This window comes from Suncus etruscus, chromosome 6 (genome assembly GCF_024139225.1).
Source record: "Suncus etruscus isolate mSunEtr1 chromosome 6, mSunEtr1.pri.cur, whole genome shotgun sequence".
NCBI classification, from domain to species: Eukaryota; Metazoa; Chordata; class Mammalia; order Eulipotyphla; family Soricidae; genus Suncus; species Suncus etruscus.
The window spans coordinates 110,587,849-110,831,641 of record NC_064853.1 but is presented as its reverse complement, the minus strand read 5'-3'; the positions used below and the strand labels follow the sequence as shown (position 1 = coordinate 110,831,641).

The window sequence follows — 243,793 nt, the reverse complement described above, 5'->3', positions numbered from 1 at the left end:
TATACTAACTTTAGAATGCATTTGTTCCAAGAACAATAAAGTCTTTCTGCTGGAAAATCTGTACTTTAACTAATGGGGGGTGGGGGAGAAAGAAAGCAAGAGAGAGAGAGAATGTGAAAGAGAGGTAGAAGGATGGAGATTTTTGAGAGAATAATTTAAATGGAAAAGGCAGGACAGACAAACTGAATGAGGTAACATAAGCATCTTTAGGAACAGAAGGAGAGCTGGTGACACAATAACCTGTTAATTTATACCAGGGCTCTGTACAAAAATAAAAAGGTTCTTATAAGTTTAACAATTTAAATAAATATCTGATAGAACTTTTTCCCCCTCATTTTCATAGCTCATCTCTGGGGTTGATATTCAGGTCATGCTTTCCTTGCTGCTCTTGATCCAGGATTGCGATCACTTCATCGGCCTTTATTCGCTCCTTCAAAAAAAGACAATTTACACATTTCTGTTACAAGCATAATAAGCAGGCCTAGCAACAGATGCTTTGCAAACACTTCCAGGCTTCCATCTGTACACAGATCAATGCTAAATGCAGTTGAAGACTGAAGTTCATCTTCATCCTTGCACCGTTGTCTTCTGATTCCCATGTCCTAAGCAATTACTTTGCATGATTTTTCTTTGGCAAAAATGATTCTTATATGTCTAAATACTTACTACTCTTTTAACTGTGTGTCTCCGTAGATACCTTCAATTGTGTTCTTCTATTATTTTTTCAAATGAATACATAATTTTATCCCTGCACAGGTTTACTCTGTATCTCTTCAAAAATTTCTAAACAATGACATCACAAGTCACCCTTTTTTTCCTAATCACAATTTCTGGCATCTAATAAATTTCACCTAGTCCAGGGGCCAGGGGATTAACGCAAGTGGTAGAGCACAGGTTTAACATAGATGAAGCCTAAATTCAATCCCCAATACTGCAGGCCTCATTTACCAACACCAGCACAATGGGAAAAAGCCTCTTATTCCCTGAGCACTGATCAAGTAATAATGGGGAAACCCCAAGCCCCTCTGGCCTTCAGTTGCTTGGTGTGACCTTTGAAATCCCAAATCACTGAATCTTTTCTGTTCTGCCTTGTACTTCTTGCTTTCTCTCGTTTATGTGACTTTTGCTTTACTTTTTCAACCTGAGCACTATTGACATTTTCATTTGCTGTTGGAGTTTGTCCTGTGCACTGTAGGATAGGCTATTTAGCAACATCCTGGGTCTCCACCTGGTCCAGGTTGTCAGTAGCACATTTTGGGAACCAAAAATGTTCCCCAACACTGACAAATGTGGCATAGGAGACAACATTCCTTTCTGCCTTTGTCATCTTAAGTATATATTCTTTTAACTTTCACATTCTTCTTCTGAAGGCTTCAGTGGGACTTTGCCCTGAAAGCATGATAGCATTAAGACACCACTCAAACCTATTGCATGAGTTCCTCGACTAAACAAAGTTCTAAATCCATTCTTCTTGGTGAGCTGGTGGAGAGTAACCTGCTTTATACTTTTCCCTGTTCTTCTGCTCCCTGGTTTTCTCCCATTTCATCATACACTACAAGCTACAACTTACATTCAAGGCTTTGAATGTGGCACTCGCAGAAGAATCCCTTATTCCTGACTAAGGCCTAGTGCTCAGTCTTATTAGTCCCATGATTTCTCTTACTGCCCCATCCACCTGCCACATCAATCTGCAAGCCCTGTTAGTCAATCTGTCTATTGATGTCACACCTTCATAGATTTTCACTTTTACTATTGTTATCCTGATCTACAATGTAATAAATAAAGCAGTATTTTTTTCCTTGTGAATCCCCAGTTTTGGGGGTGGTAAAGATAGAACATGACTTTCTCCCATACTTAAAATATAATCAATCTTTCCCTCCCTCCCTCCCTCCCTCCCTTCCTTCCTTCCTTCCTTCCTTCCTTCCTTCCTTCCTTCCTTCCTTCCTTCCTTCCTTCCTTCCTTCCTCTTTCCTTCCTCCCTCCCCCCTCCCTCCCCTCCTCCCTCCTCCCCCTTTCCCCTCCCTCTCCCCCTCCCCCTCCCCCCCCTCTCTCCCGGTAATGCTCAGGGGTTGCTCCTGGCTATGTGCTCAGAAATAGCTCCTGGCTTAAGAGAATCATATGGGATGTCAGTCAGCCATGTGCAAGGCAAATGTCCTATTGCTGTGCCACTGCTCTGGCCCCATGATTTATCTTTCTTAACATCTTCTTCAACCTTACCTCTTGTTTACTTCTTTTCAAACCAATTTCCCTCTCACATACTGAGTATTCAATATTGTAGCTTATTTTGTGTTTTGACTACTCTGAACTCCTCCTATTTCTGGGTATTTGCATCTTGTTCACTGTCTGGAATGGTTATCCCCACAATCACTTGAATCACAGTCAGCTTCTTCTTGACAGAAGAAGCAGTTCAGATGCCAACCCAAAGATTTACACAACTTTCCTGCCTCATCCCTTTACTCTCACATGGATCACCATGTTTTCTTTTCCACATATTTTGTTATTTTTATTGTATTGAGATAGCATTGGCTTATTAAACTGTATATGACTAAGGATTACATTGTAATTATCCTGCAAATTTATGTTGCCAAAACATGTCCATTACCAAAGAACCAATATCCCCCCACCAAGTTCATTTACTGCTTGCTCTTCACCCTTTTCTGCCCTTGCTCTTTGGTAACCTCTGTGGTACAAATCTAAATATTACTCTCATTGTTCTTAGTTTATTCCATGTTTTGATTCCTTAGATCTCAAATATAAATAAAATTATTCAGTAATTACCTTTATTTTTCTGCTTTATTTCTCTTAGTATAACTCTTCCGATTTCATCCATATTGTATTAAAAGTAATAGTTCATCTTTTATTAAGCTAAATCTCTCTCTTTCTCTCACATACACCCCAAAATTTCTTTATCTTATTACTGGACATCTGGATTGTTTCCAGGTCTTGGCTATTGTAAATTAACCTGAAACAAACATAGGAGTGCATATTCCTTTTCATATTAATACTCTTCAACATTTATATCTCCATGAGAGGGACTGTTGGATCACAGATTTGATCTGCTTTTAAGATTTGAAAAAGCTCCATACTGTTTTCCACTGAAGCTGAACTAATTTATATGCCCATGAAAAGCTTAATGAGATTTCCTTTTTCTCTCACCCCTCAATATTGCTTGCTATTTCTGGCCCCTTTAAAATATAATTTATTCTCACAGGAGTGGAGTAGATGGATGCTGCTTTGCGATTGTGGTTTTTCCTGATGATATTAATTCATGAGTATTATTTCATATACTTGCATGACCATTTATAAGTCTTTTAGGAGGGTAGGAGTGTTATGTGCAATAGAATCAGAGGAACATGTGGTTTCAGGATCAAACTTGGGGCTCTCACCTGTGAAATGCACACTTCCCACTCTGAGTTATCTTCACAGCCACATATCTATTTTCTTTAGTCAAGCATTAACTTGGATTTTTTCCAAAATTTTTATTAGAGTTCTTAGTTTGCTTTCTTTGAATTTGGAGAACTCTTGCAATATCTTGGATATTGTTTGTTTTTTGAATCTAAAATTTGTAATGTTTTATCCCATTTAGTAGCATATTTTAAATAATAGTTTATTATACTCTACAGGAGCTCTTTGGGTAAGGTAGCATTATTCATTATCATTGTTTTTTGCTTCCTTGCCATTCAAGTCAGATCATCAAAATATTGTGAACATCAGTATCATAGAAACTTTGATATATTTTGACTATGCATTATATAGTTTGATATTTAATACCTAAGGCTTTGTTTATTTTGAGTTAACCATTTATATGTCATAAATTAGAATTCAGGTTTTTATTTTTCTATATTTATTGCACTATATAGGGTTCACCATGTACTGCTAGCAACATCCAAGGGCAAAGATATAGTCATGACCATATCTGTATGTGGCCTTCAAATAAACAAATAAAAGCCAAGCAAACAAAATTATATCTTGTCATGAGATAGTCCTTGGTAATTCATTGTTGAATTTGGTTCACAGAGATTATATTGAGGATAGTTGCATCTATATTCATCAGTGATATAATCTGTGTGTTTCTTTTTAAAGGGAACACTTTTGTCTGATTTTGGTGTTAACATAATATTCCCTTCATATGACAAAGCTGCAAAGAATTATCTTTGCTTGATTTTTTAAAGAGATTGAGAAGACAGATAATAAATTAGCTCTTGAAGACATGATAGTGAAATCATCTGGATTCTGGAATTTGATTGGGGGAAATTTTGTTTTCTGTTAATTTATTTGTATGTAATTAGTCTGTTCAGGTTTTCAAAGCCCTCTTGATTCATTCTTGGCTGTATCTTCTTTTCTATGAGGTTATTCAATTCAGTGTAATAATGTTGTTCATTGCTCTATTGATTTGTTACATTCTTATTTTATTTGCTATAATTTCCCTTTTACATTTATGATTTGGTTCATTAGGGGGTTCTTTTGATTTTTGCTTGTTTTGCTTTTTAGTGAATCTTCCTAATGCATTGTCAGATTTGTTCTATGTCCCTGTGAAGAATCAGTTATTGGATTCATTGACTCTTATTTTGTGTGTTGGAGGGTGAGTCTGGCTGTATTCAATTTTTACTCCTAGGTATCTGCTTAAAGATCCTTCCTGGTGTTAGTTGGAAGACCACTTGTGCTGTGCTAGAGATTGATCTGGGTGAAGAGCATGCAAAGCAAGGGAACCGCCTGCTACAATACCTCTCTGGCACTGATCTTTTGCATTTTAGATACTTTTTATTACTTAATATGAAAGTTTTATTATTCCCGACTTTCTGCTGACTTTAGGTTTCATTCTTTTTCTAGTTCTTTAAGGATATGATACTAGGTTGTGTATTTAAGATTTCTGCTGTTTCCTAATTTTTAAGTCTATATCATGTACTTTTTAATTCCTCATTTGTTATGCCTCACATGTTTTGATACAATATTATCTTCATTTTGGTTTTCATCCTGAATTTATTTCTTTCTCTTTCTCATGTTATTTTATAATTGCCTCAGTAATTATTAGAAGTATGTTGCTTAGGATTATATAATTGAGTATTTTTTTTCTCCACATTTCTCTTTGTAATTGATTTCTGGTTTTGTAGAATTATGATTTGAAAATACATTTGATATAATTTTATCTTCATTAATTAATTGATACTTATTTTATCTTCAGCATATAATCTAATCTCAAGACTGTATCATGTGTATTTGAAAGAATATATATTTGGCTTTTGGTGGGAAGAGAACCCTGCAAATGTCTAAAAGTCCTATTGGCCTAGCTCTTCATTTAAAACTACTATTACTTAATAATTTTCTCTCTGCTTCAGCATTCCATTGGTAGAGCAGGGTGTTAATGTTCTCTACGACTAATGCATTATTGCTGAGTTCCTCTTCAGGATCTTTAACTGTTTCTTTATCTATTTAAAATGCTTCTTTATTTGATGTACATGTTAATTATTTTTAAATAATTTGGAAGCCTTAATTCCTATATCATGCTTATATATTGCTTAATTTACCTTTAAAATTTATTTTGCAAGATACAGGGGTTGAAATCCAGGGTATTAGCCAAGGTAGCATACATTCAACAACTCAACTGCATCCTCAACTTCTCATGTTACTCATTTTAGTGAGTTAAAATTTTTTTTTTGGGCCACAACCGGCAGCGCTCAGGGGTTACTCCTGGCTCTGCACTGTGAAATGGCTCCTGGCAGGCTCGGGAAACCAAATGGGATGCTGGAAATTGAGCCCTGGTTTGTCCTGAGTCACCCTCGTAGCCTCGTACAAGGGAAACATCCTACCACTGTTCTATCGCTCTGGCACCTAGTGAAGAAAATTTTACCTGCTGTAAGTATGTTTGTCATTGCCCTTTCCTTAGACAATCACTTACCGACATAATTTCCAATCTTTTACTTTAAGCCTTTGTTTATCATCAAAGCTTAAATCGGTCTTGTGGAGATAGTAAAAAATTTTTTTGATTATCCATCTCATCATTTTGAACTTTTTGACCAGAACAGTGCTACTTTGCAAATTTATTGATATATAAAAACTTATTACCATTTTTCAGTGTGCATTTTGAATATTTTTGGTTCTTGTTATATTCTCTCACACTTTGTTACTTCTGGCTATGCACTCAGAAATCACTACTTGCTTGGGGGATCAAGCCACACTCCTTCCTAGGCTAGCATGGGCAAGGCAGATGCCTAACTGCTTGCACCACTGCTCCATCTTCTTTATATGTATTTTTATACAATATTTTTTATTTGTGTTCATTTTTTTATAGCTTATAATACTCTACTTTTGAGCTTACTGTTTTGATTTTTGGCTTCTTCCATTCTGCTGCTAATTAAGCTTGTCTACTGTTGTTCAACTGCTATATTCTTTAGCTCTTTGGTGTTGGTTTAGATTTCCCTCATATTTCCTCTATGTTTGAAGTTCTATACCACACAGCACCTTATTTAAGAGAGCATCATTATGGTGGTTACTTTGAAAGACTTTTTAGGTACTTTTCATAACTCTTTTGTATTTTCTTCCAAGGTTTTGTCTCGATCCATCAGTGGAAATGAGTCTGTTATTCATCTGGTTTGGTCCTTTATTACAACAGGCAATGGCCTGGGTTTTGTGGTCATGCATGGGTTGTCATGGATCATAGCGGCAAGTGCCTGGCGATGAATGTGGGATATGACTTTGATGGACCTGGGTGGTGTCCAGGTGTTTGTGGTTACAAGTACCTGGCAAGAGCTATAACGCTGACATTGCAAGTGTCAGGCAGCAGCTGTGATGCCGAAATAACATGGGCTGAAATTCATGGTCCACAGCTGTGGAAGTGAAGACCTAGATAGAGCTCTGAACAGAGTGCTGAATCATGGTGACAAATTCTGTGGTGGCATAGTTACATGGGCTTGGATGGTCCTGCAATGCCATTTTTCCCCTTCAGGTAGAATTACTTGGTTATTAAATATTGCCATATTGCCACTTGAGGTGATCACATCAACTTACATCTTTACCACAAATAGTAGATAAGAGTTTTCTGGTTGCTCCACAAACCTGTATGCCTCTGTCATTCTTTTTAATTTTCTCATACTTTTTGAGAGTGGGGATAGAAGGACTGTTTTGTTTGGTGTTTAGCTACCTTTGAGTGTTTTAATATCTGAGCACTGTTTAATATCTGAGCACTGTTATGTTTTCCATTTTCTAATCCTTTGGCAAGAATAGATTTTGGTGGGCCTTTTAAAATTTTTCTATATAGATTTCCAATTCTAGGTCAAAAGTATTTTATCACTCAGTTCAAAATATAAGGCAGAAAGAAAACTTCAGGACTATATCACTATTAGATTTATTAGTCCAATGCCCCTTGCTGTTCTATTTTTCCTTTGTTTGAGAATTTTATATTTTTAATATCACTTACATGACTTTTTGCTGTGTATAGTGGAAGAAATATGCAAACATGCTCAACTCTAACTCGTATTCTTTAATATGAACTTTCTGATTGGGTTTTAATATATGTTGGTAAAACTCAACTGCTTTTTAAACTAAAATCTCTTTGAATTTTAGTACTGATTTAAAGAATTGTATGAGGCCAGAGTGATAGCACAGCCAAGTAGGGCATTTGCTTTGCATGTGACTGACCCATATTTGATCCCCAATATCCCATCTGGTCCCCCAAACCTGCCAGGAGAAATTAATGAGTTCAGAGCCTGAAGTAAACCCTTGAGTGTGACATCCCCCAAAAAATTACCTTTGTGTTTTTAAAGTGATTTAAATTTGACCCATAAAATTCATTTACACTTTTATAAATTTATTTAGGCATTTGTTTTGCTCTTCCTAGGAGAATCTCTTATTTTCTAGTTGGTTATTGCTAGCCTGCAGGAATAAGTATGATTTTGTAAATATGTATCTTTATATATAATATGTGAGATCTTGCTAAACCCCAATAATGCTATTATTTTATTTGTAAATAATTTTCCTAAGGATGCGTGGGTTATCATATAAATTATAATTAAGGACTTTGTCTCCTCTTTTCAGTTCCTACTTTATTTTTCCTTTTAGTTATTTTTTTTAAGGATACCAGTTAAAAGATATTTTGCCTTATCTGTGATTTATAATGTCACTCATTATTTATTGGAAAATTCTTTAAATTTTTTTTTGGTGGGGCTGGAGAGATAACATGGAGGTACGGCATTTGCCTTTTATGCAGAAGATCGGTGGTTCAAATCCTGGCACCCCATCTGGTCCTGCGAGCCTGCCAGGAGCAATTTCTGAGTGTGGCGCCAAAAGTGACCCCTGAGCGCTGCCGGGTGTGACTCAAAATCCAAAAAAAAAAATTTTTTTTTAGTAATTTTGGTTTTTTATTTTTTGGGGTCAAACCCAGTGGTGCTCAGGGATTACTCCTGGCTCTGTGCTCAAAAATGTCTCCTAGCAGGTACAGGGGACCATGTGGGATGCTGGGATTCGAACCACTGTCTGTCCTGGATCAGCTCATACAAGGCAAATGCCCTTATGCTGTGCTATCTCTCTGGCCCTAATTTTTTGAATATTTATTTTGTTTCTTCTTCACATAAAAGAAGGGCTTGCTATTTTTATTAACTTTTAAATTTCTAGTCTCTAGAAAAACTACTGACTCTTGTCAAAAGCTCTTCCTCAGATTTAGACAGTTTTACTGCCTAAAATGTCTCTTCCTAAATAAATCATTCTCAGACTGGAATTCTCAGACTAGCTTGAAGGCCTAAAGTATACACTTTGTATATGGAGGCTTGGGTGCAACCCTTGACAGTCCATGGTCTCTGAGCAAGGCTAAGAGTAATTCCTGAGGAATATGTCAGGAGTAGCAACTGAGCACTGCTGGGTATGGGGGGAAAAATAAACAAATTGTTCTTATTCTTTAAGATTTATGCCAAATATCATCTCTCAAAGAAGGCTTTCCTCATTTCTTCTTTGTAGACCCCAAATATATTCATATATTCCCCCTAATATATCTTACCTAACTACTCATAATTTTGTTTCTGAATTACTTAAGCTTAAATATTATCTTTCAACTTTAAGTTCAAAAAGATACAGTACACCTTAACATCTTTGTACCCTCTATAGGCAGCACTTAGCACAATATCTTGCAGTAATTGATATATAAAATAAATTGTCCTGTGGCTTTGCAAACCAAATCTCCTTTGTTCAAAAAATTTTAGTTGAATATAATAATATGAAGTCTAATCAAATGAAGACAAAATGTTCTAAGAAACAAAAGCCAAATTTATATTATGTGTAAGTAAATTCTTGTTTATCACTGATCTTTATAAAAATTGAGAGAATATGGGTTGCTTAACAAACAAACATATCATAACCTTTAAGATTGATGGCCAAGAGACATTGTTGAAACCATGACTTTTCTGGAAAATAAAGTCAACAGCTTGGTCTCCATCTACAAGATACTACAGTTTCTAATACTGTACATCTTTAAATACAGCTTGAGAAGTGGGTGTCTTTAAAATAATATATCTTTAAAATAATATACAACATGCACAGTGTCTTCAACTAGGGACTTCTTGATAGCTAGGTTTTTTTTAATGCTCAGGAATTCACTCTAAGGAAAAGAACCTAAATCAAGACTATCAAAATTTGGCCAATGTAAGAATGATCATATGAATTTGCATAACATTATATGCCAAGATAAGACACAAATTCTGTGAAATCAGCATTTCTCAGATGGAAACAGATGTCAGAAATATGTGAATAACACAGTTCATTCCAACGTGAATCACACACTGCTGAAATTTTTCTAGTGCTTTTAGCAAGGCTTTGGTTATTTTTTATTTCACCACTAGATGTCGCTACTGTCTGAGGATGAGAAACTGATATTTTCCTAGGAAAGTAATGTATTTCCTGGTTAGAAATGAGTAAAGGAAACTTACTTTGCTTATTATTCACTTATTTGTTTCTAAAATGCCTTGGAAGTGAGTGATGCATTAATGATTAATTAAATATATTAATTATACATCAATTTAGATGAATAAATTTTGTAATAGAAATAAATACTAAATGAAACAAAAATTTTTTTCAGTAATTTGGTATTATCTCTGGTTACTCATTTGCCTGGAATCCTTTGCATAAAATGCTTACTGTGCCCAAATGTTGGCATATTAGAGGTGCAAAAGCACAAGGAAAGAAAGCAATGATGACTGAAGGTTTTTTTTCAGTGTTCCTTGAGCTTTTCAGATCTCACTATGTTTTGTTTTCTGTCAGGAACTTTCTTTTCTCTTTCTGTGACTAGCTATCCTCTTCTCTTTTAGTACTGATACTTCTGCCTTAATTCTCCTCACAAAAACACACACCATTGGCATCTCATTATCTGTTTCTTGTTGACTTCCCCAGACTCCTCAAAGTTAGTAATCAAGATATCACACAGTTCCCCTAGCACTACCTAGCAGAATTTTCCAGGCATAGTATGAGTATTTGTGGAATATATCTAAAATTATTAATTTTGTTTTAAAAATATGTAAGAGAAATAACATTAGTTGTAATGTTTTAGATAAAATGTGCTCAGGGCAAGGATTTGAAGAAGAAACCTGCATAGAAAGCCCTTTAAAAGAGAACACTATTTCTTCAACAATTAGGGATGTGGATCGCTTTGAATTCGCACAGGTTAGCTCTAGCTTATGCAGGCTCTACCTCTATTTCAACACTCCACACAGGTATTGAAACTTTGTTTAGAACTGACAACTTCCAAGGAAAGCCACCGAACCTATTTCTTATACTAAATCCAAAGAGTTTATTATTATGAATTACAGTAAGCCTAAGTGTTTGGGACCAATTTCCTTCCAACCCTGTGCAGTTTTGTTTGTAATAACCATCACCTTTTTCAAGAGTATGCAAAAGAATAATATACTGCTCTTTTTCTGGGTCCGACATCATCAGCTGTATCCAATATAATAGTAATAAATTTAATATTTAAGGCCAGAAGGCTAATGCAGCAGGTAGTGTCCTAGCCTTGCAAACAGTCTATGTGGGTTCTATCCCTAACAATCCATATGGTCCACCCAGTTCTACTAGGATTGATCCTGGGGTGCAGAATAGGGGTTAGCATGGGTGCGTATGTCAAAATAAATTAATCAAAATTAATTTAATGTTTATTTAACGATAATATTACTTATAAAGATGTAAGATGTGCTCAAATTTATAGAGTATTGTTAAAGAGTATTGTAAATAAACAGCATGCCAACAAATTCCAATTAAAAGATTTAAGTGATAATGAGTTCTATCATCATCTTCAACAAATATTTCATAGGTCAATTTTTGCCCTTTTCAAAAATTTGTCATTAAAAATAAGTAGAAATTTTTGCTGACCAGAAAATGTTGGTTTTATGCTGCTATTAATAAGCTCAAGATTGAGACTTCTACTAGATAACAGATACTGAGACTAGGTTATTGCTAGTCTATCTCTTTCTACAAACATTTTGCAGTTAAAACCAATCTAATTGTCTCTGTAGTGCTATCTTCCTTACCTCAAACTCACAATACAAACCTATATGTAACTGTTATATTATGGCTCTTATTGGGAAAAGTTTTTCTTGCTTATAAAACAAAGTTATTAGGAGCTAGAGATATAGCAGAGGGGCTTACATGTCTTACATGTGGCTAATCCCAGTTGGAGCTCCAAAAATTCATGTGATTCATAAACAGTCAGGAACACAAAACAAAGTAAAATTAAAAGAAAGCAAAAAGCCATTATTGTAGACCAGGTATAAAGGTTTTAATTGTATGAAAGGTTGTTGTTGTTGTTGTTGTTGTTTTAATTATCTCTAAGGTTGCAACAAAACTATGGGAAGATTGAAGTGACTTTTAGACAAATCTGCTCATGAAGCAGATTGAGCAACTAAAAACCTACATGACTTCCTTGAGGATAGAAAGATAACTCACCAATTCTCTGTATAATGGATCCAAGGTAAACCACAGGGCCACCGCACACCTCTGGCCCTTGGTGACTGCCTTCACTCCGTGAGGGTTCTCACCTCCAGATGAGAAACTGATCATACGGCCACACTTTGGTTTTATAGAGGCCTGAGAAAGAACAGGATATAAATTAGGTTTTCAATCCCACTATCATAAATATTCCTTTTGTTTGTTTGTTTGTTTTGGGGTCACACCCAGCAGCGCACAGGGATCATTCCTGGCTCTACGCTCAGAAATCGCTCCTGGAGGCTCGGGGAACCACATGGGATGTGGGGATTTGAACCACTATCCTTCTGCATACAAGGCAAATGCCTTACCTCCATGCTATCTTTCCGGGCCCCATATCAGAAATATTTCTTTAGCCCTTCTTTATTTTCTTTAAACACTTCCTTTCTATGAGATTTTTTGGATTTATTTTGGAACCAAAAATAATATAATTCTGGGGTTGAAGAAGACATCGATTATTTTAATTTCCTCATTTGATTCGGAAAATAAAATGGCTTAGGTAAAATGGATGGAATCGATTGCTCCCTATAGCAGTTAAGGAAAGTTTCATCTCTAACTTCTGCATTTGGCATGTACGAGATGCATATTTGTGTTTGGGAGGTGACAAAAATAAATAAAGGTAACAACAAAAGTTCAAATAGTCTTGATTACTGACTAAGGTAGTGGTTCTCCATAGTGGATCCTTTTCTAATTCTTTATTTCTACCTGAATATTTTGTGTGTTTTCTGTTAAATAAAGGTATGACAATTAAGTCAATCTCATATAAAACTTTAATTTATGTTACTGGTCTCAGATCCCCTTAAATAACAATGTTTGAATATCTTTAGAGATAGGACCATAATATCATTGGGGTGGCTCATTTCATGATGTCAGTCCTTCCAAGCATGTGAATTGTTCATGTAGAACTTTCCACCCAGTTTGGGTAGAACACAGTAGAATGGAAAAGAGATATTGCTGATAGATGTTAGCCAGGTATTGGTGCTCCAAGGCAAGAAAGCTTAAAAGACTGAATATGGCTTAAGGGAAGAGAAAAAATCCTCATCATTCAAGTAAGGGATATAAGAAAGTTTAGAAAAGTTAAACAAAACAAAACAAATGGAACAAACCATTCTATTCTTTTTGATAAAATGGGCTTATTCTAGCTATCTGCTTTCTGAATTGCCTCAAGTTGCCACATAAATTTGTATTTACACTGCCAGTTCAGAAAAATAAATATTTGGAAAATTTCCTGAAGACCTGGGAAACTACATCATGCTGCTACAGTCAGAATAAGTGGCTTAATGTCTATTATCAAATATAATAGAAACTAAAATATGAGATAGGTGTGTGTGTATGTGTGTGTGTTGTGTATTAATAGGGAAGAATAAAGAAAAAGTTTCTGGTTATTTGTCCACAATAATTAAGAAGTGATTTGTCTTTGCTACAAAGAGTTCTTCACGTCCATCCTTTCTAATAAAGGGAACACCTTAACATGCTTGTGGTACCATAAAGTGTCAAAAATCAAACTCAGGCCTTTGTACAAGTCAGGTATACAATTGTCAACTTGAGTTCTCTTACTGTACATAGATTTGCTTTTCATAAGCAACTTTACCAAGTTGAGTTTCTGATCTAGAGAATTTACTAGTTATTGTGCTTTCAGTTTCAACCTTTTTTTTCCTTCAGATAAGGGGTTTATAGTATATTTTCATAGAGAGTCAGCAAAATAAAAAATGCCTGGAGCATCTGAGTAGGATGAAAAAGCCTTCTACTTTGTTTTGGGATTTAGGTTCATGTTTTTCCAGGTTGCTTGTTCCTTGGTTCTGTGCTCAGTCCTACTTCATTGCATATCTACAAGATTATGAAGTTTGGCAAAACATCCCACAAGAGTAAAGAATAAAAAATAGAGATGGTTGAATGGCTTTTCTTTGATGAAGTTAGAATTTAAATTTTATCTTAGATATGAATAATTTCAGGAAAAGAAGTGATCCACTGCTTGAAGCCTGTAGAGTTCATTATTGGTTCTGAGGTTCACAGGGTATTCAGGGATGATGATAAGGATAGGCTAAAGATATACTTCAGATTGCAAGACACTTCCCATACCATCTTTGCTCCCCAGCACCACATGGGGTCTTTTGAGACTGACCAGGAGTGATCACAGAGCAAAGAACCAGAAATAAATCCTGAACACCCCATGAGCAGCCCCCAAACCAAAAATAAATTTAAAATTAACTAATCTCGAGAAAAGCATCACCTGACAGAGATCAGACACATGCAGAAATAAACAAGCTCTAGATTTTACATATCTTCCATGGGAAAATATATTATTATGTTTAGACAAATTAGTGTAGATGTATGTTGAGAACATAGCTCTATTATCATAAATTTGAATTTCTAGGAAACAAATGGGATTCATTAAATTTTATCTTTTTCAAACTGTACAAAGAAATCAGATTCACTAGAGACTCATAAATGTTTCCATTAAAATATGATTCAAAGTATGATGAGAGATACTTATCTCCTTTTTTCCCTATATAACTGACGATTGTCAGTAAGTGATGGTGCTATATTTTTCTTGAATAAATATAAATCTTCTGCTATCATTTAATTAATTATATAATTTCTATATTTTTTTCAAAGTTAGGTTTGGAGTTTGGGTGTCTGCCCCTTCACCATGAAATAATTTTTCTGCTCCATTTGTCTGTCTATTTATCTTTGTTAATGGAATTAATTATTTGAGAATGTAATTACTCAGAAAATTATTTACAAATAATGTTAATTATTGTTCGTGAAAAATAATTTATAAAAATAAATCTCTTAATTTGGATTTTTGGTTTTGGTTTTTGGGCCACACCCAGTGACACTCAGGGGTTACTCTTGGCTATGTGCTCAGAAATTGCTCTTGGCTTGGGGACCATATGGGACACAGGGAGATCAGTCTTTCCTAGGTCAGCAGTGTGCAAGGCAAAAGCCCTACCTCTGCACCACCATACTGGCCCCTTAATTTGGAATTTTTTAATTAATTCATTGAATCAGTTCTTCCTTTGAAAGCAAAGTATCTATTCAACTTCTTGAATAAAAATAATTACTTATTTTTAGTAACTTTGAAGTATTTAAACCTTATTTTAAAAATATAGATTCATAACATAGGTGTATGATATGCTTTCATATTTTTAAAAATGTGGACTTTCAGTTAACCTACATTCAATAATGAATAAATTACTTATTCACACACAATAATACTAAGCATTACTTACTTTCATTTGTGTGACATTTGAAGATTTGGCCACTAGATGGCAGGAAAGTAAAGAAATCTTTCAACCAACTCATTTTTTTTTTTTTTCCTTGATGGTATTACATTCATTTTGAATCATGAAGTGTCAACAGGATTCAGGTAACAAATGACTGTCACATACAGATTTTTTCAAAAAAGTTTTTGAAAAAAATTTCAACTTTCAAAAAAAGTTTTGTTGTTGTTGTTGTTTTGTTTTTTTGGGTCACACCTGGAGATGCTCAGGGTTTATTCCTGGCTCTGCGCTCAGAAATTGCTCCTGGTGGGCTTGGGAGACCATGTGGGATGCCAGGATTTGAATCACCATCCATCCTGAATTGGCTGTGTGCAAGGCAAAGGCCCCATTGCTGTGCAATCTCACCGCCCCTCAAAAAAAGTTTTTGAGAGTTTTGTATAAAGACTTGAATTTCCAATATCTGGTATCAATTTTAATTTTCCATGTAATGAAACATCAAAATGCTTTCAAATTAATATTTAAACTTTTTATAATATGCTGTGAGATATAAAATAACCATTATGCATACATTACTGTATTAAAATATTTTTGATGTTTTTAAAAATGGTTTTGGACATATTAAAATCCTTTATTGGGTTCCATTTTAAACCAGGAATATATAACTTTTGTTGCTTTTAATCTCATATGCTTACACTAATCCCCAAAATTATTTTATATGGAAAGCTAACTTTTTTTTCTTGGGTTTTGGGTTATACCTGGCAGCACTCAGAGGTTACTTCTGGCTCTGCACTCAGAGATCACCCCTGGCAGGCTTCAGGACCATAAGGGATGCCAGGGCCAGGGACTGAACCCAGGTCTGCCCTGAGTCGGTATTGTGCAAGGCAAATTCTCTACCGCTTTGCCATCACCCTGGCCCAGGAAAGTTAACTTTTGAGAAAAGAGTCTAAAATATATGGGGAAAAGAAATGTTATAGGTACAACAGATCCACAAAATTCTTTGCTGTTGTGGTTTTGTGTTTTTCTCTTTGGAAGCCACACTAGGCTGTGATCAAGTGATACTCCTTATTCTTTACTCAGACAGGCTGCTCAAGGTGATTTTTGGGGATCATGTGATGACAGGTAATGAGCTCAAACCTCCCACATGTAAATCATGCAAGTACGTGATCAGTCCACTGAGTTTTCTCTGGGGACTCTTAAGAAGTAATTCTTGTGAGTTATTTCACCCATACCACAAAACTATTTAAATTTTTATTAAAAAGAATGAGATTTCATAATGTATTTATAATTTAATTGTGTTAAAAATCAACAATTTTCTTTTTATATACCAGAGGATAGCAAAGGAGACATAAGTGCCTATTAGTCTTATTTTCCAAGAATGTTACTTTGCCTAAAATTGGTGGTTGAATTTAGCTCCTCACTATTTTTTTTTTTTTTTTTTGGTTTTTGGGTCACACCTGGCGGTGCACAGGGGTTACTCCTGGCTGTCTGCTCAGAAATAGCTCCTGGCAAGCACAGGGGACCATATGGGACACCGGGATTCGAACCAACCACCTTTGGTCCTGGATCCGCTGCTTGCAAGGCAAACACTGCTGTGCTATCTCTCCGGGCCCAGCTCCTCACTATTACCATGAAAGAATGTTTAGAATTTTACCCAATGCACATGCACACATAAGCACCTGAATATATGTATACATTTGGCCCTTAGAAGTTGAAATTTCACATGCATTTTATAGTGAAGCCTCAGTATATAAAGGTTCCACATCAGAGATGCTAAAGAGAGATATTAAAGATGTTAAGGAGCTTGACTTGTACATGAATATTTCTGTCTTGATCTCTGGCACTCAAACACCACCACAAATGATCTTAGAGCAAAGAAGCAGGAATAAGCCCTAGACACTACCAGGTATATTCCTTCCCCTCAAAAGTCCAAATACAAATGAGTCCAGTATAAATCCATGTTGTTTATTAGTCAAATGCTAATTGATATGAAGTTACAGACTTATTTCAGTCACAATCATATTTATGTATATGCATACACATACACACAAATACTATCCATACAGATATATATAACACATAATTTTGATAACCAGGGTTTGGGAATAAAATAGAAAAAAAGTACAAACAATATCTGTTTACTTGTATAGAGAATCATTTCTCTTTTCTATAGTATCATTTCACTTTTCGTAGCTTTGGGTTATTGACATTTGAATGCTTATTGCTGTTGTTGTTTGCTGGATATTGGGTCATATGCAGCAATGCTCAGGAATACCCTGGTCCTATATTCTGGAATCACTCCTGATTCTTATGGCACCATATGTGATGTTGATCACATGCAAGGCAAGCGCCCTCCTGCTGTACTATACAGCTCCAGTTCCAAAGTATTTTTATATCAAATTAATTCATAAATAGTTAGAATTAGAAGACCAAAATTATGGTTCATGATACTAATTAGCTCTATAATAATGAGAAAAAACTGTTGTCTAGACTTTAAGTAACTTTTCAATAAAATATACTAGAAAACTTTAATAAATTTTTATATATACATTTACTTAGATTCACTGTAGCTCAATTATTTTAAATCTCAATAAATGCAATCAAGCCATTTCTAACAATTTTGTGGAAAACCTCAAAAATAATCAGATCAGGGCCCGGAAAGATAGCACAGTGGCGTTTGCCTTGCAAGCAGCCGATCCAGGACCAAAGGTGGTTGGTTCGAGTCCCGGCGTCCCACATGGTCCCTTGTGCCTGCCAGGAGCTATTTCTGAGCAGACAGCCAGGAGTAACCCCTGAGTAATGCCGGGTGTGGCCCAAAAAAACAAAATCAGGTCAGGTTGTATTTTTCAAAGAAGGATAAAGACACTAGAAAAAATTACTTACAGTGACAGTCTTGGCGTCCATCTCAGTGAATATAAATTCTCCTCCTTCAAAGTCATCGTTCATATAAAGGAGAGCACTATATAAAAAGGGGAGATTATTTGCCTCCAGCATCATAAAAATTGAAAACTAGTAATTAAATAATCAGCCTAATATATAAGTTTTCATAGAACAAAATACTGAAGTAGTGAACTGCAACTCTCAAATTGTAATGTAGGATTCTATTTACATTAAACACATAATCATATTGCAATGCTCATCTCATATTTTTCTCTCATAGAAAAGCTTAGATTTAATGTAGCCATTTGAACCTATCCATGCTATTCTGCTTCTTTTATATCAATAAATTGTTTTATTTTATTGGAACCATTGTGATTTATAAAATCTTTCACAGTTGTTTTATTAGTAACTCTTAACATTGTGTTTCTCCCCTCTAACAGGAACAATCTAGCCTTGCAGATAGGAGGTGCTCAATAATGAATTGTATTGAGCACAGTGGAAGATTAGTTAAGCCACCACTATGCATATAACATCTACATCTTTTAATTCTTCTTCCTTTTATTTTATTTTATTTTTGTTTGGTTGTCATAACTGATAATGCTCAGGAATCACTCTTAACTCTATGCTTAGGGATTATTCCTGGCAGGGACCAGTTAATCAAATGGAATTCTGGAGACCAAACCCAGGTCAAGTACTTGCAAGGCAAGTGCCTTACCTGCTATACCATTGCTCCATTCCCAAACTGACTCTTGTTATTACTTACTAAACTATCTTTCAACAAGATAAAATATTTTTCCCAAGTTTCCAGATGCCTGTTAATAAAATGTCAACAGTGCACAGTGCTATGAGAGAATACCTGTACAATTTGAGCTATAGAGTTTTCAGACATAGATATAGATTGCAAAAGAAATATTCCAGTAAAAAAGTGATAAAAAGTAAACATTTTATATTAAAACAGGCCTTTTAAAGAACAGATGCAATAATATAAGCATATATCATCTCGATAAAAATATATGAGTGGGGCCAGAGTAGTGGTGAAAGCAGTAGGGCATTTGCGTTGCATGTGCTAACCTAGGACGGACTGCAGTTGGATCCCCCACCATTCCATATTGCCCCCCCAAGCCAAAAGCCAAAAGATTTCTGAGCACGTAGTCAGGAGTAATCCCTGGTATGGCCCAAAAAGCAGAGAGAGAGAGAGAGAGAGAGAGAGAGAGAGAGAGAGAGAGAGAGAGAGAGAGAGAGAGAGAGAGAGAGAGAGAGAGAGAGAGGTTCAAGTTGCTTCTGTTTTGTGGGGAAAATGTTCCAGGGGATGATTTAAGAATAAATCCTGGGGGCTGGAGCAATGGCATAATGGCATAATGGTGGGCATTTGACATGCACATGGCTGACCCAGGACGAACCCGGGTTTGATTTCTGGCATCCCATATGGTTTTCCGAGGCTGTCGGGGGGCCATCTCTGAGAGCAGAGTCAGGAGTAACCTCTGAGCACTGCCATCAAATGTGGCTTAACCCCTTCCCCTTCAAAAAAAAGAAGAATAAAAAGAGCTTTATAATTTTCAGAGCTTAATTGATCACCTTTGGGAAAAAATCTTACTTTTGAAGCACTACTGACTGTACCTATAGTCCCGGAATGTGTAAGCAGGGGGCTCTTTCCAGCATTCATTGGCTTCTGGATCCAATAGGCAGTTGTCAGCATGGATGGGATGGCTAAGGTCATTTCTTCTATCCTGTTGACCTGTCAGAAAATGGAATGGAGAAAAATGAAATATGAAGTGCATTTACCTTTAACAGCAAAAATGATTATGTACCATTGCCTGTTGCTTCCTCGCATAGCAAATGTAAGACACAGATAGAGTAGAATACATGGAAATACTGGGTGATCAGTCAGTCTAGAAGCTTGGGTTCTGTTTTGAAATAAACTTAAGGCAAATCATGAGCAACTCACCCTTGCCTTTTTTAGCTATCAGAGTTCTCTGGCATAATAAATACATGTGAAAATGCCATAGATTCCATGAATACATACATCTTTGTGTGGAAAGAAAACAACAATACAAAAAAATGTAAAAATTAAAAAATTGTTTTTGATTCACTCCAAATTTCACAAGTGGAAAAGTCTCTTCCTTTGACATTTTCTCTCTCTTGTTATTCAGGAGCATATATAAAAGTGTGGGGAATTGTACCAAGGTCAGGATAGTCCCTTGGGTAAAACAAATTTAGCTGCAAATGTGGGCCCAAGCAGAAATAGAATGGGAGATTACCATGACCTTCAATTTTAGTTTACACAATGAGGGCTGCAAATTTGAAACTGGAAAAAGCTAAAAGATTGCCCTAACTTCAATGCAATACATTAAGGACAAAGGAGGAAAATTGTGAAAGATGTGAAAAGAAAGTAATGGGGAAGCCAGAGTCAGAATTTTCAGGTATAATGGTAATGTAGTGATGTGGTATAGCTATATATCCAAATTACAGAATCACCATCACTAAAAACATTGGATTCAAACTACAGCCACCAAGTTTTATAATGTGCCTGTCAAGGGGACAGAGTTCGGGACAAAGTAAACATGGGAAAGCTGGTGGAGGAAAGTTGACACATGGTAGCACTGGTGTTAGAACATTTTATGTCTAAAACTCAATCATTAATAACTTTGTAAATCATGTTTGGTTTTTTTGTTTTTGTTTTTGGGTCACACCCGGTGGCACTCAGGAGTTACTCCTGGCTCTGTGCTCAGAAGTCTCTCCTAACAGGCTCAGGGGACCATATAAGATGCTGGGATTCGAACGTGGATCTGTCTTGTGTTGGCCACATGCAAGGCAAACACCTTACCACTGTGATATCGCTCCGGCCCCTGTAAATCATGTTTTTTTAAATGAAATTTAAAAGGTTAAAAATTGTAAAGCTACTTGATGATTGTCTATCAACCTGTGGCCAGAGCTATATATGTATCTCAGTCTTTTTTCTTAATACATTTTTTTTTCTTTTTGGGCCACACTCGGTGATGCTCACGGATTACTCATGGCTTTGTGCTCAGAAATCGCTCCTGGCTAGAGGGACTATATGGGAAGCAGGGGGATCAAACCCTGGTCTGTCCTAGATTAGAACATGCAAGGCAAACTCCCTACCACTTGAGCCAATGCTCCAGCCCCTCTTATTACATCTTTTATTTATTGATGTGTTTGTTATCTGTTACAGTTCCAAATAACTATTTTAGTGTACCTGTTAATGTGAAAAAATAGCTCTCATGCCCAGAGCCAGGGAGCTAGAGCAACAGAACAAATGACTAGGTGATCCCTTTGTTTTGAACTATAGAGTCTCGTTTGCAACTTGGACAAGTCAAGGGATCTGCTGGTCTCCTTTGTGAGTGTCCCTGCTGAACAGAGGTCAAAGGTGACTAATAGCTTTACTGGGGTAAAAAGACCACCAAAAGGTCTAAAGATGAAATGAGGCAGTAGGGAAAATGAAATTTGCCTCTTAAATGCATTTGTTTCATCAGGACTTTCATCTTCTATACATATATACCTCAATATTTGTGGGCATAATAAGTAATTTTATTTCTGTACTTCTAATGACCAAGAGAGGATGTCTTCAAAGAGTACCTTGAGAAAAAAACAAAATGAGACCAAAAATATTACCTATGTTTTCTGTGTAACATAAGCAAGAGGAGAAATAAATTTGAAAGAAAAAATAGTCTGATTTCTGGAATATTAGTGAACCAAAAATTAGAAAAGAGAAATCAAGAAAAAAAAAAAGAGTTGGTAAATTTTTGTTTTGTTTTGTTTTTTAAGAATTCTCCAATCTCCAATCTCTCATATACAATGCAAATAGGCTTCTTTTTGATTCATTTTCTTTCTCTGGTCATTGAGAGTAGTCTAGCTTTGGACTGGAATCTCACCAAACAGGGCTGTCCGGCACACCATGTGAGTATAGGAAAAATACAGAGTTGAGTTTAGCATGAAATAGGATTCTACAATCTTTCGAGCCTTCTCGCTGATATCATAAAACAGACGTGCACTCTTCAATGGAACTCTTCCTTCATAACCAAACTGAAAAGAAAAGACAAAAATTCAAAACAATTAGGTTAATTGGAGGGCAGGAGAAAATCAGCTGTGAGGTTTTATTGAGCTAGTATGGAATATGCTTCTCTGCAATGACTACAATCACACATTTTGTGGATGTCAATTAGGAAAGTGAATAAATGGCAATAAATGTCTCCTAAACAAACAAATACATACACATTAAAAATCATCACTCCATCTCCTCTTTCATGACACTAACAGGGATACGATATTTTGTGGTACATAATTACTTCTTTGTGCATGTTTTAACCAGTAGACCACAAGTTTCTTGAAGACAATGGTATTATATGCTATTTATCACATAAAAATTTAGGATATGTAAAGTTTGATAAATTGATGGCTGGAAGAACAGAGAAATGATCAAAACCCAGGGGGTGCTATTTGACACCGGCATCCTCAACTGCTGTTATTGTTCTATATTTTATCTTCTCTGACATTCAGAAGGTCATGGAATGAAGTATACCACCCCACCCCCAATTAAGACTTTACTTTGAGTGCTTTCAGGACAGTTGCTCCTTCAAATTTTTCATTGGGTGTATGGGGTGAAGTTTTCCCTCTATATCCATCACCCACATGCATGATTCCCTGAAAATAAAATACAAGAAGAAGTTTGTGTTAATGACAACTACACATTTTCAGGGCTGTATGCCTTAACTGATAGAAGTCTGAGAAATAAAGTCAGTTCTCAGAACTATCTCCATTTTATTTCAAAACTCCAATTTACTTAATTCTTTCAAACTAAAGGTACATTTTTATATAATTTCATTCTATTTAATTTCATTCTATGTTCCCTTTATAAAATACTATGACATTTTTCTAGAAAGGTATAGGTATGAATAATTATGACAATATATTATTGATTAAAATAAATAGATTTCCCAATGACTTTATATGGTAGGTAGTGTATATAAAATCAGGACAATAAAAGGCAATTAGATATTAGCTATCTAATTCTAATAATATCTAATCCTGTCAATTATATATCAGATATTTCAAATACAGGAGGTATGTCCACAATCAACCAAAAATCATTCCAACTCAAATGCTGTAAAAATGCCTCCACAACGTCATGTTTTTGTTAAAGAAAGAAAAAGGGAGAGGAAGAGATGGAGACAGAAAAAGAGGAATGAAAAAGAGAGAGAGAAAAAGAGAGAGAGAAAGAGAGAGAGAGAAACAATTGTATGACTGAGACACAAACAGCAACAACTTTTTAAACTTTATTTCAGTGCGATTCAATGAAAACGAAAAAGAAAGAAAGGAAGAAAATTTTCAGGTTTTCTTCCCTGGAGGTAACTCAAGTGAGGTCAGGAAGAAGTCTAAGCTTACACTGGCCACGCTATGGAGCTCCCTGCACTGTTCTTCAGACAGGACATTGTCCAGGAGAACCCGCTGAGTTCCATTCAGTTGCTCAGAGTTAAAGACAAACGTGATGTTCTCATAGAGCAGAGGGCCCCCTGAAAGTACAAAGCACATTATCTTCTTTGTGATCTCTGTCTCCCAGGGGCAGTACAAAAGATCTGATTCTCTTCCAACTGGGTGGGTAGGGTGCTCGCCTTGTATACAAGCAACATTGGTTCAATCCCTGGCATCCCATATGGTCTCTTTATCACCTTCAGGAGTGATTTCTGAGTGTGGAGCCAAGAATTACCCCTGAGTATCACCAGGTCTGACGCAAAAAATAATTTTAAAAAAAAGGGGGGGCCCGGAGAGATAGCACAGTGGCGTTTGCCTTGCAAGCAGCCGATCCAGGACCAAAGGTGGTTGGTTCGAATCCCGGTGTCCCTTATGGTCCCCTGTGCCTGCCAGGAGCTATTTCTGAGCAGACAGCCAGGAGTAACCCCTGAGTAACGCCGGGTGTGGCCCAAAAACCAAAAAAAAAAAAAAAAGGACAAACCAAATATTTTTCGACATGCAATTTCAGAGTTAATCTCCTGTTAATTAAAATGCAAAGAAAAGTTATAAGCTTGGAAGATTGGTATACATCATAGGAATTCAAAAAAAAAATAGATATGTCTGAGTTCCAAGTTAATTGATATCATTATAGTAGTATATCATAATTATAGAGTGCTTGAGGAGCGAGACACTATGCTTTCATTTAATTCTAGTTATGTTGCTTCCACAAGCACTTCCTAGCAGACGGCACCTCATAAGCTTTTCTTTCGGGAAATTCCAGAATTCCCTTAGATTGGAATAGCTTCTTCAACTGATCTTTTTTCTAATTTTTCTAAAGAAATTACTTGATTACATATATTTTCACCCGCAGTCATAATCTCAGTTTTCGTAGTGACTAGAGAAATACCTTCACCTGTTGAATCAGTTAGTAAATGTACTAGCACAACTGTTACACCCAAGTTACTTGTCTCTTCTCAGCCTCCATCCTAGAACCTATGTAGCTTTTTTTCTTCTGAGAGTATGCATATGTAATTTTTCCTTCTAATGTTGGAAAAGTTTGTTGTTATTATTTTAAAAGAGAAGTCAATTTGCACTGGTGTTTTCTTTGTGACTGATTATATTTTGTTAATTGATGGGTGACTAATCAAATTTTAATTTATTCTTGTGTGAGTGTTGGTAAGCTGTGTTTTGTGTGTCTTTGTTTTATTTTGGTGGCATACACAGTGATGCTCAGGGGCTACACCTGGGTGTGTTGGGATTAGGAGACATGTGGTATCAGTGGTTAAATCCAAGTCTTCTGCAAGTAAAGCATCATTTTAGTTCTTCTTCCCTCCCTTCCTCCCTCCCTCCTTCCCTTCCTCCCTCCCTCCCTCCCTTTATCCTTCCTCTCTCCTTCCCTCCCTCCCTCCCTCCCACCCTCCCTTTATCCTTCCTCTCTCCCTCCCTCCCTCCCACCCTTCCTTCCTCCTTCCCCTCCCTCCTTCCCTCCTTCCCTCCTTCCCTCCTTCCCTCCCTCCTTCCTTCCTTCCTTCCTTCCTTCCTTCCTTCCTTCCTTCCTTCCTTCCTTCCTTCCTTCCTTCCTTCCTTCCTTCCTTCCTTCCTTCCTTCCTTCCTTCCTTCCTTCCTTCCTTTCTTCCTTCCTTTTTGGGTCAAACCCATCGATGATCAAGGGTTATTGCTGGGTCAGCTGCATGCAAAACAAGCGCCTTACCCACTGTATTATTTTTCTAGGCCCATCAATCCAGTCCTTTAAACTATCTATCTAGAGCGTGTGTGTGTGTGTGTGTGTGTGTGTGTGTCTGTGTGTCTGTGTGTCTGTGTGTGTGTCTGTGTCTGTGTCTGTGTCTGTGTTTCTGTGTTTCTTTTTGTGGTGAAAGGTGCCCAAACCAGGGCCTTACTGGCCTTACTAAACTTTACTACTTAGCTCACCCTGGTAAACTGTGTTTTCAGTGGAAGCAGGGGAATATACTCTGCTGTATTCATGGGTTATTGCTGGGTCTGTGCTCAGGAGTGATACCGTGGGGTGTCCCTTGGGCCAGCTGGATGCTAGGCAAGTACATTAAATTAAATTTTGTATTATCTCTCTAGATATATATATATATATACAAATATACACATACATATATATGTGTATACATCTCCTATTCTCTCCAAGGACAGAAAATATAACGTTATAAATTATCTCAGATGAACTCTTCAGAAATTGATGCTTTAGGTCATGTTTGGGATTATGAAATAAGAAAATCCTGACCTGAAATAGTCCTTTCCTCATAGAATAGGAAATTTGAGAATAAAGTCCCTTTTGCTGTAAATATTGAGACATGATAGAATACCACTACTTCAAGCCAGAAATTTATTCATCTATCTATTTTGTTTTTGCTTTTTTTTTTTTTTTGGTTTTTGGGTCACACCTGGCAGCGCTCAGGGGTTACTCCTGGCTTTACACTCAGAAATTGCTCTTGGCAGGCTCGGGGACCATATGGGATGCCGGGATTCTAACCACTGACCTTCTGCATGCAAGGCAAATGGTTTACCTCCATGCTATTTCTCCGGCCCCAGAAATTTAAACAAAAAAGAACAGTATTTTGGAGACACACACACACACACACACACACACACACACACACACACACACTCAAAATAACTAAGGCTCATCTTGAGGCAGTTGAACTGGAAGGGCTTACTCTCTTCACTTTTTGCCTGTGTCAATACTGTTCTAAAATACCTCCATTTGTTGAAGGTGGAAAACACCATTGGATCTGAATCTCCAGTATTACTTCTAAAGGTATTAATATTAGCTCCACATAAATGTCAACATACTTGTTTATTAGTTCACTTAGAATAAAAATTATTATTGCAGGCCATGATTAATAAAATATTAAAACAATAAAACAGTTTTCTCAACTAATGGGTAATACAGATAACTGTTAAAAGATTCTCAAGGTGGTCCAATGCTAAAACATTTTAACATAATTTTATTTTTATTTATAATAAAATATGAGCATAATATTTATTTTATAGTTTTAATGATCACCACACTAAAACTATTTATAAAAACAGAATGAAAGGCAATAAAACCTACAAAATAAAAAGCAATATTAAATGCAAGTTAAAGTGATTTTTGTGGAAACATTTTGTTTCCATACAAATTTTTTACTAACTGATCTTGCCAAGTTATTTTGACTAGCATTTCTTATTGTCCTGGCATAGAATGACTCATTATATGGCAACATTTTCTCTGTAGAAACTGCTGCAAAATTCATCAACCTTCATGCAGTTCTAATACATGATACATATGATTTCCCTACTTTTCTTTTTGTTAGTGTAGGATGGCCGTCTTAGAATATTGTCTAATTACCCCTACCCCTTTTAAATTTTAAGGTAAATAAAATATATACATATACTCTTTCTTAGAGTTCTAAATATAACAAGCTCCTAATTTCTTTTGAATGAATATCTCTCTCTATATATACACACATAGACATTTAAATTTAAATGTAATGATTTATATTTAACTTTATTTTGCAAAAAATGTTGATCGAAATAGTTCCATCAAAGTTCTTTTTAACACCTCCAGGAGTGTCTTCTAAGCAAACAGCCAAAAGTCATTTCTGAAAATTTCAAAGTGTGGCCCAAAACAAATTCTAATAAAAAATTCAGATACACATGAAGACATGGGAGATTAAATAAACTGGATTGATTTGTTCTTTATTATAATATTTCATTTTTATACTGATAGTGTATTCCTTTAAATAATTGGTTCATTTTCTAAAAGATAAAATTTAGTAAAACATAAACATCAAAATACATTTTCTTGATTTTTTTTTCAGGGAGGGACTTCAGAGCATGAAAACCGGCTAAGCTTTGCAAGAGCTGGCTCCCTGTGTGTGACACCAGGCAGGGAAAATCCGCGAAAGTACACTGGCCCAGTGGGGCTCAACTGTGAAAGACTGTGAGTGTGACCTGTCTATGTCTGTCTACTGTCCTCTTGCGTGAAACTCTTGCGAGTGGGGCAAAAAGAGCCTCCAGAAACCTCGCTCGCCCAGACGCCATTTTCAGGGAGGGACTTCAGAGCATGAAAACAGGCTAAGCTTTGCAAGAGCTGGCTCCCTGTGTGTGACATCAGGCGGGGAAAATCCGCGAAAGTACACCGGCCCAGTGGGGCTCAACTGTGAAAGACTGTGAGTGTGACCTGTCTATGTCTGTCTACTGTCCTCTTGCGTGAAACTCTTGCGAGTGGGGCAAAAAGAGCCTCCAGAAACCTCGCTCGCCCAGACGCCATTTTCAGGGAGGGACTTCAGAGCATGAAAACCGGCTAAGCTTTGCAAGAGCTGGCTCCCTGTGTGTGACATCAGGCGGGGAAAATCCGCGAAAGTACACCGGCCCAGTGGGGCTCAACTGTGAAAGACTGTGAGTGTGACCTGTCTATGTCTGTCTACTGTCCTCTTGCGAGAAACTCTTGCGAGTGGGGCAAAAAGAGCCTCCAGAAACCTCGCTCGCCCAGACGCCATTTTCAGGGAGGGACTTCAGAGCATGAAAACCGGCTAAGCTTTGCAAGAGCTGGCTCCCTGTGTGTGACATCAGGCGGGGAAAATCCGCGAAAGTACACCGGCCCAGTGGGGCTCAACTGTGAAAGACTGTGAGTGTGACCTGTCTATGTCTGTCTACTGTCCTCTTGCGTGAAACTCTTGCGAGTGGGGCAAAAAGAGCCTCCAGAAACCTCGCTCGCCCAGACGCCATTTTCAGGGAGGGACTTCAGAGCATGAAAACCGGCTAAGCTTTGCAAGAGCTGGCTCCCTGTGTGTGACATCAGGCGGGGAAAATCCGCGAAAGTACACCGGCCCAGTGGGGCTCAACTGTGAAAGACTGTGAGTGTGACCTGTCTATGTCTGTCTACTGTCCTCTTGCGTGAAACTCTTGCGAGTGGGGCAAAAAGAGCCTCCAGAAACCTCGCTCGCCCAGACGCCATTTTCAGGGAGGGACTTCAGAGCATGAAAACCGGCTAAGCTTTGCAAGAGCTGGCTCCCTGTGTGTGACATCAGGCGGGGAAAATCCGCGAAAGTACACCGGCCCAGTGGGGCTCAACTGTGAAAGACTGTGAGTGTGACCTGTCTATGTCTGTCTACTGTCCTCTTGCGTGAAACTCTTGCGAGTGGGGCAAAAAGAGCCTCCAGAAACCTCGCTCGCCCAGACGCCATTTTCAGGGAGGGACTTCAGAGCATGAAAACCGGCTAAGCTTTGCAAGAGCTGGCTCCCTGTGTGTGACATCAGGCGGGGAAAATCCGCGAAAGTACACCGGCCCAGTGGGGCTCAACTGTGAAAGACTGTGAGTGTGACCTGTCTATGTCTGTCTACTGTCCTCTTGCGTGAAACTCTTGCGAGTGGGGCAAAAAGAGGCTCCAGCAGAGCACGATCGCTCCGCTTCGCTACGCGGCCGTGCACTCTTTCTAAGGAAAGAACTCCATTGCAACAAGAAGGAAAAATCACACTAAGAACGGCGCTATATCACAGAAGCAAACATTTCTCTCTGGACTGTCTTCTCTGTTGCATGCTCAGGCCTAAGATTTGACCCAGTGTGAGGCTTCATCCATGGTGGACTCCCCTCCCTTAGTGGCAAGTCAGCCCATCCAGAAAGGGAGGAGCCAGAGGAGTGTGCTGCCTACATCATATAGACAATGAATACCACCACAACACGTAGAAAAACCCACAATACAAGTGTGACAATGGGGAAACAACGCAGGCCAGCATCAGACATAGAGAATGAAGATGACAATTCTGAGGACCAGATAATGACTGAACAACTAATCAACCTCTCAGATAAGGACTTTAGACTAGCAATATGGAAGGTGCTCAACAGACTCCAAGAAACCATGGATCGAGTTGAACAGAACACTAATAAGAACCAAGAAAATATGAAGGCAGAAATGACAAAACTCCAAACTGAAATAACATGCCAACTAACAGGACTGAAAAAGTCAGTAAATGAAGTGAATGACAAAATGGATAAGCTCTGGGACAGGGTATCAGAAGCTGAGAATAGACTTGGTGCTGTGGAAGATGAGATACATAACAATTCCATACAGCAGGAGAGATTGGACAAAAAACTTAAAGCAAATGAGCAGACAATGGAAAAATTAGTCAAAGAATGGGAACAGACGAAAATAGAAGTCTATGATAAGATCAACAGAAACAACTTAAGAATCATTGGAGTCCCAGAGACCCAGGAAGAAAATTTCCAGGAAGAATCAATGGTCAAGAACATCATTAAAGAGAAACTTCCAGAGCTAAAGAATATATGTGATCAAATCCTGCATGCCCGAAGAGTACCAACCAAAAGAGACCCCAGAAAAACCACCCCAAGACACATCCTAGTCACAATGACAAATCCCACAGATAGAGACAGAATTCTGAAAACAGCAAGATCAAAAGGGGAAATCATGTTCAAGCAAGCTTCCCTGAGATTTACAGCAGACCTGTCACCAGAAACGCTCAATGCCAGAAAGCAGTGGTGGGATATTGTGACAAGACTGAATGAAATGAATGCTTCACCCAGAATACTATACCCAGCAAAACTCACTTTCCGGTTTGATGGAAGAATACATGGTTTCACAGACAAAAAACAGCTCAGAAACTTCACAGACACAAAACCAGTCTTAAGAGAAAAACTGAAAGACCTAATCTAAGACAAGACTACCCAAAAGACACACCAAATTTTGAAATAAAGATGGCGTTAAATCCCAGGACAATTCTTTCTCTCAGCGTCAATGGACTAAATGCACCAGTTAAGAGACACAGAGTGGCTAAATGGATCAAAAAACTCAATCCAACCTTCTGCTGCCTACAAGAAACGCACCTGAATAGTCAGAACATAGACTCAAAATAAAAGGCTGGAGAAAAGTTATCCAAGCAAACAACACCCATAAAAAAGCTGGAGTGGCCATACTAATATCAGATAATGCAAACTTTATACTCAGGAAGGTTGTAAGGGACAAAGACGGACATTTTATATTAATCAAGGGGTACGTAGAGCAGGAAGAATTCACTCTCCTAAACATATATGCACCGAATGAGGGGCCAGCAAAATATTTAATACAACTGTTGACAAATCTGAAAAATAATATCAACAACAACACAATAATTGTGGGGGACCTTAACACGGCTTTGTCAACACTGGACAGGTCAACCAGACTGAAACCCAACAAGAATATACTAGACCTGAGGAGAGAAATGGAAGAAAGAGGCCTAGTGGATATATATAGGACACTCCATCCCCAGAAACCTGGATACACATTCTTCTCCAATGTACATGGGACATTCTCCAGGATAGACTACATGCTGGCACATAAAACATACCTCCATAAGATCAAGAGGATAGAAATTTTGCAGACTACCTTCGCTGACCACAAGGCTCTGAAATTATTTGTGAACTCCAAAGGGACTCAGAAGAAACACTTTAACACCTGGAAGTTAAACAGCCTCATGCTCAATAACCAGTGGGTCCGAGATGAAATCAAGGAGGAAATAAAAAGGTTCCTGGAAACAAATGACAATAAAGACACAAACTCTCAGAACTTATGGGACACAGCAAAAGCAGTACTGAGAGGAAAATTTATAGCTTTGCAAGCACACATCAGGAAGGAAGAAGGAGCTTACCTGAGTAGCTTAATGACACAGCTAATAGAACTAGAAAATGCTCAACAAAAGGACCCAAGAATAGGAAGACAGAAGGAAATAACAAAGCTGAGAGCAGAAATCAACGAAGTGGAAACTCAAAAAACAATCCGAAAGATCAACGAAAGCAGAAGTTGGTTCTTTGAAAAAATAAACAAGATTGATAGACCACTGGCAAACCTAACAAAGAAAGAGAGAGAGAGAAACTTGATAACTCGTATCAGGAATGAAAAAGGAGAGATCACTACTGATATGACAGAGATTCAAAGGGTAATCAGAAACTACTTTGAAAAACTCTACGCCACTAAAAATGAGAACCTGGAAGAAATGGATAAATTCTTGGACTCTTATAATCTTCCACGGTTGAAGGAAGAGGATGTAGCATATCTAAACACCCCCATCACCATTGATGAAATTAAAACAGTAATCAAATGTCTGCTGAAAAACAAAAGCCCAGGTCCAGATGGATTCACTAATGAATTCTATCAAACTTTCCAAGAGGAACTACTGCCAATCTTGGCAAGACTCTTTCATGAAATTGAACAAACAGAAACACTTCCAAATAGCTTTTATGAAGCCAACATCACCTTGATACCTAAACCAGACAGAGACGCTACCAAAAAAGAAAATTACAGACCAATATCACTGATGAATGCAGATGCAAAGATCCTCAACAAAATCCTGGCAAATAGGATTCAATGCCTCGTTAAGAAGATCATCCACTGCGATCAAGTAGGTTTCATCCCAGGAATGCAAGGCGGGTTTAACATCTGTAAATCTATCAACATAATACACAACATCAATAACAAGAAAAATAAAAACCACATGATCATATCACTAGATGCAGAGAAAGCATTTGATAAGGTCCAACACCCATTCTTGATCAAAACTCTCAGCAAGATGGGAATGGAGGGAACCTTTCTCAATATAGTGAAGGCCATCTACCACAAGCCAGTGGCAAATATTATCCTCAATGGAGAAAAACTGAAAGCCTTCCCTCTAAATTCTGGCACAAGACAAGGCTGTCCTCTCTCACCACTCCTATTCAACATAGCACTGGAAGTACTTGCTATAGCGATTAGGCAAGAAAAGGATATCAAGGGAATCCAGATAGGAAAGGAAGAAGTCAAGCTCTCACTCTTTGCAGATGACATGATACTCTACTTAGAAAACCCTAAAGACTCTATCAAAAAGCTTCTAGAAACAATAGACTCATATAGCAAGGTGTCAGGCTACAAAATTAACACACAAAAATCAATGGCCTTTCTATATACCAATAGTAATAAGGATGAAATGGACATTAAGAAAACAACCCCATTCACAATAGTGCCACACAAACTCAAATATCTTGGAATCAACTTGACTAAATATGTGAAGGACCTATACAAAGAAAACTATAAAACTCTGCTCCAAGAAATAAGAGAGGACACACGGAAATGGAAATGCATACCCTGCTCATGGATTGGCAGGATTAACATCATCAAAATGTCAATACTCCCCAAGGCATTATACAGATTTAATGCCATCCCTCTAAAGATACCCATGACATTCTTCAAAGAAGTGGATCAGACACTTTTGAAATTCATTTGGAACAATAAACACCCTCGAATAGCTAAAGCAATCATTGGGAAAAAGAATACGGGAGGAATTACTTTTCCCAACTTTAAACTGTACTACAAAGCAACAGTTATCAAAACAGCATGGTATTGGAATAAGGATAGGTCCTCAGATCAGTGGAATAGGCTTGAATACTCAGAAAATGTTCCCCAGACATACAACCATCTAATTTTTGATAAAGGAGCAGGAAATCCTAAATGGAGCAGGGAAAGCCTCTTCAACAAGTGGTGTTGGCACAATTGGATAGCCACTTGCAAAAAATTAAACTTAGACCCCCAGCTAACATCATGTACAAAGGTAAAATCCAAATGGATTAAAGACCTCGATATCAGCCCCAAAACCATAAGATATATAGAACAGCACATAGACAAAACACTCCAGGACATTACAGGCATCTTCAAGGAGGAAACTGCACTCTCCAAGCAAGTGAAAGCAGAGATTAACAGATGGGAATATATTAAGCTGAAAAGCTTCTGCACCTCAAAGGAAATAGTGCCCAGGATACAAGAGCCACCCACTGAGTGGGAGAAACTATTCACCCAATACCCATCAGATAAAGGGCTAATCTCCAAAATATACAAGGCACTGACAGAACTTTACAAGAAAAAAACATCTAACCCCATCAAAAAATGGGGAGAAGAAATGAACAGACACTTTGAGAAAGAAGAAATACACATGGCCAAAAGACACATGAAAAAATGTTCCACATCACTAATCATCAGGGAGATGCAAATCAAAACAACGATGAGATACCACCTCACACCCCAGAGAATGGCACACATCACAAAGAATGAGAATAAACAGTGTTGGCGGGGATGTGGAGAGAAAGGAACTCTTATCCACTGCTGGTGGGAATGCTGTCTAGTTCAACCTTTATGGAAAGCGATATGGAGATTCCTCCAAAAACTGGAAATCGAGCTCCCATACGATCCAGCTATACCACTCCTAGGAATATACCCTAGGAACACAAAAATACAATACAAAAACCCCTTCCTTACACCTATATTCATTGCAGCACTATTTACCATAGCAAGACTCTGGAAACAACCCAGATGCCCTTCAACAGACGAATGGCTAAAGAAACTGTGGTACATATACACAATGGAATATTATGCAGCTGTCAGGAGAGATGAAGTCATGAAATTTTCCTATACATGGATGTACATGGAATCTATTATGCTGAGTGAAATAAGTCAGAGAGAGAGAGAAAAACGCAGAATGGTCTCACTCATCTATGGGTTTTAAGAAAAATGAAAGACACCCTGGTAATAATAATTTTCAGACACAAAAGAGAAAAGAGCTGGAAGTTCCAGCTCACCTCAGGAAGCTCACCACAAAGATTGATGAGTTTAGTTAGAGAAATAACTACATTTTGAACTGTCCTAATATTGAGAATGTATGAGGGAAATGTAGAGCCTGTTTAGGGTACAGGCGGGGGTTGGGTGGGGAGGAGGGAGATTTGGGACTTGGGTGATGGGAATGTTGCACTGGTGATGGGTGGTGTTCCTTTTATGACTGAAACCCAAACACAATCATGTATGTAATCAAGGTGTTTAAATAAAAAAAATTATAAAAAAAATACATTTTCTTTAGTTTTTAATAAGTACTTGCTCTTATTATTATCATTATCATCACAATCATATCATTTGTTTAGTAAAGTCCACCTGGCATATTGTCTAGAATTCATGACATTGCTTAATAAAATGTAGTTTAATAGAATATATTACAATGAGAAATTATTGTGATACTGACAATTCTCTAAACAATCTTTAAATAACATAAGGAAGCCAGAGAGACTGTATTGTGGGTAAGTGCTTGCCTTACATGTGAAAGACCTAAGTTCTCCAACCATAGCATATATTTTCTGCAACACTGACAGGAGTGAATACAGAACCAAATATAAGCTCTGAGATTTTTTAACTCCTACTCAAAACCAAAACAAAACACACTACTAAACAAAGAACAAATTAAAACGTCAAGGAAATAATTCAGTCTTAAATATACAAATCCTAAGAGATTCATAAAAAAGCTTTACAAGAATTTGTCTTATGTGTAGCTAACACAACTCCCACTAAATAAAGTGGTTTGTGGAGAGGTTTCTCACATACACACTTAAGAAAAAAAATACTACTCACCCACTAACCAATAGGGAAATATGAAGGAAAAAAAGAAACTGTCATTCAGAAAAGCAAGCATACCAACATACACACATAACTAGTAGCACAGCAAAGGAAAAAAAAAAACACTAAAATTAAAATAAAATTGTAATCCAAAGAGCTGTGGTTTCTGGGACAAGATTTGTCAGCTATAGCCAACTTAACCACAGACCAAGGAGATTGAGTCAAGCAACTTAATCCTTCTCTCATTCATAAAGTATGTGCTTGCCTGGCTCTAGCTCTCCAGTTTCAATAAAGAGGCATCATCTAGGAAACCACTGTGTTAAGCTTACAGCATATGAGCTTGCGGCAAAAGGAAATCTTTTTACCAAAATACCTTGCCATCATATAGCAGCGGTATGTGGTTTAACAGCCCCGCAGGATGACAGCCCTCCCCAGTTTACAGTGTTTTCTCATCTATCCCCTTTTGTTCATCTTCTCTTGTACAGATAATTCTTGCAGCAAGAAGTTTGTGGAGAGAAAAAAAAAATCTCCAATTCTTTCTCATTTCAGAGTACATCAGACTTATACAACTTGGTCTATTGATTTCTGTTCAGCAATTATTTCTACAATGCCTTCATTGACTCCACAGCTTATGATAGATAGAGCCTTTCTAAAAGTAGTGGTAGAAAGATGAATGGAGGGACCAAGTGTACTTGCCTTACAAATTAGCTGACCCCAGCTTCTCCATGGTTCCTTCAGCCTCACCAGGCATAATTCCTGACTACAGAGCCAGTAGTAAGCTCTGAACATCACCAAATATGGTTCAAAAACAATAACAAAAATGGATGCATAAGTGACATGTTTGCAGTAAATTGACATGCACATTCCAAGGTATTGGGTTTTTCTGGGATGCTGTCTGGTGTCATTTTCATCTTTAATGCTTGGTATTTATCCAGAATGAAATGCTACTCAGTACTGTTAGGTAACCAGAAGAGATAGGAATTCTTTTTTGGAAAATGGAAAAAATAAATAAAAGAAACTATAGTCTATTCTGACATCTGCCTTCAGCCAGACTAATAGTGATTTCTGGTTGGGAACTTTGCCTCACCCTTCCACTGGTCTTAATTTAGACTGTATTTGGATCTCTAGTGACTGTACAAAGTACTTTTTGAAATAGTGGATTCCAAAGAAAATATTAAAATTAATTATACAATTACACTAAAATAATTCTGTAAAAATGGTAGAATTTGGTAGCCCAGATAATTGTGAATACTATCTATTCTGTATAGTCTTTTGTTCTATGCTTGCAACAGTCCTGTTTGTCAGTTGCTGGAGCATCAGATACCCTGGTAGCAAAGAAAAGGAGAAGCCTTGAAAACTGGCAGCTGATCTGCAGATTCCCAATTTTCTGCAAATTGCTGGCTTATTGGCATGCAGTTCATGGGTGATTTCTTAACTTCGGAAGGAATATGAACTCTGGATGACCATACAACTCTCTGGCACTTGTGAAACAGCTTGGGCTCTGTGGCTGCAACTGAGGTCTAGGTCATATTCGATGAGTTTATCATCCTGTTTACTGCCTTAAAGTGAATGGAACTAAGGAAGGAAGGGGCTGGGAAATGTGATAGTTGCTGAGAACCAGAAAATTTCAAATTGAAGGAATTTGCTGAGCTTTCTTTTGAGAGAAAAAAAATAGTGTAGTTCCCAATGAAGTTTTTCTTTTAATTTCTTACCTTACAATTATTTATCAGTAGATTAAATAACTAATCTATTATGTAGATAGAAGATAGATTTGGGTAGTTAGATACTGCAATGTTCTTTGCCTTAAATGAAACAAAAATAAAGAAAACAAGATTTTCACTTTTTACTTAAAATTTTGTTGAATCCAGTAATCAAGACTCTGGGTTTACTTGTCTATTTACTCTATTAGCAGGTGTGAAATTGCATAAATCATAACATTTCTGTTTTCTTGCCTTTGACATACAGATACTTATCTCACCTGAGAAGCAGCTAGTATTAGGATGTGTGCAAATTGATTTGAAAATATGTAAATTATGTAGAAGAAATAATCATTGTCAAGTATCACTTCTACTCTTAGCATTGCTATTGTTATTAGTTTATTATTAACTCTAATGACTATTGTTGGCATGATCCCCATTTCTCCACTTATATTTTTTAGAAATGGTTTTAATGAATCACTATGGATTACAGAGTGACAAAGTTATTTATGACTGAGTTTCCAGGCATAAAGTGTTTCAACAATTCCTTCACCAAGGTCCATTGCCTTCACTAATGTTCCCTGTTTCCTTCTCCTCCCACTCTTCTTCTCTGACAGGTATTGTTTTCTTTATTTTTTCTCTAAGCATGTAGTTTACCATAGTATTATTTATTATGCATGCCATTTTATCTTCTTTCAGCATATAGTCCTGGTCCAGAGTGACTACTTTCCTCTAACATTGTTACAATCACTCACAATAAAACCGTCAGGATTGGCTGCCTGGGCCTCATGTAGCAATAGCCAGGGTTCAATAGGGCATGTTCAGAGGGTTGTGGTGTTTCAGGGAGATCACTCAGAACTGTGATCATGTTAGGTTTGTGCTTTACAACTTGAGCTCTCTCCTTAGTAACTCACTAACTCTGATCTTATGTAAATTCCCACTTAAGATTCTGTTCTTCTATCTCTGTTGTTTTATCTGTTCTATCTACTAGAAAAGTTCCTTCAATTCCTTTGTGAATTGAACTTAAATACTACCTATACTTCAAAGCTCTACTGAGGTCTATGTATTTAGAGCAACTCAGATTCTACTTTGATCTAGATAAGAACTACTCAGGATCCCGCCATTTTCCCCCCTTAATCAAAGAGTAGAGTGCACAAATACTTACCTTCTTTTAGGTCTCTATCTATCTTGGGTGATGTTTTTTTCCCCATTGACAGTCCATGAACTTCTGACCCCTCTGTGTTCACTCCTGAAATGACCCTGCCCATTCAAAAGAGTCATGATAGCAATTTCTATCAGACACATAAGTTCAAAGGCAAAATATACTTTAATTATGCAGATAATAATCAATCTGATTTTCCATGTTTTCTGTTTTTGTTACAAACATACCTTCATATCAAGATCAAAATGAAGTCACTTATCTTCATAAATTTCTTTTCACTTTCCCTAAAGAGTACTCTTATTCAATTCTCAAAATGTTCTTAGCAATTTTGATCACAATAATGATATCCATTACATAGAAGCTTTGCGATTAGAATTGGCATAGAGCAGAAAAATGAAGATATCCATCTTTTTAATGCTCAGGTTATTGTATAAGGTATTGATCAAAACAGCACCAAACAGTCATTATATTAAAATAGTACTCAGTCATTCATGACATTCTGGAAAACAATATATAATTTCTGCCAAAACTTGCAAATACACAAATGATAGCAAGGTATCTTCTCTCTATATATTGAACATATTCCTTGCAATAATTTTTGGCCACAAAAGACTTGAATTAAGAAAACCTGGTGAAAACAATCATAAGATTTAAAATAAAAATATCTGGTTCTTTCAGCCCCTTTTTGGTGAGACTCTGGCGAGTATTCTGCCATATTAGTGTCTTAATTTCCAAATTTTGAAACTAAATATGTTATAAAGTTTAATCTAGAACATATAATGATAATCTCTAAATTCCTGAACTGTTCATGACATATAAATATATATTTTAGTTCTGTCAATTGAAATGTGTGAATTTTATTTATTTTGATAGATTCAGATTTAAAATTACAGAGTATTTTACCTTCAAAAATCCTTTAATTCAATTTGCGTAAAACATAAAACCCAGAGATGAAGATAACTTAGTCAGGGTCATACAAAAAGAATGGTCAAATATAAAACAGGTGTAGTGCTTCTATTTCTATACTGAACTGAATTATATTCTAAATTATATACATAATAGCTTATTTTATTTCAGAGAAATAATTCCTTAAAATATGAATTCAAGTATTTATTCACCTAAAAATATGGTGTGTAATCTCCCTGTTTTTAGGCCAAAGGTGTTTATTTCCAATTTCCTTCATATTTTGCTGTGCCTACGCAAATGACAATTGACACACACACACACACATTTTTTAATGTATTTCTCATCTCTGGAGAAAATAAATGAGAGCATATGAAACCTTCGGCTATTGCATTAAAGACTTTATAGGTGACACAATAAGTTTCACAAATATAACTGCTAATTAATTCTCTCCCCTTATTCCTTCTTTTTTTTTGGGGGGGGGTCATGCCTGGCAGCACTTAGGAGTTACCCCTGACTCTATGCTCAGAAATTGCACCTGGTAGGCTCGAAGGAGTATATGGGATGCCGGGATTTGAACCACCAACCTTCTGCATGCAAGGCAAATGCCTTACTTCCATGCTGTCTCTCCGGCCCCTTCCATTTTAAATTCACTGTTCTCTTTCTATTTTTAATCACTTTGCTTTTTGTCATCCCAAAACAAATGTATTATGATCAGTTATGTCAACAATGCGATACATTTTCTTTAAATAAATAATTAAGAAAAAAAACTTAGAAGGGAAAAAATATGGTCTATAGAGATAACATAGCACATAGGACACTTGCTTTCCATGCAGTCAACCTGGGTTAGACACCAGCATACCATATGGTTTTTCAAGGACCACCAGGAGTGATTCTGGATGCAAATCAGGAGTAGCTCTTAATCACCACAATATATATCCCAAAGAATTCAATAATAATATATAAAATATGTAAATATAAATAATAAATCATCTCTAAAAATAAACAGTAGGACCAGTTCAATGGTAGAGCTTGCTTCCATAAAAACCCAGGTGAAATACATGGCACATCACAATCATCATCAATTTTAAGAAAAAACAGTGTCTCAAATAAAGAAATAACTCACCGGTTCTCATCCTGTCGTCCTCCATATCGGACCCAGTAATTCTGTTGTAAATTTAAAAAAAATTGCTTTGTCAGTTAATAAAAACCACTAGTTAAATTAATTTAAATAGTTAATAATAAAACATATATTTAATATTTTAAATAATCAGAAGGTTTTTTATTGTAATAATTCAATGTATTTATATTTTTGTTTTCATGGTGCCAGGAACTGAACCCAAGGCATTACAAATGCAGGACAAGTTCTTTAGTACTGACATATAAATAGGAAGAAGAATGTAAGTGGGAAAGAGGAATGCATATAACTAGTCTTGGTACACATCCTTTTATCTAAGACAGTGACTTAGAATTTGGAGGCAAGAGGATATTTGGAAGATCTTCATCTATATCCTTTATGTTTAAAAAATAAACACAAGAATAAAAAAAATTTTTCTTGACAATTTTAAGTTGAGACTGATACAGTAAGTGAACTTTTTTGAGGTTTCTTGAGGCAATATAAATCAAAAAATAATAATGAGATTAATTATTAATGTATTAGAAAAGGTAAATTAAGAATAATACATTAAAAAATTCTAACAACTTGGGGATGTAAGTTTGAGGGACATCCAATAATATTTAGAGGCCACTTTCTATTTTGTGTTTAGCAAACAGTCCAAACTGTGATTTTTGAACCATGTAATGCCAGGAATGAAATCAGGGTCTCCATATACAAAACATCCAGTCATTCAGCACACTAAGTTATCTACACAATCTCTATATTTAGCACACATGTCATGACTAATTAAAAATATTTAAAAATATAAAAAAATAAAAAAATATTTAAAAATATGTTATAAATAGATTATACTCTAAATGTAGCTTTTTATAAACAATTTACAAGTAATAATATAAAACATTATGTTAACAAAAGAGGTGACCAGATAATTCAAGTGAGATAGATATAATAACAGTATGAGAAAATTTTGATATACAATCAATAATACATATATAATTAAGAAATATGCAAGGAAAATAAATGTGTACTTTATCTGCATAAAATAAAGTAATACAATGATTTTTACATGTGATTTCTCATTGCAAAGGTGTTTGCAATTAATGTTTCAAACTGTTTCATAGTAAAAGTCTGAGAAAATGAATAACAAAATCACAAAACCTTATACCTTCTGATGTCATAGTAACATCTGAAAATTTATTCAATGGGTATATTTTGTTTATTTTTATTATTTTTATTTTTTATTTATTTTGTTATTTGAACCACATCTGGCTCTGCTCAGGGATTATTCCAGGTTCTGCACTCAGAAATCACTCCAGGCAGGCTTGGTGGACCATATGGGATGCCAGGAATAGAACCAAACTCTGTCTCGGGTCGAACTCTTGTAAGGCAAATACCCTACTGCTCTGCTATTGCTCTGGCCCCTCAATATATATATTTTAATTTTTATTGTGACCAAAGTGCATTACAAATCTTTCACTGCATCATTTATGGTACATAGTGACAATGAATGAGGGGCATTCCCACCACCAGTGCTGTCCTCCCTCCACCCCTGTTCCCAGTATGCATCCCATATCTCCCTCCTCTACCCCCCCAGTATGCTAGTGCAACTGGTCTCCACTTTACAGTTTGTTGTAGATTGAGCATCTATTCCACCATCATTGGAGAAAAAAAGGATAAGAAAAAGGGGAGAAAAATATTTGGTGATAACTACCAAAAAAAGAAAGAAGAGAGAGAGAAAAAAAAAAGAAAAGAAAAATGGAAGAAAAAAGAAAAAAATGAACCCAGCAAATAAAAATAAAAATAAATCTCTAAATAATAACCACAGAGTGAAAAAGAATGAGAAAAGTGGAAGAAAAAAAGAGAAGGAAAATAAAGTAAAAAACTAACAAATCAAAACAAAACAAAAAGTATGGGTGCTGGAGTGGTAGGGTTTGGCGTTCCCCCCACTTTTTTTTTTTTTTTTTTGCATAGGCACAGTAAGCATTGGGGAAGAAAGGAAATTCCCGTGGCCTAAGAGATTCAGGGTTTCTCCATCCTTGAAGCATACCATCATGGGATCAACCCCTGGCTCCATATATACTCATTATCCCATCCCAAAGGCTTTTTTGTGATGCCAGGAAAGTTTCCTCTCAGTTGTCAATAAATATATTTTAATTGACAAGAATGATTGTATAAAGTATGACAGAAATAGACAATATTTTATTGTCATCAAATGTATAGCTATAGCTAAAAAATTTTAAAAGATACAAAATATAAAATTTCTCATGCAGACATAAACATAAAACTGAAATTATGCCTTGCAATTTCTAATAAATAATGATTAAACAGAATAAAGGAACTAGAGAGAATTCAACTTGATATGTAGCACTACTGTGACTGATTTTGTTCAGTTTAAATTTTATTTAATGTTCATATTTGAGAGAATATAAAATGTTTAGGAAGTAAAAGTTTAATTTAAATGTATCTTGTACATAATACTTCCATTCTGTTTAAATATAATTTACTTTGACTTTGGTTTAAATTAAAGCTATTTCTTAGGGGCAAAGGGTTCCCGAACGGTTTCAGGGAGCCCTTCCAAAATTTCTGGGTAACCAGGCCAGAAGTTCAAGGTACAGACAGAAGATGTAGTGCTGTAGGACCCAACTATGATACAGAATTTTCAGGGCACTCTAATTCTAGGGACCTACACCAGTGTTCCAGACATGAGTGCTCCCAGAATCATAGTTTGGTGGTAATGGGACCGAGATGAGGAAGGAAGGATGCAAGGAAAGCATCTTCCATCTCAGATCATCCCAACGAGTATTAATGTTTATTATGTATAGTTAGTAAAAATGTCCACAAGTTAGTTTTTATTAATATAAGGCAGAGGCTAAAAGAGTTGAAGGATAAAATAAATAAGAGGTCTACTGGCTGGAAAAATAGTAAGTACGAGGTAAAAAAATTCAGTGTTTTTAAAAAAATATTTTTATTTAAGCTATATGATTTAAAAGTTATTCATCTCAGCACTAATCCAATCACCAGGTCAACCTCCCAAAGTCCATAATAAGAAAAATAAAAAGAAATCCTTAGCACAGCTCTTAAAAAGAGAAAAGTGTCCTCTCTCCTGTTTTTTTTTTTTTTCTTACCGGTTCAGAGTATGAAAATCCTAGATTCGTTGTAGCTGATTTTATTAGATCCGACTCCAACTTATGGCGCTTCACAAACATTGCCAAATCCTCAAAGAAAAATATTAAAAATAATTCATATTTAAATAACAGTTAAGAGATATGGTGTGTATTCAAAGAAAAATATTTTCATTAGTGACAAATGAACTAAGAAATATTCAGAGTTGCAAAATATATATCTTTTTCGACAGACTTTCATGAGCTATTACATAAGAAAAAATATGCTTTAAGTATTAACAAACTCAAAAGATTGCATTCTAGAAACCCTAAAATACTGGGTTTTATTTTTTTTTTTGAAAAAAGCAGTATTGTTTTGTTTGTTTGTTTTTTCTTTTCTTTTGTTTTATTTTTTCCTACCAGCTCACTTAAGAGCATCTAACAGAATAAAGAGTTCTCAGGAATTTGATTTTACCTCTCTAGCCTCAATCATTGCTGGGTCTATGCTGTCATCCAACAAACTTTCATAGTAATCCACATTATCTAGGACATCCTCATCATCTGGATGAAGCAGAAGATAAGCCTTGGCACATTCCAAGGCTTTCACATATTCACCAACTGAAAAACAAAGCGGTCATTGCATCAGAATCAGTATAGGTTTATCTGCAGAATTTTGATGGTTTGATGGCTTTGGGGCCCTACCCAGCAGTCCTCAGATTTATACTGGCTCTGTGGTCAGGGACCACTCCTGGCATGCTCTGGGAACTATCTGAGGTGCCAGGAATCACACTTGGTTTAGCCACTCAGCCAGGCAAATATCTTATTTTCCCATCACCTAAATATTGAATTTCTAACCTCTATTTCTCTATTAAATATGAGCATTAAATATCAGTAAGAGGGAAGATAATGAGGCTGAGGAGAGAAACAGAAATAAACCAGTTAAAGGAAAAGGCACAATTATACTCATATAAGTACTAACTTGTTTGCTTTGGTGCTTGATATTTTGTTTATATTTTTCAAAAAGTTTTACCTGAAAATATTTTTGATAACATGTATTTTTAGCCAACATAGAGAATTTTTACAGTTAATTCTCTACTTTGTATGAAGTTGAACAAAATGATCTCTAAGACTATTTTCAGCAATTTGATTATATCATTATTTTTAAACATAAATAAGGATACTCCGTCCCTTATTTTCTTTTCAGTCAAATAAATGAAAAATTTTAGAATTGTATGGACATCAAATTTGATCTAAAATACTGGGGATTATCTCAAAATTTTATCTTGTAGTCTGTTAGTGAATAATAAAAAAGGAAAGTATAGTAACATACATAAATGAATAGTCCTTTATAGTGATTTATTTATAGTTTATATATTTATAAATTTATACATTTATAATAATCATAGCCTAGCAATATATCCTTGAAATTTATTTGGAGATGTAAGATGACATACATCAAATGTTAGTCATTTGAATGTTAATTATATAGCTAAAATTAGCAAACAACACAGATTTCATCACAAGGAAATATGGAAACTAAATTACAGTTAATAATACGTTATTTAAAGAATTATCAATGAGTAGATCTATCTCTACCACACAATTAAATTTAAGTCTATAAAACTGCTAAATCTAGTCATTTTATTTTATTTTATTTTGGGGCCACACCTGGCGGCACTCAGGAATTAAATTGCTCTTGGAAGGCTCAAGGAACCATATATTTGCTAGGGATTGAACCTGGGTCCGTCCAGGGTCTACAGTGTGTCAAGAAAACACCCTACTGCTAAGCTATCAGTTCAGCCCCAAATTAGTTCATTTTAAGTCAAGCAAATGGTAATTCCACAGGTGCAATTTATTTATAAATCTGTTATATACTGCCAAGTGATGAAAACTATGCAGAGAACAATGCTATTGTGAGACAATACAAATCCCCACAAATTTAGAATAAAGTCAGAACTCCTGGCTAGCAGCCAAAATTAGAGCTGCCCGAAGTCAGGATGAACATAATGTATGTTAGTCACAGTCTGTTAGGATATCCTAACTGCCATATGTTACTTATTTGGGGTATCTTCAGAAACAGCTTAAAGGGAAGAATTTAAGAGATTGTGAGACACTTCCCAGATGGGTTTCAAATAGGAGATAAGGAAAAACACCCTAAGAGCAATAAAGGCAATCTCATAAATTGGGTAAGTGTCAAAAACCTTGCCAGGATTTTTCAGGTACTCTAATCTTGTTCCCTTTTCTGTAGCCCCACCATACACTAATGGGGGAGGAATGTGGCTTTGTGCCCCCCCTGCCTTTGTGTAAAAAAGATGTGTGTAAGACTGCTGAGGGCCCTCAGCCACCTCTTTGATCCAGGGATCCTCAGTGCTAAACTCTCTAAAAACTTTCTATTCTTTAACTTTCTATTCTTTAACTATCTATCTCTGGTGTCCATTTCTCTGTGGGTATGTCTTAACACTATCAATATGTCATCTTGTGTTTATAATATGAGAAATTAGTGCATATGGGCGTACTATACAGTATAGATAATTTTTGAAGTATACATAACCTGGATTATAAAGCATTAAATTGCATTATGAGGATAAAAAAGAGATCTTTAGTGATATAGATTTTTTAGTATAACAATTAATTTTAATTAGTAATTAAACATTAATTTTAATTTTTATTTATTTATTTATTGGATTATGGACCACATCTGGTGACGATGCTCAGGAGTTACTCCTGGCTATGAAATAGCTCCTGGTTTGGGGGAACATATGAGATACCGGGGGATTGAACCATGGTTCATCCTGGGTCAGCCGCGTGCAAGGCAAATGCCCTACTGCTGCGCCATCACTCCAAACCCTAATTTTTATTTGTTATTTATTTCTATACATATTACTAATTATTTTATTATTCAATAAAATGACATAAAAAAGTAAATTTTTACTGAAATTAATTTTGAGTGATGTGGGGAAAGGAGAGGAGAGGAGGAAGAGGAAGAATCAGAGACAGAGAGATACAAAGAGAGACAAATTTAAGAGAAAACAAGGACTTCTACAGAGCAGAAAAAGCAGAGAATGGTTTTTGGGAGGAGGGAAGATATAATTTATCCAAACTGTCTTGGCCTGAGTTCTCTGTATACATAAAAGTTAATCTGGGCTTTGTCTCAGGGAAAGCCTGTACTCTTGATGGTATTTTCATATTCTTATTAGAACTTTATGCTTTCTTGCAGCCTCTTTTCTGGATGAACCTCAACTTGTCATCTCTATAAAGATCAAGATATGCATCTCAATAGCTTTGGGTTACTTCAAAGGTAGGCTATGATAGTTTATCATTATCTAATAATGAGCTTTGGGAAAATATTTGATCTAAATCTGTGAATATATCACCTTTTCTAATAAAAATAAGCTAAAATTTCAAAGTTATTAAATTGATAAAATCACAGTGTAGCTTTCAGGACAATACTACATTTTTCCCACTTGTTTCATCTATATGTATCTATATATACATGTGTATATGTATGTATATACACTCACAGACACACACATACACACAAATATGGTGACATGGTAAAATGTTGGGGATTTAATCAAGGACTTCACACTGTTAAGGCATTGTCCTTCCCACCTCAGTTATATTACTGGTCTTCATCTTTTGTTCCTCTTTTTTGTTTGTTTGTATTTTGTGGGGGGCACACCCGTTGACACTCAGGGTTTACTTCTGGCTATGAGCTCAGAAATCGCTCCTGGCTTGGGGGACCATATGGGATGTCAGGGGATTGAATCGTGGTCCATCCTAGGTCAGCCGAATCCAAGGCAAACGCCCTATCACTGCACTACCGCTCCAGCCCCATTTTTTGCTCTTCTTATAAAATCCTTCGTTAGTGTGAAATAAGAAATAAGGTGTATGTCCTCCTGCCCCATTGCTGTGATGGTAAACTGAAGAAAGCAGAGGTTAAAATCATAGAAAAACGTCTGTAATAGTGAACAGTACTCTTCTCCAAAGGGCTGCCCGGCTGATATACACTTTACCTCGATAGTAGGAAAATTGTAGGTAGTCATAATGCAGGGGAAGAAAGTTCTCAATTGGTGAGAGGCGGCCAGGGCGGGTGGCAAGTTCCCTCACACATTCATGTTGGCAAACCAGTACCTGCAAGTAATGATCTGAAAGACAAAAGTGGACATTTCTATCTGGTTAATGTTCAAAAAGAGCTATAATGAACGCAAGACTCTGAAAGCAAAATAATAATGACCCTCACAACATAGAAAACTGTTCACAAATTAAATGACAAACTCAATGTTGCTTAATCTAGTCAGTAATCACTAGAGTGAAGACTAAATCTCTATTTCTTTGGTCTTCTATTCCTTCATCTTCTGAAAGTGAAATAGTTATCTCACTCCACCCACTTTCAACTAAAGAAAGATATTCTTATTTAACAATTTTGGCGTCCCTCTTAAGTTTCTTTAGAAGAACCTCAGAGTCATTGCGTCAGAAGTGGAAGTTCACAGCAAGGTTATATCAAGAACCAATAGAAAGAAAGAAACAAATTCCCATGTTTATATGAAGGGTGGTTGAAGAGAAGTAAAGGAAGACTAATCTTTTCCCATGTGGACATTTTAACTTTTAATTTAATTTTTGAGTTTTGGGGTAATATCTGGCAGTGCTCCATATTTATTTCTTGCATTGTCTTCAGGGGCTATTATGAATGCTGTTCAGTGGACATACAGAGAAAAATATCTGGAGTTGACTACATGCACCGTAACTCTTCTACTACATTCTGGAACTTGTGATACATTTTGAAATAACTTTTTCTAAGAGATAATATAATATTATCCCATTTATATCTATTGATGAGAAATCTATTTCCTAGCAAATTCCCTTATAAGCAAATAAACTTATCACTGGGACATTTTAAAAACTAAAAACAGTAGGGACTAGAAAACAGGGAACATAATAATAAAAACATTAATAAATAATTAAATAACAAATAAATAATACAAGCAATAATAAAACAATAATAAAAGGAAAGGAACAGGAACAAGTACTCATATTTGTGATTTTCACTTTGTCCAACCTTTTCTCTTTCCATGTTTCTCTCATGTTTGCCAATTGACAAGGATGCTTAAGAGAGCTATAGTTTCCTTAGCTCTAGGTTCCATCTCTCTCATCAGAAAAAAAAAAGTGTTTAATATTCCAGTTAAGAATGAACCAAAAAGAAGACACAGCTGGTATAGGGCTTAGCTGGAGCACAGATAAACCTGTTTCAATCCCAGACACCATTACAGAGCCAGGAGTAAGCCCTGAAAACTGCCTGGTATAACTCCCAAAACAAAAGAGAAAATGAAAAAAAAAAAAAACCCTACTATATTCCAAATCTTATTCTACTTTTACAATAAAAATCAAGCTGATATAATTATTTCCAAAAGAATTATGGCTTATTGATGTCCATACAGAGTGTGGTCACCTGAGAATAATGACAGAACTATATAACTTCATAAACTAACAATTTTAACTGGCTTTAGTCAAAGGTTCTCTATTAGTCATAGGCCAAATTATATTTCATTGATTGTATAGAAGAATCATAAAACACAAAAAGAGAAAACTACATTTTTTTATCTATAGGAAAATTGCCATTTTATTTTATAACCTAATTTAGTACAATATAGTATCGTTAATATTATCCATATAGTTTGCTCATTTGCAAATCCAGTTGGAAAATATGAGGGCAAGAATGAGATCTCATTCTGTTTATTTGATTAGCATGCTAGATATAAAAATTTGGCTATTCTATTTCTTAAGAAAACAATAAGCAGTTCTCAACTATAATCTTTTTAGCTGACCACTGTTATGCTTATTTGCCTTCTGATACATACTCTAAATTCCACATGACTTACTCAATACTCAAAATCTAAATAAAAGTACTTTAAAAGCATAATATAAACAAAATAGGAGTAACAAAATAATGCTCATTAGACCTTCAAATCAGGATTAGTAAAGAATAACTGAATTTAGAAGCCACTTTTATATTTGTCTCTTATTTCTAAAATTCAAATAGTTTGGATTTATAAATATATTCTATGTTTTAAAATAGGGGAAGTAATAAAGTTAGGAAGGGAAATGGGGTTTAGGGGTGAATAATATATACACTTGACAATTCAAGTTCCTTCTCTGGCACTAAAGTGACTACTGAGCATCACTAGGTCCAGCCCTGGAGTCTCCTAGCATTTTCAAGTGTGGTCCTGGGGCCCCCAAGAACTGTCAAAAACATCCTGATGATTCCCTGTACCGTAAGGGCTAAACACTGAACTGTGGCCTACTTGGCTTAGTACTGCCAAGAATGATCTTGGGGTCCTTTGAACACCATTAAGAGGCCATCAATTTTTGTAACTAATAGAAAAAGTTTATCTATAGTTATATAATTTTTACGGATTTTTGTTTGTTTGCACTCCGAAATCGCACCTAGCTCGGGGGACCATATCGGACACTATGGCTCAAACCCATGTCCATCCTGGATCAGCCATGTGCTGTGCTATTGCCCTGGCTTCAACTATTTACAGGTTTTTATCTCTTTGTAACTTTATATCAACTGGTACTGTTATCACTATTGTAATATATTTTAATTATTTTAATAATATTTAATAAGTTTAAAATATAAGAAATTTATGTAGGAATAATTAAATTCTCATAAGAAATGGAATATTTTTCAAATTACTGAGCATCACTATGATTCTGTAATATAAAATACTTGGTTTGAACCCATAAGTCAATTGTAATAATATTACTTTACTTGAAATGAAGGTGATGGCAAGGACGTAGAGTATATTAGGCATTAATGATTCTGAATGAGGCCAACTCCATTCCTTTCTACAAATCAGCATGTTGTATGACCTCCAGAATATAACTAAATGTTAATCTGTGGGAAGTTGTCAGTTAATTTTCTTAAACCACAACTTGGATATTTGCCTGAACAGTTGCTTAAACAGTTCTGAACAGCTGAATTAAGCTGTTCAAAAAGTCATTTTTATAGACAACAGTACAGTTGAATTTTCTCTCAAATTCAACTGTACAGTTTTTAAAAACAGAGCATATAAGATCCATAAAAACCACAAAATGGTAAACTAAAAGAAAAGAAAATTTTGTCTACCTCCAAATAAAAGATTGAGTGTAGAGAAATATTCAGCAATTGATATGTGAAACAAGCATATAAAACAGGCATTTAAACGAGCAATGTTTACAAAAGTCAGACAAACAGCTCTTAATAAATTAGAACTTAATCCTAAGAATTAAGTGTAATTCATTTAGATAAGAAATATTTAGGGGGCGGAGTGATAGCACAGCAGATAGGTCATTTGCCTTACAAGTGGCTAACCCAAGTTCAATCCCAGACATCCATATGGTCCACTGAGCTTACCAGGAGCTATTTCTGAGCCCAGAGCCAGGTGTGGACCAAAAGCAACAACAACAACAACAAATAATAATAATAATAATAATAAAAATGTTTTCTCTATGACAAAATTTTGAAGTTTTAATCTGCTTATCTAAAATAAAAGTAGTTTACCATATACACTATAATTTTATATCTTTTGTAAACATTCACTTCTCAATTTGTCTTTTGTCATGCCAAAAAGATATTTTTCCTTCCTATATAAATATTATTTTCCTTACTCTTCTAACAGCTTTAATTTTTACACTTAAGCTGTTAATATAAACAGTATTTATTTTGAGTATTTTTCCATATGCAGTAGAGGAGCTAATCATGGACCACCAAATCAGGTTTGAGCCCCAATATCCCAAATGGTCTTGAGCCTAGCTAGGAATGAAGCCAGAGTACAGGAATAAGCCATGAAAGTAGATGGTCCCAGCTTATACGTGGCCCTAGAATATATAAATAAATAAACGATTTATTCTTCCAAGTATTTTAACAATCTACAAAAGCACACACTACTACAGTGATTATAATAATTAAATATCACAACTTCATTTGTGACCATATGGAGTACTGGGAATTAAAGCTGGGTTGGGTAGGTGAAAGGCAAGTACATTACCATTTCTCCACTGTGAGAATCACAACTTTTTAATATCAACCCAATGGAAATAGCCAAATAATTTACTCTAATGTACTAAATTTGATGCAGCCATTTAAACATAATAAGATTAAGCTACTAATACTTACATTAGAAGTCCACAAAATATTGTTAAGCATAAGAGAAAAGAGAAAAAAAATTATACTATGAATCAGTATTTGAAGTATTACCTGACTTCTATAAAAATAAAATAATGATTAAAGATGAATAAGTTAATATTAAAATTTACATCTTGAAGATATTTGAGGGCAAAGAAATCATTTAAACTTGGTAAATTTAGCTACAGAACATATGGCAAATATAAATGCTCATTGATGTTTCACATTTTATGATGTACAAGTCTATATTACTATGATATTTTTGTCTAAAATTATCTAAAGTATTTCCATAAATATAAATAAATAAAACAACAAAATAAGTTTACCTGCAATGGCTTCATAGAGACCAGCTTTATATTCTAAGTATTCATATTCTTCAAATCTCTGAGGTCCCTCACATAGGGCTCTGCACTCCATATCTTCTTTGAAATATTCTCTTAATGCTTTTTCAAAGTGCTTGATAGCCAGTTCAAAGTCATCATTCTCATAATGCTTTACTCCTGCATTGTAATTTTCCTGCAAAGAAACATTATTTTCCCCACAAAGAATACCCAAAGGATCATTGTGTAAGCACAGAAGTTGACTTAGGATCCTTTCCTAGGTGGTTTTGGATTCTTGTGTTATAGTGGGATAAAAGTGGGCACGCTAGGGAGAAAATTAGTTTAAATTTCCTTGCTTCACCAACCTGCACATATAAAGGATTTACTATGCAAATCAATTGCATAGTAAATTGATATGGCTCAGTAATATCAACATTTTCCTGAACATATTCAAGACTATTTTGTATTGACTTTGAATAGTTGATATGCTACAGATACACCTAAGGTGGGCAAGACTGGTTCAATTTTTTTTATTTTAAGGCTTCTCCATCTATCATTTTCTCTTATTCTTTACACAATCATCTTGGAGGTCACATTTTGAGAAGAGTGATGTCTCCCATTAAACAATTATGCCCTTTTAACATAATGCGATTGTAATTAATATTTATTTAAACAAATAATCATGTGGTTTAGAATAGAATTTACAATGTCAAAAGAAACTAGAGCTGAGAAACCACCATGTAACCCTGGGCAATTCACATTGACTCCAGTGTCCTTGAGTACAACAGTAATTCAGGAGTGCAGAGATGAGATTCAGAGAGGGTCACAGTTAATTATATGATCCCATTTTCATTTAAGCATCTTAATAATCTTATTTCTCATTTCTTCATGATTTTTCCACACTGGTAATTATAATATTTCATTCAATCATTTAAAAAGAGTAAAAATGCCCAGTCTAATGGAATCAGGAATCTGCTTTAGCTTTTCATTCAGAGACTCAAGCTGTTTTGAGTCAAAGAAAATATAGGACCAGGGTTGGGCTCTAGTGATCAGGGTAAGGATTTCCATCACTCACCAGGTGTGGTTTGGCTTCTCTATCTACCAACTGGGATGCTTCAACACCTGCCATTATCCTGTAGTTCTCAATGTTTTGTTGCATTTCCATGTGCTCAGGGTTGGCCATGAAGAAAGTGTGAGCTGCTTCCATAGCCTTTTCCAGTTGGTTAAGCTGTGAAGAGAGGGATGAAAGAAAGAATCAACCAAAAGGAAGTCACATGTTCATAAAACTTTGTTTACATCACTTCATACACCTATATACTGTAACTTAAACCTGATCTACCAGATAATATTCACTTATTTTAGAACTCTCTAATGATAGGGATCATGTAACTTATTTACATTTTGTTTTCGATAATTTTAAGTAAATTTGTACATAATATCAGAAAAAAGGGGAAATATCATTCCTAGCTGGTTAATATTTTATATATGCAACAAACGGTATATTATATCCAAGTGTGTGCCCTAAACTATAATGTAGAATAGGGATGCAAAATTGAAAACACTTTAAAGTCATGATCCCCACTGAGAATTTTAATACTGGGGTCACCAATTAATGGGATTTACTAACTCTCGAAAACTCACTAGCCAATATTAATAAAATGCTTCTTAAATTTGAACACGTTTTTGTTTTAATCTACCCCCCTTTTTTTCTACCCCCCTTTTTAACCTAGTATTAAGCATAATCCCATCATTCTCAATTATGATAAAAAATTTCCATGTCTTAAGTTTAAACCATAAAACATTCTTGAGCTGAATGTGGCTTTAAATCACTGTGAATTAGTTGGGAATAATAAGGTGGTTGCCAGGGTCAATAAAATAATGTATTATTTTAACTGGACTTTTTTTTTCCCTGTAGTTTGTTCTTGAAATTTTATACATGTATTTAAAGTGGTAGTAAAAGGTCAGGTGTAATTGTACATAATACATCATCACAATAATATTATTTGATGGAGATTATCCTTGCAGTTATGTAAGTACAAGGCTTCAGGTAAGAAAGGATCTTGTCTATTACTCCTTTGAAATAGAGAAAATTCTAACCTAAATAATTTAAACCGTATATTTAAATACACGCATTTATATGTAGAGAACAAACCACAAAAGGGGGTAACTAATGGAACTATACATTAGAAAAAATGTAAAATAAAGAACAACTAAAGAAAACATCTTTTTTTTTTTTTTTTTTGGTTTTTGAGTCACACCCAGTAACGCTCAGAGGTTACTCCTGTCTTGGGGGACCATATGGGACGCCAGGGGTTCGAACCACGGTCTGTGGCTAGCATGGGCAAGGCAGACACGTCACCACTTGCGCCACTGCTCCGACCCCAGGAAAACATCTTGATTTTGATATTTCTATCTTGATTTGACAAGATAGAACCAAATGTTTAGAAGCAACAAGGGTTTCGCTGAAATAGGGAAAAAAAAAAAAAAAGCTTCCTAAAAAAATCGCCTTCAAGGAGTAGTGGATCATTTCATCTCTGGTTGTGAAGTACTAAGGCAGACATTCCCTCTTGCCAGCTCTACGTGGCAGTCTTACTGCATGAAAAAAAGTCATAAATGACGACTAAATTGACACCTTGCTGACATTTAGAAGTTACTTCTTGTCCTTGGATCGGTGAGTAATGAGAATCTTCTAACACATAAATGATTTTCCAGCTGGTAAGAAGAAACCATTTCAATATTGACTCCTTAAAAATCTTCAGTAGCGGGGCCGGCGCAGTGGCGCTAGAGGTAAGGTGTCTTGCCTTGCCAGCGCTAGCCTAGGACGGACCGCGGTTCAATCCCCCTGCGTCCCATATGGTCCCCCAAGCCAGGAGCGATTTCTGAGCGCATAGCCAGGAGTAACCCCTGAGCGCCACCGAGTGTGGCCCCCAAAACCAAAAAAAACTTCAGTAGTCACAACAATGATTTCAGACATTGTACTGCAGTATTGAAGAAGCCCCATAATTTGGTTACTGTATTATTTTTTAAGCCCAACTTCTGCTTGTCTTTCATGATGTACGCTTCCCCCCAAAACTGTTCTATAAAAGTCTTAAATTTACAGAGAAGATGTTCACTTCCATATAGTTTTAACACTTAATATCTTATGCATATAAGATTTAACATTTCCTATCTCACTAAAACATACCTGTCCCCATATTCCAGTCATACACAAATTATTTACTTCATTCATTCATTTAATCAGCAAATATTTTTGTTTGCACTGAATTTCTGTTGGAAAATGTGATAGTTTATAACAATATAAATGAAATCAAGCAGTACTATAAGTGCAGGCTGGGGTTGAACACCCTCAGAAGTAAATTTCATTAGAAAAATTACTCAGAGAAGCTCTCTCTTCAAAGAAATGTGGGGCTTAGACCTAAATATTGAGAGGACAGTCATGGACAGAATAGGAATAGAGATCTGGAAAAGGAATAGAAAACTGGGTAAAAGAATTTCAAGTGAATGGGCAGTGGGCTAAAGAATTTTGATATGTTTTAAACATAGAGCAGATTCAAAGAGAGATATGAGAATATGTTGGATCAAGCACTTTTTTTTTTTTTTCGGCCACACCGGTTTGATGCTCAGGGGTTACTCCTGGCTAAGCGCTCAGAAATTGCCCCTGGCTTGGGGGGACCATATGGGACGCCGAGAGGACCGAACCGCAGTCCTTCCTTGGCTAGCACTTGCAAGGCAGACACCATACCTCTAGCGCCACCTCACTGGCCCCCCCTTTTTTTTTCTTTTTTCTTTTTGGACCAAGCACTTTTAAGCACTGTGGCAAAAAGAATTTTACTCTATTGCAAGAGGAAGTCACAAAAGAATTTACAACATCTGATGTAACCTTTAAATTTGAGGGACATATGTGCAGTTCTGTGTCTACTCATGACTCTGTTCAGGATTATCTCTCCAATACTTGTTAAAAAAACATTTAATTTTTTAATTAATTTATTTATGCATTTATTTTTGATTTGTGGGCCAACCCACTGATACTTTGTAGATAACCCTGGTTCTGTATTCAGGAAACTCTTCTGCTGGTACTGGGATCCAAGAGATTGAACCAAGGTTAATCATATGCAAGGCAAATACCCTACCTGCTGTACTATTACTCCAGCCCCATCTAATTCTGGTATAACTTTATTTATTTATTTATTTATTTATTTGTTTGTTTGTTTGGGGGACGCATTGGCACTACTCTTAGGTTACTTCAGGTATTATGCTCAGAAATTCCTCCTGGCCTGGGGAGAATCATATAGGATACCACTTGGTTTGACCCAGTGCAAGGCATATACCCTATTTGCTATGCTATTGCTCTGGTCCCTGATATAATTTAAATGACAATTCAACTTTTATATAAACAACAGGTCTTTGGTAGCAGACAGGATCATAGTGTAGTAATTCAAGTAAAATATAAATTTTTTATTTAGCAAAATAAAACAAAACAGTGATAGTCTCAGTTCCCCCAAATCTTCTAATTTTCATCATTCCTTTCCTATTTTTCTGAAAAAAAAGTCCACCCATCATTTCTGCAACAATATTTCTTGATTTAGAAAGTAAAAACACACAGCGTGAAAATAAACAATTTTCAAGTTTTCAAATATGTTTCAGGAAGACAAACAAATTGTGAATCAGGAGGAAAATTATACTCAAATATTTTGGTTATGAAATTCAAAACAGCTTGTAAGACACATGCAAGAAAAGATAATTCTAAAGTGATATAAAACAATGCAATCCTTCTATATATTTAAATTTTAAAACCCACTTATACAATCAGTATAAACTATTAAGAGGAACTAAGTCATTTCCTTTCTTACAAAACTTTTTTTTTTAAGTTTTTGGGTCACACCTGGCAGTGCTCAGGGGTTACTCTTGGCTCTGTGCTCAGAAATCACACCTGGCAAGCTTGGGGGATCATATGGGATGCTGGGAATTGAACCAGATTCTGTCCTGGGTTGGTCGCATGCAAAGCAAACATCCTACCTCTGTGCTATCTCTCTGGTCCTTCATAAACATTTTTGAGAAGAAAATTCTGTACTTTTGCAGCCATAATATGAAAATCTACCCTAAATCATGCATTATATTTTCATGAAGCACTATGTCTTGATTTTAACTAAAGTTCACAATCTGAAATAATAGAGAATTTTAAACCTTATGCTGTTTCTTACTAACTGAAAGCCTGTAAGCTGACACCAAAGACATTCTGTTTATAAGTCACAGTGGAATTCTTAAATTTCAGTTACCATCATAAACATACTAGCTGGAGAGAAAGGAAGTCACTAGATTACATCTTGTACACCATGCTTAACACAAAACTCATGGATTTAAATTTCATTTTGTTTTACTAATGGTGATACCAGATATCTTTTATAGATATGTAAACACTTGCTAAAGTTTACACATCCATCTCAATCTTCTGCCAGCTTACAGTTAATGCTTTCAAAAACTAGTACATAAATTTGAAGAACACAAAATTGTGGAGTGACTAGATCTCAGACACCACATGATACCTCAACAAATGATGGGAGTGACTTCTGAGAATACAGATGGACCCCAGTACAAAAATTTAAAACCTATATTGTAAGTATACTCTTTTTTAGTTTTGTTTTTTGTTTGTTTTTTTTTTGGTTTGGGGGCCACACCTGGTTGACATTCAGGGATTATTCCTGGCTATGCGTTTAGAAATTGCCCCTGGCTTGAGGAACCTGCAGTCTGTCCTGGATCAGCCGTGTGCAAGGCAAATGCCCTACCATTGAGCTATTGTTTCGGCTTCCTATAAATATATTCTTAAAATGAGTATACAATACAAGACCGAAGTGATAATACAACAGGTAAAGTTGTATGCTGACTAACCTGGGTTTGATTTCCAGGAGCCATTATAGTTGACCACAAGTCTTCCACCAGTGATTCCTGAGTTTAGAACCAAGACTAAGCCCTTATCTCTGCCAGGTGTGGCCCCCAAACAAACACAGTCTAAGACACATTACATTCTAAAACTAAATAGTAGTCACAGTATTAGAATTATATTTAACTAAATCCTATGAATTAAAGAACTGACTATGTATTGAGGATTCAACCTCATTCTTCTAGGAAATTCTTAAACATTTTAATACAGTGAATTTGGTTTTTAAGGGATTAAGTATTTTCAAAAACAGACAGGAAGAAAAAACCCTGACATTTTTGGAGATATCACCACCCTTCACACTAAAAGCTCATTTGGATGTTTTAGCAGGAAATTATAGTTGCTCATAGAGTTTCTACCAAAGAACAGAAAAAGTCTGTCTCTATTTGGGGGGAAGACTATTTCCTTGAAAGAGGATGTACATCTAGGGGTGAGGGACACAGCCTGCCAGATTAGTTGAATCAACCCTTGAGATCAATGGGATGCCAGGTGCCAAACTGATTTCATATGATACAATTATTTATCTTAATACTACTTACAAAAGTTCAATGGCACTGAATCCAACTATATTTATTATTCATTTACAGGAAATAAATGTTTATAGCTCTTGGAAAATTTAAAATATAAATTTTACTAGACTGAAGACTATATAATATTCTATTTTGTCTTTCTTGCCTTAGCTATTATAAATCTTAGAATTTATATAAAACGCAACTTTATTTTCATTTGCAATTATCTGTAAAATGCTGAATTTCTAGAGCATCATATGAAAGATAGCATATGCCAAATTTTAAAGAAATTTTTAAAATTTGTATTTGTTTCTTTCAAAAGTCTGTTTATGCAACTATTTCAGGGAGGGGAACACAACCAGCTGTGCTCAGGGCTTACTCCTGGCTCTGTGCTTAGGGAGAATTCCTGGCAATACTAAGGAAACCATATTCAGTGCCAGAAATAGAACTGGTGTCAGTAACGCACAAGCAAACACCTTAACCCCTGAACTCTCTGGCCTGCACATACTAGTTTACTTTTTTTTTGAATGTTAATGCAATTTACCTTTGTACACTGGAAAACACAGTATAAATTTATTCAAAAGAATAAATTTTCAGAGAATAAACTTTTAGAGTAAGGGAGGGGCTAGAGAGATAGTATAATGGGTAGTATAATGGTAGTATAATGGCTTACCATGTAAACAGTAGGCCCAATCTTGATATTGCCATCCCAGGTCCCCAGAGCCCACTAGGAAGGATTCCTGAGCAGAGCCAGGACTAAGCCCTAACTGAGAACTACCTGACCCAAAACCAAGAAGGAAAATAAATCCTACTAGAGTAGGGCAGATTTTACCTTCCTATATTTCAATGTAGAAAATTTGGAGAATATCAGTTTTAAAAACACATAGGGGGGCCGGCGAGGTGGCGATAGAGGTAAGGTGTCTGCCTTGCAAGCGCTAGCCAAGGAAGGACCGCGGTTCGATACCCCGGCATCTCATATGGTCCCCCAAGTCAGGGGCAATTTCTGAGCGCTTAGCCAGGAGTAACCCCTGAGCATCAAACGGATGTAGCCCGAAAAACCAAAAAAAAAAAAAAAAAAGTAGAATAAAAACACATCGGGGCAGAACTCATATTAGAATGTGTAGAGAGTTTGCTTTGCATGCTGCCAGTTGGTTTTTGATCCTCAGCATACCATAGCAAGTATTGTCTGGAGCAATTACTGAGTACAAAGCCAGGAGTAACCCTTGAGAATTGCTAAATTATATCTTGCCCAAAATTCAAAAAGAAAATAATATGCGAATTCATTAGTTAAATGTTCATGCAAATGTGAAAAAATGAATTTATCTTTGCATTATTAGCCTACAATGTTGTCATAGTGAGAAGTAAATATTTATAGCTCTCAAAATGTTCTTTGGTAAAGAGAAGATGGAAAGAGACATTTCTAAGAGTAACATATTCTCTGTTGAGTAAATTGGAAAGGAAGTATGTATGTTCATAAAGCCTTTTCCTTTGCCAAAGTGTTTCTGCTTTTTTTTTTTAATTACTTGGGTCCTGAACCTAATGCACAGATTTCTGCTTTGCATGAACATTCTACATGAAGTTTTAATCTAATGTTTGCAAATTAAATTAACAACAAGGTGAATAGACACTAACTCAAAGGATCACCTTTAGGAGCTGAGAAAGACAGGCTATCAGCGAAGTTTCTTAAAAGGTTTCTATCTACATAAACATTTACTTTCTGTGTAAGTTAAAACTCTAAAATGAAGAAGCAAAAGTTTTAAGTCACTTTTTTAGATTAGAGACCGATTCAAAAAAAGCCTTGATTTTTTTTTTTTTTGCAGGAAAACATCAAAGAATTAGTCAAAAATAACACTGTGTTTAATTTGACAAAATCCCTAAGCCATCTGTGTTGTCTCACTTCCTAAAGAGAACAGTCAAGAATCAGCTGCCTGCTGAGTGAATGGAGAAAATAATATTAGGGAATGGAAACCAGTCCTATCAAATATAGATGGAAAGAAATTAGTGTGTCTGGCTGATTAGGACGTCATTGTTGTTTTTGGTTCTCAGCACTAGAACGGGGTAAGACTGAATAGCTGGGCAGGCATCATAACCTCTGCAATGTTTCCAGATGTCTCCCTGGAGGTGTCAGAGAATGACTAATGGTTACCGAAAAGAAGGCTTGAGCCAAGCCCTCTCTGACACTAGTTTCCTGCTACTGTTTTTGGAAACAGAGCTTTAATCCAGCTCTAAGATATCTTTGGGAGGTAGATGTCGCTTATTGCATGACCTATTGCTACCAGCATCTCCTGACTTTTGTAAGTCTTGATTGTAGGGTATAATGAAGATTTTTGTGTTTTATTTAAAGACAAAACAAACTAAAAAGAGAAGGCTCCACATGCCAGGACTTCTGGGTGTCTTCCACTGGTATGTTGGGGGCTCTGGGCAGGACAGCTAGCCATAGGCCCCCTGGGCTGACCACTTAGTCCAGAGGACTGAGATCCTTCCATGCCAGACTGGTCTTCAGGGCAGGGCCTGGTAAATCAGGCCCTGGGGGGAGGGTTGGGGAAACAAACTCCTGTCCTATGCATACTGGACCTCATTCAGGGATTCTTTTTTCACTACTATTTTAACTTCATCCAAAAATGTTCTTAATTCTTGATTGTTTCTAAGAAAAAAAAATGGAATGCTCTAGATTTGGAGGATAACATTCAAATATGTCTCTAAAATCAGTGTATATGTAGCCGTGACTTCCTATACAGTGGTCCTCTCTGACTGCCAAGCCTAATCCATAAACAATTCAGATATACAATGTATATAACCCCTCTGATATATTGCCCCTTCCCCACACCAGAGCCCCTTCTACTCCCTCATCTCCCAATCCAGTTTCGTTATCTTACCCTTAATTAACCCTCTTTACCCTTAGTTCTTAACTTGTTAGGCACCAAGACCAACCTCCTGCCCCAACAGATTCTGCCCTTTCGCACACCCCTACATAGCTCATTATTACTCCTTAACTTTCTCACCCCCAACCATCAGTACCCCACAATTACTCTTTATAACTTCAGTACTGCAGTCCTAATCAGAGACCAAAGTCTTGCATTGGATTTAACATCCCCAGCTATTTCAAAAGACATAAAATGGACACATATGTCTTTTGAATATTTTATGTGTATTTTCTTTGACAGCTATAACTCTTACTAAGTATTCTTTTACAGTGACGATTCTACCCACTTTTTATCTTTTCTTCTCTTTGTGAGCTGTTCAATAAGGAATTTTGGAGAAAGAGTCCCTCTGTTTAATGCTTATGATTGAACCATGTCATGGGGATTGTTGGATTTGTTCTTATGGCCCCCATATGCACTGATAATGCCACATGGCATTGTTCCTTGTTTGCATAGGCACATTAAAATGGGAAAATACTATACATACAAATAAGTTCTTATCTAATAGAGATTGGAACACACAAATCTTGTAGTGCAATGGGACCTTACACCATGAACATTGATATAGTGACCTGGCACAGGCCTCAGAAGATTGGGCATCCTCCATTCACTCCTGAACCAGGGAAGCTATCTACGAAACTTCCAAGGTTTTTTATAACAACACCTGGAAGCAATCCAGGGAAGACCCTACCACTGCTCTGACATCAACCTGCTCAAAAGAGACTTCCCTTAACACTAAGAAGTCTTGACAACAACAACGACCTGCTTACAGGATATGCAGGTTCCAGGATCTTTAATACAGAAACATGATACCAACAACAGAGACTGTGTGAAAAATAAAAGTGTAATGGCACAACAGACAGTGACTTGGATTGGACAAACTAGTTTGCCTGGAGCCTAAAGTTGGTCTTATGCCAGGAAACTTCAGGGGTAGGGTCTCCTTGTATTTAGGCTAAGACTTTTCCTTTCCATGTCCCTCATATTTTGGTGGGCATATGCAAACAATAATTGCCACTCTAAAACCGTTTTTTACTGTGCTCCTTTGACTCTAATCCTTAAGAAAAACAACCCACTTAAACTTTTGAGGTTAACTTAAACTAATATGCATGTGCATGGAAATGTAAAAAAATACTATGCCTTCAATGTTTAAGGAGTTACATAAGGTTTATGGCTTTAGATTGCTTTGTGTGCTGCTAAGAAATATTATGTATTACAATCTGGGGACTTGAGGGACAAAGTAATTGTACATGGGTTCTGTTATATTTTTTGTAATGTTATTTGGCTGAAAGTTCAAAGTTCAGATATCAGCAAGGGGATTTCTGAGAATTCTGTTTATAGGTGATTGTCCTTCCACTGTAACTTTATCCTCTTTCTTTGCATCTTTATTCTCATAAGTAAAAATTAAAAAAAAATTTTAAAAAAAACCCTGAAAAAATAGTGTCTCCTTTTCTTTTCTTTTTCTTCTTTTTTTTTTAATTTTTTTTTTATTATTTTTGGGTCACGCCCGGCTGTGCTCAGGGGTTACTCCTGGCTGTCTGCTCAGAAATATTTCCTGGCAGGCACGGGGGACCATATGGGACACCGGGATTCGAATCAACCACCTTAGGTCCTGGATCGGCTGCTTACAAGGCAAATGCACTGAGCTGTCTCTCCGGGCCCAGTGTCTCCTTTTCTAAGCTCAGAAATGTAGCATGAAATTGTTTATCAGGCATAAATTTATTTATCAAGTTAAGACTTCTAATGTAATTATGTCTTTTATCAACTTGTCAATACCAATAGTAAAAAGGGAAGTGATCAACATGCTCTTTTTTGGGGTTCCTACTCAATATGTGTGTACAGTTCTTCAAAAAGATTGATGAGGAACTGCCTGTTCACCTTAGTCTTTGTATATTAAGATAAAATCACTGATCTAGCCCAAACAGAAGCTAGTGCTGAGACAGGCCAATCTGCGCTTACTGAGCCTCAAGGAATAAAAACAAATTTTGTTGTTGCAATCATTTACTTAAACTTTGCTTCTGCCTGTTTTTCATTATGATAAATGGAGATGGATGTTGACTTTCCCTAGTGACCCATTAAAAAGTTCTATCTGGTCATAACTTTCCCAAAGCCAACAGCCAACTCCCTGACTGCTTATTTCTAAAGATATCTCTCTGCAGCTATCCACAGACAGTACACATATCTCCCCCAAATTGTACAAAATTGCAATAATTTGAATTCATACTTTATATATAACATAAAGGGCAAATTAATCATAATGCAATTAATTGTGTAATGGAGCTTTCTTCTTTTAATATGAAATAAGCTGTTTTCTAAATTTTTAAAATCTATGGCACCTTCCCAATGATATCTGGTTTGCTCTGACCAGGTAATATAGTGCTGATCTATATCCTGCAGTACTAGTCAAGATCATGAGCTATTGTTTATCAAACATGGGATCTCAACACATGCAATGGATGTACTTCATTCATTTGTACTATCTCCCTGGTCCCATCAAATTTTTTTGTTTAAGCATCATTTTGTGAAGAAACTAGGGGGGAAGTGTACCACAATCGCCATAAGAGAGAAGTAAAAGAATTGAGAAATAAGAATAGGTTTCTACATAATTATCCATGTTCTGAATGTGATACAGATGGAATCATATAGGCCAAGGAACAGAAGTAACAAATCAGTATGACTTTGTTAAAAAAAAAATTGTAGCCATGCAAGGTTAAAACTGAAAAGTGCCTAGGGAAAATAAAAAGTGAATTTAGAGAGCCTTAGTATTTAGTGGGTACATAAAAAAGCACCGTGTTTGCAATTTCTTTTTTTTTTTTTTTTTTTTGGTTTTGGGCCACACCCGGTGACGCTCAGGGGTTACTCCTGGCTATGCGCTCAGAAGTCCCTCCTGGCTTGGGGGGACCATATGGGACGCCGGGGGATCGAACCGCGGTCCGTCCAAGGCTAGCGCAGGCAAGGCAGGTACCTTACCTCTAGCGCCACCGCCCGGCTCCGTGTTTGCAATTTCAAACAAACATCTTGTTATACCTTCTATTGGTAAATGTGAAGCAAATATGTGTTTTATATAAATCATGAGGTGATTCAAAATAATAATAAAATCAAACAAGCAAATAAAACTTTTCCACTTGTTCTTTTTGATACAAATGTGCCACATTTTTTCTGTGAAATACAAACTCTTACTCTTCCAGGTGTGGGGGGAAATTTACTCCCAAATTATTTCAAAACATTCACTTCAGCTCTTATAAAAGAATGTACCATGGCTTCAAGCCAAAGGACATGCATTCCTAAGACTCTTCTTGGAATAGACACAGGAAAGTTGATCCCTTAGGTGTTTAATGCACCAACCAGACTAATGGGTGCTTCTAACTTCACAGTCCTTGGTCTTATTAAAATTATGATTTAGATAATAGAATTCTTTACATGTTTCAAAGCTCCTTGGTATCACACCTGTACTCATTTTTAAGCATTAAACCACAGCAATAATCTTATGGATATATTGTATATTAAACCCTCTTGCCATATACACATAACAAATATAAACCTAAATATTTACTCTGTACCTCAGCCTTACAAATGGTACTAAAAAGAAGTACCACAGCATCTGAATTTCTTTTTTTGTTTGTTTGTTTGTTTGTTTGTTTGTTTTAGGGGGGGCACACCCGGCGGTGCTCAGGGGTTACTCCTGGCTGTCTGCTCAGAAATAGCTCCTGGCAGGCACGGGGGACCATATGGGACACCGGGATTCGAACCAACCACCTTTGGTCCTGGTTCGGCTGCTTGCAAGGCAAACACCGCTGTGCTATCTCTCCGGGCCCTGCATCTGAATTTCTATGTTCAAGTTTAGAGAAAATTTGCTTACTTCAGTTTCAAGTTTGCTTTGTTCTTATTAATACAATTTTCCATTATCCATTGATAACCAGGCTTACATAAGATCTCTGGATGATAGTGCCCTATTGAATTATTTTATAGGCAGAAAAAGATTAATAAAGATCATTGTAGCAGAACTATGCATTAGTGTTTATATTTTAGTTAAGGGATTCATAAACACTATTCCTATTTTAAGCTCAGTTATTTCAAAGTTAAGATGTATATTTTACCTCTCTTTTACATGCAACAAACATTTACTGATCGACTGTAATATAGATGCTAAGGATATTAAGTAAGGACATGACCATGAAAAGTCAAGACCTTCTATTAAATATAGTCTACAAAGTAAAGAGATACATGCTGTCTGTTAATATTAAGAGCTGAAGTACTACAGAATTTGAGGGCAGTTTTAGGGCAACCCAAAACTTAGAAAAGTAGAAAATAGTAGAATGTGAAATTAACCTAGGAAGTTCAGGACACAGTGATACAGTGGAGTAGAGGATGGTTAATAGAGAACAGAAAATACAAGTCTTAGGTGCAGTATAGTTTATCAGAGAAAAACGAATGACTGAGATATTTTCATAGAATGGCAATTTAGGTGATACTGTTCAATTGCAAGGTCTAGAGTACAGGGCAATAGAAAGCAAGGTCAAATACAAATGGATTATAAAATATCTTAATATTAACTGACATGTTTTGATTGTTGGTCTTAGAAAAATACTAATTGTGTCAATGTGTGTCAGTGCAGTCACAAATATCTTCCAGATTCATTCCACAAAGGATTTGCAAACTAAACACTACAATAGTTGAGAGAGTTGTGGAAAATTTTAATTGTTTATTTATAGTAGTGTAGGATTCATAGCAACACTGAGAGGAATAACAAAAAATTTCCATCTCCTTCTACCCCTCTCATAAGAATTTTCCCCTTATTATCATCATCACTCTCTCGAGTGGCATAATTGTTACAGTAGAGAAATCAATATTGTTATATACAAAAGTAATATAATTGACTTGTTATTGTAAAATATAAGGATTTGAAAAAATAAAGTACGTGGAGAAATGTAAATAGACATGTAGCTATCACTGACGTATCACATGAAGCATTTTGGCGCTGGAGGCTCTTAAGACATGATCAGAGAACAATTAACAATTCTCAGGTTGTGCTGTTTCTCAGGTCTTGTACCAAGAATTACGTGGAGTCACCAGGACTGCACCTATAATGAGGGACCTGTAGGACTGCACGTAGTCTTGTATAAAAAGCATGTATGCAGAGAATCTAATTGTGTGAGTCTGATAAGCATCTTGACTCAAGGATTACCTCTCTGGCCTCCAGAACAATTATTACCCTAACATAATTCTGTTTTCTATTTTGTTTTTTTTGTTGTTTTTTTTTTGTTTTTTGTTTTTTTTTTTTTTTGGTGCCTCCCTTCTTATCTCAATCCCTAGAAATCACAGGCCTTTGAGTTTGCATTTCTTTGCTTTTACTAGAATGCCATATTGAAGGAATCCTATAGTGAATAATCTTTTCCTATTGGCTGAAGATTCCTCAGTGGTAACTTGCAAATTAATATCTTTTTATTATGGAACAATATGTTAGAGTCTAAATCTATTACAGTTTACTTATCCGTTCACATCCTGAAGGACATGATAGTTTTTTTATAAGTTTAGAAACTACAAATAAAGTTACAATAAACATTGAAATGTGAGCTATTGTTGAACGTGTTTTCTACCCCTTTGATTTAACGCCAAGGATTATAATTTCTGAACAGTGTGAATAGCCTAAGTGAAATCTGACTGTTGCTTTAATTTTATTTCCTTGATGCCATGTGATGTAAAATATATTTTTCATATGCTTGTTTCCCATTTGTGTAGTTTCTTTGTAAAAATCTTTGAAAAATCATATGCTTTGTTACCAGTCTATGTTTTATTTTAATATATACTTCACATATATAATATAATAATTCCAGGTAAACAACATAAAAGATGTTTCTATCATTCAATGATAACCATAATTTATTTTGTAATCTGTCATGATGCAAAATTATAGAATTTTGTTGTGATCATTTGTAAGCAATGTTCGAATAAATCAACATGCTTTATTACAGAACCATGACTTTTTAATGAGAAACTTTAACTTTTACTCTCTTGACCTCTTCACTCATTTTTCACTCCCTAAGCACCTATCTTCTCATTTTTATCTATGAACTGAGAGAGGGGGCGGGGGAAATGCATGTGTTCAAAAGAAAAAACAGGCTTCAGTGGAAAGAAAACAGAGTTCACTCTTTGTAATGATTGCATAATATTCCACCATGTGCATTTAGCAATTTATGGACACTTAGGTATTTTATTATAATATCTATTGTAAATAATGCAACAATTAAAACGAGAATACATAGACCTTCCAGGTCATTGTTTTTTTCTTTGTTTGATTTTGGGCTACACAAAGTGACACTGAGGGGTTACTCCTGGCTCTGTTCTCAAAAATCACTCCTGAAAGGCTGGTGGAACCATATGGGATACTGAAGATGAAACCCAGGTTTGGCCCAGTTTAAGGCAAATGCCCTATCCACTGTGTTATCACTTTGGCCCTGCAATTCATCATTTTTGTTTACTTTCAAATATAACCAGAAGTACAATTATTTGGTTCATATCACATTTCTATTTAATGTTTAAAGGGCACTCAACTCTTTCCCATAGTAGATATACTAATTTCTGTTTCACTAATCCTGTTTCTTCACATTTTTCCACATCTTTGCACTATATGGAATATATGTGTGTGTTTCTAATAACCATTTGAATGAATGAATATAAGGTGAAGAATAATTGTGCTTTGGATTTGAATTTCGATGATTACTAGTGTTATTGAGTAAGTTTTCACAGAACTTCTAATCATCTGCATGTTTTTGGAACAATATCTGTTTTGCACTGTACTAGTAAAAGTTTTTTTTACATAATTTAGTAATATAATTTGCAGATGCTTTTCTCCCATTTGGTAGAAAATTTGATATTTATATGATAAAAGCTTTTCCACGTCCATTAATTTTATTGGTCTATAATTTGAAAACAAGTACATAGTAATAATTTTGTTTATTTGGTGTGTTTTTTTGTTATCATCCTTTTTTAATATTCTGAGGTTCTTAGCTCAGATTAGAGTTTTGTCATTAGTTTTGGAAAAATCCCCATTGTTGCTGTTTCTGATATTTATTCTAACCCTTTTTCTTCTTCTTCTTTTGGTATTTTAGTTATATGTATTTTATATTTTTTGTAGAATCTCCTAGATCTGAGTCTTTTCTATGCTCCCTCACTGTCTTTGTATCATTTGTTTTTGTTTGTTTTGTTTTGCTTTTGTTGCTTACTCCTGGTTCTGAACTAAGAGATCACTCCTGCCAGGCTCAAGTGACATTTTATAGGATTTCAGGGATAGAACCAGTTGGCTGTGTGCAAGATAATTGCTTTACCCACTGTGCTACTTACTTTTCTGCCCCCAAGTTCTTACTTTGGAGGTTGCTACTGAGATATCTCCAAATTCAGAGATACTGTCCTTAGAAATATCATGGTTACCTATAGGTACTAAAAAAATTCTTCATTTCTTTTAAAATATTTATGATAATTTTTCTTATTTGTAAGTTTACATGACTTTTTATTAGTCACTTTTGGCTTTTGTATGCTAAGCATGTTTTATACATATTTAAACTTGTTAACACAAGAATCACAGTAATTTCTAACTAGCCTAAGAATTCAAACATTCCTGCCATATTTATTTTCTGATCCCCATGATATTTCTTCAATTAAAGTTCGTTTGTTATGCCAGATGTTTTTGATTATCGGAATTCGAAAATCACCTGAATGACTTCAAAGCCACAAATACAAAGACTACAATGTTCTTTAGAGATGGTGTTAGATTGTCATCTCTAGTATACTGGTATGAATTACAATAAGTTATATAGCGAAAAACATTGAACTTCACTGAGGTAAGGGGACTCAGAGCCTAGTTGACTATTTTATACGTGTATTTCATTGCACATATGATTAACTGTCTAATCTTCAAGTAGAACAAGTAAGAGTGAATCAATTTTGTTAAATAAATCTGTTATACCCAAAATATTAAATAATTTTTGACATGTCGCTCAGAATAAAAGAAATTCAAATGGCAAAGTATTGTTAGGAAAATGTAATTAACATTGTGTGACTGTAATCAATCATGAATAACTTTATGTAAATAATTATGTATTATGAACAACCTTTATCACCTTGTAATGGTATTTAAATAAAAATATATATTCAAAAAATCATATCACATTGACTGTTAAATTATATTTAGAGGTTAAAAAACTCAGGGTTTCTGGTTCCTACTTTGCATGTATTGTGGGTTTACATTGGCTTTCTTCCCTTAAAAACTCCTACTGTGGCAGAGTTTAGAAATTGCATGTTTTGTCTCTATTAAAAAATAGCCACTGTGAATTTACATATATGTAGTGGAACAATCCCACTGTGAATACATGATGCCATATTTATTTATATGCTTTATTTATAGTTCAGATGAATCTTTTTCATTTCTAACTTTAACCGCATAAACCATCAGTGAGAATTCTATGCTGGGTGTTGGGTGGATGAGGATAGTGCATAGAAAACTGAGAAAAGTCCTGCATTTTTTGAAACTAATCTGGGTATTGAGAGTGCATAGGCAGTCATAAGCCTATAATTTAGGATTGATTAAAGGAACATAAGTGAAGTTAAAATAGATATTGTAAACATTAAAAATAAGAGAAGAAATACTTCTAAGAAGAAGGGTTTAGATATAAAAAGTTTTCATAACAATGACTATGACAACTATAACATTTGTAGAGGGCCCTTTAAGAGATAAATGCAATTTCACCAGGCTCGAAGGAAATAAGAAATGAAGAACACCAATGTAAACCAACAACAAAATGCTCAACTAGCAATAAACAACACAGTAAACCTGCATAAACATAATTTCTTTTAATGATGTTTTTTTCAATAGTCCCATTACTATTATTTGTACTAAGTTATTTATTATTATGTGAATGTTCATGCCTTCCAAAAGGAAAACTTCAGAAAACTGAGGACAATGGTGGATAAAATGTTATGCTGGTAGCAAGATTGGTATTGGAACACTGAATGCCAGAAATAACTGTATTATGAGCATGCTTTTTAAAATAAAGTGACCACGATGACAGTGGTAGTTGGAAATTATTAATCTTGTTAAGAACTGGGTGCTGAAAGAAAGAAAGTAGAGTAATATGCAGGGGGAAGAAAGGGAAACTGGAGACATCTTTGGCAGGAAATATGCACTGGTGAAGGGTAAGTGTTGAACATTTTATGACTTTATAACTATTCATCTCATAGTGTTTCAATTAAAAACTTATTTAAAAATAAATCAACTTCAAAAAATAAAATAAAAGAATATAACATTTTTTTTTTTTTAGAAATAATGATGCTGGAGTGATAGTACAGTGTATAGGGCAGTTTCCTTGCACATAGTCAAGCCAGGTTCAATTCTCTACACCCCATTTGATCCCTTAAACTGCCAGGGTAATTTCTGAGTGCAGAGCCACAAGTAACCCTTTAAGACCACTGGCTGTGACCCCTGAAATGAAGAGAACACATCTTTCATATGTAAGTATAGTCTTTTAGGAAAACAAAGATAAGCAATGGGACTTAGAGTAGCTTAGTATACTAAAAAGTTGGAGTTGGTTGGGCATAGAAACCTAATAATACATGTGGTAAAAATTGAGGCATCATATAAAAACTACTAAATAACTGAATCTTTTCCAATTGTTCAGGTTTTCAGATACCAGTACACACAACTATCTCCACTCAGGACTCATATTATCTTATATCCTGTGTGAGTATTTGAGAATCAGGTAGAGTTACATCCAAAAGTACAAATTTTCAGACACACCATCAAATGACTAACTCATATTTCATACTTCTGGAAGGTGAACCTTCTTATTCTAAATTATTTTATGTTATGAAGACATCCTAGCAAGTCTATTGCTAAATCAGAAAGAAACTGTAACCAATTCATCAAAATAGATCTAATCTTCCACCTGAGAGTTACTACCACTATTCTTTCTAAACAGTGGAACATATGGTCCTACTGAACCATAAAAAAAGAAGTCTTTTACATTATTTACATTTGCAAAGGACCTCATGAGGATTTCTAACTCTCCTCTATTTTGAAATAGAAAGGGAGAAAGATTTTGTTATACTTTCATTAATTATTGATCCATGCCCCACATGAGGAGATCAAGTGAGATCAAGTGACTATGGGAAAGGCTCTCTGAGTTGGCAGTTGTTCTTTTCTGTTTAGGAAATGGCAAAGATGATATCTATAAGAATTATAGCATTATTTATCATTTCTAGTATTGCAAAACTTATGAAAAATAAATTAATAGCAAATGTGTGGATTCCATATGCATATTGTCAAAAGAAAGAAATCCACTGTATATGTTTCTCTACAATAAGCAACCAGATCAGATATACAGCATAGTAATTAAGTATTTGTCTTGCACGCAGGTGTGCAGCTTAGATCCCATACACTGCATATGCTTCCTGGATACATGCCTGAGTGATTCCTGACCATTGAGGCAAGATAAAGCTTGAGCACAAGAAGTAGCCACAAAAACAAAAGTAAAATAAACTGAGCAACCATACCATAACTCTAATTTTTCAAGGAAATTTGATGTAGCACTAAGTAAGATGACAGATAATAGCATCCCAGTATCAAAATCAGAACAATAAAGCTCCGTGACTATAAATATTTATAACTAATATTTATTTTTGGGGGGGTTACATCTGGTGGCATTCAGGAGTTACTCCTGACTGTGCTCAGAAGTCGCTCTTGGCTGGCTCAAGGGACCATATGAGATGCTGGGGGGTCGAATCTGGCTCCTTTATGTGTTGGCCACATGCAAGACAAAAGTCTTACTGCTGTACTATAGCTCCAGCCCATAACTAATATTTTATAGAGAATATGCCAGGCAATGAAAATAAATGTCATATATTCTGCATGCTGTGGAATAAAATGCATGCCCTAAATTAGTAAGTTGAGGGCCTAATGATCAGTTCTTCAAGATGTAACCACTTTAGGAAATAGGGCACTCAAAAGGATAATTAATTTTTAGGGAGGATAGATCATCCAAGCATTGATCAGGGAGTCTGTAGCTCCTCCAGATATCCATGGCTAAACATGCCAATGGTTAGCAATGGAAGGACCCAAAGATTTAATGCTGCAGAGGCCTTACAGTGCAGAGAAATACCCAAACTGACTTTCAAAGTAACTATAGGCTCATTAGTCATACCTGGGGATGTTTTGGGACATTAAGAATGCACTTGGTGATATGGAGGTGAGGGATGTAATGAGACGAGTTTGTTTCATTGCATGCAAAGTTTGACCCTTAAGCCTTGCACTATTTTGCACCCATTTTAAGGGTAGTTAACTTTAAATAAATATCTTTGGGGAAAACTTTAATTTGATGTAAGTAATATTTTATAAGAAAGGCTAATTAAGACACAGGAAAATGTACCAGGGACACCCTCAGTCAGAAGAATATCTCTTGTGAGAGGAACACAATATCAAGACAAGGAGAGGGTCCACAGAAGGAACCTGCCCAATGTTGGTGGTGAACTTTGAATATCAAGAAATGTGAGCTCATGAATATCTCCTTAAACTTTCAGTCTATGGTTTCATTATGATATTTTATTTTGACAATCCTAGTAAATTGAAAAAATCGTATTTAGAAATTAAAATGCTTGAGACATAAATAAACAGCTTCAGATACAGTAAAAAAATTAAGGGCAGCATTTAAAGAAATGACAAACTCAAGATGTTTTACATCAGAATTAAGGCCCTCTTATAAACTGTATTTTTCAATTGAGAAGCCAATTGACAACAGTAACAGCAACTAGATTAAGGCATGACTTTAAGATTTTATTTACAAAAGTATATTAAGTTACCCTTGGTAGACCTATTTTGACATTAAAAAATATCACTAAAACAGCATTGTTCTGAAATAAAGATTAACCCTCAGATTAATGGAATAGACTTGAATATTCAAAGAATGTACCCCAAATATACAATCAATTAATCTTTGATAAAGTGTCAAGAAACATGCAAAATAGTGAACTCGGACCTATATTTAACACAATGCACAAAGGTTAAATCCAAATGAATGAAAGACTTTGATATCAGACATGGCACCATAAGGTATATAGAAGAAAGTGTAGGTTAAACCTTACATTGAGACTAAAACCATCTTCAAGGAGGAAACACCACACTGTCCAAACAAGTGGAAGCAGAGATAAACAATGGGATTACATTAAACTGAGAAGCTTCTCCACCTCAAAGGAAATAGTGACTAGGACACAGAGGCCACCCACAAAATGGGAGAAAGTATTCACCCAATATCCATCAGATAAGGGGCTAATATCCAAGATATACAAGGTACTGACAGCATAACAAAAAAAAAATCTAAACCCCAGCAAAAAAATGGGAAATAAACAGACACTTCCTCAAAGAAGAAATACAGATGGACAAAAGACACATGAAAAATCATTAATCATCAAGGAGATGAAAATCAAAACAACAATGAGGTACCACCATCTCATACCAGAGAGACTGGCATACATCACAAAGAAAAAGAACAGTCAGTGTTGGCAGGGATGTGGGGAGAAAGGAACTCTCATTCACTGCTGGTGGAAATTTCTTCTAGACTATCCTTTCTGGAAAACAATATGGGAACTCCTCACAAAACTGAAAATTGAGTTCCTAAATGATCCAGCAATACCACTCCAAGGGATATACCCTAGGAACAAAATAACACAATACAAAAATACCCTCTGCAAGCCTATGTTCATTGTGGGACTATTTTCAATAGCCAGAATCTGGAAACAACCCAGGTAGATAGATGCCTGACAACAGAAAAGTGGCTAAAGAAACTGGTACATATACACAATGGAATACTATGCAGCTGCCAAGAAAAATGTTCCTATACAGGGGATGAGCATGGAAACTATTATGCTGAGTGAAATAAGTCAGAGATAGAGAGACAGACACGGAATAGTTTCACTCATCTGTGGGATTTAAGAAAAATAAGAACAGGGCTGGAGAGAAAGTACAACAAGACAGATCAGTTTGATGCGGTCTGAATCCCAGCATTCCATATGGTTCCCTGAGTCTGCCAGGAATGACTTCTTAGCACAGAGCCAGGAGTAATTCCTGAGAGCATTCAGGTGTGACCCAAAAACATACAAACAAAAACAAACAAACAAAAAACAAAAAAAAGAAGAAAAGAAAAGAAAGAAAAAAATAAGACAGTATGTTAATAATACCCAGATACAATAGAGATGATATATTTGAATGTATTTGAATGTTAAGTGCAGTTAGAGAAATAACTACACTAACAATTATCATGACAATGGTACTGAGTGAAAGAAACAGAATGCCTGTCTCAAAGACAGGTAGGAGGTGGGGGAGGAGAAAGATGGGAGCATTGGTGGCAGAAAGGTTGCACTGATGATGGGGTATACTTTTTATGGCTGAAACCCAACTACAAACATATTAGTAACCATGGTACTTACATAAAGATATTCTTAGAAAAATAAAAATTAAAAATAAATAAAATTAAAATAAAAATACCCGGTTCCTACTTTTCCAAGTTAGAGCTTTCAAAATGCAAAGCAAATGAATCTTCTCTTCCAGCTATTTTGCACTGGTACATCTGTTTTTTTTATTTATAGTACTTCAGCCTTTTATACTGGTTTACTCTAAAATAGTGTTGTATCAAGATTCTCTTCCTCTAACCATCTACTTATATTTTAGTGCAAATAAAAGTTTAATTATAAAGGATACTAGAGGAAAGAATTTTGCTGATACAATTTTCATTAGATGGCATAGTTCCTGAAAAATTACGAAGTTCAAAATGCCACAAAAAAGAAAATTTTGCAAGAGAAATGCCATCTGAATTTTTGAAGAATAATTTTGAACTCCATATAAAATCAGTTTAATCAAATGAAATGTGAAGTTTCTACCAACAGAATTGAACAAAATCACAGTACAGTCACACAATATTATATTGTTCACTAAAAGTAATAAAAAATCTAATGTTCATGATAAGCACTTAGAAAAAAAGATTTAAAATATATAAAATAAATCCATAATGTAAGTTAATATGAAATATTTCATACATCAAATGTTAACATTAGTTGATTTAAGTGAGGTCAGGAAACCTAAGCTAGGACTCCATTATTGATTTATTATTATATTGGTTTTTAATTTTTTGAAATTAAAATATTGCATATATGCTATAAAGAAACAAACAAAAGCAGAAAGAGAGAGCAAATGCATAAGTTTAAACATGATTTTCCAAGTAAGGAGTAGGTATTTAAGGAAAAAAAAGGGATTTGATCTTGAAAAGTTTGCTAATGCTATCATACAATGTGATTAAAATAATTTAAATAAGAGAGGTCAGAGTGATAGTCCAGCGGTTAGGGCATTATTTTTGCAAGCAGTCAACCCAGGTTCAATCCCCCCAGCATCCCATATAGTTCCCTGAGCCTGCAAGGAGTAATTTATGAGCACAGAGACAGGAGTAATCCCTGAGCCCTGCTGGGTTTGGCTCCCAAAAAATAAATAAGAGAAATAAAATTCTATAAAGCAACATGTTTATATGAGTTTGGAAGAAGAGATAACTAGAGAGCTAGAGAGGAAGGAAGGAAGGAAGGAAGGAAGGAGGAAGGAAGGAAGGAAGGAAGGAAGGAAGGAAGGAAGGAAGGAAGGAAGGAAGGAAGGAAGGAAGGAAGGAAGGAAGGAAGGAAGGAAGGAAGGGAGGGAGGGAGGGAGGGAGGGAGGGAGGGAGGGAGGGAGGGAGGGTGGGAGGGAGGGAGGGAGGGAGGGAGGGAGGGAGGGAGGGAGGGAGGAAAGAAAATAAAAAGAGGGAATAAGAGATAAACCCCATCATCATACAGTGACCCTAAAGGCTACCATCACTTTTTTTTTTAACTTTATTTATTTACTTATTGATGGCCACACCCAGCAGCACTCAGGGATCACTCCTGGATCTGCATTCAGAAATCACCCCTGCCAGGCTGGGGGACCATATAGGATGCCAGGAATCAAACTGAGTTCCTTCCTGGTCGGCAGCATGCAAGGCAACTGCCCACTGCTGTACTATCTCTCCATCCCCTCCCTGCACTTTTCAACCAAAGCAGTACTACATCACTAGGCTCTAGTAAGGAACCTTTAGCTTGCTTATCCCAGTATTGCTGGAAGTTGCCCTATGGTTCCTAGGAAGTTGCTTGTGTCTCCCCACCTTCACCCATAAACTAAGGGGGGAAAAAACCTTAATCTTTTCCCTGAAGAAGGCTGCTTTTTTTTATTTTTATGTCTTTGGTAAACAATATTTCTCAAATCAATCCATCTGACACATCATCAGAGGGGTCTCAAACTTAATTTACCTGGGGGCCGCAGGAGGCAAAGTCAGGGTGATCCTTGAGTGCAAAGGCAGTAGTAAGCCTTGAACATTGTGGGTGTGTGACCCAAACAACTAAAACAAAACAAAACAAAAAAAGATTCCTCTAGGGCAGGGCCACAAAATGTTGTATGGAGGGCTGCAAATGGCCCACTGGCCGCGAGTTTGAGACCCGATTTCCTTTTAGCCCTGGCAAATACAGCATTATGAAATCTATAGCATGTGAATAAACTGAGAATGATGAAATTGTTGAGTTACATGCTAAAAAGATTAATGTCACAGCACACAGAAAGAACAACTAACTCAAAACACACTGAGAGAACAGCTAACACAAAATAAATTGAATAAAAACGTACAGTAGTTGGTTAAACATTATAGCACTAAACTGTTAACTGGGTTTTGATTTTCTTTTTGGGTCATACCCGGTAGTGCTCAGGGGTTATTCTGGCTCTACACTCAGAAATCGCTCCTGGCAGGCTTGGGGTACCATATGGGATGCCAGGATTCGAACCACTGTCCTTCTGCATGCAAGGCAAATGCCTTACCTCCCTGCAATCTCTCCGGCCCGAAAACTGTTAACTGTTTTTAAAAAGAACTTTGGTTAAGTGGGACCTGGTGAATAATTTTATGCTTTATACATAAAATGTAACTTAATTATAATGCTGAGCATTATTTGTCATTAATAAAATGACAAACAAATATTTAAGTTCACAGACATTTCTGTCAGATACTAGATGGTGGATTCATTTGTGGGAAAACAGGTGAATTCAACTTCTTGACACGTGGAATTAAGTCAGTGAGACATGAGGAAGAAAAAGAAAAATAGACACAAATAAAAAAACCCAAGGAAAAAACAGATTTTTCTTGTAAATATTTTCCCTTAAAATTTCTAAGATCCTTTAGGGAAATGATGATTTTAACAACCTTAGTTTTGCATGCTTCTAGGTTTCCAAATACATTTTCCAGAACCAGATGGTGAATGGAATGGTCCTGTCATCCAAATGTTGATGTCTGGAAAATATTCTATGAGGATAAAAGATCATTCATTTAAGTCATCACATTGAATTTTGCATATGAAAATTGCTTAGAGACTAAAAATTTGTTGTGAGATATCATTATGTTATTATTCTGGTTCCTTTATTTTTAAACAAAGTAACTAATTATGCTCTATTGTTTTTTTTGGCTTTTTTTTTTTTGGTTTTGGTTTTGGTTTTTGGGCCACACCCAGTGACACTCAGGGGTTACTCCTGGATCTGTGCTCAGTTATTGCTCCTGGGTTGGGGACCATATGGGAAACTGGGGGATTGAACTGCGGTCCATCCTCGGTTAGCTCCTGCAAGGCAAACACCCTACCACTTATACCACCTTTCCGTCCACTATTGTTTCCGTCCCCTATTTTTTTAAATAAAATATCCATCTCAGGGCAAAAACAATACCACAGAGGTAGGGCATTTTCCTTGAATGCTGCAACCCAAGATGGACTTTGGTTTGACACGTGGTAGCCCATATAGTTCCCTGAGCCTGCCAGGAATGATTTCTGAAAGGAGATTTACGAGTAATTTCTGATCACCATCAGGTATGGCCCTCCCCGCAAAATAATACTCATTTGTAAACTTACTCTTTACTATGGAAGGAGACAGAGATAACTGTTGGTGCCCAAATATGGACCATAAATAACTGATTCATGTAAATATATTACTAGTGAGAAATTAGAGATATATTCATAAGTACAATTTTTTGCTAACTTTACAGAAAAGATTTAATATGTACATGTGATAAGATTACTCAGCAAATGCTTATTAAATAATAAACGTTAAAATCTATTTCAAATCTTCATGAACTTGGAGAAATTCTTGTTAAACCATTTTATCCTGTCCACTTCATACTTATCTTGAGTTCAACATAGGAGACCAACAGACCTAATTGGAATGTTATCAAGGTTGAAGGACATGTTTTGCATGTGGGAATCTTGAGTTTGATCCCTGAACCCTACATGGTCCCAAAAATCACAGGTAGTAGCCACTATGTACCCTACCAGAATGTTGCCTTCAAATACCATCAAAAAAGTAAACTGAAATAAAATTATACAGATCTAGCAGTATGTAAATAGGTAAAAATAACATCGTGAGAAAATTGGGGTAAAGACAAGTGAGACTTTATTGTTCAAGGGACACTAGGGCCAATCTTGACTGGTGGATAAAATTTGAGAGTTGTGTATAGATAGAAAAAAAGTACTTCAGGTGAAGTAAATTAGTTTAATTTATGAAAGTAGAATGTGCTAAAAGTACAGGCTCTACCACATAGCGAGTTAGAACTGACTAATGCTGGGACCAACTGAAATGTGCAAAATGAAAGTGGTGTAGAGCATTATAAATGTGTGGACTGAATGCAGAAAACCAACCCTGAGCATACATTTCTGTGGTTTGTGTCAAATTAGGATTTCACTGTCTTGTTGTTGTTGTTGTTGTTGTTGTTGTTGTTGTTTCTGGGGGCCATTGTTGCTCTAGTATTTTGGTTTTAGTTAAGATCCTTGTCATTCTGATATATATATATATCACTGATCTTTTTTAAACAGATGTATTTTTTTTTATTGTGACCAAAGTGCATTACAAATCTTTCACTGCATTTATGGTACATAGTGACAATGAATGGGGGGCATTCCCACCACCAGTGCTGTCCTCCCTTCACCCCTGTTCCCAGCATGTATCCCATATCTCCCTCCTTAACCCCCAGAATGCTAGTGTAACTGGTCTCCACTTTACAGCTTGTTGTAGATTGAGCATCCATTCCACTGTCATTAGAGATAAAAAGGATAAAAAGAAAGGGAGAAAAAAAGTTGGTAACAACTACCAAAAAAGAGAAAGAAGAGAGAAAAAAAAGAAAAAATGGAAGAAAAAAGAAAAACTGCACCAGGCAAATAAAAATAAAAATAAATCACCCAATAATAACCACAAGAGTGAAAAAGAAAGAGAAAAATGGAAGAAAAAAGAGAAGGAAAATAAAGTAAAAAACTAACAAATCAAGAAAAAGTATAGGTGCTGGAGTGGCAGGGTTTGGCGTTCCCCCCACTTTTTTTTTTTTTTTGCATAGGTACAGTAAGCATTGGGGTAAACAGATGTCTTCTAAGCCTCAGGAACTACTTCATGTTCAGGAAGGATACACTCAGGAAACAGATAATGAGGAATGCATGAAGGCAAGTCACAAGTGATATATGAGTTTTAGTTCTGGCTCTATGGCTACTTACTGAATAACTCTAGGAAGGCTACTTACTCTGTGACTAAGACTCAATCTGCTATTTTAGCATTCAAATAAAGCCATTGGCCAGATGATTTCTAGTTTGTTTACTTATTATGAATAATATGATCAGTCAAATCATTTAGAAACTGAATTGTGAAACCTTTAAAAGGATGTTCCAGTATCTAGATTTTCAAGGACACATTAGCTCTCCTTACCTCACTATAATTACAGAAGAATGACTCATTGTCGTACCAGAACATTCATTCCAGATCAAGAAGAGGTTGTGTTATTCAGTAAAATAACAATCAGGCTGGGACTACCTCAGTCTAGTTGAAATGTTATCAAGGCAAAATGACATGTTTTGCAAGTGGTTGTCTTGGATTTGATCCCTGAAACCCACATGGTCCCAAGAATCACAGGCAGTAAGTAACCTTTGTGCAACCCTACTAGAATGTTGTCCTTAAATATCATCAAAAAATAAACTGAAATAAAATAACACAGTAGGAGTATGTAAAAAAAAGACTTAACTTTTTCTCCAAGTTTTATTTTAAGAACCATGATTTTAAATACATTTAAGGGTTGGATTTCATGCATAAAACATTCCAGTACCACTCCTTCCACCAGAGTGTATTCTTTCTCCGTTGTTACTTTTGTTCCCTCTTTTCCCTCCTGCCATCTCAACTTTCTTCTGCAGTTCATTTCTAAGTTTGTTGCCTTTACACATTTGTTATTGCCTATGTTTCCTTATATCCCAATGGAAGACAGAGCATTCAGTATCTATACCTTTTAAAATAACTCTACTCAGCATAATCTATTTATATAGCAACATATTCTTATAAGTAGTAAATATATTTTGTCAGTGTCTTAATACAGTCACCGATTCTTAGACACATGCACTGTTTTCCGATTTGGGTTATTGTGTATAATGAACATAGGAGTGCAAATGTCTTTTGTGAACAAAGTTTTTGTGTCCTTGAGGTAGATGCCAAGAAGTAGAATTACTGGATTAAAGAAAGTTCAATACCAATTTTTTTGAAAACTGCCCATATTGTTTTCCCAAAAGACTGAACCAGTTAACATTTGCATATTTCATATGCCTATGCATATTTCCTCATGTTCATGTCAACACAGGTTGCTGTTGTTCTGTTATTTGTGCTTTTCTTATAGGTGTGAGATAATATCTCACTATGTTTTTATTTTCATTTCCTTAATGATGAGTGATGTAGAACAACTTTTTCATATACCCGGTAGCCAACGCTTCCATTTTTTTCATAGAATTTTTTTGATTACCAGTAATTTTGTATCTTGGATATTACAAGGATATTGTCATACAAGTAACAGGGACATATTTTCTCTGTGTATGTGTGTGTGTGTGTGTGTGTGTGTGTGTGTGTGTGTGTGTGTGTGTGTGATTCCCTCTGCAATGCAATGGATTCTTACTTTGATGTTTTCTTATTTGTTTATCCTTTTTTACATTTTCTTGTCCAGTGGCATTGTATTATTAAAGGTATCTCTAGATTCAAGGGCATAAAGTGCTCTGCTTATGTTGAACTCTCCCTTTTTACTTATTCATTTCCATTGGATCAGTCTTCAAGATAAAGATTTACTTAAGAATCGGTCTAGCATTCCATTTCTTTCTAATGATCATTGTCAGGAATCTGATTTAGTTCAGAGAGTCACATTTTCACACTGCATTTATCCTCTGCAGAGAAGACTAGAACTCTAATTTGGGAATTATCCCCAGAGTAAAATAATGCTAGGCAAGTGCTTTATGAAAAAGTGTGTTCAGCAAAATCAAAATTGTAACATTCTTGCTTAGCCTGAAGCTCTATTCTCAAGAATATGGCTGGGAATAAATTGTTCAATAAAATTAAGTACTTAGAGAAAGTAGGAATGAAAAAGTTTGTATTCATATGTATTTCTAGAGTAAAATACGATGTTTGTATTCTTTTTGTTTATTTGTTTTTTGTTCCACACCCAAAAGTAAAAACACTTAGAGGTTACTCCTGGCTCTGTGTTCAGAAATGATTCCTGGGAGTTGAGGGACCTTATAGATGCTAGGGATCCAGAAAAAAATACACATTAATTAAGGAAACGACTTGCTATTTTATAATTTAGGTATACAAAATAAATCCTCATCTATCTTAATTTAATTACTTCCTATGTGAAATAAATAGGATTGATAATAACACTTAATTTTTGAAGTATTTATTTTTAATGTAGAACACAATTTGACAATAAGATGAGTTCTTTTTTTTTTTTTTTTTTTTTTTTTTTGGTTTTTGGGCCACACCCTGTGACGCTCAGGGGTTGCTCCTGGCTATGCGCTCAGAAGTTGCTCCTGGCTTCTTGGGGGACCATATGGGACGCCGGGGGATCGAACCGCGGTCCATCCTAGGCTAGCGCAGGCAAGGCAGGCACCTTACCTCCAGCGCCACCGCCCGGCCCCAGATGACGAGTTCTTAAGCTATCAAAAAATTAAATTATATATCTACTGATTTACTCTCCAATAAATATTGGATATCAAAAATATCTTATGAGACCCTGGGCCAAATATCTACCCTTTCTGCTGCTTTAATCATCTACAGATTTATCAATGTTCCTGTGCCTTAGTGTTGAATATCTCTAGTTATAGGAAATTTGTAATTTTCTAAAGGTGTCCAGTCCAGATTTGGACAGTCTATTTCCATGCCCATTTTTATGTTCAGTCTACTTTCCACCAAATAATATTCAATCCATGGGTCACAGCCATTCCAAGTAGATATGTTGGTCCCAAAAATGTGAGCACAACAATGTCAAGAATATAATTTAGTGATTGAATATCTACTTACATATGTGAGTCTTTATGTCATAGAGATGCAGCACTTTCCCTCATAAACACAATTCGCCATCATTATCATATCTCTCTTTATATTTGTGTATTTTGTGTGTATGTATATGTATATATATGTATATATATATATTCCTGGATTTTCATTTGTTCTTTATCCCTTTCCATCTGCCCTGTCAGACTTGGTATCCCCATGTACTCCTGGCTATTTATTAAGGAAGTAGTGTATCATATGGCAATATTATTTTTTTCTTCATAAATCAGAAAGACATTTTCTGGATCTGTGGAATCCTTAATAGTTCAATTTAAGCCACTCAGTTGCTCTCTCAGGAAAGAAAAAAAAATAGAAAAGTTATTTTACTGTTGGTTCTCTGGTTACAAATATTTGGAGTCATCCCAAAAATATTTCAAAAAGAGATATTATTTCCAGAGTCTAAATAACACTCACATGGGATTAAAAAAAAGTTGACTCTACAGGGCCAGGAACAGTATGGTAAATATGTCTGACTTCTTAACAAAAACCAAAACAAGTCACAAAGACAGTTTGGATAATAGGAAATGAATTTACAAAGCAATTTTCCTCTGGATTTCTCCTCAGCACATTCTCTGCCAAAAGTAGGTGTTTGTCATTGAGCCACACCCATAAGCCACAATGCTTTGAGCCTGTGGGATGGGATGTGAAGTGCTATTGATAACTTGGTGCTTATTTATCTTGGAATAGGAGGAAAGCTTTGTGAATAAATTTACAATCAAATGTATAAAATTATCTCTTTTATCAGTCTATTTCCTGAGAGATTTCTCACTTTGACTAGTATAATCTTGTCTTTGTAGATAAAGCTAAAATACTGGAGACAATAAATTGGCCTCAAGAGTGCATAAAAAAGGCTTTGATGACAGAAAATCTACTGCTATAGACAAACATTCAAACAATCGAAGCAAACAGATTTGAGCAAGGCAGTGAGGCGGTAAAATAAATGTATTTAGTATATCTTATTCACGAAGTGCCATAGAAATGAAGATATAGTATGTGCTTTTGCAGTTTTTTATAAGTTCTTTTTCCTATGAAAGCCTTCACAAGTAGCTTGCCAAATATTACACTAAAATTTATAAAGAAATCATGTTTCATTCAGAAGAAAACATAACAATACCAGTTACCACTTTCTGTATTTGTACTACTTGCTAAACACATTAAATGCATCATTATAATTTTTTCTTTTTCTTTTTCATTTTTTTTTTTTTAGTTTTTGGGTCACACCAATTCGAATCACCATTCTTCTGCATGCAAGGCAAACATCTTGCCTCCATGCTATCTGTCCGACCCCATAATGATTTATCTTATCACTGTACATTAGTTGTTAATGTTATATTTTACATGTGAGAAGACTGAGTTTATATAAGCTTTATATAAATTAAATATTTCAGATCTTTCTAACTACTTTATGCTGCTAGTTTAGGGAAAGAATTAAATGAGCTGAAAACAACTCCCTCAAATTCATACATACACCGACACAGTCACAGTTGAGGCTGCTTTCATTTCTCTTAAAGTATGTTTTCTCGCAATCATGGTAACATGAACTTGTCAGAGCACTCAGAAACATAGCAGGTGTTCAGAGGATTAATGACAATGCTGAAAAGCTACAATTCCTTATCCAATGGACACATTCCTGCCTGTAGTCATGATCATCGACTGTAGGAGGTGGCACAAGCTTAAGAGCCTTGATTAAAAGGCTTACAGGGGGTCTAAATCTGCTGTAAACTATCAGATTAGTTCTTCCATTGACTGGGAGAGAGTAGGCAGGTGGCTGCCACTCCTAAACAGAAGTTAACACTAGCGTTCTGTAGAAAACAAAGGTAGTGATTTAAGAAATATGTGCCACATGTCTCTATAACATTGGATATAAAATCAGCACTAAGTTTTAGCCCACAAATATATCCTCCTGATATGATAAATATCAAAAAGATATAGGCACAATTAAAATTAATTAAAATCTTATTTGGGGGAGTTGGAAATTCAGTACAGGCGAGCAAGGCATGTATCATACCATACAGTTTAATCCCCAGTCCTGCATAACTTCCTAAGTAGTGCCATGTGGGGGCTTAACGGCATTGCTGGGGTGGTTTTGGTGATCCCCGATATTGCAGGAGCTAAGCAGCACTCATTCTCAGACCCTAATATCTATAAACCCAGTTGGCCAAATATTCCGAGTCACTCCAGAGTCTATGAATGCAGTTTGTGAGCTACCCCTCCAAATAAATAAAATATATTGAGGGAGAATTGGGGAACTTTCCTAATAGCCTTGTGTACTTTTTTTTTTTTTAATTTTAATTCAACATTTCCACTGTTACTTTTTTTTTTTTTAAGAAACATGCTGGATCCCCAAATATAGTACCAGCACTAACTTCAAAGAAGCCACGATGAGTTCTTCAAGGATTTTTCCGCATAAGCTCCTTATTTTATGGTTGAACAAGCCTGACCTCCAGGTCTCATCTTAAAAGTCAAAGTTTTCCCTTTTTATGAAAGCCTCCTATGTCTGATCAGTCCCAGATACACTCCAGAGTTAAATAGGGTCACAGTTAAGTGTGGGTCTCTGGTGTGCAGCCCATGCAGGGTGGGGCCATTTTTCCCTGTGCCTGGTCTGGCTGGAAGGCTGCAACAGACACATGCTGATTATTTTAAGGTTGTTGAAGTGCCTGAAGCCCAAGTAGCCTTTCAGAGTCTTCCCAAAAGTCATTTTTCCAAGGAGCTGCTTGCTTTTTTTTTTTTTTTTAAGTAAAACAAAAGGAAGCAATGTCTCTAAAACCTTAGTAAATGCTGGAGTGAGAACTGGCTCTTTTTAAAGCTTAAGGAGCATTTGGTCAGATGTTAGTACCAGATCTTCAATGTTAATAAAGAAAGAACTGATAATCAACTGGATAAATAAAATTTTCAGTTATTTTCATCACACAGGACCCTAACTAATCATCTTCACCTTACATTAGGTGAGAGATGTCTACATTATAGTAACTAAATCATGTCAAACTACAGACATGCTTTCTTATAAAATGCTCAACATGGAATATTTCCAAATGATTCGAAATTTGGGTTTTCAAATTATTACGACAAAAAAATTAGTGACTTAAAAGATTTCACACTATTATCTAATTGTTTTAATCTGGTGAATAAATAATGAGAAAAGACAAAAATTGTTCCTTTTATGTAGCTTTTATCATTGTAATCCATTAAAACCACCATTTAAACAATAATAATTTGCCCTCTGGCTCTATTTATTTTTTGGCATGCCTTAAAGCCTGAAAAAGTGAAATTAAACTTGCTAAATTTTCTTTGTTTTAAAGCCTGCTTTTTTATTTTTTGGTCTTGCAACAATGCAATTTTCAGCACTAGTAAATTGCACAAATCCAAACCACATTTTTTGTTTAAAACTTTTAAAAAATGTAATATAATAACTTCTGCAAATATTTTATTGTCAGATTATGTAAACTTTCCTATTAAGTTTTATTTATCCATACTTTCTTCCTCACTCTTGAGTCAAACTAAGAACATAAACAATACAGAACAATGACAAACACTTAACATTGGAGTATGGAACCAATTCGCAGGGATTTGGGGGCTAAGGAAGAAGTGAGAAAGACCAGAATAGAAGAATATAAAGACATGGTTGGAGAGAATGTATAGAGGAAAAGGTACTTGCCTTGCATTCAACAAACCTCAGTTTGATCCTGACGCCACATAAGGTCTCCTTACCACCACCAAGAAGTGATCACTGAGCACAGACCAGGAGTAAGTCATGAGCAAAACTAAGATCCCCCAATGCGTCTCATAGATATTGATGAAATAAATGTTGCAGGCATGTTCGTGGGTATATTAATAATCACAAAATTTATATTACATAGCAATACTATAATTTTATAATATTATATACTCACTACAGTAAATTTATTAACTATAATGGTAAAATTAAAATTTTTAAAGAGGGGCTAGAGCGATAGCACAACTATAGGGTTTTTAGTTAGCAAGTGATGATCCAGGATGGGCATAGGTTCAATCCCAGACATCCCATATGTCCCCTGAGCCTGCCAAGAATGAGTTCTGAGCACAGAGTCAGGAATAACCCTGAGCACTGCTTAAAACCAAAAACCAAAACAAAACAAAATGTTAAAAGATTAATTAATTAATTAAAATATTTCACAAAAGGGCAGTATATAATTCAGACATATGCATTTTTTTTGGCCAATCCAATTTTGATCCCTGGCATTGCTATGTGTGATCTAAAAATCCAAGAAGAACTGCCAGGGTGGTGTTGATAAATTTAGTACTATCGTGTGTATGAAGCACCATAGTCTCAGGTTTTAGAATTTCCTGGGTCTCCAATTTGGAGGACCATGTCCCAAAATAATAAAACTAAATATTATACACATTACATATATATATATATATATATAGAGAGAGAGAGAGAGAGAGAGAGAGAAAGAGAGATACCTGTTCTTTAACTGCCCATCTGATTGTGTACTCATTCAATAGCTCATCCAACTGTGTAACTAACTATTCAACAAATTTTAGATTTTTGCCTATTAATTTAAGTTAAATTCTTATAAGTTAATTTTCATAGGACTGTAAAAATAAAATTTAAGAGTTTTTTATATAAAGAAAGGTATTAACTGGTCTCAATTTCTAAACTGACTTGTTATCAATATATTTCTGTATGTACCCCTTATAATTATTGTAATCTCAGTTTAAGTTGATTCTTTACTATCTTAGGATAGAGCGATCTTAGGGTTACTGTGACTTTTATAGAAATAAACTAATGGATTATACACCACTCACGTTACAAAAATAAAAAATAACATGAGATTATGGGAATACAGTTTAGTTCAGCCAAGGTCTTACTTCAGACAGTGAAAACAATGATTATTCATTTCAATAACTGAAGTGATTCATTGGAGTGCCTTCTTTAACTTGGCTTTGTAGAAAAGACCATCAGAAAAGAATAACCCAAGGGGAACTGGCCCTCTAAATATCTGTGAACACAAGGTCCTCTTAGAAAACAAAGAGGAACAAAAGTCATGTTATTTTTAGCCACAACCCCCCTCCTGGACTAAAATTCTATCTTTATGCCTAAAAAAAAAAAAAAGAAAAAGAAAAAGAAAAAAACCACACACAAAGCATTTCTTTACATTGGGAAGTGCAATGTGAGAGCCATATATTCACCGTGTCTAGAAAGATTCCTCTTTGTTTCCAGGACCAGCAAGGTAAATTATAACAATAGAAACTTCAGGAAACAGGGGGAGGAAAAGGGTGAAAATACATAGATACAAATACAAAGACACAAACACAAAGTTGCATCACCAGCATGAGAAATCTTACAAAAAAATAAGTTTTTTTTTTTTTTTGCCTTACTGGACATCTCAAACTAACTTGTATCTGTATCCCTACCACTCTTCTCTTATATTTTTCTAAATGTATCTATTTAATTAAAAACCCAAGGCATTATTAGTGACATTTTGGTTTATGGAGTGTATCTATGGTCCAAGGGGTCTACAGAATACTTTAACACGTAGACTGATAGTTCAATGTGAGGGCTGGAGAATATTGTACTTTTTTGAACACTGGGGTGCAGGGACTGCATATCTATAATGCTTGAAGACCACATCCAATGATGTTTGGGGCAAGCCTTCATGATCACACATGCTTGGGGCACAGGATCATTTGAAGCCAGGGACCTAACAGGTCCCCATTCCCTAGTACTATCTCTCAACACACATTTTTTTTTCTTTCTAAAATTAGCTCTTTATATCTACTCAACACATGTCAGAATATTTATGGTTATTTGTAATATTATTAATCAGACACGATGTTATAATATTTAAAAAGGCCTTGATATTCCCTTTACTCAGCCAAGTAACTGTCAAGTCCTGTTAATTTTAATAAGCTTATTAATGAAAGAGCAATTATAGCTATTCCTCTTTGGAAACCTCAAGGGATTTTGGTGTGGAACAAAGAAGAAATGAAACAACTCTCTTAGATGCATACATACAATGACAAGTCACAGTTGAGGCTGCTATCATTTCTCCTAAAGAATGTCTTCTCACAATCATGGTGACATGAATTTGTCAGAGCAGTCAAGGAGCATAGCATATTTTCAGAGGATTAATGAGAATGCTGAAAAACTATAATTCTTTAACCAGTGTACATAATCCTGCCTGTAGTCATGATCACTGACTATAGGAGATGACAAAAGCTTAAGGGCTTTGATGAAAAGGTTCACAGGGGGTCTAATTCTGCCGTAAGCGGAACATTTGCTGTATTTGTAAATTAAAAAGCAAGAACTGTGTGTCTAGTGAAAGTCTCTAAATTTATTTCATTTATCAATACTTTCTACAAGCCAATCATTAATTATACCCATTGACTAACTTAAACTAAACATGTTATACTGTTGTCACTATTGAATCCTTATTTATGTGATTGATGGGGAAACATATACCTGAGAAGTAAAATAACCTTGCATAAGCTAATTAGATTCTAAATAATAGAGAACATCACTCAATCTCTGGCACTGCCTGGCTTCAAAACATGATTTTAATCCATGATGCCTAACCAAATCCTTGCTTACTATCATTGGAGAAAGTAATTCTTATATAGATAATACTTTACCATGTAGTTGAGATAATATAAACATCCCTTGTGGTATTATAATGGAGAGATCCTTCCATTCTATCCTAAAGTCAGAATAAGGTAACTAAGCAATATTATGATTGGAGAAATAGAGAAACAAGTGAAAAACTTTCCCACTGTCAAGCTCTGGAGTCCAGAAATCCCTTACTCTTATACCTAGCAGAAACATTGGAATGGGGCATTTCTTTTGCTAGATGTTCTCATGCTGAAAGCTCTCATAGTAGGAACCATAGATAATAATTACGATCATTCTATAGTTTAACCACAAGTTTCTAGGTTTAAAATTTTGGGGTAGAATGTGAGAGCACACATGAATTTGCTCAGAATTTACTCCTGGCTCTGTGCTCATGGATCACTCCTGGAATGGCATAGGACATTTTGGTTTGCCAGAGTTTGACACTGGGTACCTTACCCACTGTGATATTGCACTTGCCCTGGATTTAATATCTTTAGAGTCCCTCATAGTATTTGGCACTAAGTGAATGCTGCCAAAATTAACAGAGATCCTTGTGATCCTTAAAATAGAGATAATATGATTAATAATAATAATTATAACAATAATTATTTCAAAGGACAAACAGGGGCTAGGGACATTGTGAGCATATAAGGTACTTATCTTGCCAGTGTTCTATCTGGGTTCAACCCACATGTCTAATTTACTTCTCCAAGTCCTACCATGAGTGATTCCTGAGCTCAGAGTCAGGAGTAATTGATTGATCACTACCACATGTGACCCAAAGATAAATATAGATAAATAAAAATAAAAGTCCTATAATAGCTCTATCACTTTATGAAAATAATGATGTAACTGAACAAAAAAATGCAAAAAAGCAATCTCCACTCCTATGTTAATTTCAGCACTATTCATAATAGCCAGAATCTGGAAATTACCAAAGTGCCAGAGAATAGCTGAGTGGATAAAGAAACTGTAGTACACCTACACAATGTCATACCATGCAGCTGTTTTCCAAAATTAAGTCATGAAATTTGCTTTTACATGGATGAATATGGAAAGTATCATGCTGATAGAAATGAGTCAGATAGACATAGAATAAACACATTCACTTGTGAGATATTTTAAAAAAAGATAATACAGCAATAATTTCCAAAGACAATAGAGGAGGACCAGTCTGTGGTAGGAAGCTTGCTACAAATAACAGGGTAATGTAGTTAGGGCAGAGAAGGGACTACTATGACACTACTAACGACCACTCTGGACAAGAACTGGGTGTTGAAAGAAGATAAAGTGATATGCATGATACCCATTCAATAAACAATACTGCAAACCAGTGGCTAAAGATAGAGAGAGAAAGACAGGGACAGAGAGATACAGAGAATGTCTGCCATAAATCCAACAGAGGAAAGGACATGGGGGACAGTGGGAGAGAAATAGGGACATTGGTGATGGGAAATGTGCAAGGTAAGGGATGGTTGTAGGACACTGCATGACTGAAACTCAATCATAAATAACTTTGTAACTGGGTATCTATTTTATGGGATTCAACTAAATAATGTATTATTAAAAAGAATTAAAAGGTAAGTGATTTTATTTTGTCTTCCCTAATTCAAAGTCTAATGTTTTTCCTATATATGAATATATATAATCTCTATCATTTTTCTTCTCATAACTTGTCTTCTCAAAATGGCCCTCATATATTTCTTAAGAGACAATCTATTGTTTAGAAAGTCTTTTTTAGAAAGTCTATTTTTTTGTTTTTGATTTCTGGGTCACACCCAGCAGAGCTCAGGAATTACTCCTGGTTCTATGCTCAGAAATCACTCCTCACAGGCTCAGGGGACCATATGGGATGCCATGGTTTGAACCAATGACCTTCTGCATGAAAGGCAAGCGCCTTAACTCCATGCTATCTCTGAAAGTCTATTTTTTTTAGGAAGTCTTTGTTTAGGAAGCCTTTGTTTCTCTCCCACTATTAAAGTTTATTTTTCAGTACATAATAACTTGCTGGCATTTTCTTCTCTCAATATGTTGTACTTTTCATCCCACTAACTTCCTATCGAAAGTTGAATTTAATTATAATGATGAATACATTTAACATAACAAACTTGCGTTTTCAGCAGTGGTATTTCCTCCAGGACTATTATCATTAGGATTTAACAGTATGCTTTGAACACTTATTTGTTTCAAAATGTGCACATCAACTTTCAGAATAAACATGGAAATTCATCAGGAATGTATAGGAATTTTACAAGTGTGTGTATTTCCAAATATAAATACAAACATAAATAAAAATCACATTTTTATGTGACTTTAATCCCTCATAACATATGTGGAAACCAATTTGTTTCAAAGGACTCATATTTGGTTCTATTTATAAATATTATGGAACTAGCAAAACTCAAGGAACATAAAAGAGATTAATGGTTATCAAACAATATAAGACAGTAAAGGATTTTACTATGAAAAGGTCCCATGAAGAAATTTTGGGTGGTGATAAAACTATTCTTTATCTTGTATTTTGGTCCTGATTAATAGCTCTATGTATTTGTCAAAAACAACAGATACTGGGGCTAATGGGATAGTGAAACAGGTAAGGCTCTTGTCTTGTATGTGGCAGAACTGTGTCTGGTCTCTGGCATGCCATGTCATATCCCAAGTGCCACCAAAAGCTATTCCTGAGTTTAGAGTCAAGAGTAACCCTTGAGCAAGCTGGGGGTGGCCTCAAAAAAATAAACTATTGCCATCTTAAATCATTAAAGGATTTTTGAACCTTTGATTTGTTTTCAGATAACCTCTGATTCAATAGCTATGTCATCCCTAAAATATTTGATAGAACTTTCTGTTACTTGTATTTTGTTAATTCAGTTATCATACCCTTTGTCTTAAAATATACTGAAGGCATAAAGACTAAAGAGAGTAACAGCTCTACTGATAACACAAATTAACTCCCATCTAAACAAAGGCAAATGGCCAAGAACCATTCCTGGAGCCTGAGAAAATCTGAGGGCCATGAAGCAAAGAAGAAGTCATGCTGAAATGTATTAATGAGCTTTTTCCTTTAACATGTGCTGCTAATTAACAATGAGATTTGGAGTAGGGCTAGGAAAAAGAGGAACAAATAGGGTATGTGCTCAATTATTAATTTATTTGAAGTCATACACAGTGAACTGCAGTTAAGAGGCCATGGAAACTGCCAGGATAAGTATTTACTACTATTTTATTTTAGTTCTATTACTGTTTTTACTATCTCTACTTCTGCATAATTTGGCTTTTCATCTTTCACATTTGAAATAAAGTTCATTTTTTAATATATAAAATCTTGATTTAAGCTCCATGATTACAAGCATGATTGTAGTTGGGTTTCAGTCATAAACGGAATACCCCCTTGAAATGAAGTGTACTCTAGAAAGTCCTAGATTCCAATATCACCTCCTTCCTCCTTTAGTTGTTTTGTAATATTAAGTGACTATTTCTGTTTTTCTTTTTTCTTTTTTTTTGGTTTTTGGGCCACACCCTGTGACGCTCAGGGGTTACTCCTGGCTATGCACTCAGAAGTTGCTCCTGGCTTCTTGGGGGACCATATGGGACGCCGGGGGATCGAACCGCGGTCCGTCCTAGGCTAGCGCAGGCAAGGCAGGCACCTTACCTCCAGCGCCACCGCCCGGCCCCTATTTCTGTTTTTCTTAAGTAGACATTTTTCCCCTTTCTCCTAAATTATGTCTCACTGTTTATTTGACTTGATTTCTCATTTGAGAAGTTTGCTTTTGTCTGATGCTGCATCATATATATCTCAAATGGCTCTAAAAATAGTAAAAAGAATATATAGTTAGCTTAATAACAAATATATGTTTGCTAAATATTGTACTAATCAAGCTCTATCATAATTAGCAAGAAAATAACCGAGTTACTTTTCTACATAAAGTTGTATTGAAATTATTACTCATTAAAGGGCATTTACATTTAAGGTGGCATGTTATTTAAAATTGAAAATGTTTGGGCTGGAGTGGTAACACAGTGGTAGGGCGTTTGCCTTACAGGCGGCTGACCCAGGAAGGATGTGGGTTCAATCCCTGGCATCCCATATGGTCCTCTGAGCCAGAAGCAATTTCTGAGTGCAGAGCCAGGAGTGATCCCTGAGCACAGCCAGGTGTGGCCAAAACACACACACACACACACACACACACACACACACACACACACACACACACACACACCACAGTTCATCCTGTATATGCAATTATTTCATTGCATAATCTATTATTAGCATAATCTGCTATTATTCCTTTTTAATTTCATATTTTAAAACTGTAACATTAAACCTCTAAAAGAATATCATTCAAAATGTATGGGGAAAAGAGTAAATTTAAAGTACAATCTAAAGTCAAGTCAGTCATTTCTGTTCTGTTTCTTCCCCGGGCCCACTCACTCAACCTACTTTGAGCTTCACTCAAAGCAAATAAAATGAGTTTTTTTGTCTTTCCTTTGTAAATCTGACATAGGCCAGAGACCTCCCACATTCTACTTTGGTACGTTGCTCTCCCAAGCTCCAGCTTTACTCTGATGACGACCAGACAGTAGTCTTGGTCCATTTATACTTTCATTGAGTCAGTTATAAACACAGGCTTCTAAAAGGTATGAAAAAATCTAAGAACTAAATAATTATTCTCTGAGAAATTAAGAAAGTAGGTTAACTACACTATAAAATAGAAAGGAAATATTTACATGGAGTAAAATATTTCAACTACCAAAGAAAAGTACCATGAATGAACAGATATTATTCATCAAAAGTCCAATGTAAACAACTACCTTAAAACAGTTTAAGAAAACAATAGGCCTTGTGTTGGCGTATTTTTAATTGCTTATTTAGGGTGATCATAGACAATCTCGTTTGACACTAAAGAGACAAAGAACTACTAGCCAGTTTTGGAGATAAGAATATTTGTATGCGGGGCCGGAGCAGTGGCACAAGCGGTAAGGTGTCTGCCTTGCACACGCTAGCCTAGGATAGACCATTTCGATTCTCAGTATCCCATATGGTCTCCCAAGACAGGAGCAATTTCTGAGCGCATAGCCAGAGATAACCCCTGAGCATCACTGGGTGTGGCCCAAAAACCAAAAAAAATTATTTTGTATGTGTGAAGCAAAATAAATTTATTAAAATAGATTTACTTAGAGAAATGTAAGAGAGGAATAGAGAGAAATACTTGAAAGAAAGTGGGCTTCTCCTGTAAGGAAGGGGGTCATTAAAGACATTTTAAGTCAAATAACATCCTGAGATCATACAATTAGAAAGGAACTAAACACTATTATTAATTCCTCTCAATCCCAATTACAGGATCCTTCCACAAAACATATGGTCATCCCTTAAAAATTAAGGCAATTTTCAATAATGATTTTAATACATCATACTTCTTACTTTGATGATATCTAGTGCATATTTTCTATTTGAATATAATTTTGCACATACTTATGGGGTTTTGAACCTGAACAAAAATAGAGAACTTCAAAGAAGAACCGCTGCTTTGTATAAAATCTTCAGAAAAAAAGAGTAATGTCAGAATTTGGCAAACAGATCAATATTTTCCCCTTAAATATTAATTGATATTAATTATATTATATTGTATATTCAATAATAAACTAAATATTTATTATGTTAATTATTTATATGAAATATACTGATTAATATTAATAATCCCTCCTTCAGTGTCATTATGCTAGAATCTATACTTATACATCTAAATTATTTAATACTGTTTTTTTCACATATTTTTTCAGTCTCTATGCCTTTAAAGACTTTTATATTTTTTTATTTATTTTATTTTTTGCTTTTTTAGCCACACCCGGAGATGTTTAGGGGTTACTCCTGGCTATGTGCTCAGAAATCGCTCCTGACTTGGGGGACCATATGGATGCAGGGGGGATTGAACCGCCGCCTTGTCTTTCCTAGGCTAGTACGCACAAGGCATACGCCTTAAGGCCTGTGCCACCACTCTGGCCACTTTAAACACTTTTAAATTATGAATTCATGTTATTCATTTGTATACAAAGAAGGTACAATTCTATCACAAGATACTTTGGTAAAATCAAATCATATATAATTTAATTGTGGGTATGATATATAAAATATCATCTCTGATGCTATGTATAGTAGGCCATATTTAATTAAGTAAAATTAATAAATTATATTTATTAGTAAATTTAATATAGTTGAATAAAGTAAATATTTTAAAATAATGGATAATTTATAAACCAAACATAGTTAAATATCAAGGTGTGATTTCACAACAGGTGATTATCATTGTTGTTATAATCCATTTTCCATTATATGCTAAATTTATACAACTTTAAGAATGTCCAGTTTACATTGGCAATGAAAACTCTGTTTTTGGTAAATAGGAAAATAAAAGTGAATTAAAGTTAGTATTTAGATTTTTCTAATTCCAAGAGAAAATCAGATCAAGCCTTTGTTGGCAATCACATAGTAATATGAACATTAAATGTATTTATTTTTCTATTTTCTCAACATTTCAACAAGTATGCTGGGAAAAACCACCTTCATACATATGTCCACTCAAGTGATAAAGTGTGTCCTTATATCTAGTGACTCCTTCCTTACACCTGACTATGATCTGCTGAACATCAAATATGTGTGATGGTTGAGTTCTCTGCTCATAAACAGATTATCATATTATTTCAAACAACACTGAAAGTCAAAGTTAAATGGCAACTAATTGTAAAATGAAAGTACACATTCAATTTTATTTATTATACACTTTTAACTTCTCGAAAGGCATTTCTTGCTAGGTATGGAATTTTTTAAAATTAGGTTCAAATGTGATATGATGCTCATTTAGAATCTAATCTGTGTACAAAGAGAGTTACTTCAGGCTTATAAAAGAAAGTCAATCGTTAGTGAACTTGTCACTTACAAATAACTTTTGGAAAATCATTCCTTATTAGAGTTAATATAGAACATATATCATATTATTGGATTCTAGAATAGAAATATTTAATAATACACCTCTATATGTCAATTGAAAAACATGTATTATCTATAAAATCAAACCTTTCTTCATCATCATTATAAATATGCAAATTAGCATTTCTCCAAAAGTACTGATGATTTGACTTAAGTCACCTACATCTTTTAGTATGATGTCCTCACAAATATTCTTTCTTAGAACAGAGTGAAATACTATCCATTGAAACCTTACTAAACTTCTACTAAACCTTACTAAACCTACTAAACTTATAAACCTTACTAAAATTGCCTCACTATTACTTGGAAATGATTTGTTTTAAAAATTTCTGAATTAGGAGAGATACACAGGGATTAAATAAAACACAAGCCAGAGTGATGGCTCAAGGGATAACCTGTCTGCCTTGGGCACGCTAGCCTAGGACGGACCATGGTTCAATCCCCTGGCTTCCCATATGATCCCCCAAGCCAGGAGCAATTTCTGAGCATATTGCCAGGAGTAACCCCTGAGCATCACCGGGTGTGGAACAAAAGCCAAAAAATAAAGTAAGACACTTCATTTGTACATAGCCAACTTCATTTCTATCTTGACACCAGATATGGTCTCCAAGCATTGCCAGGAATGATCCCTGCACAAAGAGCCAGGGATGAGCCCTGAGACCATCATATATGGCACAAAAATCAACTTCAAAAGATAAAATTAAAACTCCAAAGTAGACCTCCCCCCAGGGACCCCGGCGTCCGGCTGGAGGAGTGAGTGAGGAGAGGCTGAGGGAATTTCTGTCCCTTTGCGCGGCGTTTGGGTCGGACCCTCCCCCCAGGGACCCTGGCGTCTGGCTGGAGGAGTGAGTGAGGAGAGGCTGAGGGAATTTCTGCCCCTTTGCGCGCGGCGTTTGGGTCGGACCCTCCCCCCAGGGACCCCTGCGTGCCAGCCGGAGAGGGTTGAGTGACTCCCTTCCCCGAGGTGGGTGCCTAGAAAGGCAAGTTGAGCGACCCGAGTAGACGGGAGAGATAGGGCCAGCCATCTGGACTCACAGGTGAACTAGAGCAGTCCACCCCCCTGGACCCTGGAGTGGACCAGGGACTCCCCAAGGGTGAGGACAGAGCCTGAAGGGTTGGACTGAGGGAACCCTTCAAGGGAGGCTTGGAGGGGGCGGAGCTCCATTGACTCCTAGAGAAAGGAGGGGGATTGAGAGCTAGGCTCAACAGCGCCAGTAACCATTGTGGCCAGGAGTGGAACTGCACCGCTGACAGAAATAAGGAGCAGAAAAGGGAAAAGACCCACAGCAGGAAGGCTGAACTCTAGGTAGCAAAGGGGAGGAGAAAGGGCTAGGCTCAACAAACTCACCCAACAGGCCCCTCTAGAAACACCGTCAGGAAGGGGACCAAAGCAGGCCAAAATTAGAAGCCACAGCACTCCAAAATACACCATTAAATACAAAGAACAATGCGTAAAGCAAGGAGATCTCTAATAACTGGAGACACCATGACAAACCCTATAAAATTTCCAAGTCCACCAAAACGCACAGATCCACGGGAAGAAGACCTAAAAGCTGTCATGAGGAAGGAAATGCAAGAATTAATAAAAGAATTGAAAGAAACCCTAGCAACCGAGTATAAGAAATCCATGGACGAACGAATCAGCCAAATTAAAGAAGAAATGTCAAAGAACATGAGAGATTCCATACAAAAAGAAGTGAAAGAATTAAAAGACAAGGTAACAAGCCTTACGAGCAGAAACACAGAGTTGGAGAAGCACATCGAAGAACTCGAAGGAAAACTGCAATCAAAAAATGATCAAGAAACCAACAAAGAAATAAAAGGCAAAGCACTGGAAGGAAAAATCCAATATCTAATGAACAAGGACAAAAGAAAAAATCTAAGGATTGTGGGTATACCAGAAGGGGAGGAAATAGGGAAGGGGGAAGAACAGGTAGTCAGGGAGATAATAACAGAGAACTTTCCCACCCTCTGGAAAGACAATTCAGGACAAATCCAAGAAGTCAAGAGAGTCCCTAATAAAATAGACCCTAATAAACCCACACCAAGACACATAATAATCCAAATGGCAAAAAACAAAGAGAAAGAGGAACTCCTGAAAGCAATAAGGGAGAAAAAAACCCTCAAGTACAAAGGAAAGGACATAAGAATCAAACCGGATCTTCCATTTGAAATAATTCAAGCAAGAAGACAGTGGAATGACATATTTACACGACTGAATGAAAGAAATTTCCAACCCAGGGCCCAATACCCAGCAAAACTATCATTCATATGGGAGGGCAGAATAAAAACATTCTCAAACATGAACGAACTTGAACTATTTGTGCAAACTAAGCCGATCCTAAGCGACATACTCAGAGATGAATTACACAGTCCAAACCCCCGATTGTAACATCAACCACTCCACACAATACAACTGCACACCAGTCCTCTCTATCAATAATTTCCCTAAATGTGAACGGACTAAACTCTCCATTTAAAAGACACATAGTAGAGAACTGGGTTAGGAAAAATAAACCGGACTTCTGCTGTCTGCAAGAAACACACCTACAGTTACAGGATAAGCACAGGCTTAGAATAAAAGGATGGAAAGTAATTATTCAGGCCAATGGAAAACAAAAAAGAGCAGGGACAGCCATTCTTATATCAGACCAAATTGTATTCAACCTCAAGAAAGTGATCAGAGACAAAGAGGGACACTACTTACTAATCAGGGGAACATTAGATCAAGAAACACTAACCCTGGTCAATATCATTGCACCTAATGTAGAGTCAGCAAAATATGTGAGGCAACTACTGGCAAACCTGGAGAAACACATGAAGGGAAATGTGATAATAGTAGGGGACCGCAATACTCCACTATCACCACTGGACAGATCCACCAAACAAAAATAGCAAAGAAATAAGAGCTCTAAATGAAAAATTAGAAGATTTAGGGCTAATAGATTTATACAGAGCCCTCCATCCCCAGAAAGCAGAATACACATTCTTCTAAAGCCCACATGGAACCTTCTCCAGAATAGACCATGTATTAGGATACAAAGCCAACCTATATAAGACCACAAAGGTAAGGATCATTAGAAGTACCCTTTCAGATCACTATGCAACAGAGGTTAAAATTGATGTCAAGAAGAAGCAATGGAGAAAAACTAGTACCTGGAGATTAAACAACATGCTGCTCAACAACAGCTGGATCAAAGAACAACTCAAGGAAGAAATAAAAAGATTCCTTGAGACAAATGACAATGAAGAGACAACATGTCAAAATTTATGGGACACAGCAAAAGCAGTAATTAGGGGGAAACTCATAGCAATACAGGCCTATGTCAAGAAACAGGAAAATAACAAAACCAACAGTTTAAAAGATCACCTCAAAGAATTGGAACAACAGCAACAGAGAAATCCAACCACAACCAGAAGGCAAGAAATAATAAAAACCAGAGCAGAAATAAACAACATCGAAACCAAGAAAACAATACAAAAAATCAATGAGACCAGGAGTTGGTTTTTTCAAAAAAATAAACAAGATAGACAAACCATTGGCAAAACTCACCAAAAAAAAGAGGGAAAACACCCAAATCAGCAGGATCACAAATGAAAGGGGAGAGATTACAACAGAACCCCAAGAAATACAACATATCATGAGATCATACTATGAACAACTATACTCAACTAGGCTAGAGAACCCAGTGGAAATCGACAGATTCTTAGACAAACACCCTCTGCCACGACTGGAAAAGGAAGATCTAGAAAGCCTAAACAGACCAATCACCTCAGAGGAAATTGAAGATGTAATTAAAAAACTCCCTAAGAACAAAAGCCCAGGCCCAGATGGATTTACAGGTGAATTCTATCAAACATTTCAAGAAGACTTACTACCACTTTTCCATAGGCTTTTCCAAACCATAGAAAAAAACAGGAATCCTCCCCAACTCCTTTTATGAGGCTAATATCACACTCATTCCCAAAGAAGGCAAAGACACCACCAAAAAAGAAAACTACAGACCAATCTCACTAATGAACATAGATGCAAAGATACTTAACAAAATCTTAGCAAACCGAATCCAACACTTCATCAAAAAGATCATACATCACGACCAAGTGGGATTCGTACCAGGAATGCAAGGTTGGTTCAACATACGCAAATCAATCAATTTGATACATCACATCAACAACACGAAAGACAAAAACCACATGATCATATCAATCGATGCCGAGAAGGCGTTTGACAAAATCCAACATCCTTTCATGTTAAAGACACTCAGCAAAATAGGGTTAGAAGGAACTTTCCTCAAGATAGTTACAGCTATATATGAAAAGCCAACAGCCAACATTATACTTAATGGCGAGAAACTAGAAGCATTCCCACTAAGGTCAGGAAATAGGCAAGGCTGTCCACTCTCTCCATTCTTATTCAATATAACCTTAGAAGTTCTAGCAATAGCAATCCGACAAGAGAAGAGAATCAAAGGAATTCAAATAGGGAAAGAGGAAAACAAGCTATCTCTATTTGCCGACGATATGATGATATACATTAAAACCCTAAAGAGTCCACAGTAAAACTCCTAGAAATAATCAGCCAATACAGCAAAGTGGCTGGATACAAAGTCAATACACAAAAGACAGTAGCGTTTCTATATACAAAAAATGAAGTTGAGGAGAGAGAGATTAAAAATACAATTCCATTTAAGATATTATCAAAAAATATCAGGTATCTAGGAATCAACCTTACAAGAGAAGTGAAAGACCTATACCAGGAAAACTTCAAAACACTCCAGAAAGAAATTGAAGACAATCTAAAGAAATGGAAGAACATCCCATGCTCATGGATAGGTAGAATTAACATAATCAAAATGACTATCCTACCCAAACTCCTATATAGATTTAATGCAATCCCTATCCAAATCCAGACACAATTCTTTAAAGAATTAGAACAATCATTTACTAAATTCATCTGGAACCACAAAAGACCCAGGATAGCCAAACACATACTGAAAAACAAGAAGCTGGGTGGAATCTCCTTACCTAACTTGAAACTATACTATAAAGCCATAGTAACAAAACAGCATGGTACTGGAACAGAGACAGGACCTCAGACCAGTGGGTCAGGACAGAATTCCCAGACATAAACCCCCAGATATACAGCCAACTAATATTTGATAAAAGAGGCAAGAATCTGAAATGGAACAAAGAAAGCCTATTCAACAAATGGTGTTGGCACAACTGGAAAACCACATGTACGAAAGTGAAAATCAACCCATACCTCACTCCTTATACAAAAGTCAACTCGAAATGGATCAAAGACCTTGAAATCAGACCCGAATCTATAAAGTTTATTGAGAATAAAATAGGGAGAACACTCGAAGACCTATATATCAAAAAGGTCTTCGAGAATGGAGCACCAATGGCAAGAACCTTAGCAGCAAACATAAACAAATGGGACTACATCAAACTAAAAAGCTTCTGCATGGCGAAAGAAACCTTACTTAATGCAAGAAGACAGTTAACAGAATGGGAAAAAATCTTTTCACTAGACATATCAGATAAAGGGCTGATATCTAGAACTTACAAAGCACTCAGAAAACTGAGCCCCTCAAAACCAAATAAAGCCATAAAAAAATGGGGAGAAGAAATGAATAGACACTTCTCTGAGGATGACAGAAGGATGGCTAACAAACACATAAAAACATGCTCACCTTCACTCATCATCAGAGAGATCCAAATCAAGACAACAATGAGATACCACCTGACACCAGTGAGGATGGCTCACATCAAAAATACTGAGAACAATCTTTGTTGGTGTGGATGCGATATGAAGGGAACTCTCATCCACTGCTGGTGGGAATGCCCCCTAGTCCAACATCTATGGAGAACAGTCTGGAGAGTACTCAAAGAACTCAGAATTGAGCTCCCTTTTGACCCAGCAATTGCAGTCCTAGGTATATACCCCCAAGTTGGAAGAACATTCATTCCAAAATACGTGTGCACCCCACTATTTATCGCAGCACTCAGTATAATAGCCAAATCTTGGAACCAACCGCGATGTCCAACAACAGATGAATGGATCATTAAGATGTGGTATCTATACACAATGGAATTTACATGGCAGTCAGAAATGATACAATCACAGATTTTGCAGCAACGTGGATGGACTTAGATCATGTTATGTTAAACGAAGTAAGTCAGAAGACAAAAGATAAACACAGAATGGTAGCACTATTCTGAAGCACATAGAACATACATCTCAATCACAACTAATACTTAACAATCAAATAACAGGGTCTAACAGGGTAGAAACTCCAATCACTGTAATAGTCAACATATACCTGGGAACAGTGCCCAAAACACATAAAAAAGGAACAACACAAACTCTCGACTACACATTATACCACAAAGAAAACAGCAACACCAGAACAGCAGCATAGAGAGAACAGGTATGTAATCAACCTTCTACAATAATGGCCCATAATAATCCTGTAGAGATCGTATACAGGAACACAGGTGAAGAATACCAAGGCAAACCACTGACTCCAATGGAAACATCCCATAAAACTACGTATTAATGCCTCTATCTTACTATATTTAAAATAACCTCTCAGCTTTTCTGTCCACAGGCGTTCTTGGATACAAAGAGCGGACAAGCTAAGATGACAACTCGGGATACCACACGAGATACCATACCCAGTTTGCACTACGAGATGGCCCTGAGAAAACTCTTTAACATACACTTTATCTCTAGGTTTACCTTCTTTTAGGGTTTCAAGCACGTGACCAGTCAGACCACCGAAGCAGTAACAGCGACGTACAGACCCAAACTACATGCTCTATTCACTGAACACATTCAAGCAAACTAGCATTCCCTTGCTATTTTCTCCTCTCTTCTCACCACTTAGTTGGGTATTTTTTTCTTTTCTATTCTTTTCTTTACTTTCTATCCTTTCTCTTCTCCCTTTCTTTCTAATGTATTTTTCTCTTTTCTCCCTCCCTACCCCTTCCATACACCTTACCCTTTCCCCCCTCTGGAAATCCAACTATCCCTCCACCCCTCAATCCCATCCAGACCTCCCTCTATATTAAAACACTTCACCCTCATTCCTTAATCTATTAGGGAACAAGATCGACCTCCTACCCCAACGAACCAGTACCCAGCACCCAAGAGAAGGGACACCCAGTCAAACCCACACCTCGTCTCCTGCAAGGAAAGACAGCCAACTCCCCTGCGGACTCATGCTGCGAGGCCCTCCCTACCAACTCCCCCTAACGTGGACTGTTTCTTGAAACCGGACCTAGGTCCAAAAGTATCCCCAATGCAAGAACTCTTCCAAGACCTCCCTGCTGCAAATTTTTACCAACCTGAAGAAGGTCAGGGGGTGTGAGAGGAAGATGCCTGGGAACCCACACATCACAAGAAAAACCCAAAAGACAATGGGAAAAACTGTACTTCCAACATAGGCATAAGACCTGTAATACACCACCTCGTTACCTGCTCTCCCCCAAATGTAAGGTAGTCTATTGCACCACTTTGGCCCTTTAAAAACTTCGCTAACTCATTTTAGTTCTTTTTTTTTTTCTCTTAAATTTATTTATTTTTTTTAAATGTTGGTCCTATATATACATTTGCAAGCACATACATTTTTATTTACTTTATTTTATTTTATTATTTTTTTTATCATTTTTGGGTATGTGACCTGTGTCTGTTATCCCCTCTGTCCACCCCCAACCACACCGACAATACAATGTAGCTCCACCCCCCCTGCAAAGACACACTAAATAATGGGGAAATCTTACATATAAAAAAAAGAGCTCTTATCTACTAGAGATAGGAACTCATAGTTGTTTACAATACAGGGGTATCTCCTACCTTGAAAATATGTCATGTGGAATCACTTAGACCTCAGATGATTAGATGCCAGTCATCCAGCCTTGAACCCTGGATCCCAGACATAGAATCGGCACAGCTCTTCACAACAGCTGCAGGAAACAAACTCCATCCGGGACAGCCTTAATACTGCGGGGTCAACAACAAGGGCCAGCGCTAACATGATATCCTGACAAAGAGGAAAATGTGAACAACTTGACCTTAGAACAGATTAGCCTACCTTACCAGCTAACGACAAGACAAAACCAGAAGACTCGGCACCCTTTGGTAGGTCCAAAAGCCAAGATCGTGACTAACAGATGACTGGCTACTAGAACCACGACCAGACAGTATACATCTTGGGACCAATAAAAAAAGCCCTAGTTTAGGGATTGAACTATGACTTGCACAATAAGCATGATCCCCAGTCCCAAAGGTCTGACAGAGACAACTGCAACAGAATGGGCCTTCTGGAAGCACAAAAAAAGACGCTAACCTAGGTGCCATCCTAGGTTCAGTGCAAAGACCAAGGTCACCAACCACAGAAGATGGACTAAAACGACACTGAGGTAACAGAACCTCCAGAACCACAAAGACTGACTTCACCATAAGTCCTACCTCAGGATCTGTGCAGATACTGAGACCTCTAAACACAGAGCTCTGAGTGTATCACCCTGGACAGAACAGAAGTCTTCCACACACCAAAAAACACCACCGGGAGAATAAATGATCCTGAGCAAAGTCTAGAGCTGATCACATGACAGTATACTCCAAGGACGGAGAAACCCCATATTTCTTAGGCCATGTGAATTCCTTTTCGAATGACCCCAATATTTACTGTGCCAGGGCAGGAGGGGAAAAAAAACAAAAATGCAAAAAAAAAGCACAAAACCTTGGTATTTTATATATATATGTATATATATATATATACATATATACATCTTTTACCTTCATTTATTATTGTTATTATTATTTTTATTTACCTATCTATTTTGGTCGATTTCTCTGTTTGGGTGTGATTATTGAAATCGTTGTCCCCAATTATACTTATTTTTTTTCTATTCTTTTCTTTTCCTTCATTATGTGCTATGCCATGTTTCTTATTTCAAGACCATGGCGTGTTTTTGATTTGTTTGTTTGTTTTTGTTTTGTTTTTTGTTTGTTTGTTTGTTTGTTTTGCTTTGTTTTTCATCTGTCTTTTGAGGTGCTTATCGTTATAGCTGGAGTCCTCACTGGATAATTGACACTTCTTTTGGTACTGGTGGAGTGTTTCACCTTCTTTCTCTCCTTCATCTCCCAAATCAATGATGAGAGCCTCTAGAAGGATTCCACCCATTTTGGGAGTATTAGACTCTTACCCCAGTTTATTTATCTCCTCCTTTTCAGGCAAAACCACGCAACTTGAACTAGCTAGTCCTGCCTACAGTTAGAGGGGGAGATAAGGGAGGCATCAAGACCAAACAGGTGCAAGACTACTAAGTAGTGGGTTGGATACAGAGGGGACCACATATTCTAACCGCCCTGGGGGTGAGGGAAGAGGAAATGGGAGGTAGGACAAAAATGGAGGGGTAGGGAGGGCAATTTGGGGATAGGAATCCCCCTGATTTTATGTAAATATGTACCTAAAATGTTATTGTCAACATTATGTAAGACACTATGATCAAAATAAAAATTATATTAAAAAAAAACTCCAAAGTAAAAAATAAATTTATATTTACTCTCTTGCTGTTTAAAGTACAGTAGAAATGGAAAATTACTATGTTAACGATCTATCTAAAGCAGAATTCACTAATAACTAACCTAATGATAAACAGACATGGAAAAGACTAAACTCTAGAGGTCATTTGTATAGTTGGTTCATTTTTAACAGATTCACTATATAAAGGTTAGTACTAAGATTAGGAGAGATGGTTCAAACATGTTTTATCTCTTTATTCAATACTCCCTTGGTTGGGAAATTTTATGAATTTTGTACTTAGTATTTTTGTAGTTATATAGCTACGATAATTTTGTTTATTCTATATACACATATTAAATTACACTGATATAACTATCCTGATTCAATCTTACAGTTGTATCATAAAATATGACAGAGTATCAAAGAATTTAATATTTTTCAATAATCATTTATATTTTTGGTTAAGCTTATTTTTTAATTCTAAAAAATATTGTATTTACTTGTAAATTAGTGAGGAAAGTACACAAACCTAAAGTTAGACACAATGTAATAGTCTAAAGTACATCACACAACTGTAATATTAAAGAGTTTTTTAGTAACTCTGTGGACTCATCAAGCAACAGAAGAAATCTTTATATTGTTTTGTTTTCAAATATTTTAGGTCATATCTGTTGATGCTCAGAGATTACCCCCGACTCTGCTTTCAGGGATCACAACTGGCAGTGCTCAGGAAGCCAGGACCATATGGAATATTGCAGATGAAACTCTGACCATCTTTATGCAAGGCAAGCAAGCACCCTACTCACTGTACTATCTCTCTGGCCTTTACGATGATTAAATTGGTGAGGAAATATTTTAATTTTAACGAAGAATCTTTCAGATGCTGTGAAGAGAAAGGCTATGATTTTTATTTTACATCAGTTCTAGTCTCTACGCTAACTTTTCAGCTGAATGCCAGTGAATGGCTCTTACTTCATATTGTGTATCTACTATTCTATTTTAAACATAGGATTCAAGCATACTGACTGTTCCTAGTATTTAAAAGGCGGTAAAAAACTTGTCCCTACAGAGCTATATTCTGGAGAAAATTGGTGAAGCTTAAGTTTTGTTTTCACTCATATAAAATAATGATTTCTTTAGAATGAAACCAGAGTAGGGAAGATGACTAACTCATTTTAACTCTAGAAATTCAGGCAGAAATATAGTTTCATTTGAAATGCTATGTTAGAGATAATCATTTTATTTCTAAATTTAACTAAACAAATGTAATACATGAAATTAATGAAGTGGTATAACATGGAATTTCAGTAATTCTATGTAATAGAATACAAGCAAATGCATGATCTATTAGTAAAATGAATCGTTGAAGAAGAGTTTGGTAGGGTACTTGTAAACATAAGTAATGAGAGTATTCCAGATCATTTTACTATTTAAATAAAGAATGTTCATTAAGATGGAATTTTATATTTACTCTAAGTAAAATAGTAGAATTGTACTTCTAGTTTATTTGCAATAAAATTTTAGAAGAATTATATTTTATATCTTCATGGAAATACAGTTTATATAAGCATACAAGAAACAAATCAAAATGATAAAAGTGTCTCTTACATCTGGAAAGCCAAGTGGAGTCCACTAATAATTTATGAGGAGACCATGGTGATGAGTAGAAAGGGATTATGAGGTATGAGTAGCTCACTTCTTTTTATTCTCCTTAAACAAGTATTTCAGACTATTTCATCTCTAATTCAGGCTAGAAATATCAATAGAAGATTGTAGGAGGTTGCCACAAAAATTTATATAAGAATTTATTTTTATGAGAAAATATTTTGCCTCTGGGCTGAATAATTATTACAGCTAATAAAGCATTTATTTTACACATGAATGACCTGAGTTTTATCTCCAACATCCTATATAATTCCCTGAGCACTACCATGATTTAATTCTTGAATACAGACCCAGGAGTAATCCCTGAGCACTATTCTGTATGGCTCTCTCCAAAAATTATACCTCTGTCAAACCCTTATACTGATACTGTTATCAATACAACCCAGTCAAATCAATACAACCTATTTTGATTTTGAAATACAATCAAAATAATTATAAGCCAGAGCAAATCTGTGCTATGAAAGTTATGTGGAGGTATCCTGGAGTTGCACAGTAACTGTGTGAGCTGAAACTAGTTTACCCAGTAAGATTCATTTGTGAAGACATGGCATGTCAAATGAAAAATGATTTTTAGATTTCAAGGTTTGGCCAAGATTCTTTTTTTGTTTGCTTGTTTGTTTGTTTTGTTTTTCAGGCCACACCCGTTTGATGCTCAGGGGTTACTCCTGGTTAAGTGCTCAGAAATTGCCCCTGGCTTGGGGGGAACCATATGGGATGCCAGGGGATCGAACAGTGGTCCTTTCCTTGGGTAGTGCTTGCAAGACAGACACCTTACTCTAGCGCCACCTCACTGGCCCCTGGCCAAGATTCTTAAGGGTCAGTAGCAGCATGAGGTCTAAATTTAATTTAGATTTTCTGAGTCTCAATAAAATATTCTGCCCCTTTTGCTACAGATTTTCCTTTCAGTTCTCTAGCAACTGCACAAACAAGAGATAAAAAAAAAATCCTATTCAATTTGAATGCCAAATCAATTAGTTCATTTTAATGTAAGTGAAAAAAATAAAATATATTCAAACAAAATAAGCTTTGATGTCAACAAGACCTGTTTTAATTAGTCTTATCAAATACTAGAAAATATTGAACTTTTTGGATTTTTACATGCTCAACTAAAACTGAATGTAACACAGCTATGAAATATGTTAAATTTTCTACAACAATATTTTGCAGTAATAAATATGCTAAAAATGTGAGTGGCCCAGAAAGATTTAAAGCCTTAAAACAAATATAAGATTTTACAAATAGCTCAATTATTTTCCTCATGTATATTTGCATCTATATAGCCTCTGGAGTACCTCTGGACTGTGGCTGACTCTTTCAAGGATGCAATAATTTGACCATAACTATGCTATAACCTTGTAAAATTCTTCCCTTAGGACTTATTCTGACTTTTTTTGGTAATTTCTATGATGTCCTATCTCATTTTTACTTTTCAATTGTTCTAGAACTTAGACAGTTGCTAGATTTCATGTTATTTTTCCACCATGTTTAAAACCCTGTTCAGTAGAGCTAAATATATGAGTTTTAATCTTTAACTAAAAACTATATTATTGTGCTTAGTGTACTGTGATACAAAACTCATTCAGTTTTCCATATAAACAGTGAGTCAGGACATGGGAAGGGTAATTTGATGATGATTTTTCAACCTTCCCAAAGGTGAGCCCAAGTTCTATATAAATAATGTATTGCTTTATTTATAGGGATTTTTTTTTTACCTATGATTTTAGGTTGACAGTTACAAAGCCATTATTGACCAGGGAACATACCAACTTAGTACTGCTAAACATTCACAAGGTTACTAAGTATGTTGCCTATTTTAATTTTGTATGATTCATTCTAAGATGGAGTATGACAATTGTACAGAGAACCGAGGACTGAGAAAAAGTTGTGTAGTTTTCTAAATAAAACGTGATTAGAAATAAAACAGTATATTTATATGTAAAATATATAAATAAAATATTTAATTTTATTCCTTTGATTTCTAAATATTTTTTTTGGGGGGGGGGTCACACCCGGCGGTGCTCAGGGGTTACTCCTGGCTGTCTGCTCAGAAATAGCTCCTGGCAGGCACGGGGGACCATATGGGACACCGGGATTCGAACCAACCACCTTTTGGTCCTGGATCGGCTGCTTGCAAGGCAAACGCCGCTGTGCTATCTCTCCGGGCCCTGATTTCTAAATATTTTTGTGATAGATGGTTCATCATGACTGTGGTCAGGATTTACTTCTGGCTCAGTGTTCATTTATGGCAGAAGCAGGGGGCTTTATGTGGTGCCAGGGATTAACCCAAGCATACTTATATCCAAAGCAAGTATCTTGTACTCTTCTATCTCTCAAAACACTATAGATAATTTATTGGTAGGGTATTGAAGAAGACCAACATTACTAAAAGTATATTAGGAAGAGAGAACATTCTTAAATTTCAGTGAAATATCATGCCTTTGACCTATTTCATAGGTGTTACATTCCATTTTCTTGGTTAACTGTGCTGATTATATGCAATATTTAGATTAAAATATTTACAGGAACTTTCTCAGTATTTTCTGTCCTACTGAACTTCAGGGAAACAGCTGGAGATCAGCTGCAACATATCCTGGAAGCAATATTTCTTCTTGGTCAGTATCATATAATTGACAAGTTGAAAAAAAATCTAGTTGAGACAGAAAAGGCATTTCCCTGCTGCTTTCTATCTACATGTTTTCCCTCCAAAAAGCTTTCAGAGGAACAAGAAAAATATCTCGCAGGTGTGTGCATATGTGTGTGGCTCATGTTTCTTGATTTAAATGGCCGCTGTGACAGCTATTTTGGATTTGCTTCAGTCTGGCTTCAAGTTACAGAAGTCTTGAGCAAGGGCACGACCATGACTCAATTCTCAGACTTTGCCAAAGTAGTAGTTTTCTAGAAAGAAAACTAATGGAAAAGAAAGGAGCCAAAAAACAGAAAAGGAAATTGTGATACATGCTAATATATCCCACTTTTCACTCAATATTGAGAGTGTGATAAGGACTGCAGGATCAATTGCTTAGAAAAAAAATACACAGAAGGCATACCTAGCATTTTGAGAGACACATGGTTATATTGAGTCACATAAGTCACATTAGTTAAGCCCTGTGCATGATGCATGCACATAAATAAAACCAGATATTTTAGAGATGGTTAAGCCCAGTTTTCTCTCACATCTATGTTTGTTTCTCTTTCATTACTTTAAAAAAGTTGGCACTTTGCCTCAATAGTAGGGCAGACCAACAAAGAGAAAAAAGGCATGGGTTATAGTTAAAGTCTTACATTTCTGAATGTAAGACTTTTTACATTTCTTGCGTGGGGGGGGGGAGTTTGGCCACATCCAGTGACACTCAGGGGTTACTCCTGGCTATGCACTCAGAAATTGCTCCTGGCTTGGGGGACCATATGAGACATTGGGGGATCGAATCAAGGTCCATCCGAGGCTCCGTGACACTGCTTCAGTCCCCATTTCTTACATTTCTGAAGCTCAACTACAAACCCTTGAGCACTACTTACTGGCTGTGGCCCAACAACCAATCAATCAGTAAAAAAATAAAGTTTAAAAAAATTTTAAAAATATAATTAAATAGCATATACCTTATACAAAAGTCACTTCAAAGTGGGTTAGAGAACTTTAGATTAGATATGAATTCATTAAGTTCTTTGCAGAAAACAGACAGAATGCTCCAAGACTTAGTTCTCAAAGAAGTCTTCTTTTTTTTTTTTTTTTTTTTTTTGATGATAGAATGACAATGGCAAGAGCTATGGTATCAAATCTGAATAAATGGGAGTACAAGAAACTAAAATTTTTCTATATGGCAAAAGAAACAAGAACTAAAATTAAAAGACAGTTAACTAAATTGGAAAAAAAATTTTCATTCAACACATTAGATAAAGGTTTCATATCTAATACTCACAAATGTTAACTCCAAAAAACTAAAAAAACCCATCAAAAAATGGGGAAAGAAAATCAACAGACACTTCTTTGAGGGAGACCAACAGATGCCTAAAAGGCACATGCAAAAATGCAAATCATCATCTAGCATCAGGGAAATCCAAATCAAGACAACAATGAGATATCATCTTATACCAGTATGGATGACATATATAAAAATTAATTAGAACAATTTGGGGCCGGGCGGTGGCGCTGGAGGTAAGGTGCCTGCCTTGCCTGCACTAGCCTAGGACAGACCGAGGTTCGATCCCCCGGCATCCCATATGGTCCCCCAAGAAGCCAGGAGCAACTTCTGAGCGCATAGCCAGGAGTAACCCCTGAGCGTCACAGGGTGTGGCCCAAAAACCAAAAAAAAAAAAAAAAAAGAACAATTTGTTGGTGGGGATACGGTGAGAAAAGAACTTTCATGCACTGCTGGTGGGAATGCTGCCTGGTCCAAACTCTATGGAAAAGAATATAGAGGGTTCTCAGTAAACTCAAAATGGAGCTGTAATATGACCAACATGTGGTTTATCCTGGAGAATGACCCAGGTGCATTGGAGAATGTGTATCCAGTTTTCTGCAGATGGATTTCCATTTATAAATACATACATATATATATATATATATATATATTCTCATTAATTTACTGTTTTGTGTCTGTAAATAATTTCACAATTATATGCATACATATATTTTTAAGTAATGTTGGGAAGACACAACTCTTTAAAATTCATTTGTCATATATATCAGAGGTAATTATGTATAGTAAATTCCTTCTTTCCTTAGTTATCTAAAATTTTTCTGTAACATTTAAATTTTATTATTTTAGAAAAACATAACATGATTATAACATTAAACTTAGTGCCAGTATTCTCTTTGTCTAATACTTATTATTATTTGAGATCAACTAAATAGTTTCAAGTAGTTCCAACTTCACATAATACAAACAGCAACCTTTTCTCTAGTTTTTAAGAATGCTAAAATCTATAAAAGTTACTGTCAAATGAATGTCAAAATTAATATATATCTGTCACAATTTCCTGTCCTGAAAAATCTACATAGCAATATTAATATTTATATGTATTTTCATTGTTATTAACTTGCTGTCTAAGGCATCATTGATAGTACTAGCATGGAAATAGAATGCTGTTATTATCCTAGGGCCAGAGAGATAGCATGGAGGTAAGGCATTTGCCTTGCATGTAGAAGGATGGTGGTTCTTATCCTGGCAACCCATATGGTCCCCTGAGCCTGCCAGGATCTATTTCTGAGCGTAATGCCAGGAGAAACCTCTGAGCGCTGCTGAGTGTGACCCAAAAAACAAAACAAAACAAACAAACAAAAAAAAAGAATATTGTTATCAGCTAAAATAGTATAAATAGGGTGTGAGGAAAAAAAGTTGTCAGCAGTTGGAAGAGCACTCTGAATGACAGGAAGTTAAAACTTAATAAAATAAAAATGATGCTGTCTATATAGGACACAACATTTTTCTTTTTCCTGCATGAAAATGGCGGGAAATATTAGACCTGTATGGCAATGAAATAAATTATTTTCACCATTTGTACAAATAATGTAATATAATATTTAAAATCCTCCTAAAACGGGGCTGGAGAGATAGCATGGAAGTAAGGCGTTTGCCTTATATGCAGAGATACTACTAGCAGGGGTCCTCAAACTTTTTAAACTGGGGGCCAGTTCCCTGTCCCTCAGACCATTGGAGGGTCTGACTATAGTAAAAACAAAACGTATGAACGAATTCTTATGCACACTGCATATATCTTATTTTGCAATGAAGAAACAAAACAGATACAAATACAATATGTGGCCTGAGGGCCATAGTTTGAGGACCACTGCCTGGTTCGAATCCCATATGGTCCCCCGAGCCTGCCAGGAGCAATTTCTGAGCGTGGAGCCAGGAGCAGCCCCTGAGCACTGCCGGATGTGACCCAAAAGCCAAAAAACAAACAAACAAACAAAAAATCCTCCTAAAACTTCCATAGCTTTCGAATATTTGATTTTAAAAAATAAATAAAAATCTTGGGCATTTAACAGTTGTAGAAATTAATTTCCTTAAACAATAGTCATAGTTTAAATGTTTTCTTAGTTTAATTTTAAAAACTAAGAACTGAAAAGAAGCTACTACTTGATAAATTTGTGTCTCATTGTGTTGGAGCTGTCAAATGCTGTAAAATATCCAACAATTGGAACACAGAGATTGGAACATAGAGAATAATGAAAATCTGCAATGCATATTTGTCATTTAAGAACAAATATGACTTTCAACTTATTCTCCTTCCCCAAGATTTAATCTGCCAGGTTTCAACCCACAATGAATTTTTGCAACTGAGTTAGGATCCCCAAGAAAGGGCCCTCAAATAGAAATGCTGATGAAGGCAATTCAGTTAACAAGACATTTCAAATGTGGAGGAGGGTGGAAAGTTTCTGAGGACAAAGTTTTTCCCTCTGAAGCCTGGGAATGTCATTTTGAAACGTTCTTCATGCATTTGCTGAATTCAGACTTTCAACTCAAGATTCAGATCTTGAAAAAAAAAAACAACTGGAAATTTTGAGGGAATTCATGTTTTTATCTAGTAATAAATAATCTCAAAAAGGTAAAAAATAAAGCCTAATCAAAAATTAAAACACTTAAGCACATGAACTAATAGGAAATTAGCTGATAACTATTTAGACCTCTTGTTCTCAACACTTGTTCTCCATGAGGTCAGTTATAGTTGTACAAATAGAAATTCAAGGTAGTTTATTAACTTGATTAAAAATATGACTATATGTATAACTAACACTATGTGACAATGCATATATGTTTATGTGATGTGCTTGTGATCTTTATGTGATCTTTACTGAGATACATGGTCCTCAATAATGTGTTGATCATAATATAATTTGATGAGTTTAAATAAATAAATGAATCCACCTATAAATGTATATAACCATCAATATAATAAGTATGCCTCTACGTTTAACATTTTCTTGCAGTTCTTTGTAATCAATTATTTCCCTTTAACAGTGATCTATGTTTTTATATTTTTCCATATAGGGTAATTTGCACTTGAAAGGATTTGATAAGGAGAGATAGTACATGAGATAGGGTGCAGGCTTGCCTTGCATCCAGTATAATCAAGTTTAATCCCTGGCATCCCATATGGTCCCTTTTCAATCCTTGGCATCCTATATGGTCCTTCATACCCTACCAGGAGCAATCACTGAGCACTCCTGAGTCAGGAGTAAGCCCTGAGGACTGCAGGATATGGTGCCAAAACAAACAAACAAAAAAAATCCAACAACAACAACAAAAGAATGGTATGAAGGTAATTATGCAGTATATATATATATATATGTATTATATATTATCTGACTCCTATCATTCAGAAAAAATATTTTTCATGTTGTTTCTTGCAACAACAGTTCATTCCTTTTATTGCTAAATAACAATACATGATACAGTGATACCACAATCCTTTTCACCTTATACTTGTCAATGACTATTTCCAATTTTTAGCAATTGCAAACAAAAATCTGCTAAAAACTTTAAGGATCAAATCTTCAGTTTATCTAAAATGTGGATGGAGTATAGAATCATGTATGTATTTGCCACTAATCACCTTTAATAGGTATCTGCTTAAATATTTTCTGTTCTATAAATTGTATTGTTTTATTATTATGTAATGATTTGTTTATATATTTAAATATATTCCTTTGTAAGATAATTATTTTTCATATAGTTTCCCTCAGTACATAGCTGCCATATAATTTTCATAATATTTTTTTCAATTTTATTTTTTTTTTATTTTGGTTTATGGGCCAACCCAGTGACACTCAGGGGTTACTCCTGGCTCTGCACTCAGAAATCGCTCCTGGCTTGGGGGACCATATGGAACTTCAGGGGATAGAAAGGTGGTCCATCCTAGGCTAGCACAGGTAAGGCAGGCACCTTACCAACTGCACTACCACTCTGACCCCTCAATTTGAATTTTTGACATCATGATTTGTGAAACTGTTAGCAGTAGTATTTCAAGCATACAATGCACCAACACCACACTCACCACCAGAGTACCAACATTCCTCCATCAATGTTCTCTAGTCTTCTCCCAGTCCCCTCCTTCTACCATTTGATGTATTCAATTCTGCAGACTTGATCTCAGTGTCTGCTATCCTTGGTCCTTTTGATTTCTCTTATGATTTTTCTTTTCAAAAGATATATGTTTCTGTATATTCCATTTAGGATATAGATAATTTTACATTTGTCCCTGAACTTCTTTTATTTATCTATTTATTTACTTATTTATTTATGGTTACTCCTGACTCTGTGCTCATAAATCACTCCTGGCAGGCTCAGGGGTCCATATAGGAGTTCGAGTATCAAACCTGGGTCAGCCACATGCAAGGCAAAAGCCCTACCCACTGTGCTAGCCCTACCCACTGTGCTATTTGTCCCTGAATTTCCAGCTGACTTTCCTCTGTAGGTCAATCCACATTGAAAAAATCTCATTTTTTCTAAATGATAAATGGTATTCCACTGCCATAACATTAACCTTTAAAGATCAATCATTTAAAAATTGATAGAATCCAACTTCTTGATTTTTGTTATACTTTGAGCATTTTATTCACCATTTGAGAAAGATATAGCAAATCTGGGGTTGGGGTGATGGCACAAAGGGTAGGTCATTTTCCTTTCATGTTGCAGACCTGGATTCAATTCCTAACATATGTTACCCTGTGGCTGCCAAGAATAATTTCTGAGTGCAGAGCCAGAAGTAACCCCTGAGAACCACCAAGTGTGACTCAAAACAAAACAAAACAAAACAAAAACAAGAAAAGAATGTAAAGATCTGTGTATATCTATCTATATAACTTATACACACACACACATATATATAGTACATATATATGTATATATATGTGTATATATATATATATATATATAGAGAGAGAGAGAGAGAGAGAGAGAGAGAGAGGTTAAGGGAGAGGAAGAGAGATTGAAAGAGAGAGAGAAAGAGAGAGTTGTGAGACCCACAATTAAGAACTAGATGTTGGGACCAGGCGGTAGCGCTAAAGGTAAGGTGCCTGCCTTGCCTGCGCTAGCCTTGGACGAACCGCGGTTCGATCCCCGGTGTCCCATATGGTCCCCCAAGCCAGAAGCAACTTCTGAGCACATAGCCAGGAGTAACCCCTGAGCATTACCGAGTGTGGCCCAAAAATTTAAAAAAAACAAACAAACAAACAAAAAAAGAACTAGATGTTACATGTTAACATGCCAAGTGTTACATGACAGAGAGAACATTGTCTGTTCTTAGACTCATGGTTTAAGTGTACATTTTCAAATGAGGAATAGTAATAAGGGGCACATAATATATTGTCTTGTGTTCAATAGTTTGCTGCTTTCTGAACCAAATTTATTCTGTTTCTTATATACACTAAAAATGTCTATTTAATTTTTTAAATTTTATTTGGGTTTTGGGCCACATCCAGTGGCACTCAGGGGAAACTCCTGGCTCTGCACTCAAGAATTACTCCTGGCAGACATAGGGGCCATATGTGATGCCGGATTCGAACCACTGTCTGTCCTGAATCGGCTGCATTCAAGGCAAATGCCCTACCACTGTGCCATCTCTCTGGCCCCTGGTAATGTTTTAATGTTGAGTTTTCTTCTTCCAAATATTAGCATCTTATTAAAATTCACATCCAAGTGCCTTTCATTAAACTATTTTTATTATACCAACAACTTGTATATCAAAGTTTTCAAGTTAGGTAACAAGAGCATTTCGATGTTAAAAAAAAAAAAAGTGAAATTACGGTTTAGAAAATCTTGCCAGATAAAAACATGTAATAGTTCCTTTTCTCTAGTTTCATAGAATGCCAAAAACTCCCATACTTAGAAATCAAAGGCATCTACTAATTACAATTCAAGAATCAAACAGTAATGTTACAGTAATAGTTGTATTTCACAGAATGATCATATTATTTTGGAGAAAGTCAAAGATTATTATATGGCCACTGAAGTAGGTATGAATAAAACAGACATGATTCGAAAAGGGACTAAAGAAGCCCGAGACAAGATACAGACAATATAATATTTGCCTTGCTTGCAGCAAACATGTGTTTCATCTCCAAAACCCATTTGGAGACGGTTTAGACAGCCCTTCCTAGTCCAGTGAACTACAATGTAAGAAGAGGAGCCCAGCAATCCCATGAGAACAACCAACTGCTTTATAGCTCAAAACTGAGTATGTCCAAAGACTCAGCACAGGGAATTATTATGTAGCAGAGTTTCACAAAATACTTATGAAAAAATCACTTCCTTTCTATCAAGTTTTGGGAAACATTTCAATAGTCTCCTTTTACCAGAATATTTGATCATGGGACGTTCTCAGAAAGTTCATATCTATTGGGAACATCATTTCAAGTGTGAGATGACAGAGGCTGCTTCTGGCCTAAAAGTCAAACTCTAAGCTTCTAAAAAGCAACAGCACAGATAGAAATGTTTTCTGTTGCAGGCCACTGGGGTGCTTTGAACATGTCAGGGTAGAACCTACTTCTGTAAGTCCAGAAGACTGACTTAGAAAGCAGCTGCTCAGACCTCTCCACTTCCATCTCCCGAGGAATGTCCTCGAATCCACACTATGTTTTGCTGTCTTACACAGATTGTGCTCTCTGGGCCTCAGACAGACAGCCCCTCCTCCCCCTCACCACAGACTAGAAACACATCTTTGGAAACTGTGACCTCATCCCCCGGTAACTTGCGTTCATTTATAGCACAGAGGATTGATGTAGCCACTGCCAACCTTCAGACAAGAGAGGAGGGGGAGAGAGGAACTGAAGCAGAAAGCAATCAACTCAGCAGTACTCTATAACGCAATTAAAGAAGAAAAACAAGAAAGTTTAAAGTGCTTCTTTTTCTATTGCCTGCATTCTTGTACATGGTAATAGATAGGGTTTTTGTGTGTGCTTTTGTTTCTGTGTTTAGGGTCATATGCCAGTTATGCTCAGGATTCACTCCTGGTAGGGCTCAGAAGACTTTATGGGGGGCCAGGGATCAAATATGGGTTTGTAGCAAGAAAGGAACACATTACCTACTGGGTTATCCCTGTGCTTATCTTAACTCATGTTCTAGCCCAAACCTACTGCACCAAAACCACATTTTGACAGCAATGCCCAGATGATTTGTATGTACATAAAATGCTGATTGCACTCATTTTTAGTTTCTGGGTAAGTCGTGTAGTCCTTTAGTTATGGTCTTGAGAATCCTCCAGGAATTTTAAGCAACCTTCTAAGAATTCTTTTTCACCAGACCTTCTCTTCCTAGAGAACAGAATCCTGCATTAGTCACATGAAGCAAGCTCATGATTCTTTGAGACTTTGCTAAGAAATTTAGCTAGGTTTCTGGTGTGAGTGGTGAAAAGACAGAGAGATGAGCATAACACATTGTCTTACAAGATCTTCCTAAACAAAATTAACAAAATACAATGTGGTGAAAATATATGTTTAGATAGACATTGCATGATGTTCTTTGTTTTAGGCAGAAATTTAAGTCATCAACATCTCACTAAAGAAAAAAAGGGGCTATTAAGGAGCCTCTTTCTATAGGTGTTTTTAATTTAAATGAAAACATGTTTTAGATTAGGAAATGTATTATTCATTGGTACAAAACTCTTTTCAGAGTATAAGGGAGATAGATGGAGAGAATTACCACTGGGAATGCCTCTTCCCACTCCCTTCCTCTTTCTCAGTCATTGCCAGTACAAACATTGAGTTGACTGTCAACCTAAAATAGTCAAACATAAGAAAATACTTTTGGATCCTGGGGTGGTAGATTAAGAATATAGAGTGAGAGATTTGGGCATTGGTGATGGGAATGTTGCACAAGTGATGGGGAGGGGGTGTTCTTTACATTACTGAAACCCAACTACAATCATGTTTGTAATCAAGGTGTTTAAATAAAATATTAATGAAAAAAAAGAACATAGAGTGAGGATGGAGTGAGAATGATAGAAGATGGAAGCAGTGGGGAATGATAAACAGAATAAGAAGCCCCTACCAGGTTTCCTCACTCCATTCCAAATTAGGCAAAAAGGAAGACTACATCAAGCTTCAAGATTACCTCAGAAGTTCTGGATTGATCATAAATTAGGAGAATTTACATTCTATTACAAGTTCCTTAAAGAGGCAGCACAATGCCACACACGTTAAATAAGAACCAATGTCTATTTTCATGGTGTGCTGAAGGCTTAGTTCTTTTTTTTTTTTCTTTTGGTTTTTGGGCCACATACGGCGGTGCTCAGGGGTTACTCCTGGCTGTCTGGCAGGCAGAGGGGACCATATGGGACACAGGGATTCGAACCAACCACCTTAGGTCCTGGATCGGCTGCTTGCAAGGCAAACACCGCTGTGCTATCTCTCCGGACCCGGCTTAGTTCTTTCACATAAAGATAGATACTAGGTCAAGTCCTATTCTGTTTCGTGTGTAAAAAGCATTTATCAGAATCCTTTTCCTTTGTTGTTTTGGGGCTATGCCCAATAGTGCTCAGGACTTAGTTCCCACAGTTGCTTAGGCACCAGATGCTGTGCTGAACTGAAGTCAGCCATATGTAAAGCATGCAATTTACCCTCTTAACACAGATTTTATGCACCAATGTTTAATAGCATAGGACAAAAATACAGGGTACTGAGGATCCTTTTAAAAAAAACACAAAAACAACATGCCTTGAACTAAGAAAAAATAGTTGGAACAACAAAAATTGCAGGGCTAACTTGGGAGTTTTTTTTTTTTTTTTTTTTTTGGGGGTCAAAGTTCCAATATGGAATGGGGAGTAAATGATCCAAGGAATGTTAAAAACAGCTTGGTAATAGAATGAAAGTTAGGAGAAGAAAGATGAACAGGCATGGGGAGGGTGATATTTATACCAAATCGGAAGGGTTAGAGACTTAATTGCTTTGAGAATTTCAAAACATGTTGGAAGCTGGGGGGGGGGGGAGTCCTCCCCCACTCGCCCCCAGGGCTTGTTGATGCAGACAGCAAGTTATAGGGAGCATGTGAAACAGTCAGCAGTTTTCAACCTTCATTTGAACTACTGCTATTATTTTAACCCTATGCAAAGAATCACAGTGTTTGCTTCGTGATAATGAAGGGATACTGGGGAAAGATTAGACAAGACACATGCACAAAGGAAATTCCCCAAAGGCCAGACTTCATTCAGGGAGGATTCACTTTGCTTTTGTAAGAGTCTTTGTTGTCCAAATGTGACTTCCTTCTTCCCTTGCTGTCCTTTTAGCTTGATGGATTGGAAAAGGAGGTATTCTAATTACTCACCAACTAGGTGAATTTCATTGTAGAAGTTCTGCTTTGATAGGTACCTTAGAAAAAAATCCTGGAGCCTAGTATTTCTCTTTGATAAAACTGGTTGAGAGATACCAGAGATATAGTACTGTGGGTAAGAGTTTAGTCTTTCATGTGACTGACCTTGATTCACTGTCTAGATTCTCAAACCCTGCCAGTAGTAATCCCTGAGTTCCAGAACCAGGAGCAAGACCAGAACACCAGTAGGTCATCCACTGAGCTGGGTCCCAACACCACCTTCACAGAAAACACTTCTCTGCAACTCACTATATGTACCTTATATGACATGACTCTTCACCTATATTTTGATAAAGTTGGTCTGTTTACTCTCTCTCTCATAGCCAGGAGTAACTCCTGAGTGTCACCAGGTGTGGCCCCAAAACCAAAAATAAATAAATAAATAAAAATAAATATTGCATGAAATGTATTCCTTGTATATTTGTTTCCATAAGTCTAACTGACTTTTTGCTTTTCGTATCAGGGAAGTGAAGATTTTTGAACATTATGTAAGATTTTTGCAAGGCCTACTCTCATGATTCTTCTCAAATAGACTTGGAAATCATATTAGATTTTGATAGATTTTTTTTAAATTTCAGAAAAATTTAAAAAAAGAAGAAATTCAAAGATATTTTAGACTGCTGTCATGTAAAGGTGCGGTGTGTCAAATTCAAGAATTTTGCTTTGAAAACTAACTTTACACATAAATTATTTTACATTAAATGCTTTACTTAAGGTTCTTTTTGGGGGGTGCCACACCCAGTGGCACTCAGAGGTTATTCCTGGGCATGGGGACCATATGAGATGCTGGAGACCGAACCCACAACTGTCCTGGGTCAGCCATGTGCAAGGCAAATGGCCTACCCACAATTTGCTACCACTCCAGCCCTCTGCTGAAGAATTCTAAACATTCTAGACCTGAGCAATGGTACAGCAATAGAATGCTTGCCTTGCATATGGCTATACCTGGTTCAATACCCTGGCATATCATATGGCTCCTCAAACCCTATCAGAAGTGATTCCTGAGCTCACAGTCAGGAATAACTCCGAGATCAGAGCCAGAAATAATCCTTGAGCACCGCTGGATGTGGCCCCAAAACAAAAGAAAAAACCCAAGAATTATAAACATTTTTAGAAAACTTTACACTTCGGTAGTCTTTGGAAGTACTAAATGTTTGAGATTCACTAACTAGGCATTTTATAAAATAGCTGGTGATAAAGGAAACTACATAGCCATTAAGAAATATTATATCTGTTTCTACTAAGAAAACAATATGGTTAAATCTTAGTCTAGAGTTCATTTTTAATTAAGTTTAAAATATGCATAATTCATATCTAACTTGAAACTCTTTAGAAAGTCAAAGCAACCGAGCTTCTAAAAGTCATAAGGGGACACAAAATCTATTCAAGTTCACATATTAATTTTATGAGAATTACAAGAAACATGAATGCCAAATAAAACATAAGAGAAAAAAATTCCTAGATATTTTAAACATTCAGTGATTCATGGAAATATTTCATCTTGATGGCTCTAGTTCCTTCTGGGTTTTTTGGTGAGTGTGTTTTAGCAGTTGTGCTTTGGTCAAGTCATCACTTTTCAGTTTTTAAGTGGCTGATGATATACTTACATCTTTATCACAATGGCCCAATTTTGACTATGATCTCTACTTCCTAAGATGAAATATATCCCCAAAGGACAAAGCAAAACAAAGTTTTTCCCTCAAACTCTAATTTGGTGCTTTTTTTATTTCACTGTCTCATAAATGGGTGGATCTGATAAAAAAAAAATAGGTCAGAGAAACAAGGGTAGATTATAAACCAAAGTCCTTCTATTAGTATGCTAGAAATGTTGGGAAGTAGGGGACGGAAAGATAGCATGGAGGTAAGGCATTTGTCTTTCATGCAGAAGGACGGTGGTTCGAATCCCGGCATCCCATATGATTCACTGTGCCTGCCAGGGGCGATTTTTGAGCATAAAGCCAATAGTAATCCCTGAGCACTGCTGGGTGTGACCCAAAAACTCAAACCAAAACAAAACAAAATAAAGTGATATATTGGGAAGGAGACTAATAATAGGCATGATGACATGGTTTACTTGCTTTTAATTACCATTCTCCAACTCAGAGAGAAGACTTCATCTTTGAAGAAGATCTCACAGCACTGCCCATACTACTGTTTCAGAACAGGGAGTGTTTGTAAAATAAGACTGAGATGGAATACAAACCAACCTGAAACATTTTTTTTCCTGCTCTCTTTTCTTCCTGTCATCCCTTCACAATTTCTCCTTTAGTTTTTTTTTTTTCTTTCTCTTAAGCCCAGGAGATCATTCATATGCTTTCCTTATTCTGGATATTTCTGTGTACTAATCACAACTCAAAGTTGAAATTCCATAAAAACATACAATCCATTGAAAGGTCAAATCTAGACGCCGGAGAGATAGCACAGCGGTGTTTGTCTTGCGGACAGCCGACCCAGGACCTAAGGTGGTTGGTTTAAATCCCTGCATCCCATATGGTTCCCCATGCCTGCCAGGAGTTATTTCTGAGCAGAGAGATAGGAGTAACCCCTGAGAACCGCCGGGTGTGGCCCCAAAACCAAAAAAAAGAAAGGTCAAGTCTAGAAATAATGAATATGACTTTTTAAAATTCTTCTCACTGTAATTTGAACTGTGTGATTTACTATACTATTAACAATAGTTCCATAAATATACCATTCCAACACCCACTCACCAGTGCACACTTCCTTCTATTAATGTCCCTAGGTTCCATCCTATTCCCTATCTCTTCTTCCCCTCAGGTAAAAAAATAAAAAATAAAAGTTTATAAATAAAAAATAAGGTTTATCTTTATCACCCCTCCTATTACACTGTTGCAAAATCTGCAAAATACTAAGTTTATAGATTTTAATTCTACATGACCTTAGAGCCTTTCTTAATTTACACCCCTTTATTATACCCAGATAAAGTTATAAAACTTTTTAATCTTGCCTTTTTTTAATAAATTATAAAAATTGCTGCCTTATGGGTAAGCATATTGATTCACTTTTCTACTAGGAAATATTTGATAGTTCCTTATAACTTCCATAAAAACAAAGTATTTCTCAATTAAAAAATACATTTTTTTGAGTGCATGTAAGCCAGCAATCAAAATCCAGTACAAGCTGACCATAAGCAATTTCATTAGTTAGTCTATGGTTTACTTACCTCTTTGGTATACTACAGAAAATAATTATTCATGGTGGGAAGTATTACATGTGAAAACACATATGTTTGAAATACCTGACATAAATTATATGTGCTATAAAAAAGATTGGCTTTCCTTCTCTTTAAGCCCTTTCATGATCTGCCAACTTACTTTTTATCTTCAGCCAAACTTTGTTATTTATATGTACATGTAGTTTAATTTAACAAATTTAATTCTCCAAATCTTCCTCAAAACCCTTTCCCTAAAAGTCCTGACTTCCTTCACTGCCTCTAATGTCTGTCATCCTTCATTACATCAGTTGAATTGAAATATCACACATCCTTCAAATTTGAGCTAGAATAATCTATGTTCTTAAGCTTTCTTATAATTTTTCTATCCTCATTTTTCCCAGTGAATTACACAATTTCTTATATTTACTGTTTGATATTTCCCAGTCCTGTACCTTAAAGCAAGAGCAAATACACATGATATTTTCTCCCATACAAATCCTTACAATAAATATCATCTCCTTCAGTTGCCTGGTCTCAATTTCCTTACTTAAAATAAGCTGATATCAATACAAATTTATTAAATATAATATTTTCTCACTTTACACTGCTGCTTTGAATAACTGAAACCTCATAGATCATATTTTACCTACTCTATTATTATTAAGTGCAGGATATAGTATGCTAGGTATGCCAGGGGCTTAAGAAGTTTCTAATACAGAATTATACATTGCATTATAAAGCAAAGATAAACTCCCTATGTTAAAATTACAGCTCTTTTTAATATTAACAATGTGACAATGGTTGATTTAGTTAATGATTGAATTAGTTAATTTTTCTGTATTCTATTTTTATTATCTGTAAAAGAGAACAAGGGCCGAGTGGTGGCACAAGTGGTAAGGCATCTGCATTGCCCGCACTAGCCTAGGACAAACTGTGATTTGATCCTCTGATATCCCATATGATTCCCCAAGCCAGGAGCGATTTCTGAGCACATAGTCAGGAGCAACCCCTAGGTGTCACTGGGTGTGGCAGAAAAAAAAAGAAAGAAAACAAGATTACATTGTTTTAAGGGGAGTAAATGTTACTTCTCAATACAAATAACCCCTGTATATAAACTCTATTTCCACTTCAATGATCTCAACCATCAATTGAACAATCTTGCTACTTTTTAGTACTAAGTTTCGATTATGAAAATGTTAACTTATTTAAAGATGCTTGTATCAAGCTATTATTGTTTATCGATCCCAAAATAAATTCTTCAATAAATTACTTTTAAAACACTCTACAGGTAAAATTCTCTATTTTAACAAACTGCTTCAATATCTATAAAAAAAAATGTAGAATGTGAAAAATACACGATTTGAAATTCAACTACTAGATAAGAAGAGCAATAATCTACAAACAATAAGATATGAATTATAAATTAGTCAGCAATAATCTACAGATAGTATGTGTTGTGGATTTTTAAGATATAAACAGAAATTCTGAAATGGAGAAAGTCACTCATCATTTCTGTGAATAATCTCAAAGTCCTACCTACTATTTATATCAATAGCAAATTCACATACTCTTGTGACAAAGTAATTTTGCTAAATTCTTGCTCTGGTCAATGCATTTGACTTTATATTTGAGACAGAGTGTGTTACAGATCCTTTTCATTAATCAGAAAACCAGAAAAGACAATGCTTGATTAATTTTTTATTTATTGTATTTTGGTTTAGGGGCCATACTCTGCAGTATTCAGGGCTTACTCTCAGGTCTGTGCTTAGAGATCACTTCTGAAGATATTTAGGGGATCATACATGATGCCTGGGATAGAATACAAGACAATCATCTTACCTACACAAATTTATTTTTAAAATCATATCTTAAGGACATTGTGAAAATTCTTGGATAACTCTGATGAAGTGATGTGATATAACTATGTATATTAAAACAGCAATAAATTCAATATTATTATAAGCATATCTGACCCAAAAATAATTATAAAATTGAAAAAAAATCTTCTAAGGAAGAAGAGAATGAAAGTAGGATGGGAATACAGGGATATTACAATATGGATGAGGATTGCAACAGTGGTGGATTTGGAACAGGGCGTATTTCAAACTCATTATCATATGATAATATGATAATTCATATCATATCATTAATAAATGATAGTCTTGTAAATAATGGGGCCTAAATAAAATTGAAAAAAGTTTCATATATTGTTACTTTGAAGCTACTGCCTTTCATATTTAATTGAGAAAACTCCGATTCTCATGATTAAAGTGTTATTAGCTATAAATATGTTTTGTCAGCAATTCAAATACTTTCACTTTAATTCATTTTCCACCCCTTATGTATACTGATATGTAAATACATGTACGTTTTATCCTTCTACTTACTATCATGGTTGTTGCCGTTATTGTTAATAATATTATTGGGAACTAGAGTATAGAGTAGAACACTTGCACACCAGCACCTAGCACCCCATATTGTTCCTAGAGGACACCAGGAGAGCAAACATTACTGGGTGTTGATACACTAATATGCATATTATATATATTTAATATAGACTATTCTGAGGCTGATCTATTGTGTGGTGATTGGAAGAGACCATCTGAACTGCCTCTGCTCTCAAGCTGCTGCTTGTAGAGGAAAGATTGAATTGAGACACAATTTCTCAAGGAAGCAAATGATTTCTTAACTATTTACAAGAAGGGACATTGAGTTACCTCCATTTTTAAAATTTTTTCCCTTTTTTTTTATCAAGAAGGGTATATTTGGGGTGTTTTATCAAGACATTTTCATAATGCAAAGTGAATATGGTATCTAGTATAACTGAGCACCGAGGTGTCAAATTAGGTTGTCCACCCTTTTTATTCAAGAATCCCTAAGAATTCACTAAACTTTTGTTTCCATTGTTGCTGGTTTCTTTATGGTATAATGGATAGTCGAGGCTTTGTGTTGTTCCTCTTCCATTTTTTTGAACACTTCTCCCTAGTAAATGCTGACAACTACAGTGCTTGAAGTTTCTACCCTATTAGACCATTGTATTTGTTTTTGGAGTATTATATGTATATATGGTATATATTCTAAGTACCTCAGAAATGTGCTATCATTCTGTATTTATCCTTCATCTTCTGGCTGCAAAATCTATGATTGTATCATTTCTAACTACTATGTAGTATTCCATTGTTTATAAATACCACATCTTCATGATCCGATCATCTGTTGTTGGGCATCAAGGTTGTTTGCAAATCTTGACAACTGTATAGAGTGCTGCAATAAATAGTGAAGTGCACACATACTTGGGGATGAATGTCCTTCTGACTTGGGAATAGATACCCAGGAGAACAATTGTTGGCTCATATGGCAGCTCAATTCTGAGTTTACTGAGCACTCTTCATCTGTTTTTCATAGGGGTTGGACCAGGCAGCATTCCCACCAGCGATGGATGAGATTTCCTTTCTTACCAAATCCCTACCAACAGAGATTGGCCCCATTATTTTTGATGTAAGCCATCCTCAATGGTGTAAGGTCGTACCTTATCATTGTGTAGATTTGGATTTCTTTAATGATGAGTGAAGGTGAGCATGTTTTCATGGGTCTGTTGGCCATCTCTCGTTCTTCCTCAGATAAGTGTCTATTCATTTCTTCTTCCTATTTTTATATGGCTTTATTAGATTTTTTGAAGCTCAGTTTTCTGAGTGCTTTGTATATCCTAGATATCAGCCCTTCATCTGACGTGTTGAGTGCAAAAACCTCCATTTTTTTTATGAGAAATTAGATGTGACTTGTTTTATGCACAGTCACTTAATAGTTAAATTTAAGTTAACCCATAATAAAGTGAAAATGTATTTTACAATAAACATTCTCAATAACATAATTTCAGAATATGCTAAGTCATTTAATTTTTTATCTTTCAATGGAAAGAGAATAATGCTGGAGGGAGAGAGAATGACATCAGGATAAACTGATAGTTTCAAGAAGGGCATATCATATAACTTAATAAAGATAAAATGAACGTATTATTTGTATTTCTACCTTTGTGCATTCAGGTATGTTTATTATTTAACATATTTTTACTGAGTCTCAAATTATTCTAGATTCTCTGATAGGCACCAAACAGGGCCAGAACAAAAAAAGTAGCAACAGCCATGATTCATTGATTGGGATGATCACCTCAGTGATATATATATATGTGTATGTGTGTGTGTGTGTGTGTGTGTATATGTATATATGTATGTATATATGTGAATAAAAAAAGCAAAGCTTTCCACTTTTAAAAAGACAAAATGTGTGTTGTTCAGTGTAGTTTTTGAAGTACTCCTTACATTAACATAGTACCTTGAGTATTTTTCTGAAAAAGAAAAGTAAAAGTATAATCCAGTCAGGGCAGAGGTAAACCTTTCTGTTTTGTGCCAGGTAAATTCCAGATTTTGAAGCTTAAGTTTGAGATTCAGAATAACTTTTAATATGGTGCAGGCTCATTAGGCACAAGGGGTTATTCATTAATTCCTTCTTTAAGGTCAAGTCTGCTTTTGCATAGGGCTTAAACCTTTGGTATGTTACCAAGATTTGAGTCTCCCTTGCCTCAGAATATCTTGTGCCAGAAATACATGATTGCTACCTTTAATATGAAAGTTAGCTCATCCACTTCAATGAATTCATATTCTTGATTTTTCACTGATTTTAGGACTACAAAAAGTTGAGTTCACAGTTGCCAGAAATATATCCCTTTCCCCAAAGTAAATATTTATCTCAAAAACATTCTAAGCTCCTTTCATAAACAAAACTCCTCTTCCATTTACCCAAGTTCCAGATAAATAGAATTTCCTCTCTGCAAAATTCAAACAGACTTATAACACAGACCTGCGATTACCATAAAGGGGGATGGGCAGTAGAAAAGGCAGGGTGTCAAGTGACTCTGGTGGAGAGATGTTGGTATTTTGGTAGCAACTGCAGTGTAGTAATATATTCAAAGGCACGAAATTGCCCCTTCTAAACCTATAGTCATATAAACTAGTATTTGCTTGGTTGTTTTTCTTTTTTTGGTTTTGAGCCATACCCCAGGGTGTTCATGCTTTACTCCTGGGTCTATGCTCAGGAATTACTTCTGATGGGCTAGAAGGACTATATATGGTGTGAGGGACTAAAGCTAAGTCAGTCATGTGCAAGGCAAACAACAACTTACTCATTGCACTATAGCTCTGGGCCCCATTTACACTGATATTAATTCAAAATAGAGGAAATGAAATGAGACATCTTCTCTCTTCAATAAATCAGGCACTCTAACAATTAAAATCTAGTTAAATAACTAACAAAGGTGAGAGAAAATGTAAAAATTAAGTCCAGAAAGAGTTAGGTGAAGGATGACTAGTTAAATAATTGTTAACACCTAAGGGCATGAGAGTGATATACTTCAGAGATGTCAGGAAACCAGATGCCAATAATTGATCGTTGGCCTTAGAAAGACATTGACTATTAGGATAATTTATAAGCCATTTTAGAGAGTGATGCAGATGAAAATCTAATGAGCATAAGTTGTGGAAAAAAGTGGGGGAAGAAACTTTAAAAAGTATTTTTTAATTGCACCAATGGAGGAAAGTGAATTTGTATTAATTCAAAGTGAATTAAAATAAGTACAAGCATTTATGACTATCATCCAATCAATAGTGATAGAAGGACTAAAGATGCAAACAAGATCAAAGATAATTTTAAGTATCAGATATTTTGAAAAGATAAGTAAAGAGACTATGATTAATACTATTAGTCAAAAATTATATTCTCTAAAGCTCAAGAGATTTGTTTAAATGATTGCTATGGGCATTATTGTACTTGGTGTGTGCATGTTGTTGTTTTTTTTATTTGCTTTTGGGCCACACCCGGTGATGCTTAGGGTTTACTCCTGCTATTGCCTCAGAAATCGCACCTGGTTGGGGGACCATATGGGACGCTGGGGGAATCGAACCATGGTCCGTCCTAGGTTAGCACGGGCAAGGCTTATTGTACTTGTTAATGAGTTAGGGATACAGTAATAATAAACTAATAGGTTAGTAGACCTGAAGAGGAGATAGTGACATTGGTCTCCTATAATCTCATTCATTCTTAGAATCAAGCATTAAATATTGTAGAATGTATTTTGTATGTTTCAAATTTGTAGTCTTGAATTCTAGGATTGTTAAGTGAGTTCCTGAAGTAATAAAAAAAAAACTGGCTTTGTCCTGGAGAGTGTATATAGGTACTAGAATGCTGTAACATATTACTTTGATATTACAGTAATAATAAAATTCTGGCAATGCTAAAATATAAAGTTATCTAAAATACTTTGTAATAGTTAGAATATTTTGTCACGAATCTCTCTTATCTTCTACCAAACAAATATCAAAATCAGTAATCAAGAACACTCCATCAAAAAGGGAACATCACACTTACAGAAAAGAGATGAGAAGCCGGAGAGATAGTACAGCAGTAGAGCATTTGCCTTGCATATGGTTGACTAGGGAAGGATACGGTTTAATTACAGACATCCCAGATGGCCCCCAGCCTGCTGGGGCAATATCTGAGTACAAAGCCAGGAATAACCCCTGAGCGCCACTGGCTGTGGCTCAAAAAAATTAATTAATTAAAGAAGAAAAGAAGAAGAAAGAAAGAAAGAAAGAAAGAAAGAAAGAAAGAAAGAAAGAAAGAAAGAAAGAAAGAAAGAAAGAAAGAAAGAAAGAAAGAAAGAAAGAAAGAAAGAAAGAAAGAAAGAGAGAGAGAGAGAGAGAGAAAGAAAGAAAGAAAGAAAGAAAGAAAGAAAGAAAGAAAGAAAGAAAGAAAGAAAGAAAGAAAGAAAGAAAGAAAGAAAGAAAGAAAGAAAGAAAGAAAGAAAGAAAGAAAGAAGAAAGAAAGAAACAAAGAAAAAAAGAAGAAAGAAAGAGAGAAAGAAATAAAGAAAAAGAAAGAAAGAAAGAAAGAAAGAAAGAAAGAAAGAAAGAAAGGAAGGAAGGAAGGAAGGAAGGAAGGAAGGAAGGAAGGAAGGAAGGAAGGAAGGAAGGAAGGAAGGAAGGAAGGAAGGAAGGAAGGAAGGAAGGAAGGAAGGGGAAAGAAAGATGAGTTTGAGGTACAGTATAGCATGACTGCCAATATAGCTATAACCCATCCCACATTTAGCACATATTCCTAAAAAGCCATTTTAACAACCAAAATTTTCTCCTTTTAGTGAAAACACATTATCTGCCTAAAGCAGGAATTTCCATTACCTCAAACTTGCCTCTACTTGCAGCTTCTTATTACAGGTTCATGTTTCACAGTTATTTGTTACCCTTGCTTCATTAATTCCTATTAACTGAGTCCAAATATTCTCTTTTTCAGCTGACCAGATCCAAGCAGCGTAATTGTATTATAAATAGAGTGCACAAGGTCTTTATACATGATTTAAAGCAGAGCAAATAAAGGGGAATCATTTGTTGTAGAAACTTTTTAATCTTGGCACTACTTTTGGACTCTAGAACACTTTCTCTCTAGTTTCCAAGAAGGCCCTAAAATCTGAAGTACCTAATTTCCTCATATATACCAACATGCAACAAGATGACATATTTACATTGAAAATCCATTGTTATCATGCTTCATTTTATAGGTTAGGAAATACCCAAATATTTCCTAGGTAAATAAGTATTTAGTTAATGGTTACATTAAATTTTCAATCCCCTATTACTAACCATGATGGTCGTGCTTTGCAATACCTATGCTTAAATAAAATCACTTATAAAATAGTAAATATTTAATATAGTTTCCAAGCAATTTCTTGCTGTTGTTCTTTTGTTTGTTTGTTTTTGTATCACCTGGCAGCGCTCAAGGTAACTCCTGGACTCATGGCTCTGCACTCAGAAATCACTCCTGGCAGGCTTCAGGGACCATATGGGATTGCCAGGTATCGAACTCGGGTCCATCCTAAGTCATTCGCATGTAAGGTAAATTCCCTACTGCTGTAATACTCTGGCCCCTTGGTATATTTCTAAGGACATATGTGGACTCACCAGCAATCCAATTTTGTTCAGTGGTATTCTGAATTTTCTTTTGTAATGATAAAAAGATAATTAATTGCATTATAAATATTCCACTGAAAATTTTAAAAGCATTATTAGGTAATTTTACTATTTTCCATTCCGAGAAATGTCAGTCATCATCTTCTTTTATTATTATTATTATTATTATCATTATTATTATTATTATTATTTTGGTTTTGGGTCATACCCAGCAGTGCTCAAGGGTTATTCCTATCTCTATGCTCAAAAATCGCTCTTGGCAGGCTTAGGGGACCATACGGAATGCCGGGATTTGAACCACAGTCCTTCTGCATGCAAGCAAACACCCTACCTCCACGCTATCTCTCTGGCCCATCTTCTTAAGTTATTAATGTTCTTTTCTAGATACCTACTATAAAATTAAAAAAAAATCATCCCAAAGTTTAAAAAGAAATTAACTCTTTGCATTTTTTTCAAATTTAGACCATCTGAGTTCTGATAAGTCGTAAAAGAACAAAAACTAAAAAAAACTGTGAGAACTTATATCCATAAAATAAATTCTATATGACAATAAGAAAAACAAGTAATATAATTGTAAAATGGACAAAAGTGTGACTAATGATTCTGATTTCCAGCACAAAAAAGCCAAGAATAAATAAATAAATAAATAAATAAATAAATAAATAATATGATCTATTTAAATCCACAAAAATGTTTATAGATTCTTTTAAACTAGCTTTCAAAGATTGCCAATCACTGCTTTGTAAAGCTTTGAGTAGTATTAATTTTCTTAAGGACAATCTTACTACACATATGGAATCTCTTAAAATAAGCGTACTGTTTGATCTAGCAGTCTGTTTTGGGAATGTCCCTTAAGAAAACAATGATAATGACTGCTGAGGAATCTTCAGTAAGATGACGACAGTGGCAAAGTGAACAAAAAGGAAATAAACAAATGAGATGCCATCAAATTAAAAGGATTCAGCAGCAAAAGAAACTCAAAGTGTAATAAAAAGACACCCTCTGAGTGCTCATTCTCACTCATAATTAGGGAAAAGCAAATCTAAACAACAATGAGATATCATCTCACACACCTGAGAATGGCAAATATCAAAAGGCTGGAAATAGCCAGTGTTGGTGGGGTTGAAGTGAGATAGGACCATCTTACACTGTTGATGGGAAATTAGTCTGGTTCAAACTATATGGAAAGTTATATGAAGATCTATTCAGAAAAGAGTGAAACCATATAACCCAGTAATACACAACTTTTTCGTATCTATAACCAAAATAAACAAAACATTAATTTGAAAGGATATAGGCACACTTATATTCATCACCACTCTTAGTACAATAGCCAACATATGGAAGCAACTCCCCTAATATGAATAAATAAATCAAGAAGTCATATATGTTTATATAAAATATATTATGATATGTGTATCATAGTATATGACTTTTTGATTGATATAAGTGTTCCATTTTGTGTACAATGGAATATATATATAGTTTTTCATTGTGTGCTCACATATACATGTATATATACACACTGAGAAGGAACAATATCATGGATTTGCAGCAATTTTTTTAATTAAATGATATTGTGCTGAAAGAAATCAGTCAGAAAAAAAAGCATAGACAGAGAATGATGTCCTTCATATATGAGTATTAAAGATACACAGCAAGGTAGCAACAATGGTCCAAATGCAACATAACAGGAGAACTTATACACACAATTGAGTTAGTAAGGGTCTTTTTTTGTTTGTTTGTTTTTTGGGCCACACCCGGCGGTGCTCAGGGGTTACTCCTGGCTGTCTGCTCAGAAATAGCTCCTGGCAGGCACGGGGGACCATGTGGGACACTGGGATTCGAACCAACCACCTTAGGTCCTGGATCGGCTGCTTGCAAGGCAAACACAGCTGTGCTATCTCTCCGGGCCCAGTAAGATCTTCTTAAGTAAGTGGAAGTCTTTAAGATCCTTGGAGAAAGTAGGTGGCTAAAGTGATGTTGGGTGTGATTTTTGAACTATGTGCAAGCAAAACCATTATTAACATATACTACAGAATCTCAATCATAAAAACTTTAACAAATCAATGATAAATAAATATTAAAATAGATAAATGTCAAGAAGAACTAACTATTAATGAAAATGCAAACCTGCATGAAGTTCAAAACATAAAGACAGGTCCAAGTTAAATAGATTGTAACATACTATATGTATAAGTTCCACTACAGCCCTTTAATTTAAGACTTAAATGTAAATAAAAATACAAATGATTTAAATGACTGCAGTGTGAACAGGGCCTCATTAAGAAAGGCTGCAGAACCACATGTTTAATATTATTCAAATTTGTGAACATGTGTATGAGTATGTATTATGGGTTACCTCTCTAAGATGAGTTTGAATTAGTATTTTCTACTTATTTTTACTTCTTTGTAATTTTTAGATTATCTGGAATTACCTGCAATATTCCATACAAAAAATAAATATTATTCATAATCTTCTATTCTAACAGTTCACATAAAGTTCACATAAAAGATAAAGCGATAGCACTGAAGGTAGGGCTTTGCTTTGCATGAGACCAATCTGGATTTTATCCTGGCATCCCATATGGTCTCTGGATCCTACCAGGAATGATTTCTGAATGCAGAGTCAGGAGTAACAACTGAACTCTGGCAGAGGTGACACAAAATCTAAGTTACTATTTTCCCATACCATAACTTTATTTCTATCTATAAATTGAAAAACAAAATCACATGATATACACAGAAATGATATAAAAATAGTTCCTAAGCAGCATTGTGAAAATACTGGTCCACAAAATTTGGCACCAATGAACAGATATGGGATACCGGATGAGTTCTAGATGACAGCGATCATTCTTTGTTAAATGAATATGCAGTTTGGGACTTAAAATCTGTATATATTTTCTTTTATATTTAAACAAAAATATTAAAAATAACTTCAGTCATGGAAACTTACTACTTAGACTAATTAATTAGCAAAGAGAGGGGAACCTAAGAACTCAGTCACTAAAACCTCTCATTACACTTTTTCAGTGTTACAGTATGGATGTCATCTTATTGTTGGACAACCCTTCATAAAGACTCCTCATAATGAACCACACCCTATGGTTTTCAACTTCCAGGAAAGGTATTCAGCTAAGAATGTGCTTAAATAAACATGCATGAAGAACAATAACAACTATTACCCAAAAAATATGTACTTCCATTTGCCTTGGAACTGGTTTTTACAGCAGCTCTGGTGACTATGACTGAAAAAGGATGAGAACACTTTGCCCCAAAAGTATTCTGTGAGAAAAAGTAGGACAAATACAAGCAGTGGGCTGGAATTTGTAAGCACAGTTGATGGCAAACTGAATTCCTTTTCCAAGTCAGGGGGCAATTATGTAGGTATCAGCAATAAATGGGCGCTGAAGAGAGAGTAAAGATGCTTTCATAATGACAAAGACAGTTCAAGTACACACAAGCATGCCAACGAGCTACAAATAATGCCCAGAATATGGTGAGTCATGGCTGGAGTTATATGCACTTTGACTAAATATTTATGACTTTTAAAAATTTACAAAGACTGCTTTTGAGGAAAGTTCAAAGATTTTTTATTTTTAGAAAGACAACATGAAAAAAATCTAAACAGTGAATGATTAAAAAGGTACAAATAAAAGGCAGTAATGTTTAACATGTCAAGACACTAGGATATTACTTTTGTTGTTGTTGTTGTTGTTGTTGGAATTTGGGCCAGACTCAATGATGCTCAGGGGTTACTCCTGGCCTTGCACTCAGAAATTGCTCCAGGCTTGGGGGACCATATGGGACCGGGGTGGGGGGCGGTGATTGAACCGAAGTCCTCCTAGATTAGCCACTTGCGTCCTACCACTTGCGCTATTGCTCTGGCCCCAAAATATTACTCTTAAGTTTTTATATACTCATAAACTATTGTGCTATAACTTAATCATTCAATATTTTATAGCTTCAATGTATTCATCAGTGAAAGGATAAGTGGACCACTTAATCTTAATTTACAACTTACTATAGTGAGTCCAAACCTAAATCTAAAGTACTATGATTCTAAAAGTATAATCTCACAATAAAGACTCTGATCTAATATTTTGAGATACAATATAGAGACCAGAGATAGCTAAATATCTTAGTGCTCTGAATTGAAACCTTGCTGCTGCCTACAAGCATTAAGCTAATCTGAGAGTCTAACTGTTTGGGATACCAAGCAAGAAGTGCCCAGAAGACTCAGTGGTTTGGATAGTGCCAGAAAAATTAATCTCAAAAGCTGTGCATGCACTTAGGTAATATGATCATCCTATGATCTGGAGTCTTAAGAGAGGGAAGTTAAAAAAAATCAACAAAATGCAATGTACATATTTACTATAGTTGTAATTTCTTGAATAGTATAGAATCAATCAAAATTCATTGAGATTTAGGGGAAGATTTTCTGCATCTTTGAACAAGAGCAGAAAAGCCTACTACTTAATTACTCTTTATTTTTAACTTTTATTTTTTATTTGGGGGTCAACCTAGCTTGAGTCAATAACTACTTCAAGTTTCGAGTCAGGGGTTGTTCCTGGAAGTTCTCGGTGGATCAGGCAGTGTTCTCAATCTTACCTGGCATTGTGTGTTCAAGGTTCTTGAACCTGGTGAGTCATCTTGCTGGTCCGGTCACCTTATTTTTTTTCATGCATTCATATACCATCTTAATTAACTTTAATATGTAATAGAATTAAAATTACACAATGGCAAATAAAAGGCACAATAGAGGAGATATACACAGAGTAAACATGAGAACCATTAGAATCGTCTGCCTACTTTTTGAACCTCTGACATTAGCAAAAGGAGATTTGTATTCTAAGTTTGCATAATGCTGCTCTCCACATAGACTGAGTGCAACAGCACTCCCTTCAATGTTGCTAACTCACTTCACTTGCATTTATGAGTGGATAATGCTTTGATCATTCATAGGTAAAAAAGAGGCTTAATTCTTAAGAATGCACAGCCTAATACTGAAGAGCTAACAAAAACAAAAAAGCTACAATGCAAAATAGAAAAGTGTAATGGTATTAAAAGGGCTTGTCTATCAAATTTCATTTGATTTCGAGAAAGGACAACATGTTTTCAAATGCAGAGATCTAAGAACTCTTCCTAAAAGGGCAACAGAGATGGGTCTTTAAAAAGGACTAATAGTTTAAACATATGGAGATATAGGAGGAAAATTCCAGGATAAATAGAAATTAGAAATTTTGTAGGTAATTATTTGAAAAGTTTTATGGAAAATTATGCTAAAAGACAGGATGGTCAAATATAAAAGCTTTGAATATTAAGCTGAGTTAGTCAGACACTCTCTCATAATCATACAGATTATATATTAGAAAACAATGAGTATATCTTTATTTTAGACAAATTCAGAGCAAAATTTTCAACAAATAAAGTATTTCTTCTAAAGACCTACCAGTCAAATTTCAGGGTCAGATCTCCTGGGAAATTTAAGCACAGTTTTGCATTTTAAGTTTTGTCATACTTAAACTGTGCTCTATATAAAAATGAATAAGAATTATAGAGGTATTATTTTTATCTTTTCAGTTCATAGTCCTTGGATAATATTCAGTATATTTCATCCAGGTTCAGCTATCACTGTCAGCAGAAATAGCTTAGAGATGCTTAATACACATTTAAATATATATGTAAGTACATATGTGTAATATAAAAAATTCTTAATTTTTGAATATGACTGTGCTTTGGAAGGAAACTGTGGATTTTTGATAGCCAAGTTCACTACTTCCTGGAATTTAGACAGAATGAGAGTGCATTGGAATACATACTACACAAAGCCAGAACATTCCCTGGAGTTCTTTCTTGGCTGAAGCAATTCTGGGAAATTTTTAAATATAGTGAAGTGTGATCTTACTCACGTAAAAAAAAAAAAAAAAAAAAAGAAGATGATATTAGGGCTTTAAAAAATTTTAAAATATATATCCTTTCTTCTTCATATTCTTTCTCAACTAAAATTTTTTACACATTTGTAATGGCTTTAAATTAATTCAGACCTGTGACTTGTGGTCCTAGAATCAAATAAAGCTGACTATTTCATCAAATGTTGTAATCCCCAAATCTGATCTCATTTCTATGAGAAAAAGAAAAGTCATAGATGAAAGATGGTGTGCCCAAGGCTATCTCTGATTGGTACAATCACAGAGCTCAGGGAGGAATTCTTTCAAGTCTGGATAACAAATGACACACTACATTTTCTTCTCTTGTAAACAGTGTAGCCTTGATGGTAACTCAGTGATGATGATTCATTTATTTGATCAATAACTTCAACTACCTCAAAGGAACTCTGAATAAAAACAAGTTAAAATTCCCTTTGGGCTTATTATTTTGGAGAATAAATATCTCACGTTGAAGATGTTTGAAACACAATAGGAGCTACCTCAGAGTAGAGCTAAACATTTCTAAGTATGTTATAGATATTGCTGAACTTTGGATTAGGAGTTTCTATCCGACAAGAAAAAATAGAAAATAGCAAAACAACAACAAAAATAGAAATATAAAAACTTTCTTGTGGGTTAACAGTTCTGGTGAATTCTGACTCAATTCCATTGGCATGCATGATTCAGTGGTTTGTGTCAAACACAAATTCCAGTCCAGTACCCTCCATCGGATGTTCTCATGCCTCGGTCTGACAGACCTGCTCTCCTAGCAACACTAAACATTTTCTGTGCCTAGTCATTTGTAGCAATTGGCTCTTTCTTCGTGGTTGTCCTCCTTCTCTGTCCAAGTCTAAGTCATAAAAGTCGCCTGAAGTCTGAATTCAAATCCAGAAAACAAGTTGAGATGGAATTTCTTCCCTTTCATTCTAGTATTTTACTCCTCTTATTCCCTCCCATTTCCTCTGCTCTTATTTCTCAGAATAACCTCTCCTGCATTTTTCTCTCCCTTTGCTATGACATAGATTCATGCAACTAAATAAAGCCTAACCAGTATTCAGATTCTGTCGGCTCAAACCCTTGACATTGATTTTATTTTATGATCCTCACAATAACACCATAAAATGGGTATTTATCACACTTTTTTTATATGATGAGATAATCCAAGAGGTGAAAAGGCATTCCTACATTCATCAGTGGGTAAGGGATTCATGCTTTTTATACTAGAAAATATAACTATCATCAAATCATCAAAGCACATTCTGTTTGATGGATTGTGTATATACATAAGTATGTGAAGATACATATGAGAGAAAAGGAGAGAGAGATTAGGAAAAGAGAAAAAAGGAGAGAAAAATCAAGGAGAGTTTATGATGGGGAAATGAGAATAAATATGGTCTACAAACTTATATAGTAAGTTAATAAATAAAATATATAAAAATGAATCAGATAGGTGACTCTATATATGCCTCACTACGTAAGGCCCTGAGTACAGTTCCATGGTACCTCAAAAAAAAAAGTGACAGAGTGCTAGATTTCACCCTGAAATTTTCATGAGTGCTACCAAGAATATGCTAATTAGGGGTCAGAGCGGGGGCACAAGCGGTAGAGCATTTGCCTTGCATGTGCTAACCTAGGATGGACCACGGTTCAATCCCCCAGCATCCCATATGGTCCCCTAAGCCAAGAGTGATTTCTGAGAACAGAGCCAGGAGTAACCCTGAGTGTCACCAAGTGTGGACCAAAAATCAAAGAACAACAACAAAAAAAGAAATATGCTAATCAGCTGGTACTTTACAAAATTTCAAAAAATAAATGTTATTCTTATTTACATGTCTATTATTTTTATTCAATTCAACTACTACAATTTACCACCCACTAAAAAATTAATAATTAGGGGAAGTTATGCACAAGGAGGTTTACAATCTAGCAAAGAAAATTTATAAAAAATAACAGGTCACAGAACTGGAGAACGAATACAATGACAGCATGTTATTTTTTTCCCAAACTAAAAAGAGCTGCAGTGATTTCAAGTATTATCCTTAATTTTAACCCTATTAAGAAATGAGTCTAGGGGCCAAAGAGATAGCGCAGTGGTAAAGCATTTGCCTTGCATGCAGAAGGACGGTAGTTCAAATCCCAGCATCCCATATGGTCCCTCGAGCCTGCCAGGAGCGGTTTCTGAGTGTAGAGCCAAAAGTAACCCATGAGCACTGCTGGGTGTGACCCAAAAACAAAAATACAAAAAAAAAAAAAAAAGAAAGAAATGAGTGTAGCTTTGATCCTTCAACTCTCACTGTGTACCCATAGTTTTCTTTTATTTTTTTTCATTGTTTTTAGGTCATGTTTTTCTTCCTCACTTCTTTTTACTAGAAAGCCACAAAAGAATGAGGATTTATGATTGTTCTAGTTAAAGGGCACAAAAGTTTTCAGACAGCTGGTGGACCCTGTGCTTTACATTCAGGATGATGAAATGCTACATTCCCAGAGGGTAGATATATGGGCTCTGAAAAAAACAGTGTTTTTCACAAAACTCCAGTGACTGATCAGTCACTCACCAGCTACATGACAGTACCTTTCATAAAAATTCCTTGTGAAAACTGAGTTATAAGTGTAAGCACAATTGGGGAAAAAAAACTTTTTATTTTACTTAGGGTAGTTTTTGGACAGCATTCCTTTATTTATGTCCTTACAATTCATAATGCCTAATTCCCTGAGCAATTTATTGTCTTGGGTTTGGAAATCCATTAATAATCCCGTCTGTAGCATGTTTTGTACCTCCATAATAGTATTTACTACTAGCACTCATGGGGTTAAAATGGGTATATAGAAATGAATAAAATTGAACTTCCTTTTTATTAATTCACTTGAGGCAAGATGCTTTGAAAATAAAATCTCTTGGTTTGAGAATTGTGAATGTGAATCAAATAACAGGACATATACCTCACATGGGCAAGGCTAGTTTTGATCCCTGGCATTCTGTATCTCTGTGAGAATGACAACTACCAGCATCACAAAAGCCCTGGTTTTAAAGCAGATGGATCTGAGATAAAGATGCTGCCAATCATTTACTGTGTTGTCAAGGCCTGTGTTCTTAAACTTTTTTATACCTGCTTAACAAGCATTTGCATACACATCTCAAAAAAGGCAGTTGTAAGCAATGTCGGAGATGTGCAATTTTCAACATTCCTAAACCTCTGGATCAGAACAGCATTGCTAACTAGAGGCTGTATGAATATTTCTGGTTACTCCAGCACATTTCAAGGGGATCAAAGGTGAAAATCACATGAATAAAGGCCAGGGCACAAGAATAGCAGACCATGCAATAGCATCTGTGACCCCAGGAAGGAAATAAGGTCAGAGGGGGACCTGGTCAGATAAAGGATGAGAAACACTGATCTGACAACAACCTCATCTATGAGAGGGAGATGGTATGAACAGTAATTAGAAGCATTAAGCTATTTAAGAAATAAATTCACTATTAATATAACATAGTAGGAAAAGACATAATGTGCTTATAGTAAAAGAAAAAAAAACCATTATTAAGAGAATACAAAGGTATGGATAAATTAGGAAAGCTCTATATAGTTCTAAAAATCAGTTCTCAGAGTAGCATTATGAAGAGAGGTAAATAGGAACACAGGTAAAATAAAAAATACATGAATGAGCTTGGTAAGTTTAAGATAAGGCCAATATTTTGATTAAAGATATAGAACAACAAATGATCACAGGTAGTGGACAATGAGGCAGCAAAATAAGCAACCAGAGTTTAATTATAAAAGCTACAAAATAAGCAAAGGTATACTAAATAAACTTATTTTCATGATATAATTTTTTTATCTTTATTTCATTGTCTCAAAATAATCTGGTTATTTATAAAAGAGAGGAAAAAAATTTCATCTCCCCACAACAGGTGCTCTTTCTAAAACTTGAGGAGAAATTAGAGTGCAGTTAGGTCAGAAAAGGGACCACTATGACATAGTTGGAAATGCTCACTCTGGACAATATGCAGCCTCATATTCTAGCAAATTTACAATTTACAGAGTACAAAAACATTCTAATTCATGTGAAGCCTTTATTTGTGAGCTGAAGTATGCCTCACAGTGTTCAGGGACATGTGTAAGGAAAATGTTCTGCCTGCTGTAATATTATTCTGATTCTGAATTACTAAGACCTTTGAGACAGAAAACTCAAAGGCATTCAGTTGAAAAGAATAAAATTGAAAAGCAAAAGTACTGGCCATGTTTGTATTTTACTTTGTAAAATAGAACCAGATGCAAGTCCTAAATTTGCATTTTCTTAAGTATGTAAATGTATGCAAAAACATTACTTTTGTTATCTATAAAAATATAAAAAGAGCTATCATGCTCACCTCAGCATTCTTATGAGTTTAGGAGGGCAACTTACTTATCAGGGTACTCTGTATAGAAAAAAGCACAAATTTTTACCACTACATTCATCAGGAAAAAAATAGAACATCAGTTCCAAGAAGATTTTTACACATGCATGTTTTAATAAAAATTTGTGATCATTATATTATTAAGAAACTTAATATACAAAGTTGAATTATATATATAATAAGATTTCCATAAAACAGGGAATCAGATAATATAGAGGTTTGGGTGCTTGTTTATCCAGGTTCTAATCCTAATAACCCATATGGTCCACTGAACCCTGCCAGAAATGAACCCAGAGCACAGAGCCAGAAGTACTGAGTACAGCCTGGTTTGGCCCAAAACAATAACAATCCTCTCCGCCCCCCCCCATAAAAAAAGAGAATCATAGAATTTACCTATTTTTTACCTAATGTCATAAAAATCAAACAATGAATAGGGTGCTGAGGATATCTCTTATGAAAATTTATTTTCTGAAGATTCAGAAACACAAATGAAAATGTAGCCTTTCTTTTCCAGAAGATCTATCTATGAACATATTTGGTTTGAGTAATGCGAAATATCTTTCTATTTTAAGGAAAAATAAAAGAAAATGAGTGGGATATAAAGGTCAAGGCCAGAGACAAACATGAAGTCATCAGAAGTATTAGAAAGGTTTGCTTCATCCACATCAAAGGGAAAAAATTCACTCTTCACCCTTTGGATAAGATAGAAGTCTCAACAATCTGTTGTACTCTTTCACACTAAAAATTACAGACTTTATATAAATTTCACAAAAAAATATCTGCAAGTGCAGAAAAGGATCAAAACCACTTCAAAGCATTTTAAGTGGTAATTTTTTAAGCTCAGAAAAAAAATGGAGTGAAAATTACATTTGTCATCAAAATATCCACCCTTCTGAAAGTGGGTGGTTGTAGTATAGCCTATCATCCATGGACATAAAAATAAGTTTTAGGGGCCAGAGAGATAGCATGATAGATAGTAAGGTGTTTGCCCTGCATGCAGAAGGACGGTGGTTCAAATCCCAGCATCCCATATGGTCCCCGGAGCCTGTCAGGAGCGATTTCTGAGCGGAGAGCCAGGTGTAACCCCAAACAAACAAACAAAAAAAGAGTTTCTCCTAGGGTAGCTAGGAGTAACCCCTGAGCGCTGCCAGGTGTGACCCAAAAACCAATAAATAAATAATCTTTAAATGAAAGGTCTCTAAAACGAACTAAGCATAAAAGTCCAAGCATTCATAGAGATTTAATTAATTCTCAAATCATGAATAGTTTTTCAGAGATCTTTCAGATTCCATGTACCCAAAAGCTCCATTCAAGATAGTCCTCCTTTGTAGACCTGTTTCATATGTAGATTTTGTTCAGACAAAATGAACAAAAAATATAAACCTGGTTACATGTCTCTGATGGGAATTCAATTGTCTGTATTAGAGTTTAAGAGTTTTAATAATGGAGTTTTTAGACTTCAGTAGTAATAATAATAGTTTAAGAGTTTTAATACTTACAGTTTAAAAACATCAATAATAGTATAAATAATAAAAATGTTAATAATGCCCATATTCATTTTGGGGGGGCCTAACACCCAGTGATACTCAGGGGTAACTCAGCTCAGGGATCACTTCTGGTGGTGCTTTGGGGACCACATGGGATGCCACGATTAAACCTTGACCAGCTGCTTGCAAGGAAATTGCCTACCTGCTGTGCTATCTCTCCAGCCCATCATGTTCATTAATTTAATATCACAAAGTATCTTAAATTTCAAATGTATTTTTCTAAGTAGTCTGGCTGAGAATGAGTAGAATGACATATCTTAATGAATAAGCCCAGGTTAAATAGGAGAGATTTAGAGATCCGAGTCACCTCAAGATAAAGTTATGATACAAAGGGATTGATTCAGTTTGATTCAGCTTATTGTGTAATAGTGTATCCATTAGCTAGAATTTTGTAATAACATGTCATTATTCACTCCTTGGATCCTGGGTGAAATCCTGTTCAATATATTTTCAGAAAATAAACATTAGCTTAGGAAGATAAAAACAAGGGGTCTCTGCTGGCCAAAATGGCAATTTGTCTGGTGATTTTTAAATGTCCTTTGCCATCACATAGATAGCACTTTAACATCATTTTTAAAAATAAATAGCATAATTTTGTGTTGAAACTATTAAAAAAGCTATCAAGGGAGTTGAGAGATTTGTACAAAGGCAAAGTATTGGTATACATGTAGCTGATCCCAGTTGGAACCTGCACTCTAGAGAAAATGATTCTAGAGCAATGAGCCAGAAAACACCTAGAGTACCAAAAGGTGTGGCCCAAACCCCAGACCTTCCCAGTATAGAAATAAATTGTTAATTTTCTCTATTTGGGGGCAGAAGATACATATAGGGGGTGGAGAACCCAGTTATGCTCTGGACTTACTACTGGATTTGTACTCAGGGATTACTTCTGGAGGGACTCAGAACCATATGAAGTATTTTGAATAGAACTCAGGTTAGCCACATGCAAGACAAGTGCCTTACCTACTATCATATCTCTCTGGACCTAGAAAGTATACTTTCAAGTTTGGATCATTTACAAATCCTAATATACTGGAAAGCAAGGAATACCGGATTGTGATAAATCTGAAAACCAAATACCAATTAAATAAAAGAATATTATAAATGTTAAAAATAAAATTATGATTCTGATAATTTTTCATAGTTTTATATCTATTTAATTTTAAAAGTTTATGCTAGATAGTATAGTTACGGCTGCCTTGCACTCATTTAACTCAAGTTAAATTCTTGGCAGACCGTCATTGTGGCATGTAAATCTAGAGGTTTTGGTGCAACACTAGGATGACCTAAGAAAATCCAAGCTAGGGCCTTGGGGGATGGGATGGGGTGGAGCAAAACTCCGCCCCTATCCATTCATTCACAAGCTACAGAGGCAAGAGCTGGGGCCAGGAGTTGGTACCTTGCACTGGTATGTGGTGGGCACTGGGCTAGACAGCTAGCCAAAGAACCACCGGAAAGCCAGCCAAAGCTGATTTATCTCAACCTTTTTCCAAAATGCATGGGCGCATATGCGCCCGCGCGACAATTACCCTTTTTAACATAGTCCAAAAATATTATAATTCTTGACTATTATAGGTAAGGAAATAGAATATCCTATGTATGGAGGATAGCACTCAAAAAGATCTCTGAAGTCAGTGTCTAAGTAAACGTTACTTTCTATACAGTTGTCCTCTCTGACCACCGAGCCTTAGCCTTAAACATTTTATCTATACAATGTATAGAGCCCTTCTTCTATATTAGCTTTCCACACCCAGAGACCTTCTCCCCCCGCCCCGTACCCCAACCTGGATTTGTTATCTCCCCCTTATTTAACCCTGTTTACCCTCAGTTTTTAACTAGTTAGGCACCAAGACCGACCTCCTTCCCAACAGACCACCATCCAGCTCCTCAATGAACAACACCCTCTTGATCCCTCATCTTGTATCTCAGCAAGAAACCAAAACCAATAAGCCTCCTGACTCAAGCTTGTGACCCCTCTCACTCCCTTCAAATCGTGGACAGTTGCATGATACCAGATTCAGCTGCAGCAAAATCCCCAACTCAAAGACACTATAGAACTCTGAAATGCCGCAAATCATATCTTAAACTCTAGACCAAAGTCTGTGATACGAAAAAGTACCTTGGCTTTCGCTCCCCACAAGAATATCTTAGAAGACCTAATTGGGAGGCCTATATTGCCTATGTTAGCTTAATACCTTTATAATAATGTATCTTAAGATATGTATCCCTAAACATACAGATAGCCTCCCCAATCACTTTCTTTTTTCAAATACCTTTTTTCCCTTTTTTTCTCAATTTCTTTTTTTAATATATCTCAATTTTATATATATATATTCTATTTTTTATATATACATATTTTCTCTACCCTCAGCACTTTTGGTGCTGCTTGGTCAAAAAACAAGAAAACGTCTTGCCTGGGATAAAAGCTCAGACCACACCACAAATACTGTACTTGTAGCTTGTCATCCTTACCTGGAATAGCACCAGCAATACAAAAGGACACCATATGTTTTTGTATAGGCACAGTAAATAAGGGGAAATCATGGACTTAGACACAAGATCTTATCTTCTAGGATAAGAACTCACACTTTTTATACAAGGGTGCCTCCCATCCTGGAATATGTCTTGTGGATACAACTCAATCTCCACGAGATTGGACAGTGTTAGTTCATTCTCAAATCCCAGATCCCAGACGTTGAACTGAAACAAACCCATGCAACAACACCAGGAACTAAGCTGCATTGGGAGATATACTTGTGCCAGTGTTAATATGACAACGAGGACAGCAAGGAAATGAAAACTTGACCTAAGACCAGGAGGTCCTATCACATCACCTAACACAAAGTGGAAATCAGAAGATGTATCTTCCTTTGAACTATGAAAAATAAGAGCACTAACTACAGAAAACTGACTTTGACAACTGTGACTGGGCAGAATGTACCTTGAGACCATTAAGGAAAACCCTACCCTAGACTATAGCCCAGGTCTTTTATGAAAATCAAGAGTTCTTAGTACAGAGGCCCAATTCTGACAACAGAGACTGAGCAGAACCATTGGAACCATAATTTCCTAGACTTCGGCTTAGGGAACGAGCAAAAACATGGAGCACATAATACAGAAAACGGAACACACCAACAGTGGTGGAACAGTACCTCTAGAACCTTAAAGACTCTATCCTAGTCCCTGCCTAGGACCTGCGCAAATACCAAGATTGCTTGCTATAGTGGTCTTATTTTCTCATCCACAACAGAGAAGAAAGGCTCCTGACACCACCACCACAACAACAACAACAAAAAACAAAACAAAAAAACAAAAAAAACCCTGGGATATGGCAATGAGAAGGTATAGAGCCAGTGGTTGTTCCCATGACAATATGATTCAAGAGTGGAGAAACTCTGAATCTTTTAGGCCACGGGAATTTCCTTCCTTCCCCAATACTTGCTGTGCCTATACAAAAAAAAGGTGGGGTAACACAAACCCTGCCACTGCAGCACTTTTTCTGGTGTTGTTTTGTTTTGTTTTGGTTTGGTTTTTGGGCCACACTGAGCAGTGCTCAGGGGTTACTCCTGGCTATCTGCTCAGAAATAGCTCCTGGCAGGCACGGGGGACCATATGGGACACCGGAATTCGAACCAACCACCTTTGGTCCTGGATCGGCTGCTTGCGAGGCAAACGCCACTGTGCTATCTCTCCGGGCCCTTTTTTGTTTGTTTTTTGACATTATTTTCCTTCTCCTTTTTCTTCCACTTTTTTCTTTCTTTTCCACTTTTGTGGATATTATTCGGTGATTTTTTTTTTTTTAGTAATTGATACCAAATTTTTTCTCCTCTTTTCCTTAACCTTTTTACCTCCAACAGAATAGCATAATTTGAATCATTCAGCCTCATAAATTGAGGGGGGGGAAAGAATGATACCAGGACCAGTCATATGAACATGTAGTGTGAATAAAAAAATGACCAGACTGGAACACCAAACAGAATAGATATCCAACCTATAAAACGCTGTAAGGCGGAGACCATTTGCACTAGGATTCTGGGGGGTAAAGGAGGGAGATGTGGGAGATATGCTGGGAACAAGAGTGGAGGAAGGATAACATTGGTGGTGGGAATGCCCTTCATTCATTGTCACTATGTATCGTAAATAATTCTGTGTAATGAACTTCAGTCACAATAAAAAAAAAAAAAACCCAAGAAAAAAAAAAGAAGTAGAAGTTTGGGAAGTGAGAAGAGGAAAAAAAAGAAGATTCTAGATTGTTTGTTTAAATTTACTTGATAATAACTTCTTGTGAGATATGAATCTTCTTATGATCTACGTGGTTATAAAGCTTCCCTTTCCTTGCTTCTTATATCTTTCGGAAACCTGATGAACATATATATTCTGTATCTTGCAAAGGACCAGTTTATCTTTTTGAGGGGGTCTTTAATCTATCCTCAAAGCATTTTTATTTTAAAGTTGATTATATATATTATTACATATAATTAAATAAACAAATATATATTATAATTGTATATAATATATGTTATATATATATATATTTATATGCTTTGCAGTTATGTACATTACAATGGAAACTAGTTGATCAATGGCTGCCATGTTGTGAGAATATAGGGGTAATAAAATGAGGGACTCTTAAAAAAAAAAAAAAGAAAACCCAAGCTCTGCAAAGCTTAAGTAGCACAGCATTCTCAGGCTACCTCGTCAAAATTTAGGCTTTGGGCCTCTCTGATTATGGCCAGGAGTATTCACTGAATCCGCTATGTGCCATTTGGGAGGCTGGCAATTCAGGGAACTATCTTTATTTGATTTATTTTTCCAATAACAAAAGAATTAAAATAATAAAACAAATAAATAAAATAAGTCCTCAAGGTCAGTTCCAAATTTTTCTCAATTCAACCTTGCTAGTCAGAGGTACATAATCCTAGAATAGGCTTGACAATATATACTTTCATAGCTTTCATTAGACTAAAAACAAAAGTAGAAACACTTTTTAATCCCAAGTGTAAAAGTGGTGATACCCAGGAATGTTTACATTATGAATCTCTGAAGAGTAAAATATTAAGTCATTCTATGTTGTTCTTGGTGAAACTCATTTGACAGATGTAATAAGTGAGGCCCTAGAAGAACCAAGAATCAAGGCACAAAACTTACATTGGGTCAAAGGAAAGGAGCTGGAACCTATGGCTCTTTCTAAGCACAAGATGCCTAATAGTGTGGCCATTTGTGATGCTCCTGTGTCTATGGAGGCTTCTAGTTGTAAGCATGTCAATAACCCAAAATGCAAAATAATGGCATGCATAGATTTGTCAATACAGATATACTTAGAGGCTGGTAAACACCTGAAATGTGACAAGTCTTGGAATAATTGCAGCAAAATAATTGAGTTTTTGAATAGAGAAGAGAACAAATCCCCTGTAGAAAAATGACTGCATTCTCAAATGTTTAGACAATTTATAATTACTGCAGCTTGACCAGTTTAACAAATTAAACACACTCTTTTTAAATGAATGCCTTTTGAGATTTGTTTTTCCTACTGGACCTGCCTAGGTTTTGTTTTATTTTGTAGCCTATTTTTCATTTTTTTGTTTTTTTGTTTTTGTTTTTTGGGTCACACCCAGCTTTGCTTAGGGGTTACTCCTGGCTGTCTGCTCAAAAATAGCTCCTGGCAGGCACGGGGGACCATATGGGACACCGGGATTCGAACCAACCACCTTTGGTCCTGGATCAGCTGCTTGCAAGGCAAACGCCGCTGTGCTATCTCTCCGGGCCCTCATTTTTTTTTTAATAGCAATTGCATTAACCCCTTTATTTGAAATGTTTTTGAAAAGATAGAGCACAACACTTTGTATCATTTATGCAGCAAAATGAAAACCTTTATTATTGGCATACTCAATATTTCTCCCACTTATTAGCATAGATTATAAAAAGTGCAGCATGTTTCAATTTTATTTTTAATTTCCTTCTTACCATTAGGTTTTCAAATTTAAAAGTTACCATTTTTATATTACTTGTAATTTTATAAAAAGTAATAATATATAAAGGTCTGATTCTTAAATTTTCAGGTTACTACTTTTCACTGTATAGGCAAAAAAAAATAAAGAAATGAAAGCATTCTGTTCAGTATACCACAGTACTCTAAAAATATTTCAGTACATTTTCAGTAAAATTTCAGTAAATAAATATATTTCAATGAACCAGAGTGGTAACACAGTGTTAGGGCCTTTTGCCCTACACACAGCTAACCCAAGGCAGACACAGGTTAGATTCCCATCATCCCATATGGTCTTCTGAGCCAGGAGTGATTTCTAAGCACAGAGTCAGGAGTAACCCCTGAGCAACTCTGGGCGTGGCCCCAAATACAAACAAAATAAAAATAAATATAAATTCCAGTAAAATTTCATTTTTCATTACTATTAAGACTAAATGTTTTAAATCCCCCCTCCCATTCTGATGTTGAAATTAATTCTTTTTGTGATGGTGTTTATGTCTTGCATTTTAATCGCATCCTACAGAAATTAAGAAATTATCCAGAAAGGCTTCATTAAATGCATCCCTAAAATCATTACATCTAATTCTCTTATAAAAGGCATCTCTCACATGACATTTCCAAGTATCTCACTCTTTTCTCATGAGCAATAGTTCCGACAGCTAAGATGAAAACATCTGAAGAAAAAAGTATTGTGAAAGAATCTAAGAATCACAGCAAGAGGTATTTGCTTTCCTGGGTGTTGCCTGGGGCATTGCTGGCCTCCAGATGTCTAACTCTCCTCTCAGAAGCATAACCTGCCACAATTCTGGTTCCCTTAGTTTTCAAGCTGCCTGAATGAAATCCAGAAGTAAAAAAAAAAAACAACAACAACTTAAATTTGATCAATCAAATTTGTGCAAAGGCCGGAGGCCATACAGCCATACAACCAGATGTGATATGTAAATACTTCACATTCTCATACATGGCTTCCACCAAAGGATATCACCCCAAAGAACGTCAGTCCAGGCACCAGATCCAGAGAACTCCACAAGGGTATAACCCTATCAAATACTCAGATTCTATCTTGGAAGAAGATAGAGAAAAGAAAAAATTCTGAAAAAAAATGACCATTTGACTCAAAAGTTTCAGCCAATTAAATCACATTAAACCAGTAATGAGATATCATAATACAGGAGTGAATGAGCAGCACATTCCTGGCCACTTCTCATTAAAATAGGAATTTTGAGACAAGTTAAAACTATTTATAGAATTAATATTTTATACTTATTTGAAATAAGAAAATCTGCAACTCTGTGATAATCCTTATCAATTGCTACATTTTTAAAACCCCACAAACTCTTCTTTTCCTTTTTTTCTGGGGGGGATGGTTTTTAGTTTGGGAGCCACAACTGATGACACTCAGGATTACTCCTGGTCCTGAGTTTAGGAATTATTCCTGGCATGCTCTGAGGACCATGTAGGATGCCAAAGATCAAACCCATGTTAGCTATGTGCAAGACAAACACTCTACCTGCTATGCTACTGCTCCAGCCAAAATATCACTTATTATTAATAAGTATTAGAAATAAAGACATTGCTCCAAGTGTCGAATGAGTCCTTACAACATCTGTAATTTAACTCTTCAATTAAAAAACTACAGTGAAAGATTTTCTAGTTAAAACATGAGTACGTTATTTTCACTTAATATAGCCAAAGAAAGATTAACAGAGATCAAATAAAAATTCCACATATAAAATATGAATATAGTCTTTATTTCAATAGTTCAAAGTATCATTGATAATAATCAAAACTTGAAAGTTATTTTTTAAAATAGATTTTTTACTGGGTCCCTAAAATAAATATTTTTGAAACAATTTTGAACAATAAAAATGTTATTTTTCCATCATATTAATAGTATATAAGATTGCTATTGAGTAAAGTCAGCAAGAAAACTGGAATAAATAACTGTTTACACCTTACAGAATAGTACTATGATGCCCTTTGAAGAAGAGAGGGGAGACTATTTGGTAAAGTCAAGAGTTAAATTTTCTTTCATTTTGTAATCTTAAAAATCACAGAAATGAAACAATGTCTGTACTGATTTCTAGATCGTGATGTAAATAGAAAGCCTGTAGGTCTCCCTGGCTTAAATGTCAACAAAATGAGTCATATTTGGTGAAACATGAAAAAAATCGCAAATAACACTAATGATTTATTTGGGATCTCATCTTATAACTATAGTATTTGGATGATATTACTATAACATGTATGACCATATAGAAGGTAAATTATTATTTTTTCCATGGGTAAAATCTGTGACAGGAGAATATCAAGTGATGATCCAAAGGAATGTCTCTGTTTGAATATTTTCCATTTTTTTATAAATTATCTTTATTTAAACACCATGATTACAAATATAATTGTAGTTGTATGATTACAGTCATGTAAAGAACACCCCCCTTCATCAGTGCAGGATTCCCACCACCAATTTCCCTGATCTACCTACTCCCCACCCCACGCACACCTGTACTCGAGACAGGCTTTCTTTTTCCCTCATTCATTCACATTGTTATGATAGTTTTCAGTGTAGTTATTTCTCTAACTGCACTTATCACTCTATATGGTGAGCTTCATGTCATGAGCTGCACCTACATGGGAAGATGGGGGGAAATAAGGGTTGGGACTGAGGCAGTAAAATATTAGAAATGAGATTTGTAGGGCAGATCAAGGTCACAATACAAGATGGATGTTATGGATATATAAAATATATGCATACAATACATATTTTCCATTTTTTTAATTTATATAAAATGATTTATAATACTGTTAATATTCAGTTTTTAGAATGACAGAGTCATTGCATCACATTATTTTGCAATAATTCTACTTTGAGGAGACAAATGTACCTTCTAGATAATGTTCACTAACTGAAACTATTAAACTTTTATTTGCTCCATGCCTCCTGGTAAAGCATTCAAATTGATGAAAGTGGTTCTAAGAGTCACATTAGCCGTATGGAAAAACAGTAGAGTCTACACAATATTACTATTGATCCTGGATCCCTTGTTGACCTCCTCCTCATTGGATACAATTCTATATAGAGATTCTCACAGTCTTCGGGGAAGCAAATAATAAAACTAAGAAACAGGTGCTGACTAGGCTTTCCAAATCCTGTAGAGTCATAACAAGACAGGCAGAACAAGATGGGTCCAAACTGTGAGGTCTGTCAGACAAGTCTTATTAACCACAGAGCTATACCACCCTAGTTCCATTTGAAGTTTTGATTCCAAATTTAGCTCCGATAGTGCCTGGTATGACAACACATTTCAACCACAAAGTGAAGAAATGATGAATAGAGTCCTTTGTAGGGAAAGCTTTCTGGGCCTTGGCAAAGCCTCAGTGGTTGATGAGGTAAAGAACTTGTGGCCTGCTGTCTATGTCATAAAGTGGAAAAAATGTTGAGTCAATGAGTCCTCTCTGTAGGTAGAATATTTTAAGGCTTTATGGATCAGTCTTCAGAAATGTTCCCTCCTTTGTGCATCAATGGCATCTTTTCATTTCTCAGGCATGAAATCTGACATGTTTCTTACCTAAATAAACATGGCTATGTCTTCCAATAATTAAAGTTGCTTTTAAAAAAGAGACAACATTGATTTACTGTATATTTCTTTTTCTTTCTGGGGTTTACCAGATCATAGGTCCTCAATAAATATTGTGTCAAATGCTAATTGAAAATAACTATCAATCTAACAAACAGACAAGTTTTTAAAGGTAATTATTATGATTCTCTATGAGCAGATTATAGGCTGTATAACATCTTTACCAGTTATTTCATAGAACATTAACTATATACCTAGTCAACTGCTTTGTTTTTTTTTTTTCATAAGTTTTCATAAGTTGACCCCATTTTATTTGGAGGCTGTCTCTTTGGTCTGAAGGTCTCCAACCCACTTGAAAAACTTTATATTCCCCAGACAAGTTTTATTTCATTAACCCAGTTATCCACTCTCAAGGCCTTCTCACATTGATTTGGGACCAAACACGTGGTGCTTAGGCCTCATTCCTGGTTCTGTAATCAGGAATCACTCCTGGTCGGGCTCAGGGAAACCACATGTGGTGCCAGAGGAAGGGTCAGTTACATACAAGGCAAGTCTTACTGATTCCCCCTCCCCCCACATATTATCTATCTTACCCTAACTTTATACTTGCTATAGTGAGAAAGTATAGTCTACTTCTTCACAAACCATTAATCTTTATGACTGGAAAGCAGATTATATCTAGTATATGATGCCTTAACTATAAATAGATTAAGGAGTAAAGTTGTTTGTTATTATGGAATTGGACAGAAAGGACCATACCTGAATAAATGACCAGGCAATGGTAATCCAAAAATTATGTGTTCTGACTTTTGCAATAATTTTACTTTGAGAAGACAAATGTACCTTCTAGATAATGTTCACTAACTGAAACTATTAAACTTTTATTTGCTCCATGCCTCCTGGTAAAGCATTCAAATTGATGAAAGTGGTTCTAAGAGTCACATTAGCCGTGTGGAAAAACAGTGAACTCATTTGTTACATCAGTGAACTTAACGAATATATACTCTCAAATTCATGTTTCTTTCTAATTCATGGGTAATTAAATACTTAATAGGTTACCACTAGACATTTTCCAGTCAAACTACCAAAAGCAGGAAAGTATTATCACAACATGGTGCAGCAATAGCAACAAACATAGGTTAGGAAAACATGCATCCAATGTCAGTAAATAGGTATTTTATATTATATTATATATTATATTATATTATATTATATTATATTATATTATATTATATTACATTACATTACATTACATTACATTACATTATATTATATTACATTACATTACATTACATTACATTATATTATATTATATTATATTATATTATATTATATTACATTATATTATATTATATTATATATCTGCTAGGTAGGTTTGTTTTATTATTCCAATTTGTAAGACACTTGAAAAAGGCCATCCCCATGAAACAATACTTGAGGGTCAGTGAGAGTACACCAATTAGTGTGTTTCCCTTGCATGAGGTTAACTGAGTAGATCCCCTGTACCAAATATAGTCCCCAAGAACTATCAGGAACTATGAATTTTGTATAGATCAAAGACCTAGATTCCACATTGTCTTAATTTGGTCAGCCACATTTTAAAATGTTTTCCAGGAGATGTTAAGTCAAACTATATTTCTCTCAAAGAGGAAATGTTTTAGCTGAAATAGTATACAGGGTCATGCAGAAATCCATGGCAAGTTGCCACTAAAATAACTCCCTTGCCATGTGTCACTTCCTCACCATCTTTGTCAATCATTGCCTTGCTAGAAAGCAAAACTCTCTGAGGATATATTTTGCAGAGCAAAATAGCTATTGCTTAAGGCAAGGCATAAAATCTAGAAAGCATTTCCATTAAAAGCTACATCTCACTTACAAGACTATTTTTAAAAAATAAGAGAAAGGGCAAAGGACTTCTGGCATTTTTCCAAAGACACAATGCTGTTCTAGTTATACAACATTAAAGAGTATAAAAATGATTTATTAAGAAGATATTTTTCTGAAAGCCAAGACTTGATCTCATTATAGTTTCTCTTAAACACTCATTCTTTTTTTAAGCATTTTTCTGTTTCATTTAAGGTAATTAAGCAAAAAGAATTTGACTCTTTTTAATGGGCAAAAGGAACTGTAAGAGAAAAAATAATATCTTTTCTCATGTCTGAATTTCTCTTCTGGTTCTATTTATTTTTCTCCATAGAATAACAGTCCATTAGTAACCCAGGCTCCAAAACTTTTAATCAATTCTAATTTCCCTCACTCACTCTCACCTTCCTAAATCTATGTATAAATACACACACCACACACATGCCTACTATATTAAACTTGTTAATGTCACACCTATGCTCCCTTTTCCTTCCAAGAATATTATACTTAACTTATATTAGTAATGTAAAAGATCAAGTTACAATGAGAATAAGGGATTGTAAATTTGGTGACTATAAATAATTCTGAACATCAATTCCAAAAATATTTTAAGCAACAATAACAAAAAAATGAAAGAAAGAAAACTTGCCAAATGTACACAGTGACAATTAGTCATAAACTTCAAAGGAATAGGTGATAAAAAAAGTCTGCAATTTCAAAGACAGAAGTTCTTCACCTCCTTGTAAGTATTGAAAAACCTGACAAAATAGCTACTGAAAAATGTGGGAGTCAATTTTTAATGAAAAGTAAATGATCCTATGCTTCTAGACAAGTATCTATTGGAAGAGGAGCTGTGGCACTGGTTTAGACAAATAGGTTTAAAAGGAAAAGGAAAAGGAAGAACAATCATCAAAGTAATTTTTAAAAGACCAGATAGCTAGTAAGGGTAACAATCAAAAAAATTAATGGAACATTACTCAGGCAATGGTCCTCTTGGTTATTAAATTCAAAACCTGATATAAAATAAACTCCAAGATGAAATCACAAATACAAGGCTTAAGTGAAGTAAGGTGTTGATGAATGAAGAGTGGAAATCAGTAGACAATGTTCATGAAAATCTGGCAAGGTGGTGTGAACTGAAAGAAGTGGTTGTGTTTCTGCTTTTTCTATTTTGGTTTATAACTGTTCTCAGCATTAGCAGTAAAAGCATTGGGTTTAATTGAAAACCTGATGTCTCATTTTAGTTTATTCATTTGATGGGGGAGGCATCCAGTAATGTTCAGGACTTACTTTTGACTGCAGTCAGTAATCACTCCTGGTATGGAATATGAGTTCTGGGGGATCAAACCAGAATAAGCTATATACACTATAAGCACCATGTTCATAGTTCCATTGCTCCAGCACAATTTTTTTTTACAATTATCTTTCATTAAAAATCCTTCAGGACTAAAGATCAAATACCATAAATTTGTATCATTCATTGAAGTACTTCAGTGAAGTAAACTATTAGACTGTATTTTTATGATAAAAAAATCCACATCCTTTCTCAATTAGCACAACTGCTTCCAAGAGAAAAAACGTTGCTTACTAGATCCAAAAAATAATTTAGATTAGTTCTGAGACTGTTAAGAACAGTATTTTAAAACAAAATATGAATAACTTTATAAATCATCTCCACACTAAAACCAGCTTGATACTACAGACTGAAGTCTCAAAAACAAATCCAAAGTCCTAATAGGGCCAGAAAGGTAGCAAAGCTGTAGGGCATTTGCCTTGCACTAGGACAGACCCAGGTTTGATTCCAAGCATCCCCTATCCTGCTAGCCTGCCAGGAGAGCTTTTTGAGCACAGAGCAAGGAATAACCCTGGGAGTGACCCAAAAACAAAACAAAAGAAAACAAAACAAAAGAAAACAAAACAAAAAGAAGTCCTGATAAAACTATAATGTGGACTACCTAGCACATGTCCTAGCAATGACCACGCCCTAGCAATGACCTCTTATTTGTACAGAGAACCAAAGACCCTAAGACTGTTTGGAATAGCCTATAACTTCAGTGTACTGTTTTTTTTTTAAATAAATTTTAATTGTATCACCATGAGATAGTTACAAAGCTGTTCATGATTGAGTTTCAGTCATACATGCCCAACACCCATCCTTTCACCTGTGCATTTTCCTACCACCAATGCCCCCAGTATCTATCCTGCCCTCCCCACAGTGTACCTAATGTACTATTTCTTTCTTTATATACTAGTATTTACAATGTTGTAGCTACAGATAACTCTTCAGTTCTAAGAAGTAGATAGCTGTTGTGACATACTGTCAACAACATCAGCTTTGAATCTAGAAAACCACTGATTTACAACTTCCCATTTCAATGTTTAGCTGAACAAGTCAATAAACATCACCTTGTAGACTATCATCAGCAGGCAAAGGGAGTGTGAATGTACTTTGCAAATGTCTGAGGATGAAAACAGGGTTGATGATCTCCATGTCTACTATATCTCTCACTACTCAAAAACAAGAAGAATTTGTTTAGGAGGATTAGTACTGTGATCTATTATGAATGTGCTTGTACTGCTATTGAAAAGATGTATGGCTTAAAAGAAGGAATAATAAGTTCTTATTTTCTGACTTATTTGATTCTTTGCATACATTTGAATCTCAGAAAGTATGACCATGACTTTTGATGTGCTTTTCCATAAAAAAGTCAGCAAGAAACTCATTCATAAAGCAAATCATTGATAAATTGGAACAATGTACATCCACCTAGGAAACTGCACCAATGACTTAATTTAGCTCCTGTTCAAGTCTCTAGAACACAAAAATATAGACACCCAGTTGCCATATTGTAGGAACTCAGGCTGTCCTCTCCTTTATTTATTGTAGATGTGCATTATATCATATATGAAAGTCCAATTTTTGCTGCTGTTAGAATTTCCACAAATAATCACTGGGAGCTGATAGTATTAGTGGAATTCAAAACAAGAAGCTGTAAATATTTTAACTACTGGAGTTATCAAAGAATTTCTGTTCCAAGTGTTGCTTTAAACAACAGATTCTACTTCCATCTCCCCATCCCCCTGGATAAAGGCAGGCAAGGGTCTGGAATTTATTAAAGGAAGTCAGAGATCTGAAACTTTTCAAGACAAAAAGAACTCTTACATAGGCTATCTTATGTCTGCATTACTCATATATTACTTATGTAAGCCTGAAAGAATTTGAAAAACTACTTTTAGTTCATACAATTAAACTTGAAGAGCAGTACAGATATTGTGATTGTTGGTATAAAATAAGAAATGTGGTAAAAGCATTCTATTTATTGTAATAGTAATTTTATTAAGTAAAGCATATTGCATAAATATTTTTAATCAATCACCAGTATTTTAAGAAAAATAAGTTTACCTTACCTTTTTTTTTTTTATAAGGATTTCACCCAGAAGTGATGGCCCAGGGCTGGAAGACAAACATTCCTGATAGTACTTGGCCTTATGATATTCTGGTGCCACCTAAGACTATATCTATCAATATTTAGGGAGTCATGCAATGACAGAAATAAAACATATATTGCCCTACATTACATTGTTAATGAATTAAGTCTTTTAAAAACAATTTCCTCCTACTTATATAATGCCTGTACATAGATATATGTACATATATAATAAGACTATATACCACAAAGTTTTTATATGACAGGAGAGTAAAGTTAATCTCCAGAAAGAACAGCTTTTGTTCAAAATGTCTACCCAATACTTGTTTAACCTCATAGGAGATAGTGAACACTTTGAACACAAGAGTTTTAGCACTATTTTCAGAGAAGCTTACACATTTTCAGAAAAACTGCTGTAGAACGGAGAGGCAAAAACATTATGTGCTAACATTTTACTGAGAAGACACACAGATTTTCAATTAATTGAGTGATAAGGTCAAAATATTTACTCATGTCATTGACACTGCTACAAAAACATTTTCTATATTTGCAAAAAAAGTTTTCCCATCTAGTTTTACTCTTCAAAATATTCATGATTTTACATTGCCTTAGTTTATCACCCCAGTGTGTAAATATTTTAATGCTAAGTTTATGATATTAAGACTTAATAAAACTAAGCTAATAAAAATGTTACTTTCTGGGGCCGGAGAGATAGCATGGAGGTAAGGTGTTTTCCTTTCATGCAGGAGGTCATCGGTTCGAATCCCGGCGTCCCATATGGTCCCCTGTGTCTGCCAGGAGCAATTTCTGAGCCTGGACCCAGGAATAACCCCTGAGCAGTGCCAGGTGTGACCCAAAAACCACAAAAAAATTTTTAAAAAATAAATAAATAAATAAATAAAAATGTTACTTTTTATGACACTGAAAGTTTAGTAGAATTTGATGACTCCTCATATTTATTCTGGCACAATGAGAAAGAAAAAAACAGAATCAGACAGGTATTTGTTTCCTCAAGGAGCCCATCCAGAGTTTAATTCCCATTATTAACTTGCATGTGGTAGGATTTTAGATCAAAGTAGTCCCTGATTACCCAGGCTTTATCAGGACCTGTGTAATTCAAAATAACCAATGAATAGAATCTCTGGTTGGTCTATAACTCTGACATCAGGTCTGTGTCTTCTTGGTCACCAACTCCATTAGGAAGTGGAGTTAGGTTGTGGAACCTACCTTGGGAGCTTAAACCCACAGTGGTATTTTATTTTTTCATCCTAAATACTAAACAAATAAGTTTCCCATAATTAAAATATATATAAATATTTATGTATATATATTATATATTTATATATATATAAATCTTTGTTAACTGTCCTTTTGGGGAAATGGCCCAGGATAACCAATTATTTATTTATAAAGAGTTAAATTACATGCACAAGAGAAATATCCTCTATAGACGTATAACTAAAGAAAGAACATTTTGCAAAAATGTGAGGATACTCTTTACAGCTCTAAAGCAGAAATAAAATAAAATATTAGTTTTTCTTTAAATTGAGAAATCGAAACAATAGTGTGAATATTAAAGTTTGTAGGCAAACCATGCTACTGTACCACATCCACAGGCAAACTGTACTACTGTAATACCTCCACAAGTATATCTCTTCATTGATGTCCTTAAGGTCTTTTCTCATCCAATTCCCTGCCCCACTCTTCGGTAAATTCAGTATTGTTTGAAGAATACTAGGGCTTGTTTTTATTGGCCATCATCTATTCATTGAACTTGTTCTTTAAATTGTATATATGAATGAAATGTAGTATTTTTTTTCTTTTAACTTTGCTTGTCAGGACACCTTCCAGGACCATCCAAGCAAGCTATAGTGAAATGCGAAATTTCATCTTTTCTTATAAATTAATAATGTCCATAGTATAGATGTATATATACATCTATACTATATACTGATATATATGCATATATACATATATGTGATATATATATATATATATATATATATATATATATATATATATATATATATATATATATATATCAATTTCTTTATCCAGTCACCTGCCACTTGGGAACTTGGGTTGTCTCCAGATCTTTGCTATTGTAAACAGTGCTGCAATTAAGATAGGTATGCATCAATAATTTTGAATACATTTATTTTGTTTTCTTGGGATATATGCCAAGGAGAATTGCTGGGGCATATAAAAGCTGTTCCTTTATTTTTTTATACTTAATAAAAAAATCTATGAACTCAATCACAATTTCTAGAAATCATTTATTTCAGTCATCCAAAATGTTCAAACCATAAGACATCTCCATATCTTTTAAAGAGCTTGAATCAGGTGATTTTCCCATTGATCATAAATGCAAGCTTCTTTTCCACCACATTCCCATGACTGGGGCTGGCAATTTCTGAACTTCTGATATAATCCATGCTCAGCTATATCAGGTGATATCTCAGTATTGTTTTGATCTACATTTTTATTATTACTTGACATGAACTTTAGTATTATTCAGCTTCTCAACTTAGGTTTGAAATAAAAATAAAAATTTTATTAGAGATCAGAAGGCTTTTAGAAAATAAAGCATTGATAATATAGTTTTTCAGAGTTAATAATTCAAACTCACTCCAAATTGGAGTCATCATTGATATTATAATTTAGAAATAAATGGAAAACTCTGAGTAAAACCTGTAATTCTAAACAAGATGAAACTCATTTCTCCCCAAATTTCTCCTTAAGCACTTCAAAAATCTTCTGTATGATATATAATAGAATAATATAACAGAATATGATTATAATAATGTAATATATAATGTAATATATCACAAGAGGACTATTGAAAAGTAACAAGAAGATGGACCACCTGGGAACCTAGCAAATACACATAATGATGATTTGTTTGGATTTTCTTTTTGTTTCTCATATATTCCAACCTGTACTCTGAAGAAGCCTACAACCTGAAAATATCAGTGACAAAAAAAGTGACCCCTCAACCTCTCCCAAAAATGAGGTACAAAGAATGAAAATATTTGTAACTATGTCTCCCTTGATTTAACCAGACCCCTGGAAGAGGCAGGAAGGGAAGATGGTATGGCAGATTGAATGGCAAGCTTGGACTTATTTCTCCCACTGAGGCAATGGAGGTTCTCTTGCCCCTCCTAACTGTTAAGCGAGGAATTGTGAAGAAGACTGGAGTCATATTTTTTTAACTTCAAATGTTCCTTTGGAATATTGTTTACCTTTTCAATACTATTGTATATGAAGGCCCATATGGAGCCAACAGCAATCCACATGTGAATCTAATCAGAGCAAACAGAGCCAGTTTGTAAAACTACAAGATCTAATAAATCAGACTAGGTTAAGAATGAACTCCTTTTAGCACTATAGAGTCTTAGCAAATAAAATTGTATTTTTTCTTAGCCTATCAAGGCAGTCTTGCTAACAGAGGTGTACTAACACTGCAAGTCCTAAGCAAGAAAATATTAATGGCCCCAAACGCTGTATTTCCACCCAGGGAAAGTGGGTCTAGAGCAAGGGTCGCCACAGGATACCATCCAAACAAAGCTAAGAGTGAAACATGCTGGCTGAGTAGCAATCTGTCTGGTCAAGATCAGGAGGGGTAGGAGGGGAGGAAGGAAAGAAGGGAGGGAGAAAGAAGAGAGGAAAAAAAACAAAAGAGAGTTTTTATTGAGTATAGGGGTTTAAGGACAGAAGGCCAATCCTGAGCCAGTTCTTTCCAAGTTTGCTTGAAACATGTAAAATATGCTAAGCAGGAAAATCTCTGTTTTTGGTAAAACCAAATTGTAAACAGATACAAACAAGATGTTTTTTTTTTAATGTGAAAGCAACTGTAAACCAACAAAAATACACTTGTTATTTATTATTAATTTAACTTAGAACTCTTAGAGGTAAGCCTGAGAGATAACTTGCCTGGTATCTGGCTGACCTGTTTGTGATCTCACGCTGCATATAATCCCTGCAGAAACACGAGGTGATCCTTGTGCACAGCAGGATCAAGCTCTGAACACTTTTCCAAAACCAAAATAAAAACTAAACAAACAAAAATTCTCAGAGGTAGTCTAACACCATAGCAAAATATATTTCAGATGTTATGTCAGATAATAGAGCCAGAAATCAGAGTCCATGTTATTATTCATGAGAATATTATTTATACTAAATATTACATGAGTGTAAGCACCCATGTTTATTTTACAACCTTAGTACCTTTTATTTTCTTTCTATTATTTTGTATCAGATAAGTTTTTTTATAGGGAGTGACACTGGTCTTAGACTACATTAACCATTGTTTGTTTGTTTGTTTGTTTTGGATTTTGGGGACATACCTGGCAGTGCTCAGGGGTTATTCCTAGCTCTGTGTTCAGGAATCAGTCCTGGCGGGATCAGGGAACCATGTGAGATGGCAGAGATCAAACCCAGGTCTTTTGCATGCAAGGCAAGCGCTCTACCTACTGTATTATATAGCTCAGACCATACATTCACCATTGTTAAGCAGGATTCTTAACTAGAGAGTCAGAGAGATGGTAACAGAGAATTAACACTTGCTTTGCATGCAGTTGCAGTTGACCTCTATTTAATTCCAGACAATGCATGGAGCTTCACAAAAGTGATTCCTTACCATAGCTAAGTGTGCCTCTATACCCTCACAAGAAGAAACAAGAAGGGACTGCAAATATCTCTAAGTTTTTATATCCAATTTAAAAATAAGAATCTATTTCAGATTGAGAAGCATAAAATCTTGCCTAGTTTAAAGTCATTTGTGTTTAAAATTTGAATGCAAATTTCCCAGTGAATATTTTTTTTTCTGATTGATACTGAATGCCTTTTTTGTTTATTTTATTTTATTTTATTTTTTTGCTGGAATTCCCTATTATATCTTAACAGGTGATAGTGTTGGAAAAGCTTTTTATATTTGTTTTGATTGTTTTGCAAATTACTGGTTTATTTTACTTAATTTTTTTAATCTGCAATAAAATTGATTTTTAATGGAATTTTAATCTTTTAACAATAGATATAACAGCATTGTTATTTTATATATTCAGTATTGCTACATCATGCTCATCACCAAAGTGTCTGAATCCCTCCACTATAATTCCAAATTCCCTCTTGACTGACCCACTTCCTTCTAATTTTTTTGATTGTGCCCATACCTCAGCATTATTTTCACTGGAGCTTACCTAAAATCTTGATTTGTTTCTACACATATATGTGAGATGTGGGTCTATGGTTGAATATGTCTTGCTCATTTGAACTAAGATCTTTGGCTTCTGCAACTTCTATTTGTTGTTATTTGTTATTTGTTCTTTATTACAATAAATAATAATCCTTATTATTTAGTGAAAGAAGTTCACTAATTAAATTTATTAGGATATCCTTCAATCACCAATACAATTGTCTCAGACAATGATTTCTTTAAAAAGAATCATTTTTAGGTGACCATTTTTTATTTTTAAGTGTTTGTATAAAAATAAAGTTTTGAAAAAAAAATAAAGTTTTGAGAATTTTATCTTTTTGTTTTTCCTAAACATGCTTCAGTTTAATGTTTTTGTTTTTGTTTTTGTTTTTTTTGCTTTGGTTTTGGACTATAGCCAGTGGAGCTCAAGGGTTATTCATACCTCTGCACTCAGAAATTGCTCCTTGCAGGCTCGGGGGATCATATGGGATACTGGGAATCCAGGTCCATCCTGGGTCAGCAACATGCAAGGCAAATGCCCTACCACTGTCCTATCATTCCAGTCCTAATTTGTACTTCTTAAAATACAAATTATTTTTCTTTACCAAATTCAATACTACTATTGTGCTCTTCTTTATGGTTTTACTTTAAAAATAATTGTCTAAAGATGTGAAATACTCAGATTCAAATGGATTACTTCCTTCCTAATGACCTTTCAACACCTGCCATCTCTAATATAGTTAATATTATTTTATAGTATTTTTTTTTATTTGGGGGAGCACCTGTTGACACTGAGGGGTTACTCCTGGCTATGCTCTTTCAAATCAGTCCTTGGTTGGGGGACTATATGGGATGCTGGGGATCCCAACCAAGGTCCATCCTGGATCAGCCATGTGCAAGGGAAATGCCCTACTGCTGCGCTATAACTCCAGCCCCAGTATCCTTTTTTTTTTTCCATAAGCAATGTGTGGACTTGCTGTACCAGATTACTGGTAATTTTGCTGTACCAGATTACTGGTAATTTTAGGAACTCAGGCTGCAAAACAAACAAAAAAACAAACAAAAACATAATAAAATCCCTGCTCAAATAATCCAACACCTCCAATGCTGCCTTTAAAGAAACAAAAGATATAGAGGTCTAAAAAGAAATCACATAATTTGTAACAAGGTTTATGTTGTTTAATTCCTAATTCATAATAAAGCTCATATTTTGGTTTTATTTATGCTTCTATTGGTAAAAAATAGTCTTCTTTTTTTCTTTCTTTCATTTTTTTTTTTTTTTTTTTGGTTTTTGTGTCTGGCAGCGCTCAGGGTTACTCCTGGCACAATGCTTAGAATCACCCCTGGCAGGCATAGGGGACCTTATGGGAACCCGGGATTCGAACCACCGTCCTTCTGCATGAAAGGCAAACGCCTTACCTCCATGCTCTCTCAGGCCCCAGTAAAGAATAGTTTGTTGTTGTTTTTTTTAAATGTATTTTGTTTTTGTTTTTCGGGCCACACCCTTTTGATGCTCAGGGGTTACTTCTAGTTAAGCGCTCAGAAATTGCCCCTGGCTTGGGGAACCATATGGGACACTGGGATTCGAACCAACCACCTTTGGTCCTGGATCGGCTGCTTGCAAGGAAAACACCACTGTGCTATCTCTCCGGGCCCGAAGCAATGTATTTTTAACTAAACTGGTTATTAAATTTTCCCAAAGCTGTTATTTCACATATTTACATAAATAATAATTTTAAACTTCAGAACAATACATATTCCTTTTTAAAATTTGATGAATATTAACAAAACAATCTGCATTCTTGATCAAATTATTCAAATTTTTATTCAAATTTTTCATGAACTCCAATTTCAGCACAAGTTTTTTCAAACAGCACAAGTTTTTTCAAATACCTTTTTCTTATCTGAAAGTGAAATATTACTAGCATTTTAAAAAATATATTTCTCATAGACCATACATATTTAAGTTATCCTCTTTACATATCTAATGCCTATAATTTGACATAAAATATTACTAAACTGCCACTATGTAATTACTCAGGAGTACATCCTGCCCTCATCTGAAAGAGAAACTTCAGTGTCTCTTCAACAGCTTTGACTTTGGAGGTGTAGATAATTGAAGGTATGAGAATTTTTTCATTCATCTTCATGGTCAATCAAAAAATGTTACAACTGAAAGGGCATGTCCATTGTTTAACTACTAGCTGTAAAAAGCATTAAAGCTTAAGGTAAATTAGTATGGATATTTTTCTGGAAATTCCTTGGTTTCCTTTTCATTTACCATATTTTCTGGCATATAAGATGACTGGGTGTATAATACAATCCCCTATTTTTCCTGCTAAAATATAGGGTTTGGGCCATATTCGCCATATAAGACTACCTCTCTTTTAACACACACCAAATGGAAATTAAAAACCATAAGAGAAAAACAGTAGAATCCTCAAAGGTTAACAGTATATGTTTAATAAAGCTAGACTTTGGAGTGCCAACAATTATTTTACATTTGTCATTTATAGTAAGTGATGTGATTTTTTAATTGTGATATACATTGAGAGCAGGGAAAGGTATCTCCTCCAAGAGCAACTGGCTGGGATACAAAACCATAAGAGAAAAACAGTAGAATCCTCAAAGGTTAACAGTATATGTTTAATAAAGCTAGACTTTGGAGTGCCAACAATTATTTTACATTTGTCATTTATAGTAAGTGATGTGATTTTTTAATTGTGATATACATTGAGAGCAGGGAAAGGTATCTCCTCCAAGAGCAACTGGCTGGGACAGCTAGAGACAGAGCACCTCTTCTGTGTCCCATAAAAGCTGAACAGAAGACTGACCACATACACAAAGAAAGCCACATTCCATTGATGACACCAGGTGGCTGATGGGATGCAGCACTCATTAATTCAGTTCTTCTGTGTGCCCTGAAAGATTAATCAGGACAAGCAGAAGACTGAGTGATGACACCTGGCAGTTGGATGGGATGTGGTGGTAAGGGGGGGGCGGATCACTAGTCCCTGAAGCTGGAGTAAATTTCAGCATACCATATACCAAAGTATAAGACAACAGTAGGGAGATAAAATTTATTTTGATACCTTAGAGAATGGTGATTTGATACTGGTCTCTAGTATCTAAATATCAGGAATAATGCTAACCTTTCTAAAATACACAAAAAATAACACCATAGTGAAGAATTTCTCATCTTAAAATATTAGTAAGCTAGGTTGAGACATTTTTTTTACTTAATTGAAAACCTGCAGATTCTGAATGACTTTTTTGTTTTACTTAGTAGTAAAAGTAAAAAAATTGGCTATGAATGTCTCTGTCACTGGTGCCATTTCTAAATGTCATGTCCTTCTATCAAATATTGACTAATTGTACTATAGTTCATTTAAAAACTATTAAGAAATAGCTCTTGCTTTAGAGGAGAAATAATCAACATGGTCTACTTAGGTTAGGATCTGATACTCTAGTCTGAGATTGTTTAAAAAAATAAGATCTGCTTTTAAGGCAATTAAACTATAACTGGAGTTCTAATTATGTGATGATTTCTTCATGCAAGTCTACTAATCTTGGCAGAATAAAAGCATTTAGCAATAAAGCAAGAAGAAGAAATTTTTAAAAAGCTCCATTAACCTCCCTTCCCTGTGATTTATTAACTACTTATTAACAGTTCTGTTTCATTTTGGATTTATTTATCTTATAATAACTTTCTCTTTTTTTCTTCATTCCAGAGTTCCAGAAAAAGTACACAGCAATCCTTATCAGTCTCCTGTTACTCCTGCTCAAAAATTGAAACCATTACTTGCAGATAATGAATTCCAGCAGAAACATTCCAATAGTCCTGGATTTCTGAAAATCCTGTTATCTAAAACTCTCTTTCTATAGACCTTTTTCTTTCACTTTCTAAAAAAATTTTTTTACTTTATTTATTTTCATTAGGAAATTTGTAGAATAGCATTGACCTAGATTGCTATATCTGAGTTTTTCCCTAAAGTGAACTGAACAGTAGTACAGCATCAGCAGACAATAGTTTAAATTTCCAAAGGCTATTTTATTTAGAAAGTAATATAAGAATCATATTATGTTTTGCCTTGTTTTGTTGAGTTCATTGTTTTCAGTGTGAGTCTCACAAATAATGATCAATAACAATGTCACAAGACAGAACCTGGAACTCTTAGATTCTAATCGTTGCTCTTCAGTTCAACTCCTATATCTAGCTAGAGCACTTTGCTTTATGGGTAAGACTTATATATATATATATATATATATGTGTGTGTGTGTGTGTGTGTGTGTGTGTATGTGTGTGTGTGTGTGAAATGGTCTAAAATATTGCTGTTTACGAATGAGCTGTGTGCAATTGCTGGAAAAGAATACTAAGAAAGGTGAAGTAAAATCTTCCCAATATACACTAAGTTTTGCAAATGCACAAGGCATGAGGTGAGGAGAAGCTTTTTGAAAGGAATTTTTAACAAGTATATGATAGGTCAGAGATATACCACAAGGGTTACAGTGCCTGCCTTTTAACAGCCAATCCTCCTTCAATCTCTGACACCTCATATGGTCCCCGAAGTGATATCATCCCCAGAAGTGATACCTGAGCACAGAACCAGAGGTACACCCTGAGCAAAACTGGGTACGGCCCTCAATCCAAAACCAACACCAACAGAAAAAGGGAAGTTGCCTATGTCTGAGATTCAATTAAATAAGAAACTCAAAGGCCTTTGTTATGCTAGAAACAAAAACTTGGGACTGGAGAGCTAGCACAGTGGTAAGGCATTTGCCTTGCATGTAGAAGGACAGTGGTTTGAATCCCAGCAACCCATATGGTCCCCTGAGCCTGCGGGGGGCCATTTTTGAGCGTAGAGCCAGAAATAGTCCCTGAGCGCTGTCGGGTGTGACACAAAAACCAAAAAAAACAAAAAAACGAAAAAACAAAACAATAAAAACAAAAACTTATATCAACTACTACCTACTTTTCTCTTTTCTCTGTGATTCCCTTTTCAGTTGTAATTTTAGTATATAGAAGACTAATATGTCTTAAAACAGGGGAGTGGAGGGATAAGGAGGGAAACAAAATAGAAAACAAGGTCAATCAAAAAGGAATGTGGCCAAGTATACTCCATCAATACTCTGTAGTCCTCACAAGCACTGAAAAGCATTACTTCTTTTTTTGAATTGAAAATGGTATCTCTGTGATTTTGTTTTATATGTTATATCCCCTCTCTCCACTTCAATTCCCTCTGTTGGTGCTGTTGTTGCAATGACTCAGAGTCATGTATATGTTTGGGTGTGGTGGTTCACACATTTAGTTTGGTGTTCCCCAAAGCTCACACAACCAATTAAAGTGCTTGTATGCTCAACTATGATGATCATGGGACACCACAGATGTGTGGCTTGCACACTTTCTGATTGTAGTACTTCCCAAAGGGTCATTGCAGTCATCATATTGTCCTCACTCATCCTGGCTACTGTCTTCATATCATTTTATTTTAACTGTGATGTTCAATATGAGTCACAACCACTGGCTGCGGAGCTTATACAGATGTGGTTGCAGCCCTGGGAGTACTGAGAGCTGCCAGATCAATAAACAGGGCCTCTAGTATCAAGCATTGAGGATCAAACTCAGGACTTCACACTCAAAAGGCAGTCACTCGAGTCACTTGGCCATCTCCTGGCTTCCAAATCACTTTTTTTAAGGGATGTTTTGACCATATGGCAGACGGTCTAACTCACACAGAAATGACATAGCTAGAAAGTTACCTAGTAGAAAAAAAAAAAGGAGATGAATAAAAGGACAGAACAAAAATAGAAAAACTGACTGGAAAAAAAAGGACAGGATAAATCATTTTTCTTAACAAGACAGGGAAAATTTTCCACCAGACGAGTATGACTCTTGGCTGAGTGGGCTCTGTATCATGTGGATGAAAAGGCAAAGCAGGCGGGGCAAATACTTCAGGAAACTCGCATTATGTCAGCAGTTACTGAAGGCAGCAGGTCCCAGCAGGTCTCAGCGTCACCAGAGCAGTAGCAGCAGTGCCTTTCACACAGGTCTGGAAAGAGCACAAGACTATAATTCTAAAAACTCACTACCCGGTTCCAGGTCAGTGCCACTGGCTGATCCTCCTTGAATCACATGGGACCTCTTGAGACCAGTGCTATTAGCTCTCTGGCAAGCTGCAGCATTTTTATAGTCCCAATAATCACCATTCTTCAACTCCGCTAGATTTTTTTTGTTCTTTTCTTTTTAACAAGAGGCAACTGAACTGAAGAGTAAGTACAGCTGGCAGGATTCTGGCCATGCATGCAGCGAAACCCAGGTTTAATCCCAAACACCCTTTATGGTCTCTCAAGTCTGCCAAGGGAGGGAGGGAGGAAGGGAGGGAGGGAGAGAGGGAGGGGGAGAGGGATGAGGAGAAGAAAGGAAGGAGAGAAGAAAGGAAGGAAAGAAGGAAGGAGAGGATGGAAGGAAAGAAGAAAGGAAAGAAGAAAAGAAAGGAAAGAAAGGACAGAGGAAGGAAGGAAGGAAGGAAGGAAGGAAGGAAGGAAGGAAGGAAGGAAGGAAGGAAGGAAGGAAGGAAGGAAGGAAGGAAGGAAGGAAGGCAGCAAGGAAGGGAAGGAGGATGGGAGGGAGGATAGGAGGGGTGAGATGGTAGAGAAGTGATGAGATGGAAGAGAGAGAGGGAGGGGTGAGATGAAAGAGAGGGAGGGAGGGAAGGGAGGGAGGGAGGGAAGGGAGCGAGGGATGGAGGAAGGAAGGGATAAGAGGAGGGGAGGGATAAGAGGGAAGAGAGGGAGGGAGAGAAGGAAGTGAAGAAAGGAGAAAAGGGGGAGGGGGTGAGGAAAGAGAGGGAGAAAGGGAAGTGAGGGAAGGAGGGACAAAAGAGAGAGAAGGGAGGGAAGGAAGGAAAGAGAGGCAGGAAAGGGAGGGAGAAGCAAGGAAGAAAGTATCCTGCAACATAAAGGGCAGGAGAGAGAATGCAGGCGCGAGGTGATCCTGCATGCACTGGCCGAATGTCCATCCCTATCACCATATATAACTACTGAAAATAGTTGAATATAACCTTGGAGACCCCGATCATTTCTGAGTGTAGCTTTGGATATGGCACCAGTGCATGAAGAGCATTGTGTCATTGGGCTGTTGCACTGAATTGGTATCTGGCATAGCATAGTATAACCAGAGTTATAACTTAGACATCCTGAGTACCATTTATGAAGCAAAACCCCCCCAACATAAAATATGGTAACACTGAAGTACATCATTATATATGTTCCAAGAGTGTTTTCTCACAATTCTTCAAAATTGAGTCTCAACCACATTTTGTGAGTTAAATGCTTATTTTGTTTGCTGACCTCTGACTCACAGTGAATGAACACCAACTATTTTCCTAAAAGAGCCTTAGATTTAACCAAGATGCTCTTGTAGACCCCTTCAGGCTCTAAAATCTGTTATTCAAGAAGTTCTGAAATTTACTCAATTGCTTTGCAATACAAAAGAGTCATTATGGCACTAGAAAGAGTGAATTGACATTTTTAGGTAAATTTAGCACCTTTCAAACATTATCACAAGATGCCTATTAAACAAATTGATGTCTTATCAAACATTAGAAATTCCATACAACTATCTTTTTGGTGTTTGGTGTTTGTTAGGACACATATGTAATTGTGATAGAAGGCATTTGATTCTCAAAAATGAGAATTAAAAGAGATAGCTGTTAATTACTTGTTTTATTAAAGTCTGAAAGGAATCTTGGTATTCCTAGGTCTGAGATAAGAGAAACCTAAGCAATTCTCTTCTAGTTGAATGGTAAGTCTCCATGGTACTCAGTGCATGACAGATAAAAGATGTCAAGGCCTCCAAAAAGATAACACTCGCTAGAACTAAACTATTGTGATTCTAACTCCTCAGCAACAAAACTAAATGAAATTTAGACAAAGCATCTCTCTGGCTTCTTTCTTAAGTAGGACAAAAAGATATTCACTAGTGGAATTTATGATTCAAGCCCCCAAAATAGGCCCAATTGTGAGAAGAAGAAAAAAACACAAGCCCTCATCCCCTGAGGAAATAACCACTAGCATCATTTCAGAACAGCTATTTCTAGTGGACATAAAATCAGCCTTCTGTCATTTGAGCACATAGTTTTATTATAGCCTATTTATATTCTATAAAGTTCTATTATAACTGATCAGAGGAATCTCCAGTTTTCACTAAAATCCAGTTCCTAATTTAGATGCTTCAGATGTATTTTTCCTAAATCTAATTGAGATTAATCAAATCAGTCCTTTTTGTTTCCCCAGTTTTCAGACAAGGAGACTAAAGTTCAGAGAGTTTATGCAACTCACTCATAGTCACAGAGGTAGAGGCTGAATTCATTTGCTTGGAATCCAAAGAAGAATAAACAAAGCCCAGATGCGGAAAAGTGTCAACCAGGCATGTACAACCAGGCATGCCTTGTTCTCTCTGGCTGGGTAATGACAGAGTTATGTGTGTGTGTGTGTGTGTGTGTGTGTGTGTGTGTGTGTGTGTGTGTGTGTGTGCGTGTGTGTAGTGGGAATAAAAGCAGGACCTAGGAAATAAAGGGAAGCTAGGCTGTTTATACTATTTAAAATTATAAATTTCATATAACAGCACAGTGAACCATCTATAAACATTCCTAGGAAGAAAGATTCTGTTAGAAACTCTTAGGTTTGGGGTCAGGAAAGATAATATAGTGGCTAAGATGCTGGCATTGCAAAGGTGCTGGCACCATATAAGGTCCCCTAAGCACTACCAAGGCAGAAGTAAGGTTGGAGCACAGCAAGGCATAAGCCCCAAACAGAACAAAACAAAAACATAAAATAAATAAATAAATAAAGCTCTAGGGTTATAGTCTATGAGCCATGAGTTATATCTTAAAATCTAAAATGATAAATATCAACTCTGAAGAATCTCACCTTGCCTCTGAGCAAATAAAGAAAAAAATAGTGTGGCTATGAGCCATACGGAACTTCTACTTCAGAGCTGTCTAAACAAATTCTCTACATGCCAGGCCTGAAGGAATAAACCACAGAGCAGGATTTAGCATAGATGCCATTAATGCCTATTATGCCAGAAAACAAGGACCTACTCGTTTCTGGAGCTGTCCAAATCTGGCACCAGTATAGCCCTGAACATAGAAGCAGTCCCTGACATTCAAGATGCACCATGGGGTAATGGATTCAAAATAAGCACCTTCTCAAAGTTCTGTTTTCCACTTATTAAATCAAACCATATGTGATCATAGAAGAACCCTTTTCTTCTCTGGATCCTCCTTTCTTCATCTGTGACCTGAGAAAGTGACTCATTGAAACTTGGATTCCACAGTATCCAACACACCAATATAAATAATCTACTTCCATCAGCAAGGATTGGGTAAAGAATCACCCATTATTCCCCTAATACCTAACTGAGAATAACTTCACTTTATCTCTAGAAACAAATACACCATTACTGACCATCTTAAGATTTAGGATCCTCAAAATCTGACTTAAAGTCCTCTTTACTCACTGGACTACTATTTTCTATACAAATATAAACTGGATCACTGACTTCAAAGTGATTCAACAACTTTGGGGTACAATTATTATATACAGATATGCAGAGAATGTCTATTACCAGAAAATAAATACTCCCAGTTTCACCCCTGGTAGAGCTCAAGGATAGTTAGCTATTTTAAAAGAATTTTTACTCTCTCAAAGTTGGCATGTACATGTATGTGTGTGTGAGAGAGACTGAGGTACAAATTGAGAGATATAGACACAGATTATTAGGAAGTGAACATTACCTAAATATTTGAGTTCCTAGGGGAAAGAACTGCTGTGGTACACCTTATCCAATACTAATCAAGACATCCTACAAACTTTAGCCATTAAAAATTAAATAATAAATAAATTATGTTATTTTTTTCCATTGGGAATCATAAGTTACATAGTCAAGGAACTTTGCCTATTATAGAGCAGATGAAGCAAAGAATATAAAAACTTCTATTCTTAGGTACTCTACAGCTAAAAAAGAAGTTAGCACACAAATTAATATACTTTTGGAAGAACTCAGACTTCTTGGTTAATCCAACCACACCTAGTCGTTTACATGCTGAGGTACATATGAGTGACTAATTCCTGGGATCCATTCAAAGCTTGAGGCATACTAGACCTTTGACACGACCTTAGGCCAGGGACAGGAACACTGATTGTATAGTGAGAGCTTCATTACAAAATTAAAGAAAAGGAACCCACATTTGAGAATTGCTTCATACTATTTATTTTTATAGAACTAAACACAAACATGCATACCCTTTCCAGACCCATGGAAAGAAAATATGCAAAAGATGTGTGACAGAATTATCAGCAGGACTGCCAACCTCACATCTGAAACTCCTGGGAAAACCATACTACAGGGACCAAACTTGACCACCTGCATTGTGCTCTAGAAACTAATTTACTGTTTCTTTAGTGTTGTTTCTTGTGGGCTGATTTCTGTAAAACTAACCAAAATGTGTCCACTCATTTAAAATAAATCTTATTTATCTATAATAATACACGCTATCGCAAATCTATGAAGAAGTACAAGAAAGGAGGAAATACTGAAAGAATTCATGTTTTCTTCTTATTTCTTGTCCAAGATACAGGTCAGAGATAACTCCTCAACTACAGCATTGGAAATTAAGAGTTAGCTTCAGTTGTGATTCCTTGAACTCCACTGACATCTGTAAATCGCCATAGATCTCTGTCATTTGTGAGCAAAGATTTTTGTAAGCATGTTGATATATATCAGCACTTTATGTGCAGTTTTTGCCATTCCAGAAATTCAACCTGGGCCATTGGCTTGGTAACCTCCAAAGCTGCCACTTTTATAACAATCGCATAAAGGTCGACATGTATTAACAGAACAGCAGAAGTGAGAAGAAAGCATAGTAAGTTTAGAGTCACATGGGTGAATGGGAGCAAGGAAAGGCTAAAAAGGTAAGAGAGGCTGGCCAAATTCTTTGGCAATTGAACAGATTGCAAATTTGTGAATGTGGGGGAAATGCCAAAATACACTGGATACCTCTTCACACTATTCACACTAACTTCAGATAGGGTTAAGTGCTTCAAAAAAAAAAAAAAATGGAGGCCCTCAATCAAACTGGAAGGAAAAAAAAATGTTTCCCCTCAAGAGACACTTGGGGAGTGCCTCACAGATTCACCTCAACCACACATACTTTCTCTTGACCCTTTGATCTTTACTTTTTGTGGCTGTTTATTTGTTGGTAGATGCATGGGAGAAGCCAGGCTTGTTTGCAAACAAGTCAGCTTTCACCGACACAGTTTTGAGGATGGTCCTCAAATGTGGAAAGTTGGGGAGAGGGGAAAACCGACAATGTAGAGGGAATTAGGAAATGGGAAAGAAGAGAAGTGAATGGAGAACAAATGCTAGACTCTGCTGTGCCTTTACTGCAGCTAAGCGGGCCAGTTTTCTGAATAAACATAGTAATAATCTCTACTTCTGGTTTTGAGAGATAAATTCTGCAAGATCTAATGGCTCTGCTAGATGTCTAAGGTGTAGTTTGCAAAGCTCCAGCTCCCAGAGTGTCTACATAGATGCTTCAGCTGGGGACAGAAAGGCTAGACAGCACATCAGGGGGGCAAGTTACTGCCAGGAGATGGGGCAGCTCAGAGGACTTTGGGGGAGCACCCGGAAGCCCCCAGGAGCCCCGGGTGGGTCTGCGCTCAGGGTACCTTGATGTCTAAGGTGTAGTTTGCAGAATTCCAGAGCCCAGGGTGTCTAGATAGATGCTCCGGCAGGAGACAGAAACGCTAGACAGAACCCCAGGGGGAAAAGCTAAAGAGCAAGACAAAGGCTCTTAAGACAGGGCGGTTCAGAGGACTCGGGAGAGCACCCCGAAGTCCCAGGAGCTCCAGCTGGGTGGTCCTGCGCTCGAGGTACCTTGATGTCTAAAGTGTTGTTTGCAGAGCTCCAGCTGCCAGAGTGTCTAGATAGATAGATGCTCCGGCTGGGGACAGAAAGGCTAGACAGCACCCGTCGGGGAAAGAAAGGCTCGGGGCAAGGTTCTGCAATGAGACGGGGCAGCTCAGAGGACTTTGAGCACCCCGCGGCCCCTGGAGCCCCGGGTGGGTGTGGTGTGCGCTCGGGGTACCTTGACGTAGGCCCGCTGCAGGTAGTTGTAAGGCACTCGGCGCTGGAAGTCGCTGCGCACATCCTCGCTGGCGCGGTGCCTGGACGCGGGGCCCCCGAGGCGCTGGGTCTCGCAGAGGCGGAGGCAGCGCGCCCGCTCCAGCAGGGAGCGGACCCAGGACAGCTCGGACCCGGGGCCGGGACCGACTCCGAAGGGCGCGAGCGGGTGGCGGACGGCGCAGTGGCGGGCGCAGCGCACGCGGGTGTCCCGCAGGCGCCGGTGGCTGCGCAGCGCCGCCTCCAGGTCCCGCACGGCTCGCCCGGGGTCCCCGCGGTAGTAGGCGGCCACGCCGCTGGCATAGAGCACATCGAAGGGCGTTAGAGGCCCGGGCTCGGACTCCGGCTCCGGGGGGCCGCCCCGAAGAGGCGGCGGCAGCAGCAGCAGCAGAGGCAGCGGCCACCAGACGCGTCCCCGCATCCTCCGCCGCGGAGAGGCACGGGATGGCCACGCTCCAAGGCAGCTCGGGGGACCTGCGCTCCGGGGCCCCCTTTCGGCCCCCCCAAGGTGCTCGGCCAACTTCAGGTGCTCGTGGGCACCGGGCAAAGCAAGAGGCAGAGGCCGGGGCCGGGCTTTTAAGGGACTCCCGCCCACGGCTCCTCCCGCCGCTCTCCTCGAGCCCAGCGCGCGCCCTGCAGGCGCCCGGACGCAGCAGCGGGGATGCCCGGGTGGAGTCCCAATAGTGTCCAGGGCCGAGCGCTTCCAGGGTTTTCTCCACGCTGCAAGGAAAGGTTGGGCTAGGAGTGAGACTTTCAAGGGCTGGGAGAGAGCACGGCGCTAGGGCGTTTGCCTTGCATGCAGCCCACCCAGAACCGACATGGGTTCGAATCCCCGCATTCCATAGTCCCCTGAGCCTGCCAGGAGCGATTTCTGAGCATAGAGCCAGGAGGAATCCCTGAGCAATGCCAGGTGTGGCCAAAATAAATCAATAAATAAGCAAACAAACAAATAACTAAAATTACCCATTTGGAGTTTACAGAATTCTGCACCTTTAAATCAAGTTTGTCCTTCAGCTTCCCTTAGGGCCCCTCTGGAGAAGGAAAGTGGAAATCTACTTTTAGAAATCTGTGGAAAAAATTAAATGAAGGGCTGAACCTTGGACACCGAGCATCTTTGAAATCAAACCTTGGTGGTGCTGCTTCCTTTAGAAAGCATCTCTCCCTTTCTTGGCACAACTTGGTGTGTGTGTCTGTTGTGCATTGGAGCAATGCGCAGGGTCAAGGGAGAAAAAAACTGGGAACTGACCTTTCTGTACAAATGGCTGTTTTGCCAAAGGAGAGACAGGTTGTCCTTAATTCAGCCTTAATTTATAGACTATGATTTTGTGTAACCGAAGCTCTATTTTCTCAGCCCCTATGAAAGGCCAAGTGTTCCAAGATGACAGTGATTTTCAGAGACAAATTCTTATTGGAAGAGCTGTAATAAAGACAGAATTTAATAAACCCAGTGCCCCCAGGACATAAGCAATGAGAATCAATCTAGAATGGGAAAGCTGACAGAAGTGTCTGCCAGAATCAAAGGGCCTACTTGGAAGCTTTCATGTTTCCATGTGTCTCCAGTGCCATAAAATGCCTTCTGAGCCAAGGAATTCCCTCTTTTCTGTTCCTTGGCTTACACTCTCATAAGAATTCTAGGGGCCGTCGAGGTGGCTCTAGAGGTAAGGTATCTGCCTTGCAAGCGCTAGCCAAGGAAAGGACCACGGTTCGATCCCCCGGTGTCCCATATGGTGTCCCCCCCCCCCCCCAAGCCAGGGGCAACCCCTGCCTGAGCATCAAATAAGTGTGGCCAGAAAAACCAAAAAAAAAAAAAAAAAAAAAAAAAAAAGAATTCTAGAGAACTCATCATCTGGGGACCCTTGGCTCCAGCTATTCTCCTGGAAGCATACCTGTGGTCTTCCAGTGCTTGTGACAATTTCACCAATCCCTTTGGGCAATGGAAAAGAACCACAAGCATCACGTAATTGGAATTTTTGGTACAGAACCGCTACTATGATGAAGAGATTGCTGTTCCATCTCATTCCTTCATTCATATGGCTGGGTTTGACCAATGTGACCATGAATATACCTGTGTATAATAAAGGGGGATGGAAAAGTAGCTGAATTTTTTTCTTTAACTGAACCTCATTCATTTGATTTTGATAGAAGAATACCCATGTAAAAGGAATGTGTTCTTACTATCTTAGGCATTAATTGCTTCAGGCTTTGCACTTGGATTATCTGCTCAAACATTTCTCCTATGGATGGTCTGTGTTTAGAAAAAAATTAATATTTGGGCCCAGAGAGATAGCATGGAGGTAAGGCATTTGCATGCTGAAGGTCGGTGGTTCGAATCCCGGCATACATATGGTCCCCCAGCCTGCCAGGAGCGATTTCTGAGTGTAGAGCCAGTAGTAACCCCCAAGCGCTGCCGGGTATGACCCAAAAAACAAAAAAAGAAAAAATAATAAAAAGAAAACGAAAAAATTTAAAATTTAGAATGGTCAGTTCTTGGGAAAGAAATTAAAAGAAGGGGCCAGAGAGATAGCATGGAGGCAAGGCGTTTGCCTTTCATGCAGAAGGACGGTGGTTGGAATCCTGGCATCCCATATGGTCTCCCGTGCCTACCAGAAGCGATTTCTGAGCCTGGAGCCAAGAGTGACCCCTGAGCACTGCTGGGTGTGACCCAAAAACAAAACAAAACAAAAATTAAAAGAATAGTTCTATATTCTGGTTTATTTCCCCATCACTTACATAGTCATATATTTGGATCCCTTCTATCAAAGTATGTTTTCCGTATGGAAGGGGACATTAATAAGATAGGAGCTTAAACTATTGTATAGGGGGAAAACATGATTATATAGGACAATAATACAATGTGGAGTTTTAGATTAGATTGCTCTGCCATAAAAATATAGTACATGAAAAGATGTCTTCTGGTGGAAGTATCTAAGAAATCTGGGAAGAAAAAAAATGATATGGGCACATGTCAAAAGTTTGCTATTTGTAGCTACTATTGACCTTGTTTATCCTGAAATAAACCAGCATGCTTTTCACTTCCTGACAGTTCTATTGATTAGACTCCCTATATACAAATGCTACATGACTTTATAGAAAACATCCAATTGAGGTCTCAAATATGCTGAACATAAAATTTTCCTGAGTAGCTAAATTTACTAATGGTCAGATTCTCACTGAGAGATTAGGATATAATTGGTTTGAGATTGGGCTAGATTATTAAAATTTTCTTTTTTTTTTTAAACTTCTTTAAATTAGTCTAAAGATAATGTTGAGAACCAGTAGAATATTATCAAACTCTAGTCCAGCATGTAAGTTTGTTGAGTCAGGGTTCTAGATGCCATGGGCGATTCATGAGTTTGAAATATGTCAGCTGTCAAGGCTGGAGAGACAATACATTGGGTGGTAGGCTTTCCTTCCATGTGATGGATGCCAATTCAATCTTCAACATCCCATATGGTCCCCTGAACACTACCCAGAGGATTCCTGAGTGCACAGTGAGAAGGAACCCAAGAGAACTGCCTAAACACAAAAATGGAAAGAAAAACAGAAATGTATTTCCTTCCTCAGGAGATAAATTAAACTATCAAGGTTGAATTAGAACAAATGTCCATGACCCTATACTCTTAAGAGACACACAGGACACCAGATGTTATGTCAATGTTTGATTGCCCAAAGATCTACTATTTATTGAAGAAATAATTCTTCATGGGTCTCTCATATTCCTTAACATGTCATTCTATGCAAGTACCTCGGCTTTTATTAGACAACTGGGACCCACCTCAAACTTTATAATTCACTAAAACTGGGTTGTAAGCCCAAAATGTGTCATTCTAACAAGTTCTTTGGTGATACTGAACTTCTGGATACAATGTTCATATATTTAGAAGCATTTATAAATATTTCTTATAAATGTTGGATCTTCAATATTGCTGTGGGTCTACAATAAAAAATAAAAAAATACAGTCTGACCCCCTCCCCCAATTTTTGCCAAATTCCCAGGAGTTCTAATGCCTACAAAAACTTGAGAACTACTAATTTAGTAATCTCTTACTCAAGAAACATTTTGCAATGCCTGGGCACTCCATAAAATTGGAGTACAGTTGAAGTATTGGACTCTAATATGGAAATGCTAGATATAGAATAGCCACCCATAAAAAGAGGACAAACTTTCATAACAAAGGACTATCCTGCCTAAAATATCAACAGTTAACAAGGAATAAAATATATTTGAATGTTTCAAGTTTTATTTAATTCTCTTATTATACAAGGTGTAAGCGAATCATTCACATAAAAAGGCAATGGTAGAAGTAGTAAACATATTTTTAAAAATATTCACTGGGATAGCATGGGTATACAATATCAGGGTTTAAATATTTTAGGGTTAGAATGTAATCACACCAAAGTACTATTATCTCTCTTCCACTGCCCATACAATCATTTGCTTTCTTGGTCCCCTTCATCTGAGTAAACTATTTTGTGCTCAAAAATCAAAGGATTGTTGTGGTGATTAGACACTATTGATCCTCATGATCTTTTACTTTATAGGTTATATATATATATAAATAAAATCATTCAATATTTTTCTCCCCCTCAATATTTTTCTTTTTTTCAGAATTATTTCACTTTCTATGATATCATGTACCATCTAGTAGAAAAAATATAGAATATCATTGCTTCTCACAGGTGAGTATTAAATTATTGTGCACATATGCATATATGTCATTTATCAGTTCATCAGTGTTGAACATTTGGGTTTTTCCAGAGCTTGAGTGTGATAAATCTAATAGAACCTAGAGTCATAGTAGCTTCATGCATGGAAATAAGAAAAACATTGATGATTTGAAAAAAGAGATCCTTTGGAAGCAGAAAGAAATGATGAAATTTCTAATATAGATATAAACAGCAAGCCTGCAATTTCACTTTTGCTACCCTTTCTTTCACATTGAGAGAACTGCCCAAACACAGAAGAACCTATCAAAATTTTATTTTATTTTATTTTATCTTATCTATTTTTTGGGGGGGTCACACCAAGAAGTGTTCAGGGGTTTCTCCTGGCTCTCCGCTCAGAAATCACTCCTGGCAGGCACAGGGGACCATACAGGATGCCGGAATTTGTACCACCATTCTTCTACATGCAAGGCAAATACCTTACCTCCATGCAATCTCTCTGCCCCCCCATCCAATATTTTAAAAGGGATTCTTCAATTATTTCTCTTTTTATTGTATTTGGAATGAATCTTAACAGAAACTTGAATTTCCTTTAACATATATTTACAAGTCCACAACATCATCACAACAGCATGCTTTTGGGAACCTCTATAAGGAATTAGGAAAATAGGTCCCTAAATGCTTCATAGTTACTTCAATTTAGCCTAGCCTTTTAAAACTCACTTTTCTATTTCCTGAAAAATTTCTTTGAAACAATGAAAAGTATATCTGAACTTCATTAATATTTTCCATAAGTATATCTAAAATTAGTTTATTTTGACTGTGTGTAAGCAGGGCTCTTGCTTTCCCCAAACATCTTTGATTCCTTTGAAATGAAAGGAATAATTCTCACTATGCAACAACCTAACCCTGTTTAGCTATGTTGATGCTGGCGACAAGAGAGCTGTTTTGAAGACTTTTTTTTTTCTTTCCTTACGCAAATAGTATCATCTGGACTGTTTTTCACCTCCAAATAAGTTAATATGAAAGGCAAATGACCAACAATCTGTCAAAATAAGAAAAAAGGGGAAAAAAAGAGCCTCTTTAGAACAAGAGTTTTTTTTATAAGAAAAAAATTAATATTTAACATATATTTAAAATCAAACAGGAGCTACCACATTCCAGGACTGTCTGTTTCTTTCCAACTTCTTTAATAGCTGCATCTCTGTGCTCACCTTAATTTCTTATTAAGCTTTAACATTCCAAACCAAACACAGAACTGCAAATACTTTGTCCCCACACTCTCTTCATGGAGGTATTCTAACTTAATTCTTTGGGATAAATACATATTAACTAAGAAAGGGAAAAAGTGAGATTATGAATATAAATTATTTAGATCTATTTAAACTAAAAGCACAATTAAAATCCAGTACCATAGAACAGTGAATGTCCTATTGCTGTGTATCATGCTAGTAGTTTTCTTTTTTTTTCCATAAACATCTAGTCACCTAAATTTCTGAGGTCTTTTTAAATGTTGGAATTTTACCAGTGAAGAAAATAAGACTTATAATGAAGAAAGACTTGCCAATTGCAAGTACAGAAATGATGTCTAGAACTTCTTCTGCTATACTTCAAGGCCTGTTTCTCCACCTAAGCTATCTTCTTAGCTCCTGTCAAAAATCTGCTTTAGTTTAACTAGTAAAAGAAACACCTTTTTCTTAGCCACCAACTTTTGTTTACTATTAAACTTTATATTGGGTCATAATTGATATACTATCTTCTTTATTTCAATTTATACAAAATGAATTTGTAATCATATATGTTTAGAACTGGTTGCCACATTAAAATATTCAAACTCATGGAGTCATTAGGAATTTTACCTTATTCAGTATGTGTTGATTTTAAATCAGAATATTAACCTACTTCAGCCTAGATACAGGGGTCAGTAACCCAGGGCTTGAGAGCCAGATATGGTTCTTTTGAAGCTTTGCTGTGGCTCCGACAGCAGGGCCGATAGCAGGGGGACAGGGAGAGGTATCACTTAAATATTTTAACTGGCTATTAATTTGCACAAATATATGTTTCACATTGTTAAGTGAAAAATTTCTTTTTTTCTTCAAATTGACAAATAACTGCACAATTCTGTATATAGCATTAAGATAAGAAACTGTAGAAACAATGTAAGCAGTGCTATATTTGTTTTAAATGTTGCGATGGTTTTGAGGCTCCCAGGTTTTTTTCCTTCAATTGAGGCTCCCAGTTTCTTTCTTCCTTTGGAAAGGAGTCCAAGTGGCTCTTTATGTCTTAAAGGTTGCCGACCCCTGGTAGAAGAACAGAGGAGTGGCATATTTACTCAACTCAGCAGAAACACTTTGAGAAACTACTGTGTGTGTGTGTGTGTGTGTGTGTGTGTGTGTGTGTGTGTGTGTGTGTGTGTTTGACTCTATGCCCAGGGATCACTCTGTGCTTGTTGTTCAGAGAACTATAAATAGTTCTCGGATTCAAACCAAGGTTGGCCACATACAAGGCAAGTTCCTAAACCTCTGTACTAGTTCTTCAGTCCCAGAAACAACATGTTTAATTCATGTTGCCTAGAAAATTGTTTCATTCTGCCTAGTACAAGCTTTCTCCTGCCTCTATGCATATGTTCCCAGGGTAGAATTAGGAAGAGATATTAAGATTAAGAATAATAATGATAATGGTGATAATAATTATAATTAGGATACAACTACTTCACTCTGCCACTCTACTTGAAGGTAAGACTCAGTACAATGTTTGTTTAGCTGAAAACAAGCTAATAAATAATTGTCTAAAGAAAAAAAATTGTCTAAAGAATGATCCTAATTACTCCATTGTCTATGATCTTTTACTATTTTGAAAAGTTCAGAATATAAATAATAAACCCAACCTTATATTGGTGGAAGAATATTTATATTTAAAATTACCGTAATTATTGCCACGCCATGACATAAGACACCTCCAGATGTATCTGTGAATTTTCCTGGAGCAGTGACCTGATAATCCCCAAGAAATATCTTAGCCAGCAGGCCCATTGTTGGACATTAATTATGTGGATTACTGGCAATATTTCTGAAATTCGTGACATGATAGGGACATTACAATTTCTTATTATTTGGCACATTCTCTCCTTTGCAAAACTACAGGTCAAAATACGACCTCACTCAATGACTCTGCTCAGGGAAATTTTCAGCACCAAAAGTCCAGAGTTTCTGCTCTGGCCAAATAAATCTGCATTTGTAAAGCAAAGTGGTCAGCTAAAATGCAAAACCCCTCTCCTTATGTTACTTGATTGGGATTCTTTTCACCTGTATTGGCTCGTTTTGAATATGTATATTTTAGGGCCTGCTGTCATTGTGTCCCTTCTTCTAAGACTCCCACCCTTTGTCAACATGGAAATGTCTTCTTACCTGAAACTGGGATGACTATGGGTTGACTGGGTATATATATTACCAACATGGAAGAGTAAATTTGTCTCACATCTATTGAAGACACAGGTTCCCATACAATCTATTTTGTGTGGTTTTATTATTTTATATTTCAAATAAGGCCACTCATATTATCCGTTTTCTTCTCATGGAGGATTCCCCCCCCCCAGTAGAGATGCTGAGATGCAAGACATATGCAGCAAATTATGGTATAGTGACAACAGCTTATCAGGAAGGGTGCTTGCCTTTCATGCAGCCAACCAGAGCTTGATCCCCAGCATCTTATATGATCCCTTGAGGTTGCCAGAAGTAGTCACTAAGTGCAGAGACAGAAGTAAGTACTGAGCAGTGCCAGATGTGGACTGATATATGTATTTATATATCAGCAATATATATTTTATACATATATATGGAATACGTTTGTATATATAACAGATACTGAATATGAAAACGAGTCAATCATTTCATCTTCTTATACTAGAACATTTAATTGGACTGAAAATCAAGGGAAATTCAAAATGCCAAAGACCCCTTAGCTCCTTTACAAAACCAGAAATATCAAAAACTCATACCTAGTAAGTGAATACTATAATTGATTTTTCCTCTTTTTTTCCACATTCCCATAATATTTCCATCTGATTGTTAACTTTTCTTAGAAATAAAAGTCACTTAACAAAATATTTGTACTTTTAGAGGTCTTGTTATACTTTGAAAATAAAGGTGGATAAAATGATTTTCCTCAATTTAGGGATATGTGAATTACTACTAAATACTCCTTTTCCCCCATTTCTCCCACTAATTTTTAAATACATTCACAAGAAAAAACGGGTTACAAATTTCCAGACTACATCAGAATTATTAAGACATTAGACATTTTCATTTAGAATATAAAATGCTCCAGGGAATCTATTTCTTTATTATTTAACATAATAGGGGGACAAAGATAAAAACAGGAGCTTATACTTATAGTTGCATTTTAATTGGCAAACTTATAGCCATTTTTCTTGGAAATTATGCAATAATTGACTAAGGCTTTCTGAGAAGCCTTAAGGACCTTTAAAAGCCAGAAACAATATATATATATATTTTTTGTTTTTTTGGGCCACATCCGTTTGATGCTCAGGAGTTGCTCCTGGCTAAGCACTCAGAAATTGCCCCTGGCTTGAGGGGACCATATAAGCTGCCAGGGGATCGAACCTCGGTCCTTCCTTGGCTAGCGCTTGCAAGGCAGACACCTTACCTCTAGCGCCACCTCGCCGGCCCAGAGACAATATTTTTCATTTACTCATTTTTCTTCAGTGACATTCACCTTAAGAGGATCTCTCATTTGACATCGAAGAATGTGACAATGAGTCCAAAGTAAATTCGTAATCTTTGTTCTTTAATTGGATCAAAGACCAAAACTTCTCGAACTTTCTGATAATCAAATAGATCATGAACAAGAGATTTATCTTATACACATCCCATGTAAGTCTAGAACTGAGACAGTAAATGAAGTATAGGAATAGGTTGGCTAATGGTGATGAGCCAAATCACCATTATCTAAACTGTCTATGACCTTTTATTTCTTAAACACACACTGGCCCACCCTTTAAAGAAATAGTTGAAAAGGATATAGTAAGTCAAACTAGCCTCACAAATTTAAAAAATGAACCTTGTGGGATTCTCTGAACTGAAAAAAACTTGTAGGATAATCTGATAAAGATATTTTGGTTCATCTGAATGCTTTTCAGATCTACACTGGAAAGTGACTTATTAGCACATAGCATATGACAATTTGATGATTAAACAAATATGGTAAATCATGTTTTTGGAGGAAAATATTTTTCTTGTTAAAAAAAGCCTAGTTAAAATTAAATTTTCAACACTTCATCACTGTATTCCTTAAAATTTCATATGCAGTGCATGAAATTGCAATACATATGAACGTTTTTGATTCTTTAGAGTTTCTAAATGTTTTAAATAACCTATTCTCACTTCAGATAGTGCACTTTTATACAATGCAGCATAACAACAAAGTGAATTTAAAACTTTAGAGAACTCTCACTTCAAATTTGACAAACTTTCAATCATCACATCTTCAGAAAAGTCTGGGAAGGATACTGGGAGAATATATTACTGAGAACAAAATTTCTCAAGATTTTAAAAATGCAGAAGTCAATGCTTTTCATTGCACAAAAATTTACAAGTTGATTTATTTTTCAGTTCACTTGTGGCATGCTCAAATTTTCATTGAAGGAAACATAATTTACTCTTAGAATGTAGTTTATGCTGACAGGAAAATAGAGCTATAGTGATTTGCAGATCTGAATCTTAATATACCAGACCTATAGAGGAGTCTTAAGTTAATTAAACATAATAGGAATCTAAAGATGGAAAAAGAACAAATTCTGAACCATAATTTTACATTAAAATAGTAAATTGGGGGCCCGGAGAGATAGCACAGCGGCGTTTGCCTTGCAAACGGCCGATCCAGGACCAAAGGTGGTTGGTTCGAATCCCGGTGTCCCATATGGTCTCCCGTGCCTGCCAGGAGCTATTTTGAGCAGACAGCCAGGAGTAACCCCTGAGCAATGCCAGGTGTGACCCAAAAACCAATATATATATATATATATATATATATATATATATATATATATATATATATATATATATAATATTATATATATATATTAGTAAATTGGAGAAACTTGGAAAAAGAAAATGGTAGATTATGCTTGAAACACAAGAAACAAGATGGGGTGTTTCTTGGTCTTGATCATCTTTGGTCCATTTGCTCCCCTCCTCTTCTTTCTTTCCCTGTTTTCCCTCTCTTCTCCTATCTCTTTCCTTTTCTCTCTTTTCTTTTCTTTACCCTTGCTTTGGGGACACACTCTGCAGACTCAAGGTTATTCCTTTCTCTGTGCTAAGGACTTACTTGTGGCATTGCTCATCATATCTGGTGAAGGGGCTCAAACTTGGTTTAGACATATGAAATACAAGTTCATTAACCATTGTATTATCTTTCTTTGGTCTCAATTATTTTCTCATTTTATTCATATTATTAAATTTCTAAATTTCTACCTAATAAAATAATTACTTAGATCTACTTTTAAATACTTCATATCGCCAATAAACCATCCTTATACATTTAAAATCTTATCTATAATGCATCACTTGTCTCTCTAATACAAACCAACAGTCCATAATAGATCATCAAATTATCCTACTGGTTAAACAACAGTAGCAGGGGTCTTCAAACTATGGCCCATGAGCCACATATTGTATTTATTCTCATTTTGTTTCTTCACTTCTAAATAAGACATATGCAGTGTGCATAGAAATTTGTTCATAATTTTTGTTTTTACTATAATCTGGCCCTCCAACAGTCTGAAGGACAGTGAACTGGCCCTCTGTTTAAAAAGTTTGAGGAGTATCCTAGTTTCAGATACTGTCCCTTTTCACTGCCTTCTTGATTTAACAGCTAAAATAATACATATATAAACTCCTCATTCCTAAAATTAATATTTTAATAATTTTACTAGAATTGATATAAAATACAAGATCATGTGGCTGGAGAGATAGCATGGATTTAGAGCATTTTCTTTGCATGCAGAAGAATAGTGGTTCGAATCCCGGCATCCCATATGGTCTCCTGATCCTGCAAGGAACAATTTCTGAGCGTAGAGCCAGGACTAATACCTGAGCACTGCCGGGTGTGACCCAAAAACAAAAAAACAAAACAAAACAAGATCATTCATTCTTCCAAAAAAATAATGCATGAATTAGATAAATGTTAAAGTCAGCCCTTCTGTTTGTTTCCCAACTATAATCTATTTCACTTTGTATTATTCAAACTTACACAAATATTTTGTACTTTTGGATCTTTCCACATGGTATTTTCCATTTTTCAAACTTTCATACTCATCATACTTCAACTGACGTGCTAGATATGTCTTTCTTAAAAATATTTTTTGGCCACACCCTGTGACGCTCAGGGGTTACTCCTGGCTATGCAGTCAGAAATCATTCCTGACTTGGGGGACCATGTGGGATGCCAGAAGATCAAACCACATTCTGTCCTAGGTCAGCCACATGCAAGGCAAATGCCCTACTGCTGCGTCACTGATCTGGCCCCTTGAAAAGATTTTTTAAATTTTTTATTATTAAATTTCCAGTAATAATTCTGTACACAGTGATTCATCTTCATAAAATTATGTTATGATTTTATATACATATCACTATACCTATATTAACATATACTTATAGATCTGTTACATTATTGCAATATTTACATTATTTGCATTTTTAATCTTTCTACCTTTTAATAATAATAAATAATATTTTCTATAATGTAATAATAGAATAGAATAGAATCTTTATAAGGGAAGAAATCAGATGTTTTGTTGAGCAGTGTGCACCTAGCAACAATAATAGTGCTTGAAATATATTAATATTAAGCAAAAACAGATATTGAATCTTTTTGACAAAGGGCAATCTAGTGAATATAGGAACAAAATAATTTAAAGTAAAATTTGTAATAAATTGTATAAGAATATATAAATTTAAACTTTGGAATAAGCAAAGAACTACATAGAAGAGGTAGTGTTTATGACACAAATAGAGAATATCTGTACTATAGGATAAAGGGTTTCAATAAAGTGGCATGGAGCAAGATCATTACAGTCCAATTAGAGAACAAACAAAACGTATTCTTTAAGATAAAACGTTTTGGAAACCAAAAGAAGCTCAGTTCTCTTGGAGAAATAGGATCCTATGGGAACTAGGTAGTTTTAATAATGTGTGTGAGCTGTTGGGGTAGGTAATCCAAAGAATGTGGTCCTATGACTTGAGGGCTGCACTTGGGCATTTAAATGTATGTTTTTTGCTTTTTTCCCTCCAGTTTCTGGAACAAATAGTCTACTTGTTTTCTCTATTCACGGTTGTTGCTCAAGGTCAATGTGTTGTTGAGACCATCTGGACAGAGAATATTTTGTCTTGGGGTGGGTGTTGGGTCACACTCAGTGGTGTTCTGGGGTTACTCCTAGCTCTGCACTCAGAAATCACTCTTGGCTGGCTCATAAGTCCATAAGGGATTCAGGGAATAGAACCAGAATCCGTCCAGGGTTGAAGGCGTGCGAGGCAAACTCAGAGAATATTTTAACCAAGTCAAAGACTATACAAATTTTAAGGAAATGGGGGGAGATGGTTGTGACTAGTGAAGGCAAAATAAATTGCTTTGGGTATGTATTGACACTTATCTGGATACCCATATACCAATAAATTTGCCTACTCTAGATCTGTTATTGAAGTAACAGATGGAAAGACCAACAGAAAACTTTAATTCCCAATGTTTTGATGCAATTCAGAAAGAAAAAAAATCCACTGAAACTCTTTTGTAAATTATAGTTGCACATTTAAAAAAAATAGAGTGGGTTCTAAAAAGACATTCTGTTTAGTGAGGAACAATTGTATTTAGTGAGAAAACACTGCATTTTTAATAAGGCTTTTAAAATAAGATGAAGACTGTAATTGAGAAAAACAGTTCTACAAACTAAAATTAGGAAGTGAAGGAAGATATGGAAAAGAGCACACACACACCTCAACATAGACCAAGATTAAATTCCAAAAATCCAATTTAAATGGCTCAATTCATTAAAAAGATAAAATAGACATCTTAGAAATGTATTAAATAAAAATTTAATATGATAAAAATGTAAAATATGTAGTCATGGAAAAAGAAAAAAATTATACTTAGAACTACAAGAAGAGGAGTAATGTTTAAAATATTTTGAAATGTTTGAAAACCCCAAAAACACAAGGCATAAAGTAAGAAGTTAATAGAGTAATACAGGCAGGGGAGAGATTGGGGACATTGTTGATGGAAATTTTGCGCTGGTAAAAGGGTGATTTCTTTTTATGACTGAAACCTAACTACAATTAATTTGTAATTAAGGTGATTAAATAAAGATAATATTATAAAAGATGTTAATATAGTTAACTTTTTGCATACATTTGAACATTAAACTCTAAAATAAATGCTCCAAGTCTTTAATCATCAAGGAGATGCAAAATTAAAATAACAATGAGGTACCATCTTGCACCACAGAGACTAGCACATATCACAAAAAATAAGATCAATGCTGGCGAGGATGTGGGAAGAATGGAACTCTTATTCACAGCTGGTGGGAATGCTGTCTTGTTCAGCCTTTATGGAAAACTTTATGGAAACTCAAAAAACTGGAAATTGAGCTCCCATTTGATCCCACTATACCATTTCTAGGGATATTCCATAGGAACACAAAAACACAACACAAAAATGCCTTCTGCACATCTATATTCATTGCAGTGCTATTTACAATAGCCAGAATCTGGAAACAATCAAGGTGCCCTTCAACAGGTGAATAGCTAAAGAAACTGTGGTATAAAAGGGGGGGTGCTTTTTATGACTGAAACCCAACTACAAACATGTTTGTAACCATGGTGCTTAAATAGATATTTATAAAAAAAATAAATGAAATAATTTGCATTGCAAAAATAAATCTTTAAATCACAAGCCTACATACAAATATTTTTTAAAAATTTCAACTTTTTTAAGTATTAAAATGTATGATTCTAAGAATAAAGGATTATAGATATGGACTTTAACTCTTGGAGAAGAATTTGGGGTCATTTTTTTAGGTTCTAGGATAGACCTAACTTTGACCTAATAAAAAGTTTTGGAATCATTTTAATTAGAATTAATCAGAACATGAGTTAGTAAAAATATACATCATGTTGTTATACATATACTATGCTTTTATAGGAATAAGATAAGTATTAATATTGAGTAATAGATAAACATGAAGCATGAAATAAACAATAACAGTAACTATATATTAAGAAAAAACTAAAATTATATATTAGTTATAATATAATATGTCATATACCATTATATTATATAGTTATTATATAAGTATATTATATTATTATAGATATATGTAAACAAAATATTTATAAATTCCAAGGAAATGATTATGTTCATAAAGTAGATGTTTCTATTTTCCTTTGCAATTTATTCATGAGTTTTCTGAATTTTCATGAGTCATATATCACTATTATGAACAGAAAATAATAATTGATATTTTATTCAAAATTATTTTAGTTTTTAATTCTTTGAACATAAAAACATAAAAAAATTTTCAAAAATAAAGGTTCCTACATAAAGGTTAATACATAGATATACCATATATTATTAACTTTTGTAATGAAAGAAAATTGCATTTAATCCAGCAACTTATGGCTTAAGCATATCACCCAGGATTTGCACTTATTATAAAGGAATTTCAAAAGAGTCTTAGACAAAACTTAAATTTCAAAATATAGAGTATCTATATTTGGAACACTGCCTTATATTTACACAGGATTTTACTGTTTACATAGCATTATAACATCTGTTTTATAATTTTCTCTTTTGATTTATATTTAGGTTTTTGGGCCACACCTAGCAGCACTCAGGATTTACTCAAAGCTCTGTGCTCAGAAATCGCTCATGGCAGGCTCAGGAGACCATGTGGGATGCTGAATCCTTCCCAGGTCAGCCATGTGCAAGGCAAATGCCCTCCTCTGCTATCGCTCCAATTCCTATTTTTCTCTTTTTGATATGTTTCTGAATTTGATAAATATTGAGTTTCTAAAATGCAGGACATCTTCAAAACTCAGTTTTAGTAAGTTAATATTTTGACAGTTTCATAATAAAGAATGAGCATCTTAAGGATAAATTGATAATTTCCCCACTAGGAAAATGACTATATATATTGTTGTTTATGGAAAGTTATGATATAATTTTCATATATATACTCATAACTTTCCATAAACAACAGTTTTTATTTTGTGGGATTGGTTATTTTATATTTTACATAATTTTATTTATTTTAAATAAATAACTTAATTTTCCCTTTTTATTTTTTAAAACATCTTATAGTTTGCGTAGTAACAATAGTATTAGCTCATGGTATGAATATAAAAAGTGACTATATCCAACCCCTCCAAGTTACCTACAACCCTCCACCACAGTCCCATAGTTTGTTTTTGTCCCTCATTTTCCTCTTACTTTACTATTTAAATTTTTTTTTATATTAAATCCAAGGTCTTGTGACTGTCTGGACTGCATTCTCTTTGTTCCATAGGTGAGTGAGAACATCTGGCATTTTAACTTTTCCCTCCTGTGACATATTATGCTTCACATGATACCCTTCAGTTCCATTTATGTTGCGGTGAACTGCATGATTTATCTTTCTTACTGCTGCATGTTTAAACTTCTTTATAATTTATCCGGGCATTATATTGTTTCTATCCCTTGGCTATTATTCTAAGAAATGCAGTGCATAGGTATACATATCTCATTTTGCTTTATTTAAGTTTAGTTTCTGAGGTACTGGGGCATTGAATCCAAGTCAGTTGCTGCAAGCCAAGCACTTTATGTTTTATAATCCTTGTGGCACCATATATCTTTGCAAATAAATGTTTTGTGTTCTGAGGTAGATCCTGGGTCACATGGGATTTCTATTCTTTTTTGGAAAAACAACCATATTGATGTTTTCCATAGAGGTTGAGACTACATTCTGACCAATAATGAATGTGCATTCCTTTGTTGCCATATCCTTGCTAAAACTGGTTGTTTCTAGTCTTTTTTTCACCTATGCTATTATTACTGGTTGGTGTGAGAGGATATCACACTGTTCTTTTCTGTAATAATAAGTTATGATGAACAATTTTGATATGACTACTAACTATTTGTATGTCTTCTTTGGGAAAGATATGTTTATCTCTCTATTTTGAATATTAATCTTTCCTTCTACTGTATTGTTTACAAATATTTTCTCCCATTTGTTGTGATTTATTTTCTCGCAGTGTGGTTTTGTTTTTCAGTTTATCTCGTCTCTTTTATCATGCAAAATCTTTTCAGTTTTCGCTTTGCTTTGCTTTGCTTTGCTTTGCTTTTTTTTTTTTTTTTTTTTTTTTTTTTTTTTTTTTTGCTGGGCCACACTGTGGTATTCAGTTAAGACTCCTGGTCTTTTGATAGGGGATTACTGCTGGTGGACTCAGGTATGTGAGGCTCAAACTTGCGCTGAACACACACAGATAAACATGCTATATACTCTGTCCCAGGTTACATATTTGTTGTTGAAATAAAATCATTGAAGTAACCTCAGAACTCCATTTCTTGCAAAGTTTTATTTATTTTTTCCCAAAAATATTCAAAACATTTTCTCAAAATATTCTTCTACACTAAGATAGAGAATTTTAATTTACTTTGAATTAACTTTGTGAATGGTGTGAAATACAGTTCTAGTATTGTGTTTTTATACAAAGCTTTCCAGTTTTTCCACTAATATTTGTTGAAGATATTTTCTTTGCTCTGTTTTATGCACCCAGATCAGTTGTCATAGATAAACTGCCTGGATGTTTATATAAAATCTGGATGTTTATATCTGAGATCTCAGTTGTTTTCCATTAATCTTCAATTCTACCTTTGTAAATAATCATAAATTATTTTAAAACCACAGATACAGTTATATGTATGCCATTCTAATGTATCAACTACCAATAATTTTTAATTTCCTTTTCCAAATAATCTTACAGGGTGGTTGAGGCAGGGTTTTATGTTTAAAATGAAATATTGTATGAATCACCACATTATTTAATACAGATTTAGTAGAATTGTTTTAATATTTTAATAGTTCTGTGTTCAGTATTCAAACCAATAGAAAAGTATTTCTGAGAGAACTGGAACTTGTCTCACTTTGAGAGACTGGTAGATTTGGAAGCAATGACTTTAACTTTCATTCATATAACTCATGTTTTGAACTAACAGCATAAATAAAATATGACTCCTCATTGTATGTGAATCTCCAGTGATCTTACATTCATATCAATGGTGGTACATTTTTTTTAGCCCTGGATAATGTAATGGTCCCTTGGCTCTAATTAAGAGGCTATAGACTTAAAGCCACTTGAAGCTACAATCTAAATTTAAAACATTATTGTATTCTAAAAATTAACCCGACATAGCAACTATGTTACTTAAAGTTCTATAGACATATTTTTTTAATTTATATTTGCAGATTCTTATTTGTAATTTTTAAGTACCTGGTTTTCACAAAGTATTGCTGTGAGGGCTCTTTGCTCTCTTTCTCCCAGGCAATTCTGTGCACAAAACTAAAAAGAACTTTGCTGGCTTTTTCTAATATTGACCCTTTCCTGACCCTTTGTAAGATTCAAGCATTCCTTCAAGAAGGGAATTCTGGAAGTAATGAATTCCATAGCAAAATTCTTTTCTAGGCTCTACCCCCTCCCCAGGCCAGATATCTTTTCTCCTTTATGTAGTTTACAGCCTGAAAGGGCTTCCTCAAGTGAGATGCAAGATTAAGTGCATATTACTCCAATCTTGAAAACACATTTTAAGGATTATTTTTATTTACTTGACCCATATCTTCCTTTGTCACCATCCTCTATTCCCACAAATGGATAAGCCGATATTAAAACATGTGTTAGATTATAACCGGTTTTCTCACTAAATAAAGATTGCTTCATCTTTATGCATCAAAGACTTTAAACTCGTGGCCCGCAGGCCGTTTACGGCCCTCCTTTCAACATTTTGTGGCCCTGCCCTAGAGTAATCTTTTTTTTTTTTTGTTTTGTTTTGTTTTAGTTGTTTGGGTCACACATCCCCAGTGTTCAAGGCTTACTACTGACTTTGCACTCAAGGTTCATCCCGACTTTGCCTCCTGCGGCCCCCAGGTAAATTGAGTTTGAGACCCTCTGGGCTCTTTGCCCTCGCTTCCCCTGCCCAGGAGGTTGGTCTTAGTTCCCAATAAATACTGTGAACTCAGCTAGACTCTCTCTCAAACCATGAGTTGAAAGGCTCCTGAAACACAAGTGTTTCACCTTCAGCCTGGTTTGGATTATTTCCTATGGTGATTAGACTTGTTCTCCCTAAGATGGGACTATGGAGTGTGGCGCCTTTATGTTGGCTTTGGCGTGGCGTCTCCCGACAAAGCTGATGCAAGGGTGGCTAAGGGTCTCTTCCAGCCTGTAGCTTCTAAGCTGGACTCAAGAAAAGGAGCCACAGACCACAGAAGTAGTGTCAGAGCAATAGACTTTGTTTATTGAAGGTAGGGACAAGGCTTTTAAAGGCAAACTTCAGGAGGGAAACAAAAATGTGGGTAGGCATTACAGCAACCAGAAAGTATGTGGATACAGTGGTCACAAGGTAAAAGGCATCATTAATTCAGATGGTATACAGATAGTGGTTACACTGATCATGGCATCATTAAATCAGAATGCATGTAAAGATAGTGGTTGCAGAAATCCCCTAATTTCCCAGCTTCTCTCCCCACACCTTTACATTTGGCTACTGGAACAAGAACCTGAGAAGAAATATCTCAAAAAGAGTGAATGATATGATTTTCTGATGGATTGAGACCATGACCCCTTTGTGGATTAAGGCTATAATTCCCTGATAGCTTAAGGTTATGATTCTGTCATCATTTTTCAATGAAGTAACTAAGCCTTTTACCTTTACCATATATTTTAATGGAGTGATGATATACATGCTAGGTGGTTTGATGTTATTTTGGTACATTCACATGTATCTCTCCCTCTGAAATGTACATGCCATACTTTCTAAAATGTCTTCTACATTAGAAAATAAAAGTGCTTTCCCAGGGTGACACTCTCTTGAATTAGAAGCCATTCCAAGACCAATACTTTTTCACTCACTACTGGTGTTAAACCAGAGAGACTGCCAACTTCCAGGTCTAGTATATCAGATGAAGGAGATAGTCATGACTCAAAGTCTAAAAGCAACTTAATAAAAATGTTTTCCTCTCCACCTCCACTTCAGCCCCATTGAGACCACCCTATATGTAGCTCCAAGTGAAGCTCACTATTACCAGTGAGGCCCCATGAACTTGAACCTCCATGTTCCTCCCAGAGCCAACCTGAGGCTAGTCAGCCTCCATTCAATGAGGTTTTGAATATGGACTCAATCAGCCTATTTAAAAAGGCCTGTGCCTCATACGGACCGATGTCCTTCTACTGTAATAAGCACCATATTGACTGAAGTGAGTGTCTTTTGGACTCCAGAGGATTTTATACAATTATTAGGACCTGCCTGAGTCCTCCACAATATATGGCATAAAAAATTGTTTAGTGATGAGGATAAGAAAAAACTTTACAACCTAGATTGTGGTGGAAAAATATTTCAGGAATTTAGTTGATTTTTGAAATATTGATCAGGAAAGGACAGTGCTGACATAAAAAAACAAATTGCTCTAACTCAGGCTGTTTTAGTGCAGGTCCATGAAATAGCATTGTGGGCTTAGAAAACAGTTGATGTTGATATTTAAAAAGAGCTATACAAAGATTATTTTCAGGGAGTTTCTGAGACATATGGGAAATTTTTGAGGAAATTGGTGAATGTAATCCTGAGACAAATTAGAAGTATGGAAACACAGCAGCACCTAATAAAACAATTGCCTTTTGAGAATGTCAATGAAGACTACCATGTGACCTTGGCCCTATCAGAGAGAGGGATGAAGATATGGGGTACTTAAGAGTTTGTTGAAATATTGGTTTTATTAATCATCAGGCATGAATCAATGCTAATGAGGCCCATTTAGTATGAATCCAAGATCAGGATAAATGGGATGGATCAGGCTATCCCTCAAGAGAATACAGAGCCTCTCCCAATACCACCCCTTTAAGCGCACAATCTGGACCTTTTCTGAAATGTGGCAAGGGACACCATTAAACTAGAGACTTCCACTGGTCTAGTAATCCACTCTTGAATCCACTGGAGAAGAGGCCATCAAGGCTCACAAGTTCAGGGCAGATGTTTTAACTGTGGTAAACTAAGCATTTTTGTAGAAACTTCAGGATTCCACCTGGACCTACCTTTTTGAGACTATGATTCAATATCCTGTCTCAGGAATCTGAATAAGTGGACAGCTGAAGGCTCCACAGAAACAGAAAACACTCTTGCCTGTGCCTCCCCTTCTTATCCAGGACAACAGAGCTCTGAATAATAGATTTTCTGCAACCTTCTACTACAGGAAGTGGGTTCTCAGATATCTCTTGTCTTGAGTCAGTATCCAAAATACCAATCCAATGCTCCTACAAATTAAAATCTGGTATAAAAGGGCCAATCCTGTCAGGCACTGCAGGCCTACTTCTGGGAAGAAACACTTTGATTCTTAAAGGAATCACTGTTCAATATAGGTAATAGATTATGATTATGTTGGAGAAATTGTAATTGTCATTTCTGTGTCAACTTTTTGGACTTGTGAGAAGTGAGAGTGAATTGCAAAGCTTCTGTTACTCCCCTTTGTAAAGCCAAGCCCATCTGATTGCACCAACCTCTTAATAGTCTCTGCTGATGCTCTGGTGGCATTCACCTCTAATACTTCAAAGGCCAAGAACCCCCTTATAATCCCCGAGATTCATGGAAGAATTTTAAAGATACATTTGACACAGGTGCTGATATTTCTATCTCCATTTCCAATACTGGTTTTATAACTGGGCTATATAAGAGATACCTTATGACCTGCACAAAGTAGGTTCATTGCCTTCTTCCTCTTTTTGACAGAGTGCTAGATGGCTGAAAAGCATTAGTCCAGAAGGACATTGGTCACCAACTAAATATAGTCCCCCTACCCCTAAATCTATAGAGTTAAGATCTACATGAATAGTGGTGCCATTAGTACAATATTCCTCCCTCAGATTCCTCTCTGACCTCTAATATAATGGCTTCACCTTTTTAATTAGTAATGATGTGGTACAGACCCTTGCCACCCTTCCTAATTCATTGGAAATTTCTGTGTGGACTTCTTGTGTGGACTGCTCAAGTGTTTCTAAATAATGTAAAATTAAAGGTGCTGATAGATCTGGTAGAAAAGCAACTTAAGCTGGGCTATATTGAAACCTCATTTTTAGAATGAAATTTTCTTATTTTTGTTATACAAAAGAATTCAGGAAAATAATGGTAGTTAATTGACCTAAGGAATGTTAATTCCACCATGATTCCTATGGGCACCTTGCAACTTGGCCTCTGTGCTCTGACCGCTATTCCTAAAGATTGGCCGCTCTTAGAAATTGATCTCAAAAAAGGGGTCTCTTAACTTTAAAAATAAAGGGTCTTCTCAATTAGAAACTTCTGTGTCAAATTGAGAAGCAGTTGTTCTGGGCACATAGAACAATTGTTGGAATACTATGGAAGTGGAGAGTTGGTGGAGAGTTATTTGTGGAAAGTTATTGGTTGGAGTGATATTGGCGGTTGAATTGAGGATTGGCTGGACTTTCTGAACAGCACTTTTATAAGAACCTGGCCTCTCTTTGTACCTCTTTTGTCCTATAAAATCCTTTACAGAAAACCCCTTGTTTAGCTGGAGTTGTTCCTAAGCAACTATAGGATGAAGACGTGTTTGTTACAGGCCAATAGTTATAATAGACTTAAAAGACTGTTTTTTTTTGTTTGTTTGTTTTTTTTTTGGTTTTTGGGCCACACCCTGTGACGCTCAGGGGTTACTTCTGGCTATGCGCTCAGAAGTTGCTCCTGGCTTCTTGGGGGACCATATGGGATGCCGGGGGATCGAACCGCGGTCCGTCCTAGGCTAGCGCAGGCAAGGCAGGCACCTTACCTCCAGCGCCACCGCCCGGCCCCTAAAAGACTGTTTTTATAATATATCCATACACCCACAGGGCTATAAACACTTTGCATTCTCCATACCCTCTTAATATCTGAATGCCCTTATGTAGATTTCAGTGGACTATTTTACCTCAGGGAATGACCTACCATGTGTCAATATTTTGTTGATGTGGTTTTATACCCTGTTTGTGCTAGATTTTCCCATGCTTATATATTTTGTTATATGGATGATATTTTGCTTGCATGTTCTAATGACAGGGAGCTTCAGAGATTACAATAAGATATGATGACACGCTTGCTAGAAACTGGTTTACAGGTTTCTGGGATTTTGACATGTCTTTTTGCTGGAACTACTATCTAGTTTACTTTAATGCTTGTAAAACAAGAAGCCCTGAAAAGATTTGAATAGTCATATGAAGACATCCCCTATCTACTGTTTAAGCTTTTACCATACTGTATAACACTGTAATTTTTCAAGCTCAGATTTATTTATAAAAATGACATTAATTTTTTATAAATTGGAAATGAGTACATGTACTTGTTAGAGTTATCTTAAAGCTAAGATAGTATATCTTAGAGACACACATTTCTACATACACTGTAACAATAAAAAATGTACTTTAGGAATAGCGTTGAATGAGTTTTCTTGTAACTTTATGGATGACTCTTATAAATACTTGGTACAATTACATGGTGAAACAAGCCCATAAAAATGTTCTTTAGTGATAGACTTTTTTGAGTACAAGTAACAAAAGTTAGTTTAAATAAAAAGGTGAATGGGCAAGTATTTTGATGATATAATTGAGTGTGTCCACGTTTTTTCTGTTTTCAATGCAGAATTTACTACTATATATAAGTCCAATTCAGAAGGACTCACCCTTGACTCAGTAGATATAATCATGTTTGATTTATGAAAATTTAAAACACAGATGACTATATTGTATTGAATTAGGACTGTAGAAGAACTGAGATTCTAAGCACTGGAGGAAGGGTTCAGCAGGAAGAGAAGACAGTCTACAAGTGAAATAGTTTAGTAGTGGGGGATTTTTAGTAGTAGGCATTTTTGTTTGGTATGAGGTGTAGTTACTGTGTATATCAATATCATATCAATCAACATTATTTTATCCATCTTACCCAAAAGAAAATAAACAAAAAATAAATTTTCATTAAAAGTCTTAATAATAAACTAATCATAAATAGTTTACATGCCAGTTAGATGAAGTCTCATAGATTAGCAATACAAATTACTACTATACTTTCATTTAATATAAAAGATCAATTCAAAAAACATAGTTGCAAAAATTAAGAAAGAAACAATAGGGGCTGGAGCGATAGCACAGTGGTATTTGCCTTGCAAGCAGCCAATCCAGGACCTAACATGGTTGTTCAAATCCTGGTGTCCCATATGGTCCCCTGTGCCTGCCAGGAGCTATTTCTGAGCAGATAGCCAAGAGTAACCCCTGAGCACTGCCAGGTGGGGCCCCCAAACCAAAAACCAAAAAAAAAAAAAAAAAAAAAAAAAAAAGAAAAAAACAATAGAGATATAGTTGCACGTTTTACTATCTATGGATAAGGAAGAACAATTTATATTCTTCCTGATATGTCAGCTAGGTCTTAGCAGTGGTTGGGAATCAAATTTCATGCCAGGAATTAAACAAGTTCAGGTGTGGATAAATCAAGTGCCTTAATTTCTGTATTAGCTGTCTATCCCTCCCAACTAGTGCTTTTATGATAAAATAGTAGGAACTATTGTGTAAATTTGACATTTATGGAGTCATTTTGAAAATGTAGTTAAGCAGGTTTTGCACAAAATACATATTACCAATATCATTTGAATAAGCCAACAAACAACTTTTGTTTCATACTAAAAAAACAAGAGTATGACAACTGGACAGAGATTATACAGTGTGATTCCTTTAACACCACCAGGAGAGATTAATCCCAAATTAAGAACCAGACTAAGCCTTCAGCCCCTCAGTGTACAGTCCCAAAACAAAACAAAGCAGAAGAAAAACTATTTTAAGAAGCTATTTATCAATTGTTTGAGAAGTCATCTGAATGATAAGAACTGCTTATTATTATTATTTTATTTCATTAGATGATACAGTTAGCAACTAATTTTTCACAGATAATAATAATTTAATCTTGTTAAAACTGATTAACTGTCCAAGTCTGTTATTTCTCTCCCATAAGACCAAAAGTTTCTCTACTTTCATGAGGAACATTTTAGATTTTATAATATTATATTTATTCAAGCATTACATGATTACAAAGATGATTGTAGTTGGGTTTTAGTTGTTAAAAAAAAACACCCACTTCGCAAGTATAAATTTCCCATCACAAATAGCCCCCACCCCCAACTCCCTTCTCCCTGATCCCCAAGTTCTACTTCTCTCACTCATTGACACTGTCATGATAGTTATCAGTGTAGTTATTTCTCTAACTGCACTCACCATTCTTTGTGGCAAACTTCATATCGTGAACCAGTCCTTCTAGTCCCCATCTCTATTGTCTCTGGGCATTATTACAATAAGGTATTTTATTTTTATTAAACCCCATAGATGAGTGAGACTGTTTTGTGTCTATCTCTATCTCCTTTTGACTTATTTCACTCACCAAATTAGTTTCCATGTGCATCCATGTATAGGAAAGTTTTATGACTTCATTTCTCCTGACAGCTGCATAATATTCCATTGTGTATATGTACCACAGTTTTTGAAGCCATTTATCAGTTGAAGGGCATCTTGATTGTTTCCAGTGTCTGGCCATTGTAAATAGTGCTGCAATAAATATATGTGTGAAGTAAGCATTTTTGTGCTGTTTTTGTGTTCCTAGGGTATATCCCTAGGATTGGCTGGACCCTAGGAGGTGTGTAGATGGATCATATCGAAGCTCAATTACCAGTTTTTTGAGGAATCGCCATTTTGTTTTCCATAAGGGCTGAACGAGACATCATTGCTACTAGTAGTGAATGAGAATTTCTTTCTCTTCACTTCTTTGCCAGCACTGATTGTTCTTGGTATTTGTGATGTGTGTCAGTCTTTGTGGCATGAGATGGTACCTCATAGTTATTTTGCTTCACATCTTCCTGATGATTAGTGATGTGGAGCATTTTTTCATGTGCATTTGTCCATTTGTATTTATTCTTATTTTAATTTTTCTCCCTATGTTTTGATGGGGTTAGATGGTTATTTCTTGTTAAGTTCTATCAGTATCCTATATATCTTAGATATTAAACCCTTATTTGATAGGTATTAGGTGAATAATTGCTCCCATTCTGTGAGTGGCTTTTGTATTCTAGGCACTATCTCCTTTGAGGTGCAGAAGCTTCTCAGGTTAATATAATTCCATCTGTTTATCTCTTCTTCCACTTGTTTGGAGAGTGCTGGTTCCTCCTTGAAGATATCTTTAGTCTCAATGTCATGGAGTGTTTATCTTATGTGTTGTTCTATCTACCTTATGGTTTAAAGTCTGATATCAAGATCATTAATTCATTTGAATTTGACCTTTTTTCATGATGTTATAAGGAGGTCTGAGTTTGATTCTTTACAAATGGCTGACAAGTTGTGCCAACACCACTTATTGAAGAGGCTTTTGTTGTTCCATTTTGCATTTATTTTTCCTTTCTCAAAAATTAATTGATTGTATGTCTGGGGAACATTCTCTCAATACTCAAGTATATTCCATTGATCTGAGGGTCTGTCTTTATACCAAACCATGCTTTTTTTTTAAAAGACTATAGCTTTGTAATATAATATAAAGTTGGGGAAAGTGATGCCTCCCATATTCCTTTTCCAAAGGTTGCTCTAGCTATTATATTGGGTGTTTATTTTTCCAAATGGATTTTAGGAGTGTTTGATCCATTTCTTTGAAGAATGTCATGGGTATCTTTAGAGGGATCACATTGAATCTGTATAACGCTTTAAAGAGTATTACCACTTTAATGATGTTAATCCTACCGATCCACAAGCAGGGTTATGTCTCTATTTCTGTGTCCTCTTTTCTTTCTTGAAGCAGGATTGTGTAATTTTCTTTATATAGATCCTTCATGTTTTTTAGTATTGTATATACTCGAATATGAGCTGTATATACTAGGGTCATACAGGTTATTTGATTTGTGTGCTTGTGTAGTCTCTAGTCATCTTCTGCCATCTGCTGGAGGGGGCAGTGTTTCAACTCAGCCCACAAGTCGTGGCTGAGCTGAAGAGGTAGGCTGCTGAACTGAACTGTATGCCACTGAACTATTTAACCCACAATATTCGATGGCACATTAAATTAAGTGAAAAATCTATTTTAGGCAGTGAGGTCATGTAAATAGATGTTTGTAAATCCTGAATCCTTATAATCAGGGGCTCTGGAGTACCAGAATCCAGGATATTTAACCATTTATTTACAATGCTTTACTGTCTTAAATGGTTTATTCACTTTATAAAAGTTGCCATTGACTACTATAGGTTAATGTGGTATGTTAATGGTACACAGTCTATCAAACAATAACATATTATGAATGTAATCATGTATAAATGTTATTAACTTACTGATTCCTCAATTATTGTAATTGTTTTGGTATATATTTTTATTTTTGAATACCAGTGACTGTTGCTACTTTTGGCTCAGCTTATACTTGAGTCACTAAATTTCTCCAGTTTTTAGTGTAAAGTTAGGCGGTCAACTTATACTCAGGTCAGCTTATACTCGAGTGTGTGTGGTAAGTTGACTTCAATTTATTCAATAATGCAAATGTGGTTTTTTATTTGTTCATTTTTTTTAGTTGTTGGGCCACTCCCAGTTTGGCTATGCACTCAGAAATCGCTCCTGTCTTGGGGGAGCAAATGGGATGCATGGAGATCAAACTGTGGTCCGTCCTAGATCAGCCATGTTCAAGGCAAATGCTCTACTGCTGCACCACTGCTCCGGCCCCTGGGTTTGTTTCTTTAATGTCCATTTCTTCTATATCATTATTGGTGAGCAAGAAGGCCATTTATTTTTTGTGTTAATTTTGTATCCTGCCACTTTGCTATATGAGTATATTGTTTCTAGAAGCTTTTTGGTAGAGTCTTTAGGGTTTTCCAAATATAGGATCATATCCTATATTTATTGGAGACAGTGCGGACTTGACTTTTCCATTACCTATCTGGATGTTCTTGACATAATTCTTTTTTGCCTAATTGCTATGGCAAGAACTTAAAGCACTATGTTGAACAGGAGTGGTGAGAGGGGGCAGCTTTGTGTTGTGTTTTAGTTTATCTCCTCTGAGAATAATATTTGCCATTGATTTGTGGCTGATGGCCTTGACTATATTGAGAAAAGTTCCTTACATTCTCATCTTGATGATTTTTTTAAATCAAGAATGAGTGTTGGATCTTATCAAATGCTTTCTCTGCATCTATTTATATGATAATATGTTTTATTTACTTTTTTGTTGATATGGTATGTTATATTGATTGATTTATGTATATAAACTATCCTTGCATTCCTGGAATGAAACCTACTTGGTCCTGGTGAATGACCTTTTTGATGAGGCATTGGATCCTATTTACCAGGATTTTGTTGAGGATATATGCATCTGTGTTTATCAGGAATATTGGTCTGTAGTTTTCATTTTTGCAGCATCTCTGTCATGTTTATTATCAGGATGATGATAGCTTCATAGAAACTATCAGGAAATTTTTCTGATTCTTCATTTTCATGAAATAACCTGGCAAACATTGGTAATATTTCTGCTTGAAAGGTTTGAAAAAAAATTAGTAAATCCATCTGGGTCTGGTCTTTTGTTTTTGGGAAGACTTTGGATTACCATTTTAATTTCCTCAGTAGTGATGGGTCTGTTTAGATATGCCAGATCATCCTGATGTATCTGTTGAATATTATAAGAGTCCTAGAATTTATCCATTTCTTCCTGGTTCTGATGTTTTGTGGCATAGAATTTCTCAAAGTAGTTTCGGATTACCCTTTGATCTCTCTAGTATTTGTAGTGATCGCCCCCTTTTCATTTCTAATCCAGTTTATTAAGTTTCTCTATCCTTTTCTTTGTGAGTTGCTAGTGGTTTATCATTCTTGCTTGTTTTTTCAAAGAATCTACTTTTTCTTTCGTTGATACTTTGGGTTGCTTTATTCATTTCCACTTCATTGATTTCTGCTCTAAGCTTTCTTATTTCCTTCTGCATACCTATTTTTTAGTTTCGTTTGTTGATCATTTTCTAATTTTATGAGCTGTGACATTAATCTTTTTATACAGACCCCCCTTTCCTATCTGATGTATGCTTGCAAAGAAGAAACATTTTCTCTTAGTATTGTTTTTGCTGTGTTTCATAAAATCTGGTAATTTGTGTCTTAATTTTCATTTGTTTTCAGAATGTTTTGGTTTCCTCTTTGTTTTCATTTCATTTTATTGTGTTCAGTAGTGAGCTGTTTAATTTCCAGGTGTTAAAGGTTTTCTTCTGTGTCCCTTTGAAGTTCACTTCTAATTTCAGTACCTAGTGATCTGAGAAAGTAGTCTTTATTATTTCCATCCTCTTGATTTTATGGAGATATGTTTTATGAACCAGCATGTGGACTAATCTGGAGAATGATTGATGTTCATTGGAGAAGAATATGTATCCAGTTTGATATTAATATGGCCACTCCAGCTTCTTAAGTGACTTGGTTGCTTGGATGATTTTCCTTCAACCTTTTATTTTGAGTCTATATTTGTTCTGACTCTTCACATATGTTTCTTGTAGGCAGCAAAATGTTGGATTTAACTTTTTGATCCACTTGCCACTTTGTGTTTCTTATAGGTGTATTTAATCCATTTACATTGAGAGGGATAATTGTCATGGGATTTAGTGTCATCTTTGTGTAGAAGTTTGGAATGTCTGTTGGTTTATCTTGTCTTAAAGTAGATCTTTCAGTTTTTCTTTTAAGGCTGGTTTTGAGTTTCTGAGCTGCTGTTTATCTGTCAAGCTATGTATAATTCCTTCAAAACTGAAAGTGAGTCTGGATCAGTGCAGTATTCTAGGCGAAGCTTTCATTTCATTGAGTTTTGTCACTATATCCCACTACTTCCTTGTCCCTGAGGGTATGTTGTGATATGTCTGCTGTAAATCTTAAGGATGCTCCTTTGAATGTAATTTCCCTTTTTGATCTTGCTGCTTTCAGTATTCTATCCCTGTCTGTGTGATTTGTCTTTGTGAGTAGGATTGTCTTGGGGTGCTTGTATTCGATCTCTTTTAGCTGGTAATCTGGCATTCAGGATTTGGTTGCATGCAGTCTTTAACTTTGGAATTACTGAAGTCCTTGACTGCTGATTCTTCCTGGGTTTCTGGGATTCCAATGATTCTTATGTTGTTTCTGTTGAGTTTATAAAAGACTTCTATTTTTATCTGTTCACATTCTTTGAGTAAATTTTCCATTGTTTGATCATTTGCTTGAAGGTTCTTTTCAATCTCTTCTGCTCTATGAAGTTGTTTTGCATCTCATCTTACAGCTTGCTGATTCTGTCCTCAGCTGTTGTTATGCTGTAGGAGAGGCTTTCTATTGAGTTTTTTTTTATTTCTTCTACTGAATTATTCAGTTCTCTTATTTTAGTTTGGAGGGTTTTTTCTTTTTTTATCTATCTGGTTTATTTTATTTTGTATAATACCCTCTGGGTCTAACCACTTTGTTTCAAATGACAAAATTTTGTTTCATTTTTTTTTAGCTGTGTAATATACCTTGTGTGTACATATATATGTATATCACATATTTTTCTGTGTGTTTATTGTCATTTTTAATAAGTAGTTATAATTATAGTTTGAGTAACATTTTACAATAGTGTTAACATTTATGATATTAACTTACAAAGCTACTGCATCCTAGTAACACCAAAGTAGTGTGCTCTTCTAATCTTTTTATATTTTTTTTTGTTTTTTTGAGCCACACCCGTTTGATGCTCTGGGGTTACTCCTGGCTAAGTACTCAGAAATTGCCCCTGACTTGGGGGCTTCATATGGGACGCCAGGGGATTGAACCGCGGTCCTTCCTTGGCTAGCGCTTGCAAGGCAGTCACCTTACCTCTAGCGCCACCTCGCCGGCCCCTAATCTTTTTATTTTTTTATAATTTGTATTGAAACTGAAGTGAATTATGAATCTTTCACTGTAATATTTAAGGTACAGAGTGACGAGTGATAAAGAATCATGGGCATTCCAACCACAATCGTTGTCATCCTTCCACCTTTGTTCCCAGCATGCATCCTGTATCTCCATCCTTTGTTCCTAGGGCTGCTAGTATAATCAGTTTGGAGTTTTTTGATTTCTATTTTGTGTCTTTTCAGCTCGATCTATTCTTTCTTTGATTTCTATGAACATCCTCCAGATTTTTTTTCTAATCTTATCTGAGTGGCTAATTAGGTGGTTGGTACTTTTAGAGTCATCAGAGTTGCCATGTTCATTCTCTATGTATAATGTTGTCCTGTGTTGTTTTCCCATTGACACACGTGTAGCATGGATTTTACTCCATGTTGTAATGGGGTTCATGGGCTAAAGGTTCTCATTGCCACTAAGAGGAGTGCACCTCTGGCTCCACCCTTTGTTGGCAGAGTAATCCTACCTTCTGCAGAGCCCTGAAGAGATTATGCCTGCTGTGCTATTTCTTGAATGCCTCATGTCGAAAAGCAGGAAACCAGGCAAGGAGCAAAGCAGGAAACCTGGCAGGGAGAAAAGAATGAAACAAGACTGGTAGCAAAGCAGCGGCCTTTTATGTCTATTTGTGCCCCAAAACATGGTAGGAATTAGCCTCCACCCTTCTTGGGCAGCCTACCTTGTGCAGAGCCCTCAAGAGATTATGTCCATTGGGGCCTTTCTTGGCTTGTGCTTGGCCCTGAAGAAATTATTTCTGCTGGCCATTTCTTGGCTGCCTTATGCAGAAAAGCAGGAAACCAGCAGGGTTCAAAGCAGGAAATGAGGCAGGGAGTAAAACAGGAAACCAGGCAGGGAGCAAAGCAGAAAACCAACAGTTTAGATATTTATTTGAATATTTGGGTCTCAATTTAAAGTTCTTTATCTTAATAAAAACAATTTATTTTTTGATTGTGTCTTTTATTTTTTGATTTTCATACATAAAAGTCCCAACCACAAGGAGAGTGTTTTACATTATTATATTCAAATAAAGCCTCATAGATAACCAGTTAATGAGACCTAAAATGTCAGCACTACTCTAACTATATAACTTAAAAAATAATAAATAAAATTAAAATAAAAATAGAAAAATAAAGGCACTAGAGACAGGATAATGAGGAGGCTAATAATAGAGTTCATATCTATTCACAATCTCTTAGCTCTATATGTTTATTACTATATCCCCAATACACATTTTTATTGCATATTCAACATGTACTTAATCCAGTGTGACTTTATTCCTGATTATATTATAACATAATATATCTATTGAAGTCTGCCAGCTTCTTTCTGTGTTGACATCTGTGTTGGTCTCTTATATAAGACAGAAAGTCAGATTTACAACTACTGTAGTTGGAAAAATTAACATTAAATTGGGTTACACCTGGCTATGCACTTAGACATTGCTCCTGGCTTGGGGGACCATATGGGATGCTGGGGGATCAAACTACGGTCCATCCTAGGCAAGAGCGGGTAAGGCAGATGCCTTACTTCTTGTAATACAGCTCTGGCCCCTGTAATTCCATTTTAAATTACTTTTATTTAATAATAGAAATAAATTGAAATGGATAGGTTTGTGTTGTAATAGTTTGGAGTGATGGTGATTTGACTAAGGTTTTCTCTGAGTTTTTAAGAGTGAAAAAATGTCTGTAATATGTAAACTATTGTCATAAAAAGTGAGGGGCAATTGAATGATCTGACAAATAGATAAAGAATGATAGTCATCTAATTTCATCTTCATCTTTAGACTTTCTAAAGTCATATAGATGTGAGCAATGATCTGTATTTTAGATATTTTTCTGTTCTCAATATTATGTGCTGTTTTTTATATATTAGTCCTACCTGGGGAATCAACATCAATTCTACATTGGTACATTAAGCATGTCTTAGGGAGTTTATTATTTTTTCTAATTTTTTAAGAGAAGTTTACATGGTAACTATAATATTCTGCTAAGATTAAAACCAATAAACAGATACCCTTTAAAAGTCAGGGTCATTTTATATATAGATATAAAATCTGTCCATAGCCATGTTGATCATGTTTGATTATTGATATATCTGTAGTGATATGATGGATGTGGAGAAAGAAGCAGGACATGCTAAATAGAAGACTGTTCCTTCTATGCCTCGGTGTAACAGGTAAAGAAAACATGTCTACTAGAGGAATGTTTGTTCCAAGGGAGGGGCTGTTCTGAGAAGAACCGCAGCTTATGTGTTCCACCCACAATTTTCATAGAAGTATTAAAAGGCCAACACCCAGGAAAGCCAAGGAGTTTAAACTGCCAATACATGATTGTATCAGAAACCTGTGCAGGCTGTGTACAACAGATACCATGGTTTCTGCTGATGACTAAAAACGAAGGCAAAAGAGGGAATCAGTTTCTGCCCTGTGGCCATAAAGAACAGACTCTAGAAAGATGGTGATTCAATCAGCTAATCAGTGGAAGTGCCAGATTATGGTAAGAAACGGTTGTGGAAAGCTTCAAGGGAAAGAAGTAGTGGAGAAATTTTGTAGACTTGTTAGGGCACAGAAGGGTGTGGCAGGAATTTGTTATTTTCCAGTCTGGTGCTCTTGGTGAGGAAGTAAAAACCCAGTAGTAACTGGAAATCAACACCTTTCTCTATTCTAGATCTCCTTTTATCTGTTCATATCCTAATGTGGTATTGATGGTACTCTGATGTTAGTTTACTAGGCAAAATTGAACTACAAGAATTTTGAGTCTGACTCGAATACAGGCAGGGGGTGGGGAGGGAGGAAGATGGGGAGCATTGTTGATGGGAATGTTGCACTGGTGAAGGGGAGTATTATTTTTATGACTGAAATCCAACAACAAACATGTTTGTAATCATGGTTCTTAAATATATTATTTAAAAAAATGAATTTTGTGCAATGATCAACTATCACTACTATGAAACACAGGATAAGTAGCTTCCAAATAGGAAACAGATAGGTGGAGATGTAGCTTACTAGCAAAGCATATTCTTTTAAAAAATCATGATCAGATGTGGGATATAACAGGAATAGGACTATTGCCTTGCACATGGCCAACTAGGATTTGATCCTGGCAGCCCATATGGTACCCATGCAGTAAATTGCTAGGAGTGATGCATTAGCACAGAGCTTGAGGACTGCCAGGTGTGCCCTCAACAAATAAATAAAAAAAGCGTTCCACACTGATAAGTATTTAATTATGATACATGTTTATCAGTAAATACTTTGACAATTAAAAGAAATTAAAGTATATTAATGTTTATACATAATAAATGAAAAATAAGTTGAAAGAGAATATCCGCAAAAGACTATATTTGTATCTTTTAAATTATATTGAAGGATAACTTATTTCATTTATTTGTGCACCCATATGTTCATGTCTAAAAGCACAAATTATACATGTACTAAATAATTTCATGTTAACAATGGAATCTGAAGATGAAATTGAAGATCGAAATGGAATAACAAATTCATGAAAAACTATTATATTTGTGATTGTTTTTATATTTTCTGTTGATGGAATTGAACTCAAAACAAATAAATTAAAAGTAAACATAAACAATCAAAAGATGATCTTCACAATATTTATTTTATTATTATTTTTGCTTATTTTGGCCACACTCAGCAATACTGGTTCTTCACACAAGATTTCCTCCTGAGAGTGCTTGGGGATCCATTTGGGGTGCTGGGGACTGAACCCAGATTGACTATTTGCAAAGCAAAAACCCTGGCCTCTGTACTCTTGCTTCAGCCTCACATTTTAAAAAATCAATTTTTGAATCATATAGTGAATAAGGATATCAAAGTCAACATGATTTATTCTATGTTAGAAAACTAAATAACTCACAATATCTTAAGGAAACACATACACATATAATTCTAAATATAACATATAATTATAAGTATATGTATAACTTTTATGAAAACACATGAAGAGGATATTAAATTTTGTTCAAAAAAAGGAAAAAATTAAAATGAAGATACATTTACGCTGGCCTGTTTGCCAAAATAATTTTTATATAGTCAAAGAAAAAAGCAGTGCTTTTTCTTTGTTCTGTAAGTTGGAACAGCATAAATAAAAAGGAAAAAATATATAAAAGGTGATACTTTTAATAGCAATACTTTATAAAGTGTTATTGGCTTGTCTATACTATAGAGACTGATGGTGAGAGATATACCTAGAAATTGAAAAACCCCGATGTGTTATAAAAATGTTTATTATGTAATGGTGCATTTAGGTAAAGGGATACTGTTTGAAATGGAAGATTGGTTTAATAGAAATATGACTAGTGGATAAAATCACAAGAATCTGTTTAAGTAAAACCTATTTTATACATTACTAGAGAAAGGACATATTTAAAAATGGAGTCAACTTCACATCAGGCATATCAAGTATAGCTTCAAAATTTCAGAGGTGAATTGAAGGTCATAAATGAAAGATTAGCCTGGCTATGTCAATATTTCAGAGAGATTATTGAACCACAAAATTATGAGGTGTAAATCATCACATGACAATATTGCTCTTCACTCAGTAGAGAACTGTGTTCACTTTTTTAATTTTAACAAAGTAAATACTCATATAATGAACTTTCTCTAGGCAAAGGGGTTATATTTGTTTGTAAAGTAAAACCAGAATTATTAAATAGACTGCTATAAACAAGAGCTCTTTGGAAGTGTACACTAAAGATTCTAGTAGGCCTGCCAAAAAAGGGTGGTTCACTTTGGATGGATTTGAACATAGAATGGTTCTTCCAGAGAAAAGCTGAGCATAAACCAACAGAGGACCCTGAAAACACAAGTTTGAGTGGTATTTGTGTTACCTGTTGAAGTAGTAGTTGAACTCTGGATAGTGACAGGATATTTTCTTTAGCCTTTACCTTATCTTCTTCATATGAGTAAAAACTGTTCTGTGACTCAGAGGCCTTTTTAAAATTTGTTTTAAAAAAATTCTTCATATAATTATAATTCATTTATAATTGGTTTACAGTGACTGCGATTGGAACTTCAGTGGCTTACCTTCACACTTCCATATGTGTGTAATTGTCAGTAATACCACCACCAAAGTTCTGTGGCATTTCCACCACCAAAAAGACCCATTTGCTTATTTCCACTATTCCCATTCCCCTTGGCAACAACTGTAGTTTGCACTGAGTCTCTGAGTTTGTTTTGCTGCTTCTTGCTGGTTTACTTTAGTAATTTATAATTCACATATAAGTGAAGCCATCTGATAATTAATTCCTCCATTACTCATTTGACTTAGCATAATTTAAGTTCCATAAATTTTGTTCCAGAAGGAATGATATTGGAACAAAATCAGACACAAAGAGGCCATTGATTGTGCCTCAGCTACACACTTAGCCCATGAGATTTTAGAAAAAAATCTTCACTTTTCTGGGCTCTGGGACTCACCTATGGAAACAAATTGATTTACTTCATCTATCTTGCTGTTAAGGATATCATATAACTCACCATATTCCTCAGTAGCTATTCTGATCCACTGTCCTTTTAAATCCAATCAGTAAATTGGAATCAGGTTTCTCCTAAAATGTTGCACCAGTGTGGTGTTTCAGTGCAATCTGGACATGTCTCATGATATTTTTGTTTGCCTTTCAGCCTTTGAAGAAAATAATGATGCAAATGTGGTTATTAATCTAGAGAAGTTCAACTATTATATCAAGGTACAATCAGATAAAATAAATTGATAGAATTTATGATCCCAAAAGTTTTTGAGAATTTGATACCAGGTGACTCTCATCAACCGTGGGTGACCTCTGACATTTTCAAAATTTTTGAGTAGGTCTTTCAGAGAAATGTTAAATGGTTGGCTGTCTTGTTGAACTAATTTTTAAAATTCTTGTTTAGTTTTTCCAAAAATATGGCACACAGATTATTTTTCTGTTTTGTGATAAGGCTGAAGATCTTAGCCACCTTTTGCTTTTTTATTAGTAAATTTGTTGTGCCATTTTTGCTTTCTTTGTAAAGAAGAGATTTTGGACAAATATTCTAACAGCCTCTTTCAAATCAATATTCTCATTCTTTCCATGGACTTTCAACTCTGGATTTCAGTAATGGAACATAGTATAGGAAAATATTTTTTAACAATGCTTTATTAATTTACTTACAAATTTTACTTTTGGAACTACACCCGGTTGTCCTCAGGTGTTACTTTTGGCTCTGAAATTCAGGAAACCTCCAAGAGAGACTAGTGGAGAATATATGTGGTACAGAGATTGAACAAGGTTTGGCTACATGATACAAAAACACTGGCTCTGATACACTCCAGCAAGTATATAAAGTATATATGCTTTAATAGTTTTGAAAATTTAGCAAATAATTTACCCTGAAGAATGAATTATATATGTAAAATAAACTAGAGAAACAAAGGATCCTTATAAAAGTTTTATGGGGCATGCTCAAGTGGCAGAATCTATACCTGACCCGTGTGAGTTTTGGTTTTATCCCTGGCACCACATCCAAGTTGGCAACCTCCAGAGTAACTCTGGGGTATAGTCTCTCTAAAAATATATAAATAAATATTGTTCTGATGATCACTATAATGAAATTTCTGTGACATCTTTGGACAAAAGAGCTGATAAGTGCATATGATTTCAAGTTACTACACTAGTCACTAATATCATGGAAAATCATTTTCCATTTTTAATTTCAAAACTACTTGTGAAAACTCGTTTTAATTTATTTTAAGATTATTTTCTTTTTTTTTCTTTTTTTTTTTTTTTTTTGGTTTTTGGGCCACACCCGTTTGACACTCAGGGGTTACTCCTGGCTATGTGCTCAGAAATCGCCCCTGGCTTGGGCGGACCATATGGGACACCGGGGGATCGAACCGCGGTCCGTTCCTTGGCTAGCGCTTGCAAGGCAGACACCTTACCTCTAGCGCCACCTTCCCGGCCCCCTAAGATTATTTTCTAAAGTTATAGTAAAATGATACTTCAGGCAAGAAAGACAGTATAGCATTTACAGTGTTTGTTGCATGTGGCTTGACTATTGTTCCCTAAGAACAGAACCAGGACTAATCCTAGACAAAGAGAGATACACAGAGAAACAGAGAGAAAGAGAGACTGAGACAGATAAAGACAGAAACAGAGACAGAGAGAAAGGGGAGAGAAAGAAAGGAAGGAGAAAGAAAAGAGAGAAGAAAAAAGAAAGAGAAAATGATCAAAGGGATGGAAGAAAAAGGAAAGGAACAAAGGAGAAAATAAAGGAAAAAGGAAGGAGAAAAAGAAAAGTAAAAAAGAAAGAAAAGACAGAAAAGTTAAACAAAATTCAACAATGGTCAGTAATATTCTTTAAGTTACTTACTATTACCAGATTAACTTCTTCTTTGCAAATTATAGTGATTTATTGCCTTGTAGTATTTTCTCAGTATAGTCTAAAAATTGTTTGGAGAAATATCATTACTTATTTCAATAGAGTAAAAAAATCCCTCCTTCACTTCTTTCTCCCTCATTTTTACTCCTTTCCTCCCTCCCTTCCTTCCTTTCTTCCTACCTTTTGTTACTTCCTTCCTTCCCTCTGTTCCTTTCTCCCTCCCTCATTTTTCTCCTTCCCTCCCTTCATTCCTTTCTTTCTCCCTCATTTTTCTCCTTCCCTCCCTCCCTCCCTTCCTTCCTTCCTTGGTTCCTTCCTTCCTTTCTTTCTTCCTCCCTCCCTCCCTTCCTTTAGTCTTTCCTCCCTTCCTTCCTCCCTCCCTCTATACCTTTCCTTCCTTTTTTCTTTCCTCCCTCCCTTCCTCTCTTCCTCCATCCCTCACTTCCTTCCTTATTTCTTCCCTTCCTTCTCTCCCTTCCTTCCTTCCCTCCCTTTCCTCCCTCCTTCCCTTCCTCTCTCCCTTCCCTCCCTCCTTCCCTTCCTCTCTCCCTTCCCTCCCTCCTTCCCTTCCTTTCTTCCTCCCTCCCTCCCTCTTCCCTCCCTCCCTCCCTCTTTTCCTTCCTTCCCTCCTTTCCTTCCTTCCTTCCTTCCTTCCTTCCTTCCTTCCTTCCTTCCTTCCTTCCTTCCTTCCTTCCTTCCTTCCTTCCTTCCTTCCTTCCTTCCTTCCTTCCTTCTTTTCTTCCTTCCTTTCTTCCTTCCTTCTGTCCTGGGTTGGTCATGTGCAATGCAAACACCCTAACACTGTATTATCTCTTTGGCCCCCATACTAGATTTTTTAAAAATATTCTACACATAAGTGCAATAATTTTATGTCTGTCCTTCTCTTTTAGACTATGTTTACTCATCACTATGCTATTCATGCCTATGTAGAGTACAGACATATACAGGCAAATTTCATGACTTCATTTTCCTAACAGCTGCATAGTATTCCATAGTGTAGATAAAGTATAGTTTCTTTTTCCACTTCTCTGTTCTTTGACACGTAGGTGGTTTCCAGTTTCTGACTATTATGAACAGTGCTGCAATAAACATAGAAGTATAGATGCATTTTTCAGCATTGTGTTTGGGGTCCTCTAGAGTATATTCTCAGGATCAGCAGCATTTCTGGATTAAAAAGAAGTTCAATTTTTGTTTTTTGAAGAATGTCCATATTGTGCAAAGCATATTTTTAACAAAAGTATTACACTGATGGAGAACTGTACATGGTAGAACCGTAGCCAATTTCTCTTTAGGCATTCCAAAACTACGTCTTCCTCTTTTTCCTTTGTAGAACACACATTCTGAAGCCAAGACAATGCATTTATGAAGGAGCTTTACTGGGGACATAGCCAGGAACATTCACAGCAGGAACATATTACAAGACTTGGCTCAGAGAACCTGTTTTTTTTTTCCCATGTTATAATATAAATTGCTCATGACTGAAGATATGGTTTGAGGATGTAGTATGTTTCAATAATTAGTGTTTGTTATATCACTTGTTTTATCCATTTGAATGACTTGTCTGTGATTCACTTGGAGTGAAATAACACAGTAAAAAAGCACATCAGTTGAAAAGGTATACATATTGGAAAAAATGGATTGTCTAAGTCAAGAATGCTATTGGTTGGAAGAAGATGCTTTGTGCCAAGCCACAACATGTGGTAGACAAATAGAAAAAAAAATGAGGTCATGCAGAAGTGGCTCATTATCCCTAACACAACATCAATTTTAATAGAAAACTGATTGGTACTGGTGTAATTTTAAAAAGCATTGGCTAGAAGTCAAAGCATTTGAACTCTAGTCTTAATTTTACTGGAATGAAATATATAATTTCAGTCAATTATTTTTACTCTTTTTGTATTCCTTCACAAAAACAATAACAAAAAGATAAATTTAGATAATTCATAAGGTTTTGTCAGGCTTAGTAACCAGTCAGCACAAATTTATCTGCAATGTCAATAACTAGGAATACATGGTACACAAAATAAACTATTTTTCTCCATTATTTCAAATGAAGGAACTATAAAAAATTAGTTTATGGAAACTAGTTAGTGCCTTTCAAATTATTGGAGTAAGATAGCTTCAGAAATTATTTTGTTTTGTTTGTATAAGACTAATATTTATATTAAAATTGTAATTTTATTGCACCTCCCTGCTTTCTGGCATCATAATAATCATCACATTGGATACATATTTGTCCAAATATAAAATCATGTAAATTTCCAAATTTTTATGATTATTAGTCTAAATATATAATCATGTAAATTTTTGAAATAAAATGTCACCTGTTTCAAAACATCTTTAATGTACTCTTAAAAACCTTGCTTTGCATATAGCAATTAAAAAGTATGTGTAGGTTCCTTAAAATTAAATTTAAAGCCATTCATATATTGGTCTGTAACTAGTCTCGCTATCTATTTTTATATCACATATGAGTATGAATTGAGCTGCTTACATAACAACCTCAGTAACAATCACATGGTCAGTTTCTAGCACTATATCAAAAGTGCTTAGAGAATAGATATGACTATTTCTATCTGAATTCTCTTTTGAAGGTAAGCTTTGATGGTACTGAGACATTCAATATTTTTTAAAACTTATTACCAATTCTAGAATCTTTTTAGCAGGATTATTCCCCACAGTATTGCACTTTACACTTTTAAGTTCTAAGTAAACAGCTACTTGTTGCTGCCGAAGTCATTCTAGAAAATAGTTTGCAAAGGCTTGTGTCAGCTTCAGCTGAGGACCTTTTAGAAAAATAAATTCTTTAGAAATATCCAAGTTATATTATAAGTGGAGAAACTAGAGTATATCTAGGCTTCTCCAGAATTTGAATGCATGCTTAAGCTTCAGAAGCTGATATCTAAATTATTACCAGAAAATAAGTTATACACTTGATTAATTTTGTCTGTATAAAAATGTGGTTATTTAAAGTGCCTAAACATTTTGACCTGGTGTTGTTTTGATTGAAAACCTTTAAAAAATTAAAGTCAGATTAACTCATGAACATTGAAAATGTAGATTCAAATGCTAAGAACTATTTTGACCTGCTTTGCTTATCAGAATTACTTAGCAATAGTTCTATTCCCAGTGAAAAATATAAAAGTAAACAGTTATAAATGTAATAAAGCATCTGTATAATATAATTTTGATGTGTGTTAAGAAAGGACAAGTGGGGTCTGAGAGATAGCATGGAGATAGGGCATTTGCCTTGCATTCAGATGGTGGTTCGAATCCCGGCATCCCATATGGTCTCTCAAGCCTGCCAGGAGAGATTTCTGAGTGTAGAGTCAGGAGTAACCCCTGAGTGCTGCCGGGTATGAACCAAAAAAAAAAAAAAAAAAAGGACAAGTGAAGTATTAATATATTATTCTTACTAGATCATATGACTTTAATTTACAGAAACCTGCATGATATTAATCCTTTGTTTTCTAATTAGTTCATTATACTACTTGAGCTAATGTTTATTGAATGCTCATTATGTGTAATTATTATGATAATTACTGTGAAGTTGCATACTTGATTAAAAGATTTTATGCAAACTAATTATATTAAAAAGGCTACATAATAATTCTGTAATCATGTTTAAAAAAACATGATGTGGGGCCGGCGAGGTAGTGCTAGAGGTAAGGTGTCTGCCTCGCAAATGCTAGCCAAGGAAGGACCGCGGTTCGATCCCCCAGCGTCCCTTATGGTCCCCCCAAGCCAGGGTCAATTTCTGAGCGCTTAACCAGGAGTAACCCCTGAGCATCAAACGGGTATGGCCCGAAAAACCAAAAACCAAAACAAACAAACAAACAAAAAACCATGATGTATGTTAAATAGAGATGTTTGTTAGCTAGCAAACTACACATAGCCCTAACCAAGCTAGGGGACATGGAGTGGCTACTCGGTGTGTTAGCTGAAGCCAGAAACACAAAGTAGAGTTCTTCAGACTAGGGTACTAAAGGAAGGGAAGTTGTAGAGGAAAGGTAAGTTAGTCTAAATAGAATAGAATCTGATGAGTTCCCTGGATTGAAGAGACACTTTGCTATTAGTTCATTGTTTCATTATCTAGTTCAGTGAGTCAAAACAAACAAGAACAACAACAACAACAAAACAACCCCCAAACCCTGAAGATTAAAAGAAGACTATATTCTGCATTCTTATTTTAATTTTGTGTTAAAATGGCCAGGTTGTATAAATAGTGCACTATTTGTAATCTATTTTGCAAACTTACCTAAGGTATTTTCATATAAAAGAAACTGGTGCACAAATTATCCATAGTAGTTAATTTCTAAAAATATTCCTATATGTGAACATGTGTGTTGCAAGTCAGCCCTTGATGGGGTTGACTGATGGAGGGATGGAGGATGAGGTCTTTCCCCTCCAACTCGGGGCACGTGTCTGCCACCCTGTCTAGTCGATGGTTCTGAGGTGAAACGGCGGGTAAAAAGCTCGCAGACAGTCAGGCTTGTGGAAATATTAGCTTTATTCGGTGGGCAAGACTGAAGTCCAAAGCCTCAGCATCAGTTCCTGCTAAAAGTCTTCAGGTGATGTTATAGACAAACCTGGATGTTTCATGGATGTCTTCACTGGTTCAGAGGTGAATGGAAAATGCCCTTTCTTCTGAGGCCTGTGCCAGGTCATTATGTCAATGTTCAGGGTGTAAGGTCCCTTTGCACTACAAGATTTGTGTATTCCAATCTCTATTAGATAGGATCTTATTTGTATGTATAGTATTTTCTCATTTTAATGTGCCTATGCAAAAAAGGAGCAATGCCACGTGGCATTATTGGTGCATATGGGGGACATAAGAACAAGTCCAATAATCCCCATGACGTGGTTCAATCATAAGCATTAAACTGGGGGACTCTTTCACCAAAATTCCTTGTTGAACAGCTCATAAAGAGAAGATAAAAAATGGTTTAAAATCATCACTGTATAAGAGAATATTTAGTAAGACTTATAGTTGTCAGGGAAAAACACAAAAAATTCTAAAGACATACGTGTCCATTTTATGTCTTTTGAAACAGTTTGGGGTTGTTACACACAATGCACAGCTTTGGTCTGTAATTAGCATTGTGTAATACTGAAGTTAAAAAGAGCAATCCTCTACGATGGAAGACCCTACCACTGCTCAGACATCGACCTACTCAAAAGAGACTTTCCTGAACATTGAGAAGACTTAACAACAACAACGACCTGCTTACAGGCCAGGGCTTCCTGCATTGCCCTTTAATGGTGAGGTGAAACGAGAGGATGCCCCACATTCTGACTTCAATGTAGGATATGTAGATTCCAGGATCTTTAATACAGGAACATGATACCAACAACAGAGACTGTGTGAAAAGTGTGTTGGCACTACGGACAATGTCTTGGATTGGATGATCTAACTTGCCTGGAGCCTAGAGTTGGTCTTATGCCAGGAAACAGGGGTAGGGTCTCTTTGTATTTAGGCCAAGGTTATTCCTTTCCATGCCTCCGATATTTTGGTGGGCCTATGCAAACAACAATTGCCACTCTAACACCGTTTTTACTATGCTCCTTTGACTCTAATCCAAAAAAAAGAAAAAACCGACTTAAAATTTGAGGTTAACTTAAGCTAATATGTATGTACATGGAAATGTAAAAAATACTATGTCTCTAATGTTTAAGGAGTTACGTAAGTTTTATGGCTTTAAATTGCCTTGTGTGCTGTTAAGAAATATTATGATGTGTTACAATCGGGGACTTGAGGGACAAAGTAATTGTACATGGATTCTGTTTTATTTATCTTAATGTTCTTTGGCTGTAAGTTCAAAGTTAAGATATCAGTAAGGGGACTTCTTCTGAGAACTATGTTATGGGTGATTTCCTTCCACTGTAACTTTACCTTGTTCTATTTCTTTGCATCTTTGTTCTCATAATTAAAAAAAAATTAAAAAAATTAAAAAAATAAATAAAAGTTTCTCGCCTTCCACAGACCCTTGTTTTTATCCGCCAGAATCAGGTACCACCCAATGGTGGGATCAGATACCATCCAATGGTGGAAGCAGAATCAGGTACCACCCTAGGGTGGGGGCAGAATGCCAGGTCACACCCTAGGGTAGGGCACAATTACTGATCAGGGTAGGGTCAGTAACATAATAATCCCCTAAAATATTTACATACACAACACATGTGAAAAATTTTAGTCAGAAATTTTTTGATGACATAAATTCTTGAGTTTATAAATTCAGAATTTATGACTATTTTCATTAATTATTCTATTATACCACTTAAATTTGATGATGGAATTTCAAAGAAAAAGAAGTCCATTGCTAAATTCAAAGAATTTTGATATTTGTATAACTTTTGATAATTCTAGATGACTAAACACTTTTTTCTGTGACATCACTTAATCCATTCTATTTAAAAATATTTAGGGCATTCAAGGATTTAAAATAATATACAATACAGAAATAGTAATTTTTTTTGGTCTTGTTTTTGGGCCACTCCCGGCGGCTCTCAGGGGTTACTCCTGGCTATCTGCTCAGAAATAGCTCCTGGCAGGCACGGGGGACCATATGGGAAGCCAGGATTCAAACCAACCACCTTAGGTCCTGGGTTGGCTGCTTGCAAGGCAAACACTGCTGTGCTATCTCTCCGGCCCAGAAATAGTACTTTTTGAGTGTTGTGAGATAAATAGTCATCCTAGTAATCACTGCTATCTATATGTACTAATATCAATGAAAAGAAAGATGCTAGTTTTAGGTAGTATTTTCATTAACAATATCCATTCCCTTACTCGTGCCTTCTTTTATCCAAACTATACAAACATATGCTTTCATCACCGCACTGTGGATGTTGCTTAAAAACTCTGAGGTCTGTAATAAGGGCAAGGTTATGACCCAAAGGATATTACCCAAGGAATATACCCAAGAGCAATGAATTAGGAAGGTGAGTATGAGTCACAGTCTTGGATACGGAAGCCAAAGAATCCAAGTATCCATGCCAAGTACAAAGGGCAGAAGAAAAACCATAATATGGAAATGAAATTAGTGTCAAGAAGCAGATGGAAAGTGATATGGCCTCATATTTTAGAGCGAGAAAAATGTCCAGGTGTTGTAATACTATGCTATTCTTTTATTGATCATTATGTATGTGGTATGAGTCATATATGACAAAATTTAAATATTCTCCTATTTTTGTATTTGGTAACTATATTTCTTTTTTCCAAAAACTATATTTCTTATTGTATGAATCATCCTTTGTTTAAAAAGAGTTTTGTAATTTAAATCTAACTTAATTTCTGTCTACCTTTACATTTTCCCTAACTACATAAAATATTCATTCAGTCCTATAAGTTGATTGTCAGTGCTTATCCACATTTTACTAAAGTACCTGTTCCAAAGAATTTCAAAATTTAAATTTTCTTATGATTTGAAATGAAGAATGACATACATAGTTGTCAGGATACACGAAAATAATGTTCACATTAGTGTAGAACCAGGAGTAAGCCATAACTCTAAGCTTTGAAGTCTGATTTAAGAGGAGAATACTAGGTGCTGGGAATAGAATCCAGATCAACTGTGTGCAAGGCAAGAGTCTAATACTTTCTCAACTATCACCAAGGCCACTTTACTTATATTTTATTTTAAGTAATGGCACATTATGACACTGTTTCTGTTTCAAATAGGTATCACTGAAAATCAACATGTATGAATACTATATTTACCAAAGCCCTATTTTTCTTTCTAATGGTCTTCAAATAGGTATCACTGAAAATCAACATGTATGAATACTATATTTACCAAAGCCCTATTTTTCTTTCTAATGGTCTTTTATTTTTGAATTTTATTTATAAATAAGGACCATGTATTACATAATTGTTCTTAATTCATTTGTCCAAGACCAATCGCTCCACCAATGTAAAATTTCCTCCATAAATGTCCCCAGATTTCTAACCATTCCCTTGGCAGGCACAAAATAATATATTTTATTTTGCCTCCTAGAAGTAAGTGGTAAAGAAATTAGCTCTTAAAAAAGAAAATTATAAGAAAAATATGAAAACTAATGTATCTTACAGTGAGGTCATTATATCATTGTCAAAATGTTTGCTAAGAAAATTGTCACTAGTTGATTCTATTGCTAGTGGTTATTTGTTTTGTTTTTGAACATTAGGTGGCTTTGAGTCCATGTTGATGTCTAAATTGAAATTTTCCTAGTGGAATAACAGTACTGAAAAACTATATGCAGCTATGCAGTCCAGGAATTCAAAGCTCTGATACTGATGTGGCTTTTGTGGGGTGTGGTTTTGGGTTTCAGAATTAGAAATTGTATGAGGGCAGTCATCAACTTACTCTAAAAATTTTCTAGAGATGTCAGACCAAATACCATTTTATCTAGAGTCTTGGTCAGTTTAACAACTCTAAAGATATTAGTGATTAATTAGTGATTAGTGAAGCTGGGCTATTGACAAAATGGCAGTTGTGTTTGGTGGGTGCAGTTGGCATGGCTTTGGCAGGGTGGGGACTTAGCTCATTCTCTCGTCCTGAAATAGTCATCTAATGTTTTTTCAAAGGGGCGAATTACCCTTTCTGAGACTGGAACACTCAAGGGATGTACATAAATGTTCACTTCACAGAAACCTTTAATTGATTAATATTTGCTTTCTGAAACCACCACTATCATTCAGTTTAGAGTACAACTTTAATAAGAGTACATTTTACCTTGAGACAACTCTATGGTTGTTAGGAAGAGCCTCTTCAACACGAATGCTCATGTAGGCTGCTTAGTCAGAGAAATACATTAAATAGTATGAAAATCCTCCTCCCCTCACTATTTCTCAATTTATCTTAATATTTTGTATCTCTTTTGATATGAGAAATAATAACTGTATGTGCTAGGTGGCTTTCTGGACCCACTTCAAATAGTTATATTTAAATGCCTTCTGAAGCAGTTATAAAAATAAGATCATATAATGAATTAATATTTAGTAAAGAAACTTAATAAATATTACCAGCCGCGGTGAACTCCCTAGATAATATTGGCTTTTTTTTTCATATAAATGAAAGAAGAGCAATGATCTAAATGTGATAAATTGCCTATTAAATTTAATAAAACTCCATCTGGTCTTTAAAATCTACCATTACTCTACTACTGTTTTTTTAATATCTTTTTACATCATATATCAATGATTCAGCTAATATTAGCGTGTTTTTTTAAAAATTTGTCTCTTGTGATAACACTTCACAGTTTCATTCATACTAATTAATTCTTTAACTTTCTTTAATCTGTATTACTGAATGTCTTACTCTTAGAATTTACATATTTAATATTTGAATACATGCTTCAATTCTTGACCAGGACCAATTACATCGGGTATTCTTAAAAAGAAATTCAAGGGTAATTTCAATAAATAAAATTATAGGTTTATGAAATTTAAATGTACTCCATATACATAACCGATATTAATATATGGAATAAGGTAAAGAAAAGTAAAATATACATTAAGTATATCAATAAAATTTTGAGCACTCAAAACTCTACTAGGTGTAAAGGAACAGAAACAAGATAAATCAGGTTTTCTCCTGGCTTTCATCATGTCACATTTAAATTTGTAATGATAGTACAATAGGTAGGGTACTTGCCTTGCCCAAGGATAATCCAGGCTCAATCCCCAATACCACATATGGTTTCCTGAGTCTATCAGGAATAATCTCTGATGCAAAATCAGAAATAAGCCCTAAATAGCACCTCCAAACTAAAATAATAAATGATGTACGATCTGCTAGGGTAACATTGGGGTCATCAAAAGAGGCCAATTATAGCAGGCATTGTGAAAAAATGTAACTCTAGAAAAACTGGAACTATTTAGCATTCTCACAAACAAATGCAAGATGAGGTTTGCTTGTCACATGTAGTTGTCACTGAGGTCCTTCAACAGATTACACTTTGAGATCAGATTGCATTTCTAGATCCCATAAGGCTCATAGGTCCATAAGGCCTGTGAGTTAGGTTTCCACTGTTCATGCTTCTGCTTATATCTTTTGTATTAACAGTAATTGTCATCCTTCACATATATTATTGCCTGGATCTTGTACATTTTTACTTATCTTTTTGACTAGTTTTTACTATCATAAAGATATTATATTTAGGGCCGGGCGGTGGCGCTAAAGGTAAGGTGCCTTGCCTGCGCTAACCTTGGACGGACCGCGGTTCGATCCCCCGGTGTCCCATATGGTCCCCCAAGCCAGGAGCAACTTCTGAGCACATAGCCAGGAGTAACCCCTGAGCATTCCCGGGTGTGGCCCAAAAACCAAAAAAAAAAAAAAAAAGATATTATATTTAATGTCACTCTATATAGATTTTTATTATTTCTGTTTTGGACTTGAATAAATGTCTTGGGATACTGTGATATCTGGCTTTCTTGAAAATACCTGTGAGCAATATTTATTCTTCTTCAATTTTCTGTACTATTAATGTCATGAAAAACAAAGCCTATCCAGTCTATATTCAGAAATGTAAGATATTCATCTATATTTGAGAAAAGAAAAAGGGGCGGACAGAAAGAAGAAAAAGGATGAGAAGAAAGCAGAAAAGAGGAAGGGAAAATGATGATTACAAAAAGAAGAGAAACAAATGGTTATAAAAAATCCTTAGAGTTCAATCAGAAAAAAAGTTAGTTACTTGAATTTATTTTATTCTTACTTTGAATTTCACTATTTTAATCTACAGTTTATCTTAATAGCTTCAAACTAGATGTATGGCAAACCTCAATCTTGAGGTTCTAGTTGGACCTTCAGGTCTTTTGGGGCCCAAAGGAATGAGACAGAGAAGAGGCAGCCAGATTACCTTAGCTTTCTCTAACCCCAGAGACCCTCACCCCACTTCAGGCAGAGAAGAAAATGAGTTTCCATCTGGGAACTTGCTATGAGGAACAATTGAGCTAGAGCATCTGAGAGTCCATTTGCTTTTATTTGTTTCCAGTTTGTTTTCTTTAAAATGAACCAGAAATGTTTGTTTGTGTTGTATTCTTTTTTAGAAAGTTGTGTGTGGGATGCTGGTTGGGGTTGGGAGGTATTTGTTGAAAACATTGCTGCTTAGACTCGCATCTTCTCTTTGTATATCACATTCTTTGGTTGGGAGATGCCAATGGCAGCCGAACGGACTTGCATCTCCTAGGTATAACTCAAACTCCAGTACCTTAGATAATGTTCCGGTTACTATCTCGTTAGACTCAGAGTCCGAGATTTTGCTTTCACACATTGATTAAGGTCAGAACCCAGAAATACTAGGCAACTTGATCTTCCATTTTAACAAGGGCTAAAAATACATTGACTTGGCCATTTTAAAAAGTCTTACGTACCCTCCTCTCCATATTGTAAGAAATATTTAAATGGCTGAAATAAAAATGTGTTTTGGAGCATTTTTTCATGTGTCTTTTGGCCATTTGAATTACTTCTTTGACAAAGTGTTTGTTCATTTCTTCTCCCCATTTTTTGATGGGGTTAGATCTTTATTTCTTGTTAAGTTCTGTCAGTATATAAGTCATGAAGTGCAAGCTCCATCTGCCCTCTGCTGGATTGCTCCTGCTGTTTGGTCACTGTCGGATTGCTGGTAGAATAGTTTGCTGGACTCTGCTCCTGCTGCCTTTTACTGCCTCTGCTACTATTTCTCTTTGTCTGTCCTTTCCCTGGCTAACTCATTTCTCTGATCCCAAACTTGGCCCTTGATCTCCAACTCTCGGCCTAAGAGGCTGGCTATAATACCTCTCTGGCTTCCTTCTTTTTCCTCCTCCTTGATTAAATCTCTCTTATTGGCTTATTTAATGGGTCCTGACATAGATCTTATTTTTTCTAATTTGTTAGCAGTTCTTTGGCCAACTGTTATATTCTCTTAAATATTTCAAGATTAACTTACCTTCAATTCACTATGAGATTGTTCTTAGTATTTCTCTGTCCACTTTGTCTACAGACAGAGAACTTTTCTCCCCACTGGCATTGCTTTCCTTAATGTAAGGCAGTTGGTCATGGTTTTACTATCTTACATTTTTGGGTCAAATTTGATATCAGGAGTTATATTTTATTGGCCCATTACAGGAAAGGGTATATTATCTAGTTAGTAGAGGCCAAAATGCTGTTAAAAACTCTAAAATGCAAAGATTATTTTCACATAATAAGGAATTATTAAAGTAAAATATAACAATGGTGTTGAGTTTGTGAAAACTTGTCCGGTAATGGGTTAGTGAGCTTTAACATTGGTATAAAAAAGATCGTTTAAAGCGCTGTTGGTATATGTAATTTATTGGTGGATAAAAGATCTGACATAATTCAGAAGATATAGTTTCCAAGGGCCAAAACTAGCTGTATCAAAGTATAGTGCTGGACTCCAAAATAATTTAAAAAAATTGATAGCTAAAATTAATTATTATTAATAATAATACTAAAATGCAACTTTCCCTTTCAATTAATCTTACTAAAATAATTTCCAGAAATTATCTGATACACAATTATTGTAACATATTAAATTAAAAATTAATATAACTGTTCAGCAGCTTTTTATTAAGTCAGACATTGAAGATATGCAGAAATTGTGTCAGACATTTTAATTTTTACATAATTTTATTTTCTAAATATGTCATAACTATTTAAATATTATTGAATTTAACATATATTTATCATTATTTTAAATTAATATATAATAGTTTTCAGTTCCTTTTATAAATGTTAACATAAATAGTTATAGCCTACACAAATATAACTATTCCTATTCTCAATTATTTGCAAAACTACTAAAGGAGGCTTTATATAACAAATAGAGAAGATTAAGGAATGGAAAAAAATCAAGGTTTAGGATTAGAAGAACTAACTCAATGAAATAAAAACTTTTATCATTGCACTGCATAATATCTTGAAAACTGAGCTAGAAGAAGTTCCTGAGCACTTCAGGTATGGTCTAAAACTAAAAATAAAAATTCGTGTTCATAAATAAAATGAATAACTATTTTCAAATGGCCCATCTAGCCAAAAGCATTTTACATATGTAATTCAATTTCTGTCAAACTTCCCCAAATGGCATATTTTCAAGGACATAGTACAAAATATACTAGAGTTTTTATGTGACCATTATCTAGGTAGCTAAAGAAAACCTAGAAAGAAGGCAAATATATATATCCTGATTTGAAGCTATAGTGTAAAACAAAAGTACCAAACATTATGTGATATTGGAATAAAAGTAGACTCAGACCAATGGAATAGAAGTAAAATTACATATACACCTTCACATATATAAATAGATAATATTTGTCAATGGTCCAAGGATATAAATTTGTAAGAGGAACACCCCTTTAATTAATGGTGTTGGGAAACTCAGCAGACACATGCAAAATAAAGAAATCGAACACTATTTCTCAACTTAAATAAAGATTAATTAAATATGGATTATAGAATTACATGTTACATCTGAGTCTATAGTATATATTTAAGAAAACATAAGAGTACAATCCACCAAATTGCAAAGATGTAAGTTCATTGGTAAAGAAAGCAAAATACAAAAATCAAGAAATGAGACAGGAAACATGAATTAAGAAACTATCACTTTTAAAAAGACATTCTATTCTGCCTCCTGTTATGAACAGTGGTTCACTCAATCACCCTGGAAAACCTCCCTGATAACAGCCCTGGTTTGGCCATTGTTCTTGTTTTCTCTCTCTCTCTCTCTCTCTCTCCTCTCTCCTCTCTCTCCTCTCTCCTCTCTCCTCCTCTCTCTCTCTCTCCTCTCTCTCTCTCTCTCCTCTCCTCTCCACTCTCCTCTCTCTCTCTCTCTCTCTCTCTCTCTCTCTCTCTCTCTCTCTCTCCTCTCCTCCCTCTCTCTCTCCTCCCTCTCTCTCTCTCTCTCTCTTCTCTCTCTCTCTGATGATTTTCTTAGTAGGTCTTTGCATAATGAATTTCCTCACCCACTTTATTTAGACATGTATAGATGTCTAGCTATACATGCTTGTGCTAAGTCCTAGTTTGTGCCCATAAGTAGTAGGAACGAGGACAAGGAACCTCAAGGAGAGCTAAGATTTGACTCAAGTCCATAAGAAGTGGAAGAAATGTAGAGTCCTGGTTTCTAAAAAAGGAGGGATGTCATTTTGTAAAAACCACATGGTGTGTAAGCCACATAGTAGATTTCCTCAAGCCTATTTCCATTTATACCATCCCAAACTACCTGGCCATACCAGGTAACCTAATGAGGAAGGACACAAAGGAACAGTAGGAAGGTACCCCTAGACAACAGCCAATCATTTTAAAGCCTATTAAAAAGCTAGAACATTCCTATATCCCCTCGCTATATAATCCTATCCATGACTTTCGGCAGGGTTTGTCTCCTTCTAGAGATGCCTCTGAGTAGTCAGTTTGAGGCTGTTGATAAAAGGATTAAAGTTTTGTTCAGCTTTACAAAAATATAGTCATTGAGGCTGTATTGGGGGCATAAGCAGTAAGGCATTTGCCTTGCATGTGGCTAACTTAGGATGGACCCCAGCATCCCATATGGTCCCCCAAGCCAGGAGTGATCTGAGCACATAGCTAGGAATAAACCCTGAGCATCACCAGGTGTGGCCCCAAAAACAAACAAACAAACAAACAAAAAAAGTTATTCTATTTAATATGAGAAAATATTCTACACCATAGTTCTTAGAAAAAATAATACCTAACCTCCCTGCCGCAAATTTTTACCAATCTGAAGAAGGTCAGGGGGTGTGAGAGGAAGATGCCTGGGAACCCACACACCACAAGAAAAACCCAAAAGACAAAGACAATGGGAAAAACTGTACCTCCAACATAGGCATAAGACTGGTAATACACCACCTCTTTACCTGCTCTCCCCCAAATGTAAGGTAGTCTTTTGCACCACTTTGGTCCTTTAAAAACCTCACTAACTCACTTTAAATTTTTTTTTAAATTTTTTTAATTAATTTATTTATTTTTTAAATGTTTGTCCTACATATACATTTGTGAGCACATACATTTTTATTTCCTTTTTTTTTCCCCTCGTTTTTGGGTATGTGACCTGTTTCTGTTATCCCCTCTGTCCACCCACAAATACACCGACATTATAATGTAGCACCACTTCCCCCTGCAAAGGCACACCAAATAAAGGGGAAATCTTACATATAAAAAAAAAAAAGAGCTCTTATCTACTACAGATGGGAACTCATAGTTGTTTACAATACAGGGATATCTCCTACCTTGAAAATATGTCATGTGGAATCAACTTAGACCTCAGGTGATTAGATACCATTCATCCAGCCTTGAACCCTGGATCCCAGACATAGAAACGGCACAGTTCTTCACAACAGCGGCAAGAAACAAATCTCAGCCGGGACAGCCTTAATACTGCGGGGTCAACAACAAGGGCCAACTCTAACATGATATCCTTACAATGAGGAAAATGCGAACATCCTGACCTTAGAGCAGATTAACCTACCTTACCAGCTAACGACAAGACAAAACCAGAAGTCTTGGCACCCTTTGGTAGGTCCAAAACCCAAGATCGTGATTTATAGATGACTGGCTGCTAGAACTACGACCAGACGGTATACATCTTGGGACCAAAAAAAAAAAAAAAAAAAGCCCTAGTTTAGGGTTTGAACTATGACCTGCACAATAATCAGGATCCCCAGTCCCAAAGGTCCGGCAGAGAAAATTGGAACGGGGCTTTTGGAAGCACAAAGAAAGACGCTATCCTAGGTGCCACCCTAGGATCAGTGCAAAGACCAAGATCACCAACCACAGAAGATGGATTAAAACACGGAGGTAACAGAACCTCTAGAACCACAAAGACTGACTCCATCATAAGTCCCACCTCAGGATCTGTGCAGATACTGAGACCTCTAAACACAGAACAGAAGTCTTCCACACACCAAAAACAAACAAACAAACAAACAAACAAACAAACAAACAAAAAAAAAAACCACCACCGGGAGAGTAAAGGTTCCTGAGCAAAGTCTAGTGTTGATCCCATGACAGTATGCTCCAAGGACGGAGAAACCCCATATCTCTTATGCCAAGTGAATTCCTTTTCGAATGACCCCAATATTTACTGTGCCAGGGCAGGAGGGAAAAAATAAAAATACAAAAAGCACAAAACCTTGGTTATTATCTATATATTTTTTACCTCCATTTATTATTGTTATTTTATTTTTATTCACCTATCTATTTTGGGCGATTTCTCTGTTTGGGAGTGAGTATTAAAATTGTCCCCAATCATACTTATATTTTCTCTGCCTTTCTTTTCTTTCGTTATGTGCTATGCCATGTTTCTCATTTCAAGACCATGGCGTGTTTTTTTTGTTTGTTTGTTTTTGTTTGTTTTTTGTTTGTTTTGCTTTTTTGTTTGTTTGTTTGCTTTTTTTTGTGGTGCTTATCGATATAGCTCGAGCCCTCACTGGATATTTGACACTTCTTTTGGTACTGGTGGAGTGTTTCACCTTCTTTTTCTCCATCTCTCAAATCGATGATGAGAGCCTCTAGAAGGATTCCGCCCAGTTTCGGGGTATTAGACCCTTACCCCAGTTTATTACTTTTCTCTTTTTCAAACAAAACCACGCAACTTGAACTAGCTAGTCCTGCCTCCAGTTAGAGGGGGAACTAAGGGAGGCATCAAGACCAAACAGGTGCAAGACTACTAAGTTGTGGGTTAGATACAGAGGGGACCACATATTCTAGTCGACCTGGGGTGAGGGAAGAGGAAATGGGAGGTAGGACAGAAACGGAGGTGTAGGGAGGACAATTTGGTGATGGGAATCCCCCCTGATTTTATGTAAATATGTACCTAAAATATTATTGTCAACACTATGTAAACCACTATGATCAAAATAAAAATTAAAAAAAAAGAAAAAATAATACCTAAATTATGTAAAACTCATAAAACTAAAACAAAAATCAAGCATCCCCATAAAATGGCGCTTATTATATACTTTTGTAAAGAAAACACAAAAATGATTGCCAATTGGCACATGAAAAATGTTTATCATTAATTATTACAGAATAATTAGAGAAAAATTAGATATTACTTCATACTGGTAAGAATGAGCTACTATATTCTCAAGTACTGTTGGTTATATGTTTTATAAGGAACTCTCATCCCAGGTTGATGGAATTGTCAATTATCTATGTCTCAATGAAAAACACTATAGACATTTTTCAGAAAACTGAAAATAGAATAGCAAATGATCTAATGGTCACCTAAATTATTTTTAAAAGATAAATGCAGAGTTATGTTCATTATAGCTCTATTGTTTTTGAAACAACCCAAGTATCCAATGACTGATGAGTGGAGCACAACTCATTATAATAAAATATGCATTTTATACTTTTGCTACCTGCATGTAGCTATAGTAAATATGACAATCAAAACATATCAAATAAGACAAATATTTTATAATAACATGCATATGGCTCATAAAGAAATAAAAAAAGTTGATAATATTCAATGGAATAAAACCTATACACTTTAAAAGCAGAACTAAGGTTTCCTAGTGGGATGGGCCTGAGTGGAAATGAAGGGTCTTAAAGAATATAGTGTAGTGTTATTAACTACTTTAATGGTATATATGTGTGTAACATTATACCAATAAAATATGTATTTTGTAGTTCCAAAAATTAATTTTACCTTCATAAAATAATAATATTACAGGTAAAGTCCTCACCCATAGATGCACTAGTCCCCAAATCTAACCTGCACACAGCAACTGATACCCACTGTAGCCAGGAGCTTCACTAAAAAAAAAAATTCTTTCCACTCACTCTCCCAGGTAAAGGCAACAGAGAGAGACATGGCCTCTCAAGAAAGTCAAAGATTCTTAGGCTGCAAGATAATCTCTCAATCCATAGAAAATGGGAAAGGGGAAGAACAAGTAGTGAGGGATATAATAACAGAGAACTTCTCCATCCCTGTGAAAGAGGTTTCTCTACAAACCCAAGAGGCAAAAGGAGCGCCAAACAAAATAGACCATAATAGATCAACACCAAGACATTCAGTAATCCAAATGGCAAAAAAGACAGAGAGATTGGCTCTTTAAAGCAATAAGCAAGGAAATAAAACCTTAAATATAAAAGAAATAACATAAGAATCAAGCCAAATCTTCCATTTATAATAATCCAGGAAAGACAAGAGTGGAATGACGTATTCAAACTACTGAATGAAAGAAACTTTTAACCATGGCAGAGAGGGTTGAGAACATTCTCGGACAAAAAATACCTCACAATGGCTAGTCATACTGACCCTAAATGAGCTACTCAAGGAACAATTCCACAAACCAAATCCCTAATTGTAACAACATCTACACAATATAATGCATAACATTCCTTTCTATCAATAGTTTCCTTAAATGACAATGTATTAAAATCTCCTGTCAGGGACAGATACAGTTGCTTAGTTTGAGCAGGTGTCCAATCAACTGATCTTTATAGATATTTATAATAATGTTCTAATGATTTTATCCACAGAAATGGGTGCAGAATGCATTTGGAAGCATTTGGACTCCCACTACAGTGCTTGCTCTAAGTAGGGTTTTTTGGTTTTGTTTGTTTGTTTGTTTTGCTTTGTTTTTGTTTGTTTGTTTTTGTTTTTTGTTTTGTTTTTGTTTTTTGTTTTTTTTTTTTGGGCCACACCCGGCGGTGCTCATGGGTTACTCCTGGCTGTCTGCTCAGAAATAGCTCCTGGCAGGCACGGGGGACCATATGGGACACCGGGATTCGAACCAACCACCTTTGGTCCTGGATCGGCGCTTGCAAGGCAAACGCCGCTGTGCTATCTCTCCGGGCCCGTTTGTTTGTTTTTGGACTGCACCTGGAGACTCAACATAGGACCAGAAACCAGGATCTATAACTACAGAAATCTGACAGCAATAAATGTGATGGTGAAGAACTGTTTCTGGGACCACAGAGAATGTAGAAGCGGGTCAGTCAACCTAGTAGGCCTAGAGCATGGAATCGGTCTTATGCCAAAACACTTCTGGGTGAGGTTTCCCTGTTTTTAGGCCAAAAGTTTCTCCTTCCAATTTCTTCCATATTTTGCTGTGCCCATGCAAACAACTGCCACACACATCTTTCTTTTCTTCTACTCTATCTATTACCTAAAACAACAACAACAACAACAAAAGATCACACTAAAAACTTCTGCTATTGTATTAAAGACTTTATTGGCTATAAAATATAATTGTTACGAAAATAAATTGCTCCTGGCTTGGGGGACTAAATGGGAAGCTGGGGGAATTGAACTGCTGTCTGTTCTAGGTCATCAGAGAGCAAGGCAGAGATATTTACATAATCTGTAAACAACCTAGATGCCTGACAACAGATGAGTGCCTAAAGAAACTGTGGAACACATTTACAATGAAATACTATGCAGCCATCAGGAAAAATGAAGTCATAAAATTTTCCTATACATGGATAGACATGGAAACTATTACGCTGAGTGAAATAAGTCAGAGGGAGAGAGATAGAGACAGAATAATCTTACTCATCATTCTCTGTGGTCCCAGAAACAGTTCTTAACCGTCAGCGTTGTTGCTGTCTGGTTTCTCTAGTTATAGATCCTGGTTTCTGTACAGTCCTATGTTAAAGGCTGCATGGGGTATGGCGTCTTCTGGTTTCGTCTCACCAGTAGGTAGTGTTGCAAATCAGCCCTTGATGGGGATGACTGATGGAAGGGTGGAAGATGATGTCTTTCTCTTCCAGCTACGAACATGCCTCTGTCACCCTTTTCAGCCGGTGGTTCTGAGGTAAATGCGGAGGGTATAAAGCTAATAGGCAGTCAGGCTTCAGAAGATATCAGCTTTATTCTATGGACATGGTTGAAGCCAAAAGCCCCAGAATCAGCCCTGGAAAAAAGCCCCTGCCTTCCACAGACTCTAGCTTTTATAAATCAGAATCAGGTACCACCGTAGGGTGGGAGCAGAATGCCAGGTCACACCCTAGGGTAGGGCACAATCACTGATCAAGGTAAAATCAGTAACATAATAATCCCATGGAAATGTTTACATACACGACAGGTAGTATTGCAGAGAATCCTGCCCCCAAAGCAGACTGTTACTGTTCCTAGGTTGTCATGGTGTCACAAGTGCCATCTTTGAGTAAGTCAATGCCATGATGGTGGTGGAACCATCCTTGTTAAGAGTTCTTATTCCTGACCGTGGTGTAGGAAACCATGTTTGTTTCTTTAGACATTGTCCATAGTTCAGGGATGAATGGTCAATGTCCGATCAGCTGAAGTCTATGTCAAGTCACTATGCCAGGAGTTCAGGGTGTAAGGTCCCACTGTGCTCCCATCTCTAAAATGTGCTCCCATTTCTATTAGTTAAGAACTTGTTTGAATATGTAATCTTTTCCCATTTTAATGTCCCTATGCAAAGAGGAAAAACAACAAAAGGTATTATTACTGGTGTATTTGAGGGTCGAGGTATCAAGACCAACAATCCCCACAAACTTTTTCTTACGTGGCCTCTAGACAGAGACTTGTCTACTAGAATTTTGTACTAAACAGATCCCGAGAATGGGGAAAATTGTAGCTATGTGAGAAGATATTCGGTTACGGATACACTTATTGAAGGAATGTAATTAAAGAGGTATTCAAAGAAGATTTGTATGTCTTTTTTAAATCTTTTGAAATAGACGGGGAAAAGGCAAGATCTGTTACCCAGCTTGAACCTGTGAGTTGGTTTTTGGAGTCTAAGGAAGATGGCTCATAGCAGTCACATATCAGTGAGTGTCCTTAAGCACAGGACTTCTCAGCCACCCAATCCCATAGCAAGAATAGTCTACATAGAGGGAGATGATGGGAAGGGGGACATCAAAAGCAAGACTATAGAAGCTGAGTGTCGGTGTTTCTTATATAGGGAATCTATATTTTCACTTTGGAAACTGGTTGACATCTGGCTGAGGTGGGGAGGATGCTCTGCTTTGTGAGGAATTAAGTACACGGAGCATTATCCTGTGGATCTTGGGTATTCCGTTTCCTTTCCTAAGAACAATCTAAAATTATGAACATTGTGGAATCATGGTTAACAAAGTAATGTACAGTTGTCGTGCAGACAGCACGAGTGCAGTAGCTCCCTCGCATTTTTGGAAATGGGAATGATGAGAAAGGACCCCCGTGCAAGGAGGCCCCACATACAGCCCTGTTTATGGCCGTGGAAGGGGCTGGTTTCCCTTGCCTCACTTTCCCGGAGACCCGACTATTTGGCTTTGCTGGGAAGGCCTGGCTTGGCTTGGGGGCAGGAGCAATTTTTAAGTGCATAGCCAGGAGCTGGGTGTGTCCCCAAAACAGAAGCAATAACAAAAACAAACAAACAAACAAAAATGTTACTGAATTCAACCCATTAAATTAGAACTGAATTGTATTAGAATTTTAAAAATTGGGGCTGGAGAGATAGCATGGAGGTAAGGCCTTTGCCTTTCATGCAGAAGGTCATCAGTTCAAATCCCTGCGTCCCATATGGTCCCCGGTGCCTGCCAGGAGCAATTTCTGAGCATGGAGCCAGGAGTATCCCCTGAGTACTGCCTGGTGTGACCCAAAAACCACCAAAAAAAAAAAAAAAAAGAATTTCAAAAAATGGTGTCTGTACACCTTTACAGTTGAGAAATTCCATAGATGATAGTAATAAACAATCATAAATGAAAACCAGGTTTTTAAAGACTGAGGGTCAACTATAACTTTCTTTGAGATTTTCAACAACAGAAATTTCATTATCTTACTTTATATAGGTAAACATTTTAGAGAGGACACTTCATATTTCTGGATATGGAGTGAGTTTTCTTTGAAGGAAAACCCAACATGACTTAAAATAAGCCAAATTTGGATCAAATAAGACCCTAAAGAAATTTATGACACTAGTGTTAAGAAAATTCATACATACATATATTATATAATATTTTGTATGTTTTGATCACTTTTTTTTAGAATGTGAATCAGAATTATTTATTAAATTTTTTCCAGCCTAGAATTTTCAAATTATGATGTTCTATAGCAATGGATCCACTAGAGAAGTAGATCATTAGAATCAAAAGCAATCTTGTAGTTGTGGGTTTTTTTGTTGTTGTTTTGTTTTGTTTTGGGGCCACACTCAGTGGCACTAAGGGATTACTCTTGGCTATGTGTTCAGAAATTTCTCCTGGCTTGGGGGACAATTTGGGATGCCAGGGATGGAACCCAGGTCTGTCCTGGGTCAGCTGTGTGCAAGGCAAACTCCCTACCACTGCATTATGGCTCTGGATCTCAGAATCTTGTAAATTTTTAATGTATCTACTTAATTTAAAGTTGAGAGAAATTAAGATTCCAAAAGGGTAATTCAGGTACTATAGGGGGTAAACAACATAGTGGGAACAAAAACCTCAGTTGATCTCACAGTTCTTACACTTCCCTTAAATCATCCATTTGTTCAAGAAAAATATCATATACTACTGCCAACACCATTAGAAGTTTAGAACTATAATCATCAACGTGTCACCATGGAAATCTTACCAACCATTAACTGAACATTTTAATGATTAATTAACATGTTTTAATTCTTCAGTAACTGCTTATTGAGCTCCAAAAATTGTGTCAGAAATGTAGAGCAAGTTATTAAAATAATATTTTGTCATATGACAATTATTTATAGCCAGATCTCCTTATTTCTACTTTAATATTTTATTTAACTGAAATTCAATCAAAATGATTTTAAAAATACAATGTTTACATATCTGGGAAAATGGAGTCTTTGATTCTTTGATTACATTGCCACTCTGAAAACAGATTGTGAAGCTAATAGAAAATGGACTTTTTAAATATTACCCGTAAAAAGTTTTTTCCAGCTTTTTCTTCTTTCTTTGACAATAAAACTACTTAACGAAAGGAATAAAGGAAATAAAATAAAAGACACATAGTTTGACCTACTGTATGTTGGAGGACTTTGGAAAAAATTAGAATGTGTTCTATGCTCAGGGACAAAATTTTCCAAGAGAACATTTATACATTTGCTTCCAAGAGTCTGCATCCTGTTATACTCTGGAAGGAGTGACCTCATGGTGTTTGTATTTGTCTTCCTCACAAAACCCCTTTTATATTATCTATGCATGTGCAGATCTGAAAATACGTAATGCATGTGGCTCAGATTTAGGCAGGTCATTTAAAGCATATGCTTCAACTTCCATGACGGCTTCATTTTGCTTTATGATGGCAAAAGGGTCTGGCAGAGCGACAGCTAAATTAGAAGAAATTCTAGGCCAATTTACTTGGAAAATATATGCTACATAAATGGAAGGAACCTAATAAATGTGGAAGACTATTAGCTAGTGATACATGATATTAGTCTCCAGAGAACTGACAGAAATTACTCTAATTCCTCATGGGCTTTTAAAATTGTAAGTACTTGCACATTACCCCACTTGTACAGCATTTTATAACATAAAATACTGCCTCATATATCATCTTGGTTGTTTCTTCCAGCATTGATGTTTTTTCTAAGACCATTATTTTCCCAAATATATAAGTAAGCAATAGATATATTGAGTTTAAAAAATATAATTTTCATAGAAATTGACATCAAAATGTATGTGGACATGGATGGATGCATCTAATTTCTACAAGGAATACCTTGTGAACCGAAATATCATAATTTTGTTTTAAATATAAGAAAACCTAGAGACTGATAACTAAAGTCAGAATTTGCAGCAGACCAAGTGCAAAGTGACTAGGTTTAGATTGTCTCCTTAAAAAGCATTCTGTACTATCTCTATACCATGATTGTATTGCATGTTCTTGATCCTCAAAACTACATATGGTTTCCTGAGCAATGACAGGTGGCAAGCCCTCAGCACAGAGGCAGAAATAAGCCCTGAATTCTGCTGAATGTGGGGCCAAAACAAGAATAATAAAATAAAATAAGTGTTTTTTTTTTTCACTACAATAGCTTTATTGAGATTGGATTTCTGAGTAGACTGGACCTGAACATGTCTTGATTTTTATACAAGGGATGTCAGGTGGACTCTGTAAAACCGCTTAATTTCAATAAACACAGACTTATAATTGATGAAATAAGAGAAGTAATCCTTACATCATGGAATTTCTGTTAGGGAAATGAGCTAACGGTTATAAAACATGTAGCACAGGACTTTACAAAAAGAAAGGCCCCAACAGTTTGTCACAGTAATAATTTTTTTTCTTTTGGCCCTTGTTAGTACATAAATTATCCCAACTATGGAAAATTTTTAGAAAAAGAATTTTAGTCTATGTGAGGAAGTGCAGTTAGGCAGAAAAAAGATTATGATGACAATGATAGTTAGAAATGATCATTCTGGGGGCCGGGTGGTGGCGCTAGAGGTAAGGTGCCTGACTTGCCTGCTCTAGCCTTGGACGGACCGCGGTTCGATCCCCCAGTGTCCCATATGGTCCCCCAAGCCAGGAGCGACTTCTGAGCGCATAGCCAGGAGTAACCCCTGAGCGTAACCGGGTGTGGCCCAAAAACCAAAAAAAAAAAAAAAAAAAGAAAAGAAATGATCATTCTGGACAAGAACTGGGCGCTGAAAGGAGATAAAGGGATATGCGTGATACCCTTTCAGTAGCACTGTTACAAACAATAGTGTCTAAAATAAAAGTAATGGAGAGAAAAAAGAAAAAGTCTTCCACAGAAGCAGGCAAAGAGAGAGGGCAGAGGATAAGGAGGGAGGAAAACTGGGTCCATTTGTAGCAGGAAATGTGCACTGGTGAAGGGTGGCTGTCTATTGTATTTCTGAAACTCAATAATGAACAATTTTACAATTGTATCAAACTAGAAATCATTTAACATATATTTTAAGAATCTATAACTGCAGCTTCATTTCTTTGAGGGCAGTGCAGAAAGATCCATATTAATCTATGGAAGTCAAGAATTGGCTTGCCTGTTCTTCTATCTCCCAGCTTTATGTGTTCTAGAAAGCAGGCTAACCCCTCTCATTCCCAGCTTCTATTCCCAGCTGGAGATCTGAGCGAACAGGGTAAAAGGACAAGTTTGTTCAGAAGGAAAACAAACTGAGACTGTGTCAGAACATCTGGTGAAACTGTCAGTCCAGGACCCCACACAGAGGTTCTTTCTCTCTCTCTATGGGGCATCTTCCCAACTTCTTGTACTCTATGAAATCAACCACTTAATACTTAGAGCACTTTTGAAGCCAAGCAGCTCTGATAGGAAAAATTAATATGCAAAATTCAATTCTTATCATATAAGTCAAGCAAACTAATTCTCCTGGGGGAATAGACAATTTTTAGGCCTTTCCCCTCCCTGTCCAAGAGAGACCATGGCATGAGTACATGCCAGATCCTGAGTTGTAATCCCAGTGATCTTGGTCATAGCCAAGAAAGCACCAAGAAAGACCCCAAGCTTCCCAAGTATTGCCAGGAGTACCACTCTCTTAAAGAAAAATATTGTGCTATATTTGGCAGAGCCATTCTTTATGACCTAATCCCTCTTTTCTGTCTCAATCTCCATCACTCCCTCACATACTCTTAGCAACTCACTTGTTCTGTTTTTAAATGATCAAAATGTACACTGTATTTTTGACTTGGTTGCTTTTCTTCAAGTTGCACATTACTTTTAAATTTTGGTGTGAGGTGAACCCAGGTTAATTTTTGACTTAATATTTTTTCCCTTCTCTTAGAAATTTAATTGACAGGAAATTTTCTTGAGTAATAAAGGATTTAAACACTTCCATAAATGTTGTTATGAAATAATATTTAATTCACATTCAATAAAATGGACATAGATATTAAAAGAGTATAAATATTTATAATTGCAAATAAGCCTCAGCTTGTTTAGAGTCAAGACTATGTTGGTATAAGTCCATGAACTTGTTCTGTTACACATAATATGTATTTGATTTGAGGTATATTACTTAATCTGAGTGTAAATTATTGTTTTAGAATATCTCTTTTTTTTAGAAAATTAGATAAATCAAAGTTTGTGTTATATATATGTACATTTCTGATCTTAAAATTAAACTTTAAAATTTTTTATTCTACTTAATATGAGTTAATATGTAGACTGAGTTTCTTTTGGAAAGGTACTTTCCTCCACAAACGTCCATTAATGTACTGTACCTTCTTGATTTACTAAATTTCATTAATTGTGACCTGTTTTTTTTTTTATAAAGTTGCTTCATATTTTCTCTCTATTGAAAATTCTATTTCTATTTACTTAGTTATCACCCAAAATACCAGCACACCAAACAAGAAACTATTAATTTTTTTATTCTTCTCACATTTTAATGTATACACATTTTTCATTATTTCTTGGTTATTCAACCATTATCAATGGAAACTGAAAGGCAATATGAATTCTTTGGCAGTTTCTAATTTTTTATTTTTAGTCTTTAGATGGGCTCCCATGGTCAATTATACTGCTCATTCCAGGTTGGGAAATTTTCATTTTATTCAGCTGCAAGATAAGTAGTAATTAAACTTTAAAAGTGTGTTTAGAGGTCATATTATATTCGTTAATACACACACCTCAGATAGTCAAATAAGATTTTATATAAAAGAATTTTGTCTCATGAATTTCTACCTTTAAAAACACACAATTTAGAGGAAAGTGTCAGTCTTAGATGATTTAGTTTGGAGGACAAATGTTTCTTTAATTGTTTTCCTAACATTTTATCTTATCTCTTTTTCTTCCTGTTTTAAAAATAGCCAATTTTACCTTGAGAAAAAAACCAAAACCAAAAATCTCTTCTAACACAATGTTTTCATTTCCGTGTCCTTTTATAACAGAAATATGTGATTGCCTTCTCTAGTACTCAGTTATTTGTCTAATTTCTGTTTGGTTTCATAAAGTATTTATCTTTGGGGCTGGAGCGGTGGCGCGGAGTGGTAAGGCATTTGCCTTGCCAGCGCTAGTCTAGGATGGATGACGGTTCTATTCCCTGAAGTCCCATATGGTTCCCAAGCCAGGAGTGATTTCTGAGCACATAGCCAGGAGTAACCTCTGAGTGTCACGGGGTATAGGCCCCCCCCAAAAATAACGAAAAAATCTTTATTAGCCCTGAAAATTAATTTCCTAACATTTAAACTATAAATAATGTAAAACAGAGGTATTTCACAATTTCCAACTTTCTCTGGTGTTAAAGAAGGAGCCAGCAAAATTCTTCACAGCAGGCAGGCTGACCTTTTCTGACAAAGGCCACACTGAAGGTTATGGCACAGTTGATAAATTTACAAGGGAGCATCTAGGAGAAAGAGATGCAGGATCATGAAATGGATTTAAATTTTATGTGATTTGCTTTGTTTTGTTTTGTTTTTGGACCACATCCGGTGGCTCTTAGGGGTTATTCCTGGCTCTGTGCTCAGAAATCGCTTTTAGCAGTCTCAGGGAACCACTTGGGATTCCTGGGATTGAACGTGGGTGCTTCCTGGGTTGGCTGGCAAGGAAAGCAAATGACCTCCCGCTGTGCTATCGCTCCTTCTCCAATTTATGGAATATTTCTATTCTCCTCATTTCTTGCCAGGCTTTTACAAGCAAAAGTACAGCATATTTTCCTCCTTACTTCAGCATTAATCAGGACCCTTCTAAGTGAATTTCTTGGGGATTGGAGTAGTATTGGGAATCACATTGGTGGTACTATTAGCTATGCTTGGGAGACTATGTGCTGTTAGGATTGAGTCAGAGTTAGCTGAATGCCAGTCAAATGCTTTAACTCCTGTATGATATACCTTTCCAGGCACAATAGATGGTATAAAATATATAAAAACCTAGACATACAATATATAGCTTAATAGATATTTCATTAAAAATTCCAATTTTGGAGCTGGTGCAATAGCACAGAGGATAGGGCTTTTGCTTTGAAAGCAGATGACCTGGGTTGAACCCCAACATCTATGATCCCCTGAGCACTGTCAGGAGTGATTCCTGAGCACAGTGCCAAGAGTAATCCCTGAGCACTGCTAGTTTAGTGAAGAAAACAAAAATTAAAAAAAAATCCAATTATAAGATTGTATAGCAATTTAGATTCCCACTTTGAGGTCATCTTTCTTTAAATTCTAGCATGTACCTAGACAAACTGGTGTTACTTATTTTACATATACCCAAAGGTGGTCCAGTCTAATAGAATACAGACCATTGAAATTTTAGAAGGTGTTAAGCAGAATGTATTTTAGTTTAAAAAATAAAGAACAAAACCAAATGCCAACCACAAGCATGAACTACCAAAATAAATCCAAAACTCAAGCACACATGGAGCACCTTCAAATACAAATTCTCACAAGTAGAAGAGAGGTCAAGGCCCAAAAGACTTGTTAAATTCTCTGTGAAGCATCTTAAATTGACAAAAGTCCTCGATAGCAAGGTTAGCTTGTTTGTAGGCATGTACATAGTAGCTATATTTGTAGGCTGTGTACTAAGTATTTCAGATGTCAAAGCAAATGGTGAAAACTGAGGACTTCAGTTGTGCTCACTGGGGTCTTAGCTCATCTTTGAGGCCATCAATTTGTTTTCCAAGTCTTTATTTCCTCATAAGTAGTGTGTGGTCATCTTGACATTATAGTAGAAAGAGTAGAAAAGACCTTTGAGACATAACTTTCTCAATAATATCTGGAATTCTGAATGTTTCCTCCCATTGAGCAGTTGGCACAGACTCATCAACATCTTAATTTTTAACACTGCTGAAAGCAGTTATGAGGGGGTGATGAACTTCTTTACTTCAAAAAAAATCTTTTATGTTTCTAGAAATTGAATAAGGCTATATCTCTCATATCTACATATCTATACTTTTTGTCATGCCAAATTTGGGCTCAGTAATATATGTGTTCATATATGTATGTGCACACAGCCAGCAATTACATGATAACTTCACAAATACCCAACATCACAAAGGGTATTTTTTGTTACTTTGTGAAATGTAGTCACAATGATAGAAATTGACTTGTGTTTTCAGAAACACTGGTGAAGTTTTGAATGTTAACTACAGTAGACACTTTAAATATGATCGATGTATTTTTATATTTTTATTAATAACTTTTATTTTGATCAAAGTGGATAACAAATTATTCACAGTAGTATTTCAGGTACATAGTGACATTGAATCAGGGGTATTCCCACTACCAATATTGTCCTCCCTCCACCCCTGTTCAAAGCATGCAACCCATATGGCCACTCCTTTGCAACTGGGCTGCTAGTATAAGTGGTCACTTCTGTGTCTAGCTTGTAGATTGGGTATTTATTCTGCTGTAAAAGATATGCATTGCATAGTTGACAGTTGATCATAATACATTTGTTTCCAGATAAGTGTAAACAAAGTTATTGAAAAGAAAAAAAATAAAAAAGAAGAGAATAAAGTTTAAAACATAAAGAAATGGGGCCAAAGAGATAGCATGGAGGAAAGGCGTTTGCCTTTCATGCAAAAGGTCATTGGTTCAAATCCTGGCATCCCATATGGTCCCTCTGCCTGTCAGGAGCGATTTCTGAGTGTGGAGTCAGGAGTGACCTCTGAACACTGCCGGGTGTGATCCAAAAACCAAACAAACAAACAAACAAAAAAACCCAAAGAAATAAAGTATAGTGGTAACACTTTTGTAAAAATTATTGTGTCTCCAATGAAGTCATTAATACAATGGCAGAAGGTTTAGTAATATCTTGTGGTTAGCTGTTCATTCTGTTAAATTTTAATAAAGATGACAGCATTAAACAAGTGAAGTTGTTCAAAGATTCACAGCACTAGAACTGATACTAGAAAGTTTAGGGGTATATACCCAGCTGTCAGAGTTCCTGGAAGAACAAAGATACAAGGATAGTGTGTACGCACTTGCTCTAAAAAGCTCTGGTAATATCAGTCCCAAAACCAGCACACCTGATGTTGGGAGATTGGTATCACTGAAGGGAATCATGAGGGTCAGTAATGAAGCAGGACCATCTGATAAATGCAAATTGTAGGTGATGAAGGCAGCAGACCTCTATCATTAGGGTGGGAAACTGGCCAACCTTCTTCTGAGATGGCCAGCTT

General features: G+C 35.9%; 1 protein-coding gene across 1 annotated transcript; it reads right to left on the bottom strand.

Moving 5' to 3' along the window:
• Positions 1–256: 256 nt before the first annotated feature.
• Positions 257–176,021, bottom strand: P3H2 (prolyl 3-hydroxylase 2). The gene is made up of 15 exons (XM_049776030.1): positions 175,566–176,021; positions 52,473–52,625; positions 51,404–51,593; positions 46,927–47,058; positions 43,386–43,528; positions 42,935–43,024; positions 39,819–39,859; positions 37,793–37,887; positions 23,457–23,584; positions 22,620–22,715; positions 21,947–22,097; positions 19,674–19,791; positions 18,060–18,135; positions 11,917–12,057; positions 257–430 (listed from the first exon to the last, which is right to left on the bottom strand). The coding sequence occupies exons 1-15, from the start codon at positions 176,019–176,021 to the stop codon at positions 338–340; spliced, it is 2,103 nt and encodes a 700-aa protein (XP_049631987.1). The 3' UTR covers positions 257–337.
• Positions 176,022–243,793: the final 67,772 nt, after the last annotated feature.

Excerpts from the sequence above, each read along its gene's own strand:
- P3H2 (XM_049776030.1), bottom strand. The coding sequence starts at position 176,021 with ATGCGGGGACGCGTCTGGTGGCCGCTGCCTCTGCTGCTGCTGCTGCCG. Across the intron at positions 39,860-42,934 it reads GATTTTCATACTCTGAACCG|AATTACTGGGTCCGATATGG; the intron begins GTAAGAAAAAAA and ends AATTTACAACAG. Across the intron at positions 37,888-39,818 it reads GGACGACAGGATGAGAACCG|GGTCATTTCAGGAGTGAACA; the intron begins GTGAGTTATTTC and ends TTGAATGGGCAG.